This window comes from Halichoerus grypus, chromosome 10 (assembly GCF_964656455.1).
Source record: "Halichoerus grypus chromosome 10, mHalGry1.hap1.1, whole genome shotgun sequence".
Taxonomy (NCBI): domain Eukaryota; kingdom Metazoa; phylum Chordata; class Mammalia; order Carnivora; family Phocidae; genus Halichoerus; species Halichoerus grypus.
In genome coordinates this window covers 30556754-30845111 of record NC_135721.1, presented here as the reverse complement: position 1 = coordinate 30845111, position 288358 = coordinate 30556754, and the positions used below count along the sequence as shown (strand labels likewise).

Below are 288358 nucleotides of genomic sequence, written 5' to 3'. Positions count from 1 at the left end.
ACTTCCAGGTCTTCTCAAATTTACAATATCCCATAATCATACATCAAGGATAAAAAAGTTCCAAGGCTTTTGGTTGCTGCTTAGATGTCACCTTATTAGAAAGGCCTTCCCTGACCGCATGTGTAAGAGCAGGACCCAGCCTCTGCTGCCCACCTGCCTTTCACTGCTTTCTTCTTCTCCATAGCATTTACCAGCAAACGACAATACCATCTATTTCTTTGCTCACCAGCCATCTGGGCCCGCCACCTCCACTTCGTGAGGGCACAGGCATTTTTATTCACCCTGCATTCCCTGAGGTCTAACACAAGATCTAGCACAGAATAGGTTCGAATAAATAGGTGTTGAATAAATGAATGAACCAATATCATAGTTTGGAGAGACCAAGCCAAACCAAACCAGCATTACTTGCAATACAAACTAAAGATTAAGCATATAGTGGTAAAGAAATCAGAACTGAAGGATTACATAGAGATCAGCCAGACAAACCCTGTTGCTTCACGAATAAAGAAAATGAGGCCGAGAGGTTGAGTGACCTAGACTAAGTCCTAAGCTCCTGTTTGAACTGAAATAATAAAATGGCTCGCTCAGAGGCCCTGGTTACCACTGCAGCTGCAGCCTCAGCCCAGCTGTGGGGCGGGGGGAGCCTGCTTGACACTCTCAGGCTTGAAAACGGGGTTAGAGCTGGATGGCGGAGCTGTGCACGCACAATCTATCAGATCGTGGAAATGGGAGAGCAAGAAAATTGTATTTGTCAGGACTTCTCTCAAGCAAAGTATCTTGTGTGATTGAAAGGAATGCTTCGAGAAACATGGTGAGGGTATGTGGATGGGTGGGGGTGTTTGGGGGTGGGGGTGATGGGCTGTCCTAGGTGCAGTCTTTTTTTTTCTTTTTTAATTAGAATTAGGCTCCATGCTCAACATGGGACTTGAACTCACAACCCTGAGGTTAAGAGTCCCACGTTCTCCTGCCTGAGCCAGCCAGGTGCCCACGTAGGTGCAGTCTTGAGTAACAACAAATGGTCACCAAAAAGCCTTCTAAGAAAGGTGAGTCCGGTTTCCTTACAAAATGTTTGTTTTGCGGAGTGCTGTACTGTGAGGCTGGCGCAGAACAGCCTTGATCGGGGATGGGAGGCCAAGTATTGCCCTTGAGGGGCCTCCTGTCTCAGTCTTCCTCCCTGAGGGGATCAGCTTGTCCTTTATTCAAATGTTCAATACTGAAAGCAAATCCATTTGAATGAGTGTCAGATTTTTAGGCAGCCTCAGGTCTCTTGACCCTTAATTTTATATCTCAGGAGCCCTTTCTCACCAAGTCATCAGCTCTGCAAATCACAATCTCACCCTATCCTCTCAGGCAGTCTTCTCTGGAACCTTGGAGAGGCTGGTTGCCTGGGTGAGGCTCCCCACCTGTCCCTGGGCCGTCTAGCCATTAGCTGGTATGATGTTGCTATTGTAACAGCTGACGCCGGAACCAGCTGAACTTACTTGATTTCTCTATTTCGTAGTATTTCAAATAAAACTTTATAGTAGTTAGTATATGTGATATAGATGTATAGATGATCACAGTTCATGCATTTCATCAAACACTTGCCTCTGTATTTTGTTTCTCCCATTCTCTATGCCTCAAAGATCTTTCCTCACCTAAATAAGCATTTCTCATCCTTCAGTGCTCTATTCAAGCACCTCCTTCTCCATGAAGCCAGCCCTCATCCTCCAAGTCATCTTTAGTCAACCCCTCTTCTACTGCATTGTCATATCATACTCTTAGTATCTCTCCGTGCTGGGAATGACTGTAGTCTCCATGTCTGATTCCCGTGCAAAACTGTCAGCCCCAACTGAGGGATCATTTCTTATTCATGGCCATAGCCATAGCACCTTATTCATGGCCATAGCACCTGGGCATCTGGTTCTCACCAGAGTGCTAGACTTTAAGCCTCAGATAACTATAGATCATCTCCTTATATGGCAGTTTTACTTAATAATAAGCAACTTAAAATTTTTTATATATTCTTAAATGCTGAGCTATTTTATAGAGAGGCATGCAAAATTAGCTTGGCTTTTAAAAGGTAAATACATTTATATTATTTGTTCACATTCTTCTGAGGTAGTTTCAGAACTTTTTGTGATGAGCACTTAACACAAGTTTGAGTTGAATTTAATTCAATTCCAGAGGATGTGGATGGTTAATGATTTTTTTTTTCCCTAAAGCAAACAACAATAGGGAGAGTTTGGTAAAAGGGTACAACTCTCAGTTATAAGATGAATAAGGTCTGAGGGTCTAATGTATAACATAGTGACTATAGTTAATATTACCATATAATTGAAAATTTCTAAGAGAGTAGAACTTAATGTTCTTAATGTTCTCCCCCCCAAAAAAGGTAAATATGTGAGCTGAGGAAAAAAGAAAATGACAGAACTTTATTCATTTGTAGTAATAGCAAGGAGATGCACTTTTGTTTTAAATTAATGAGCTAGAAAAGGCAAGCTGGAAAAATCAATGCTATTTCACCTAAAATTATAAATTTTGTTTTAACAAAAATTCACTTCTAAACATAGGGACTGAGAAGTCTTTTGGAGCAACTGTCCTTTGGCAAAGACCAAATGCTTCTTTGTATCTGAAAAATATTTTATGATACATCATACACACAAAACTGCATATTCAATATATGAATAAGTTTAGTCTTCAAAGCTCCTACAGCATCTGATAAGTAAAATTTTAATGAATAATAAATATTTATCAAGTAAATATCCTTGAGATGTTATAGTCTTGCCTCAATTATGAAGTCATTGCCAAGTAGTAGGAGGCGAGACTAAAATTGGATTTTTTACTAGGTATATTAAGTTAAGTAGACCCAAAAAGAAATGAACCAGATATGGCATTATTTGTAAGCCTTGCTCTAAATTGCATTACTTTGAAACCTGAATTACAAAAATAATTATAAAAGGAATACATATACTCAATGTAGATTTATTGAGAAACTGACCGATTTTGCCATCTTTCATTTTCCACTCTTTGCAGGTGGAAGAGTTGATGGGAAAACAAGCTGATCAGGAGTTACTGGAGGACGGCAGAAGGCATTGGGGTGTGCAGACCAGGAGTGAGTGATACGTCCTGAGTGACTGACACTGGTTTGATTGTGCATGGGACTCACTGCAGTGAGGGGGCAGATGTGCTGCCCAAATTTGGAGTTTTATCTTACACACACAGTCTCCGAGCTTTATTCTCTCAATCTCCTTTGCAAAAGGAATGACTTTCCAATGAATTCCATCTGATTTTTAGCAATGTATCTTTTTAAAAAAAAGATTTTATTTATTTATTTGACAGAGAGGGAACACAAGCAGGGGGGAGTGGGAGAGGGAGAACAAGCTTCTCACGGAGCAGGGAGCCCGGTGCGGGGCTCGATCCCAGGACCCTGGGATCACGACCTGAGCCAAAGGCAGATGCTTAACGACTGAGCCACCCAGGCGCCCCTGCAATGTATCTTTTTAATAGCATATGTTTTCGTCACTGATCCTCCAACAAGTCTGAGTCAAGTGGTCTTATCTCCTTTTTCTATCTTATCCTGCCATCTAAATTATTATTCCCATGATCATTTATTCAGTCATGCCTTAATTATAGTCTTCTTACCTACCTATGAAAATCTTAATCAGAATCCTTCAGCGACTCCTAAAGTTCAAATGTCCTAACACAGCAGACCTCTACCTTTAGATCTGGCCTCTCCCCAGCTCTCCAAACTTCTCTTCGGTCACTCTCGTACATACACTGGGCTCCTATCACAAAGAGAGTCCTGTGGTTTCCTGTCTTTTCTAGCCTCTGGGCTTAGAGTTGTTCCTCAGTGGACATCCTTCCCTTACCCTGGGCTAGCTGTCAAGCTCCTTGTGTCCTTCAGGAGTCTGGGCAAGTAGCACTCTTCCCTGTCTTTCTTGACGTGTCTTGCTAAAGGTAAGCCCCTGCTTTTTTGTGCTGCCATAGTGTCCTGTCCACACTTCTATTATAGTATTTATGTTAAATTATTAATTTAAGAATCTTACTTCTACCAGAGGCAGGAGTCCACATACTCTCAGGGTATCCATGAATCCCCTGAATTATAGGCAAAATTTTATGTAGGTTCATTTTCTGCTGGGGAGAAGATTCAGAGCTCACATCAGACTCACAACAGAGTCCATATTTACCCTCTCAAAACCAAATTAAGAACCACTGCACTAGACTATGAGTCCCTAGGAAACAGAAAGTAAGTTCTATACTTCTTTGAAACTCTACAAATTAGATGCCTAATGTTAGCTGAATGAACGTTTCAGTTATTATTTAGACTAGATATTTATATTAGTAGATATATAGTAAATTCAACCTCCTCTCTTCATTGATGTTTTTAAAATAGGAAGTGTAAAAGGTACATTGGTCAAAGGAAAGATATGGAAGCATTTATGCCAAACTACTACTAACAGTGGTCATTCTTGGAAAGAGGGATGGAATAGGGGTGGGATGGGCTTCAAACTTAACTTATACCCTTGTATCTTTTTTTTTTTTTTAAGATTTATTTATTTATTTGAGAGAGACAGAGAGTGCGTGTGAGCAGGGGTAGGGGCAGAAGGAGAGGGAAAGAGAGAATCCTCAATCCTTGCTGAGAGTGGAGCCCAACACGGGGCTCGATCTCATGACCCCTGAGATCATGACTTGAGCCAAAATCAAGAGTCAGATGCTTAACCGACTGAGCCACCCAGGTGCCCCTATACTCTTCAGTCTTTTTTTTTTTTTTTTTTTTTTTTAAAGATTTTATTTATTTATTTGACAGAGAGAGACACAGCGAGAGAGGGAACACAAGCAGAGGGAGTGGGAGAGGGAGAAGCAGGCTTCCCGCAGAGCAGGGAGCCCGATGTGGGACTCGATCCCAGGACCCCGGGATCATGACCTGAGCCGAAGGCAGACGCTTAACGACTGAGCCACCCAGGCGCCCTATACTCTTCAGTCTTGATCAAGTTTGTTTATTTTACAATGTGTGCTTTTTAGTTTTGAAACTTAAAAATACTGTTTTATTTATTTTTTATTTTTTTAAATTTAATTTTATTATGTTATGTTAGTCACCATACATTACATCATTAGTTTTTGATGTAGTGTTCCATGATTCATTGTTTGCGTATAACACCCGGTGCTCCATGCAGTACGTGCCCTCCTTAATACCCATCACTGGGCTAACCTGTCCCCCCATCCTCCTCCCCTCTAAAACCCTCAGTTTGTTTCTCAGAGTCCATAGTCTCTCATGGTTCCTCTCCCCCTCCAACTTCCCCCCCTTCATTTTTCCCTCCTATTATCTTCTTTTTTTTTCTTTAACATATAAAGTATTATTTGTTTCAGAGGTACAGGTCTGTGATTCATCAGTCTTACACAATTCACAGCGCTCACCATAGCACATACCTCCCCAATGTCCATCACCCAGCCACCCCATCCCTCCCGCCCCCCATCACTCCAGCAACCCTCAGTTTGTTTCCTGAGATTAAGAATCTCTTATGGTTTGTCTCCCTCTCTGGTTTCATCTTGTTTCATTTTTCCTCCCTTCCCCTATGGTCCTCTCTCTTGTTTCTCAAATTCCTCATATCAGTGAGATCATATGATACTTGTCTTTCTCTGATTGACTTAAAAAATACTGTTTTAAACCATAGAACTTTCTTCTTAAGTTCAGGAGACATCTAGCTTCAAATTGCAGATCTGCTACTTATTTAGTTTTGTGCCCCTGGGAATGTTACTTACCCCTTATAAGCCTACATTTCCTCATCTGTAAAATGAAGATAATACTTATCCCACATAGTTATCATGCCACCAAGCCTAGCATGAAGTAGGGACTCAGTAAATATTAGTTGAATGCAAATTTTGTTGTCCTTAAGGTTTTGTTTTGTTTTGTTTGCAATCCGAAATAGAACTCAGTGAAATATAGTTCATTATTATCTCAATACTGTAAACATTCATACATTCAGTAAAAGTCTGATGTAACATGGCTAGTTTATAAGGTGGCTATTAGCTTTGAGTGCTAACTAATAAAGAATCCCATGATATTTTTGTTTGTTTTTAAACATAGAAGAGTTGGGGTGCCTGGGTGTCTCAGTCAGTTAAGCATCTGCCTTTGGCTCAGGTCATGATCCCAGGGTTCTGGGATTGAGCCCCGCATGGAGCTCCCTGCTCAGCGGGGAGCCTGCTTCTCCCTCTTCCCTCTGCCCCTCCCCCCACTCCTGTGCTTGCGCACACTCTCTCTCTCAAATAAAGAAATAAAATCTTTAAAATATATAGATAAATAAATAAACAGAAGAGTTACAAGATTCTTAAGCAATTTATAAATGTTTGGATTTATAAATGAAGTACAAGTACTGGTTTAAGCTAAGTACACTGGTTTAAACTAACCTCTCAGTTCATCCGTGCAGTGACTGGAAACAAGTTCTTTGCAATATTCACTCACCTCGTGGCCTGTCTCCACCAGTAGACATCACATCATGTTTTGTGAAGTCTTTCTGATTTTTCTAGAGGTTCTACAAGAAATAAAAATGCCATTGATAATGATAGGTACCTTGTAATTTATACCATCCTTTGTTTTAATAATTTTTTAATGAAAGGTTTTTATTGTACATTCAAGAGATTGCTGTTAAAAAATGTCTAATCATTCAACAATACATAAAGTAAAAAAAAACTCTTGTTTCTTTTAGTCTTTTCAGTTTTTTTATTTTTTTATTTATTTTTTTAGATTTATTTATTTATTTATTTGACAGAGAGAGAGACAGCGAGAGCAGGAACACAAACAGGGGGAATGGGAGAGGGAGAAGTAGGCCTCCCGCCGAGCAGGGAGCCTGATGCGGGGCTCGATCCCAGGACCCTGGGATCATAACCTGAGCCGAAGGCAGACGCTTAACCGACTGAGCCACCCAGGCGCCCCTAGTCTTTTCATTTTTAAGTTACTTGGTGTTGAGTAGGCACATTCACCTTGGTATTTATATCTTTGGGTATTTATATCTAACAGTTCTGGACTAATAAAAAATTCCTATGTATTTAAAATTAGCTGGAGTACTCCAACATTCAAAGCAGTTCATCTGACCCTAAAATAATGAAAGCCACAAATCTAGAGATTTTCCTAAGTATCCCACATTAAATGAAAGTCACCTACTTCAAGTGACAAATGAAATAGGTTCATAATAGGTTTTTTCTGTAGGGGCTAATCGAGCTGATCTATAGTCAAAATTAAGTAGAAACCCATTTGGAAAATACCCTATGAGTATATGGTGGTTTGGGTATTGTTTTTGTTTGTTTGTTTTTTGAGGAATATAGCAGGTTTCAATCCAGCTATATGTTTTATTTATTTTTCATTATTTCATTATCTGAAGCTTCTTGGGCAGTTTGGCCAAGTTACGGAATCTTTTTGGGCATCAGTTTCTTGATCTGCATAATTGGCATAAGAATAATAACAATGCAGATGTGAGGATTAAGGGAGATGGAGGCTGGGGGGCCAGAGGCTAGAACGTGGGCAGTAGGGGCACCAACAGCTTACTTAGTTGCCTTCGTCATTTTGTCAAGGTCCCCTCCTTTATCCTAAGAGAATCTATATTTATTCCCAGCTTGTCTTGCTCTTTTTTTCTTCTTAACTTTACAGAAAATTTTTCTTAATATGGTCCTCTTTGTGCATAACTCTGCTCTTTGTCCTGAAGGAATCTAAGGGGCAACGCCCCACCCAATCCTGGCTCTGTCAGACGCTGCTCATTGCCACCCAGCATCCCTTTTTCTTTAGTAACCCAGTTTAAAAATCACATTCCCGGGGCGCCTGGGTGGCTCAGTCGTTGGGCGTCTGCCTTCAGCTCGGGTCATGATCCCAGGGTCCTGGGATCAAGCCCCTCATCGAGCCCTGCATTGGGCTCCCTGCTCGGTGGGAGGCCTGCTTCTCCCTCTCCCACTCCCCCTGCTTGTGTTCCCTCTCTCACTGTGTCTCTGTCTGTCAAATAAATAAATAAAATCTTTAAAAAACAAAACAAAAAAAACCCCCACATTCCCCCTTCTCCTTCACAGCTAGGTGTAACCACAAGAATAGACTCTACCCCTGAGGTAGAGGTAGAAATAATGTGAGCAATCTCTGGGAAGTCTCAAAAGAGAGAACACATCTTTTTCTTCCTATTCTTCCTTCCCGCTGGGGGAACACAAATGAGATAGGCAGAGTCTGAGCAACCTTCTTGGACCAAGAGGGATACACTAAGGATGGCAGAAGAGCAGGATAGAAGGAACCAGGGTCCTTCACACAAGGACCTGCTCAAACAGCTCTGGACTGCCTACCTGGGGGCTTTTTTTTTTTTTTAAACAGGCTCCATGCCCAGTGTGGGGCTTGAGCTCACAATTCTGAGATCAAGAGTCACATGCTCTACTGACTGAGCCAGCCAGGTGGCCCTAGGCTTTTTTTTCTAACATAAGAGAGAAACTTCTAGCTTGTTTAAGCCACTATTATTTTGCTTTTCCATCATATATGGATGAACCCAAACTTACTAATATGCTGGTCCTCTAGGAAAATGTCTAGAACCAAGAAGCATTTTTAATTCTTGAAAGTTTTCCCTCCTTTGAGCCTGTGTGTCCCTTCTACTTAATAACAAATTCTCCCTCTCAGCAGAGAGCCTGCTTCTCTCTCCTCCCCACCTGTGTACTCTCTTACACTGTCTCTCTCTCTCAAATAAATAAAATCTTTAAAAAAAATACTCTTCTATGAACTGGGGAACCAAAAGGAGGTTGAATATGCTGTAATAATGAACTTACTGGTTCTACAATTTTAGCAGAGCCTTAACTTTTGTTATCCTCAGATGTCTACTGGGAGTGCGCGGAATAACTGGTAGATGGGGAAAGAGTATTGAAAAGTATCTTAGTAGGGCGCCTGGGGGGCACAGTCGGTTAAGCAGCTGACTCTGTTTCAGCTCAGGTCATGATCTCAGGGTCGTGAGATCCAGCCCTGTGTGGGGCTCTGCGCTCAGTGTGGAGTCTGCTTGAGATTCTCTCTCCCTCTCCCTCTGCCCCTCCCGCTTGTGCTGGCTCTCTCGCTCTCTCTCTCCCCCTAAAATAAATAAATAAATCTTAAAAAAAAAAAAAGTATCCTAGCAAAGAAATACAACCATCCCTTCATGCCCATTGTTCATCTTCTGCCCAGATATGACAATAAATAGCAGGTCTCATCATGCTCCCAGGGTACCTTACACAGTAAGGTTCTTGCACTTCTCCCCAATCACCTTTTACCACCATTATGCACCATCTCTACCCACCCACCCACCCTCACACTCCATAAGGAGTCCAGTGAAAATTTAAGAGAAGGAGGAAGCTTTCTAGAGGGCATAAGAATTTTCTATTATTTGCCTCTTCGTTGCTCACTGAAATCATGCCCACATAGCCTGAGGAAAATGGATAGAGCTGGCACGGACCCGTATGAGGGCATTGTATTTTCAAATAGCTTTGAGTTAAATAACCGTTGTCCAAAAAAAATCCTAAACAGCTACTTCCTCATTCCCAGGGGATAAATTCTAGACCCTTCCTCAAATGAAAAAATTTGAGCATCTGATCAGCTGCCACTTTCTCTTTTTATTTTTCTATTTTAGGACAACTTAAATGGATGTTAATACCTACTAAACTCTCTTTTCTCAATAAGGGCAGGAGCAGATAACAAAATAATCAGAAGAATATCCTTGGCTAAAATTTAGCAATTTATGGTTTAGTTCATCTTATTTATAAGAGGCACTGAAAGCACCATACAAATAAAATAATGAGGATTTTTTCTTCCTTGGTTCCCAAGGTGATTTCTGATCTCTTGAAAGCACAGGTGATTAATCAAGTCACTGGGGACAAGCAGCAGTAATGTGATTGTCAAACTATGGATATTGATCAAACTGTGCTTCATTTTCATGGAGTGTGTATGTGTGTGTGTGTGTGTTGGGAGATGGTCAGTGGGAGAATCAGTACTTTCAACATTGTCCCTGAGAGAAGATTAGTAGGAATTATTAAATATTCTTACATTTTATAAAAAATCCAAAAGCTGAGAAAAATATTGAACAACTCATACTCCAGTCCCTAAACTCAAAATCAGAAGGTTCTTAATCTGGGGTCCATAGATTAAAATTCAGACCATCTGTAAATCGCCTGACATTGTTTGATTTTACAATTCTTTTTTTCAGAGAGGAAGGAAGACTTTTTGTCTGCCCATTGCTTGGAGCTTACTAGTTTACTGCTATATTGATATTCACTCTTCTATACAGAGAAGAGAGAGAAGGAAGAAGGGGGAATAAAGAGGAACCAGGAGTCTCATCAATTCTGTCCCAAATCAAATCAACCAAATGTATATGAAATTTGCACAAGGTATTTATCTGTTAACTTTTATATTGTATTTGTATGAAAAGTTAACAATAGTATGATCATCTTCCTTTCAAAGCCTCTGAGGTTTCAAACTGGTTTAGATGGCATTTTCAGAGTCCATGGTATTAATAAAAATGTAGATGTTAATTAAATTCAAGGAAACTGTTTAGAATAAATATGTGTCAAAAATTTATTTCTCTAGGATAAATTTCTGACCATTTGTGTTAAATCCTTCAGACGTACTTTCAATGAAATGGCTATACCATTTCCAGTAATACAATTTTGTATTGAAAGGAGCTATTTAAAAAGACAAAGGGTAATAAAAAGACATATTTCTATATTTTCAGAATACTAGTTTCAACATATAAAAACCCATATAATTCCAATACTAATTATAATGGAATGCTATTCTTGCTTAAGTAAAGGATAGAAAGCTTTCAGGTGAAACACAATTCTTCTCATCATGCTCCCAAAACCCCACAAAGAGTTTAGAATTAAGTTTCACTAATGTCCCTGTGTAATTAATCAGCACACATTATTCTATACATAACAGAGTGAACTCTGATAGAATCCTCTGTCCCTTTTCTGTGTTACAAAAGGCATTCCTAATTTTTATTCTTTATTCTTAATCCCAAAGAGGCATATACATGTTGGATTTATCTGCCTTGTAAATCAAGAAACTTGTCATCTTTTCTTTAAGATTGCTCTCAAAATGTAATTCCACTTAAAATTAATACATAAATATCCAACACTCTTCAGTCTCCAAACATTTCATTAAGGCAGATGATGATAAAATTAAAAAATTAAGCAAAGGCAGATTATGATAAAATTAAAAAATTAAGCAAGAAAATAAATATTGTACAAGTTGTTATAACTTTTAAATAGCTATTTCTTTAAATGGCTACCTTAAATGTCAGCATGGTTTGAATCTAAATTAGTAAGGATATATGGGATTTCTTCTTTTATGAAAATATTTCCCCTGTCAATGCCTTTCAAAGCACGTAAAAGCACACACTTACCCCATGTTGCTTGCTGAGGTTATATCATCCTCAGATCAAGGCTTATCTGGATTCTAAATTAATTTAAAGGTTATAAAAAAAAAAAAAGCAGGAGAGGTTTGACTTCCCCGGAAACGAGATTGTCATATGCTAACTAGGCTTTTAAATGAGGAAAACTAGTGTCTCTTCTAATTATATAAGCTTCAGGTCAAATTCTAGCATCAACTAATCAACTGAACTGGATTTACTTTCAAGGAGTAAGAGAAAGAAAACCATTTAAAAGGAATGACTTTGTTATCATAGAAAACTGGCAACTTGAGCATTAAAACGTTATTTATATATCAATAAAAAGCTAAAGATTTTAAAAGGATTTTAAAATTTTAAAGATTTTAAAGATTTTGACCTAAGCCATTGTTACCTTAGATATTTTGAAGAAAAATATTGGGAAAAATTTAGTTTGCAGTAAAACAGATATTTTTCTATATTTTCCAGAAGTTTTAAAACTGCATTATATGTCCTGGTCCCTGAAAACATCCTCTCAATTTATCTTAATTTGTATAAATTCTAGTACAATAATATTTAATTCTAAAACATACCAATTAGTGCTAACCAACAAATCCAAAAGTGTCTAATTTTAAAAATGTATTTTTGAACAGTTAAAAATAGGGTATTTTGAAATTAAATACATAATCTATGATTATGGGAAGCTAACAAAAATACCATTTTTGGTTCTACTTTAAAAGACATTTCAACCCAGATTTATAGTAGTACAACAGAAATTTTTAAAAATTTAGCAAGTACAGTACACTTGCTAATTTGAGAAGTACAAATTTCCACAAGACTTTGAATGAAGAAATATGATATTAAAGTTACTGTTTATAGCACTTTTTGGTCATTTTTGGAAAAATAGTTCCAGCAAACACTCAGGTCTTCATTGTAATTTTTAATATGTAGCTGTCATGTACTCTTCTGGTAATTTTTTTTTTTAGATTTTATTTATTTATTTGAGAGAGAGAATGAGAGAGAGAGAGCATGAGAGGGGGGAGGGTCAGAGGGAGAAGCAGACTCCCCACTGAGCGGGGAGCCCGATGCGGGACTCGATCCCGGGACTCCAGGATCATGACCTGAGCTGAAGACAGTTGCCCAACCAACTGAGCCATCCAGGCACCCACTGTTCTGGTAATTTTTAAACTGTATTATCTAGAAGGTAAAAAAGTTTCCTTGGCATAGAATAGGTGAGGACACATAGATCTACTTTAAAAAAAAAAAAGAAATATAATTCACATACCACACATAAAAATTGCCCTTTTATTGTGAATAATTCAATGGTTTCTAGTATTCACGAGGTTGTGCGACCATCACCACTAATTCTAGAATATTTCCATCACCCCAAAAAGAAACCCCATGCCTCCCAGTTCCTCCTTCCCATAGCAACCACTCATCTACTCCCTATCTCTATGAATTTGCCTATTCTGGACATTTCACGTACAATATGTGGCCTTTTGTGACCAGCTTCCTTCACTTAGTATAATGTTTTCAAGGTTCATTCATGTTGTAGCATGTGTCAGTATTTTATTCCTTTCTATGGCTGAAAATATTCCTTTATATGGATATACCACATTTTGTTTATTCATTCATCAGTTGATGGACATTTGGGTTGTTTCCAATATTGAGCTGTTATGAATAATTCCCGTACAGGTCGATTTATTGGGGGACATAGTTAGGAATTGCTGGGTCATACGGTAAGTGTATGTCTAACTTTTTGAAAAACTGTTCCATAGCGGCTGTACCATTTTATATTCCCACCAGAAATGCTGGCAGTTTCCAATTTCTCCCTGTCATTGCCAATCTTTGTTGTTGTCTGTCTTTTTTAATATAGCCATCTGAGTGATTGTGACGTGCTATCTTATTGTGGATTTAATTTGCATTTTCCTAAAGAGTAATGATTTCATTTGCTTATTAGACATTCGTATATCTTCCTTGAAGACATGTCTATTCAAATCCTTTGTCTATTTTTTAATTGGGTTGTATTTTTATTTATATGTATTTACCTATGAGTTCTTTATATACTCTGGAATCTAAATCTGTATCAGATATATGATTGGTAAATATTTTCTCCCATTCTGTGGATTCTTTTCATTTCCTTGATAGTTCCCTTTAACACACAGATATGCTTTTTAAAGATGATAAAACTCAGGCACAGGATTGGAAATTGACTCTGCCAAGATTTAGATAGTTCTGCTGTGTTTATTAAAATGAATCACATAATTTATTTTAATTTTTTAAAAAGATTTATTTGAGAGAGAGAGAGAAAGTGCATGCATGAGAGCAAGGAGGGAGGCAGAGGGAGAGGGAGAGAGAATCTTAGGCAGGCTCCACACCCAGAGCGGAGCCCGATGCCAGGCTCGATCTGATGACCCTGAGATCATGACCTGAGCCAAAATCAAGAGTTGGACACTCAACCGACTGAGCCACCCAGGCACCCCACATAATTTATTTTAAACTGATTATAAGATGATGAATATAAAGTTCAAAAAGACGTTGAGAGATGGTTTTATTGGCTAAATTATGTTATAGAGGTAGGATATGAAGGTATTTCAGATGACTAAGTTTTCCTTATACCTAAAAGTTTCAGTTACCACATTAAAATAATGCAGAATATACTACATGTGGAGCTTTAGCCTCAGGCCTGGAGCAGCAGTGAAATGAAAGGTGCCACACCATTCTAGTCCTTGGGTGTCAGTATATTGTCCTTCACCTTCCATCCTGCAATAGTGAAAAATAAATTTGTTCATTAACCAAGACCAAGAATATAGAGTCCAGGTATAAGATTGTCTAGCATATTATACTCTATGCCTGAAGAATTATATCTTTCCACTTTCAAACTTTGATTTAAAATTCAGCATCCTAAAAATAAAATAAAATAAAATGAAATAAAATAAAGTAAAATAAAATTCAGCATCCTGCTTTCATATCCTACCAAAACCATTACTATTCCAAACAAACATTGTTATTATACAAATTCTGGTATCCAAGATTTTAGGATCACATACACTCAGTTTACACAAAACCAAAACAATCAGTTAAAAAATGAAAAGTTCATATTAGTTCATTCATTTATTCAACAAATATTTATTGACCATCACCTATGTGTGAGGTGCTATGCTTTATGCGGGGTTTTCTTAGACTCTTGGGAGTAGTGAAAATGTACTTCACATAAACAAACAGACTTATGCCAGGGGTTAGATTTTTTCCCTTCATTAACATCAGTGGAAAAAGTTTGCGTTATCAGCACAGACTTGGGAGTCAAAAAAGGTGAACACTTTTCTGCCCTCCTCAAAATGTATTTATATCAACCACTTCATAACAATTAGGTTGTATCTTCAATTCTGCAAATAAAGGGATATTTGTAAATGAACATGAACCTCTGGATTATATGGCATGGTATTCAGTGTGAAGATTAAGCTTGTAAAAGTGCGCTTTTATTTCATTATACTTTTATTTTTCGTTCAAGCATAAGCTCAGAAAGGACAACAGTGAGTACATTTCTACAATTCGAAAACTAACTAATTTTGCTTACACTTTAAAAATTAGCTTAGTAAAAATACACACATATATCAGGTCAAAATCCAATAAACAAATTTGAAATTATCCCCCAAGGCTGCTTTTTTAAAAAATTTATCAGGATAGGGGTGCCTGGGTGGCTCAGTTGGTTAAGCATCCAACTCTTGATTTCGGCTCAGGTCATGGCCTCAAGGATGTGAGATTGAGCCTGGCATCGGGCTCCATGCTGGGTGTGGAACCTGCTTAAGATTCTCCCTCTTCCTCTCCCTCTGCCCCTCCCTCCCTCTCTAAAATTAAGAAAAAACAAAGCTTATCAGGATATACTTCTTATATCCTGATATATATAATTTTTGGCCTAAATTTTCTCAATAATTGTGACAAGCTTTCCATTTCCAAGCTGATGACAAAAAGTTCTATAGCAATAGGAGAGATAAGAGGAAATAAATGAAAAGTCTAATAGGTTATCAACAAGAATATTTTCTTTTGGAGGCTCATGATGGTCTTAACCTCTGTTTATAACATTTCCCCCCCAAAATAACCCAACAATTTTTTTTTTTTTTAACAGGGAGGAAGAGAGGTGGTGGGAGGAGCAGAGGGAGAGAAAGAATCTTAAGCAGCCTCCACGCCCAGCTCAGAGCTCAATGCAGGGCTGGAACTCACGACCCTGAGATCATGACCTGAGCTGAAATCAAGAATCTGACGCTTAACCAACTGAGCCACCCAGGTGCCCCTAATCCAACAATTCTTAATAAATATACTATAAATATATTTTAATGAACTGTATTACAAAAGAATATTTAGCATTAACTAAATATAATATTTAAGCAAAAATGCCTGAAAAGAACCTTTTAGAACTACAATGACTTCTTATTTTTAGCCTACCTATTTTCATTGAAGTTTCCAGTATACTTTGCCCCATTTGGGAATGTATAAGTCCCCAATCCATGAAACATATTGTCCTTAAAGTGTCCTTCATACACTGCTCCCGAAAAATGCTCAAGCCTTCCAAAACCATTCATCTGTTTGTAACAAAGGAAATGACCTCAGTAACTAACATTCAGTTTCTGTATATATATGTCTATCATCCATTTAGTTATTATTTAATCTATCATTGTATCACCCTTTATTTCCACAAAAATAAGACAACATTTACCATTGATCATTGTCCTTCAAATGCATCTCTCTCTGAAGCCCACCAAGTCAAATGTTCCTAATGTGGGGCATTTGAACATCTAGGGGGTCCATGATGATGATAATAGGATCCTTAAGACATCTTGAATATATCAAAAGTCTTAAAGGACAACCAATTTAGTTAGCCCAGGAAACAGTGCAAAGAAGTTGTTAGAAACAAAAATTTGTATTCAAGCACACCTGAGTCCACATCTGGTTTCATCACTAATTGGGCAAGAAACCTGAGCCTGATTTCCCTCATTTGTAAAATAGGAGCATTAATAGTACCTACCTCATGAGGTACTGTGAGGATTAGATGAGTAAATTATGTAATGCATTTAGCTTTACTCAGTGAATAGGAGATGAGAAAGATGGTAATAAAGATGACAGGGGGCCTGGCTGGCTTGGTCAGAGGAGCATGTGATTCTTGATCTCGGGAAGGGGGGGTGGGGAGTTTGAGCCCCATGTTGGGTGTAATGATTACTTAAACAAATAAAACTTAAAAAAAAAAAAGATGACAAACCCTGTATGACTTTAATATCACTCCTATGTTCATATCAGTTATTTTTATTATATAGTCTACTGACATGTGTTTTTCATTAATGGTGAAATGCCAGGAATCATTTAAGCAATAGGCTTACTTATCCACTGTCAATATTACAACAACAATACCTTGTCATCTTTCCAGCTTCCTGTGTAGACAATCCCATTAGGAGTGGTATGAATACCTATTCCATTTCTCTCAAAGATTCCAGAAGATGTTCTTGTACAGTCACCATCTAAACAAGAGAGAAATCTATTGTAATGCATTATGAATGGGAACCTTGTTAGACTAGGTAATAAAGTATTTATGTTCAGGACTAATCATAACTGTACCCCTATGGGTCTCTTTGGCTCCCTAGCATTGAAACCAATGAGGCCAGAGATAAAGGAGCTCCATGGTCTTAGAAGTCTTGTTTTGGTTTTTAAGTTTATTTATTTATTTATTTAAGTAACCTCTACATCCATCATGGGGCTCGAACTCACGACCCCGAGATCAAGCACTGTATGCTCTTCTAACTGAGCCAGACAAGCGCCCCTTAGAAGGTCAGGTAACCATTAAAACACACTGGCCAGGAAGACTGACAGATCCCATACATAGGTTTCCAAGGCATACTGTCTAGACTTAACATTAGAGTTTAAATTTAAAATCTGTGGGGTGCCTGGGTGGCTCAGTCGTTAAGCGTCTGCCTTCGGCTCAGGTCATGATCCCAGGTCCTGGGATCAAGCCCCACATCAGGCTCCCTGCTCCTTGGGAAGCCTGCTTCTCCCTCTCCCACTACCCCTGCTTGTGTTCCCTCTCTCGCTGTGTCTCTCTCTGTCAAATAAATAAAATCTTTAAAAAAAAAATTTAAATCTGTCCATCTATTAGTATTTCTATGTCATTTTATTTAATGGAGTTAATATCCCAATAGTTGTTCTACAAAATTTACAGTCTCATTTTTTTACTCTTTTTTTTTTTTAAAGATTTTATTTATTTATTTGACAGAGAGAGACACAGTGAGAGAGGGAACACAAGCAGGGGTAGTGGGAGAGGGAGAAGCAGGCTTCCCAAGGAGCAGGGAGCCCGATGCGGGGCTCGATCCCAGGACCCTGGGACCATGACTTGAGCCGAAGGCAGATGCTTAACGACTGAGCCACCCAGGCGCCCCTCATTTTTTTTACTCTTAAGCTATTTAATTTTTTCTTTTTTTAAATTTTTTTAAATTTTACAATGGCATTTTATTTTATTTTTTTTTAATTTTTTTATTGTTATGTTAATCCCCATACATTACATCATTAGTTTTAGATATAGTGTTCCATGATTCATTGTTTGTGCATAACACCCAGTGCTCCATGCAGAACGTGCCCTCCTCAATACCCATCACCAGGCTAACCCATCCTCCCACCCCCCTCCCCTCTAGAACCCTCAGTTTGTTTTTCAGAGTCCATCGTCTCTCATGGTTCTTCTGCATTTTATTTTTTTTATTTTAATTTTATTATGTTATGTTAGTCACCATACAATACATCATTAGTTTTTGATGTAGTGATCCACGATTCATTGTTTTCATATAACACCCAGTGCTCCATGCAGTACGTGCCCTCCTTAATACCCATCACCGGGCTAACCCATCCGCCTACTCCCCTCCCCTCTAAAACCCTCAGTTTGGGGCGCCTGGGTGGCTCAGTCGTTAGGCGTCTGCCTTCGGCTCAGGTCATGATCCCAGGGTCCTGGGATCGAGCCCCGCATCGGGCTCCCTGCCCCGCGGGAAGCCTGCTTCTCCCTCTCCCACTCCCCCTGCTTGTGTTCCTTCTCTCGCTGTGTCTCTCGCTGTCAAATAAATAAATAAATAAATCTTTAAAAAAAAATAAAACCCTCAGTTTGTTTCTCAGAGTCCATAGTCTCTCATGGTTCATCTCTCCCTCCAATTCCCCCCCCCATTTTTCCCTTCCTTCTCCTAATGTCCTCCACGCTATTCCTTATGTTCCACCAATAAGTGAAACCATATGATAATTGACTTTCTCTGCTTGACTTATTTCACTTAGCATAATCTCCTCCAGTCCCATCCATGTTGATGTCAAAGTTGGGTATTCATCCTTTCTGATGGCTGAGTAATATTCCATTGTATATATGGACCACATCTTCTTTATCCATTCATCTGTTGAAGGGCATCTCAGCTCTTTCCACCTCAACCACTAAATTAAGCTATTTAATTTTAGTCTAGATAGAAAAAGTAATTGAAATGTATGCTTACCATACTTGTCTCCATTTGGAAATATAAAGTTTATCTTACACACTTCAGCAGCTGTTATAAAAGATTTAAGAAAAGTCACATAAACTTAAATATTTTTATGTGCTTTAAGAGCTACCCAAACTGACTCACTTCATATGATCACAAGCATGATTACTTGGCATTTCCGTTGTCTAGTGTAGGGCCCTGGGGAAATGAATAACTTTGTCTAGATGATCTATTTTTATTTATTTATTATAATAGCTTTATAAATATATAATTCACATACCACAAAACTTACCCTTTAAAAGTATACAATTCAATGGTTTTTTTAGCATATTAAGAGGTATGCAACTATCACCACAATCTAATTTTAGAATGTTAGCAGTTAGTCTTCATTCCCCTAATTTCGACTCCCACCTCTTCTCTATGCCCAGCTCCACCTCACCCCAGGCCCAGCCCTAGCCCCTAGCAATCACTAATCTACTTTCTGTCTCTATAGATTTGCCTATTCTGGCCATTTCCTATAAATGGAGTCACACAGTATGTGGTCCTTTATGATTGGCTTCTTTTACTTAGTATAATGGTCTTAAGGTTCACCCATATTGTAGCATGTAGCAGTACTTCATCCCTTTTTATCACCAAATAATAGTCCACTGTACAGAAATAACAGTTTGTTTATCCATTCATCAATTGGTGGATAGCTGGGTTGTTTCCAGTTTGGGCTGTTATGAAGAACATTGCTATGTACATTCATGCATAGGTTTTTGTGTGGATATATGTTTTTATTTCTCTTGGGTAGCCTATATGACCTATTGATGCCCTCACAGAGGTAAAGTGAAGTGAGGAACTGGCAGAAGGAGGGAATAGAAAATAAAGATAGTTGGGCGCCTGGGTGGCTCAGTTGGTTAAGCGACTGCCTTCGGCTCAGGTCATGATCCTGGAGTCCCTGGATCGAGTCCTGCATCGGGCTCCCTGCTCGGCAGGGAGTCTGCTTCTCCCTCTGACCCTCCCCCTCTCATGTGCTTTCTCTCTCATTCTCTCTCTGTCAAATAAATAAATAAAAATCTTTAAAAAAAAAAAAAAAGAAAAGAAAGATAGTAAATGATAGTGGGGAGAGGTAGGGGTGAGGTTGTCTAAACAGAATGAGATTGGAATGGAGACCAGGTCAAAAGAAAGGACTGAGGGGAATCTATGCCTCAAAGCCCTGGGACATTTAGTGGACCAAATCATTAGAAATTATTTTTTTTCAGAGGCGCCTGGGTGGCTCAGTCAGTTAAGTGTCTGCCTTCGGCTCAGGTCATGATCCCAGGGTCCTGGAATCAAGCCCTACATCAGGCTCTCTGCTCCGCGGGAAGCCTGCTTCTCCCTCTCCCACTCCCCCTGCTTGTGTTCCCTCTCTCACTGTCTCTCTCTCTGTCAAATAAATAAATAAAATCTTCTTAAAAAATTATATTTTTCCAACATCAAAGAAAACATATATAGAGAAGATAAGTAAATTCTAACTTCTGGGACTAAAGAGTCTACCAGAATGTTACTCAAAGTGTGGCTCGTGCCTCAGAATTACTTGGGATGCCTTCAAGTTCCTAAACTACTGACAGAATCTCTATGGGTGGGGCAAGAGAACTGACATTTTCACTTAAAAATTAAGTGCCAATTGAGAAAGACCAGAGGCTCATCCCCTTTGAGGAAACATAACACAATAGGTAGAAGACATTAAAATTCTGTAACATCCTCAGACAGAAAGGGAGAGTATAGTATCCTTGAGACAGAAATAGGTGGTTATGAAAAAGAACCAATTAGCAATCTAGGAAATGAATAACATAATTGGGGTAATGACTGAATAGCATAATGAATACAACTGAAAAGTAAATTGGTGAACTGGAATACAAAGTTGCAAATTTTTCCCAGAAAAAGGCACAAAGAAAAAGACAAGTATCACTTGAGCAAATCCTTTCTCATCTCCCCTCACCCCCAGACTCGTCTAGGAGTCTCCACAGCACCATGGGCCGATCCCTACTGCAGTACTTAGAACCCTGTTAAAATAATGCGTTTGTTCTGGAATCCCCAATCACAATACCCAGCTCATCTAGGTCAAGGATCAGGGATTAGTCAAATCTTTTTTTCTCACTCTAGTGTCCAGCATAGTAGTACTTAGTGGTAGGTGCTTAGTACTTGTAGGTAGGAACTGAATGTCTAATGAATAAATAGCACTTGGGAAGCAATCTTTAATTGCTTATTTTTTTAAAAAGATTTTATTTATTTATTTGACAGAGAGAGATACAGCAAGAGAGGGAACACAAGCAGGGGGAGTGGGAGAGGGAGAAGCAGGCTTCCCGCGGAGCAGGGAGCCCGATGCGGGGCTCGATCCCAGGACCCTGGGATCATGACCTGAGCCGAAGGCAGACGCTTAACGACTGAGCCACCCAGGCGCCCCAGTCTTTAAATGCTTATTAAGCAGGGTACCTAAGTTGATCATACAGAAAAACCAAACTGTTTTCAACCATTGGAAACTTTGTAATGTTAGAGCGAGAGGGAATGTAAGAGATGGAGACCATCTGGCACCATAGAGGAAAAATCTAGAGAGGATGGCATTTGCCTAAGATGTCACAACAGCGAGTTTACGGCCGAAACAGAGCTGGAATCCAGGTGTTCTGATTCCCAGGACGGGGGGGGGGGGGGGTTGTCTCCGTGTCCCCACGCCATCCCCAGTGTAGACGATCAGGAAATAAGTCACAGCCACACAGCAGCTACCAGTGTCCACGCTCTGGCTTAATGCGAGTTCTACTTAGAGGTGAACTTCCCGGCTCGGGGCATTGGGAGGAGGGGCACTCACTCGACAGAGGTGTGTTGCAGATATTTTCTTGACTCTGCGGTTCCTCCTGGGCCGCCAGCTCTATGGCACTGAGGGAAAGAAGCGCTAACTCCGCGCAGAGCGCGACTCGGTTGCCGGGGCGACGAGGCACCTCTCACCCGGAAGCGAATATGCGAGGGCCCGAAGCTGAGCCAATCGGAAGGGAGGAGGTTGTGCTGCTGCTGCTGCAGGGCCGCGGCGGCGCCGCTCTAGGTGAGATCGCGGTGGGTGGCGAAGCCCTGGCGGGACCCCTCAGCCTGGGCCCTCCCTCCTGACAGCCGCCCCGGGAAGCAGCGCTTCGAACCCGCCACGGCCTCCCCTTCCGCGGACAAGGGATGTGCGCCTGTGTGCGTGGTCTGCGCGCCGCCCTGGTTGTCAGTGTGCGGACCCTGCTACCGCCTCCCTCTCCGGGGGTGGTCAGGGTCTGAGGAGCATCCGGCCGGGTGGGATCCGGGCAGGCTGGCTGGGGCCTGGGAGTCTGGACCAGCAGGATCCCGGGTTGTCCGCACCCCGGCTGGAGGCGAGGGAGCTGAATTCAACTTGGAGAGGGGTAAAGGATTACATTGGAGAGGCTCGGGTTTCCTTTCCTGTCTCTTGTCACCGTCTCGAACTGAGTGTATGCTGGAAGAAAGGTACCAGCTGTAGGAATCTGCGTGGAGCTGGATATATGGGGTCGGTCAGAGGTTTGCCTGGGAAGGGAGTGGTGTGTGATCAGTTTTCAGTGTCCTGTTTGGTGATTCTGTTCCTGGGGGCCTGTTCTGCGTGTGAAACAAAGGATCCTCTTTGAGCCAAACTTAGGTCCCTGTGTCCACGGTGAAGAAAAATAGTTGGAATCTTCCCAGGCTAAATGGAATAGAATGCTGAAATTTAATACATGTAGATTATACAACCTAATTCCCATTCCCTTGAAAACATCTGGGCTGAATTGTATTGGATACAGCCAGCAAGCCTTCCTTCAACATTTTGAGAGCAGATCTCAGATCAGGTTGTAAAGGTGCGATTTTTCTGGGTTGGTGTGAGACAAGTTGTTGATCATTATTTAGGCAAGCTAGCTGGGGCGCAGTCAGGTTGGCGAGCCCCTCTAAAAATCAAAGCACATTATCTTCTTGCTTTTTTCCTAATGTATTTTACTTACACAAACTTCCCTGGACTGGGTGTTTTTTGAGCTGAAGCTCTGGTCTTTCTGTCTGATTTGTGTATCTTTTCCCTTTGTCTGAATTCTAGAAGTAATAGATAATTATTGATGCACAACTTTACAGAATTCAGTTTGTCTGATTGTTTTGGTCTTCTGTTAAGCTTTAAATGACCCTACATTTTTGTGAGTATGTGTGTAAGTACCAATGTTTTTACAGAAGAATTTGAGGTAGTTGGGCTTCTTACGATATTCTTATCTAAGAGAGCTGGAGTCAGGAAACTTGCAATGAAGGGATTTGAAATTTGGATTGGAAAAGTATATTAATCATTTCTTATTTTCCATATTTTATTATATTTTGACACATTGGGGGCCTACCTGGCCAGGAAGAAACTGCCCTTCCTAGAGATAGCTAATTCACCTTGACCTGTGAACATACCTTTCATATGCAGACCAACCCCCAACCACCTACCTCCTTCATCTAATTTTTGCACCCCAAGCCAATTCCTCCCTCCCCCTAAATCAACCCAGGGCCAGGTCACAGGCAACTAGGCACAGCCCCTATGCCCCAAAGCCTGCTGGAATTATTTTAACTGGCCAATCCTAAACTGTTTACTCGGCCCTGCCTTTCCTGCGGAAACCCTAAGAAAGGCTGTGGCTTTTGCCTTCCCCTGGCTCCTTTGTGCCTCCTGACTGAGTCTGGTACCTCCTCCTGGGGCCTGGCCTGGCGTGGCATGATGTACCTCTCTCCTTTCTGGCCAAACGGTGAATAACATTAAACTTTTCTTTCGGTGGCATTGACCTCTCCTTGTTGTCACTTTTATAAATTAAGACCCAGGCACAAATCAAAGGGGGTCTTGTTTATCATTAAACTTTGAATTGAAGATATAAGGTACGTGTGTGGTTGAGGAGGAAGAGATACGGTAGAAAGAATTTTGGCTTTGGTGTCAAACAGATTGTTTGAAACCCTGGCTCCAGACTTTGCTTCTATACATTCGGTGGCATTAGATAAGTCATATAATTTATCTGTGCTCTAGTCTCCTCTATAAAATGTAGAAAATAATCTTTACTGTACTAGATTTTTAGACGGTTAAATGAAATAATCTTACCTTTCCCCTTAATGCAGACTTGTATATTCAACTACCTTCAGTATGTCTCCACGTGAGTATCTTGTTGGCATCTCAAATGAAACAGATCCAATCTGAACTTGTGACACCCCTCCCCCGGTTTTTTCCTCCCCAATATTCCAGTTCTGAGCACATGACACCACTATTTACCCAGTTAACCTAGGCCAAAAAATCTTACAATAATTGTAGACATTTCTTTCTGATACTTTTCATCTAATTCATCTACATTTAAAATACATTCAGAATCTGTGACCACTTTTCAACTCTGCTGCTCCCACCCTAGTCCCGCCCACTGTATTTTCTCTGTATTTGTTCTGCCTGAACAACTGCAGTAATTTCCTAGTTGGCCTCCTGGCTTCTCCTCACCCCCCCTGCAGTCTCTTTATTCTTCACAAAGCAGCTAGCATAATTGTTTTAAAACATGAGTCAGTCCTAGCCATCTTTTGCCTCAGCTCTTTAGTGACTTCCTATCATATTTAGAATTTTTAAAAAAATTTTCCAAAAAAAATTTTTTTCCAAATCACTCTTAGCTAAACAGATTAAATTCTAGCTTTTTAAAAATCTAAAGCTACATAAAACCCAAAGCAATCTATTTTTCTATCTGAGATCAAAACAAGTTTCTTTTTTCCTATCTAAACATAATTCTTGGCATTGAGGTAAATCTGAATTCACATGATATACTCTGTCAAACTTTTCCAAAATAGTTTAAGCCCTGCTTTGGAGAGAAATTCTCATGTTACACATACATATTTACATATTTTTTTTCAAAGACTAATGACACATTTATGAGGTTAATAGGCATGTGATGGGACCATGATACTACTAATAATATGAAAACAAAAAGCAATTCATTTATACAAAGTGTTCCTGTATGATGCAGTATGAAATGGGATCACAGAATCTATGTACAAACATGAATCACCAAAAGAAACTAAGCGCACTTTAAGAAAATTCATTCTGTTGTTTGGAGTGGAGGTGGCCAAGTTGTGATGTATAACAAAAATATTGTGTATAAAATCTTCAAAGTCAAGTATTAGCCTAAAGTGGCAATAACTGCAACTTAAACACTAAACCCAACCAGATCTTTACTGTGGCAATGCAATGTTAGCTTTGTGGCCTGCAGGATTTACTGAGGTAACAACCTCTTCTCTCTTGCCTCTCCTCCCAGTGCTCCCCCTGTCTCCAGCTTTTTCTTGGCCTTCTCTGCTCTCTGACCTCATCCCCTCTCCTCACTTCAGTACGGACCCATCAAACTTCTTACTGTTTGTCCAGCTCAGTGCATTGAAGATGTTCTGGACCTGGCACCTTCCCCCCAGAATATTCTTTTCACAAATATTTCATGGCTAATTCTCTCAGTTTGTTCAGGTGTCTGCTCAAACATGATCTCAGAGACGCCTTACTTGACCACTCTCTTTAAAATAACAGTCTTAGGATTTTTCTTTCTGTATAGCATTTAACTGATATTATCTATTTATTTGTTTATTTGTGTCTTACCCTTTGGAAGGTAAGCTTCATGAGGAATTTTGTCCTCTTTGCTGTTATATCAATTGTTGGTTCATGTATTTTGGTGTTCTGTTATTAGGTGCATATATATTTATCATTGTTATATCTTCCTGCTAGATCGACCCCTTTATCATTATGAAATGTCCTTCTTTATTTCTAGTAACATTTTTTTTTTTTGCTTTAAAGTCTATTTTGTCTGATACTAGCACAGTCACTCCAGCTTTCTTGTGGTTGCTGTTTGCATAATTTATCTTTTACCATCTGTTTACTTTTCATTTATTTGTTTCTTTGAATTTAAAGTGATAAGTAGCATATAGCTATATACAGATATATATAGATATAGCATATAGCTATAGCATATATCATTTTTTTAATTGAGGTATAATTGACATATAACATTATATTAGTTTCAGGTATATAACATAATGATTTATCATTTGTATATATTGTGAAATGATCACCACAGTAAGTCTAGTAGTTAGCATCTACCACCATACATAGTTACAAATTTTTTTTTCTTGTGATGAGGACTTTTAAGATTTACTCTCTTAGCAACTTTCAAGCATACAATAGAGTATTATTTACTATAGTCACCATGCTGTACATTATATCTCCATAACTTATTTATTTTATAACTGGAAGTTTGTACCTTTTGACCCCCTCTACCCATTTTACCCACCCTCTACCTACCACCTCTGGCGACCACCAGTCTGTTCTTTTTATCTGTGAGCTTGGTTGTTTTTGTTTTTAAATTCCACACATGCATGAGATTGTATGTATTTGTGTTTCTCTGACTAATTTCACTTAGCAAAATGCCCTTAGTTGTCCATCCTTGTTGTCGCAAATAACAATATTTCATTCTCCTTTATGGCTGAATAGTATTCCATTGTATATATCCATATGTATATCTTTTTGAATTAGTGTTTTCATTTTCTTTGGATAAACACCCAGAAGTGGAATTATTGAATTGTATGGTAGTTCTATTTTGAATTTTTTGAAGAACCTCCATACTGTTTTCCATAGTGGCTACGCCAATTTACATTCCTACCAACAGTGCACAAGAATTCCTTTTTCTCCACGTCCTTGCCAACACTCATTATTTCTTGTCTTTTTGATAATAGCCATTCTCACAGGTGTGAGATGATATTTCATTGTGGTTTTGGTTCGTATTTCCCTGATAATTAGTGATGTTGAGCATCTTTTCATGTACCTGTTGGCCATCTGTATGTTCTCTTTGGAAAAATGTCTATTCAGATCCTCTGCTAGTTTTTAAATTGAATTGTTTGGGGTTTTTTGCTGTTGAGTTGTATGAGCTCTTTATATATTTTAGATATTAATTTCTTATCAGATACATGATTTGCAAATATTTTCTCCCATTCAATAGGTTGCCTTTTCATTTTGTTGATGTTTTCCTTTGCTTGCAGAAACTTTTTAGTTTACCCACTTTTTTATTTTTGCTTTTGTTGCCTTTGATTTTGGAGTCAGGTTCAAAAAATTCTCACCAACACTGATGTCAAAGAGTTTACTGTCTATGTTTTCTTCTAGGAGTTGTATGGCTTCAAGTCTTACATTCAAGTCTATAATCCATTTAGAGTTCATTTTTGTGTGTGGTGTAAGATAATAATCTAATTTCATTCTTTTGCATGTGGCTGTCCAGTTTTCACAACACGATTTACTGAAGAGACTTCTTTCCTCACTGTATATTCTTGGCTCCTTTTGTTGTGGATTAATTGACCATATATATGTGGGTTTGTTTCTGGGGTCTCTATTCTGTTCCATTCATCTGTGTGTCTGTTTTTATGCCAATACTATACTGTTTTTATTTCCACAGCTTTGTAATATAGTTTGAAGTCAGGGATTGTTATGCCTCCAGCTTTGTTCTTCTTTCTCAAGATTGCTTTGGTTATTCAGGGTCTTTTGGCTCCGTGCAAATTTTAGGATTATTTGTTCTGTTTCTGTGAAAAATGCCGTTGGAATTTTGGTAAAGGTTGCATTGAATCTGGAGATTACTTTGGGTAGTATGGACTTTCTAATAATATCGATTCTTCCAATCCATGAGCACAGACTATCTTTCCGTTTATATGTGTCTTCTTCCGTTTCTTTCATCAATGTCTTATAGTTTTCAGTGCACAGTTCTTTCACCTCCTTGGTTAAATTTATTCCTAGGTATTTTATTCTTTTAATATAGCTTATTACTTCTTGAGTTACAACTATTTTCTCTTATTATAGGACTATGTTAAGTCTAAGAAACTATCTTAAATCTAGCTTCGGGGATGCCTGGGTGGCTCAGTCAGTTAAGCATCTGCCTTCTGCTCAGGTCATGATCCAGAGTCGCGCATCGGGCTCTTTGTTCAGCGGGGATCCTGCTTCTCCCTCTGCGTCTGCCCCTCCCTCTGTTTGTGCTCTCTCTGTCTCTGACAAATAAATAAAATCTTAAAAAATAATAATAATAAAATAAATAAAAATAAATATCTAGCTTTGGCTATATTTTATAATTTTAATGTATAATTTTCATTTTTACTTTCTTTTTGGTCTATAAATTCTGTTTTGCTTTATATATTTAGGTGTTCTGATGTTGGGTGCATAAATATTTACAATTGTTAGATCCTCTTGATGAATTAATCCCCTTATCATTATATAATGACCATCTTTGTCCGTTGTTAGTTTTTGCCTTAAAGTCTATTTTGCCCAATAAAGTATAGTTGCCCCAGCTTTCTTTTGGTTTCCATTTGCATGGAATAGCTTTTTCCATCCCTTCACTTTCATTCGATGTCCTTAAAGCCAAAAAGCACTTCTGTTGTAGGCAGCATATAGTTGGGTCTTATTTTTTTATCTATTCAGCCATTTTGTGTCTTTTGATTGGAGAAGTTAATCTATTTATATTTAAAGTAATTATTAATAGGTAAGGGCTTAATACTGACATTTTGTTAATTGTTTCTTAGGTGTTTTATAGATCTTTTGCTCCTTTCTTCCTCTCTTGCTGTCTTTGTGATTTGATGATTTTCTGTCGTGGTATGCTTTGATTCCTTTCTCTTTTGTATATGTACTGTCGATTTTTGCTTTGTAGTTTCCATGAGGCTTACATAAAACATCATATAGTTATAACATTCTATTTTAAGCTGGTTAACAACTCAACTTCATTTGCACACAAAAGCTCTACACTTTCACTCTACCCAGGCAAAATCTCTGAGCCAGGTCTGTGTCTCTGAAAGTGTATATGTAAATTAAAATTTTGTTTATCAAATCACATATTAAATACATGGAAAACATCTCTTTTCAACTAGAGTTTTTTAAACCCTATACCAAATCTAACCAAATCAGGAGGTAGGACTCGGGCTTAAGCATGTCTGTTTTGAAACTTCTCCGTGTATTTCTGATGCTCATCCCTGGTTAAGAAATCTGTCAGAGGGGCACCTGGGTGGCTCAATAGTTAAGCGTCTGCCTTCAGCTCAGGTCATGATCCCGGGGTCCTGGGATCGAGCCCCGCATTGGGCTCCCTGCTCCGTGGGAAGCCTGCTTCTCCCTCTCCCACTCCCCCTGCTTGTGTTCCCTCTCTCGCTGTGTCTCTCTCTGTCAAATAAATAAATAAAATCTTTAAAAAACAAAAAAAAGAAAGAAATCTGTGTCAGAGAGACTCACTAAATATTAATCCTCAGAGGGATGTGCTTGTAAAGCTTTTGTCAAAACAATTTATCTCTGCTTCCCCTAGACTGACCCTTTTAAAACACGTGCCCGTCCTTATTTCTTTGTAATGGGCTATCTCCATAACTGTGACAAAGGATTGTCGTACTTGTCTGGTTTTATGATGTCTGTATTAGTTTTTCTCTTGCAGGTGAAAATGAGTTCCTCGGTAAGAAGAAAAGGCAAGCCGGGCAAAGGAGGTGGAAAAGGGTCTTCTAGAGGAGGAAGGGAAGGCAGGAGTCACACGAGCAGATCTCACGGGGGCGGTGGTGGTGCCGGCAACAGGAAAGCCTCGAGCAGAATGTGGGATGATGGCGATGACTTTTGCATCTTCAGCGAATCGAGGCGCTCATCCAGGTCATTATGCTTTTGTAATGTGTAAATGCAGAACCGGTATCAATTCCTAATCTGTGGGACAGCAGAGAGCTAAGAGGAAGAGGGGGGAAATGCCGAGTAATTCCGGTCAAGTGAATCGTTCCTCTTGTTTTAAAACCTTGCAGTCTCCCGCTTTGTAACCTTTTCTAGAGGCATGTTGGCAAATAACGGCTTTTTTTTGCAAGGTCGGAATCTGAAGTTAACTTCAACTTACATGACACTGTGAATTGAATATAATACTGTTGCTCTAACTCCTGTTACCAGGAAAGTAAATATTGGAAATGGCGAAAGTGATGAAAATTATTTTAAGAGTTTCTTACACATTGTAGTTTGAAAGTCCCAAAATGCTACTTGACTGTACTCGCTGTCTGTTTAGTTGATGGATTAATTATCTCTTTTCCAGACATATCAGCCAAATCTTCACTGGTGCTTCCTGTGATGACCCGTGACAGAGTCATAGCCAGGCTTCTTTCGTACTCAACTTTTAAATAATGAGTAGATTCTGATAACTCTAATGAATATTTAGTGAAAGTAAAGATTTTACTGCTGCATGTTGTGCAGTGTAGATAGAGAATTCTCGTCTCTCAAGTGGCACTGCAAGCTGTCTACTGGAATTTTTAGAGATGGAAAGATTTCTTTAAAGCTACACATACACACACACTCACTCTCTCTCTTTTGTGGAAATAACTCCCAACTAAATATTAGTTAGGAAGGAATATAGGTGAATGCTGGAGTTTAACTGCAACAAACATGCTTTTAACTTAAATGAATACATCTATATGCACTCAGGAAAAGAAAAAGAAAAACAGATAGCATTTAAGTAGTTTAAACTTGCCACTAAATGAATCTGAGCCCCACAGTGAGCAAGAAATGGAAGAAGAATTACAATTCCCTCGGTCAGTCTTAGTTTCCAAGTGCTTTTTGTAGTTGAAGCCACTTGATGTACTGAGTATGTGATTTTAGGGTTTAAATATATATTTTTTATACATAGTCCCTAACATAACCAAATACTTGATCTGATATTCAGCCAGAGAATCTACAATTTTTTTTTGTTCTAGAAGAAAAATAGTCATTTCAGACATACTGAGAGCTAATATGTCAATCTCAAACTTGACACCTTTTTTTAAAGGAATCTAGGAATCTTCCAGGGTAATTTTAAGCTATATTTTCACTTTACCTGCTGACTTAAGAACCTAACTTCTGAGTTAGATGCAGTCCCTTCTTTTTGAAAACGTAGACATTATAACTGGAGGTTCTTACCATCTTTGGCATTCATTCATACAGCAGGTATGTCCTGAGCACCTACTAGGCACCAGGTACTATTTTAGGGACTAGAATTACAACAATAAATAAAATATTGTTCTTGTCTTCATAGAAGCAAGTTTGAGGTATAAAGACCTTAAACAATATCTAATATGTCAGGTAGAAAGTGCCCTGGAAAAAAATAAAGATAAAAGAGGTAGAAAATGCCAAAATAAACTGCTGTTATTTTTAAATAGTTGCTATTTATGTAGAGTGATCAGGGAAGGCTTCTAATAGCATGTCCTTTAAGCAGGGACAAGAAGGAAATGAAGGAGAGAGCTATGAAGCTTCCTGAGGGAAGAACATTCAAGGCAGAAGAAACACCGCGTACAAAGCCCCTCAGCCAGGAGTGTGCTTCGAAGGTTTAAGAAGTGGCAGGGAAGCATGTGGCTAGAGTGGATGGGTAAGAAGGAGAGTAACAGGCAGTTAGATCCAAGAGGCTAACACTGTGTAGGACTTTATTGGCCTTTATAAGGATTTTGGCTTTTGCTTTGAGAAAGATAGGAAGCCATTGCCGGCTTTGAGGCTTTGAGGCAAAGGTGTGTGACGTCATTCCCTCTGGCCAGAGGTGCTACTATTCAACATACGCCTTTATGTGAATTAGAAAACGGTGTCCCTTTAGGCAGTTATAGCCCCAGAATGCATGTGCGGTCTGCGCAACTATACTCAGTAGCCCTGATCCGTATTCTGTGTGGAAAATAGACTCCAGGGGAGGCAGAGTTGGAAGCAGGAAGACTAGTTAGGAGATACTCTCCAAGTGGAAATGTCACAGACAATGTACTTCTAAGTCTGCAGTTCAAGGAAAAGATCTAAGCTAGAGAAGTTAATGTGAGTCCTCTGACTTCGATTTAAAACTGTGAGATTGGATGAGATAGACTACATAGAGAAGAGGCTTTGAGCCCTGGGATACTCTAGGCTTTAGAGCTGCGATAGATTAGGAGAATCTGACAAAGGGGAGAGAGGAGTTGCCAGTGGTGTAGGAGGAAAACTAGGAGAGTTTGGTTTCTGGAATCTGGAAATAAAGGTGCTCTAAAGGGGATTATCCAGTCAGATAGGATGGGATACATAAAGGGGATACTCAGTTGTAAAGGAGTGCTTATAGAGCTCAAGAGAGATGTGCACTGGCCTCTGGATTTGGCAATGCGGATAGCATAGGTAACTTTTTTTTTTTAGGTTGCACATCCATTGCCTTATATAATTACAGTTTATTTATTTTTGGTGTGAACTTTTTTCTTTATTCCAGTCTAATTAATATACAGTCTTATAGTAGTTTCAGTTGTACAGTATAATTACTCAACAATCCTATACATTACTCAGTGCTCATCAAGATCAGTGTACTCTTTCTTAATCTCCATCACCTGTTTCACCCATTCCCCTGGCACCCACCACCCTTCTGGCAACCACCAGTTTGTTCCGTGTATTTAAGAGTCTGCTTTTCTGCTTGTCTCTTTTTTTTTCTCTTTGTTCATTTGTTTTTGTTTCTTAAATTTTGTTTCTTAAATTTTACATATATGAGTGAACTTCTAAGAACTGTCTTACCAAATTCGAATATATAAAACATTATAGTAAACTGTGGTCACTGTGTTGTACACTACATCTCCAGAACACACTCATCTTATTACTAAGTTTGTTCCCTTCGATTTCCTTTACCCATTTGCCCCAGCTCCCCTTCTGCCCCATAGGAATGATCACTTCCCCTAAGTAGGCCTAGAAGATGCAACGTTTTCTTCATTCCCACAAAGATGCTGAATCTAGTTATGACCCTCAGACCGCTGGAGAACACATGTGAAGGCCACCAGGAATTTCTTGAACCGATGGGATAGACTGGAAATTTTGATATCATGTTTATTCATTTGAATTCAGGATTATTGGAGACTTCTGTTTTATTGAGGACTGAGATTATGCAGGTTACCAGGGTAAGATTAACTAACAAAATTATCTTATACATGGAAAAGTTTACAATCCAGATGTCCCTCACGTGTTGTTTCCCAAGAATCAGGTAATTTCAGTTTTTAATTGGTATCTCCCTTTTCTGTGAATCCTAAAGCCAGATCTCACACTGTTTCTGTAGGTGGCATGACAATTCTATGCCTAGAGGAAAATGAGCTGACAGGATCTCTTCTCTATGGCCCCCCATTTTGGTCTTTTCTCACATACAGTTTTACTCCAAGGCCTCAGCTGGTGAATGTCTGCACCTTAGCTTCAGTAACAATAATGTTCAAGACTCTTGATGGGTGGTAGAATGAGGCAGGATTTTCTTAGTGTAGTGTTTGATTTTTCTCCTTATAATTTTGGTTTTAGGCCTCACTGAGTTATATCTATAGCATGGGTAACCTTAACAAGAGCTGTTTGATATAGTTGGTGAGGAGAAGCCCTGATTGCAGTGTGTGTCAGAGAGAAAAGGAAAGAAAGTGGAGAGAAAGACAATGATTTAGATAACCGTTTTGAGGAGTTTTACAATAAAGGGCAGAGGAGGGAGGAGAGATAAGGCAATAGTTTGAGGTGGTGTGCACTCAAGGGGAGAATTTGGTTTGGTTTGGTTTTTTAAGATGGTGACATTATATAAGATGTGTGTATGCTGATGGGAATGCTCCAAGGGGAATGAAGAACTGATGATGTAGAGGGAAAGAGAAGTGCTGGGATGATTTCCTTGAGGAGATTGAAGAGATTGGGATACAGTGTACAAATAGAGGGATTGACTTTAGGATCTAGTGTGGTTCTTCCTTAGTAACAGGAAGGAAGGCAAAGTAAAGGGGTATATACAGATAAGTGGTGGATGAGAAAGGAGTATGTAGAATCCCCCCCTTTTTTTAACTAATCACGAGGAAGCAATTAGACAAATCCAAATTGTGAGAATTTCTACAAGCTGACTGGCCTGAGCTCTTCCAAAAAGACAACGTCAGGAAATAGGTGAGAGAACTGTTCGAAATTAAGGGAGTTTGAAAAAAAGAATAGCTAAATATCATTTTTAATTAGATAATCAAAAAAATCTGGGGCACCTGGGTGGCTTGGTCGGTTAAGTGCCTGCCTTTGGCTGAGGTCATGATCTCAGGGTCCTGGGATCAAGCCCAGCATCAGGCTTCCTGCTCAGCGGGGAGTCTGCTTCTCCCTCTCCCTCTGCTCCTCGCGCCCCCGCCCCCACTTGTACTCTCTCTCTCTCTCTCAAATAAATAAATAAAATCTTAAGAAAAATCTATAGAGGACATGATTGAAGCAGTTGGGAACTTTGAATATGGATTATATATTAGATGATATTATATCAATATAAAATATCTTATGAGTGATAATAGTATTATGGTTATATAAGAATCTATCTCTGTTCTTAGAAAATGCATGCTGAAATATTTAAGAGTGAATATGATCTCTGCATGATGTCTGCAGCATACATTCAGATGGTTTAGCAATATATACATAAAATGGGGCAATACCATAGGCATATATGTGTGTAGAGAGAGAGGATGAGATGTGCATAAATGTGTCTGCGCATTAATGTATGGCAAATGTTAACAATTGGTGAATCTAGGTAAAAGATGTTTATTTCTATAGGTTTCAATTTTTTCAAAACAAAAAGTTAGAGGTCTCTGCCTGGCTGGCTCAGTTGGTAGAGCAAACCACTCTTGATCTCGGAGTTATAAGTTCGAGCCCCATGTTAGGTGTAGAGATTACTTTTTAAAACAGTCCTAAAACTGACCCTCTAAAGTGTAGGTTCCATTTGTGTTTGTGTGTGTGTGTGTTCCATTATTGAGGAGCACCTGGCTTGTTCAGTTGACAGAACACGCGACTCTTGATGTCAGGGTCATGAGTTCAAGCCCCACAGTGGGTGTGGAGCCTACTTTAAAAAAAAGAAAAAAACTGTTAGAGGAAATGATAGACTTGTGCAACATTTCTTTTCAGAAATTGTGACTAAGTGGCTAAAACCACAGTCGATTATATTTTCTCCTTTCCTACCCAGTGTTGCAAGTATACGTGTGTGGTTCTTTTCAAAGTCTCAGTATTGTGGATTGAGATTTTAAACACAAAAAAAGTTTCTTCCATTTCCCTAGATTTGTGAAAATTTATAATGAAACATGCCAGACGAAAAAAAGAAATTTAGTGAATAATGTTAAACTTTTGAATTTATTGTTTTTTTAAATATTAAAAAGAGTACCTAAAAAAATCTAAAATCCAACAATGAAAGATTAGTGAAATAAATTCCAGTGCATCTATATCTATATATAACCATTTAAAAACATGTTGTAGGAGAATATTTAATCTTAGAGAAATACCAGTTTTATTTTGATAAGGAAATAAAGCAAATTATAAAAGATTATATGTGCTGTATAATTTTATTTATAAATGTCTGTGAAAAGAATTGATGTGAATTAGGATGACTTCTGTTTTCTACATTTCTCCAGTGAACATGTATTTATTATTATTATTTTTGTAATCAGGAAATAATGATAACTTAGGTAAATATTTCAAAAGCAGGACCTAATATTCACAAGTAAAATGAGACCCTTCGTTGTTTTCAGATTGGGTACCTAAAGTAGAATGAAATAATAGTTTGTGTGTAACGTATTTCTTTTGAAAGTCCTCTATTCCAGCAGGAGTCATCATAGCATTAGTTTTTCCAGAGGATTCTTGAGTTAGTGAAGCCAGATTTAATGATTAAGAATCTAATCAGGTGTTTTTTCAGCAGTGGCAAGATAATGAAGTCTGGTCAGTGCTATAGAAAACAGGGAATTCTTCACATTCATTGTTACCATTTGTAAGATACTTGACAATCCAGTTCGTGTTGTATGTATTTGGGGGCTGTGGGGAGAATGTCAAAGTGCTGGTCCCAAGTAAATGTGTCCTTTGCAGACCTAGCAACAGTAGCGTAAGAAAAGGAGAGGCACGCCCCAAATGGAAGCCTGAAGCCAAAGTGCCCCTTCAAACCCTGCACATGACTTCTGAGAACCAAGAGAAAGTGAAAGCTCTTCTCCGGGACCTCCAAGAACAAGATGCGGATGCTGGATCTGAGTAAATCATTTTATTTGAGTAAATTCGTGTATTAAGGAAGATGTATTGGCAGTGGGAAGGTCCTGTGTGTCTTTGGGAGTACTTTTCAATACTGATCCCATTGTGACAATATAATTAGTTGAAAGTGAGCTGAGAGAAATACAAGAATAACTGTTCAACAGCAGTTTTAGAGTAAGTTTGTTTCGCAATATCTGTAAGCAGTACAGATGGCCTTTTTATCTTTTTTTCCGAAGACAGCACTGAAACGGATTCAGTAATTGCTTTATTGACAGCCTTCCAAATAAAACCGTGGAGGGTACAGTAGCAGCATTGTTGTAGGAGTAAATATTGGCTTGATAAGATGAAGTCTTAGGGGTACACTTTCTCATAACCATCTGCCTAAGAGAAACGACTTTTACTGTTCTGCTTTGTGATTTCAGTCAAAGAAGTCAATTCATTGCATTTGCCACAATTAATGGGTGGTCAATCATGAACAGCTCCATCTCCATCTTATCTACAAATCTCTTTATCTGCCTTAGATTTAGGAAGGGTGGTTATGCAGCAAAGCAAAAAATGAGGGATGGTTTTTATGAATGAGGAGAGAGGATAGCCAGGGCTTCTGTGGTTAAGAATATAGGCTCTGGGGTCAGACTGCCTTTGTTAAAATCTCTAGTTGCTCTTTACTGTATAACCTTTGGCAATTACTAATCTTCTCTAAGTTTTAGTTGATCATCTGAAAAATGGAGATTCCAGTAGTATCTGATTAAGGGTTAGTGGGAAGACTTTTAAAGAGATAGAACATATAAAACACTTAACATAGTACCTGGCATGTAATAAATGCCGGATAAATATTAATTGCCAAGATATAAATGAATAGATCAATAAAAGTTTAAATCAGTAACTGAAGAATGGTTAGCATCCTATGTCCTCTGGCTCCTTGAACTAAATTCTTAGACTCTTGCTAAATTTTTCTTGGAAGTGCATGGAAATTAGTATCTAATATATGAAAATGTTACCTTTGTCAGAAGAGGCATTTCTGGGGAGGAGGAAGATGACGAGCCTGAGTGTGATGATGAGCAGTACTGGTCTGCTGGACGAGAAGCTTCCCTTGTTCCTGACTGTGACCCTTTGGAATATGCTGGCTCAGGCCCAGTGGAGCCTCATAGTCCAGAATTTACAGTCTCAACATTTGCAGTGCAGAAACTTTCCAGGTGATTGCTTCCAACATTTACGGGAGTTAGGGGAGATCATATTGTAAACCCAACTACCCCTCCTTGAGTACTTTCCTCTTGTGTGGGTTGCAGGGGTGCGTGATATATGTCCAATATCCTCTCTTTCAGAACAAGGTGATTAGGGAGTATTACCAGATAAACTTTTTCAAAATACAGATCCTGCCTATATATGGTTATAACTTCACATAAACATATATAAGTGAATTTCACTTTTGTGATTTGATACTACTTAATATTTTTTGTCACATTTCACACTCGGTAGGTATGGCTTCAACACTGAACACTGTCAGGCAGCCCTGAGGATTTGTGATGGAGATGTGGGAGCTTCACTAGAACATCTGCTCACACAGTGTTTTTCAGAGACATTTGGGGAGAAGATGAAGATCTCTGAGGCAGTTGCCCATGTAAGCTTGGATGAGTGTGTGGAACAGCGGCAGGAAGAGGCATTTGCTCTCAAGTCCATCTGCGGAGAGAAATTCATAGAAAGAATTCAGAACCGAGTCTGGACCATTGGATTAGAACTGGAGTATTTGACGAGTAAATTCTGCAAATCCAAGCAAAAGGAAAGTACCAAAAATGCACAGGACACTACACTTGAAATCTGTAAATTTTACCTCAAAGGAAATTGCAAATTTGGATCAAGATGCAAATTCAAACATGAAGTGCCCCCAAATCAAATTGTCGGAAGAGCAGAAAGAATTGTAGATGATTCTCATCTTAATGTCCATGAAGATGCCTCTTTTTTATATGAACTTGAAATTCGATTTTCTAAAGACCACAAATACCCTTACCAAGCTCCGCTTGTGGCATTTTATTCCACCAATGAGAATCTACCTCTGGCTTGTCGTTTACATATTTCTGAGTTCCTTTATGGCAAGGCCTTGACATTTGCAGAAACTTCAGAACCTGTTGTATATTCTCTGATAACCCTCTTAGAGGAAGAATCAGAAATAGTCAACTTACTGACAAATACCCATCACAAGTACAGTGTCCCTCCTGTGAACTTTCTGCCAGTATCCTCTGGGACCAGAATAAATAATCCTGTCTGTCGTAAACCAGTGATTCCAAGTAATTCTTTTGCTTCAAATCAAATTCCTGAAGGTATGTAAGGCCTTGATTGTGTGGAGGGCTTTGTGGAGGGGGTGTTCAGAATGGGGGATTGAGGAAGTCAGCGTTTCCAAGGGCTGCCCTCGGATCTCCTGGTGATCTTAGGCAAATCATTCTCCTCAGTCCATGGCCAAAAGGGAATGAGAAGCCCCTGAACTGTGGCCTGACTTTAAGTCCCAGTTTTGGCATCATGATTGGGCTCTCTGCATTGAAAGTTTGTAGCGATGTATAAGTTTATTCAAGCAGTTGGGGGCTGGAAGAACCTTAAAGCATCTTCCTAGAAAAACTGTTTTGTTGAATTCATTTGGTTTCATATGTTTACTTCTGACGCTTTACACGGAATTACTTTCAAATGAGTTTTTAGAGATATTTCTCTTTCTATAGTACACTAGACCCCCAAAGTTCATTAGCATAGGGCTACCTTTATGAATCCCTAAATCCTCAAAGAAATGTTGGTGCAAGTTTCTGGCTGTATCGAAATCCAGATTTGCTATACAGATTCTTACACCACAGTTAAACTCCTTGTTCAAAGTTCATCAAAGAATTCTCTCTGTTGCCATCTTTCTTTGAGAGAAACAAGTTTTTATTATTTCACAAGAGTTCTTAGGTAAACATCAATAAGTAGAGAACAATGAAATTGCATTGAGATGGAGATGGTGGACAGTTGGGTAGGTTCACTCACTAGCCACTTGCTCCCAAACAGCAGTTTCTAGTGTGTGGGATTCAAATATATTCCTTGAGAAATGACAAATTGTGTGGCCTGGACTTTTTTTTTTTTAAAGATTTTATTTATTAATTTGACAGAGAGAGACACAACGAAAGAGGGAACACAAGCAAAGGCAGTGGGAGAGGGAGAAGCAGGCTTCCCGCAGAGCAGGGAGCCCGATGCGGGGCTCGATCCCAGGACCCTGGGATCATGACCTGAGCCGAAGGCAGACGCTTAATGACTGAGCCACTCAGGCGCCCTGGCCTGGACTTTTTTAAGTAACAGCTTTATTGAGATAAAATTTACGTACCATAAAATTCACCCTTAATTTTAAAGTGTACAGTTCAGTGGGTTTTTAGTATATTCACAGATTTGTGCAACCGTGACCACTATCTAATTCCAGAACATTTTTATCAACCCTAAAAGAAACCCCATACTTAGTAGCGGTGAGTCCTTATTTCTCCCTTCCCTCAACCCCTGACAACCACGAATCTACATTCCGTCTCTATGCATTTGCCTATTCTGTACACTTTATAGAAATGGAATCATACAATATGTGGCTTTTGTGATTGGCTTCTTTCACTTCGCATCATGTTTTCAAGGTTCATTCATATTGTAGGATGTATCAATACTTCATTTTATTGCTGAATAATATTCCATTATATGAACGTGCTATATTTTGTTTATTGATTTATCATTTGATAGATATCTGGGTGGTTTTATGTCATGAGATTTTAGGAACACTTGCAAATAGTTGAAACTTTCAGTTAATTCCTTGAATGTAAAGAGTCTATGGAATTAACAAGGCGTGCCATGATTTTTTTCTTCCTTGTTTTTAATTTGGTTTAGCAATAGCCACTTGTACTTGATGAAAGTTTATTTGAAGATGTATTTTAAGTTCTTTAGCAGTAGAAGTAGTTGTTTGAAATGAATGAACCTGCTTTATTCAAGCTTTTAACTTTTTCTCCATCTTATGATTTTGTTGTTGTTACTTTATTAGATAGTGACTTTCCCCCTTTGCTAAAGAAAGGGCTCCATATCGAAAATGTTTCCTTTTATCCCCTTCAAGTTGAAAAAGAATCAGAACCTGAGGAGGAGACAGATGAGGATGAAGGTCCTGCACCAGTTATAGTGGAGAATGAAAGCTATGTGAACCTTAAGAAAAAGATTTCCAAAAGATATGACTGGCAGGCAAAATCAGTACATGCTGAAAATGCTAAAATCTGCAAGCAGTTCCGAATAAAACAGGTAGGGTATTCTGAGAGAATGGCTAGCATTGCCTCCCTAATGTACGGGTGAACGGATTAGGAATTAGGAAGCCTTGGCTACCTTCCCTAGTTTACTTTTGGTTCTCTTTAACTCTGAGTGGTCAAATTTTCTGCATGCCACAGCAAACTTGGGTGCATGTTGTAGATAGTTTTGGAAAATCCAATGGCTGGTGAAAATGAAACACGTGCATATATATCAAATATTCTCAGAATCATGGCTTTCGTACTCTGCTAGACAATCTGATAAGTGAAATGAAAATTAAAACTGATTTACATTAGAAAAAAATAGTGTAGAAAGGAGAAGGATAAGGAGGGACCCTTACCCCATTTCAGAAGAATCCCAGGATAAATAACTTACCCAAGGTCACATAGCTAGTAGGTGGCAACAGGGATTCAAGTTAATTCTCTGTTCCTAAAGTCCATGCTGTTTTTATCCCACTCACAAGAAGATTATTTTAAAAGAACCTATGAGTGAACATTTAGGGCAGAGTTGGGTGTAGGACAAAAGGTTGCTTAACCACTTTGGGGATTGGATTAGGGATGTGTCTAACAGCTCTTCTAACTGTGAAGTTCAGATTCTGATTTTTGACACAGCGTAACACTATCGCATATTAGAGTGCAATACCTGTAGAATGTCAAAGTGAATAGAAATTCACACCGTAATTAAATAGTAAGATGGTAGAAACAAACAATTCCACATTCAATTTGATCAGTTTGTGTTCAGAGGTAATAAATTTATATGATAAAATAATATGCAGAAACATGATGTGTTAGTATAAATTTCTTATTCAAAAATACATCTTTAACAATGAATCATGGAATACTACATCAAAAACTAATGATGTAGTGTATGGTGACTAACATAATAAAATTTAAAAAAAATAAGAAATATACCTTGGATACTTTTCTAAAAAAAAAAAACAAAAAACAAAAAATGCCTCCTTAGTTTTAGCATATACTACAATGTTTATTGGCCATTGGATGTCGGACTGAGTTACATATATGTGATGCCTGGCCAAAAAGAACCCTTTCATGAGTGCTCTTACTGTTACTGACTTTAGTAAAAATCTGATACGGTATAGAACTACACTGTCCAATGTGGTAGCCCCTAGCCACATGTGGCTATTTACATTTAAATTAATTAAACTTAAATAAAATTAAAATTCAGTTCCTCAGTAGCACTGGCCACATTTCAAGTACTCACTAGCCATATGTAGCCAGAGGTTGTTACATTGGTCAATGCTAAAAAAACATTTCCATTAACGTGGGAAGTTCTGTTGGGTAGTGCTGATGCAGAGACTTCTGCCAGGAAGAGCTAGATAGTGCTAAGCAGGACGGCTCATTTCTCTCATAAGATCTTGCAGTTTATTCAGATGTAGGAAAACCATAAAGATTTCACAGCTTATTCTGGCTGATTCTCTGAGCAGCCTTCTGACTGAAGTCATCAGCATCCGATCCTAACAAATCTACAATTTCTATCTCTGAGCAAATTGTTAAAGAAAGAGCAGAAAGGGTGGGTCAAGCTATCGGATTCAACACTCAGAGCTTTGTGAAAGATGATTGAAAGTACCTAACTGATACCTTATCTTTTATGTTATTAGGCTTCCAGACAGTTCCAGTCAATTCTGCAAGAAAGACAATCACTCCCTGCTTGGGAAGAAAGAGAAACCATTCTTAAGTTGTTGAGTGAGCACCAAGTACTTGTTATAAGTGGTATGACTGGGTAAGAATGCAATTTATTTGTAATGCAGCTTTCATCCATGAATATGGTATGTACCCTGGTTACCATAACCAGTTCTACTTGTAAAAAACTAGTAGCTGTTATTATTTGTGGTTTTTCTGGTCAGATACGAAATAATATTTCACAGAACATAATATTGCGTATCTGCGGCCAACAGACCTAAATTACAAAAAAAACCAAAAACAAAACTCAGAAATCCATCCAGGAATTTACAGACATTGTACTCCTCTGCCTTGAGACAGTTTTTTTTAAAGATTTTATTTATTTGACAGAGAGAGACACAGTGAGAGAGGGAACACAAGCAGGAGGAGTGGGAGAGGGAGGGAGAAGCAGGCTTCCCGCCGAGCAGGGAGCCCGATGTGGGGTTCGATACCAGGACCCTGGGACCATGACCTGAGCCGAAGGCAGACGCTTAACGACTGAGCCACCCAGGGGCCCCTGCCTTGAGACAATTTTAAGGCAAAAGGTCTAACTGAATACTTTTTTTTGGTAAGACTTTTTTTTTTTAAATATTTATTTGAGAGAGAGAAAGCATGTGAGCACACAGTAGGAGGGGCAGAGGGGGAGGAGAGAACATCTTAAACCCAGAGCCCAACATGGGGCTCGATCTCACAATCCTGAGATAAGTACCTGAACTGAAACCAAGAGTCAGACACTTAACTGACTACACCACCCAGGTGCCCCTTACTGAACGCTTTTAACAGGCCCATTTTTTTATGTAAAGGATAGTTCCAGAACATACATAAATACATACATTTATTTATTTATTTTAAAAGATTGGGACACCTGGGTGGCTCAGTCAGTTAAACATCTGCCTTTGGCTCAGGTCATGAGCCTGCTTCTCCCTCAGCCTGCTGCTCCCCCGCTTGTGTGCTCTCTCTCTCTGACAAATAAATAAGTAAAATCTTAAAAAAAAAAAAAAAAGATTTATTTGAGAGAGAGAGCACATGTGTGCATGCAAGCTGGGGGAGGGGCAGAGGGAGAGTGAGAGAGAATTCTCAAGCTGATGCCTCCCCACTGAGCATGGAGCCCCATGGGGGGCCTCAATCCCAGGACCCTGAGATCATGACCTGAGCTGAAATCAAGAGCCAGCTGTTTAACCAGCTGAGCCACTCAGGCACCCCTCCAGAACATTTAACTTGGAAATTTTCCTCTTCTAAATTTATTCTGATTTCCTTACAGCTTTTATTTGTTCTTTTAAGAACAACTTAGGGCATATTATCTTTCCTGTTTCACACTTTTCATATGTTATCCAAACTTATTTAACAAGAACAGGTTCTAGGCTTAATTTAGTTCTATATTCAAAGTTATTCAACCTAATAATTATATTTGTGCCCAGACTCACTGATACAGTAGTAATTGGAGATCTTCCAGTTTCTTATCTTTTTCACCTCAGTCCACTTGTAGCCAAATCAGTAAGATAATACATAAAATCATAAAAGAATACTCCCATTTCTTTAGGATTCAAATACAGAGTTCATATTCCTAGAGGTATTTACAGAACTTGATCTAATGTCTGCTCAATTGTCCCAATTTTATAAATGATACTAAACTATTATATGAGTGTCCTGTTACTCCAAGTGCAAATTCCTAGCAGTTATGAGCTATAGGTAACAAGTCAGTAGGTCAGTTTAGAAGATAAATGAAGCTGAACAAGTTTTATTATAATTGGCTTTCTCACTTCCCTCATTGCACATGGTTCCTTTTTTTTGTTAACTAGCACTTGAAAACTCTCATTTTAGGACTTATTTGTTTTGACATACAGATGTGGGAAAACTACACAGATTCCTCAGTTTATTCTGGATGATTCTCTGAATGGACCACCTGAGAAGGTGGCTAACATCATCTGTACCCAACCCCGACGAATCTCGGCAATATCTGTTGCTGAACGTGTTGCTAAAGAAAGGACAGAAAGAGTGGGTCTGACTGTGGGGTACCAGATCCGGCTAGAAAGTGTCAAGGTTTGTATACTCTGCTTATTTCCTGATAACAGAAATTTTGTTTTTCAAGTATAAAGAGTTCTTGGATTCTAGCGACTCATGGGCAAGTTGGGATGCATACTTCAGTACGGCTGAAGACCTTTTAGAAATATTTTGGTATAAGAATTCTTATTTGGTTATACCTCATTTCCTCTATAAAGACCTTTTATTCTTCATTGGCAGAAATGACCTAGTAAGTGCTGTTTTACTCTTACACCTGGGACTTAATCCATTTAACCAAATAAGGAATGGACAAATGCAGAATTGAGTTCATCACTTGCTGTTGTTTTTATGTTTTATAATAATTTTTTAATGCTTTTTATGAGTCTTAAACTTAAAATTTTGATATGAAGTAGAAAAGCTTTTACTGTTGTTGCCAGCAAGAAACTATGCATTTAGTGTGGTTTCATATTAAATGCAACTGCTGATATTTTCAAGATTCTTTGTCCCTATCCGTTCAAAATGGCTTTGCCATATTGGCTTTGAAAGTGTTTCCTTTTTGCAAAAATTCCATGAATGCTTTCTGTGCCCTTTTCTGTGTAAGTCCTCAGCCACCAGACTGTTATACTGCACCACAGGCGTGCTGCTGAGAAGGCTGGAAGGAGACACAGCTCTCCAAGGAGTCACCCATATCATTGTTGATGAAGTTCATGAGAGGACAGAAGAAAGGTAAACCAAAGATTTTCTAAAAAATAGCCACACACATAAAATGAAGGCATGGCTGAAATAATTTTGTTCTGTTTCCGGTTCGGTTTCATAGAGCTAGAGAGGAAGGCCACAGAGAAGGCCCAAGTTAGAGAAGAGGAACTGCTTTCCTGATCTATGGGGTCTAGAATACTCGGAATGCTAGGAGGGCACATGTTCATCACTAGAAGAGTCATCCTGTTAGATGGACATCTTCTACCAGGAGATATTTAACACCCTCCTGGGCCTCATGCTGAGCTGGGCACTGTACTTAGTAGGAATAACAGGTGTAACCGGTGCTGTAGTTGATAGATGGGTCAGTATGTGCTTCCTTCTTTGTTCATTTGGTCAGTCATTCAGTCCTGACAGCCATTCATACATTTATTGAGACTGTCTTAAGTGCCACATGATCTGTTAATTGCTGCGGATACTATAGGAAACAAGCATATGTAGTTCTCCTTTTTCTCATGGTGTGGTAGGAAAAACAAATAATGAACAAATAAATAAAGACTTACGAATTGGAGTAAGTACTCCGAAGGAATAAATAGGATGCTGTGTTCTGGGGAGAGGGATCCATGAGATGGTCAGAGCTGATATCTCTCAAGAGATGATGATTAAATTAAAATCTGAAGTATGAGAAGGCATCCCATGTGACAGATGGAGGCAAGGCCAGCATTCGCAGACTGCAGTGGGAAAGGGCATCATGAGCCCAGAAAGTGGAGGAAGGCCTGTGCAGCTGGTTGTAATAAACAAGGGGAAAAGTGGCAGGTAGAAAAGGCAGGAGCCAGATCTTCCAGGGCCTTGTATACCCTGGACGATAAAACATTTAGAATTTATTTTAATGGAATTAGAAGTCATTAAAGGTTGGGATATAAAATCAAAATCTTCAATATTTTAAAAGGAAGGACCAAGTAAATAGATGGCATTAATCATAGTTTGTCATAGTTTGTGGATCATTTTCTGGAACAACGATGACAACAAAAAACTAAGGGGAAAAAAAAGACAATCCTGTAAAAAATTTGAGACTTTCCCAAAAAGGACTATACTATTATAAATATTTTGAGAACAAAGTCTAAGTAAAGTTGGCAGACTGACAGAGAAGCAGAAAATAGCTAATAGCAAAATTTTAAAAAGAAAAAAACAAACATGAAAAGAGTCTCCAACTATTGCTGATAAAAAGTTTTTAAACTCTGAACAGGGAAGACATATGACTAGAAGACTATTTGTTCAAAGAAATAAATACATTGATGCACTAGTAAATAGGAAGTATGAAGTAATTAGAAACTAAAGAAAAGCAGACTTGCATATAAAAGGAATAGATCAAAATAAAAAGAAATAATTCCTAGAACACAACAATAGTAAACTTTATTTAATTTTTTTAAAGGTTTTATTTATTTATTTGACACAGAGAGAGAGAAAGAGAGAGAGAGGAGAAGCAGGGGGAGGGGCAGGCAGAGGAAGAAACAGACTCCCCCTGAGCAGGGAGCCTAACTCAGAACTTGATCCCAGGACCCTGGGATCATAACCTGAGCTGAAGGCAGACGCTTAACCGACTGAGCCACCCAGTCCCCCCCCCTTTTTTTTTTTTTAAGATTTTATTTATTTATTTGTCAGAGAGAGAGCACACAAGCAGGGGGAGCGGCAGGCAGAGGGAGAAGCAGGCTCCCTATTGAGCAGGGAGCCTGCCACGGAACTCAAACCCAGGACCCTGGGATCAACTTTTGATGTATTTTGAGCAATGAATGTAAGACTTCTGTAAAAAAAAAACTATAAATCTCATAAAAAGATGTGTCATGATCCTAGATGTGAAGACTTAAAATTAAAAAAATATCCCCCAAATAAACTAAAATCCGTGTAGTACCAATCAAAATACTAACAGGATCTATCATTGCATTTGGTAATTCTACTTCTTGATATCTACATGTACATAATGAAGAATATACAAAGATTTTCATGACTGCATTGTTTATAATAGTAAAACAATGGAAACTACTTAAATGTCCATCAACCAAAAAGTGGTTAACTACTACAAAATCACCCATTCTATGGAATAACGTGAGACAGATAAAAGGAATAAAGTAGAGCTTTAGATACTGACATGAAAACATCTCTCAGATGTAGTGAAAAAAACCCAAGTTGTAGAATAATATGTGCTATAGAAAAGCAGTATCCTCACTGGTCTCCCTGCTTCAGCCCGTCCCCTTGCAATCTATTCTCAATAGAGCAGACCAACAGTTCTATTCAAATATAAATCTTACTGTGCCATTCTTCTGCTCATCATCCTCTGATGACTTATTAAAGTCCTCACCAACAAGTCAGGCCCTACGTGACATGATCTGCATCACCACTGCTCATCTCCTGCTGCTCTCCCCTTATTCAGTCGCTCTAGCCACATTGTCCTCCTTGCTGTCCTTGAAGTATGTACCTCGGGTCCTTTGCACATGTTATTAATCTGCCAGTTGGGGCGCCTGGGTGGCTCAGTCATTAAACGTCTGCCTTCGGCTCAGGTCGTGATCCCAGGGTCCTGGGATCGAGCCCCACATCAGGCTCCCTGCTCAGCGGGAAGCCTGCTTCTCCCTCTCCCACTCCCCCTGCTTGTGTTCCCTCTCTCGCTGCCTATCTCTGTCAAATAAATAAATAAAATAAAATCTTCAAAAAAAAAAAATCTGCCAGTTATGGGATTCTCCCACACATTCACAGTAGCTCCCTCACTTCCTTCAAGTCTTTACTCAAAGATACCTTTTCAGCTAGGCCTGCCCTGGCTGAAAAATAAATAAATAAATAAATAAATAAATAATATTTATTAATATTAATAAATGGAATCTTTGGGCGCCTGGGTGGCTCAGTTGGTTAAGCGACTGCCTTCGGCTCAGGTCATGATCCTGGAGTCCCTGGATCGAGTCCCGCATCGGGCTCCCTGCTCAGCAAGGAGCCTGCTTCTCCCTCTGACCCTCCCCCCTCTCATGTGCTCTCTCTCTCTCATTCTCTCTCAAATAAATAAATAAAATCTTTAAAAATAAATAAATAAATAAATAAATAAATAAATAGAATCTTTAAAAAAATACATCAAAAGTAAATTCATTTTTATGTATTGAATTTGTTTGATCTTCAGGTGTTTCTTTTATTTCCTTTAGTGACTTCTTGCTGCTAGTCTTGAAGGACATTGTGTTGCAGAGACCAACTCTTCAAGTTATTCTAATGAGTGCAACTTTAAATGCTGAGCTCTTTTCAGAATATTTCAGTTCCTGCCCAGTTATTACTATACCAGGTGATTAAAATGCATCCTTAAATATGCATTGTTCTGATAAGCAAATATAATTATTTTTAAAGTTCATTTGAGATATAAAATAACAGGTATTTATATCTTTTCTGGAGAAGTGATTCGTTTATAACAAATAAAATTATGACCATATAATGAAATAAATAAAGAAGTAACATTATATCCATTTGCTAAGAGATTTCAGTTTTATATGTGCTCTTTTAAAAAGTCTAGGTTATTAGGATTTCTAGCATTCCATTGTGTTTAACATCAAAGTGTGAGTTAATAATGGTAATCTGTCATAAAGAGGGAAGTTGTCTCTGTGTATAAGCATATTGGTTCATTGCTGGATTCAGCTAACTTTCTGGGCGTTGGTCTACTCTGGGAGAAAGTGAAGTTGAATAGTCTATGTCTTCTGGTGTTTTCACAATCTCATTGTGGGATTAATTTATCACCTTGGGCTTTGCGATTGATTGCCAAAGGAATGATGTGGGGACAATTTTGACGAATAATCGCACTATTTCTTCTAGTTGTTGAATGGTTCAAAGTTCCCTGAGGCAGAGAAGGGGAGGGTGAGAAAAGTGTAACAGGTTTAAAAAAAAAAGAGGTTTAAAAAAAAAGTGTTATAAATGAGCATCTCTCCACCTATGCACTTCTGGGTTTTTTTACAAGCTGGAATCTATATCCCTTCTAATTTCAATCATCAGAAGCTTTTGTTTTTCTTTTTTTTTTTTGTAAGATTTTATTTATTTATTTGACAGAGAGAGACAGCAAGAGAGGGAACACAAGCAGGGGGAGTGGGAGAGGGAGAAGCAGGCTTCCCGCGGAGCAGGGAGCCCGATGCGGAGCTCGATCCCAGGACCTTGGGATCATGACCTGAGCTGAAGGCAGACTCTTAACCAGCTTAGCCACCCAGGCGCCCAACCTTTTGTTTTTCTTTTTTGATATTTGTAAGACCACAGAACAAACCATCCCTTATTGTGCCAGGCTTTGTTTTAAGAGAATTTTACATATGCCAACTATTTATTTCAAGATAGTTGAACAGGTATTCTGAGGCTTTTCTCTTTTATTTTCTTGTTCTTCTAGGTCGCACATTTCCTGTTGATCAGTTTTTTCTGGAAGATGCAATTGCTGTGACAAGGTAAGGAAGACATTAATGAAGGTTTGATGAAAGTCTTTGAAAGAATTACCATTTTAGCTCAGTGTGCCAGCATTTTAATAGATGTGTTCGTTTTTCTGTAATTTTTCTGCTTGAGCATTTTGTTTTCCCCTTTCAGCAAATATTATACAATTATTTGCAATTCACAGACAATATTATATATTGTCAGTACTGACTGGAACCCTAATGTAAACTATAGGCTTTGGGTGTTCATGATGTACCACTGTCGGTTCATCAGTTATAATAATTATACCACTCTGGTGGGGGGATATTGATAATGAGGGAGGCTATGCATATGTGGGTAACAGGGGGTATTGGGAAATCTCTATACCTTCTGCTCAATATTGCTGTGAACTAAAACTGCTCTGAAGAATGAAGTCTATTAAAAAAAAATGATGAGGGACCAAATATATGGAAAATTTAATAAGAAAGAAAAAGACCAGGGACGCCTGGGTGGCTCAGTCGGTAAGCATCTGCCTACGGCTCAGGTCATGATCCCAGGGTCCTGGGATGGAGCCCCGCATCGGGCTCCCTGCTCTGCAGGAAGCCTGCTTCTCCCTCTCCCACTCCCCCTGCTTGTGTTCCCTCTCTCGCTGTCTCTCTCTCTGTCAAATAAATAAATAAAATCTTAAAAAAAAAAAGAAAGAAAGAGAAAGAAAGAAAGAAAAAAAAAGACCAATTCTGCAGATAGACTGCCAGTATTTAAATCCCTCTACTTACTAGGGGCATCAGGCTGGCTCAGTCGGAGGAGCATGTGACTCTTGATCTTAGGGTTGTGAGTTTGAGCACGTTGGGAATAGAGATTACTTAAATAGATAACTTTTTTTTAAAGATTTATTTTTTTGACAGAGACACAGTGAGAGAGGGAACACAAGCAGGGGGAGTGGCAGAGGGAGAACAGGCTTCCCGCTGAGCAGAGAGCCTGATGTGGGGCTCGATCCCAGGACCCTGGGATCATGACCTGAGCCGAAAGCAGTTGCTTAACCGACTGAGCCATCAGGCACCCCTAAATAGATAATTTAAAAAAAGAAAATCCTTCTACCTACTAACTGTAACATTGATAAGTAGCTTAATCTCTCTGTGACTCAGTTTCATCATATGTAAATGGTCATATTATTAACAGCTGCTTCACAGGGTTGTTATAAGGAGTAATTAATTCTTGGAGTTAATAGGTGCAAAGGGCCTAGAACTGAGCCTGGTGCATAGCAAATGCTTTATAAAAGTTAGCTATTATCATCATCATCCTGCAAGCCTCAGGGAGCTTGCAGTGTAGTGTGAGTATTAAGATGTCTGTAATTTCAGAACTGGGCAGAAAATGGTCATTTCCATTGAATACATTTTTCTCCTTTGAAAGCCCTGATTCCTCTTCCCACTTTTTGACCTTGAAGACTCCCCATGGTTTTATCCTGGCATTATTTCTTCTCACTGTTAAACTCTTTCATCCCTCTGTTAGACTCACGTGATTTCAAACGTCACCTCTGTGCCAAGAATCCCCAGATCATCATCTTCGTTCCTGACCTCTGAGTTCCAGAAGTAAAATACCCTGATGTCTGGCACCTGAATTCAATTCAGAAGTTTTCTCCTTCACCCTGCCTCTTCCATTTCTAATAAGCTCCACTCCCAATTCTCTGATTATCTAATGGTACAATATTGTCAAGCTAAAAACCTAAAACCAGTGGCTCTCAAACTTTAGTGTGCAATAAGCATACGTAGGGAGCTTATTACAATTGTTATTCTCTGGGCCCCATCCCACTTCCATTGAATGTGAATCTCTGGGGAAATTAATCTTTCAACTAGTTTCCTGGTCTTTATTCTCTCACTTTCAAACTCAGACTCACTGCCTCCAGAATGATCTTGAGACAGAAGCAAAAGCATTCCAGTGTGTTCCCTCCCAGAAATAGGGTCTAGCCAGCAGAACCCTGGACTGGTGGAAGAGTAGCACACGAATTGGGCAGAAGCAGAGCAACGTTCTTCAGAATGAGCATATAAATCGGTGAAAATTTTCATTTCTCGCCAACAGACCCACATACACACAGACCCATTCCTTTGTCTTCCTTCCTCAGGTATGTGTTACAGGACGGGAGCCCATATATGCGCTCCATGAAGCAGATGACAAAGGAGAAGCTGAAAGCAAGGCGCAGCAGAACTGCATTTGAAGAAGTAGAGGAAGACCTGAGGCTCTCTCTTCACCTCCAGCCCCAGGATTCTGTCAAAGATGCAGTGCCAGATCAACAGTTAGATTTCAAGCAGCTCCTGGCCCGCTATAAAGGTAACGCGTTTCCTGGGGGAATATTATAGTTATGCCAAAGATAACCAGTGATCCAGAGGAAGAAAAACATGGCTCTTGTCTCATAGCTACATTGTCTTAATTCATCCCAACAACCTTTGACTTAGAAGAATAGCAGTTCCAAAAAAAAAAAAAAGAAGAAAAATAGCAGTTCCAACACATATTAGATGTAATTGTTACTGTATTTACCAGTAGGTTTTTTTATTATAAAAGATGTGTTTATTATAGAAAAATTGGGAAATAGTGAAATATAAATATATTCTTCACTATTTTATAACTTTTTATTTTGATATGATTGCAAATTCAAAATTAAAGTTGGCAGGACTACACAATGAACTCTCCTATATCCTTTACCCCAATTCACCAATTATTAATATTTGCTTCATTTGCTTTATCATTATTTGCTCTGCGCATGTATATATTTCTTTCCTGAACCTTTTGAGTAAGTTGCAGATATGATGTCCCCTAATCCCTGATATTTTAATATGCATTTCTTAAAAGCATAAACACCAGACATGATCAAAATGAAGATATTTAACTGATATAATACTATTATTTGATCCATAGTCAATATTCTAACTTTGCCAATTATCTAAAAAATGTTCTTTTTTTTTAAAGGCTAACCACACCTTTTTTTTTTTTTTAGATTTTATTTATCTGACAGAGAGAGAGACAGCGAGAGAGGGAACACAAGCAGGGGGAGTGGGAGAGGGAGAAGCAGGCTTCCCACCGAGCAGGGAGCCCAATGCGGGGCTCGATCCCAGGACCCCACGATCATGACCCGAGCCGAAGGCAGATGCTTGATGACTGAGCCACCCAGGCACCCCTAAAAAATGTTCTTTATTGCTATTTTTTTCTAGTCCAGAATCCAACCCACAATTACATATTGCATTCGTTGTTATGTGTCTTTAGTTTCTTTTGATCTGGAAAAACTCGCCAGCCTGTATTTTTCTTTTAAGATCTTGACATTTTTTGGAGTTTGGGCCAGTTATTTCGTAGAATGTCCCTCCATTTGGTTTTGTCTAATGTTTCCCCAGGATTAAATTTAGGTTAGAAAACCTAACCTTTTGGGTTTCATTTTTGGTTAGAAAACCACAGAAACAATTTTGAGTCCTTCTCGGTACATCATATCAGGAGGCATAGGATGTTGGTTTGTCCCATTATTGGCAGTGTTATTTTTGATCACTTGGTTAGGGTGATGTCGGCTAGGTGTCTCCCCTGTGTGGTTACTGTTTGTTCCCTTTATAGTTAATAAGTCATTTGTGGAGAGATATTTGAGACTATTTAAATATCCTATAATATCCTCAAAATTTTATTCACTAGTTTTAGCATTACTCATGGGCTTTTCAAATAACATCTTTTGTGGCGCCACCCTGTGCTGAGCATTTTTATATATGTTGTTAGGTGCTCCCTCCTCCTGTGCCAGACCCCACCTAACTGTTCTTTGTTCCTAGATAGTCTTCTATACAGATAAGCTGGGCTGAGCACATAGAAACCCCAAGGGTACTACTTCTGCTTTCTTCCCTAAAGCCTACACCAGAGACAGGTCTCAGCTGCCCTTCCTGCTCTCTTCCCTGGACTGCCACCACCCCCCCCCCTTAGCCTTTTGGGGGGAAAAAAAAAGGTATTTACCTTTCAAGGAGTAAGAGCCTCTAATTCCCTGTTACTGCTTCTATGGGAGGAGAGACAAGTGAGTTTTCCTTTTTCTCCTTCCTCTGAAGACTATATTCCCAGTCCTGCATGGGCAATGGTAATCATCCAGGAATTAAGGTATTAGCTAGCATTCTGCTGTTTAGGAAGGTATGCATAGCTCCTAAACATTATTTCACTTAACCTTCCCAACATCCTGAGAAGTAAGGTTGAGAGCATAGACTTGCATCAGATAGACTTGGGCTCAACTTGCTCACTCACTCAGAGTTCCTTGAGCAAGTTCCTTGTCCTCTCCATACCTGTTTCCTTAGCAATAAAATGGAGTTGTTTAGGGAATTAAATGAGATAATACAAATCCATAGCACAGTGCCCAGCTAGTGAGTGCACATTTGTAATTCTAATTAAACTATGTCTGAGTCAAAAGTTTGTGTTCTTTCTGTACATCACACCAGCTGATAATTCCCATTTCCTTATTCTATTAAATTATTTCAGAAATTTCAGAATTTTCTTTAAAAATTATGACTGGGGGTGCCAGTGTTAAGCGTCTGCCTTTGGCTCAGGTCATGATCCCAGAGTCCTGGGATCGAGCCCCGCATCGGGCTCCCCGCTCCGCAGGAAGCCTGCTTCTCTCTCTCCCGCTCCCCCTGCTTGTGTTCCCTCTCTCGCTATCTCTCTCTCTCTGTCAAATAAATAAATAAAATCTTTTTAAAAAATAAAAATTATGACTGGATGGGGCGCCTAAGCATCCAACCCTTGATTTTAGTTCAAGTCATGATCTCAGGGTTGTGAGTGAGTTTCATGCCGGGCTCTACACTCAGCGTGGAGGCTGCTTGAGATTCTCCTTTCCTCTCCCTCTGTCCCTCCCCCCACTTGTGCTGTCTATCTCTCTCTAAAATAAATAAATAAAATCTTTTTTAAAATAAATAAAAATTATGCCTGGATCGAAACCAGGCCTTTCTAATTTCAAGCACACAGGTTACTAAAGTTCAGAAAGCACTTCTGAGAACTTCTTTCTGAAGGAGGAGGATGGAAGATTTGTGGTCAAGAAACCCGGGTCTGCCAGTAGCTTCTGTCTGGTAGTGGGCAGACCGCTCCCTGTACCAAGAAAAGACCGGGGCTGGTTGATCTCAAGGCTCTCTCCTCAGAAAATTAAATAATGTTTCTGAGCTCAATTTTTAAAACTTTTTCTAGTTAAATAATAATAATAGTCAGTCCTTTTAAGTGTATAATTGATTAGCAAAAACTGCCAAACTATTAAAAGTTTTTAAAAAATTATATTCACTCTCCTTTTTTGTGTTAGCTAATCCTTCTCCTTTTTGAAAAGTCTGCTTTTTGGAATCTTGACATATAAAAATGATTCCTTCTCTGCCCTCCACACCCAACCCCATCCTTTCTTTTCATGTTTGACCAACATAGGGTTTACACTGCCAGAACAACATTGTTTAAAACTGCTTTTGCCCCTCTTCAAACTTCAGCATAATATAGGAAGCTTCCCTTCCTTCATATCACCTGCAGCTATTTTGTTCCAGTTAGACTATTCAGGGCGATGGGCTATTAAGAGGACCTGAGAAGAAAGGCCAGCGGTCTTTGGAGAGTTAGTCTCCCCAAGAATATGCTATTTGTTTTGAAAAGAGCTCAAGCACACAGTATAGCCCAAAGAACTGTATCTGTCACTAGGCCTCAGATAAATTAAAAGGGGACTGGAGACCTTAACCTGAAAGTCTGTGACTAGAATTCAGGGGTTGTTGGTGAAGCCATTAAAATCACATGTATTTTTCAGGGAAGATCCAGAACTTTTGTCCTTTTCTCAAAGGAACCTAAAGGTTAAAAGTCACTGTCGTGAAGATGTTGGTAAAAGCTGTGGTCTCTGTTGATTTCCCTGGATCACTGTTACCTGGACTTCCATCTGATCTGACTCATGACTTGATTGAATCTGGAAGGGCTTTCTAAAGTGTATTTGACTTTGAATTTTGTTTCTAGGATTTAAATTGTCAATAAATGTGTGATGGAGAAAAGAGGGGAAGGAAGAAAGAAAAACGTGGTCAATCTGGGCCTTTCCAGCAGGGTCAGGTGCCTGTTCTTTGAGTCATTGTTCAAGCAAAAAGTGCTCCTCGTAAACATGTATTTTCTGAGAGACTGAAAGAAAACGATTCATTTCGGTGCATAAATGTGAACATCTGTGTCATTAAATCAAGAGACTCACCTAGTTCACAGGCATCATTGTCTTTAATAAGGTATAATTATCCTTCTGATTTTTACCTTTCTTTCAGGGGTTAGCAAATCGGTCATCAAAACAATGTCCATCATGGATTTCGAAAAGGTGAATCTTGAATTAATAGAGGCCTTGTTAGAGTGGATTGTCGATGGAAAGCACTCCTACCCTCCAGGTAACCGCTTCTTGTCTTAGTTTGTTTGTAAGACGGCAAAAGGGAAGATAGCTCACTCACTGAGATAGAGTGGGTGCTGTGGGGGCAGTCTCCCTTCCTGGAACCCTTGCCCCCACCCTTACTTTTTCACCCCCAATTGCATATAAGGTTGCTTATTAGGCTTTTCAGGGGGAAATTTTACCTTTTACTTTTTGAGGTTCACCAACTCCTTTTTGTTCAGCACTCTTTTGTTTCCCACTGAGCAAAAAGATGTTAACAATACAAAGTCCAAAAGGAAGAAAGCTGAAAATAAGGCTTGGGTGATCCACATAGTAAACACTCAGCCCCGGGCTAAATGGGAGTCTGGTAATGAGTGTTTGAATCCCATGAAGACTCTGTACATGGAGGTCACAGGGCAGGAGGGTTAAAAGAACCGGCTTTGGCGTCTGATAAACTTCTAGCTCTGCTACTCAGGAACGTGTAGTCTTGGATAAAGTCCTTATCCTTGCTCTGCCTCAGTTTCCTTGTTTGTGAAATGAAGACAATCATAATTCCTCTGACATATAGCTATTTTTAGGATTAAAAGAAACCATATGTAGGGGGTGCCTGGCTGGCTCAGTCAGTGGAACATGTGACTCTTGATCTCAGGATTATGAGTTTGAGCCCCGTGTTGGGTGTAGAGATTACTTAAAAATAAAATCTTTTTTAAAAAGTAAGAAAGACATCAAAAACTAATGATGTATGGTGATTAACATAACATAATAATAAAAAAAATTAAAAAGTGAGAAAGAAACCATATGTAAAGCACTTAGCATAGTGCCTGGCATATGGTATCTACTATCCCTAATAATGGTAACATTATAATTATAACATACATCATCGTTATTATTGCTGAGATCACTGTTACTCCTGCTACTACTTTCCCCTTGCTGGCTGTCTTCCCATCCCAGTGGCCTTCTTAACCTCACTTGCAGTCCTTGATCCCCCAAGTCTTCTCATTACTGAATCCTTCCCATCACTCAGGTTTCTGTCAAATATCTTCTCTTCAGAGAAGTCTTCTCTGACCACCATATCTGTTTTCTCACCACCTACCCCTTACTCTAGCATGATATCCAAAAGTGATTTTCATTTTCAATATAGCACTTCACAATATCCAGAATTATAGTTCTGCTTACTGACAGTTTCCTTCAATAGAATGCAAACTCCTTAAGAATAAGGATTTATCGTGCACCAGTGTGTTCCTCAGACCCTAGGACGGCACCTGGAATATTTAGGTACAGAGTAAATATTTGTCACATGAATAGATGCAGCCATTGTTGGGTGATCGTAAGTTGATCAAACAGTTCCATCCTGTGCTCACTACGCAGTGCTTTAGAGAAGTGGGAATGGCTGCCGTCCTCTGCATAGATGTAATCATCACGTGGTATTTTCTATAGAGCCGTATGAGCCGCATGAAAGGATTGAAGTTTGTTATGTCTCGGCAAGTAGTCAGTGTCGGCTAATGCATTATCACTGGGCTGAATGTCTTGTTTCATCCCAAAGGAAAAGATGATTGTTGAAAAACATCAGGCATGGCAGACAAAAAGAACTGTTAGAAAATTACGTGAATTCAGGGGCGCCTGGGTGGCTCAGTCGTTAAGCGTCTGCCTTCGGCTCAGGTCATGATCCCAGGGTCCTGGGATCGAGCCCTGCATCGGGCTCCCCGCTCAGCGGGGAGCCTGCTTCTCCCTCTCCCACTCCCCCTGCTTGTGTTCCCTCTCTCGCTGTGTCTCTGTCAAATAAATAAATCTTTAAAAAAAAAAAATAGACAAAAAAATTTTTCCCATCCATATGTTTATCACTCTTTTTTTTTTTTAAACATTTGATTTATTTATGGGGTGCCTGGGTGGCACAGTCAGTTAAACAACTGACTCTTCGTTTTGGCTCAGGTCGTGATGTCAGGGTTGTGACATGGAGCATCTCCAGTAAATAAATAAAATCTTAAAAAAAAAAAGATTTATTTATTTATTTTAAAGAGAGAGCATGGGGAAGATGGGGGTTGGACAGAGGGAGAGGGAGAGAGAAACTTAAGCAGACTCCCCGCTGAGCACGGAGCCTATTGAGGGGCTCGAGATCACAACCCTGAGATCATGACCTGAGCCAATTTTACCACTCTTAAATTTTGTGGTATTTTAGTAGAGAGGAACATGGAACGTGTAATGGAAAGAGCATGGGTTTGGTGCCCGAAACCTTAGGTTTGTGTCAGGCCCCACTCTTAACTAACACTGTCGCCTGGCCAAGTTACTGAGTCACTTTGAAAGTACTAATAACCTTAATGGGTGGTTGTGAGGATCAAATGAGATAGTGTATGTAAACATGCTTTGTATACTATGAAGTGTTGAAACTAACCCTCAAAGATATCTTTTGCCTCCTTCAGGGTTCCATTTTTGTAATAATTTAGTTTCCTTATTTACTTCGTTGGGAGAATAACTGTGATAAATAATAGGTCCTGTGTTCCTTGTGGGCAGATCTTCGGTTTATATTTCACTGTACCTAGCACAGAGCTGACATAGGCACCCAATAAATATTTGTGGGATTAAAGGAGGGGCTAGTGAAGATAGTGTCAGTTTCCTCTCGGGATAAAGCACAAAAGAAGGTGACTTGCTGAGTGCCCACTCTTGCCACAGAAATATTCTATTTTTAGTTATCACTGTTTATTTTCTTTAATGTAAAATTTAAAAGCCCATAAACTGTTAATATGTCATGGTTAGTTAATGTGCTGCCTCTCCACCATATATCTGAATTTAGATTTTCAGGTTGGCCAGCCAATTGTATTTTCTTTTTCTCATTTCTAGTGAAATGTTTATGGATTTTATTTACTAATAGAAGAGTCTTCCTGTCTTACAAGATTAGCAGGATAACTCCTCCTAGAAAAACAATGTCAGTGCCCAGTGCACAGTAGAAGTATGTTTAAAGAGCTTTGGTAATGATTCTTGTATAACTTAAGGTATTATATTTTTCTACACTTCAGTTTTTCCTCTTGTGGAAAGATAATAATACCCCATTCATTTTGGAGTTAAGTCAGAAAATGTATGAAAAACACTGCTATCCATTTAAGTCCCTGGGGACTTTACAAAGAAAATTGGCAGTGGGAAAAAATCTCAGATTATTACATTTTTAAAAATTTAAAATAGCTCTATAGTCCATATTAGTTTTTCCTTTTTTGCATCTATCACATTGATTCTTTTTATGTACCCAGGTGCTATACTTGTATTTTTACCGGGACTAGCAGAAATCAAAATGCTATATGAACAGCTACAATCTAATTCTCTTTTCAACAACAGACGCAGTCATCGGTAAGTTAATTGCTTTCCATATCCTTAACTAACCAGATGACTAACCAGAATGGTCTCTGACAGCCATCACCCTCTTTAGACCCTGGTTTCACTCCTCAAGAATATGTTTGTGCATGCCAGCTGGAAGGAGACAGACCTATTTGTTCCAGGGAAGCAATCATTCCCATTCCATTAAATAAAAATATTTCTCTTCACTTAGCATAGTGACTCAGCAAAATTGCCTGTGATTTCAGTTGCCACGTAGGGGGCATGGGAGAAGCCAGTGTGAGTAAAACAAAGAAATGCTGCCATTTGGGGCGCCTGGGTGGCTCAGTCGGTTAGGCGGCTGCCTTCGGCTCAGGTCATGATCCCAGGGTCCTGGGATCGAGCCCCGCGTCGGGCTCCCTGCTCAGTGAAGGGTCTGTTTCTCCCTCTCCCTCTGCCTGCCTCTCTGCCTATGTGTTCTCTGTCTCTCTGTCAAATAAATAAATAAAATCTTTAAAAAAAAAAAAAGAAAAGAAATGCTGCCATTTGAGAAAAAAGTAATTTGTTACAGTTTCTTTTCCAGTAGCAAGATGTGTGTTTTCATACCCAAGGGGACAAGTCCTGAAGGGTTGAACGCTCCCTAGAAATACAAGAACGAAGCATCTGAGCATACATCACTGCCTCTTATTCTCTGGATTTAAAGACAGAGGAAAAACGATTCTCTACTGTTAGTGTGCTCTAGGCTTGTTACTTGTAGAATAGCAACTATAGTCCTTCTTGATCATTTACTACTGAGTTACCCTCCAGTTTTTCCCAAGGTGGTGCGAGGTTTCTAGTTCATAGAACTGAGTGCCTGTTTTGTAAGGCTTGGAAGGAACCTTCCCATTTAGAAGGGCAGATTGTAGAGAAGCTGCTGATACTTGGAGTCCTGTTGCTGATTTTAATAGAAATTCACCCACCATGAATCCAATTTCAGCCTTTAGTGCTAGGACACTAAATGTGCTTCTCTTTCCTTTCAGATGTGTGGTTCACCCACTTCATTCGTCTTTATCCAGTGAAGAGCAGCAGGCGGTGTTTGTAAAACCCCCTGTGGGTGTAACAAAGATTATAATTTCCACCAACATTGCTGAGACATCCATAACCATCGACGATGTTGTCTATGTCATTGATTCTGGGAAAATGAAAGAGAAGAGGTATTCTCCTTTGGCACAGTAGAGGAGGGTTAAAGATGCCTCAGTGAGAGTGACATGTCAATGACGATGCTCTCGAGCGACACGGATTGCCGTTTGAAAAATGTTTTAGGAAAACTACGTGGGTATATATGAGTGATTCTGTACCGGGGCCCTAGTCTCAAAGTCAAACGGTGGTGGAAAGTTTTCAGGTTTTACCTTGGAAGTAATTATTTTTCCTCTCTTTTTTCCATACGCTTTACATGTGCTTGAGTGAAAAAGAGGTGATCTAGGTGGTGATGGATGTGTTCATTAGTTTGATTGCGGTAACCATTTCACAGTGTACGCATATATCAAAACATCACATTGTACACCTTAAGTATATAGTTTTTATTTGTCAAATAAATACAAAAAAAGAAAAAGAAAAAAAGAAAAGGTCGCATAAAGGAACTGTATGTAGTTCACCAACATTTGATGCCACTGAAATTCACGCTGTGTGCTCCCACCACAGACTGAACTACCCGAGAACACACAGGACACTTGTCCTTCAGTGGAAGTAAGGTCGTGCATCTGTTCTGTCCATGCTAAGCAGGGTCTTAGCCATGTTTTTATAAAATAATTCCTTTTTCCATTTTCTTTTTCTCTGTAGATACGACGCCAGCAAAGGGATGGAGAGCCTAGAGGATACTTTTGTCTCTCAAGCCAACGCTCTGCAGAGAAAGGGTCGAGCGGGCCGGGTTGCCTCTGGGGTCTGCTTCCACTTATTCACCAGCCATCACTTCAATCACCAGCTGTTAAAGCAGCAGCTGCCAGAGATCCAAAGAGTGCCGTTGGAACAGCTGTGTCTGAGGTACACCTTGATCTTTGTGTTCTGGCTTCCGGAAGGTCTACATGTTTCTCACCCGAAGTCCCGTGGGTTCTTCTTCTTAGTAGGAGACATTTTGCTGAGAGTGGACATGGATGAATTCACTCATTTGCAAAGGAAGAGCTCTTCAGTGTTGCCTTTACCATTCGTTTTAACTTTCTGCACATGAAGATCTCTTACATTGCAAAGAATGGCCCTAAAATAGAGCTTAAGAATACATTTGTAACTCAGGAAAGTAATCTAACTTATCAAGAAATTTCTCCTACACCAATTGTGTGTAATATTGGCAACACCATATTAAATCATAAAAGGCAAAAAGATCTACAGCCTCATTATCAGAGCAAAGTGAACAAAAACAACTTGAGAAACACCCTTATTTACCTGATGAACAAAAAAGAACAAATTTCATAAAATAGGATTTAATGAATGAATGACTGAACTCAATGTTATTGAAGCTGGGCAACCTTTGGTTCAACGTTTCTGAAAATGTGGTTGGCATTAGTAAGAACCCATGCCCTCTGACCCAGTCACTGCTTTGAGGGAGTATGCCCATAAAATAATAACCCAAAGCAAAAAGTCACTAGTACAAAGAAGTTATAGCTCTCCTTTTATCCAGCAGGTATATTTTGAAAGCCTTCCATTTGCCAGGGGTTGAGGTAAGCACTAGAGATAGGATACAAGACTCAGGCCCTGCTTTTAAGTGTCCACAGTCAGGTCTTAAGAAGTTGGGCAAGCAGTTGCTTTGAACTAAGGTAGTAACAGTGCAAATGAAGAGGAGCGGAGAGATCTGAGAAAGTTTTGGAAGTTGAATGACCCATGAGGGAGGATGAGAGAGGGGAAAATGTAATTACATGGTACATACGATTTAAAAACAGTTCAGGGGCACCTGGGTGGCTTAGTCAGTTGGGTGTCCAACTCTTGATTTCGGCTCAGGTCATGATCTCGGGGTGGGAAGATCGAGCCCCACTTTGGGCTCTATGCTCAGCTCAGAGTCTGCTTAAGATTCTCTCTCTCCCTCTTCTGCTGCCCCTCCCCCCCCAAAAGAAAAAGAAAATGTATTTAGCATTGTCTGGCTTATGAAAGCGTATGTCTGGGAAATTACCAACTATTTTCATTCAAGAAAGAAGCTTACTCCTCTGTGTCATCTCTCCAGAAATAAAATGGACAAATTACTATTTTGTTTTCTTTTTGTAGAATTAAAATTTTAGAGATGTTTAGCACTCACAATCTCCAGTCTGTATTCTCTCGGCTCATTGAGCCGCCACACACTGACTCTCTCCGTGCCTCAAAAATACGATTACGAGACTTAGGAGCGTTAACTCCAGATGAAAAGCTGACCCCCCTAGGGTATCACTTGGCCTCTCTGCCCGTGGATGTGAGAATCGGCAAACTGATGCTGTTTGGGTCTATCTTCCGCTGTCTGGATCCTGCCCTCACCATTGCTGCCAGTTTGGCTTTTAAGTCTCCTTTTGTAAGTAAACAACATTCATCTAAACTGGAGTCCAGAGGTCTCTGAGGGGACCATGGGGGGATTCAGGGTTATGTGAGCCTGCCCACACATTTTCTTATGAGGATGATAGATGGGAAGTCTTAGGTCGCAATGTCTATAACTTTTGTCTGATCCTCAAAGAAATCCATGCCTCAAATAAAGATTAAGAACTGAAGATCCAACTTATTGAAATAACCTAAATGTGCTTTTTATTGTATCTGCTCCACCATGCTCATTAAAGAAAAATCAGAAAATGCAAGCAAACAAAAGCGCCCCAGCATGATTTTAACAGGCAGTAAATACATTGGACCACTTTTTTTTAACAGCTTTATTGAAATATAATTCGCCCATTTAAATTGTACATTCAGTAATTTTATGTGGTCCTCATCATGGTCAGTTTTAGAACATTTCTATGACCTCATTAAGAAACCCCTTAGCAGTCACTCCCCTTCCCCCCTCTAATTCCTCATCCACCACAGCCCTAGGCAACCACCAGTTTGCTTTCTGTCTTCATAGATTTACCTCTTCCAGACATTTCACATTAATGAAATAATATAATATATGGTCTTTTGTGACTGGCTTCTTCACTTAGCATAATGCTTTTAAGGTGCATCTATGTTACAGCATAGTAACAGGTAACATATGCACTAAAACATAGTAACAGATCAGTACTCTGTTCCTTTGCCAAATAATATCCTTTGTGTGGACGTACCACATTTTGTTTATCCGTTCAGCACTGGATGGACATTTGGGATTGTTTCCACCTTTGCTGGTAAACATTCATGTACAAGTTTTTATGTAGACATATGTTTTCATTTGTCTTGGGTATATACCTAGGAGTAAAATTACTGGATCAAATAGTAACTCTATATTTAACTTTCTGAGGAACTTCCAGTTCTTTTTCCAGAGTAGCTGCACATTACATTCTGCCAACCTTTTATCAGGGTTGCAATTTCTCCCCATCTTCACCAACACTTGTTATTATCTGACTTTTTTATTATAATCATCCTAGGGGGTGTGAATTTGTAGTTTCGACTTGTGTTTCTCTGATGGCTAATGATAGTAAACACCTTTTCATTTGCTTATTTCCCATTTGTATATCTTCTTTCAAGAAATGTCTATTCAGATCCTTTGCCCATTTTTTAATTGGGTTATTCATCTTTTAATATTGATTTGTAAGAGTTTTTATATATTCTGGATACAGGTCCCTTATGAGAAATATGATCTGCAAATATTTTCTCCCATTCTCTGGGTTACCTTTTTCACTTTCTTGATATGTCCTTTGAAACACTAAAGTTTTTAATTTTGATGAAGTCCAGTTTATCCAGTTTTTGTTCCTTGAGCTTCCATTGTCATAGTTAAGAATCCTAAAAACAAAAAAAAAGACCCCATTGCCAAAATGGCTGAAGGGGAGTGGAAGATACAGGCTTCCAGTTATAGAATGAATAACTCATGGGAATAAAAGGCACAGCATAAAGAATATAGTCAGCAATATTGTAATAGTGTTGTATGATGACAGATGGTAGCTACCCTTGTGAGCATAGCATAATGTATCAATTACTGACTTGTCAAATCGCTATGTTGTATACCTGAAACTAATGTAACATTGTGTGTCAACTACACTCAAAAAAAATCCATTGCCGGATCCAAAGTTAATGAAGCTTTATTCCATTTATCTCTATGTTTTTTCTAAGTTTTATAGTTTTATTTTTATTTATTTTTTAGTGGGGGTGGGGTAAGGGGCAGAGGGAGAGGGAGTATCTTAAGCAGACTCCACGCTCAGCCTGGAGCCCGACGTGGGGCTCGATCTCACAACCCTGAGATCATGACCTGAGCCGAAATCAAGAGTCAGACACCCAACCACCTGAGCCACCCAGGCGCCCCATAAGAGTTTTATAGTTTTTGCTCTTACATTAAGGTCTTTGGTCTATTTTGAATTAATTTTTATAAATGGCATGAGGTAAGAGTCCAACTTCATTCTTTTGCATATGACTATTCAGTTGTCCCAGTACTATTTGTTGAAAAGACTGTTCTTTCACCATTGAATGGTCTTGGCATTCTTGTCAAAAATCATGGGGCCCCTGGCTGGCTCAGTCCGTGGAGCATGCAACTCTTGATCTCAGGGTTGTAAGTTCGAACCCCACATTGGGTATAGAGATTATTTAAAAATAAAATCTTGAAGGAAAAAAAAGAAAGAAACCTCAGGTAAAATGTGTCCTTCAAACCTGGTTTTCCTCATTTAGGTATCTCCCTGGGATAAAAAAGAGGAAGCTAACCAGAAAAAGCTAGAATTTGCATTTGCAAACAGCGACTATCTGGCTCTTCTACGAGCATATAAGGTAAGTATATAACTTAATAGCTGAGGTATATATATATATATATATTTTTAAAGATTTTTATTTATTCATTTGACAGAGAGAGACACAGCGAGAGAGGGAACACAAGCAGGGGGAGGGGGAGAGGGAGAAGCAGGCCTCCCACAGAGCAAGGAGCCTGATGCGGGGCTCGATCCCAGGACCCTGGGATCATGACCTGAGCCGAAGGCAGACGCTTAACGACTGAGCCACCCAGGCGCCCCAATAGCTGAGGTATATTAACGGAATTGGCACTAAAGAGTAAGTTCACTTTTATTTTCTCCAAAATTTAGGGATGGCAGCTAAGTACGAAAGAAGGAATGCGTGCAAGTTACAATTACTGCAGACAGAACTTCTTGTCTGGAAGAGTTCTTCAGGTGAGTTGTTTCTGTGGCAGTTTGTTTTCATTCATTTTTCTATTGTAGCCACACACCAGAGGGTGTTGCAACTTTGTCTCCCTTGTCCTGCCTCACATTAAAAGTATCATTTCTGAAATATGCTTGGCTTTATCCGCTGTGTAAAACACACTCCTGTTTTACATCCTCTGACATGAGGCCTTCTGCACTGAACCTTTCAACTGACCCACTTTTCCTCTTTTCAATGAATCTGTGTTTACTTATGTGGAGGATAGGAGAATACGACACTGTGAAGATTACTGCTTACCGGAAGTCAGTTTTTTCAGGAATTCTACCAGGCGTTCTTAACCTGGATCCATAAACCCCTGAAATTATATGCAAAATCAGATGCTTATACATATGTGCTTTATTGTGGAGAGAGGGACCATAGCTTTCATCATATTCTCAGAGCAGTCTGTGACCATCGCCAAGCTCCTTACCTTCTCCACAAAAGCAGAGAATGAGTCCTGAACCAGGTTTTGTTCATTTTCCTTATGTCCATCAGAGGCTGAGATGTGTCAATAATGAGTGTACAAGAAAGAGAAGGTTTCTTATCTTCTGGGCCATAGTGGAGAGGGCTCTGTCCTCCGTTGGGACAGTGTTGTTGGCACCTTTCCACGGTGGTAGGAGAAGCCAGAGTAATGGCGGTACACAGCTTTGTAAAGCATCTGTTTTACTCAGAGATTTTCAGGCTGGGGAAAGGGAAGGACTTTGCTTTCCTATTAAAAGATGTCCTAGAATAGAACACAAAATTAATGTCCTTAGTGCTTACCCCTACCTGACATTTATTTATTTATCTCTCTATCCCACAAGCTCCCTCAGAGCTGAGACGTTACCGTGTTGTTCGACAGTGTATCCCCAGTGCCAGGAACGGTGCTTAGCACACAGCTGACGCTCAGTAAAGATTCACTGAAGAAACACAGAAGTGAATGAATTGGTTATTTAAAATGAGGGGCGCCTGGGTGGCTCAGTCGGTTAAGCGTCTGCCTTCGGCTCAGGTCATGATCCCGGGGTCCTGGGATCAAGCCCCGCATCGGGCTCCCTGCTCCTCGGGAAGCCTGCTTCTCCCTCTCCCACTCCCCCTGCTTGTGTTCCCTCTCTCGCTGTGTCTCTCTCTGTCAAATAAATAAATAAAATCTTTTAAAAATAAATAAATAAAAAATAAAACGAAGTAAGAGACTTCAGAAGCATCCCACTATTGGCCTTCATTCTCCTCTGCCGTGAGGTGTACTACAGCGAGGCATCGTGAGAGGACACGGGCTCAAGCTTTGTTCTAAGGACACCAAAAGCAGTAATTTTCAATCTTGGCTGCACATTAGATTCACCTGAGGAGGCTTAACAAAATAAATGAATAAAAATGCCCAGGTTCCACCCCAGGCCAGTTACATCTGTTTATTGTCGTTGGGTGCACCCAGGGATTCTAGTATGCAGCCAGGGTTGAGAACCACTGGTCTGAAGGGTATGTTATATGGAAGGTGCAGTTGTAGATATGTCCTCAAGTCATTAATATTTAAGTGTAAAGTGATATTTCTTTCAGATTACATTTCTTATGAATGTTCAGGATGTATGTACATTTTGCCATGATCTGGAAGGTCCATTAGAGTTTCCTCTTCTCACTAAAGATATTAAGATTTATTAAGATATCAGTTAAAACCTTGTCATGATAGAGAAGTCCTAGCTGTATTTTGCCAGGTTATCCATGTGTACGTGAGACATTTCAAGAAAATACTTAAGCTGTCATCAGGAGACAGGGTAGTATTGCTTGGCTCTCAGTTCTTTGACTGTCCTTACCTCCTTCCCTATCATCTGATACACAGCCTCTATTTGAACAGTGGCCAGAAGAGAAGGAGGTCTGTTCTTTTCTTTCTCACACTTGTGCTCAGCTACACAAAGGGGTGTCTAAATCTAAACCACTTAATAAGGTCCTTATTCCTAGGAAAAGATGTGAGCCAGAGAGATCACAAGGTACTAGAAAGTAAGTTCTGAGCTGGGTGTTCTGCATCCATTGAGAGAGAACACTAACCACTCTGGGCTCCAGTGAGGAACTAAGGGGACCAGAGCAGAAATGTAAGTAGGGAAAACTAGACAATGTCACAGCACCTTGAATGGGGGTCCAAAGTAAACTGTATTTTTTGCTGTCCTAAGAATTGCCGGTAAAGTCAGACCTACCCCAATTCCGATGAATGTGTTTTTAAAAACTGTGATTTAGAGTTAAATAAATGATCCTCAGGTTTTCCGAAATTGGTTGAATTTCTGTGTAACTCTTTCACTCTGTCTGCTGGTTTGTCAAAGTAACAAGTGCCCTTCTGGAAATGACCAGACAAGACAATCTTCATACCTGTCTGATGACCCATAGGAGCCTCACTACTATCCACTGAAGTAAAGACTCTGCACTTCTTTGACTTGCTGCTGCCTAGCCTTAAAGAATTTTTTCCATTTCTTTCAGGAAATGGCCAGCCTCAAACGACAATTCACTGAACTGTTATCAGATATAGGCTTTGTAAAGGAGGGACTCAGAGCAAGGGAAATTGAGAAAAGGGCCCAAGGAGGAGATGGTATCTTGGACGCCACAGGAGAAGAGGTAAAGAATGTGTAGTTAGTTCTTTTATTTCTCTTTAATTAGCACATGGGTAGTATATTAACTCACTTAATTTTTTACTTAAGCCCACTGAGAAGTGGGCTTAGTGAAATTCTTGATTTTCTTTCCACAAATAAGTGTCAGGAAACACTCCTAAAAACAGAAGGGTTTTTCTGTTAATTGTTGCTACTATTGTTTTTTTTTTTTAATTTCACACCAGTTCTTTTTTTTTTTTTTTTTTAAGATTTATTTATTTATTTGAGAGAGAGAGAGCACAAGCGGGAGGGGCAGAGGGAGAGGGGAGAGCAACTCAGGGCTTGATCTCACCACCCTGAGATCACGACCTGAGCTGAAACCAAGAGTCGGATGCTTAACCGACTGCTGCACCCAGGCGCCCCCAAACCGGTTCTTGATAAGCTTATGAGAGGTGAAATAGATGTTTCAATAATGTCTTCTTAAATCACACCAGCCTTTTTCCAACCAAGAATAGTTTTTTTTATATGACCAAGGAAGAACGCTTCTTCAAGATGAACCTGATGCTTCTCTGTTCTCAGTGCAGTTAGTACTTTCTGCAGATCATGAGCATCTCATGAGCAAGAATCTCTGTCCACTGATCCTTAGGAACACTGGCTTTGTAACTGCTTTGCAGAGACCCAGAGTTACTGTGGGCTTCTTGGAATGGGTCCTATGTGAATATGGTCTGGTAGACTTATTTTTTACTTAGAAAGAAAGAATTTTTCTAGCAAAAAGATAGAAATTAGGTATTTTAATTTAGTTTTGTTTTGTTTTAAGATAGAAATCCAATGAAATATAATGGTAAATTCCAGGGTACAAACAGAAGTAGCCACATTACTTATAAGATCAATGCTGTCTTTCTCTCATAGGCAAACTCAAATGCTGAGAACCCCAAGCTGATATCAGCAATGCTGTGTGCTGCTCTTTATCCAAATGTAGTGCAGGTAACAAAATGTTTTTCCTAGTTCCTCCCACTTCTTGTTTGATCTGTAGCCAAGGGACATAAGTTAAGACATACACATTAATCATCTTAAAGAGATACATACAAAGACACACAGAGCCTTTTAAACTTTGTATACATTTCCAGTCCTTCAGTTCCCCAAATCTGTTCAGATAACATTGTTCAAGAACACATTTATTGTATAAAATGAGGTGCCTTTTTAATCCTTCTGACATGACATTCTAGAAATTTAAATGGACATAGATGTCACCCTGCCAGCTAACGTGTGCATAACCAGCCTTCTATATTAGATAGACGCTTGATTCTACTACAGTTTCCATTTCGGCCTCTGCTCTGGACTACAGTTAGGTAAGAACAAAATCAAACAAGCCAGGGCTCTGCCACGGGACCACCTGTGGCCAGCCTTCTGGAAAACCCTCCTATATGTGCTGTTGGACTTTTACCTAAGTTTTAATTATCCAGTCTTTGTCAAACTTAGAAAGACTATGAATTTGTCAGAGTGCTAAATTGTTTTTCATTTAACATTTTGTTAAATGCTCGGTTCACATCTGCGGATGAATTTCTGGCACATTTTCTGCTCGGTACTTGCATGCTTTTCAAACCATTTGAAATTTATTTTAAAAAATCATTTAAAGCAAAAGTATGGAGACAGGAAAAAAAACCCAAAAAAACCCCAAGGATTGGGAAGAACAAATAGGCAGAGCATAGACAATTTTTAGAGCAATGAAAAGACTCTGCATGATACCATCGTAATACGTGCATGTCATTATACATTTGCACAAACCCATAGAATATACACCACCAAGAGTGAACCCTAAGGTAAACTATGGGCTTTGGGCGATTACAATGTGACACAAGTTTTTAAAAATTGTAATACTGGTGCTGTCAGAAGCCCCCCACAATGAACCCCCTCACTCTTAGTGGGAGTATAAATTGATACACCCATTCTAGATTTCATTTCTGAGGACTTATTGATTAGGAAATAATTGCATGTATGCATAAAAATACAGCTAGGAGAATGTTCATTCTAGCTCTGTTTATAATTGCAAACAATCTAAGGTACCAATAATAGGGAATTTATTAGTGAAATTATTATAGATCCTCATAACTAGGTATAGCCATTTAGAATTACGTTTTAAGAAAATATTTAATAACATGGAAAGATGTTCTCAATGTATTAAGTTTAAAAAGTAGATTGTAGAAAATGATCCTACATTAGTTTCAATACGTGTATATTTTTATTTATATTATATGTTTATAGTTTTCTTTGTATATATAAACAAATCTAGCACCGAAAACTAAAATATTCATCAAATATAGTGCTAGTTATCTCTTAATCATGTGATTACAGGGTATCTTTATTTTCTTCTTTTTTCCTAATATGTTACTTTCTATAGTAACAGTGTATTATTTTTGCAAAACATATATATGGATAATTCATATGTATGTATATGTGCACATAAACTTTTTCTTTTCAAATGAAACAATGTGTTTATTCATATAATTCTTTCCCTCTTTTGGAAAGAAATACATTGGGAAAAGTTGGATTAGGATTGAAGCAGATTCCTGCTCCACTGTTCCCAGCTGGATCTCTGCAGCTGAGATTCGGTGCAGACCTCCAGTAGCAACGTCTGTCCACCCCCATGTGGCTGGTGTGTGGTATAGTCTCCCAGAGCTGCTGCACCTCATCCACACTTCTTGGTGGTTCAAAAACAGAAAAGGGGGGAAAGTATGCTTATACTGCTTTCAAAAGGAAACGGAAGAAACAGCAAAAGCATTCAGACAAGACTGGTTTTGTGCCAAGGGATGCTTCCTATCATGAAAAAATATATAATATATTCATATATATATAAATATATATATATTCCCCCCCCCCCCAAAATACCTGTTGTTTAGGTGAAAAGCCCAGAAGGGAAATTTCAGAAGACCAGTACCGGAGCTGTCAGAATGCAACCCAAATCAGATGAGTTGAAGTTTGTCACCAAGAATGATGGATATGTGCACATTCACCCTTCCTCAGTGAACTATCAGGTTGGAATGGTGGGGTACACCTATATTTACATATGGCAGGTCTTGCAGGGGGCAGCACAGTCCCTTCAAACCTCCTTCTATCATTCTCTGTCCCCAGCAGCACCACTGACGGGGAAGGTTGAATAAGCATGAACAGACTAGAAATTGGACTGTTTGGGGAAAGACTATTTCCATTTTAAGAAAATTCTACTGGATACCAAAAAAATGCTCAAACCTGCTTTCAGATGTAAAATTGTTTCTCTGCAGTGGTGATTGAAGAAGTCAGGATGTAACTGCATCCCTAAATGCGTGCCTTAAATGACCTGACCTTACTGATGACACTGCCTCGGTGCTCCTTCCTCCCGCAGCTGCCGGGCTCTGCTCCCGCCGCTCCGCTCACCTCCCCACAGGTTACGCATCGCCTCCTTGTCACACCCAGAGAACACGCCCTGGTCCTCCTCAGACTTGACTCTTGTGTAGTATTTGACAGCACTAACCTCCCGTCCTCCTGAAACTATCTTTGATGTGGTTTTGCTCCTGAAATGCCACTTTCTTCTCATTCTCTCTGATCATCCCCCGACACCTCTTTGACTGGTTCCTTTGCTCTGAAAAGTGGTTCTGTCCTTAGTCCTCATTTTCTCCCTACAGGGCACTTACTCTTCCCGAAGCACCAGAGCATGGCACTGTGGTTCTAACGGCCACCTACAAGCGGCCACAGAGCCCCAGATCTCTCTCTGGGCCTGGGCTTCTTCGGAGCTCTCCTGCTGGAGATCATCAGCCGGATGCCTGCCACTCACCTCAGACTCTATCTCCCACTTCCCTCTTCTCTTCCCGTCTTCCGTGTCTTGGTGAACGGCACCCTCCCAACCAGAACCCTGCGCTCACAGAGACCCTGCCGCTCTTCTCCTTACTCCGGTCCATTTGGACCCCAGGTCCAGCAGTTGCCCCTAACGACACTCTCAGATGGGCCTCCTCCCCTTCTCCTCACCATCCCTTTCTCAGTTCAAACCCCGAAAGTGCTGTCACGATCTGACTTCCGGTCCTTCCTCTCCAGCCTTTTACAGTCCTGCTGCCAGAAGTAACTTAGCAAAACACACATTCGGTCACATCATTCCCTGGCTTAGAACTCTTCCTACATGGAGTCTCCTGCAAACGCTCCTGGGATCCTGTGCACCTGGCCCCTCCTATACCATGTCCCCCACCGTTCCCCCCCTACCCCTGGTCCCTCTGTGTGCCATGACATTGGACACACTTCCTCAGAACCTGGAATGATGTTCTCATTCTCAGCAGGCTCCTAGCCTTCGAGCTTCCATGAAGAAGCTCTCCCTCAAAGTTGCTCTTTATTTCTGGTTCCACCATTGTGTGGCGTGCATTTTATCCACTGTTGCGCTTATCACATTGTTTTATGGTTTGTGGTACATCTCCTTTGTGGAATTGTGAAATTCCTAAAGACAGGAATTGTATGGTATACATTTTTGTATTCTCAGTGTCTAGCGTGGTGCCTAGCCGAAAGCAGATGCTCAATAAAACTTCGAGAGGAGATGGAGCAAAAGAGGACAGGAGGACAGAGGAAGAGAATTTGAAGTGTTAGGGCTGGTCAACCCCCTGCAACTACTGAGTAATGTGTCAGCAGAGCATGAAAAGGGTCTCCTTAAGCCCAGAAGAATCTGAGGCCCAGAGGTCATCTGGTCTCTCAGCTGCACACGTACTTAGGAGCTAGAGGACTGAGCTGGCTCTACTCCTCCTCTTCTGAGTTTACCATGACAGTCATGCAATGAATCCAAATTATTCCTGCATCCATTCAGTATCTACTAGCAACTCCTCTGTGCCAGGCACGATTGTGGGCCATGGAGGGCAGTGGGTGAGCTGGACAGACAAGGTCTCTGTCCTCAGGGAGCTTCTGTTCTGCCGAGGAAGACAGGCAAGAAATAAGTAAACAGATCACCTCAGGTTAGTGACAAATGCTATCAAGAAAAAGAAAACCGAGTAAGAGGTTGAGAGTGACAGGAGAGGGGCCATTTTGCCGAGAGAGGTCAGGGAAGAACCATCTGAGGAGAAAACGACTGAGCAGATCCTAAATGCAGTGAAGGGCGAGCCATGGAGATATCTAAGGAGAGAACATTCCGGCAGAGGAAACGAGACGGGAGCACACTGGCGCGCTCCGGGGGCACAGGCCGGCGGCTGGGACAGGCGGGGTGCGCTGTGAGGTGCCCGAGGAGCCGCTGTGCTGGGCCAAGTTGTGGGGGGCCTCAGAGGCCATGGTAAGGGTCTCAGATTTTATCCTCCAAGTCGCTGCAGGCTTTTGTGCATGGGTTTTTAAAAGATCATGGTGGCTGCTGGAGGGGAAGAGACCATGAAGGGGTAAAACAGAAGGCAGGTGAGCGCTTAGGAAGCCGTGACCGTGGTCCGTGCGAGTTGGTGATGCTCTGAGCTGAGGTGGTAGCTGTCACGGCGGGGAGAATATGTCAGTTCGTTATGTATTTAGAAAAGAGAACCGACAGGCCCTAGTGATAATTTCGATGGAGTGAGGGGAAAGAGCAGTCGAGGATGGCTTCTAAATTGGGGACGTGAGCGGCAAGGTAAATGGGAACATCATGTACTGAGCGGGAGGGGAATACCGTAAAGAGGGGGAAATCAAGAATTCCTTTTGAACGAAAGTCCGAGATGCTTATTAGAGATCCAAAGTGAGACGTCAAGAAGGCGACTGCACGTGGAAGCCTGGACTCGGGGGACAGGTACCGGCTGGAGAGAATTTGGGGAGTCGTTCATAGACAGGTGGTACTTCAATCCGTGGAATGGGGGGAGCTCCCCTCCGGCTGCCAGTGTCGTCATCTGAGGTTTTCTGTTCCAGGTCAGACACTTTGACAGCCCCTACCTGGTGTACCACGAAAAGATCAAAACTAGTCGGGTGTTCATCCGAGACTGCAGTATGGTGTCCGTGTACCCACTGGTCTTGTTCGGGGGAGGCCAAGTGAGTGTGCAGCTTCAGAGAGGGGAGTTTGTAGTGTCCTTGGATGATGGTTGGATCCGTTTTGCGGCTGCTTCCCATCAGGTAAGGGCTAGCGGGCCTGTCTGTGAGGCGCAGGCCCTGAGGGGCTTTGATGCTGTGAAGTAGAGGGCATTCCTTCAGGCGCCACAGACAACAGAGCTGAGGAAAAGTGAACTATGGGGGGTGGGGGGGTACCCAGGCTGTGACCCAGGCCTGACAGGAGCGAGGCCCGGGCTGGAGGCTCAGTGAGAGACTGGGCAGTGCACGGGGAGGGGAGCCCAGGATGGGCTGGTGTGAAGGGTTTGGGGCAGAAGCCATGAGTGAGATGTTGGACCTTCCTAATTGTTGTACAAATAACACATGTTCACCAAAGAAAAATCAGAAAATACAGATGAGCAAAAATAAACAAAAATCACCCTGGTTCTACCACTACCATTAAGAAAAAAAAAAAAAAAGGAAATGGGTCTGAATTCTTTTATTCTCAGGTCTCACATATTCACTATTGGAATCTCTGCAGAAACATTTAAGGGGGAGTATATGTTTAGGAAAGAAAAATTCATTTTAACATTTGCATCTGGCAGAAAGGTAGCAAGAAGCAGAAACACCAACTCAAACATTAAAGAGAATTTATCAGCACATTTAACTATAAAGTCTAAAGCAGCATAGTCCAATAAAAATATGTGAGACATATATGTAAGTTCAATTTTTCTAGTAGCCACATGTAAAAAATAGGTGAAATTAATTTTATTTAACCTAATATAGCTAAAAAGTTTTAATTTCAACATGTAATCAGTATAAGAATTTATTGAGATGTATTGTTTTTTTATATTAAATCTTTAAAATCTGGGGTGTATTTTACACTCACAGCACATCTGTTTGAACAGGCCATTAGATTAGCCACGTGTGACAGGTGGCTGCCGTACTGCACGGAACAGGTCAGGAAGGCCAGGCAGGGTTGGTTTAATTCAGCAGCTCAAGGACAACAAAAGCCTGGCTGACCTCATGGTAGCAGCATGGCTGCCGTAGCCCCAGGCCTCCCATTTGTGCGGCAGCGTACTGTCCAGGAGGGGAGACAAGAAACTTCCTCTCCTAAATCAATTTCTATGGCCAAAGGAATGTCATAAACTCTAAGGCCCAGATGATCTGAGCTATTCACTCTGGCAAAGCTCATGGCATGAGCCTGTTTGAGTTGGGTCAGGGTGCAAACCGCATGGTTGCCAAATGATGGGGGAGCGGCAAACCACGTTGGGAGGACAGCTCCAGTGCCCACCACACATCAGCATAAGAAAATGCCATAAAAAAATGTGGAGCTATTTCTTCCCATGATAGCATCAAATGTATCCCAAAGCTACAGATTTTTTTGGTTTAATATCCAGCATTTTTAATTCTCCGTTTTCCTGCTTCTCCCCTTGGAGCAAATTGTAAACGTTGACCAGGCTTTAATATGCAGAACACTACGTAGAAGCCATTCTCCCAGATTTAATCTTTTCTTTAAATGAGATGTGATAGAGGAGCGTTTTTATAATAGACCCCATTGGGGCGCCTGGGTGGCTCAGTCGTTAAGCGTCTGCCTTCGGCTCAGGTCATGATCCCAGAGTCCTGGGATGGAGCCCTGCATCGGGCTCCCTGCTCCTCAGCGGGAAGCCTGCTTCTCCCCTCCCCCACTCCCCCTGTTTGTGTTCCCTCTCTCGCTATGTCTCTCTCTGTCAAATAAATAAATAAAATCTTTAAAAATATATATATATATAATAGACCCTATTTATTATATTGCAGAGCTGATATTGCATAAATGTTCTTATAGCTGCATCAAGAAATTTTAGAAGCCCTTTTAGAATAAATATGTGTTTAGTTTCTCCTCCCCCTTCCCCCCCGCATGGAGTTAAAATTACTACCAGAAATCTAGAATAATGATAATCATCAGTGGGACATTTCCTTTAATAACCTTTCCTCCCCTGTTGACCCAATCACTGCTCACATTGCAACTTTCATTTCAGGTGGCTGAACTAGTAAAGGAACTCCGCTGCGAACTTGACCAGCTTCTCCAGGATAAGATAAAAAACCCAAGCATAGATCTGTGTACATGTCCTCGAGGATCCCGGATCATCAGCATGATTGTGAAACTTGTCACCACACAGTAAAGACCAGTCTTAGGAGAGTGCTTGCTACTCCCCTGCTTCTTGCTCACCTGGGAAATAAGAGCAGCACCTCTACCTCCAACCAGGCTCTGTGCTTGGGCTGCCCTGGTGAAGGAGCCCAGGGCAGGCACTGTGCAGTCAGCTGAGGCCCCACACACACTTAGGGAAGGTTCCCAGACCTTCTGTATTTCGGACAGAACAGGGACACTCCCTGCACAATTTGGAGCGTCCGTGCGAGGCAGTCTAAAAACCAGCTTGCCTGTCTTTTTCTCTGTGACTATCCCGGAATGAATGAAATTCACCTCATCATACAAAAATGAATGTTTAATACGATTCTGTTTTAATCTATGTATTTTTTTCTCTCCTGCTTTTTTACTAGGGTGAGATAGGAGCATGAGGAGAAGTACTGAATGTTTTTTTCTATCATAAAGGCTCATCTGAAAGAAGTTAGAACAGAGAAGGACAAAAAAAAAATCGTGAGCAAGAAAAATTAAAATTTCATTTTAGGCTATTGGCTACAAAGTAAACTTAATCTGTAAGGGATTTTTATTTTTACTCATTAAAGTTCAGCCTAAAAAACAAACTCGAAGAGCTCTTGTTTGTTATTAAAATGCAAGCTGGTTTTATCCTTACCATTCTTATTCTCAAAAGCAGAACAGTCTAGGTGTCTTTGTTTTGTTTTCGGTTTTCCATTTAGGAGTCTCTGCTCTCTCTTAGGAACACACCCAGCTCTAATGGCCACATTTCACATTACCCAGCGGGGAATTTTGATGGTCTTCCCCGAGCGGACTTGGCACAGTCGAGGTAGAAAAGGTTGCCCTGCTAGTGTCAGATTCACAGCCATAAAAATATCTTCCAGGAGGCTGCTTGTTTTCACCCGCCACTTAGGTGAATGGGGAGCTAGCATTTTGAAAAACTGTCAATACATTTACATTTTCTCTGGACATTTATCCATGTGGCCAGGAAACATCCCAAAGAGCTGAGTAGAAAAAATATTCTTATGTTTGTCTGGCACTCAGGTAGAGTCACTGCAGATTTCATGCTATAGATGGAATTCAAACTAATCAGCAGAACCACCTCAGTGAAGGGAGTTCACTTTTCACAGTATTATTTCAGTTACATTTTCAGGAAACCTCCTGGACTGTCCAAAATGGTCATTATCAAGCGTGTTTAGCTTTGGCGCACTTGAAGAGCTTAGACTCTAAATAGTATTTTTAAAATATTTAAAATAATACTATTTAAAAATAGTATTTTAAAAGATTCATGTCATCACTTTAAATAAAAAAACACGTACATGCATAGCACGCACGCACAGTATTCAAGTTCTGACTTGCTACCGAAACAAGGCTCACGTTACACAACTGCTCAGGAGAAATGAAGGAGAAGACCACACTCACCCTCTAAAACATTTTATTGAACCAGTTTTGACCCTCGGTGCTAGAGTGGAACTGATGCTGGCCGCCCTAGCTGGAGCCACCTGCCCAGCTGGACCCGCAGCCTTCCACACGGGTTTGCAGCAGAGATACAGCGGGGAGAAGAGAAACGAGAGAACTTTCCATCCAGAGTGCTGAGAAATCGCTCCCCTCGGGGAGGTTATTCTCAGGCTGGTCACTTGCAGCCACATACAAACGCACAACTCATTCCACAGATGTGCCAGAATGTGGAAAAGATCGGAAAGCCTTGACTGAGGACACTGAATAAGAAAATCCTCCCCGCCAAAACTGAACTTAAGCCCCCTCATTAAAATTACGAAGTAAACGAAACAGGATTACTTCTTCGCAATTGAAGATCAGCATGCTGTAGAGCATTTTAAGGTGAAACCAGATTTCTAAGCCCCAGCAAGATGGTCCGCGTTTAATGTTAATTTTATGGAGAATTCTGTAAATGTTTCTCAAGTATTTGTTTTGCTGGAATCTAGCTGGGAAACAATATTGGTAAAGTACTTGCTAGAAAATTAGTCTGCGTTAGGGTTTTGTAGTCTGTGTCTTTGGGGAGTTCTCAGGAAATGAGAGTAGTAAACATTCTTTCTTGCAGAGGTGGTCGTAGGTTGGCAGAGCATTAGCTTTGTCTTCTTCCTCCTTGAGTTCCGTATCTGAATATTATAATTCAGACTCCCTGACAAGTATTGAACTTTGGTCTTTTATCCTCCCACTCTGTTATTCGAGCAGTTTAACTAATATACCAAAGCACACAGGCTGTGGATCTGTAGGCATATGGTAAATGTTCTTTTTCCTTTCTAGGCGGTGGCTTGAGTATGTCCCTAAGAGGTTATCCTAAAATAAGACCTTGTGAAAGTACTTTGTAAAATTAAAATGTAGCAAATGTAAGCAAATTGGGACCAAGGGTGTGGTTTTCAGAGGCAGCCCAGGCTGGCTTTTTGCAAACTGCACTCTGTTGTGTTTCTCAATGGCTGGGCTGAGCTGGGGAGCTCAGGCGTCACACTTGGAGGGTCCCTTGTGGGTGTCACCTCGTTGCCACAGAAATGAGGATCCCTGGGGGCAGCAGAATTATGCTCACACTGCCATTGTGCTTAAACAAGCCTAGGCAGATGCTGGCTCTTTCCTCCTCAGTCGTGCTAGAATTAAGCGGAATTCCTAGGGCTTGTTTTCTCCCAAATGCAGGGGGAAAGTTGGCTTAAAATATTTAGCCAGTTAATAAACACAGGGTGAGCTACTGTCTTCAGAAGTTAGATCTTGATCGTGAAACTGTGTTAGTCAATACTTGAGTACACACAGTACGGTGCCTCAGGTGGAAACTATAGAAACAGCTAATCCAATGTAGTGTCACAGCAATAGTTTCAGACTGTTCCAGAGTGACCGGCTTCCATGTCTTTTTAAGTCTCACACATGTAAAGCTGTGTAATGACTGTGTAAACCATTAACCACGATGAGTCATTACCAGGAGAGACTTTTTTCTTGCCATTTCTAAGTTATCCACCCCCCCCTCAAAAACCATATATCAAAGAGATTAGTCTTAAATAAGATTTATAGCCAATCACTAATCCTTAGGTGCTTTAAAATCTTAAATGTCTTAATAATTTGCTTTGTCAAAGAGCAGAGAAAGAGTTGTGTTGGAAATCACTCGCCTGATATATGAGCCACCAGGAATGGGTGACATCGATATTTCATAAAGATACAGGAGAGCAGCCCAAACGTGAACTTGTTCCCACAGACGTTTCAGCCTCTGCCCCGTCTTTGCCGAATGGGGGCCATCCCCGAGTCTACTCCTGAGTCAGTTCCAACCCAGCTAACTGAGTAAATAAGCCAGGACACAGTGCCCCAGTGAGAGCTAGGAGGAGGAGGATGGCTTGGAATCCATTTACTGGATTTCTCCACCTGTATTTCAACTTTCTAGGAAAGAAACAAATCGCAACAAAAGATGATTTGTATGAGGGATTTGTTTGAAAAGGCAACTTCCCAGGGGCGCCTGGGTGGCTCAGGTCCAACTCTTGATTTCGGCTCAGGTCGCAATCTCGGCGTGGTGATATCGAGCCCCGTGTCGGGCTCCACGCTGAGCGGGGAGTCGGCTTAAGAGTCTCTCCCTCTGCCCCTCCCCCTGCTCTTGGGCTCTTTCTCGCTCACTCGCTCTCACTCAATAAATAAATAAATTCTTTTTTTTTAAAAAGGCAACTTCCCGTAGATACCAACAATGAAAATCAGCGTTTAGGATGATAACCCTGACATTACAAATACAATATTCCTAAATATGGTATCATAATGTATTTAATAAACATTTTCAACAGAAACATTTCAAACAGTGAAGGTTTTTGTTATCATTATTCCTTATGCAGAAAAATGCAGTTACTGCTACCTCTTCCGACCTAGGTTTTACTGAGAATGGCCTGAAGGAGTTAATTTTCCTTCCAAGTCGAATGAGCTTATTTTTATAAAGGGGAGATTATCCATGGCCGGTTTTCTTCTAAATGATTCAAGACAGGATAACATAGCCAAAAAGACTCATTTACTTCCTGAGAGTCCCCTTTTAATAAGTTTTGCCTCGTTCCATCCTTAAGTTTCAAATGTATTAAAACAAAAGAATGTTAACCGTTCAAGTAAGACTTTATTTGTCCATAGAGGTTGATTAACTACAATACAGGATCTTACCATGTACAAAGACTATAGAGAAGTTTCCTCACAGAACAAAATGTATATTTTGCTTGTTTTAAACCAGTGGTTTTCAACTGGAGGCAATTTTGCCCACCAGGGGACATTTAGCAATATCTGGAGACGTCACAACTGAGTGGGGATTGGGGTGTGCTCCTGGCATCTAGTTGTTAGAAGCCAGAGATGCTGCTAAATATCCCACAATGCATAGGATCCTCCTCGAAAAAAAATTTATCCAGTTCAAAATGTCAGTAGTGCCAAGGTGGAGAAAACCTTTTTAAACAAAATGAGATAGGTGACTACTTAAAAAGTCTAGCTATTAGTTACTAATCAGATATAAATTATGCCCACAGTGGTCTCTGAAACTTATGCCTAAATCAACTCTAATAAACATGTACTGTGTGAATAAGAGCGTATGAGTCCATCATGTTGTTACCAAATGCAGAGTACTTAAGAATGTGAGGAAATTATATGTACAAATGGGAAAAGCCATGTACAGATGGGTAAGGATATATTTACTTTAAAAACATGTTCTAGCATTAAATTTCATTTTTGTAAATACCACTTATTTTGAAAATGTGAAAATAGGTTAAAACATGTGTTTTGAAAATACAATTTGTATGTGACACTAATACTGTTAACATTTTCCACTGCAGAACTCAAGTTCTTAGGCCCACATTAAGATGTCTGAAATACACACACCCTTACTTTATCTTTCTGTTATTTGAACAGAGTCCAACCTAGTAGACTTTGGCCGATATGATATAACACAAGTAGGGTTTTAAGAAGGGGGAAGGGAGTATATAGCTCTATAGGTAGGTAACTGTAAAATGTTGAAATCTAACATGAAACCTAATTAGGAACTATAATTTCTAGGCTCAGTAACCCTTCTCCTATCGTTTGAACTGGAAAAAAAAAAATCAGTTTGTTTTAGGACTTGATTATTAGCAAGATTACCAGACTGAAAATCAAAGATGTGTTATGCTCTTTAGAAGACAGATGTCCTGCCCTGCATTGGGCTCCCTGCTCAGCGGGAAGCCTGCTTCTCCCTCTCCCACTCCCCCTGCTTGTGTTCCCTCTCTCGCTGTCTCTCTCTCTCTGTCAAATAAACAAATAAAAATCTTAAAAAAAAAAAAAAGAAGACAGATGTCCTTACAAATCAGGGGCCATGTTATACCATGGGCACCAAGGGACAACCCCATATGAGGAGGAAACTAATCCATCGATTATAGACCCAGCACAAAATAATCCGTAATTATAGACGTTTCTGTTAATGCCACCCTTCTGCCTCTGAAATTCACCTGTGCACGTTCCCATTTAAGCTCCAGCTGTCCCCATTATTTCTGGCCCATAAATCTTTATACCATCCTTTTCCACAGTAAGCATGGCTAAGATGGATTAATTGAAACATGCAATCTGATTAGTTAACAGGGAGGCTGATTGTCCAGTTTATAACTAATGTGTACTACATGGCTAGTTTGAGACCTATATTGGGGTTGCAGAAATTCCTCCCACATTTATGCTCATAATTTCAATATAACCAACATTTTAAGCAGGTGCTATGTGTCAGCCACGCTAGGAATACAAAGATAAATTGGGACACAGGAGGGGCACCTGGTGGCTCAGTCAGTTAAGCGGCTGCCTTCAGCTCAGGTCATGGTCCCAGGGTCCTGGGATCGAGCCCCGCATCAGGCTCCCTCCTCGGCAGGAACCCTGCTTCTCCCTCTCCCACTCCCCCTGCTTGTGTTCCCTCTCTTGCTGTGTCTCTCTCTGTCAGATAAATAAATAAAATATAAAAAAACACAAAAAACAAACAAAAAAAGATAAATTGGGACACAGGAGAAACAGGACAATAAAGAAATAAAGTTTACTTGAATAAATTCAGTCAGGAGCATAATTTACCCCCTGCAAGAGCCTTTGAAGGTTCTAAAGAAACTAGATGCCTATATGTTGAAATTAAAATGAAGGATACTAATGACTTTGACCAAGTCTTTTAATTCTGCTTTTTAAGGATCTCATCTCATTCAGCAATTAGGTGTGCCTTTTTGTTGTTGTTTACTTGAGAGAGCAAGTGACAAAGAGCGAGCATGAGCGGTGGGGAGGGGCAGAGGGAGCAGGAGAGAGACAAGCAGACTCCCCGCTGAGCAGGGAGCCCAATGTGGGGCTCAGTCCCAGGACCCTGGGATCATGACCTGAGCTGAAGGCAGACGCTTAACCGACTGAGCCACCCAGGCGCCCCTAGGTGTGTTTCTTCAAACATTGTTAAGGGGAAGCAGGTGGAGGAAGAAGGGGGAGAAAAAAAATAAACATTGTGAGCAAACATCTGCATATCACCAAAAAAGTAGCTGTAGGGAATAAGTTTATGGTCTACTCTCTCTTGAAAATGTATTTGGAGGGCGCCTGGGTGGCTCAGTTGGTTAAGTGTCCGACTCTTGGTTTCGGCTCAGGTCGTGGGTTGTCGGCTGGAGCCCCGTCTCAGGCTCTGCGCTTGGGGTGGGGGTGGGGGGTCTGTTTGAGACTCTCTCCCTCTGCCCCTCCCCCCCAATTGCACGCACTCTCTAAAATAAATAAACTTTAAAAATTAAAAAAAGAGAAAAAAAAACCCCAGAAAATCTATGTGACCTTAAGTTAGGCAGAGTTCTTAGCTACAAACACCAAAAGCATGATCCATAACAGAAAAAAAAAAAAAATTGGTAAATCATACTTAGTCAATTTCTTAAACTTTTGCAGCTTAAAAACATCATTAAGAAAATACAAGACAAGCCACAGACTGGGAGGAAATATTTGCAAATTATATTTCAATAAAGCACTTGTATCTAGAATATATTAAGACTTCTTAGAACTCAAGTAGATAACTCAGTTTTAAAAAACGGGCAAAAGGGGCGCCTGGGTGGCTCAGTCGTTAAGCGTCTGCCTTCGGCTCAGGTCATGATCCCAGGGTCCTGGGATCGAGTCCCACATCGGGCTCCCTGCTCCGCGGGAAGCCTGCTTCTCCCTCTCCCACTCCCCCTGCTTGTGTTCCCTCTCTCGCTGTGTTTCTCTCTGTCAAATAAATAAATAAAAAATCTTTAAAAAAAAAAAAAAAAAAAAAAAAAAAAAAAAAACGGGCAAAATACTTGAGTAAACATTTCACCAAGGATATACAAATGGCTTAAGAAGCAAATGAAAAGATGCTCAACATCATTAGTCATCAGAGAAATGCAAATGAAAACCACAATGAGATACTACTTCATAACCTCTAGAATCACATACAGTACCACATATTCATAAGGGTGCAGAGAAATTAGAACCCTCATACATTGCTGATGGAATGTAAAATGGTATGGCCATATTAGAAAATAGCTTGAGTTTCTTAAAAAGTTAGACATAATTTATCACATAATCCAGTAACTCCATTCATAGGTATTTCACATAAGAGAAATGAAAATATATGTCCATACAGAGACTTCTCACAAATGTTCACAGCAGCATTTTTCATCATAGTTCCAAACTGGGAACAATCCAAATATCCATGGTAAATGAATAAACAAAAAGGAGTATATTCACAATGGAATATTATTCCATCCTTCAAAAAGGAGCCTGTGATACATGCTACAACATGGATGAACTTCAGAAACATAATGCTAAGTGAAAGAAGCCAGACACAGAGACCACATATGGTATGATTCCATTTATATGAAATATACAGAAATGTCAAGCCAATAGATACAAAAAGATTAGTGGTTGCCTGGGACTGAGGGTGGGAATGGGAATTCACTGCAAATGAGATACAGAATCTTGTGGGGATGGAAATGTTTAAAAAAATAAAGGATTATGGTGATGGCTGCACAACTCTGTAAATTTACTAAAGATCACTGAATTATATGCTTCAAGTAGATGAATTTTATGATACGTTAATAATACCTCAATAAAGTTCTTTAAAAAAAAGATTTTATTTATTCATTTGAGAAAGAGAGAGAGAGCATGAGCAGGGGGAGAGGGAGAGGGAGAAGCAGACTCCTCGCCAAGCAAGGAGCCCGAGGCGGGACTCGATCCCGGGACCCTGAGCCAAAGGCAGACGCTTAACCACCTGAGCTACCCAGGTGCCCCTAAAGTTCTTTTTAAAAAATATGTTGGATGCCTGGGGCGCCTGGGTGGCTCAGTCGGTTAAGCATCTGCCTTTGGCTCATGTCAGGATCCCAGGGCATCCTGGCTCCCTGCTTCTCCCTCTGCCTGACGCTCTCCCGCTTGTGCTCGCTCTCTCTGACAAATAAATAAATAAAATCTTTAAAAAAAAAAAAAGACGTGCATACTTAAAAAAAAAGATTCTCTCCCCTCACCCTAACCGCCCCCCCAAGCTGGCGCACATGCGCTCTTTCTTAAAGAAAAAAAATACACTGAGCACCTGGCTGTCTCAATTGGTAGAGCATATGACTCTTGATCTCAGGGTTGTTGAGTTGGAGCCCCATGTTGGGTATAGAGATTACTTAAAATCTTTAAAAATAAATAAATAAAAATTTGTTGTAAGATTCCTTTAACTAAAAAAAAAAAAAAATAGTGGGGCACCTGGCTGGCTCAGTCAGAAGAGCATGTGACTCTTGATCTTGAGGTCATGAATTCAAGCCCCACCCTGGGTGTAGCAATGAATAAAAAAATAAATAAACAAAAAAAAAATAGTCACTTTACAATGGAGAAAAGTGAAAAACCACCTTCACCTAGTGATCACAGTTAACATCACCAGAAATGGGACAAATCAATATTATGTACCTCCTGATATGATGTATTGAGAACACACTATCATTTCCAGGGTATTCCTACCCAAAAGAATCCTATCAAATTGAAACAAAATGAAACATCAAACTCAAATTGAGGATTATTCCACAAAATAAATGTCCATGTCCTAAAAATCAAAGAAAGACTGAGGAACTCTTTCCAGTTAAAGGAAGGGACATGACTGAACATGATGCATGGTCCAAATTTTAAAAACCATTTTGTGTTTTGTTTTTCCAGTACAGGACATTGAGACGATCTGGATAAGGTGTGTATTAAATCACAGTACTATATCAATGTTACTATCCTGATTTTGATGACTGTACTGTGGTTATTTAAGAGAATGTCCTCATTTTTCCATCGTGTCCATGATTTACTCTCAAACACTTCAGGGGGAGAAAATGAACACACACACACATAGACGGAAAATACAAATGTGGTCAAATGTTGACATTTGCTGAGAGAAGGATATATGGGAATTCTTTGTCCTGTTCTTGCAAATTTCCTATAAATCTGAAATTACGTTAAAATAAGTTAAAAGCGGTGCATGTATGCTCTAAGTACATAATTAGAATATATTTCCATTTGAGTAAATATTAGAAACACAAAGAAATAGATTTGACAAAGTGATAAAAATATAAGGTTTCCGTGGCAGAGCCAGATCATTTACCCTCTTCGGCACTCAGCTTTTGTTTGCAGGCACGTTGTTTAAACAGAGGACTCAGTTGCCAAGAAACAGTCTCTCTCCCCAGCTCATTAGTCTGACAGCAAACAAATCTACCAACACCAGTGCACCTGTCCCTGGAATAGGGCTCAAGCCCAACTGATGCTTTGGGCAATTTCCTACATGGCTTCTCTCATCTCAAGGCCTCCCCATATTTTGCCAAAATCATTTCCATACTAAATTTAATTTGTTCTTACTCCTCTTCCCTTATTTGCTTCCCAAAGACATTCCAGGATTTGAATGGGAGGGTCTTAGTCACAAGGAGCAAGGCTATGCACTAAATCTTTTTAGGATCATGGGAACTTTATAAAGTTGTGAGGGATGGACGGACTGTTTCCCCGAGGTTTCTGAACTGCTTTTTCAAGTGTGGCCTGAGACAGGTAGCATCACCATTATCTGGGAGTTTGTTAGAAATGCCAATGCCTGGGTCCCAACCTGGACCTCCTGAGACAGAATCCACAGGGGGTAGGGTCCTGCAATCTGTTTTAACAGCTCTCAGACTGATTCTGACGCTTGCTGAAGTGTGAGGAGTGTGAGGCTACATCCTGTCATTGGACAACTACGCAGGAAATTGCGCTGATCGGGCTGCATTCAAAGACCCCCTAAAAGCTGACTATTTTAAACTATTTCTTGCAAAAGGTATCGCTTCTCTTTTTGTATGAATAAGGGACATACGTGAGAACTGAAAGGGCTGTTTGCACAGCTGAATCCCTGCGGACAGACTAGGGAGAAGTTAGAGTTCTGAGTTTAGCCCTATAGCAGCCCACGTGGCCTATCTAGTTCAAAACTGCCTTTGGAAGTCTGCCCCAAGCCCTGGCACACCAGGCTGCTTCAAGGATTTCCTAGAGCAAACTTTCTGTAAAGGCATATATATATATATATATATATATATATATATTTAAGGACTTTATTTGAGAGACAGAGATAGTTGGTCTTTTTTTTTCTTAAGATTTCATTTATTTTATTTGACAGAGAGGGACAGCAGAGAGGGAACACAAGCAGGGGGAGTAGCAGGCAGAGGGAGAAGCAGGCTTCCCGCTGAGCAGGGAGCCCAACGTGGGGCTCGATCCCAGGACCCCGGGATCATGACCTGAGCTGAAGGCAGACACTTAAGGACCGAGCCACCCAGGGACCCCAGGGCTGGTCTTTTATAGAACGCTAACCAGGGAACTTAAATCCTTTTAACATCTTTACTGATAACTCCTTCAATGGCTTACTTCCCTTTTAGGGTCTGGTTATTCTTTGAAGGTCACAGGTGATTATCATAAAGACACCCACCCCACACGCCTAGGGCAGGGCTATATTTTTCTGTAAATATAAGCCATATAGTTTGTGTCACAATATTCAAATCTGCCACTATGGCTCAAAAGCAGCCACAGAAAATACGTAAACCAGTGGGTATGGCTGTGTTCCAGGAAAACTTTTATCAAATGGAGGCAGCAGGCTGCATTTGTCCCAAGGGCTCAAAGTTTGCTGACCCTTGTCCTAGGGAGTCAGAGGCCTGGGGTTCTAATCTGACCTGTCCCCGAGAAGACACCCAACTGACAATCTGAGGTACCTCCCTCGGTTTCTAGGCCAGAAACCTCCATATCGAGTCCTGGCCCCTGCCTGGCTTCCAAGGGGTAGGGCCAGGTATAGTGAGGCATGCTTCCTGCGTTCTCTCCCCTCAGTGAAGCCTGACCCGGGAATGGGGGCTACAGGCAGAAAGCAGCATGGGCTGAAGGCCTTGGCTGAATCCACCAGGCACGGGAACTGGGTTCAGTGCAGGAGCAGAATACTTGTCACATTTACCTTTTTCGTCAGAGATATCAGCCAGGGCTCACTGTAAAGGTTTTGAGAGTTAAACAGCTTAGGTGGTAAGATTTTACAAATAGTTAAAACTTTTCAAGTTTCAACCAAAAAAGCATATATTCCAATAGATTCTGATTCAAAAGCGATTTCATCCTTACACAATAAGTATTTTAAAACAGACACATACAGTTAGTGCAAGGGACTTAGCAAGACATTTTATATTGAATCTAACATGTGTTTGTTGCCTAACAAAAATGGAGGTGTACTCCCGCCAACAAAAGACTCTTACAATTCTAATGTCCGTGTGCTATTTTGTTGCATGTGATGCTATCTTTGCCATAGTTCGATTATTTATTAGCACTTATAATCCACATCTTTGATTTTACCAAAACAACAGAGAATTAAAACTCAAACACACACACACAACTGTGTGCCTTTGAAGTCTTGTAATATGATGGATTTAACATTCAAAACATTTTATGAAGAAAAAAAAATGAAATGTTATTTCAATCGATGCATCCATAGTTCTTGGCCTCTCATTGGCAAGCTGCAAGATGTCCTTGAATAAGATCCTGAACACGGGAGAGAATAATCTCATTAGAACTGCTGCAATTTTCTGGACCATACGGTGGGTCTATAGTCAGAACCCCAGCCACACACAGAGTCCTTCGTGAATCTCCCTGTTCTGTGATGGGGATGTGGTTCTTCTCGAGCCATTTCTTTAGGCTGTTCTTTCTCTTCTCCAGATCCTCAGGGTTGTAGGCCTTGCAGTCTCCAGACATGAACAAATTCATCAGCTTCTCTCTCACTCCACGGTCCCCTTCGTTCACAGTTTCAACGGTCTGCACAGCATGGCCCATAATTCCAGTCACAGACATGCTGCCATCTTCCAGGAAGTTCACAAGGACAATACTTGCGAGGAAAAGTTAAGTTCAGAGCAGATTTGCAAAAGAAAAATGTAAAGGCCCATAAAGCTACGGAAGAAGCAATGGAATGAAGAGGCATCACCAGCCCCAACAGGCAATTAGAAATCGGGAATAAGAACTTCCCTGTTTAAAATTAATCCCCTCACCACCAAATGTTTGTACTCATTCAATAAGTATTCACCGAGGGTCCTACACATCTAAACTTTTTTGTCTAGCCTAAACCCAATCATTGCGGGATGCAGTTAAAGCACTAAAAAGTTATAAATGGCTTAAATGTGTATTAGAAATCAAGAAAGGGTACAGACTTAATTTTAGAGTTAAACAACTGAATAACTTGCCTTCAAAGCAGACCAAAGAAAATAACAAAACACAAAATTAATGAAAGAGAAAACAAAAGAGTTAATAACAAGATCATCAAAGCCAAATGTTGGTTCTTTAAAAAACAAAAACAATGTAAAATTCACAAAACTCAGGCAAAACTGATTAGAATAGAAAAAAAAGACACATACAAATAATATTAGGAAGAAGGCAGCAAAGATTGGCAATTTAAAGTATTAGGAACAAATTTATGCCAATAGTCTTGAAAACTAAAATAGAAAACCTCCTAGAAAATGTAAATTTCTACTACTGAGTCAAAAAAAAAGAGACTATAAATAGTCCTATAGTCTTTCATAAAAACTAAGTATTTTAAATATTTTCCCATGGGGGGGAAGGCCCAATTTTACTAACAAATTATATACAATTTTCAAGGTTCAAGCATTTTTTTTTAAGATTTTATTTATTTATTTGAGAAAGAGAGAGAGAGAGACAGCATGAGAGGGGAGAGAGCCAGAGGGAGAAGCAGGCTCCCCGCTGAGCTGGGAGCCCGATGTGGGACTTGATCCCAGGACTCCAGGATCATGACCTGAGCCGAAGGCAGTCGCTTAACCAACTGAGCCACCCAGGCACCCCAAGCATTTTTTTTTTTAAGATTTTATTTTATTTTATTTTTTAAATATTTTATTTATTTATTTGACACAGAGAGAGAGACAGCTAGAGAAGGAACACAAGCAGGGGGAGTGGGAGAGGGAGAAGCAGGCTTCTGGCTGAGCAGGGAGCCCAATGCGGAGCTCGATCCCAGGACCCTGGGATCATGACCTGAGCCGAAGGCAGACACTTAACGACTGAGCCACCCAGGCGCCCCAAGATTTTATTTTTACGTAATCTCCACACCCTATGTGGGGCTCAAACCCACAATCCCAAGATCAAGAGTTGCACGCTCCACCGACTAAGCCAGCCAGGCACCCCAAGGTTCAAACATTTCTAATCTAACCAAATTCTTCTAGAGACTATAAAAGGGGGACTGTGCCTTAACTTGTTTAATGAGGTTAATATAATCTTGATACCAAAAGCAGAGGAGAAGATTAAAATATAAAACTACAAGCTAATCTCATTCATGAATACAAATGCAAAAATCCTAACTAAATAAAATAAATGATGTGGTGTGATGTGATGTGAATTTCACTTTGTTGGTACTCCTCCCAAAACCTAAAATCCCAGGCTAATTATGAGAAAGCATCACAGAAACCCAAATTGAGAGACATTCTATGAAATACCTCACTCACCAGAACTCTTCAAAAGTGTCAAGGTCATGAAAAACAAGGAAGGACTGAAAAATTCTCACAGATCAGAGGAGACTAAGGACACATGACAATTAAACGAATGTCAGATCCTAGATTGGATCCTGGAACAGAAAAAGGCAAACAATTAGTGGAAAACTGTTAAAATCCAAATGATTGCAGTTTATGTAAAGTTTTAGTTTCGAGGAATGTACCATGGTTAGGTAAGATGCCAACATTAGGGGAAGCTGGGTAGATGGGTCCTCTCTGTATTCTTTTCTGTAAATCTAAAATCATTCCAAAATAAAAAGTGTGTGTGTGTATCATCACCTTTAAAGTAGTCTTGCAAGGGGCAAGGGGCGCCCGGGTGGCTCAGTTGTTAAGTGTCTGCCTTCGGCTCAGGTCATGGGCCCAGGGTCCTGGGATTGAGCCCTACATCGGGCTCCCTGCTCGGTGGGAAGCCTGCTTCTCTCTCCCCCACTCCCCCTGCTTGTGGTCCCTCTCTCGCTGTCTCTCTCTGTCAAATAAATAAATCTTAAAAATAAATAAATAAATCAAGTAGTCTTGCAAAAAACAAATCTGATCCTAATCAAACCTCTAGATAGGCATACCAGTGTATAGGAAATACGGATATAAGAACATGTTAAGCTACACCATGCACAATGCAGTAAGCTAAATCCAGAACGTGTTCAGTTCTATAAGACAAATGATTCCATTTCTTCAACAAATAAATGACATGGAAAACTAAAAAGAGAAAGTGCAGTCATAGATTAAGATACTTAAGAGACATACCAACCAAATTGATAAACCAATTAAAGAGATATTTTGAGACAACCAGGCAAATCTAAAAACGGACTGTTAATAATAAAGTTATTATTACTTTTGTTAGGTATTATAATGTTATTGTGGTTATTAAAGAGTCCTTATCTGCTAAAAGATATTGAGGTATTTATGAACAAAATTATATGATATCTGCAACTGGCTTAAAGATATTTAGAAGGGGAAAGAAAGGCTAGTGTCTGTTACGCTATTCTCTCTACATTTATGTATGCTTGAGATTGTCTAATAAAAACGTACTAACAAGGGGCGCCTGGGTGCCTCAGTCAGTTGGACGTCTGCCTTCGGCTCAGGTCATGATCGCGGAGTCCTGGGATGGAGCCCCGCGTCAGGCTCCTTGCTCAGCGGGGAGTCGGCTCCTCCCTCTCCCTCTGCTCCTCCCCCTCCCTCGTGCTTGCTCTGTCTCCCTCAAATTAATAAAATCTTAAAAAAAAAAAAAATGTAGTAACAAAAAAAGTGTCTCACTTCTACAAACTTGGCTTGTCTGCCAAGGTAATCCATAGTCAGAACAACACTTCGACTCAAAAGCAAAGCAATTCTTATGTGTGAATAACGAGACTTTCATTTATCTACTTCCTTAGTTTGGATATAACATATAGGCAGCACAAAGGGGTGTCATTATGATTTCAGGGGAGAAGGAGCCATACTCACTTGGCAGAAACTGGGTCTGTGGTTAAAACCCATCCTTTATACTCCTTCTCACTGGCTGTCACTCTGACTTCTTTGTACGTGTAATCTTGCCATTCTAAGGGGCCTTTCCTCATCCATTCATTCATGGCTGCCAGCTGGCTAGATCTAAAACCACCACCAGTTCGGGTTAATATATGTTCCACTCACGCAAGTGCCATCCTAGAGATAGAGAACATCTGTGATTTGCCTCAAGTTCCATTATCAGGAAAACAGCTGATATTCACAATTCGGTCTGAAAGCTAAGGAGACACCGGCGCTGCCATGAGGCCCAGCCCGGGGTAACTCATCCGGCTTACTTCCATTCCACCACCCAGTACCATTCCAAATCGCCTTCACCCTGGCTTTGAACTCCGGTCAGCAGATGCTCAAACCTTTTAACTCTGATCTCCTGCGATCAAAGGAACTCACTCCACCCCACATTTAGCCAAAACTGAAGAGGAAAACTCCTTTGATATCCACCCATTGCTCTCTCCAGCTCTTTCTCCGCGGGATCCCGCCGGGGAGAGGCCCCGGATTTGACAATTTCCTCTTATTTGTTTGGAGGATGCACGAACCAGGGGGCAGCAGCGAAGGCTCTAGAGCGCAGATTCCGTGGCCTAGCTTGCAGCTGCACGATACTTAAAACGGTACTCAAACCTGGTGGTACTTAACGTTTAATTCCCACAAACGAAAGAAATACCAGCAAGAACTCCTCGCAGCGACGGGTACACAGTAACCACGCGGTGAGGAAGGAGTCACTCCAGCTGCGCCCATCTGAGCCCAGCAGGCTTTGCGCCACGTCGTCACTTCCTTCCCCCAGAATTCTCTGTTTTGTAGTCCTTGGCCTTGGTCACACCTAGAGGTCTGAGAGTCACCGGGCGTGGGGGGATAAAGGCCGGGTGCGGGCAGAGCCTGAGATTTTTGTGTAGTAATAATAAGGCTCCTTGTTCGCTAGAACCACCCCTCTTCACTGTCACGACGGACATTTCAACCTTTCGTTTTTAAAGAGGAAAAGTCTCGTGCCAAGTTCCTCGTTGAGAGTAGACCTGGAAATGCACCCTTGCGGTGGACTCAAAGCACAAGAACCCTCTCGGTGAATCCTAAAGCGGGAAGTGTGAGGTGAAAGTGCCTTGGAGAAAAGCGATAGAGCCAAGATATTTGTTTGGCTAGTGTAAGGCAATTAATACGTCTGCTCCTTTGGGATGTGCCCTGGCCACAGTCCTGCGGGAGGTGCAGAAGCCAGAAAGAAAAAGCACAGGATTGGGACGATTTCCACCTAGCCGACCGTTCGCTAGTGAGGGGTGCCTCACTCACAGGAAAGCCCGGGCCTCTCCCCGCAACCCCTCACCACCCCCGCAGTGGAAAAGGGCAGAAGACTCGCTTCTGCCACAGATTTCGGTTCAGGTATGTAGTCGGCTCCTGGCATGGTCCAAATAAACTGTGATCCTGAAAAATGGTACAAGGTGTTAAACGTTGAGTTTCTGCAAATGTGAACACCAGGGGAGATTTACAGAAACCGAATTAGAGGACTATCAAACGACGATGTAGAAAACATTGAAAATTAGTCAGCTTTTCCCTTACAATTTGGGATCTGAGTTCACATAATCCTTGAAGTACCTTGTTTCTTATTGCCATCATTTTAAATAATCCTTTGGCAACCTTCACTCGAGTGTTTGGTTGATTATATTAATGTGGCTTTAGTAGATTAAATTAGATTATGCCAGTTAAGTCCTCTATAAATCTACAAAGAGCTAATATAAATACCAGTTGGGGGCGCCTGACTGGCTCAGTCAGAAAAGCATGCAACTCTTGATCCCCAGGTGGTGAGTCGGAGCCCCACATTGGGTATAGAGATTACTTCAATAAAAAAATGTATAAATACATACATACGTACCAATTATTAAAATCTGAAGCTAAACATATGATCTCATAAAAATTCAGTCCAAAAGAGCTTCAAACAATTGTGACAACTGGCCATTTGCATTTTAAGCCTTCTATCTGTACTGCAGAATCAAAGACTTTGGAAGATAGCTCCAAGCTTAACTTAAATGACCCCTTTTAAAGTGATGAGACTGGGGCAAATTCCTTCCTTTCTCTCCCCTCTCCCTTTAGTCTCCCAGATAATCATTTCCAGCATCTGCTGATGTGAATCACTGATTTATAACAGACTGAGCCCAACCCACTCCATAATACAGGTTTACAGAAAGACCCTCTCCTGTAGTCCACCCTCAAGTTCAGATGGTGCCATTTCCTTTTCCTTACCCTTGTCCGCCTGGTGCCTCCCTCAGACCAATTGATGTCCCTTCTCTCACATTTTCTACTTTTCTTCCTCTCTTCCATTTCCCTCTCCTTCCATCTCCTTCCTAATGTCTGCCTCCCCCTCAAACCTTCACACCCACACACACACACACACACACTTAACCTTTTCCTCTGCCAAGTGAAAAATTGTTTATTCTAGATTTTGGAGTACATTTTAATTTTAGCAAGACTTTTTTTTTTTTTTTTTTTTTAAGTAATCTCTACACCCAACTTGGGGTTTAAAGTCATGATGACCCTGAGATCAAGAATTGCATGCTCTGGGGCACCTGGGTGGCTCAGTCGGTTAACCTCCTCCTTCTGCTTGGGTCATGATCCCGGGGTCCTGGGATGGAGCCCCACATCAGCTCTCTGCTCGGCAGGGAGCCTGCTTCTCCCTTTCCCTCTGCCTGCCACTCCCCCAGCTTGTGCTCTCCCTCCCTCTCTTCTGTCGATCTCTCTCTGTCAAATAAATAAATGAAATTTTCTTAAAAGGCACCAGCCAGGTGCCCCAGCAAGAAACACTTTTTTAAAAAAGCTTTTCTTAATTTCTCTGAAGAACATCAGAAGCTTAAAAAAGTTGTCAATAGTTTTACACTGTTCTTCATCATGGTGCAAAGATAAACCTGCCCTGCCCTGGCCAGACTATCACAATTTTCAATTCACAGTGTTGGATCATAATAGTAGGTAGATAAAGAGTATACTTATCATGAAAAAAAAGTAGGTAGAAAATGAGTGGGGGTGGGATAGTAATTTGCTGAGTATATTTCATGCAAGATAAGGTCAGAAAAAAATAAATGGTCATTTTGGCCCAAGATTTTTTTTTTAATGTTCTGGTTTTTTCATTCATTCAACAAGTAGAGTCCGTTAAAAGTGTCTATTCTTTATTTCTGCATTTATTCATCAAGCATATATTGTATACCTACACATGCACTTTCTGTTAACAACTAGGAATTAAAAAACGAATTTCAAAAATGTCTTCCCTTTGGGAAGCTGATAATGTCTCCTCTACCTAACTTGGTAATAAATGGGAAGAACTGGGGAAGGGGTTCTTAGAAAATCTTCTTAAAGAGGTAGTGCTTGAACTTGATTTATAAGTAATGAACCAACCACAAAAAATTCTGTGTCTATGGGACGCAGAACCTAATCAAAGGAGGTGTAGGTTGGAGTGAAAAGCAGTGGGCAGGGAGTTTTAGAAACCTTGGTTTCATTTGATCAAATCTGTAGTGTCCTGGTAAACTGGTTCTCCTGAAAAAAGGAGGTTTGATTTGTACCATTTGCTGATTCCTGTGGTGTAAATATTCCTACCGTGGCTGATTTCAAGGTACCAATGATTTAACAACTGGCTCAAAAAATTCCTGAATATTTAACAAAGGGCTCTTTTAAGACAGTTTAAACTGGTTCCTGCACACCACTGACTGTGTTCCTACCAGCTTTATGACTTTGGATGTCATTTGCCTTCTTAGATTTCAGTTTCCTCATTTATAAGTGAAAATGTGGGATTAGATGACCTAACATCCTGTCAGCAATAAATGTTCATGACTAAGCCATAGTCACTTAGAAGCACTGTAAACCTTCTAAGGGCAGGGGCTATGTCTGTTTTATTTACTACCATATACCCCACCTCTACCACATTGCCTGGCATATAGTAGGTGCTCAATTTGAACTGAATTTTCATTTCTTAGGCAGTTATATATCACCTAATATGTGCCAGGCACTACTTTAAGAACTTTCAGATATTACCTCATTTTGAGTGAGTAACTATACCAAAGAGAATGGAAAAAATTTGAGTGATGGAATAACATGATTAAATCAGTGTATTAGCAAGGATGCAGAAAAATGAGAGGTGGAGAAAACAGTATATATACACAGCATAAAACTTTATGTAAAATGTAGCCTCTCTATCCAAACAAAGCAGTGGTATCAGGACAAAATTCCAGAACCACTTTCCAAATGGAAAGCGGATTTAGGGAGGCAATGTCTCTAAATTGATTAATTATCTGCTCTGCCCAGCGCTGCCCAGGCCTGCCCAGAGGGGAGATTTTTACAACCTCAGAGAAAATTGGTTTCCCTAGCAGTAAGGTGAAGATAGGATTGTTTTCCCTGGATGAAAATGCTTTGAACAGACTTTGTGAACTCTTTAAAGCATTAAATCCATGTAAGGCGTGAGGGTTTAGCAAACTGCTTCTGTAATTGTTGCTTTTCAAATATGCTCAGCTAATACCTTTATACTGGCTAAAAATAAGTGCCATTTTTTTCATTGAGTTCCTCTTAGTCAATGATATAATCAGTCTAAGCAGTACAAAAATACATGTTTTACATAGATTTTATTTTGTTTTGAAAAAAAAATAAAGTGGGGTTCACTATTTTTTTCCCTGGAATTGCCTTGAAACAACAGAAGATGTTGACTACTGAGCTCCTAAAAATTGGTGCAGTGGCCCAGACAGGACATAATAAAGTCCTAGCCTAAGCTGATGGCAATGGAAATGAAAAAGAGGAGAAAAAAGGAGTAGAATCAACAAATATTTTGAAGGAAAAATCAACAGGATTTAGTAATTGATTGGATTGGGGCAAGGGCATGTTGAGAACTTTGATCTGTTCTTTTCTTCATTCATAACCCCCTCTTCCTCTTTGTTTTTTCAGGATCTCAGGCCTCCAAATAGTTATTATATTTACTAATTAGATAAGAAATTTTTTCCTGGAATAAAAAATGCTTCAATAACACTTTATTTGTGTTTATGGCACAGGAAGGCCACAGTGAGGTCTCTCTGCCAAGCTCTTATAAACTAAACCTAAATGTTAAGTAAAATGGATGTGATTCGATCTGTGATTTGTTGGTACAAAGAGACCATCTATAATCTGGATCACCAGAAAATGTGGGGATGACCAAAATTCCAAACTAAGTGACCTGGTTGTATTCTCTGGACACAGGACTGGAATGGGATTTTATAGTAGTAAATGGAAACTTGATTGTTATGACACCCTACTGGGACATCCAGTACCCCAGGGTTGGCAGCAGAAGACATGGGAGAAGAAAGGTCAGTTAGCAAAAGATTGGGAGGTATTTCTCAGAGACCCTGGATCTGTAAGGCAGGAACTTTCCGGAGATACATACATATTGTGGGGAACGGATGCTTCATCACATCTCACCCTGGCCTGGAATAGACGTTCCTAAAACCATCTGCCTCCTTATATTCTGATTCCATGCTCACCATGCTGCCTTGTGACTCCTCCACACTGGGAGGAGAGTGTTTATCAGGAGCAGTGATTCCTGACAGGGAAACATGAGCACTTTCTAGTCAATAGAAAGGAATAGACCAGAAATCACAAACTAGGGGTCATATCAGGACATGCAGATAGTTTAATATCTGCACAGTTTAAAATTTTTTTAATTAAAAATTTTTTTAGGGGCACCTGGGTGGCTCAGATGGTTAAGCGTCTGCCTTCGCTCGGGTCATGATTCTGGGTACCTGGGATCGAGTCCCGCATCGGGCTCCTTGCTCGGCGGGGAGTCTGCTTCTCCCTCTCCCCCTGCTCATGCTCTAACTCTGTCTCAAATAAATAAAATCTTTATTAAAATTTTTTTTTAATTTGAAAGCTTTTATTTATTTTTTTTTTAAAAGATTTTGTTTATTTATTTGACAGAGACACAGCGAGAGAGGGAACACAAGCAGGGGGAGTGGGAGAGGGAGAAGCAGGCTTCCCACAGAGCAGGGAGCCCGATGAGGGGCTTGATCCCAGGACCCTGGGATCATGACCTGAGCTGAAGGCAGACGCTTAACGACTGAGCCACCCAGGCACCCCTTAATTTGAAAGCTTTTAGATAGGTTTCCTCTCTCTTCACAACTGGTTTCAACCACTTTTATTGTTTTATGTTTGGCTACTTTATATTATTTACATTAACTGCCTGATCCCACAAGAAATTGAGTTTGCAACTCTGGAATAGTCCCTACTATAAATAAAGAAATTTGCAGAGTAAATTATACCTTAATCTCTTGTGAGTTTGCAGGGTAAGAATCAGCCTCGATGTGTCTAGTCAACCTTTGGGCCAGTTAAGGACCAGAAAGCTGGGCTACGGGTAGCAACTTCACCAAGGAAATGCCAATTGCAAGATTTCCTGTTGGAGTCCCATAGAGTCTTCTGCAGATGATTCCTTGGTCTCATTGTTTTCTTGCTCTTTTTCAACGGTGCCCTTTCTCTACCATTTTGTAGCATCTTGTTATTTACATATGTGTGGAGGCAGTTACTGGAGGTTGGGTCATTTAACAGTCCTTTCCCACAACCTCCTAATGAGGCTGGAAACCTACCACTGAATCTTCAGCTTCCCTTGCAGGTAGAAGTGGCCATATGAATATTTCTGGCCAGTGAGATCCACATGGAAATCCCTGAGAAGGCTGTCCCTTCTGAAACAAAAAGGCAAAGCCTCCTAAGAAGGAGAAAGCCTTTTTTTTCTTCCTTACCCATTCCTCCTCCAGCCTGCCTGGCTTGGACATAAGGCCCAGAGATGAGGTAGCTCTTTCCACTGAGTGAGGAGACATGTACGAGAAGGCCGGTGTACCACGCAGAAAAATAAAAGAGCCATACCAGACCTGAGCTACCTACCTTCAGATTTTTGTGTTTGAGACAAACTCCTACCTGTTTAAGCAACCGTTTTAAGTGTTTCCACGCCAACAAAATCCTCTTCTAACTTGTCTCCCTAATAAAGCCCTCAGGAGAGAGAACATGCTTTATCTTTATATCCTCAATACCCTGTTCAGTGCTGCAAATCGTAGGCATTCAACATGTTTATTTAACCAATTAATATTACTCTTCACTGGAAGAAGCTGGGACAAAAGACAAAACCATAATGTAGGCAGAGTTACTTATTTCATAAATGACCAAGATAAACAAAGAACAGAAAAAACAAATTAACAGGTCAAATTTCAGATTGGCAAAGCAGTAACAAAGGCACCTTTGCTTTTTCTAAGAAAGTAATTTAAATCCTCTGCACTGAGTAACAATGTATTATTCTTCTTATTACTACTGGTAATAGTAGTAGTAGGAATAACACATTTGTATTAACTCAAAATATTAATTAACACAGAAAAAACATGAAAGAGGAACTATTAACCCTGCTTTACAGCCAGGGACACTGAGGCACAGAGGCCAAGAGCACGCGACTAGCTAGTGCCAGAGCCTGCCCTCTTAACCACGCTATCGTACTAATTAAATAATGGAGGAAAACTTAAGCACAGTTGTTCACCTGGAAGTCTATTTTTAGTTAATGAAGAACGTGCTTTTCAAAGTAAGCATTTTTAAATCTGAAATACTAGCTCCTCGTTGTGCTCCAGTTGATTGCTTGGACGCCCAAAGCATTAAAAAATAATAATAATAATGTGTTTCACTCATGTGTTTTAGCAAACCAGACTTCCCCAGCAAGGTCTGTTTCCAAGGGTGACTTTCTAAGGGAGGATACACTCAGCCAGATTTAATGGTCTGGAAATTAAATGGTCTAGGTACTGATTTTACCCCCAAGGCAGGTAAAGCAATAATCCATGCCTACAGCTGCTATTTACTCTCAGATTAGCCCAATAACAATGGCAACTGGATAGATGCAGCATTTAATTACGTTATAGCTCCATACACCTTAGGGAGGGTAACTAAGGGAGGGCCCAGCAGTAACTCAAGTCTCCCTCCATAGGCCTAACCTGTTTTTTCCTACCCAGTGAATCTATCCTCCTGGCTTCCTCCAATTATCTTCAAAGGGTTTGCCTCTGTGTGTGTGTGTGAAGGGGTGGGGGGCTTTTTCTTCTCTACCCTGTGGCAAATTATAGACCCATAGTTGAGCTTCCTAGTAAAAAAGGTAAAAGGTAACATAGACACGGGGGAAAATATCTTCTCTGATATAGAAAGCCAATAAAAATTACTCTATAAGAGGGAAAAATATTCAGAGTCTATGCTGTTCAGTGTATCATTGTTTTGAAATGTCAGTAAGACCTTAAAGGTTTTTTTCTTTCTTTTAACAGTAAAAACATTTATAGGGCACTGGGATTCCTGGTGTAGCTACTTTTCCTATTTTATTTGCAAGTTGTATACATTATCAAGTGAGATGTTAAAAATTTTTTTTTGATTTTTTGAAAATGTTGTTTAACATAATTGAAAAATCCATAACATATAAGAGAGAGTATATTTCATAATATACAGTTGACCCTTGAACAACATGGGTTTGAACGGGCAGGTTAACTTACACGTGGATTTTTTTTGCTGTGGTACAGTACTGTGAAAGTATTTTCTCTTATGATTTTCTTAATGACGTTTTTTCTCTAGCTTCCTTTATTATAGGAACACAGTATGTAATACATGCGACATACAAAATATATGTTAGTCGACTGTTATTGATAAGGCTTCTGGTCAATAATAGGCTATTAGTGGTTAAGTTTTTGGGGAGTCAAAAGTTATACGCAGATTTTTGACTGCGCAGGGGTCAGCACCCATAATCTCCGTGTTGTTCAAGGGTCAACTGTACATCATTTGCTTTTTCTTTTTCAAGAATGTGCATCACTCCATTTGCCAGTCTAAGACATTCCATTTTATAGGTAAGGAGAAGGAAAGAGGGAAAAGTAATGGCCAATTCCTTTCTTGTTACTGATCAGATTCTTAGCAGCTGCCTCTTCTTGGATTTCTTCCACAAAGAAATGATTTTTCTAACTGTTAATTACCTTGCCGATTGCAGATACTTCACTCATAATAAACAAAACCACACTTTGTGTCAAAACCATCACTTTTCTTTAGCTACTTGTTCAAGAGCTACATGAGCCCTAAACTGTAATCGGGCTTCCATGGAATAGTCCTTGTAGTTTTTTATGTTGTCTAGGTTTTTTGTTGCACTGTCATAATCTCCTTTTAGATAGTGAAGAATTCCTAGTTCGTAGTAAGTATACGGCACCAAGTAGTGGTCATATTTTAACAATTTCTCCTTTTGAATGACACGATTAAAGTAATGCTCAGCTGTCGAATATCTGCCTAAGTGTTTCAGGCATAGGCCTTTCAGTAAATTTAACAAACTGATGTCATCTGTGCCATACTCTTTATTTGGATTTTCTCGTAAAAGGTCTTGTCCTCTATTAATTATCGAGAGCCAGCTTGAAATAAGGTCTAGTTTTTTGCTCATGACTCGGAAACCACTCCAGGCGTAAATGAATTCCAGAATGGGCTGGGCTGTGAACCAGCCCGTGGTCGTGCCATAGCGCTGACCCTTCTCAGCAACAAACTTTTCTATTGGCACAGAAGTTCCCAAGATTTTGATTCTCAGGCTATCCACTTTTAAGAAGAGAGAGTTTATGTCCTCGCTCCCTGATTTGACAGAATCAGAAGGAAGCAGGGCGAGTAGCATAGCTTTACTGTACATGTATATTGCCTTGGACCACCTGCTGTTACGATACAGTAGATCGGCATAGCGGTAAGCTTGCTTCCAATTCCGCAGAAAAATGTGGCACCACATGAGTTCCCAGTAACACAGGTGATGAACCTGCTCCCATTTGTTTTGAATCAAAATGCACTCCTCTAATACTAACTGTGCATTTTCAAAATTTCCTTTCAGCATACTAAAACGCGCATGAAAAAATTTAAGTATGACACAGTTTGGAAATTTCTGGAGGTATATTAGGAAGAGGTCCTCTACAGCAGAACTGTGACCCTTTTCAACACCAACAGCTATATAGATATAACTGTAATAAAAGAGGAGAGTCAAAACACTTAAGATATTATTTATATGGGATTCAGATGCACTCTCATAAAGCAAAGTCAAGCCCACCTCTTTATTACCGGAATATCCAGCAATATTGAGTAGTTTAAGGGTCTTTGGTGGCACAAGCGATAATATCAGATTGAATGCTCCAAGTCCACATTTCACTCCTCCAACCAGGTGTCGGTAGGTTTTGCTGCGGTTGTGAGTTATCTGTGTTAATACTTGTTGACAGTCTTTGTATATTTGATAACTTAACCTGATGTTGATTGCGCTTTTAAGAAAACCAAACATACTGTCATCCTGTATAAATGTGATGGAGGATTTCAGAATCAAACACTCAGCATAGCAGACTTCCGCATGCAATTCCTCTTCTTTGATAGCCTTTATTCCCTGTTTACTCACTAGATGAGAAAAACTTGTCATCCTAGATTTTCTTCGGAAACTGTTACAGGTTTTCAAAGCCTCCTTTGTGGCAGTCATTCCAATCTGTAGATCCAGGGGATCAAAAGTCAAGATGGCCTTGACAACCATAAGGATATTATAAATTAGAGCATGGTATATGCTGTTTTTCGACCACGGATGAATGAGATCTATGGCCTCTGAGAATCTGTTATTTAGAAATAAATACAATCCAGTTGTGCATTCTTCCAGGGAAGATGTTAGATTCATTGTTGATGCCACAGGGATAACTTCATAGGCGTCTTCAAACTTGTCCTCTTCACTTTCTGCCTTATTTACAGTGACTGATGTAAAGTTACTCCCCTTATCATTTTCTCTTTTACTTAGAGTAAATGACATATTTGCTTCCCTACTTTAGAGACAGGCGATATCTGAAGGGGAGTGACGTAGCTGCAGTGAGGGTAGGTCCTGCTCCCCCGACTAGGCTCACTTCTGCAGCCTGAGGTGTCGCTGTTACAACAGAGGCAGACAAGCTAATAGTGTGGGTGCAGCATTAGGATATCCTCATCTATACCAGACAAAGAGGGAGGGGGAGAGAAAGAGAATTTTATTTACCTAAGAGGTATTTCTGAGAAGTTCAAATCATTTGTAATACACAGAAAACATGTGAAGTAAATCCTTTGTAAACCAAAAGTTCTTTCATCAATAACATACATTTTCAGAAATGTTGATGGGGCAAGGCTTATTCCCTTTAAAAAAATTTTTTTTATTTGAGTATAGTTGACACACTCCCTATTCTTCCCCCGCCCCAGTTTTATTGAGATAAAATTGACAAAATTGTAAGATATTTAAAATCTATAACATGATGGTTTGGGGGGATGAGAACATTTTTTCTACTCTCAGCAAATTTCAATTATACAATACAGTATTATCAACTATAGTCACCATGTTATATATTAGATCCTCAGACCTTATTCACCTTATAACTGAAAATTTGTGTTCTTTTACCAACCTCTCCTTACCCTCCCACCCCCAGTCCTTGTTCTTAATGTTCCCATAAGGGGACTTTTCTGCTAGAGGAATACTCTGGGCTGACTTCTGACTGGGAGCTGATAAAAGAACCTGGAAGAGTATTGCTCTGTGCCTTCTGAATTCCTTCTTTTTGAATCGGCCTGTTCAAAGTCTGAAACCAAAAACCAGGAAGAGGGGCACCTGGGTGGCTCAGTCCTTAAGCGTCTGCCTTCAGCTCAGGTCATGATCCCAGGGTCCTGGGATTGAGCCCCACATCGGGCTCCCTGTTCTGCCGGAGAAACTCTGCCTCTCCCCCTACGTGTGCTTTCTCTCTGTATCTCTGTGTCTCAAATGAATAAATAAAATCTTAAAAAAAAAAAATCCAGGAAGAGTTTTCTGCTCTCTAGCTGTGCCTGGGACCAGGTGGGTAAATGTTTAATTAGGGGCTGAAGCATCAGTGAGCCCACTTGGCAGCACATCACATCTGAAATCACAGTAACTATCAACTTAATCAAAAAGGTCATATTTTGGTGTCGTTCTGCCTCTTGCATCTATATCCTGTTGGTTCTGAACTCAGGCAGGAAAAGGCATGTTATTTATTGACCCCTAAGGCCATCTCCTCCTCCTCCAACTCTTGCATTCCCTCTTTAGATGATTGGTACCATCATCCACACTAGATCTCTTTTTTTCCCCCTCCTCTCATATCCATCAGTGACCAAACCCTGTCAGATCTGCTTTGCTGAATGCAGTACCTCTCTCTTGTCCTCCAAATCACCCTGGATGTTCTTCTTTAACAAGGTTATAATATGGTAAAATGGTATAAAATGGTAAAATGCACAGACTGTGAAGTTAGACTGATTAGGTTTGAATCTGGATTCTCCACTTGCTTGGCTTTACTGTGCCTCTGTTTCTCATCTGCAAATAGGGAATAATAGTACTTCTACCAAAGAGTGGTTGGGAAAATTAGGTAAATTAATATATGTAAAGGGGTCAGGAGAGTACCTGGCATCCATAGTAAATACTCAATATATTATTCTATACACATCCCCCCATAGCCTGGCATATAGCAGGTGCATGCTGAGGCGGAGTCATTCTATCATTCTTTTGCTTAAAATGTTTTGTCTGAAATGTCTTCTTTACCTCTGTCTGCTTGTCTACTTTTTTTTTTTTTTTAAGATTTTATTTATTTGGGGGCGCCTGGGTGGCTCAGTCGTTAAGCGTCTGCCTTCGGCTCAGGTCATGATCCCAGGGTCCTGGGATCGAGCCCCGCATCGTGCTCCCTGCTCTGCTGGAAGCCTGCTTCTCCCTCTCCCACTCCCCCTGCTTGTGTTCCCTCTCTCGCTGTCTCTGTTTTAAAATCTTTAAAAAAAAAATTTACTTATTTGACAGAGATACAGCGAGAGGAGGAACACAAGCAGGGGGAGCGGGAGAGGGAGAAGCAGGCTTCCCGCTGAGCAGGGAGCCCGATGCGGGGCTCGATCCCAGGACCCTGGGACCATGACCTGAGCCGAAGGCAGACGCTTAACGACTGAGCCACCCAGGCGCCCTGTCTGCTTGTCTACTTTTTAAAGGATCAATCTAGCAGGGTGCCTGGCTGGCTCCATTGGTAGAGCATGCAACTCGATCTCAGAGTTATAAGTTTAAGCCTCACGCTGGGTGTAGAGATTACTTAAAAATATAATCTTTAAAAAAAAAAAGGATCAGTCTAGTGAGAATGGATTAGGGAACACTAATACAGAACTAGGAAGATCAGTCAAGTAGGGGCTTGAGTGAAAGAGAGAGGGAGAAGTTGAAGGTTCAGAAAGGAATATTCAATGAAAAAGAGGCAGAGAGGGATGCACAGAGCACAGGTGCAGGGAGGTGAAGCCTTGGACAAGATGAGGAAAAACCTCCTGTGCTAACAGAGAAGAGCCTTCCTTTCTGTCGTTCATTTACTACAGATTGAATTGAGCTCCTTCAATATACTGAGCACTCTTCTTGGTGCTGGGGATACAGCAGTGAACAGAACAAAGACCTGGCTCCCGTGGATTTGGTTTTCTCAGGGGAGGGGCATTCTGGCAGGGAGAGGGATGTTGTGATGGCGAGGAAAATGATAAATAGATGAATAAGTAACATGTCAGCAGTTGAGGGGCACCTGGTGGCTCAGTCGTTAAGGGTCTGCCTTCGGCTCAGGTTGTGATCCCAGGGTGCTGGGATCGAGCCCCGCATTGGGCTCCCTGCTCGGCGGGAAGCCTGCTTCTCCCTCTCCCACTCCCCCTGCTTGTGTTCCCTCTCTCACCGTGTCTCTCTCTGTCAAATAAATAAAATCTAAAAAAAAAAAAATGCCAGCAGTTGATACACTGCTATGAAGAAGAATAAGACAGATTAAGACAGAATAAGGAATTTAAAGAGTAATGGGGTGTGAGGTACTTGGTATTTTATGTAGGGTAGTCAGGGAAATCCTCCCCAGTAAGGTGACATTTGAGCAGAGATGTAGAAGATGTGAGAATCTCTTGATCTCTTCTTTCAGTCTAAGATAAGTGAACATCCTATGTGTTCCCATGATGCCTTGTGCTTACCTCTATCCCAGCACTTGCTATATATATATATATATATATTTAAACATCTATCTTCTTTCTGCATCTTTTATATCTATCTTCATCACCAAGTACAATGACTGGCACTTAGTCATTAAACTAAATTAGCGGGGCGCCTGGGTGGCTCAGTTGGTTAAGCGTCTGCCTTCGGCTCAGGTCATGATCCCAGGGTCCTGGGATTGAGCCCCACGTCGGGCTCCCTGCTCCGCAGGAAGCCTGCTCTCCCTCTCCCACTCCCCCTACTTGTGTTCCCTCTCTCACTGTCTCTCTCTGTCAAAAAATTTAAAAATCTTTAAAAAAAATAAAAAATAAATAAAAAATAAACTAAATTAGCATTTATTGAATGGCTGTAACAGTTTTCAATTTACATATACTAAGATAAATTCAAGATGAAGTAATCATTTAACTGTTAAAACTATGAGACTGAGAAAAATATAACAGTGAATACTACAAAGAATTGATGCCCTTAATATAGTAAGAGATCCTAAGAATCACTAAGCTAGAAAAAACACCCCAACAGAAAAATCAACAAAGGACATAAACGAATTGCCAGTAAGCATAATGTTGAATCTCATTGTAAATAACAAAAATGCAAATTAAAAAAAATAGCTATCTTAAAAATGAAATTTGGTAGATTAAAAAAATTCATCCAGTGTTAATGAAGGTGCAGAAAACCAAGTACCTTTGTGGACTTGTTGGTGGGATACAAGTGGCTGCAACCATTTTGGAGAGCTATTTGGCAACATGTTTTAAAAGCTTTTACATTTTTTTAAAGATTTATTTATTTTAGGGGGGGGAGGGGGGCAGAGGGAGAGGGTGAGAATCCCAAAGCTGACTCCTGCTAAGCGTGAAAGCTGATGGGGGCGGGGGGAGGGGCTTGCCTGTGGGGTTTGTCATGGGGCTTGATCCCACAACCCTGAAATCAAGAATCAGTCGCTAAACTGACTGAGCCACCCTGATGCCCCAGCTTTTACATTTTTTTTACACTCTTTGACCCAGTAATTTCACTTATGGAATTATTCTAAGGAAATAATCAGGGATATATATAAATATCTATCGAAGGTATATACACTTCAGCATTATTTATAATACAAAAATGAAAAGAATCTAAATTTCTTACAATGGTAGATACTGATGAAATGGAATACGACTGCAAACATTATAATGTTGTAGAATATTTAATAACTTGGGAAATTGTTTATGGTGTAATACACTGTATTAGTCGAGGTTCTCCAGAGAAACATAACCAATGCCAGATATATACAAAATAATATATAAAATAAGGAATTGGCTCATGCAATTCTGGAGGCTGAGAAGTCTCAAGATCTGTAATTGACAAGCTGAACACCCAGGAGCCAATGGTATAAATTCTAATCCGAAAGCCAGCAGGCTCAAAATCCAGGAAGAGCCAATTTTTCAGTTAGAGCCCTAAGGCAGGAAGAGACTGGTATCCTGGCTCAGGCAGTCACACAGGAGGAATTCTATCTTGCTCAGCCTTTTGTTCTGTTCTATTCAGGTCTTCAATTGATTGGATGAGGCCCACCCATAATAGGGGAGGCAATCTGCTTTACTCAGTCTATTGATTCAAATGTTAATCTCACCCAAACACCCTCACCAACACACCCAGAATAATATTTGGCCAAATGTCTGGTCCTGTGGACCAGTCATGTTGAGTCATAAAATTTACCATCACATATACTAAGTAAAAAGAAAAGGTTTTTACAAAACTATATCATATAATTTTTTTCCAAAGTGATATATGCATAGGTAAAAATTGGAACTATAAATTTCAGTTATTAAGAATGGTTATATCTGGGCGCCTGGGTGGCTCAGTTGGTTAAGCGACTGCCTTCGGCTCAGGTCATGATCCTGGAGTCCCTGGATCGAGTCCCGCATCGGGCTCCCTGCTCTGCAGGGAGTCTGCTCCTCCCTCTGACCCTCCCCCCTTTCACGTGCTCTCTCTCTCATTCTCTCTCTCTCTCAAATAAATAAATAAAATCTTTAAAAAAAAAAAAAAGAATGGTTATATCTGAGTGGTGGGATTATGGATAACATTTATATTCTTTATTTAACAACATTCAGTAAATACTGAGCACCTACTATATGATAAGGACTATGCTAGGAACTAGGCATACCGTAGTTACTGAGATAGCTTTGGACCCTGCCCTCACAAAATTCACAGCCTGGTATTTGTGCTATTATATAATTTCCACAATCAACATGTTACTTATAATCAGGGAAAAAAAGCCTGTGATAGTTTTGTGGGCTAACTCATGTAATTCTCACAACTGGATGAGGTGGGTGTTATTGTCATTTCTCTTTTATGTATGGGGAAACTGAGTCCAAGTGAAGTTAAGTGACTTGCCCAAAATTATAGTTGGTATGTGTAGCGAGAACAGGATTCAAATGCAGGTGGTTGGACTGCAGAGCTCACAGTCCTAGTCAACAGTACAGCATGAGCTAACTTATTTGTTTATTTATTTAATTTTATTTAATTTTTAAAAATTTATTTAATCTCTACACCCAATGTGGGGCTTGAACTCATAACCCCAAGATCAGGAGTCACATGCTTTTCTGACTTGGCCAGTCAGGTGCCCCAAACTTCTTCTTCTTTTTTTTTTTTTTTTTTAAGATTTTATTTATTTATTTGAGAGAGAGATCATGAGCAGTGGGGAAGGGTAGAGGGAGAAGCAGACTCCCTGCTGAGCAAGGAGCCCATACAGGACTCAATCCCAGGACCTTGGGATCATGACCTGAGCCAAAGGCAGATGCTTAACTGACTGAGCCACCCAGGGGCCCCCCAAAAATTAAGCGTCTGCCTTTGGCTCTGGTTTGGCTCCCTGCTCAGCGGGGAGCCTGTTTCTCCCTCTGCCTCTCCCCCTGCTTGTGCTCTCTCTCTCTCTTTGTCAAATAAGTAAATAAAATCTTAAAAAATAGTCATTTGGCAATTATTTATTGAACATCTACTTTGTACCTGGCACTGTTTTAAGATGCTTGGTCTACAACAGTGAACAAGAGAAGTATTTTACTGGGAAAGTTAAACCATGTAGGATTATTGGGTTTTTTTTATTCTGCTTTTCATATTTTCCATTTCCTGCAGCAAAAGTAAATTATTTTTATAATTTAAGAAAGTTTTTACATTCCCAATTTAATATCACATGGATAATTAATCATCTTTTTTTAAAGATTTTATTTATTTGAGAGAGAGAGAGAGCACACAGAGGGAAAGGAAGAAGCAGACTCCCCACTGAGCAGAGAGGCCAACACAGGGCCCAATCCCAGGACCCGAGATCATGACCTGAGCTGAAGGCAGATGCTTAACTGACTGAGCCAACCAGGTGCCCCTGGATAATTAATAATCTTATCCATATAACCCAACGGAGTAATTGAGCTAAGTACAGAAGAACATACAACACTGCGGTCCAAAAGAACTCAAAATTTTGAATTGGATTATGATTATTAGCTTTAAATCATTTTTCAAAGTATGCTTGAATGTATATCACATAAATGAATACAAATGAGACAACAAATGTCTAAAACATTAAGTGGTTTTTCTAAACCCAAATAGTAAATTGCAGAGACAGGATTCAATTTCAAGTCTTCTAAGTCCCAGGTCATTGTCTTTTCATTAACTCAGACTGTATTCATCAAAGAGGTAGCTGGATGGCCTTGGGCTAATAATTTAATTTCTCTGATTCTAGGAAGTGATACATTTAAGCTAAGCTTTTAAGTATAAGTAGGACTTTCATAGATGGGACTGTTCATAGAAACAATGAAGGATATTAATATTATAAGGATAATGGCATAAGGAAGGGGGCAGAGGTTTGTTCAAAAATGAGCAGTTTACTTTTATTTGTAAAGTGAAAAAAAGTTAACATATGTAAAACACTTAGTATGGTGTCTGGCACATAGTAAATACTCAGTGAATACTCCATCCCCACGTTGGGCATGGAGCCTCGTTAAAATAAAAAAAATTTAAAAATTATGTACTAATTATAAATGTTATATCTGAATTAGTGAAAAGTTAAAGGATATTTTGGAAGAATTAAATTTTATATATTCTAAAGTTTGTGTGTGGGGGTGTATATAGGCTATAAAAGTGCTTCATTAAAGAAGGAAACAACATATTGATAAATTGACTCTCAAATATATGGTATTATTTCACATTCCCATTACTGTGTATAAGTGCCAATTTCACTGCACTCCTGACAAAAACAGCATATTGTTTTAATTTGCATTTTTAGTAAGGATAGACATATTTTTTTCTTTGTGGTTCTTTTCTTGTCTGTTTCTGTGGGTTTCTTTTTTTTTCCTATTTTTTACTGGGTGAAGTCATTCTTCTTTTTTTTTAAAGTAAGCTCTGTGCCCAAGGTGGGGCTTGAAGTCAAGACCCTGAGATAAGAGTCACATGCTCAACCCACTGAGCCAGCCAGGAACCCTGTCATACTTTGTTTTTAACTAGAGATTCCAGACTTGGATTTTGGGAACTAGGTAGATCTGAAAAACTTTTTCCTTTTTTTTTTTTTAAGATTTTATTTATTTATTTGACACAGAGAGAGAGAAAGCGCACAAGCAGGGGGAGGGGCAGAGGGAGAGGGAGAAGCAGGCTCCCTGCCGAGCAAGGAGCCCCAAAAGTGGGGCTCAATCCCAGGGTCCCGGGATCACGACCCGAGCTGAAGGCAGACACCCAACCGACTGAGCCACCCAAGCGCCCCCACAAACTTCTTTCTATCAAGAAACCATGAAGAAGAGTGCTGGGCTGGCTCAGTCAGAGGATCATACTGACTCTTGATCTCACGGTTGTGAGTTGGAGCCCCATGTTGGGTGTAGAGATTACTAAAAATAAACAAACTTAAAGGAAGAAAAAGAAAACATGAGATTTTTTAAAAAATTACTCTCAGCATCCTTTCATTGGGGGCGCCTGGGTGGCTCAGATGGTTAAGCCTCTGCCTTTGGCTCAGGTCAAGATCTCCAGGTCCTGGGATTGAGCCCCATATCAGGCTCCCAGCTCTCTCTCAAATGAATAAATAAATTTTAAAAAGGGGGGGGAGGAACATTTAAAAAAATAAGACATATTCACAGAATAAAAGATGGTTCTTCCCGAGAAAGAGTGGTTGGCAATAGTTCCTAGTTTTCTGGAATTGGAGATATTTTTATCAAAGTTCTGATAGTCCTTGTAGCAAGATTTGGGTACCACTGCACTCACTGTGTTATAATTCTAAGTCTTAGTCTCATTTGAAAAATGAGGTAGTTAAACTGATTTAATAAAATTCCTCATTTCTCTGTGTGTTTCAAACCACTTCTTTATTTTTTTAAAAAATATTTTATTTATTTGAGAGAGAGAGCACGAGCTGGGCAGGGGGAGAGGGAGAAGCAGACTCCCCGTTGAGTGGGGAGCTCGACCTGGGACTTTATCCCAGGACCCTGAGATCAGGGCCCCAGCCAAAGGCAGGCACTCAATTGACTGAGCCACATAGGCGCCCCTCAAACTGCTCCTTTCTTACAAAGTCTGAACTTACCTCTTTGAGTCACGGTGTATGTATCCATTTGTCATTGGCTTGGGAATAGATTTTCTATTTGCTTTTTTAAAAAAGGTATACTTAGAAATTAGCTTCAAAGGAGCACCTGGGTGGCTCAGTTGGTTAGGTGTCTGATGCAATTTCAGCTCAGGTCATGATTTCAGGGTCATGAGATCGAGCCCCGCGTTGGGCTCCAAGCTGGGCATGGAGCCTGCTTAAGATTCTCTCTCTCCCTCGCCCTCTGCCCCTCCCTCTCTCTCTCTCTCTCTCAAAAAAAAAAAAAAAAAAAGCTTCAAAGACTTTGTAATAGGGGCGCCTGGGTGGCTCAGTCGTTAAGCGTCTGCCTTCGGCTCAGGTCATGATCCCAGGGTCCTGGGATCGAGCCCCGCATCGGGCTCCCTGCTCAGCAGGGAGTCTGCTTCTCCCTCTCCCTCTCCCCCTGCTTGTGTTCCCTCTCTCGCTGTGTCTCTCTCTGTCAAATAAATAAATAAAAATCTTTAAAATAAAAAAAAAAAAAGACTTTGTAATAAAAAACAACACCTTCCCCATTGTTCACGAACATGTATCTCCCCATTCCGTAGGCAAATGCCATAGAACCTTAAAGAAGGTTTCAGCATTTGATTTTGGGATTCCTGTAGATTCATTTTTCATGAAGAAAATTTCTTTTTCTGCCTTGTTGCTTTTTATAAGTGTCAGATTGTTTTTGTCTGTGTGGATAGGGTCAAAGAAGAAAAGTGACAATTTCACTTAGAAGTCAATGAGTGAAGAGACAAAGGTGTCTTAGGAGTGGCCACATAAGGCTAGTTACTGTGTTTCAGGGTCTAGTCCCCAGCTTTGCAGAAACAAAACTTCACTTTTGTCAATGTACCCAGGTCATATCAAATTTTTAGCAACTGACAAAGGTTAGTCAAAACACTGCTACTCCCGTCCCTCTTCATTCTCCTAACAGCTAACATTTATTGAGTACTCAGTATGTGCTAGACGCTGGGCAATGTTAATTGCTTGATTTACCTCATCTAATCCTAACAACAACTCTCTAAGATGGGTAGTCTTGCAAACCCCATTTTGCAGATGAGGAAGCTGAAGTACCAGGAGATTAACAACTTGGTCAAGGGTAGGCAGCTATTAAATAGTGGATCCAAGCTTCAAACCCAACTGTCACACTCCATGAGCTTATGCTCTTAATCATTATACTATACCTACCCACCTTAATCATTATACTATACTATACTATACTATACCTACCTAAAAGTATATACCACCTGTTTTAGGAAAGAATTCATAAACAAAAATCATTTTTATTCATTTACAGTAGAGGATATTCATTTCCAGGGACTAAAAGATCAGTATCAAAACATCAAATAAGGGAAGTCAACGGTCTTGAGCAGTAATCTTTAAGTACAGCTGAGGGCTGGCTAATAACATAGGTTCTCTCCTAAGATAGTGCTGAATGAACTGCTAAACTCTATCCAAGCCAGTCTAGCTCTCTCTAGTTAAGACAACAGGCTGACCAAGTCCCTTTCATTGATATTCTTTCTTTAGATAAGGAACAACATAATTGAACTGGGGTTTGATGGTTTTACAGTTCCACACTTTTTAATACAATCAGGCATTCCTCAGAAAGCCTCATTTTTCCTAGATTGTTTTATACTCCTAAACCACCCATTCAGGTAGTATTTGTATCAGTGGATCACTCTTGCATCACATTTTCACTCTTCCTAGTTTCACCCTTTGAGGTTGGTGAAGGCACGGGCATTCTTAATGAGCCACTGTTGCTCCCTCACCCCCATCTTCACACTTCAGTACTGACCATAGTCCAGTTCTTCGCTAATGAAAACTTAATTTCTTTATACAATATGAAAGAATTATAAACATGATTCTGAGAATTTTTCCTTCCTAAAATTTTGTAAGAGCATTCTAGAGGGAATTGAAGATTATGAAATGCCGAAAAAAGAAAAGCAAATTGTAGTTGAATATAGCTGTTTGGACTGACCCACAGTACATATACATATATATATACAGCAGATATATAAATACATATGAAAAGACTAGTGTTTAGAAGTACAGACTATTTCTTTACATTAAAAATAGATACATGTGCAAAAGGCCTAAATTTGTTTTTGTTTTAAGGTTTTCACATATAAGCTAAAATAGTGACAATGATTTAAAAGTGAAACTAAAATGGAGAAGAAAATAAGAGAGAGTGAACTGTTTCTTTAATGCTTCTCTGGAAAAACTGAATCTAGGAAATGCAGATAAATTTTGAAAGCTGCTGTAAAAGGATTAAGAATTAACCCACCCTCTCCTAAACTAATGATAAATCAATATTTAACAACAGTAATATATCAATAATTACTTAAAAATTTCATATTAGGAAATCTTAGAATATTCATTGAATTAAGTAGTTTTATATTCCACTTGAATCTGGGGAGGTGATCTTAATTTAACTCAATGCTATAGGCAGAAATTTATGTGGCTGAAACTGATTTCAAAAGAATCAGTGGGAATAAAGGTACTCTGTACAATAATATCTCCCTGATTTGGATTGACATTTAGTGAAAAGAATTCATTATGTGTTCTTAGAGAAAGAGTGTACAGTAGAATAGTGTATGGAAATACTATGCGGAACTATTGTTTTTTCATGGTACCAGCCTAGAATTGGCCCTCCTCTAATAGAGATAAAAACCTGTAATTAGCTTATCAAAGCACCTGTCTCTAGAGAGGTAGGCAAGCCAGTCGGGGTTTATCCCTTTTCCTTTAATGTGCTTGAAAGCAGTTTGTTATAAGTTGGAAAACTGCTTCTTTTAATATTTTTTACAGTATTACATCCTTCAAAATTCTCTTTAGTACAATAGACTTTGTATACAAAGACAAAAAACATTTATTGAGGCCTAATAGTATACTAAGTACTATCTTTCAATAAATTACTTATGCTTTGTGCAACAGCACTTTTCATAAGGTTTTTTTTTTTTTTTTTTTTTTTTGAGAGGGAGGAGGGAGGGGTAGAGGGAGCGAGAGAATCTTAAGCAGGCTTCTCACCCAGTGTGGAGCCTGAAGTGGGGCTTGATCTCACAACTCTGAGAGCATGACATGAGGTGAAATCAAGAGTTGGATGCTTAATAGACCAAGCCACTCAAGTGCCCCCATAAACTCGTAATAGAAGAAAGTCAAATTAGTGAGCCTTTACAGAACTGATACTCTGTCTTCCAGGAAGTATATAAAAAGATCTTTATCATTTAATCCTTTGAGAAGAACCCAGTTAAGTGGAAAACAAAAGTCAATAAAACTAAAAGGAGAACTGGGATTCCTGCGTGGCTCAGTCAGTTAAGTGTCTGCATTCAGCTTAAGTCATGATCCCAGAGTCCTGGGATCAAGTCCCGCATCGGGCTTCTTGCTCAGCGGGGAGCCTGCTTCTCCCTCTGCCTGTGGCTCCCCCTGCTTGTGCTCTCTCTCTGACAAATAAATAAATAAAATCTTAAAAAAAAAAACCTGAGAACAAATATAACATATCCTATAGAACTTCTATTTTCTTGCTAGAATTTTTTTGCAATGGATGTATTCCATAATTTGATAAATCTGAAAAAAAATGTGTATGAATTTGTAACATTGTCAAGAGAGGATTCCTACTTCACCAACTAAATCTCCTTTCTCCTATACATCATGTGCAGTTTACAGATGAGAAACAGAGAGATATAAATATCTAAGGACTTCATCTTTCAAGTGCAACAATTCCAACTCATATATTCCAAGTATTTATGGTGTAATGTCTTTTTTTGTGTGTGTGGCTGGTGAAAAAGAAGTTAAATCTGTATTTGTAGACTTGGTGTTTTGCAAATACATTGTATAAAATCAAAGCTGAAAAGTATAGCATAGGAAATATAGTCAATAATATTGTAATAATGTTGAATGGGTGACAGATGGTGACTACACTTATGGTGAACATAGAGTAATGTAAAAAATTATTGAAACACTACGTTGCACATGTGAAACTAACATTGTCAACTATACTTAATAAAAATAAAAAATAAAATCAAAACTGAATTCTAAGCGATTCTATCTAAAGAAAAGGTTTACATTTATTTTATATAGAGAATGGCTGAGCTGCAAGGCTGTTACTCAAAGACAACTTAAAGTCCCAGTCCTCAGGATAAGTTATTAGTGGATGAGATGTGTTACTACAATACAAAGCAGAAAGCACTAGAAAGGAAGCACAAGTAAGTCTGTGCTTCAAATGCAAATAATTTCATAATTGCCACTAGCTAGAATGCTTTAAGGATTTAGGGTTTTTGCACAATTTCATAACCGGAAAACGAAACAAAACTCTATTCCTTTGTCCCCCAAGAACTCGTACGGTGTTGGAGAAAATTGGTTCTGAAGGGGCCGGAGGGTCGGTGCAGTCCCTGGGGGCGTCACTCTTTTTGAAGCCCAGGGTGCAGTGACCACTACTCAGAATGGCGGGGTTCATGGAGTTCTCACCCTGGCCAAGCTCCCGATTACCTGTGATGAGCCCCAAAGATGACTGAGTATCAGTCTAGGCCAGGTCCCCCAGCAGAAAGGCGGCGGCAGCTGCAACATCAGCGGTTAAATTTTACAGCCTTTCATAAGGCCGGTCTAATGTACCTGTAGTAAGATTACTAGAGCTGAAGGTCCCTAGATTGGGGGAAATGAAAGGGGGGAGGGAGAAGGGGAGGAAAATGAGGAGGGTACAGGAAAAGGGGGAGGGGAGGGGGCGGGACACCGCGGGGAAGTCCACAGGTTTACAGGCGAGGTCTGGCGTTCCCATGGAAACGTATCCCTCCGCCCGCGCCTAGCGTCTTAGCCTCTTCAGTTCCCTCCGCGCCGCTTCTCCACTGTTTCCGCCCAGCTCCTTTGTGCCGCGCAGAACGTAGAAATGACGCATGCGCAGAGAGACACAGCCGCCGCATATATAAACGCGAACCCAGCCTCTTCCTCGTAGTGCCGCCGGGACCGTTGGCTACTGAGTAGGTTTTGGAGCTTTTGTATTCCTCGCTCCCTGGGCTCTGCGAGCTGCAACAGCCGAGCTCGCGAGCCAGTCATCATGTCGCGTTACGGGCGGTATGGAGGAGGTAAGAGGCCAGGGCCCGGTAAGGGACGTTGCTGTGGATGTAGTGAGTATTGCGAGGCCGTGGGGTTGGCGCGGCGGTTGGGAGACGGTTATTCCGCGTGCGTAATGGCGGCTTCGGCGCACACCATACGAAGCCGGAGGCCGCGGGGGCGGGGTGTCGAGGGCAGCCGGGGGATGGCGGGTGCAGGTCTGTGGTGGGTTCCGTATTCATTCTTGGGCGATTTCGTTTCCCACCACAGCCCGAGGCAAGCCCACGATCACTGATTCCCTGTTGCCCTTCCGCGAGGCGCCCGCCTGCCCCCCCGTCCCCCCCCCCCCGCTCTCGGCTGCCATTTTGCGCACATTGACGACCATGGTGGCGCATTTCCTTGGCGCTTTCCCGCCACTTTAGCAGACAGATGTGGTCGCAGCCGTAAAATCAGGGGTGAATTTGAGACTGAACAAAAGTGTGGCAGCTTCGAGCTGCGCATTCTCGTCAGACAATCGGTCGAATTGAGGAGTGGGAATGGAGACATAATCTTTTCGTCTGGCGGCTGGTTTCTTTTCTCTTTTAGCTCTTTCGAGCGCGGTTTATGGCTCTGGGGCGGGGAGCTGGAGTCTGGGCGAGCCTGCGCCTGGGGCGGTTGCCGCGGAGGACGAGAGCCGGCGCAGCCCCGCTCTCCCGGTCCGGCCCCTGCCGGGGCCCGCCCGCTGCCGACGCTGCCGGCCCGCGCGCTCCCCGCGCGCCCGGGGCTGCCGGGACTCGGGGGCGGGGCCGGGGCGGAGCCCGCCCCACGCCTCGGAATATCCTACCACGTGTCTGTGCTTCTGTTTTGGAGGTCGTTTCCTTATTAGAATATAAAAATCTTTGTCATACACCTGGCTTCTCAAAATGTATGGGCTTTGCTGGTTTTAAGGCTAAAGTAAATGTTTGATAAAGCATTAAACGTGCTTTGCACAGGATTAAGGATGGCCTGTTTGGGGCACAGAATTCACTCAGACTTAGGCAAATTTTGCATAACATGCATTGTTCTATTTGCGTTTTTAAACAGAAACCAAGGTGTATGTTGGTAATCTGGGAACCGGTGCCGGCAAAGGAGAGTTAGAAAGGGCTTTCAGTTATTATGGTCCCTTAAGAACTGTGTGGATTGCGAGAAATCCTCCAGGATTTGCCTTTGTGGAATTTGAAGATCCTAGAGATGCAGAAGATGCAGTGCGAGGCCTGGATGGGAAGTAAGTAATATGTTGGTTGTGAAATTGACGTGTATTAGAATATTCCTGTGGGCTGGGTAGTGAGCTAGGTGATAAGCTTGGATTTTGTAGTCTGGAGGAGACTAAATAGCTAATCATAATTCTGTATATTTAAGATATGAAGGGGGCGCAAAGGTGGAGTTGGAAGGGTTTATAAAGATAGCTGAAGTTTGTGAGGGAGAAGAGTGGTTGGAAAGTTCTAAATCTAGAAGTGATGTGTATTCTTAGCATTAGAATTTTGTTGATTCTCTTTTATAGGGTGATTTGTGGTTCCCGAGTGAGAGTTGAATTATCAACAGGCATGCCTCGGAGATCTCGTTTTGATAGACCACCCGCCCGACGTCCCTTTGATCCCAATGATAGATGCTATGAGTGTGGCGAAAAGGGACATTATGCTTATGATTGTCATCGTTATAGCCGGCGGCGGCGAAGCAGGTATTTATTTTAATAAGAGAATGGTTGGTATACTAGTTAATCAAGTAATTTTTTTATTAGCAAGGCAGAAACTAGTATTTTTCTATAAACTTGAATGTTAATTGTACAGGTGTATTTTACAATTTTTGTTTAATTAAACAAATGTTAATATATTAATAATCAACCTGGTCAAAACCTTTCAGGTTTCTTCGTTTGAGTCAGTCGCCTTGATTCAGAATGTCACGAGCCTTATGATATCATGCTGAGGCGCCTTGCAAATCCGACAATTAAGATCCTCCTAGACCTTGAGGTGATCAGCATAAGAGGCCAGATCCCCTCGAGTCATCTACACCTAGCTTCACCTTATTCTTTAAAGGGCAGAAAATTTGAGACGGTGATCGCCGTAACAGTAAATTTGGCTTACAATTGGGGCCCCCTCCGGTTTAGAAAGAGGAACACCAGATTGACCACATTCCCAACTAGAAAAATCTTCTTGCGTCAATCAAGCCTCACCTGGCTCATTTGGCTGTCAGTTTGATCGTCGTTAGATTGAAGAAAACATCTAGATGCAGCGATCGGCTATAGATACTTCTAGATCGTCTAGATCTACTAGACCATGGGCCAAAGAGGGTCGACCTGCAAACTTGCAAGGTTTATTTTAAATACACATTACAGTGTTTTATATTATGTAATTCTAAGATGTAATTCAGCTTTTAACAAATCTTTTTTTAGGTAGTAAAAAAAAAAAAAAACTAATAGGCCCAGAGTTTATTTCCAAATGAGACACTAAATTTAAATAGTTTTGAGATTTGATTTCAGCAGAGGCACACAAACTCTAAAAACGAGTTACCATCTAACATTTTGTTTTTTTCTAACTTAAAAAAATAGGTCACGGTCTAGATCACATTCGAGGTCCAGGGGTAGGCGATACTCTCGCTCACGAAGCAGGAGCAGGGGAAGGAGGTGAGAAATACTGCTTAATTTAAGCTTTAACAAGTGATAAACTAATTGGACATAAGACTTAAACTTGGATTTATGTTTTAGATCAAGATCAGCATCTCCACGACGATCAAGATCAGTGTCTCTTCGTAGATCAAGATCAGCTTCACTCAGACGATCTAGGTCTGGTTCTATAAAAGGATCGAGGTATTTCCAGTATGTAACACTTTTTTTCCCTTATTTGTATTTGGATTGTCACGTCTTAATGACTGCACTTTAAGACAATGAGTGTCTTAAAGACATAATTGAAATGGATTGCTTCAGAAAATATTTTTTTGAGGCCTAAAAGTTGAATTTATACGTGACCTGTAAATGGATATTACTGTAATTATACAGATAAAGAAAAGCCCAATCAAAGATTTTTAAAGGCTTGAGAGGCTATGGTAGAGGATGGTCCAAAGCACAAATCCTCAAGTCATTCCAGTGAACACTCCAGGTAGACATACTGAACTCGAGTCAGATTATGTCTGTCTAGGTAAATGATGCTACCTTTAAAAGGTGATAATTTCTGGATCTCTGATAAGGAGGCCCATTAGAACGAGTAGGATAGGGTGCCTGGGTGGCTTAGTTGGTTAAGTGACTGCCTTCGGTTCAGGTCATGATCCTAGGGTCCCAGGATCGAGTCCCACATTGGGCTCCCTGCTCAGTGGGGAGTCTGTTTCTCCCTCTGACCCTACCCCCTCTTGTGTACTCTCTCAAATAAATAAAATCTTTAAAAAAAAAAGAATGAGGAGGATACTTAGAAGCAAGTTGAAACATAAAAATTTTTCCTTTTTTGAATGATGGGTGAATTTGAGACCATGGGAAGTTGTTTACAGTAGTAGTGTACCTGTGGGTGAATGTAGGCTGTTTTTAACCAGAGACTTACACTGAAATGTAAGAAGTTAAAAATCAAACTACGAACCTTATTTTTTTTACTCCTTTTATAGAAGTCTTTTAAAGGTGATAGAAATGGTTAAGATTCTAGAAAATGAAGAGATGACAATACTACAGTTGAGTCACTAGTAGGGAATGCCACTGGGAGTTAAATAATGCACAAAATCTCTAAATGCAGGGATTCTAAAATTTTAGTGCACTTGAGAAAGCTTTGGACTCCTTAGATGAATACATTGCAGGACCCCAATTTGTGTATTTTAGAGCCAGATTTAGTTTGTATGACAAATCGATGGTCCTGAACTGTGAAAGCTTGTTAATGATCTTAAGAATAGTCTTTAAGACCCAGTTGTGACTTTCTACTCACCACCAGAAGAATTGAAATCTCTGTTTAGGGGTCTGTGTGATGTTGTTTTGATTCCTTTAAGATAAAAATAAACCAAACCATAGCAGTCTTAAATGAAAACCATTTTTTATTTCTCTTGGATACTATATACTCTAAGATAATGTCATACCTCTCTTCAGGAACTGTGACAATCAGTCCAGATCAATGAGTATGATAGAACCAAGTAATTGAAGTGGTAGTTCTTACTGAAAGTGTCGTTTGTCCAGTCATAGGCCGATAGAAGAAAAGAGTTGTGTCTTGCTTAGTTTTTTTTTTTTTTTTTTTGTAATACTTCATTAAAAAACTTTTAGGGGCACCTGGGTGGCTCATCGTTACGTGTCTGCCTTCGGCTTAGGTCATGATCCCAGGGTCCTGGGATCGAGCCCCGCATCCGGCTCCCTGCTCAGCGGGAAGCCTGCTTCTCCCTCTCCCACTCCCCCTGCTTGTGTTCACTCTCTCACTGTGTCTCTGTCAATTTTATAATAAAATCTTTTAAAAAACAACAGTTTTTTTAATCTTTACACCCAGCGTGGGTTCTTAACTCCTAACCCCTGAGATCAAGAGTCACACACTACCTACTGAGTCAGCCAAGCACCCTGTGTCTTGCTTAATTTTAGTTTCTCTATTCTTAGTTTACCTAATAAAAGTGCTCAATAGGTGTTTAAAGAGATTATTCCTATGAACTAATTGGTATAATTGTTTTTCTTTTTATTAAGATCACGGTCGAGGTCAAGATCAAGATCCAGGTCTCTCTCACGACCACGAAGCAGGTAGGGTAAAAATCTGATGAATGCTCTTCTAGTTATATGGCACCAATATCCAAAGAGTTCAAAGTGTTTTGAATTGTTGAAATTTCAAGTGTTAACTTTAAGCTTAGGTGTTAGTGGAACGCAGTACCTTCTTAGTAAATCAAACTTTAGAACTTCCATTTATACGTGGCCTATTGTGGCTGACTTCCTGGACAAGAAAATGTCAAGCTGTAGTGAGAAGTTTCTGGCTTTGGGGTTACATGAAGAGGCCTTGTTAGAACTGATGGGCGCATGGAGAAGCATTCTGAGATAATTGTGCTTAAAGCAGATGTAAAGATGATGATGCAGTGAAGCAGTTCACTCATTTTATGAAGAACAGTTGTTGGAAGATTGGCTTTTGTTTGCAAAAACTGCAAGGCTCTTTCTCAGTTTAATTGTGGCCTGACCTTTTAATTTTAAGCTCAGGGCAACTTTTGGGGGTTCATTTCATGATACTGTGATTATAAGAAAGGGATTGGTTAGTACTTTTTCTTAATAGAATTTCTCATGTTTTGACAGCCGATCAAAGTCCAGATCTCCATCTCCAAAAAGAAGGTAAGCTAAATAATTTGTTGCCAAATCTTAACTGTCAAGTGTGGCCTCTGCAGAATTTGTTTTGCTTACTGCTTACTTTTGCAGGCTTTGAGCTCTTTGGAGAATTGGTGCTATATATATTACTGTATGCTAAGTCTCTTAGGTGATTGCTTTTCCTACTTCAACATTCGTGTGTATTTTTGGTAGATATTTAGTCATAAAATGTTACGGTGATTATTAAGATGTTTAGTGCTGTGAACCTTTAACTGTATAATTTCATGTTAAGAAACCTTTTTCCTCCACATGGGACGATAGGTAAATGAAGTACCCACATGAAGGAAAAACCTCCCAGAATTCAAATAGTTCTCTCGCAGTTATAGCAAGGTGGCTATTAAACCTAATCTTAAGTGGGGACAAAGGATTTGTATGTAAATCTTCTGATTTTTAGCTTTCTGCCATAAAGTACTTCTGGCCACCTTTGAGTTTATTGAAATTGAGTTTTGCCCTGACATGTACACAAGAAGAGTAAATTTCAGTAAGTACTAATCAGTGCCGAACTTAATTTTTTTTTTTTTTTTTTTAGTCGTTCCCCATCAGGAAGTCCGCGAAGAAGTGCAAGTCCTGAAAGAGTGGACTGAAGTTTCTCAAGTTCACCTTTTAGGGAAAAGTTATTTTGTTTACATTATTATAAGGGATTTGTGGTGTCAAAGTGTAACCTAGGAAGGGTATTTCAACCATCTAATCAAAATGGATCTGGATTATTACTCTGTAAATTCACAGCAGTAAGATAATATAAAATTTTTGTTGAATGTATTAACATCCTATGGTCTGAAAATGTGGGTTTTTATTTGGCACATTTAAATAAAATGTTTCTAACTAGATTTCTGATTTGTGTTCAATATTAATATTCAGTTTGTTAAGCTTGAGGGGTAAACCTTGATATTAACCATATTCATACAGACTTAACATTTCAAAGTTTAATGGTGTTGAGTCGTCAACATCATTAGCTGTAGTATACATACACTTTGAAAATTCCTTTTTATCCTTAGAGCTTTGGGTGAGATAGAACTCAAGTCCCCTTAATAGCATAAGTGTATATGACAAGTCCCTACATTAATCTTTTGGAGTTGGTGTTATTAGATACCAAGCTCTAATCTCAATCTGTCAACCTAGAGGGACCAATGATTCCGAAGGCTATTTAGTTAAGTATAGTAACTGAGGTTTTGAGGCTATTAGATGGGATGGTGTCAAACTAGAACTCCTGATTTTATTAAGTTCTACCCAATGTTTTTTTGTTTTTTCAACATTTTATACCACAACTTTTGCATGTTTGAGGAATTGTCTGAATTTGGGACAAAACATCTTCATGTAAACCAGCTTTGCAAAATTTTCCAGTCCGGATAATCTGTCTCTTGAAATGGATTGCCATATTCTGAGCAGAGATCTGTTAATTCCCAATCTAGGTTTTTCAGTTTCTGACTACCAACATCTTATTTTGCCAGGCTGGTGCAAAAGTAATTAAAGATGTCAATCAGAGAAAAAAAAGATGTCAATCAGAAATGTTAATGAGACTAAAGCAGTTCTGTAAATCTCACCTACATTTAGCAACACCTTACGTAGTTGTTTTGGTAGCATCTGGTAGATCTTAGAATATAGCCAGTAGATTCTTTATTGAGACTTTATCTTTAGTAGGGCAATAGTTAATTTTGAGTTTTCTGGTCAAGCTTTTACCAGGTATTCATTAGCATTGGTGCAAAAAAGCGGAATACTGGTCTGCATCAGATTTCATTTGGTCTGATCACTAGTGCGTTGAAAGATTGGATGCTTTGTTTTCAGAATTTTGACAACTGGCTGAATTATAATGGTGTAAAGCTGTGTATAATTGGCAGGCTTATTTGTTCCACTTGGTCAGCTTTAATTGTTCTGTATTATATAAAGATAAGTTCACTTAATAAATCTGCAGAGAACAAACAATCCTGATATCAATTTTTGGAAGTGGGAGTTCTGAGCCAAGAGTAGGAATTACGTGTAGCTTGGGGATGGATTGCTAGCAGCATCCTAGAGATTAGTACAAAAGGATGAGAAGGATATAGAGGAGGGTAGGGGCAAAAATGGGTTTAAGAAACCAGCACAGAAAGTTTTGCCCTTAATGAGAAAGGGAATGCTGGGTATCTAGGTTAGTACCTTTCACATGCTTGACAGCAACTACTTCTGTGATTAGTATACATCTTAAAATGATAACACTTTGATGCAGTGTACTTTTGTTTACAGTTTAAGATGTTAGGAATGCTAAATTTATGTGACTGACTTGATAAGTGCTAGTCTAGGCTCATTCCTTCTAAATTTTAAACCTGGCACTACCTGGTAGCTAATTAAACACATCAGACACAGTACTTTGGACATAAAATCTTACTTTGGTCCTCTCACCTACCGAGAGGTGTTGAAAGCTAGGTAATGCATACCCCTGACTTCACAGTGATAGTTTTCCTTTGGACTTGGAGCTAGGCTAAGTATTGAGTGAAAGAGGTCCTACCACCTTGCCATGTTCCCTCCTGAGGATGAAGGAAATCTGAGGGAGTTTGGAAACACCATCAAACTGAGAATTGGTTAAATGAATGGTGGTATGGGATTGTGATTTCTCCTTTGTGTAGCCTATCTTGAAGTCTAAAGAGTATGGTGATTTCCAAGATAATATTAAAAGGAAGTGGAAGCTCTTAACAGCTTGGCAAGGAGTAATCAGAGTGAAGAGTAATAGCAAAAGAATTCATTAGATCTGGCTCTTCTTGAGCAACCGTTATTTGGAGGCCTTTGGAAGGGAGGGCTGTACAACCTCGATGTAAATAATTGCATAGCTGGAAAGACATGATGGAGTAAAAGTCGAAGTAACATACTAGGGGCCTGGCTGGTCTTGGAGTATTTGGAGGGTGGTGAAAACTGGTGACAAGCCAAAGAAATGGGGTGAAGGTGCCTAGGTTTAAGGTATGGTGGTATTAAAGCTGTTCTATCCAGAATTATCTTAAGGGACGGTGGCAGGGAAACACCAGTAGGCAGCTTTAAAGCCAGATAGGTTACTTTTTCCACACCTTAGGGGTTTCCTGTTACCATTCTAGTAAAAATACCAAAGGACATTTTGTCAATGCCCACAACAAAATAGTGCTGTTAACCCCATCTCGCAGAAGAGGAAATGGGTTCAGAAAGATTAATACTGTACTATTATCCTGTTAGGAGGTAGGAAACGTTTGAATCCTACATACCATTCCAAAGCCCTTTTTTTTTTTTTAAGGATTTTATTTATTTTGACAGCACAAGCAGGCAGAGCAGCAGAGGGAGAGGGAGAAACAGGCTCTCCGCTGAGCAGGGAGCCCGATGCGGGGCTTGATCCCAGGACCCTGGGATCATGACCTGAGCCGAAGGCAGACACTCAACCGACTGAGCCCACCCAGGCACCCAAAGCCCTTACTTTTCTAATCAATAAAGCACCTATGGCTCCTTTAAAACAAAACCATATGGGAAAATCAGAAAATACAATCTATGATTCTACCCATTGTAGATTATGCCATTGCTAATAATTCGGCTATTTTCTTTCCAGACTTAATGAAGAAAAGATGCTGGATAGAAGGATAACAAGCATGTGGAATGCAGTAGCCAATTAACTGTTACGCCCTCAAGGCCAGTTCTCAGATCTAGTGCTTTTTCCCTTTCCCATAGGCCATTGGCCCAACTTATTTTCCATTTTATTTCATTTTTTGACTTGGTAATATATATTCAAGGTGTATACAGTAAGAAGGCTCCCTACCCTTAACACAGCAGCACAGTTCTCTCCCCAAAGGTAACCCCTGTTACCAATTATATAGCCTGAGGAAATATACATAGATATTTTCTTCTTTTTCCTTTTAACACAAAAGAGATAGACCTTGTTTTTCTCACTTAACATTTTGGAGTTCTTTTATGTAGGTAAAAATGGCACTTCCTCATTTTTTTATGTTGCATACTATTTAGTTCCTGGATATTGCATAATTTATGCAGTTAACTTTTGTGCCCCTTCAATGTGCCAGGTATTGCTAGCCTTGGAAAACAGGTGAACAAAGTCTGTCTTCATGGAGCTTAAGTTCTGGAGAGACAAATGAACAAACAGGTGGGTAATAACATATATGCACAACCATGAAGCTGGGGGGGAGAGAGGGGGTTGGTTGGTGTTGAGTAAAGGGTATCTAAGGAAGGCCTCTGATGGTGAATTTGTGCAAGTGAGGGAGTAAGGTACATCAACTCTGGGCAGAGCGCACAGTAACTGTGAAGGCCCTGAAGAGTTTTCAGTTGGGTAAGGAGGCCACTATGAAGTGAACAGAAGCGAGAAACGGGAAAAGATGGCATAGGAAGGGAGAGGGCTGTAGGATATAGATCATACAGGACCTTGTATACTTAGGAGAGTGCTTGCTTTTTTTCCACTGAGCGTTTTTGAGCGGAGTTAACAGGAACTGAATCAGTTTCTTATCCCCTGATAGGGTTGTTTCTAATTAACTGTAACAATGCTGTAGTGAATCAATCACCTTGCACAATACATTACATGTGAGCCTGCATATCTTGGATAATCCCTAGAAGTTGAATTGCTGGTCAAAGGATATGTGCATTTATATATATATATTTTTTAAAGATTTTATTTATTCGTAAGAGACAGGCAGAGGGAGAAGCAGGCTCCCCGCTGAGCAGGGAGCCCGATGTGGGACTCGATCCCAGGACCCTGGGATCATGATCTGAGCCGAAGGCAGACGCTTAACCATCTGAGCCACCCAGGCGCCCGTGCGTTCATATTTTTGCTAGATATTGTTAGTTTGCCCTGGTGACTAGGTATATGTCTGTTTCTCTCCTGTTGTCTGCGTGGTATACTTTGTGTAACATGGTGGGCTATCACTTGTTAATTTTACCAATCTTGTGTTGGAAAATGGTGTCTCAGCATAGTTTTTTTTTTTTAATTGTGGCAGAATGCATATTTTCCCCCTATTCTGGAAAGTTTCCACATATTCAAAAGTCTGGTTGACGTTCCCTTGCTCTCAACACCGTGAACTTCTATAGTCGGATTCCTATTCACACTGTAATTGCCTATTTACTTCTGTGCAGGTATGCTGCCAAAAGTCTAATTGGGACAGCATGTACCAGGCCTTACTCCATTTCCTCATTGCCTGGTACTTGATGAAGGAAAAGTTAGTTAGTGGATGAATGAATGAATTCTAACCTATTAAACCAAGCATATAAAACTGGAACCTCCTCTCTTGTCTGAGACCTTTATAATCCCCGTTTCAATGAAAAGTTCCCATTTCCTTCCAGCTGCCTCTAAGACTGACTCTGACCCTGTCTGACTCTGCCTGCAGAGGATCTGGATCCACAGGCCGCTGTTAATGTCCAGCTCCACTCTGCAGCTCTAGTGCAAGGGTTTTTTCTCATTTGGCTTAAACTCCAAGAGTTCTCCTCAGAAAGGGTGTGGAAAATTTCTGTGCAGACAGTTCTCTGAGAAGGGTGGAGACTTACCTACCACTCCAAGAGCTGGTGAGCCCAGATGAGTCCGCCTATCCCATGTGAGAAACATAACGTCATTGGACCAACAGCAGCCATTTCATATGACTATCAGCTGCCTAAGGTTATATCCTGTAATCCTATCCAGTTCTCTGCAGATTCCCTGGGTGGTTCTTGGTAACCAAAGCTTGCAGGAGGCTGAATGTGATCCTATAGGAAGACCTGTTAGTTTTTATTTTGGGTTGTAGCATATCTTGAAGAAATCTGGATTCTAGAAAATGAATCTGTTCAATGCCAAGAATAAAAAATCTGGCTGTAAAGAAAATATATATGGCAGAGGTAAAGTTAGATGGGCTAGTTTATCTCAGTCATTGTCAAAACAACCATCACCAGAGTTCCTGGGCTCCTATAATAAGAACATACTGCCTTCTTTAACTAAGTATGGTTATACTATGCTTTAATGTTTATATTCTTTCAGAGTGCAGGCTGTTTAGACCAGGATTTAGGAAATGATGGCCCACAGGCCAAATCTGGCCCACTGCTGTTTTCATACAGCTAATGAGCTAAGATGGTTTCTACATTTTTATGTGGTTGGAAAAATTAAAAGTGTAATAATACTTAATGACATGAAAATTATATGAAATTCAAATTGCAGCATCCATAAAGTTTTACTGGAACGCAGCCAAGGCTCATTTGTTTACCTATCATCTCTTGACTTTTTGTGTTACAGTGGCAGAGTTGAGTAATTGTGACAGATTGTAAATCACAAAACCATTTACAGAAAATGTTTGCCGCCCCTGGTTTAGACATTTATCTTCAACTGTTCACAATCTTCCGTATAATTCTTTCTGAAGATCTTACCGAGACACACTGTTGGTCCGGGAAGGTTGTTTCTCTGTGACTCATTCTTGAGGAAGTGCTTCATGAAGCTACGGGGCAAATTCTAGCTAAACATTTATGCACTTAGAATATTAGTGAAAACTTTTACTCTAGGGCGGTGGTTTTCCCTAGTTACATATTAGGATCACCCAGAAGCCTTAGAAACATTCCAATGAAGTCAAAATTGCTGAGGGTGATGCCTGAGCATTAATATTCTAAAAATCTTCCTGGTGATTCTAATACATAACCAGAATATTGCAATTGGGGGTAGTAATGGCCCACCTAGTTCACTAGTTACTGGACGGATTGGCCTGGCTTATTACTATTATAATACAGTTTGCAATACTCATGTGATTCAAAGGAAGGTTCTAATATGTATTCTTTATGTTTCTCTGATCCTTTCTTTGAGCAAATGACCTTATGCTGGAATGGAACCTTTCTTTCTTTCTTCCTTTCTTTTTTTTTTTTTAAGAATTTATTCATTTGAGACAGAATTTATTCATTTGAGACAGAGAGCATGAGCGGGGGAGAGGCAGAGGGAGAGGGAGAAGCAGACTCCCTGCTGAGCTGGGAGCCTGATGTGGGGCTCGGTGTGGGGCTCGGTGTGGGGCACGATCCCAGGACCTGGAGATCATGACCTGAACCGAAGGCAGAGGCTTAACCATCCGAGCCACCCAGGCGCCCCTGGTAGAACCTTTCTATGAAAATGGTAGAAACTGCATTTTAACTTATATAAATACCAGCAGAGGTCACTGTGCTCAGAGAAATATTCATCTAAAAGTTAACATGCTGTTCAGGAAATTTGAAGCAGTATTTACTAGAACTATTGGTTTTACCCAACACTGAGGTGACTCCAAGAGTAGCCTCTGGTCACAATTATTGCTTCAAAGCATCTACGGCTCTTCTAGCTGCATACATACATTTATAATTGTATCTTTCTGATATGATGATGCTTTTATTATAAAGTATTTTTGTCTCTCTGAATATTTCTTGTTTTAAAGTCTATTTTGTCTGATAGTAATATAGCCACTCCAGCTCTATTTTTTTTTTTAAGATTTTATTTATATATTTGACACAGAAAGAGAGCACAAGCAGGGGGGAATGGCAGGCAGAGGGAGAGGGAGAAGCAGACTCCCTGCCAAGTGGGGAGCCTGATGCAGGGCTCAAACCCAGGACACCAAGACCATGACCTGAGCTGAAGGCAGATGTCCAACCAACTGAGCCACCCAGGTGCCCCTCCCGCTCTCTATTGATGACTGTTTTGTATGGCACATTTTTTCCATCCACTTAGTTTCAGCCTATTGGTGCATATAGTTAGTTGCTATATCTTGCTTTTTAATTTCAGTCTGACAAAACTGCCTTTTGGGGTATTTAAGCCATCTACAGTTAATACAATCATTGATATGGTTGGATTTACAATTCCCATTTTTTTTTGTATTTCCCTTTTTTTTTCTTTTTTTTTTTTAAAGATTTTATTTATTTATTCATGAGAGACAGAGAGAGAGAGAGAGAGGCAGAGGGAGAAGCAGGCTCCCAAGGAGCAGGGAGCCTGATGCAGACTCGATCCCAGGACCCTGAGATCATGACCTGAGCCGAAGGCAGATGCTTAACCATCTAAGCCACCCAGGCGCCCTGTATTTCCCATTTTTGTTGTTTTCTATATGTTTCCTGTCTTCTTTCCCCTCTTCCTCTTGTACCTGCCTTCTTTTGTATTGTTTTTTTGGTGTATCATTTTAATTCCTCTTGATTTTATTTTTTACTGTATTTGTGAGTTATTTCCTTAGTTGTTATATCTTCATTTATCACAATGTACTTCACATTAATATTCTGGTAAAATACAGAAATTTTGCTCCAATGTATTTCCTTTTCCTGGATTTCCTTCCCATGTGCTGTAGGCATTATAACTCAGTGATACAGTGTCATAATTTTTGCTTTATATGCAGTCTTATGTCTTTTAAAAAAGAGATGAGAAAATACACAGGCCCTTTTTGTTACCCATAAATTTACTATATCTGATATTCTTTCTTTCCAAGGATTCATGTTGCCATCTTAATTTCCTTTTAGCATGAAGGACTTCCTCTAGTATTTCTGGCAAGGCAGGTCTGCTAGCAATGAATTCTCTAATTCTTTATCTGGGAATGTTTTCATTTCATCTTTGCTTTTGAATGGTAATTTTGGGTGATATGGAATCCTTGGTTTTTAAGCACTTTGACTATGTCATTCTGCTGCTTCCTGGACTCCACTGTTTCAGATGAGAAGTCACATGTTAATTGTATTGGTGGTCCCCTGTAGTAATGAGTCCTTTTTCTCTTGCTTTCAAATTGTCTTTGTTTTTTGGCATTCAGTAGTTTAAATATTACATATCTAGGTGGGGATCTTTTTGTATTCTCTTGGAGTTATTTGAGCTTCTTGGTTGTATCGATTAATGGTTTTTTTCAAATTTGAGAGTTTTTGCCATTATTTTTTGAAATATTTTTCTGACCGCTTCCTCTTCTTTTGTTTTGTTTTTTGTTTGTTTTGTTTTGTTTTTTGGTTCTCAAGTTTTATTCAAGAACTCATATAAAATATTCCAGATAAATGAGTTTTAATCCTCCTCTTCCTCATCCTGGTTAATCTGGAAGTAATGCATTTTGTAACTCTCTTTGCTGTTAGCAACTGTGTGTAACCAATCACATAGATTATTATTCTTCAAATATTTTTTGGTGAGATATTTCAAATACCTTTTGGAAAAAGGCACCTCAGAGGTCACAGTAATCTTGCTCTTGCTCCTTTAGATGGTTACAACCTCTCCACTGAGACTCCCAGTTTCTCCATTCACTTTCCTCTTGCAGAAACTGCTCAAAATTGGCAGCGTCCATGATTCCATCCTCTACAGAGGGGGTGCGGTCAAGGGTTCCTTTTTCTTGCTCCCACTTCGCCATAAGCTTTTTCACAGGTGCCATGGCACTGTGGAGACAGAGCGCGTCCTTTCCTTTTTGGACCCTCACACATGTGTTGATGTGCTTGATGTCTTACAGGTCTCCGAGGTTCTGTTCTGTTTTCCTCTTTCTTGAGATCTTATTTACTTACTTGAGAGAGCACACACAAGCAGGGGGGAGTGGCAGGCAGAGGGAGAGGGAGAAGCGGACACGTGGGACTTGATCCGGGGACCCTGAGATCATGACCTGAGCCGAAGGCAGATGTTTAACCAACTGAGCCACCCAGGTGTCCCTGTTCTGTTTTCTCTATTTTTCAGATTGATGATTTCTATTATCTTCAGGTTCACTTATTTTTTTTCTCCTGTCATCTCAAATCTTAGCTTCTCTAGTGTTATTTCATGTGTTACTGTACATTTCAACCCTACAATTTTCACTTGGTTCTTTTTTATAATCTATCTCTATTCAACTTTTCGGTTATTTTTAAAAACATTCTTGGGGCGCCTGGGTGGCTCAGTCGTTAAGCATCTGCCTTCGGCTCAGGTCATGATCCCAGGGTCCTGGGATCGAGCCCCACATCGGGCTCCCTGCTCGGCGGGAAGCCTGCTTCTCCCTCTCTCACTCCCCCTGCTTGTGTTCCCTCTCTCGCTGCGTCTCTCTCTGTCAAATAAATAAATACAATCTTTAAAAAATAAAAAAACATTCTTGTGTTTATTTTGTAAGTTTAGCTTTCTAGGGGGTTGCCCTGTGTCTGCATAGCTTAGTGGTGCCAAGAAACCCCAACCAGTCAGATTTCTGCCCTTTGCTGATGGGTCTGTTTTAGATGGGGAGTGAATTCAGTGTTTGGGCTGTTTTCAAGTCCGTCCTGGCTTTTGCTTTTTGCTGAACCCCTTTTAATTTCCTGTGCACGTGCATGCAGCCTCAGAGTTGGCCAGGAGTGTACAGCTTGGACCCCACCTGGTCTCTGCTATGCATGTGCACAGCCTCTGATCATCCCGAAATCTGCATTTTCCAACCAGAATGCAGGGTCAGGCTAGTAGAGCCGTCAGCTGTCCCTGCTTGCATAGCAATGAGATCATTGATAAAAATGCTGGGTATTGGTATTGGTATCCCCCGCTGCTCCAAATTGAGTGAACAACCCCTTCAGCCACAGCAACCTGCTGGCCCACACGTTCTATTTTGCTCTGGCAGAACCTCCACAGTGACTGAGCTGGGGGAGGAGGAGGGTGGGAGCAGCTCCAGGCAAAAATGCCACTGTCTCCCACGGTCCCTGCACAAAGTCTGCAGTTGTCCAAACATAAACACATCTCAGATTGTTGTATGCTTTTGGCCAGTTTCCAGAGCAGCAAAATTGTTTGGTCAATTTTTTTTTCAGCATAATAGTTGCTTTTTTGAGGAGAGGATTTGCTGACCTCCTTCCTGGGCTATAGGTGGAAGTGCTACCCAAAGCATCTGGGACTTGAATTATGTTTTGAATAATTGGAGGAGAAGTTGAAACTTGAAAAAGATAAATGCCTCAATTGGAAAAGGATTGCACTCCTACCAAAATTATCTAAATAGCCCACGGCAAACTGGTGATCCAATTGTTTAAAATGGTTACGACTGATAATGGGAACTGGCTAAGGAACAGGAGGTATGTGCTGTGTTTCCCTTCTGTCTTCTGCTGGTAGTTCTGTATTCTTTCACGCTCTACTCTTCACGAACTATCCTTGTATTCATCGACACTAACTTCCTTTAGTCCTTTGAGATTAGACGGTCATTGGTTACCTAGCGGTCACAACAGTTCAAACTCCACAGTATGCCATCTTAGTTGGTCTTTACAGCGATGTCTGTGTAGTTGTTTAGCATCACATCTTACCTGGTTAGGCAAAATGTCTGGGAACTAGAAAAATGAAAATCCCACAGCTAATGATAAGAACTTATATTCTAAGAATTTGAAACAGGAATCCATAGATCATTGAACTAAGGTCAGTGATAGGCTCACCTGTGAAGGGTCAGAACTCAGAATAATAGCACTAGTCTGGTTGTGGGTAGGGGGGTGTATGGTAAAGAAGGCATGGACTCCTGGAGGCCTGGAGACTTATTCTTGTGGGGGTGGGGGTAGGTTGTGTTGCATTTTAGTGGGTATTTGCATTTTCAACAAGGCTTTAATAGACCTGTGGTTGTGTGGTGTTTTTCATATTGAATACCATGTTTGTCTTTACCATCTCACATGAGCTAAAATTGTCCTGTTATTAGACTGTAAAGTTTTGTTTCTTGCTGACACCGTCACTGAGTTCGTCGTCAAATGCCACAATCAAGCTCACATGTTGTCACACTCTACATGTCTCATATAGAAGGTCTTTTCTCAGGAAAATCAAAGTTCTCTTTTATGTGTGTATTTTATAAAAAGGGATAGATTGGTTGCTACCACAAAACATCAATTTCTCTAAGATTTTACTCTCATCAGATTTGTTGTTTGACATATAGTTAGCCTTTTTATTGTCTTTCATAAAAACAATTAATTACCAGTATCTTCCTCCAACTGCCCCAAAGGTACATATCCTTACTGGGGCTAAGTAACTCTTATTTATTTGTTTGTTTTTGTTTATTTGTTTTGTTTTTGTTTTGATTTATTTACTTATATATTAAAGAGAGAGAGCACATTGGGGGAGAAGCAGAAGGAGAGGGATAACCAGACTTTGCGCTAAGTTAGGAGCCTGATGTGGGGCTGGATCCCACGACCCTGAGATCATGACCTGAGCCGAAATCAAGAGTCAGATGCCTAACTGGCTGAGCCACCCAGGTGCCCTATTTATTTATTTTTAATTTTTTTAATTATTTTTTTTAATGAGTGGAAGATGTTACTTTATTTTTTCTTTGTAATTATTTTCTTTTTAAAGACAATTCTTTAGAACAGAGGAAAACAAAGTCCGGTTGAACAACATGGGTGTGAACTGCACAGGTGCACATATATGTGGGTTTTTTACAGTTCAGTACCTTAAATGTATTTTCTCTTACAACTCTCTTAATAACATTTTCTTTTCTCTAGCTTACTTTACTGTAAGAATATAATATATAATACATGTAACATGCAAAATATGTGTTAATCAACTGTTTATATGTTATGGTACGGCTTTCGGTCAACAATAGGCTATTAGTAGTTAAGTTTTGGTGAGTCAAAAGTTATACGTGGATTTTTGACTGCATGGGGGTTGATGCCCTGAACCCCTGCATTGCTCAAGGGTCAACTATACTTGGGTAATAAATGTAATCTCAAACCTAGAAGCCACCAAATTGGGAACTAATTTGTAGTTGTTATGTTTCCTTGTGAATAAGAAAATATTCTTTTTCTTTCTTCTCTAGGGTTTCCCGAATGATTTCTGGCACCTAGAATATTACAACCCTGCATTGAACAATTAATTAAACTAGTAGATAGGTTGCAATTAGCTTAATATTTCATCTCTGAGGCCCCTTGGCTAAAGTATATATTGGTAGCTTTAGGGTGAAGAAACCTGGCAACCTTACCCAGGTGAACAAAGTTAACCTCATTGGTGAGAGGCCACACCTGGAACTTGGCATTACCTGAGAGGCTGCAGCATGAAGAACAGCATTATTTCAGTGATACTCCTGTGAAAGATGTATGACATCAATCTGATCAGGAAGAAACACCAGACAAATCCTAATGGAAGCACATTGTATAAAATAGCTTTCCTGCAACCCTCAAAAATATGAAAGTTGTAAAGGTCAAGTCAAGGGAGAACTGAGGAATTGTGTCGGATTGAAGGAAACTGAAGAAACAAGTATGGTCTGTGCTCCTGGTTTGAACCCTTTTGCCAAGAAGGACGTTGAGACAGGTGCTGAAATTTGAATGGGATCTCTGAGTGAGGGGAATATGGAAATTTTTCTACTGTTGTTGCAACTTCTCTGTAAATTTGAAATATATTTTTTTAAATGTGTCTCCCCCCTCACTTTGCAGACTTAAATTTTTATTTTTTATTTTATTTTTTATTAAAGATTTTTATTTATTTGGCAGAGAGAGAGAGAGAGCACAAGCAGGGGGAGCGGCAGGCAGAGGGAGAGGGAGAAGCAGGCTTCCCGCGGAGCAGAGAGCCTGACATGGGACTCGATCCCAGGATCCTGGGATCATGACCTGAGCCGAAGGCAGATGATTAACTGACTGAGCCACCCAGGCGTCCTAAACATTGGTTTTTTTTTTTTTTTTTAAAGATTTTATTTATTTATTCATTAGAGACAGAGAGAGAGAGGCAGAGGGAGAAGCAGGCTCCGAAGGAGCAGGGAGCCCGATGCGGGACTCGATCCCAGGACCCTGAGATCATGACCTGAGCCGAAGGCAGACGCTTAACCATCTGAGCCACCCAGGCGCCCCTAAACATTGGGTTTCTTATTGAAGGGTTTGTGTTCTAAATCTGCCACTTCCTGGCACTATTACTTTCTCCAGCTAGTGACCTCTTGTTTTTAATGAGGATTTTGCTACCTCATTACAGGTTGTAAGGGTCAGATGAAATAATTTCTCCAATCATACTTTTGGCAATCAATAAAATGAAGAAGAGCCATTAAGGAGGAGAATCCTGGCAAGATGGTAACAGTGTAAGAATTGTCCAGAGGGTCCTAGAAGAAGGATGTGTGTTGGAAGCTCTAAACAGTAATGTAGTTAGACCTCCACCGCCTGCTCAAGCCCAACCGGGAAGAGAAACAGACCACAGCTCCTAGCCCTCAGGCTCTGGCTGGCTTAATCATTTGCTGTCCACCTTCTCAGGTCCTTCGTTACGGCACAGGGAGGGCCTGTGGAAAAAGAATTTGACTAGTGGCCAGTTTTCGTTGTAGCCCTGCAGACATAGATTTACCTTCCAGATATTTTAAGTCTTATCCCTTTGCCTCACAGGTGAGAAAAATTGAGGCCAAGTGAAATTAGATTGTTTGCCCATGTAGTAAATGCCAGTAGCAAAGTTAGTGCTCAGGGTTTGGTCCATCCTGGTGCAATTCTACATCACCTTATTGTCACTGTTAGTCTTGTCTTCCCCAAAGAGACTGACAGATCCCTGAGGGAATACACTATATCTTAGACATTACTTCCTGAATTCCTTAAAAGACTCAGCAGAGAACTGTGGATACAATAGGTATCTGGAAAATCCATGATGAAATGAATTAAAAATTGATCACTATTTTTGATTTATTGTTGTTGCTAAGAAAGAAGGAGTATGGGAAGCTCAACAGGTGGCCAGTTAGGTGGCTTTCTTCTAGGAAGATGCTGGTGCTTGGACTGGAGAGCACAGTGGAATCCAGAACACACCATATACTCCGTCAATTTCCCAAAAGTCCGTGTCTGACAGATTTAAAAATGAGTGAAGACACGGGGAGTCTTCCGAAGGTACAGCTTTTGGTTTTATTTCAACTGGCTGCTAGTATACAAAAGTAAAAGGTACATTCCTTTAAAAACCTAAACCAACCACCAACCCAAACCCATAACTGGTAATTCAATTGTTCAGGAAAGCGGGGAGCCCCGGGCTCATCTACATAACACGACATTTTGCTCCAGGTGCAATGTGCAGCCCTCAGGTGAGGCCCTGTCTCCACACTAACACAGCTCCGGTCTCCGGTGGCTTGCTGGCTTCCTTTGCCTTGGCTGGGCTGGGACTTCTCAACCCCAAAGGCAGAAAATCAAAATCACAGATTCTTTCTGGATATTTTGACCTGGCCCTTTAAGTGACATCTGTAAGACAGCTAAACTCAAACTCAGACTCATACAAACGTGAATCTGGGAAGAAAGGCTGACCCAAAGAGAGGAGGGTCAGACCCCCCCTTTCCCCATCAGTGACCCCGCGAATGCCCTGGCAGACTGAAATGGAAGCAAAGAAGGGGACTCGAATGTGCATGACCTGATGTCAAGTCCTGGCTAAAATCGTCCCCAGCCGTGTGTTTTTATGAGGGTCATTTACCCTCCTGAAGCCCCGGCTCCCTCCCTCTGTCATCTCCTGCCTTCTCAAGGCAGACTGGTCCATCTGCCAGCATGGTGCAGGAGCTAATGCGACTGTAATCCGAAGTGCTGCACAGGAGGGGCGAGGTGGTTTGAGGAGGCAGAGGAGGAGGACAAAGAAAAGGAAAGAAAGAATCAGAGAAAGGTAGGGTGGAGAGACGGGGCCAACACAGTACAAGGGGCGTGGGCACCCCTTCTGGGCTAGGGTCGGGCTTAGGTGATGACATTAGTGGGTGGGTCCTCTTTAACTACACAGAGGAGAGAGCTGCTCATTAGAGCTGACCTGGAGCCAGTCACTGGGAAAGAAAATCGATACTCAGACTCACTACTATGAAGCTACCCTTCACATGGCTTTCATCACAGGATCACTTGTAAAGCCTCTGTCGCCTCTCTGGGCAGGAGACAGGCTGCTGAAGGGGCTCCCAGCCTGGCCCTGGAAGAGGTCACGTCTTCACACTTCCTCAAGCCACAGAAAACTTGAACCAAGTGGTGTGGTCATACTCATCCCCAGGCCTCAGCAGCACAGGAGGGAAGTGGGGCTGCGAAGGGAAAAAGAGGACAGGTTACACTTGCCAGCCCAGCTGCACCCTGCCCCATGCAGGATGGCTCTGGACTGGTCTCTAGAACCAGCTGCCAGGGTAACAACTGTTTACTATTGGTTTGCACTGAGAACTCGAGCCACATCACTGAGCACGTTGTTACAGCAGGACTTTCCCGATGAAGGCGGCCATGTATCAATTTACATTCTGGTGCAAGCTGCAGAGCTGGTGCTTTGGGGAGCACTACTCTAGGCAGTAGCTAGAAAAAGAAGTCATCAGTAAGCAAATAGGAAGAGAAGATGGGATCATTTTAAAAGTGTGGTTGCAGGGGGCACCTGGGTGGCTCAGTCAGTTAGGCGTCTGACTCTCGATTTTGGCTCAGGTCATGATCCCAGGGTTGTGAGATCGAGCCCTGTGTCGGGCTCCGTGCTGGGCCTGGAGCCTACTTAGGATTCCCCTTCTCCCTCCCCTTCTGCACCCCACCCCTCAAAAAAGTATGGTTGCGGAAGATGAGCAGGTATTGATAAGGGGCAACATTGAACTGAATAAAGGCTTTGAAGGCACAAAATAGATTAAAAAAGACATAAATGCTATGTTAGTAACTTGGCTAAAGGTTTCCTCATCATGACTGGGAGAAGAGAACCCTGTGGACTTGTGATTCACACAGACCTGAGTGTCGTGACCTCTGTCATACAGTGTGACCTTGGGCACAACACCACTGAGAAGCCAGGCTGGAGCTTTACCTGATTGACGGCATCAGGCCAATTCTGGGTCTCGAGGCAGAAACCAGAGTGCTTGGGATAGACTGCTCCCCCCTTGCCCTTCAGCGCGCCATCCAGGAAGTTGCCTGTGTAAAACTGGACCCCAGGCTGGGTGGTGTACACCTCCAGTAGCCGCCCGCTTCCAGCGTGCCGGACCCTGGGGGTAAGGCAGACCACGTCGGTACATCGGTACGGGATGCAGAGGCCCGCAGGGACCGGGCGAAGCTGGGAAGCAGCCTCTGAGCCAGTAAGCAGGCCCAGCCACAGAGCAGGGACAGATACACGGAGACAAAGATGAGAAGAGCATGATGGGAGATTCTCGTAGTCTCCTGGGTGAGGCATGAGCAGGTGGTTCTGAGGATCCTCCAATGGCCACTTCTCACTGATCTTGGTTTCTCTGAGGAAGGCTCACCCCAGCCGTGTGTGTGTGTGTGTGTGTCTCTCGGGGGCAGCCAGGTTGAAGAGACACAGTTTTCAGGTTCTGGAGGGGCTGAGAGCCTTTCTCATAAAGAGTTGGAGCTCTCTGCTTGGCCTGGCAAAGCCACCAGCTATGTCTTGAAAGAGAAGAGATGCTTCTCTAAATTAAACCATCCCCCTTCCCTGGGGCTCGAGCAGGCGGCGCTTTTTAGTCAGATGTCCCCTGAGAACAGATGTACTGTCAGTTTTTGCTAGATTCACTGTTTCCTTTAAAAAAAAAAACAACCCCCCCCCCAAAAAAAACAGTTCTCTACAGAGCTGAGAGTACCTACCCGCTCCCATACTTGGTGTTGAAGGGATATGGATAAAGAAAAGCCTCAGTCTTCCCCTCTTACTGAGAGGTAAAACATCCCAGCAGTGTATGGTCCATGAAGACGTTCAGGGAAAGATGTTCGGGAAGAGGAGGGCCAGGATTTGAAGAGTGGAGAGAGGCCGGAGAGTCTCCTTGAGGTGGGTGCAGGAGAGAGAGAAATGTGAGCACTAGGCAAGAGGAGAATGGCAGAATCCAGCTGGAAGAACACAGGGACTGGGGCTCTGAGGCAGAGAAGGCTTTTGAAGTTTCTCTTGGAGTTTGAATCACTTTCCCTGCTTTATTTCAAATCCATTTATTCTAGAGACATTATTTGCTGGTGCCAAGCACGGTGTTAGGCACTAGGGTGGGGAGGGGGGACTCAGGGAGACGAGACGGTGCGAGGAGTCAGAATTTAGTGAGGAGGAGGGAGAGTGCACACAAATGCCGCTGAAACAAGGCTGCTGGTGGTGCTGGTGCTGGTGCTGGTGGTGGGTGCTCTGGGGAGAAGGGCAGCCTCTGACGCTCCATGGAAGTAGACAGGGCACGAATCACATGTGAACAAAGTACAAAGGGCTCCAGAAGTTCAAGGAAAGCAGAGGTGACTTCAGTCCAGAGGAATCAGGCCTTCTAAAACCAGTGGGCCTTAAAGAACAGGCACAGATGGGGAGAGAGGCAGCGAAGAGAAACAGGCTGCCAGGTGGGAGCCCAGGGCTAATGGCCTCATGCGGGAGGGGGAGCGGCTCCGGCTCCCTGGAAGAGGAGCTTTGAAAAGTCGGGGGATGTGTATGCGGTCCCTGCAGCAGAGTAAATGCTACTGATCGGCCAGAGAAAAAGCTCCTCATATAGGACGTGGCATCTCTTCTTCCCCACAGAGGCAGCAAGTGAAAAGGACCTACCGTGCACAAAAGTGCTTTTCTTTAGATTCCTTCAGACAGAAATTGTGGTCGAAGCCATTGATATGGAAGTCCTGCAGGTGTTTTCCAAGCTTGACTGGCTTCCGCAGGTCAAAGGCAGTTCCTTGTACTGGAGCAACTTCTCCTGGTGGGAAGAGGCAGATAAAAAGGCAGCAGGCTGGAGCACTCTGGCCAGGCTTTCTTGAAAGAGGAGAGGGATTCTACTTCAGAGCTTTACACCGTGATCCAGTTTAGTTTCTGTCTTTATTTAAAAATAATTTTTTTTTCTAATTTGAGCATAGTTAACACACAATATTGCATTAGTTTTAGGTGTGCAACGTAGTAATTCAGCTTCTCTCTACATTATGCTGTGCTCTCCATAAGTGGGACCCCCGTGTATCACCAGGCAACTCTTACAGTACCACTGACTATAATCCTTGTGCTGTGCCTTTTATTCCTGCGACTTATTCATTCCATAACCGGAAGCCCAGTTTATTTTCTTTAAAAGTCTTCTTTGTCCTAGAATAGTGTCACATATTTAAAGGTGGACACAAATGCTAGTTAGTTAACATACTCTTTTAGGGTTAGAACTACTTTTGCCGGGGCGTCTGGGTGGCTCAGTTGTTAAGCGTCTGCCTTCGGCTCAGGTCATGATCCCAGGGTCCTGGGATCGAGCCCCGCATCAGGCTCCCTGCTCCTCGGGAAGCCTGCTTCTCCCTCTCCCACTCTGCCTGCTTGTGTTCCCTCTCTCACTGTGTCTCTCTCTGTCAAATAAGTAAGTAAATAAATAAATCTTAAAAGAAAAAAAAACTACTTTTGCCTTTCATGTGGTCAGATGGAGATGTTGTAGGAACTTGGTTTCTGTGCTATTTTTAGAGGAGAGAGAGGTAGCATGCAAAGTGGGTCTGAAATCTTAGGAGGCTGAGAAAAATCAGGAACTTGTACCTTACCACTAAAAGATTTAAACAAGTAAAAGGAGAACCAACTTTAGCCGTTCAAAACATTGAGTTCTGCTTTTGTGTGTTCCTAAATACTAAGAGGAAACACGAATCTCCTATCTTTGGGCGAAAGATGGCATCCTTTTCTTAAACTCGGAGCTCCTGTTCAGAAACATGGTCTTCCTGGTATGTGAGGACTGGAGTCTGTGAGTTCACACAGAGCTGCGGGGATGCCTGGGGTCCAAAGCACCCAAGGGGGACCCAGAGGCCTGGCCAATACCATCCTAGCGTCCGATGCCCACTATTTGACCAAAGGAATTTGGGAAGCACACAGAAGAATCCTTCTCTTACCAGAGTCAGCTCTAGGAAAAATTAAGTAGCATTCTTTTTGAAAACACCCCTTAAAACCATCTATTTCCTTTGCCCGGTTCTGCTTGTACGAAAAAGAATTTTTGAATGGGTAATATTTGCACATGTAATCAATTTATTTATTTATTTATTTTAAAAAGGTTTTATTTATATGAGAGAGAGTGTGGGAGAGAGAGCATGAGAGGGGCGACGGTCAGAGGGAGAAGCAGACTCCCCGCTGAATGGGGAGCCCGAGGCAGGACTCCATCCTGGGACCCCAGGATCATGACCTGAGCCAAAGGCAGACACTCAACTGACTGAGCCACCCAGGTGTCCACATGTAAACAATTTAAAAGGTAACAAATGTAAAAGATACAAAATACTATAAATGAAAACAATCTCTCTCATCTTTGTTCCCCACAGATCCAATTTCCTTCAACAGAAGCAACCACTGTTGCTTGTTCCTGACCCATCCTTCCAGAGATGTTACAAGGATATTGAAGTATGTTAACCCAGACCCATGCACACACACACAAAGATAGAGCCTATTTCCACCTTGATCTTTTGATTCAATTTGTCTTGGAGGTTGTTGCTAAATTTATTCCTATGTATTTCATTGGACAACTCTATATGCACTCATATTTCTATTTTTTCTATGATAATCTGTCAATTTAAAATTTCTTTTCCGGTGTCATAATTGCAAATTTACATTTTTCTAGAAACATATGCATTCCATCTATATTACTCTCACTTATTTGTAGAGTTGAGGAAGACAGTAACTTATGATTCTTTCAATTTCATCTGTCTGTGGTTATTGGCCTGTGCTCATTTCTAACTTTGTGCATTGAATAGGTTAGCTAATGCTTTATCTATTTTATTTTTTCCCCCCTCCAATGAAGCAGCTCTTGGATTTATGTATTAGTACTACATTTTTCCTCCTCTTTTCAAAATAATAATTTCTGCTTTTATTTGTATTAATTTTTCTTTTGTTTTCTTGGGTTTATTTTGTTATTTTTCAAATATCTTGCATTAGATGCCTAATTAATTTATTTTCACATTTTTTGGATTAATATAAGTAGTGCTACAATATTCTTCTGAGCAATAGGCTTTATAACACATATAGGAATTTCTGTTATATATAATTGTAACATCATATTTCCATTTATTATATATTCCAATATGTATTATGTATATATTTCCATTATATGTAATTATGATATATTATTTACTTATTTTCTAGATGTTACTAGTTTTGGGGTTTGAATTCCCTTTTGATCCAAGAATTATTAAGAGTTAAAACATTTCTAGGTCAGTATTGGCTGTCTTACTCCTATTTTGTGAAACTACCTGAAGTTTTCTTTATGCTCTCAGATATGGTGAACTCTCATTGTAAATTGCATCCTTTATCATTACAAGGTACCCTCCTTTATGTAATTTAATGCTTTCTGTCCTGAAATCAGCCTTTACTGATATCAAGATTGAGACTCCTGCCACTTTGGCTTTCATTTGCTTGGTTTGCTTTGAAATCTCATATTTTTAACCTTTCTGTAAGACTTGGTTGCACACAGCATTCTGATGGGTTTTGCTTTGTGATTCAATCTGAGAGACTTTGTTTAATAGAGGTATTTTATGGCATTACTATGACATATGTATGTTCTAAGTATTCTTAGCTCTGTCGTTACATTTTATGGTGTGCTTTCTGTGTTTATGAATTTTTGTTGTTGCTTGCTTTTTAAAATCTTTTACTATATGGTCTGTGTGTGTGTGTATGTGTGTGTGCCTTATAAGTTTGAAAGTTTGTAATTTTGTTTTAGTGGTTACATCTACATATAAGTAACTTCAATATAATATACTTAATCCTCTGTTTCTCAGAATCTGCTAAGCTTTTCCTTTCTTACCCTTTCTCCTTTCTCTTTGCTACCTGACTTGGGTTTCCGATGCTTTCAACTGTTAAGAATCCTAATAAAGGCACTCTTGTTTCCCAGTAGATGGTGCTAGAGACACAATATAAAGAGCTTGCTTTATAAACATCCACCTCTGAATTCAGAGTCAGCCCTCTAAAACCTGATCAGTTCTAGGAGAATGAAGAGTTGAAGTTTTTGGGTCCCTCAGGCCAAAGGCCAAATCCTGGATGGTAATGATCACCTGGGTGCTACTGTCTTGTGAAGTCTGAGTGACCAACCACCTCCCACACTGATTTATAAAAAGGTAAAATGTTTCCTTATGAAACAATTAGTCTGGGAAAAAGCAGCAGCTGTTTTCATGGGCTTAAGAAGATTTTTGTCTTACCAACCCATATTCTGAGTATCAATTTATGTTATGCTTTTTTCCCTAACCTTATATGGTATTCACAGTATTTAGTTCCTTAAAGTCATGCTTGACTCAAAATCTGACCCTTATGACAGTTCCAATGTGATATTGCACAAGTCAGTCAAGATTACTTATTTCTCAAAAAAAAAAAAAAAAAGATTACTTATTTCTCTTGACTTTAAGGTAAAAAGAAAGTCATGGAATTTTCATGAAGGAGGGAGCCAGGGCATATTTCAGGTCTGTTTACCTGATACTGAGCAATCTACAAATCAAGGTTTATGTTAACTTTTCTCTTTGTAAAATGAAGCTATTATTTGCTGCCTTATACATTACATGGAAATATTTGATAAATGATAAACGGTTTCTGGAGGGTTACATAAATAAACAGGCCAAATTTCAGGATAACATATGTAACACAAAGGAGAGCCTACAGGGGGTAAGACTTCAGAATGGCAGAGAAGCCCTGACTTAAAAATGAGAAACTTGGGATAATTCCAAAATGAGATGTTAGCTAAATGAGAAGAAAAAAAGAGAGACGGTTCCAGTCTACCTTGTTCCAGCCTCATGCCCTGACATGTACCTAATCATCGGGCAGATGGAAAACTTGGAATTGGTCCCCCAGATTCACTATGTCTTTGGGCCCTTTCTCATAACTGGAATGTCCTCTCTGTGCCTACCTCCACCACACCCTGGCAACGTTGTTTAAGAATACTTACTCTCCAATGTCATTTCCTCTGTGAAGGACCGTAGCCACCACAACTAGAACTAATCTCCTTTTCTACTTGGTTCCTACCACACTTTGAACATACTTTCTTCAAAACATTGATCACATTAGGCATAATTATAGGATTATATCAAGCTCCTAGAGGGCAGGGATTGTGTCCTTTTTACCTTTGTACCCTCTGAGCATGAAGCGAGCCTTTACTTGATTGAAAAACTGATGTATGTATGAAGTAGAGGCAGAAAAAACAGGGACAACTGTGAATGTTGGTACATCCTGTGGCAAAGTCAGAATGAAAGATCTAGAAAGTACCTTAGGAATTACCTCATCCAGTCCCCTCGCTTTGCAGATGATAAGATTGGGACCCAGACAGCTAAAGGGACTTGCCCACGGTGACACATCTTCACAGTGTCAAAGTCTCCAGGCTCCTCACCCTGGAGTGACTTGGTTACCGTACTTTCTACCGCCAACCCTCCAAGTGTTCTTGATTTTTCAAAGAATTTGGAAAATCAATGTGCTGTTCTTCTAATTTTGGTCTCTCTGCATATGTGACTTTGTACTTTGGTGCTAAGAATAGAAGATGTCAAAATCGCTCTCTCAGCAACGCTGAGTGTACAGAAAATGAGGCGGAAATGGAAAGGGTGCCCTTAGAGGGGATGTCACATCACCAGACTGCAGTTTTGAAGCCACCAGGAAGCTGGGGTGTCAGCAGAGAGAAGTTGTTTTCTGAAGGGGATTTCTTAATGCTCCTGCAGGCTGGCTGTCTGTGCATAATGCCATAATGCCTGGCAGATGGTGGGCTCTGACCCAAAGATACAGGGTTACAGCTCTGGGGCAGGCGAACAGCCTGAGGTGGCATTTCTACATCCCCATTTCAAGGAAAGCCTGACTGCTGGCACCACGGCAGACTCATCTGAGGTTACTGTCATGAATTTAGAGTGAGACCGGTCCCTGCGTGGTGGCAGCTGTGGAGGGCATGGCGGGTTGGGTTTGTTAGGAGAATACACGGAAGAGGGAGGGGGGTGAGGGAGTGGAGAGCACATGCAAAGGGGTGAATCTAATGATGGACTTCTGATTTAAGTAGGTGGGGAGCGAGCTCGTGAGCAGGCAAGGGGCAGTGAAAGTGTGGTAGGATCAAGGGACTATGGGTTTGTGTGACATCAAAGAATTGTTGGGGCTGAAAAAGACATCTTAAATAGGGATTATAGATGGCTACAATAAGAGGTGATGACAAAGTCAAGGGTATGACCCAATGACAATGGGATTGAGTTGGGGGACAAGGTTGGGGGACAAGATCATTGGAAGAGAGGATGTCAAGAAGAAGCTGAGAGGTCAGTATCATCAGTATGGATAATGAAATAATGAGGGACTATGACAGGAGTGGTGTTGGAATGACAGTGAGCCAGGGATGAGCTGATGAGATCTATAGCCGACCTCAACAGATGTGTCTCTCTGGCAACTACAGCTGCCCCATCCTTGCAAGAAGATGATGTAGACCTGTTAATTGGAAACAGGACTCTCTAACATTCCAGATCTCTCTCACAAGGTGTTAAATCTTCCTTTTCCTATTTGCATTCCTGACAGAGTTATAATGACCTGCCTTCTGGCAGCAAAGGAAAAACTCACTGCCTTCATGAAATCCATCTGCCTTCATTCATATCTCTTTTCTCACATAAGGGGTTCTTATATGTGTTCTATTATATGGACTTTGGCCTTTTCCCCATGACTGCTTGTGGCAGATTCCATCTTTCAAAGATGGCCACACCGGTATGTATCCCATTCCACAGGCTCTACTTACAATGTGATGTTGACACTCCTTCACTGAGAGGTAGAGTCTTTGTTCCCCACCTTAAACAGGGAAGGACCCCTGTAACTGCTTCGACCAATAGAATATGGCACAGATGATGCTATGTGATTTCTGAGGTCAGGTTATAAATACAAAGTGGTCTTGCCTTGGCCCTTGCTCTCCAGGTTATTTCCCCTTGGAAGCCAGCCGCCATGTTGTAAGGAAGCTCAAGTCACATTGAAAGGCCATCTGTGGGGTGTTCTGGCTGATAGCCCTAGCCAGTAGCCAGCATACAAGTAAATGAGCCCAGACATCACATGCAGACACAAGCTATGCCCTGTCTAAATTCCTGACCACAGAAACAATGAAAAATAATCCATGAAGTGTGGAGTAATTTATTATATAGCAATAGATGACTAGTATACCGCCTTAGGATGTTTTCACCTCTTGGCACTTGACTAGTCTTGACAGGAGGTTAATGCACCCCTCCCCTCCCTTTACTACATAGTCAGAAGTGTCTTTAATTGGTCCTACCTTAAGAACACTAATCCTCGTAATTACTTTTGGGTGGGGGAAAAACAAATACAAAGTTGTTAATTCACGCATTTTTGAGTAGCTTTTATGTACCAGGCATGAAACTGACCTCAGAGAGCCTAGAATCTGGTGAAGGAGACAGATAAAAAAATTAACACCGACAGGAGAGTGTGACAAAGGCCATGAGAGCGGCGTCCAGGGGGCTCTCATGGAGGAGAAGCAGCCCCCAGTGCAGCTGTGGGGGTCAGGAAAGGGTTTCCAGAGGTGGTGACAGGAGTCTAATCTTGAAGGATAAGTCAGGACTGGCTCAGTGGACAGGGTGCAGGTCCGAACAAGCACAGGAATGGACTGCTGTCCCCTGTGAAGTTGTATCTGGAGTGTAGGCAAGATGCATTTATATTACACATATCCTAGAGACTGCTCACTCTGACTTAATGTGGGGGGCAAACGACTTAAGAAACGGAGTAGAAGGTGAATTAGTCCTTTGAACTTCTGATCAAACACTGACTCCAGTGAAATGGTTTTTTGTAACATCTGGGCATGAACACTCTCCCAGTGTCTGACTGAGAAAATTCACCTGGGGTGAATTTTAATTCAATGCTTTTAATTTCTCATCATCAGAAATAGCTCTTTCCTCTGCCTGGTGGCCCTAGTTAGTACCTGCCTCTCTGAGAAGATGAACAGATGGTCCCTGCAAGAGTCACTGCATCTGTTCATTTTTAGCCCCTTCCTGGCAGGTCCCCTTTCTCACTCATCTTCACACAACCCCGTAACACAAGTGCAGCCATAAGATCAGAGTCCCACTGGACAGTCCTCAGCAAAGTCTTATTTATAAAAACAATTAAAAATTATTTTGGGAAAAGGGAAGAAAAAAGAGAAAAGAAAATCTGGCATAGACTTTCTAGAAAAATTAGGATGAGTGGAGAAATTTTTTCCAAAAATTTTTTTCTCCCTTAAAAAAGAAATCTTAAAAAAAGAGAAATATTTAAAAAATGAAGTATATTATTTGAACATTATTTTCTATGATTTGTCCTATATTTTGGTTTACAAATCTATGTAAGACATCTTAGGATTCAGACAGACTTACTAACTGACCTTGGGCAAGTTTCTGTGCCTCTGTAAGATTCAATTTCCTTATAAAATAGAGCTCATATTGGTGTCTACCTAAAACAGATATTGTGAGGTTAGAGAGAATGATATGAAGGAACCTATCTCTAGGGCAGTACCTGGCACATAGTGCTCTGTCTCTTTGTCTCACACACACACACACACACACACACATACACACACTCTCTCTCTCTCTCTCTCCAGAATAGAGAACAAAGAGAACACTTATTCATTATAGCATAAATCATTGATGCAAAAGGAAGGTACATTTCTGCCTCCAGGGAGCAATGCCATTTTCATTAAAAAAGGAATAAGGGTTTTTTTGGTTTAGTTTTGTTTTTTGAAGCTTCCTTCCTTAGTGATTTTTAAATCTAGAACTGTAGTTTTTAAACTGGCTTTGGAGTTATGTACTCCTTTGAGAATATTGTAAAAGTTAAGGGCTCACTGTCTAGGAAAATGCATACAAATGTAAAGAATGTTCTCAGAACCTCTGAAGGCCAGCCATGCATGACTGGTTAAGAATCCCTGATTTCCAGGCCAATGAATACGTTCTGCCAGACCACTACTCCTCACCAAGCAAGTTGCCCTCTCATGACCTGAGACTAAAATGCACATCTGGAATGTTGCAGTCACACAACCTTAGGGGTCTGGTCAAGAAAATGCAGTCTGGGGGTCTACTGGGAGACTCACAGCAAAGGCTTTTTGCACAATACATCAGGGCCTCCTTCTGGACTATCTATGATGCCTCCATATTCTTGCAGGACGTACAATAAACTAGTATGTGAAATACGCAGGAGCTTGTCTCAATCTGAGCAAATCAACAGCTTACAGAAATTGCAGGAAAGTGAAGCATCGGAGAAAGTGGAAATTGCCCCTAACGACAGCTCAGAAAATGGGGCTGATGGGGCAAACTGTGTCCTGCCGGGTTACAGTGGCTCTCAGGAATCGAGATCACCAATGGCTGTTATCGACCTCCCAGGAGCAGCATCTTGCTCACTTGTTTGGCAGTCAAACTCAATAGATACTAGAATGGATTTTAAGAGTCAGGCAGCCTGGACTTAAATTCTTTGCTGTAAAAATGTGTGGAGGTTGCTTAGCTTCTCTGAACCTTGCTTTCTTCATCTGTAAACCGGGGATAAGAAGAGTATCTACTTCATGGGATTATGAAAATTCAACAAGGTAAGGCACATAAAATGCTCCGCATCCTACCCAGTGGGCAGGAAGTACTCTGTAACATAGCTGTTTTTATGGAACGTGGCCAGGGGTGATAACAGCATAGACTGTGGGGTTAGGGAGACTTGGCTCCAAATCCTGACTTCCCGAATTACTTACCTGCCTAGCTTGGTGCAGCTTAATTAACCTCTCCAGATGTCCATTTCTTTGAGGCATAACTGAAGCATTACACCTCTTCCAAAGGGTAGTGAAATGAGCTAACGTGTGTATGTGCTTAGCGTAGTGGCTGGTACATATTCAACACTCAGAAATGGTGGTGATGGTGATGAAAATGGTAATAATAGTAGTTAATCCTTCCAAAGCTCTTATGAAATGCCGGGAGCTGTTCCACGCACCTTACATGTAATACCTCATTTAATCTTCATGACCAATGAGGTAGGTCCAGTGGATTACCTTTACTTTACACATGAAGTTTGCAGAGGTTAAATAAATGATCCAATGTCACAGAGCTGGATTTAAACCTAAGCAGTCAGGGTTTGAGTCCCTGCCTTTAGCTACTTCGTTTTCCTGAGGATGTGTCAAAATCAGCATTTAAGCATTCAAGGTCACACCAAGGGCTCACTAAGTTCAGAGGCATTTTCCATTTCCAGTGGAAGCTCCCTTACCTGTCCCCATCAGTTTCATGGCATCCTGGGGCACCCACTGCCCAAGAGCAGGTGCATTGCTAGGGCCAGATGTTGATCTATGAGAATTAAGACTGCCTTCCCCAGATCCTCCTGGGTCCACCGGGCTCAGTCTGCCAATGGTCCTTCATGGCTCCAGCAGGAGAAGGACAGCCCTTCTGCCTGACCACACAGAGAGACAGTGTTCGGCGTTTGCTTGATGATTTCAAAAGGGGAACGTGTTGGGGCAGAAACATCTTCCTGCATGCTTGTTCTGCGCTTCACAGTAACTTGGGCAGGCTCCAGCGACAGTGGCGTAATTAGGGAGCCCAGGCTCGTGGTAGACCCATGGCTTCCTGCTGTCCTCCAAGAGCCAGGAGGCTCCCACAGTCATGGGTCACAGGAAGCCAAGAAGGGTGGTAACTGAAGAGAGCCAAACTGCATTAATGGCCCAGGGTCAGAGAATATAACCAGTACAGGGGAGAGGGAAGAAATCAATCCAGCCTTTCTGGTCAACTGGCACAGTGGCACCCAGAAATGGCATTATGTGGGGGATCTAGCCCTTCTGATCTCCATCAGTGCTTCCCTTTCTTGCAAATCGCTCCAAATAAACCTACAATTTAAGTTTCAAGGCACGCCCCAGCCTCCCTTCCAAGGAGACGGGGGCCCCACGCTCTGCCTACACAGAAATATTGCCCACCACGACTGCTTAGCCTCCCGTGGTTTAGTCAGGACACAGAAGGGCTGTGGAGCCAGAAGGAAGGGAGCCAGCCTCCTAGGTCTCATTATCTGCAGGACGTGGTCAGTATCTCCCCTGGTAGGTGTGTTCTGCAGACCCTGCATTCGACTCAGTCTTTGCAACTGGACCTACCTAGACGGTCAGTTTCACAAACTATAAATTTAGGAGCTGCCCTCTGTCCTGGGAAGAACTCTGGAATGGAATGGAGTCCTGGAAGGCAAGATGAAGCATGCTCACTAGGAGACAAATCCAGATATATTCAAATACAAATCGTCCCCAGGCTACCCCCTCGGCTTCTCTGGGTTACAAAGCTGCTGGCTCGGGGAGCTTCGGGAGAGGGAGCACCTGGGCTTCAGTGAGCAGAATCTGCAGGGAGCTGTCACGTGGCCTCTGATCTGTGGATGATCTAGATGAAGATAGAGAAGGTATTCTTCTCAAATTAGGACAGACAGCGTGAAGCTAGGAGGCAGATGCGCTTGGTATAACAGAACCAGGAATCCAAAAGACAGTGCAAAGTGGGGGTAAAGCACTGGTTATACGATGAAATTTGTGAATAATGGCAAAGGATACGGTCCTGCACTTGTGTCCAAAAAAGCCAAAAACCAAAAAGCAAAGGACACTGCCTCACTTTACACTGTAACTCCAACCCTGGGCACGAAAAATAATCTTTGGAGGTTCCATCTCCTTCCTTGTAAAATTGGGACAATATAGCCCCTATCCCCTGAAGTTGTCATGGGGATTAAAACAGTTATTCTGGGCAAAGTGCTTAGCACAGGGAGGATGATGATAATCATGACGGTGATAACTAACAACGACACGTTCTTCATTAAGTGCTTCACACCTAGGCAGTCTGGTTCCGGAGCCTGTGTTCTTAGCTATCATGTTATACTAATTCTCATAAACGTTAAGTCTGATGACTACAATTATTACTGACTAGGGAGATGTGAGCTGAGCTGCAGCATGTGTGAAAATGACTTCAAGGATGTGGTTGGCAGTAAGTTCGACAGGAGTCACATCAAGAGTGTAATGAGGTGGTGACAGTTCTTGATAACTTTGTGCAGTGCGGGCATCCCAGATGGAGAGGCCTAGACACACAGAAGCAGAATCAGAGGACAATGACCAGAATGGCCAACTCAGGGCAGAAGAAGAACAGCTCTTCCTGGAAGAAGAAATGACTTGGGGGCACCAGGACAACTACCTTCCAAGGCCTTGAGCCAAGCAGTAGGCAAAATGGGGCCGGCTCTAGATTCCAGCTCAATTTCTGGAAGGCTTTCTGTGTGACGTGCTGACCCAAGGTGGCCAGGGACCATCCTGAGCTGGAGGCACCTGAGTGCCTGCGGAGCCCACAGTCTGGGGTTCAACTTTTCCGACTGTGACCTTCCAAGGCTGTAGATCCATTGTCCCACGTGATAAACAGAATGAAGCAGGCTGTTCCCTTTAGGGACACACTGTGACATCTAGTTATTTCCCTCCTCTCTCTTTTTAAAATCAAATTGTTAGCTTGTCTTATCTAGGGAGGCCATAGGCTGAGAGCAGCTCTTTGTAGAATGACCTACAGAGAGGCCCAGAAGTGGGAGAATGAAGAGTTGCAGGGGGGAGGGGAGCTCAGAGCGCAGCAGGAGGACAGCAGGGTTGTTGGGGAGGGGAGCGAAAGGGGAGGGGCAGGTGCCCAAAAAAGGAAAAAGTAACAAACCTGAGGCCAGCCAGAGCTTTTTCGTGCTTTTTATGGGGCTAGAGAAAGGGTGGACCCAGGACCACACCTGGGGCTTTTTAGAAACTGGACCCAGAGGCTCTCCCTCAGGCCAACCGAGTCAGAATCTGCATATTAACAAGCTCCCCAGGTGATCTCTGTGCGTACTAAAGGTGAAAGGCACTGGTGTGGAGACCATCTAAGGGAGACCCAGGCTCAGATGTGTCCTGCATTCATCTCAGAAAAAAAAAGGGGGGGGGATGGGGAGGAAAGCTGGGGCAACGGGAAGAGCGGGGAGTCTGGTCTCCATGGGGACGGCCCAGCCGTGCTTCCAGCCCAGCTGCTCCAATTCTGTCCGTTTCTTTATCTAGGCAGGTTCAGAAGTCAGTCCCATTTGCATAAGGAAGCCAGCAGTAATGGGGCTCATGGGCACAGGTACTCATCTGACATCTAATTAAGCCATCTTGGTATATCATCTCTAGAATGCCTGCTATTATTTTAAGAAACAACATAAAGAGAATGATAATTAAAAGTAACACCCTGGGTGGGAATTTTGTCTTCATTCCAGTGGTTGGCAAGTAAAGCACCCTGGGATTTTTTTTTTTTTTTGAGGTAACATTTCTATAAATTTTCATAGATCACACAACCTCAAAGCTTGTCTCTGCTGCAGTTTTCCCCCTTCCCTCTGCCGGAGCTTTGGGTTTGTGGCTTTATTCTACTGCTGTTTTCTTTCTTTTTTTTTTTTTCTTTTCACTGAGCATTTTCTGATTTTACTTTGACTAGCAATGGGGGGAGGGTATTGCTTCTGGATATTACATGTCATCTGAGGCATAAAATGCTAAACCCAGTTACATGTTGTTTTCAGGTGAGAAGGCAATTTTACACTTCACAGTTGGTCCCACACGAGGCATTTTCATGCAGGGAATTTTTCCGTCCTAGACTCACATCAAGATGGCACCCAGGGATTTGCTGCCAGTGGGAAGTGCACCCACACTGTCTGCGTGCAGCCTTCCCGCAGGGGCATTCCTGATAGACCTGTTCTCCAGAGTGCCGCTACACTCCCCTGGTCTTCAGGTCCCCCCGCCAGAGCGTCCATCAGGCCCCTCATGTCCTCTGCTACGTGTCTGGGCCCAGGGTCTATGACCTGAGCCGCTGTGGTTAGTAACACTCTTAGTGGCCTGCCTTACACCCTGTCCTCCTGCCCCTCCAACCTGACAAAACTCCAGCTTTGGATCATCCCACGGTCCACCTTCTCTGCTCCCGACTCGAAACTCCTGAGAGAATCCGGAGGAAACTCCCAGTGGCACCAGCTGAGGCCACCACAGATTCCTGGTCTCCATTCTCACCTGGAACCCTCTGACAAACATTTGACTTGCCCTCCATCAGCTCCTCTGCCCTGAAAAAACCTCTTCCTTGACCCTGCATCTGCACCTCACGGAGGCACCCTGTCTTCTTCCTTTCCCGGGTTTCCGAAAGCATATTCAACAGCCGTGGTTCCCGCTGCTCAGTGGGGAGCTTACAGATGTACAGTCACTGGCCCCACACGAAGCCAAATGAACCAGAGTCTCCGAGCTGGGGCCTGAGATTCTGTATTCAAGAAAGTTGCCTTGGTTGGCAACTCCTCACTGGCCTACGCTCCCCGACTCTCCTTCCTCACTTTCAGTGGCTCCTCCAGCTGTCAGAGCCTGGCGTCTCCCTCACCACTCTGTGCAATGAGGTCAGCAGGGACAGCCACGACAGCCCGCACTCTCCCCAGGCCTCCGCAGGGAGAGTACCCTCCGGAGTACTGGTGCTGTTGGTCACTCCCAGACTTCCGGTCACCTTTTCTCTTTCTTTGCCTTCTACCTCTGACCATCTCCCCTGGCGCCTTTTGTGTAAGCTTTTCTTGCACCTTAAATATCGGTGGTGCTTTCACGAAAGTATCTCACTCTCCTTGCTCCTAGATCCTCACAGACACTAAGAAACTTCTGGTAGCTCAGGGGCATCTTGAGAAAGCCTCCTTCTACCCTTGTCTCCCTTAGCCCCATGGACATTACCTCTTCTCCTGTTCTTTTTTTTTTTTTTTATAGATTTTTATTTATTTATTTGACAGAGAGAGACATAGCGAGAGAGGGAACACAAGCAGGGGGAGTGGGAGAGGGAGAAGCAGGCTCCCCGCGGAGCAGGGAGCCCGATGTGGGGCTCGATCCCAGGACCCTGGGATCATGACCTGAGCCGAAGGCAGTCGCTTAACCAACTGAGCCACCCAGGCGCCCCCTCTTCTCCTGTTCTGACCACAGTAGATTCTTCACTCCCTGTGAGCTTCTCAAGGGCAGAGACAGTGTTCAATCATCTTTCCATGGCCTGCGCCTCAGGAAGCAGGTAGCAATTAGCAGGTGCTCCATAAATGTTCGTGAACTGAATATAAGTCTGCTCTGAGTACTTGTGTGAATCAGCCTCAGGCCCATAGTGCAAAGCCCGCAGTTACCTCTCAGCTCCTTCAGAGTGGGGTGACCTTGAAGGAATGAGCTAGAGCCAGCCCCTGTCTAGACCCGGGGTGGGGAGGGTGGGTGTTAAACACCGGCTCTCCAAGGGTGGCAGTCAGAGCTCTAGCAAAAAACACCTCTTCTGGCAGATGCACTTGTTGTTCGTCTGAAATTTTCACAGGAGTTACATAATGCCTGGCCAAGTGCTAATTTCTGAGCTTTCCTCCTGCCAAATTCCCACCACACCGGCTCACGTTTGCCAGTCTTGTAGCAGTGATGTGTTTTCTCGCAGGGAACACAAGTACTGCTTTGGACGTTATTCTAGAGCCTCATAAAACTGTTCTTGGGGCCCTTTTATAGAGAAGGATTCAGTAACGCACCCGGTTGGAGAGTAGTATTGCTACCAGGAGAGGTCCTTAGAGTTCTTGTCATGAACTTCCTCGAACTGTCTAGGAGGGACCTGTCCTAGCAGAAACAGCTCCAGGTAACTAACATCCCATAAGTACCAGTATCATGAGTTTCACTTTTTTAGTGTTACTCGAATCCTTTCTTTAATAACACTAGCCTTATTTCTTTAAGCACAGGACATGTGCTATATGCATGCCTGTGTGTTCTCCACGGTGATGGAGAATGGAAAAAGAAGAAACTTCGGGCGTAGGCCCACAGCTAGAGGTGCTTGTCTCGAGAGCTGCAGAGCTGAAGGTGACAACCAGGACACCATGCTCTGGCCTCCTGCCCACAATGAGGCCCTGCGTGCCTGCCTGCTCCTGTACTCCACAGACTGATGGCCACACCTGGAGTCTTGACTGCACCAAGGGCTGGTGGATACAGAAAGGCAATCGCATTCATCGGATCAAGCAGAAACAGAGAAGCTGGCCATCCAACCCTCACTCCTGGCAGTTCTTGCTCCTCCAGATGGAACCTTGGAGAAGTTCCTTTCCTTCTGGGAGTGCCATCTTCCTCCTCTCACTAGTCTTCTAGCTCCCTCCAGAAAATCAACTGGTGATGAAGTAGCAAAAAAATTGTAAAGCCACCCTGAAGATTACCAAAAGGAAAACACACTATTGCTCATCTCCAAAACAATGGCTATCTTATATATAATAATACATAGTAGGATAACCATAAACTATCATTACCTTGAGAAAGGACAACCCTCCCCCCCCCACACACACACAAAAGACAAACCCTCTGTGGACCAAGATGATGAGATCAGCTCATACAGGGCTTTACACAGAATTTTGGGGGCCCGTGAAGCCCCTGAAGATCTCTCATCATCTTCCCAGACATACATGTATGGATCCTGGTTATGAATATCTGGGTTAGAGGCTCCATGGAGTCTCTGAATCAGGGTTAGAAACTGACTGGATTTCAGAGTTCAACTGATATAACGCCCATCTGATGAGAGTTAGCAGATTAGCTTATGAGGCCCAGCGAGTTTTCCTGGCTGACTCGAGCACACAGCCGGCGGGTAGTAGAAGGGAGCCCGGTGTCCAGGCTTTCTGAATCCCGGTTATCCTGCCCTGTTGTGTTCATATGCTCTGTTGAAAACAGATGTCAAGAAGGGAGAAGACTGGAGAGAGACTGAGTGTAGGGAAAGGAGGGAGTACCTGTTCCTAGAACGTACAGCCTGGCTCTTACCGGGTTTCATTTTTGTGTTTAGCACAGTTTTCTAGCTTTAAGCCAAAGAGACCAAGCCTGAAGCTCCCTCCAACTCCCTACTTTAGACCTGTAACTAAATCCTGCTAGATCATCTCAGGCCGACTTGTGGAAGGGAAGATAAGAAAGGTGAGCTCTGGGCACAGGGTGAGCTCTAAACAGTTCCTGTCCTTACACAAACCCTTGAACACCAAAGAATCTATTGTTTGCAGGAAGTGGGGAAAAGACTTCTAAGGAGAAAGCATAGCCTTGAAGAGTAGGGGTTTTATGCAACAGAGAAGGGGGAGCTGGGTGGTCCCTGTGGGTGGCAGGTGTGTGGGATATGAGTGAGGCACGCCGGGAGATGGGTCTCAGGCAGCTGGCGTGTGGCCTGGGAGCCACCTAAAAGGTTTTTAAGCTTAGGGTATCAAAGCAAGATTTGCATTTTAGATAGATAACTTTAGTAACCAGATGGAGGCTAGATCTAAAGAGATTTTTTTTTTTTTCCCCAGTTAGAGAGCTATTTTCCAGATTCATTTGTTCATCCACTGATCCCAATTTGTGAAACTCATAATATAAGCCAGGCAGTGATCTAGACAAGAAAAGACAGCCTAACCAGGATAGTGACGATGGAAATAGAACAATATAATCAATAATACACACTGAAGAGACAGATTCGAGAAATACTTAGGAGTTCAAAATCAGCACGACTGGATGATTAACAATACTGGGGGGAGGGGAGACTCGAAAGAGGAAGTATACTGATGGATGGTTGAAACTAATATTATGTCCAGAGGACTTTTAGGGCAGCGAATACTCTGTGTGCTATCATTATGATGGATACGTGTCATTCTACATTTGTCCAAGAGTGAACCCTAATGTAAACTATGAACTTTGGGTGATGATGATATGTCAATGTAGGTTCATCAAGTTGTAACAAATGCTCCACTCTGGTGGGGGATGTTGAAAAGGGGGGGGTTGTGCATATGTGGGGGCATGGGTATATGGGAAATCTCGGTACCTTCTGCTCAATTTTGCTGTGAACCTAAAAATTCTCTAAAAAAAAAAAAATACAGTCTTAGTTTAAAAAATCGGCAGCACCTGATGACTAACAGTACGGGGCGGGGGGAGTGGGATGCAAAGAAAGAGGATGCATACTGGTGTAGGTTTGAAACTAGTACTATGTCCAACATTTTAGAATCATATAAAGTCTAAAGGAATTTTTTTTTTTAAGATTTTATTTATTTATTTGACAGAGAGATAGAGAGCACAAGTAGGCAGAGGGAGAGGGAGAAGCAGGCTCTCCGCTGAGCAGGGAGCCGGACATGGGGCTCGATCCCAGGACCCCAGGATCATGACCTAAGTCGAAGGCAGCCGCTCAACTGACTGAGCCACCCAGGCACCCCAGTCTAAAGGAATTTTCTGTAAGAAGCTCCAGAATGATTAAAACATGTAGATCAAAACAGTCTTCATTTGCACCATCTTTGAACCGGGAGACTACTTTGGAATTTGTTATTTCTCCAGGGCAGAGACTTAGACTTGCCCTAGGGAAGTCATTATAAAATTGACTGAATTGTAGGTTGAACCCAGAGAGGGTGAAATAAAATACAAAGGTTTTTGCTGGGCCTTTCTCCACAGCCTCATGGTAAGCCTTTCGTACCAGAATTCTAATCTTGTCAAAATGGGGTTGCTTTCATGTAATTTTAGAAGGCGCTTTCAAAAACCGAGAGCAGCAAGAACAGCAAGTGAACACAGATGGGCTGGGGGACAGAGTGGGTTGTGTAGATTTCTATAAAAATAAAAGGTACCTTTTCTTAAGGAAAAGAATAAGAGAATTTTACTAATGTTACTGTAAGAGGCAAAAACCTAGTCAAAGCATTCATTTTTTGCTTTCTTAATTCCTCATCTACGACTGTAAGTAAAGAACAGCAACATTAAAAGAAAAGAAAAAAAAACCTGTGTGCTGCAAACGCCTATAAAGACACGTGCTTGGTTCTGCACAATGTTGTGTACGTGATAATATCTTGCTGGGCAGGTTGCCCACACGGCCTCCAAGTCTCACAGTTCTATAAAGCGAAAAGGGGACGTATAATGTTTACAACCCTGGGAATGAATTAATCCCCGGGGAAACCGAAGGCCAGAATTTTCTCACCTGCTCACACTTAGCTGGCTTCGTACCTGAGCAGAGCTCTAGGAACCGATTTCCTCTTGTTGCCCCAGGACAGGACAACTAGACTCGGGTCCCGAAGCTACATGCCCAACATGGCTGCACAGAGATCTGGCACTGGAATGTTCTCTGTCTGTGGACACCGACTCTACATGGGTCCTTCCTGATAACGAGCTTCTGGGAGTCGCCCTTTTGGGAAACTACAGGGACAGCCCTGACAACAACAAATATAAACGTACACTCAAGACGATCTGAAGATGCCCCAGTAACAGAGTATGAGCCCATCCTAAGTAGTGGCAGATGCTTTATGGGCTGCATTTTTTTTTTTTTTTTTAAAGTAGGGAAGGACAACTGCTCAGAAGCAAAGCTAAACTAACTGCTGACATGCAAACCCAGCCGGACAGCTTGGCTGCAGACGCTGCTCTCGGTCTTCGTGAACCAAGCGTGCAGCCCTGCAGAAGCCTTCCGACGGTGCCGCCGGGCTGCAGGGGACACGTGTGAGCGAGGACCCCGTGACCCAACACCCCCACCAGCTCCAAAGTGCCCAGGATTACATCCAGAGCAGTGGCTTCAGAAGCCAGGTGATGGATTCTAGTCTTCTTCTTCTTTTTTTTTTTTCCCCCAGAAAAAAAAAAGCAAAGACGCTGGAGTCTTGCAGCCTAACACACAAAAGATATTGTTTGCCTGCATTTGCCTGGAAGCCTCCAGGAATGACAAAATGGCAGAAATTTCCAGGGGGAAAGCGGGGGTGGGGGTGATTTGATTTGAATGGGCCCCTTTGAAGGCTTCTGCTACCCCCACACTTGCTGAGGATTTTCCACTGAGCTTTGGGAAAAGGATAGCTTATTTTTTTTTTTTATTATTTTTTAAAGATTTTATTTATTTGACAGAGAGAGACACAGTGAGAGAGGGAACACAAGCAGGGGGAGTGGGAGAGGGAGAAGCAGGCTTCCCGTGGAGCAGGGAGCCCGATGCGGGGCTCGATCCCAGGACCCTGGGATCATGACCGGAGCCGAAGGCAGACGCTTAACGACTGAGACACCCAGACGCCCCAAGGATAGCTTTTTAATAGGAGTGCACAGAAAGGGGGAGAACGAAGAAGCCACGTAATGCAGGCTGTTGTCTTCTGTGTCTTACTGACCGAGAGGGCTGAAGACATTTTCTGTGCTCCCCAGATTGCCAACAGGAAGAAAGCCAGGAGCAAAACAGGGGCCTGAGGCCGCCAGAGGTCTGAGGGTGTGCCTGGGTGAGAGGTCTAAAGGGGGGCTATGAGTTTAAGACAAGGGGATTTCATGATATGTGCTTTCTTTGGCTCCCTCAAACACTATGCCAAGGCAACCCTTTCCTTTCTGTGTGATGAGGCCCAATCGGTGAGCCTGCAAGAGGCAAAGTGGAGGCCAAGGCTCTGCCCCTCCCCCCCAACACACACGGGGAGGGGAAGGTCCCTTTTTACCGACTACCTCGGCCACAGTATCACAGCTCCTGTACAATAAGAGGTGCTACTTTCTTGTGATAGTGGGCTTTCCCTTCACCTGAAAAATTATTTACCGATTATCTATGACCAAGGTGAAAAACGCCTGCAAAGTTTAGATCTGCATCAGCATTTCCCTCAGAAATAGTTTCTATGAAGGGCAAACAAAAAGAAGGAGTTGAAACACAAACATAAGTAAAAATTAATAGTCACAAAAGGCAGGAGCCTGGGACTATTAAACATCTTTGTATCACAGAAAGACACGAGCTTCGAAGCAAGCCTAGGGGGCCTTGGCAGAAAGTCAAGAGAAGGCTGGCTCGATGAAGCTACAGAAATTGCCATTTGTCAGATGAAGCATTTGGGACAAAATGGCACAGAATTCAAAGAATGATCTGATAAAAGTCCTCATGTTTATACAGTGTTGCTCCGAGCTTCCTCCAAACCCGCCACAACTTCTCCCGCAGAGCTACCCTTTCAGACATGTTTCGCGGCTCTCTCTTCTTGGGATACTGGGTGCAGGTGGAGTTCTCGGTTTCTTCTTTTGTACAATGATGATAAGAGAGACTTTTCTCTCTGGGAGCTCCAAGTAAAAATAATGAGGATTTTTATGACCCTAAAATAAGAAATCTAAAAAAACCCAAAGACACAAGGATTTGGGGTGGAAAGCAGAGGATGGGGGACGGTGCCTAAAATATTTGATGGTAGAGTAGAAGGCACTCACACACAAGGAGACCAGCGTGGCCTGCCAACCTCTGCAGGGCTCCCTGCGACCAGGCAGCAGCCCCAGGGAAAGCCAGGGAGAGCCAAAGGGTCTAGAATGAACTCACTGCCCAGCACCCTGCTGGTTAAATGAGGCATCTCATTGTAAGTCAATCTCCCAGATGACCGAAAGCTACCCAGGTACACGGTGAAGCTTTTCTTCTATTATGCCGGTGAACTTCCTACCCTCTTCAACAGAGATGACCCGTGGAAGACGGTAGATCTGCAACAATAGCCTGCTCATGACAGGAGCTGGTAGATGAGAAGACCGAGAACAAGCAGGACAAGGGATGCATCACCAAACAAGGTACGACATTGCAACAGCGCAATGACCTCCGAGGTTACTGAGGGGCGCGGAGAATAATTCTGAGCTTTAAACTGGACTGTTCTGGAGTTGTTCCTTTTCCACATTCCCTTCCTGGCCAGTCTAACACGGCCAGGCACTTCCACTCATGCTCTTTACTCTCAGGCAAGCTTCTTAACGCTCCATCTTTGTCTTTCTTTTTTCCTCCCCTTTCCAATATAACTTGTTTTCTGCTTTCTTTGCAGAAAAGTCAAAATAAAGGGAGGAAAAGAGAGAAGCTATAAGGCTACTTCTATAAAAGGTAGAAAAGAAATGAGAACTGACAACTGTTGAGGGTAGCTTTTTTTTTTTTTCCTGGCTTAGTTCCCAGGTCATGACCACATGGTGATCTTGTCTATCTATATCATCAAGAAATGACTTTTCTTTCCTCTCCCACCCCACCCCATCCCAGAACCCTTCTCAACATCTAACCACACGGTAGGGTCTGCAGAGTACAGGTGTAGTGAAGAGCTGAGTTTGAATACCAGTCTCCCTAGGTTTGAATCCCAGCTTCCCACCACTTGTTAACTGGGTGATCCCCAGTAAGTTACTGACACTTCTCAGATTCCAGGTTCTTGATCTGTTAAATAAGAATCGTTATAGGAGGGACGCCTGGGTGGCTCAGTCGGTTAAGCTTCTGCCTTCGGCTCAGGTCATGATCCCAGGGTCCTGGGATCGAGTCCCACATCGGGCTCCTTGCTCAGCGGGGAGCCTGCTTCTCCCTCTGCCTGCCTCTGTCTCTCTCTCTCTGATGAATAAATAAAATCTTTAAAAAAAAAAAAAAGAATCGTTATAGGATTCTGGTATGGATTACCATTTATAAAGTCCTCTCTGAAATATTAACTATTATTATCATAAACCTTCACCTCACCTCACAAATAAACAGTATCTTCCTTTTTCTCAATTCAGCACAACCACAATCTCTAATATTGCATACCAATCCCCAGAACTCTTAACCGAGTGTGACTGGTCTAACGGGTTTCTTGTACGTCTCAAGGAAGTGGCCTTGTGGTTCAGTCCACTTCTGGCTCAATGTCCGGAAGTTTAAGACTGGACTCAGGTACACCTGTAAGTCTGCCCTGTGTAGATCAGCCTTGAACTCTAGGCCAGCCTAGGGCCATCCAGGGCCATCCAGGGCCATCCAGGATTGCAGCCATACGAGAGCCTGGTGCGGATCTGACATGGTCCCCGCCAACCCCTCTGCGCCCGTTGGTTTTCTGCCACTGAGAGCACGCCCCAGATCCTTCAGAAGTGCAGCGCCTTCCTGGGCATAGTCCTGCTGTTCCTGTACTCCCTTTCCTTGTTCATCTCTATCCAGAACACCTTTCTCCTCGTTGCCTGGCAAATCTCCACCTGCCCTTGCAGGTTTTATTTAACTCACATCTCCTCCATCTGGGAGCCCCCAGGCTGCGCTTTTCCTCTGAAGCAAGTCTCTGAGTTCTATCTATCCTGACATTTTCCAGGTTAATGGATAATATTCTGGCTGACTCCTTCACTAGACTGTCGATTCCTGGTGAGCCCAGCAGCAGAGGGGAGGCATTTCCAAATGACCAAATGACTTTGGACTGGTCTCAGAGTTAAGCCACACACTCATGGGCTTTGGGTCAGGGTTAAGAATCCGATGAAATCTGGGCTCCCAGAGATTTGTTCTTGGCTGAAAGAGGGTCAGACATGTGAATTCTTCCATCAGGGCAGGGCAGAGTGGAAGTGACCGCCCATTTCTGGAGGCAGTTCCGAAGGAAACATACAATTCATTTGTTTCTTACACATTTCTGACAAAGGGGAGGAAGAAACAACCCTATAATTTCAGTTGAAGTGTCACTGGGCAAACAGACATAACTTCTGTAGGACTGGCTAATGTATGGATAGGTAAAAGAGACTTACGGATTTTTGTATGTGCTCTGAAGTTGTTGCAACTTATTTGCTTTCATGACAGAGTTCTAATGGATTTGAAGGGTGGCAGAAAAATAGCAGTAAGATGTTATAATAAGAGCCTTGTAGAATCATGGAATGTAAGCACTTCAAGTGATCTTTCAGACCAATTACTGGTTCACAATCATGAGTCCATGATAACATTTTTACTGGTCTACAGAAAACAGAGATGTATTTGGATAATCTATCACATTTCTTTAAAAAGCAAGATGAATTCAATTTAAAGGGGTGTTCTTTATTCTGAGATTAAAATTTCCCCACTTTTGTGCTATTAAAATATTTTCTTTTATAAAAAGATGGTGATTATAAATGGCAGCTTGGGTTTTAAAAAAAATAAATGTAGTCTATTTCTTCCTTTTTTTTCCCCCCCAATAGGCTCCACGCCCAACATGGGATTTGAACTCAGGATCTCAAGATTGAGAGTCACATGCTCTACTGACTAAACCAGCCAGGCACCACTAGTCTCTTTATTTCTGTCCCCCATTATTACCCCGGTTAGTTTAAATTATTTTTTTAAATTGAAATATATATACATACATTCCCATTAGTTTTAATAGCCCTATATTTATGATCGCTTTCTAACTTGGCAAAATGAAAAGTTGGGCAACCCCATGTAAGTCTCTCAAATTATTTTTTAAAGAAAATTTACAGGTCCATAATATTGGATTGAGTTCAACATCCCTCCCATTTGCAGAAAAGGAAATGAGGGCGTAGGGAAGTGAAATGTTAAAGCATTACACATACACTGAAGGTTGCCTAGCGAGTTAACGGCAGAGCCCAGACCGAAACCAGGGCTCTTTTTTTTTTTTTTTAAAGATTTTTATTTGTTTATTTGTCAGAGAGAGAGAGAAGCACAAGCAGGGGGAGCAGCAGAGGGAGAGGGAGAAGCAGGCTCCTCACTGAGCAAGGAGCCCGATGTGGGACTCGATCCCAGGACTCTGGGATCATGACCTGAGCCGAAGCAGACGCTTAACGACTGAGCCACCCAGGCGTCCCCAAAACCAGGGCTCTTGCCTCCCAGGGTCCAGAGCCCTTACAGCCCTGTTCAAAATTAGTACAAAGTATAGAATTTGATCCTAAAACCATTCACAGTGCAGACCTGAGCTGACCGTGAGTTTTCTGCATCCCATTAGACTACATGCTGAGCTCTACGGTGCTTTGCCACAATTCTCTCTTACCATCATGACAAATAATCTTTACACGGCATGAATTACGCATTTTTGTGATTTTCATCTGATCAAAATGCAACAGGACAACATAAGATTTTATAAATATACACAAATAAATATGCACTAATTTCATCACCTCCACCTAAAAGCTACTGAATTCATTTTCTTCCTTTTCAGTCACAAACCAGCAGCTGCCACCATTTTCCCTTTGGAGTTCACAATACGGAGTTCTAATGCAATCCTGCGGCATCTAGGACAGGATGGGCTGGTTTACTCATCCTCACGCTGAGTCACGCAAATATCAGAAGATGACACATGTTACCAAGAAAAATGTAAAAGCCTTTAAACCCAGCCCTGGAGCAAGGAAAACTGCGATGCACAAATTTTTAATCCATTTATCTTGATTTCTCGTTATTATTCTAATGAGCTCTGTAGTCCCTATATTTCTGGGTTTTGAATTCCTGCTGTTCGCAGGAGTTGCTGCTTAGCACGCAGGCTCACATTCTTACCATTTTCCTCATACAAATTTTGAACTAGTGGCCATAAACACAACCCCATTATTTTAAAGACACCCAAATAAAACAAAAGCCCTTACCTACAAAGTAAGGCAGGTGTCCAGGAAAATTAAAATATCTTACTTGGAGCTCTGGGCTTTTTAAAATTTTTTTTTAAAAATTTGAAATAATTTTAGACATGAGAGAGGTTACAAAAATAGTACCTCTCTGGGGGTGCCTGGCTGGCTCAGTCAGTACGGCATGCGACTCCTGATCTCACGATTTTGAGTCTGAGCCCCACGCTGAGGGTAGAGATTTCTTAAAAATAAAATCTTTAAAAAAAAGAAGTACATCTCTGTATACCTGTCCTTTCCCCAATGTTAACATCATAGATAACCGTGGTACAATGATCACAACTAAGAAATTAACACTGGTTCAATACTATTAACTACACGCTTCACTAGAATTTCACCAGTGTTCCCACTAAGGTCCTCTTTCTGGCTCAGGATCCAGTCCAGGATCTCCCATTGCATTTAGTTGTCCTTGTCTCCTTAGTCTCTCTTTTTTTTTTTTTTTTTTTTTTAAAGATTTTATTTATTTATTTGAGAGAGAGAGAATGGGAGACAGATAGCAAGATAGGGAAGAGGGTCAGAGGGAGAAGCTGACCCCCTGCCGAGCAGGGAGCCCGATGTGGGACTCGATCCCGGGACTCCAGGATCATGACCTGAGCCGAAGGCTTAACCAACTGAGCCACCCAGGCGCCCGTCTCCTTGGTCTCTTCTGTGACCATTCTTCAGTCTTGCTTCAAGGCCAGCATGACCTTGACACTCCTGAAGAGTACTGCTTAATTATTTTGTAGACTGTCCCTCAGCTGGGTTCACGTGATGCCTTCTCCTGAATGGAATGAGGTTAGGCATTTCTGACAGAATATGACACAGATGATGTGCTCTTCCAGGACATCATATGAGGAGGGTACAATACGTCTTACTAGTGGTGACGTAAAACTTGATTATTTGATTATGATGACGCCCTTGGCTTCAGAGTGCTCATATTCTGTCATTCTAAGCTCTTTACTAGCAGAGGAGACAAGCAAAGAAGTAGTAGCACCCTTCCGGGGGTTGGGAACAGGGGGAAAGGCCTTCCTGACCTTCCACGAGTAGGTGCCAACGGATGGGCTGATGGAAGGCTGGAGCTCTGAACGGATGCCTAAGAGAGTGGAACACAAGACAGCAGTGCTCTGACAAAGGGGCTCCGACCTGGCACCTCTAAGTTGCTGTCACACAGGCAGGAGATCTTGGCCAGCCAAGCAGGGGAAGCGGAGCTCATGCAAAAGTGTTTGTGTGGTTCTGGATTTCTGCTCTTCTTTCCCTTCATCCTCTGCTTTTGTTTACTTTTTCTCTGGCTAAGCCTTCTACACTTACCTCAGCTCTGATTTTTTTTTTTTAAAGATTTTATTTATTTATTTGACAGAGAGAGACACAGTGGAAGAAGGAACACAAGCAGGGGGAGTGGGAGAGGGAGAAGCAGGCTTCCCGCCGAGCAGGGAGCCCGATGCGGGGCTCGATCCCAGGACCCTGGGATCATGACCTGAGCCGAAGGCAGACGCTTAACGACTGAGCCACCCAGGCGCCCCCTCAGCTCTGATTTTAATGAAACCTAAATAAGAATATTTATCTACTGCTTTGGGGTAATTACCTCAAGTGAATTTCTATAAGCTGCCACAAATAACAGCACCCCTGCGAGCCACCTTGCTGTCATCCATCTGTCCCCTGGAGGCAGATGGCAGTGCACCTGCAATCTAGTACAAATCTACACCACTTAATCCTGGAGACAACACAGAAACCAAGTTTGTTTCTTTCTTTCTTTCTTTCTTTCTTGTTTTTAATTGAGATATAATCCACATACCACAAAATTCACCCTTTTAAAGTACACAGTTCAGTAGTGTTTAGTATATTTACAGATGTTTAGTATATTTACAGGATATTACCATCACCACTATCTAATTCCAGAATCTTTTCATCACCCCCTACCAAAAAAATCTTGTACCAATTGTCACTCTCCATTCCCTTTGTCCCCAGCCCCTGGCAACCTCCTAATCCACTTTCTATCTCTACGGAGATATGGATTTGCCTATTTGAACTAAGGTAGTTTTTTTGTTTTTAAAGATTTTATTTATTTGGCAGAGAGAGAGCGAGAGCAGGAACACAAGCAGGGGGAATGGGAGAGGGAGAAGCAGGTCTCCCGCGGAGCAGGGAGCCCGATGCGGGGCTCGATCCCAGGACCCTGGGATCATGACCTGAGCCGAAGGCAGACGCTTAACGACTGAGCCACCCAGGCGCCCCTGAACTAAGGTAGTTTTGATCACATATAATAACCAAGATGATCTCAATCCAGTTAACCTAGGAGGCGCACCACACACACACACACACACACACACACACACACACACACACACACACACACACACACACACCCATAAGGCTTGAGTTTGGTAACACCTCACCTTCCCTTTTGCTACTGTGGACTCTCCATGCTACCCCACCCCCACAACTGTGTCTCAGAGGTGACACGTGCATTGTCCTCCCCAGGGTCCAACCTTTCCTCCTCCATCTAAAACCAAGTTGCACTGGGGAGGTAATGCTTAGGCAAATTTAGCTCCGCTGAGGTGCTAAGAAGTACCTGATTTACATTTTAGCAGAGAACTCTTGCCGTCTACGGCTCAGCTAGGATGGCCGTCTGACCCAGTTTGTTTAGAACTGCCCAGTTGCCCAAGCTTAATTATTAATAGCATCCCCTTTCCCTCTCAAAAGTGTCCTGGCTTGGGTGTTTAATTATATGGTCACCCAACCTTAACCCACATAAATGACTAATCACGGTAATTATAGGCAATTTGGCGGGCCAACAGAGAAAATAAATTTAGGTAAATGAGGTTTCAGTACTCTCCCAATCACACCCCAGCTCTGCATTCCCGTAAAAACGTTGAAGTTCACCAACCTGTAGGAATCAGGGTTTCATCCACAGGCAAAAAGGCATCAGCTTCTATAGTGACTTCATGGTCGTATATGTTTGGGGAACCCTGGGACAGAAAGGTAGAGAAAGAAAAGAAGATCTAATGCTTAGTCTTATTTTGTATTTTGGCTTTTTTTTTTTTTAAGATTTATTTATTTGAGAGAGAGAGAGCACGTGAGCTGGGAGGTGGGGTGGGGGGAGGGACAGAGGAAGAGGGAGAGAGAATCCCAAGCAGATTCCACGCTCAGCGCTCAGTGCTCAGCGAGGAGCCCCACGCAGGGCTTATCCCACGACCCTGAGATCATGACCTGAGCGGAAATCAAGAGTTGGACACTTAACCGCCGGAGCGACCGAGGCGCCCCAGGTATTTTTGCTTTTTAACTTCTCTGCAGAAATGTTTTCAGGCATTGACAAACACTTTAGAAATCCCATTTGACCTATGGCGACGATTAATATGTTCATTTAAGTGTAGGTAGATAGGTCCTCAACATAGCAACTGATATATTTGGAAGAAGTTTTTGAGGGTGACCCCAGCATGCATCTTCTTGTCTAAGTGGAATTACGAGTGTGAAAAGTCAGAGAGACATCAGTGGTTTGAAAGACTTTTCGACTTTGGCTTATTAACAGAGGGGTTTCTCCCACTCTCCCCACATGCTAGGAAACAGAAGAGCAAGAGTTGTTGACCTGGAACACACAAGTGCTGGATGGCCAACACCTTGCCTCCAGGCTTGGAGGTGGGGTACCTGTCCCCCTTCTCTGGCCCAGCTCCCACCCAGAGGACCCACTCTGTACCACAGGACAGAAGCCCGGCAGTCAGAAGTAGAGTTCCTACATTTGGGAGCTCGCTCATCTCTTCCATTAAAGATGCAGCCTGCCTTCCTGGGGGGGGGGAGTCAAAGACGGGTCAGTAGCCAGAAGGCCCGGGGTCTAGTTCCGGCTCTCGGCGAGTGGCCCCAGGGAAATCACTTAGCCTAGAATCTCTTGTCCTTCAGGGTAAAACAGGCCAATGATGCTCCTTTTCTACCTTTTCCAGGGTGTTTGTGAAGGATGGTTAATAAAGCTATGTTGTGCTGCTTGCAAATTGGCAGGGACACATACAGGTTTCTGATAAAAAGGATTAAATCTGAATACTGTATTTTCAAGCTTCACAGCAGAAGTCGTGGAAGGGGAACCGGGAGAGGGCTTCTGCTTGGTGAATGCTCAAAACTAAGCTCAACTAGTGCTTCTCAACTGGGGATGATCTTGCCGTAGGGCAAAATTTGGCAATGTTCTGGAGACATTTTTGATTGTCATGACTGGAGGTGGTAATGCTACTGGCATCTGGTGGGAAGAGGCCAGGAATTCTGCCCAACGCCCTATAATGCACAGCCCTGCAACAAAGAAATTGTCTGACCCAACATGTCAATGTGCTCGGGTTGAGAAACTCCGAGCTAAGCTAAACTGAAAGCTAAGCTGGGTTCTTGAGAAGCAGGCAGAGGGAGGCAGAGCCCTGTGGGTTAACCGAAACAGATCCTCTAGTCAGAAAGACTTAGGCCCACACAATCAAATGGAGTCGTCCTGAGGAGAAATGCCAGGATTTTAGAGACCATGAGAATCTTTGTCTAAACAGGCCAGAAATTGCTTTAATTACACTCCGAGGAGGCTCTGTTCCTCAAGAACTGCCCTGGTCTTGTGCCCTCCCGGTGGGTACACATGGGCAGGGGTAGGAGGGGACTGGAGGCAAGGCCAGGGCAGAGGCCTCTCCTGTGCTCCCATAGTCTCTACCTTAGTCACTCGTTTGGTCCCTGTTCTGACCTGAGAAGGTAGGTCCAAAATGGGAGGGGTCTGCACCACCACCTACAGCAGCTCTAGACTAGAAGGGGTCTCTCCTGGCGGGCTCCCCCTACTCCCATCCCCTCATGCCTCAGGGGTCCTGCCAGCACCGAAGAGGCCTCTGGGCCTGAGGGGAGCAGAGATGAGGGAAGAGAACTGGGGACTATTTCCCTGGCTCTATCCACTCGATGCTCAGCCGAAGGTTGAGTAGTATTCCATTGTATGAATATTTGGTAGACTGTTGCTTGTTTCCAGTATTTTTACTATTATGAATAAAGCTGCTTAGGAATTTCCTTTTTTCTGTTTGTTTTGTAGCACTAGGGCAGGAAGAAAATGATTCAATCACACACCAAATAAACTGATGAGTCTGAGAGGTTAAGAAGAAGCCTGGGTTGGGGGAGACGGAAAGGAACATTTATGAGAGAGCCACTCCCTTAATGCATCGGGTCACCAAACGGCACCTATGTTCCTTTATGAAAGGGAAGCAGGCTTCATTTTACCATTCTTCTGACCTGGAATAATTCAATGATCCACTCTGGTGGAATATTCCTGCTGGATTCATTTCCTTTCTAGGCCGATGAAAACCTGGCAAGGAAGGCTGATCCACCAACAGCTCTTGAGGCCCATCTCTGGGTTCACTGTTGGTTTTGGTTAGCTTTGCTCAGCTGCTACTAGTTCGGAACATTAAGCATTTATAAAGCCCTTTGTGGCCTGCCCGGGGCTTTACAGACCTCTCCGTGCGTTGCCACTAGGACGGCCTTCATTCAGCTCTCCTCACCTTGAGCAGGGTAGCATCGACACTCGAGTACTACCCCAAGCCACCGCACCTCCCTTCCTGGCACCCTCGTTTGCCCCTGGCAGAGCGCTGACTTGTTGAGTCGTCCTGTGCTAGGGTCATATGCCGGGGTAAAGGACGCCCTCCCTAATCCCACCGGGTGGTCCAATTCCCTTGCTGGTACTCGGTTAGGCAGGGCATGGGACACACTTCTGGCCCATGAACTGTGAGGCAAAGGCTGCTGGAGAGCCTCTGGGAAAAGTTTTGTTTAGTCTTAAAAATGGAACATTAGAGATATGAAAAAAAGGAATAGGTTCTTTTTTGCCTCTGGGTGCGACTACACGAAGACGTGATTCCTGGAGCTGCGGGTCACAACCATCTTGTGGCCAGGAGACAATGAGCCCGAAGACAAGAGCCAAAACACTGAAGAGGCAGAATGGGAAGATGGAAGAACCCGGGTCTTTGCTGACGTACCTCTCCAGTCAGGCTGGAACCCCACTATTGCCTTTCATCTCAAATTCCCCCCAGGCTGCTTCATTGCCCAGTTCGGGGTTAGATAAGGAAGGAACGAGGACAACAAACAAAGCCCAAACAACCTGCAACCCATATACCTTTTCCATTCTTTGAAAAACACAGTTCTCTCCTCCCCCCAGGCCATCAACACTCAATCTTAGAAGTGATGAATCAAAATTTGGCCCCAGGTAGAACAAACATATTGCTTATTAAATTTAAAAAAGAAATAAACAAGCAACAAGAAAATACATAAGATGAGCTGACCACTTTGAATGATCAAGTTTTGAATTATTTACCTGGGGAGGGTTTAAGACACATAATAATGCTTTTCTGGGTACGGTAAGAGATGTTCTGAAGATGCAGAGGCCCCTGGACCCTAGGCCTGGTGAGTGACCACCCACTCTCATCAAAGGGCCCCAAAGGGCTAATGGCCGTCTCCCATCCTCAACCCTGAAGCTAGTGGCTGTGGATTCCAGTTGCACTCACTAAGACAGTATACAGAAGGGGGTTAACGTTGACTACCCCTGTGGGTGGGTCTGTGATCTGCGAGGGTCCCGCTGCCTGGTAAATGGACAGAGCCATAGTGACCTTGCATTCCCATTTTGTCTCCTTGATTGGAATACATCAGAAGATACTTACATATTTAATGTATCATTTCCATTTCTGAATCTATTTCTTTAGATTATAAAATAGGATGTCCTAAGTATACAAAAATGTAGAAAATAGTAAAAAATCACCATGATCTACTACCTATAAAAAAACCACCAATTGTTTCTTTCTGTCAAGTTTCTTTCTGAACTTATTAGAAAAGGAGGGTCTTTATGCACATTATTGCAGAGCCTCTTATGGCTGGGTATGTTTGTTTGGGTTTTGGTTTTTGGTTTGTCTTTAAGATTTTTTTTTTAAAAGATTTTATTTATTTATTTGACACAGAGAGAGAGAGAGCACAGCAGGGGGAGCGGCAGACAGAGGGAGAGGGGGAGGGAGAAGCAGGCTCCCTGTTGAGCAAGGAGCTCGATCCCAGGACCCCCCCGGGGTCAGGACTGGAGCTGAAGGCAGACGCTTAACCAACTGAGCCACCCAGGTGCCCCAGTCTTTAAGATCTTAAGGAGGATGGTGGAAGTTTCTGAGGATAAGCAATAGGCAAGTTTAGAATTCTTTCTTATTTTTAAGGGGAGAACTTTGGAAATTACATAAGAACCAATTAATTTGTGCTATTTGGAAAGATCCTAGGAAAAAAAAGCAGCACATCGTCAGCAGACTCCTAAAAGAGTGTAAAAATGCAAGATATTACTAGTTGGCTGTGAACATCATCTTGTGGTAGGAAATCATGCCAAAGCGATTCAAGTATAGTAGACAATGATGAGCTTTTTAGATGAAGAGGAAGTAATAGATAGAGTCTACAGAGTTTAGCTAAACTTTCTACTCTGCCTCATGTAACAGCCTCCTCAACAACCTCAAATATTACCATTAGGAGGGAATAAGGTAGTGTAGAGGGGATTACTGAGGGGTGGGGAGTCTCTCTATAGCACTCTTACGGTGGGCTACATGCTGGAGGCATACAAATGTTGGCAGCATGTCTAAAGGGGCTGAGCCAAGCCCATTTTTAAAATTCCAAGGATGGAAAGTGCCTTAACTGGAAACTTTTAGGGGTAGGAGTGGAATGAGGAAGCAAATGTAAGCTCATGTTACAGTGAGATGAAAGGGAGTTCTTGAAATAGCTGGTTCCTTGTCTGAACATGTGGGAAAGAGATAATTCTCTGGGTAATACAATGTACTCATTCTATCTTTCTCTGTAACTTCCATTTATTGAGCACCTACTATGAGTCCGCAGCTTTGCTAGCCATTTTTCCTCAACGCCAGGGTTGACCCCATTGCAAGAGTAATTCCGTCCTGGGTTGGTCTCTCCAGCCACTCCCCAGGTCACACAAAGCACATGGCAGGAGAGAAGAGGCAAGTTACCCTTTAGGCTATAGCAGGAGAGCAGAGGAAAGTCCACTTACCTGGCCTGCCAGGTTGAAATAAGAATGGTTGGTCAGATTGACCGGTGTGGTCCGACTGGCCTGGGCTCGATAGTTGATCATAAGCTCCCCACCATCCAGCGTGTATGTCACCCAGACTTTCAACTCTCCAGGGTAACCCTCCTCACCATCTGGACTGACTCTTGAGAACTGGACACCATTTGACAGCATCCGAGGGGTCCAGAGGACCTAGAAAAGTGTTTTCAAAGCTGTTAAGTCATTGCAATCTCGAGCTAAATGCCACGTTTCAATATTTAAAGCTAGCTAATTCTAGGAAGAGAAATGGTTATATGATCTTCAAGATGTTTGAATAATAGCTTGGATTTTAATTGTTCTAAAATTTTGTTTTATACAAAAAAGTAGATCTTGAGAGAAAATTTTTTTCTTTCTCTTTTCCTACTCATATTCCCCATACTCTTTCTCTTTAAACTTATATGTATGTGTCTACAATGTTTTCTTCTTCCCCTTCTTCAAAACTTTTTTTTTTTTATCTTGATGCCCCATTCTGATAAATGTCATATAGCAAAATCTGCTAATGGTATTTAAAAAATGACCGTAATAAATGAGCCCCTCTTTCCCAGGGAAGTACTATTTATGAATATTTATAAAAAATGTTCCAAGATTCTCTATATTCCCTGGGCAGAGTTCCAAACAAGTAAGAAGGCACTTGTTCTATTAGGAAGAGTTCTGCCCACACGTCAGGAGTCCTGATTTGGGGGCCAGGTTTGTTCCTAGCTCAGTGTATGATGTCGGGCATCAGTCCCTGGCATAAAGGGGTTGAAAAATGATCTTGAAGTTTTCTTCTTATTCTAGAAAATATGGTTCTAAGGGTGGCAAGAAAAATATGGAGAAAAGTTTTCTAGAATTTTTTGCTTTTGGCAATTTTGATTCACACACAGTGGTTCCTCTCACCTTTGCCCTAGAGTCCTCAAGATTACCCTTACGGGGGAGGGACAACCAGGATTTCCTGAGTGCCCATGATGAGCCAAGACACTTTGCTAAGAACTTTACAGAAACTCTCTATCTGTCTCAGAGCTGACTCAATGTAGCCACCACTATCTTCATTTAATGATGAGAGAGCTGGGCTCAGAAAAAACACACTGTTTTTCCTAGCTTCTTCCAGCTGAGAAGACAGTGGTCTGATCCTGAGCTGTTTTCCTTATTCCATGCGATCAGAGGACATACTGTCCAGAGAGTCCAGTCCCTCTGGGGAGTCCTGGGGGGTCACTATCAAGAGGTCTTTGCTGACAGGAGATGTCCATTTGTTCGGTGCTCACCAGCCATTGACCTTGTGCTTTACATAAATCATTTCATAAGGTAAGGATTTGGTTGAACCAAATGAAATGACCATCTTTGTAGGTCAAAACAGTTGAACACTGGCAATTTCAAATCGCTCCAACTAATACTATGACCCCATTTTACAGATGAGCAAATTGAGTTCCGTGGTGCTTCCTTGCCTATTTCCACCTCCCATATTCCAGGGGGATTGAGTAGAACCTTTTCATACTTCATGCTCATTGTTTAAAACTTTTTTTTAAAGATTTATTTATTTATTATATATATATAGAGAGAGAGAGAGAGCGAGAGAGAGAGAGAGAGAGCGTGTGTGCACACATGCGCACGTGCACGAGCAGGGGGAGGAGCAGAGGAAGAGGGAGAGAGTCTTAAGCAGACTCCAGGCCGAGCATGGAGCCCGCTGCGGGGCCATGCCCATTGTTTAAAGGGGTAAAAAAATCTTGTTTAAAGTCATACATGTCATTAGTGACAGAACTAGGATTCAAACTCAGGCCTGGCAGTCTACACCATCCACATCTTCATTTCAATGAATGTTTTGTTTGAATCTCCTTTTGTCAACAGAAGAGTTGAGGCCAAACACTGTCATTCCAAATAGACTTGAAAGATAATAATTTCTGTGGGTCACAGGAATGGCCTTTGAGCCCGGGCTCTGCCCACCTGCTCCTAGCATGGCCTGGATCTCTGTCACTGATGTTGAGAGATCCCACATTTACCAGGAAGGGGAGCCCAGCAGGAGCGGAGGTCTCTGCATTTACCTATGGTGAAAGCAGCTGGTATCCGAAACAAATTTACTGACCTTAGTAAAAAATTAATTTTACACCCTAGTTATCTCCTAGAAATGTTGAACTTTCAAGACACTTAAAATATAAAAGCCGGTTATATGCATGATTAAAAAAAGAAAAAAGAATCCCCCAAATGGAAAATTTTAGGAATAAAATATTTGAAATAAAATGTTCTTCAATTGCTACCTAGTCCTTGTCCTTCAGAGAAAGAACACAGTGGAAAGTTTTTTGTGTAAACCAATATTATCAGATTAAGTGTAATTTTGTGGAACACACAATTTCTATTCATGGGAGAATATCCCTGACCCTGCACTTTCCGAATTTCCTGAAAAATTTCCGCGTTTGCATCTTTAGGCCTACTTATATGCCATTTCTAATCCTGTTAGGTTATTCAAATTTCATCTTTTAAAAAAATGTGTTGATATAAATAGAACAAGACGTATCTACAAACCAGCTATTTGTTCAGTAATTGTTGAGATGAAATACAACTGGAAACGAAGTTCATCCGAGACTGCTCATGTCACTGTGTGCAAGCTTACGGTTCAAAAGCTTTCAATATCTCCAGGATAACATTCCAAGTCTTTCCCCCACCCTTTCTGGGCTTCTGCACAGCCATTTTTTCCAGTACCTACTTACTAAACGAAATGCTATTCTTTCTTCAAGGGTGGTTCCAATCCTCCCTCCCGAGTTGCTATGAATCTGTCCAGACCCGGTTTCTATAGCACACTGCTGGCATCTATATGAGGGGGCTGGTTGCCTAGAACAGCTATTTATCGAAGGGTCTGGCTCCCTCGCCATAGGGGAGTCTCAGGAATCCCTGCCACATTATGCTGCCCGGTTCACAGAAGGAACTCAGGAGGCACAGTGCACTGAAGGATGTGTTTACTCACTATTGGGCTGTGTTTTTACAGGGCGCACATGTGAAGCAACACCACAGAAAACCCCACAGTGGAACAGAGGGAAGAGGACCAAGCCAGAACAGGTGCTGTTCTGAGGCTCTTCTGAAAATCCCTGTCAGAACAGAGCCGGGCCTAACTTCCCCTGGCTGGGCTTTGCCCATGGCCCTGCCATATTCCGGAGACCCTCTGCCCTAGTGCTGCTAGGACCGAGGCTACCCCTTGCCTTCACGCCTTCCTGGTGTGAGGAGTCCAATCATGGAGGAAGAGGGACGAGATGGGGCAGTGCGGTTCTAGGCCACAGACAGGAAGTTGGTGAGACAGGGGCAAGAGAGTGACCAACTTCCTTCAACAGGACAGGAGGCAGAAAGAGGCAGAAAGGAAGAAATAGTGATCTTTAACTGCCATACACATGCCAGTATTTTCTGGCTCTTCTATAGGAAATAAACTGGCGGGGCGGGGGGGTATAATTTAAAGAAGAGTTAGCTACCAAAATTATCTCCCTGAAATTAGACTAGTAAGAGAGTCGCGGGGGGCTACCCCTCAGGACTCCCACACAGCTAGGAAGCATGCCAGGCATTTCTACTTCAGGGAGAAGCTGTCTGATCAGTTTGCGGTCCTAACCTTGTTTTTCCAGGGAGTCACTTGGGGAATGGGAGTTTTAATGTGGAAAGAGGTAACTGGGGGAGGATCTGAGGTAATTTTGAGGCATGAGGCACTTCCGTGGAAGGCTACGCCTGGATGTGGCACCACACTGTGGTGGGGAGGGGGCTTAGCGGCAGTTTCAGGGGTGTGTGTTGGACCGGGGGCGCCTACACCAGTGGTTATGGTGTAGAAATGAGGGCTGTGGGCCGGGCCGCCCAACCTAGGAGTTATATGGCCTTTCAGACCCTCAGGTTTCTCATCTGGTGATAACGCAGGGCTCTCGTAAGCATGAGAGAGAAGATGTGCAAAGGCCTCGTACAGTAAGTGGCAGGTACTAGTTTTAAGCCACTTTTCCATTGCGCCCAAGGTCCACTGGACTTCCTGATCCCGACACAGGGAGAAAGTCATTCCCCGTCTTTCCCTTTCACTCAGGGCTCCCCTGCCTGTTACAGTCCGAAGAGCTCCAGAAGGATGGGTCCTGGAACAGGGCCAGCGCATCTGCTCCCCCCGAGTCCCTGGATCAGCCTCTTTCCTCTATCACCTCCCCACGCATTTGCTGCAGGGCCGAGGATTGAGCCTGGCGAAGAGATGGTACGTTTGAAGGTTCTCTGTGAAGTACGCCAGGTGAGGACCCTGTCCAGTGCCCCTGACTCACCTTGTCAAACCCTCTGACTCCTCCGTGCAGACTGTTGGGCCCATTGTTGATGGCCAGCTTATACTCCTTCCCGTCCAACGTGAATGTTCCTTTGGCAATTCGGTTGGCCGCCCTGCCAACCACGGCTCCAAAGTAGGGCTGCTTTTGGAGGTAGCCTGCAGGACGCGAGATGGAATGTTTTTTTAAAACTTCAAACCGAAGCTGAGGCTCACAGCGCTGCCCACCACTTTCTTCTGAGAGCAGCTGAAAGTAGGAACAACTTGGGCATATTCTTTTTTTTTTTTTTTAAGATTTTAGTTATTTATTTGACAGAGAGAGACACAGCGAGAGAGGGAACACAAGCAGGGGGAGGGGGAGAGGGAGAAGCAGGCTTCCCGCGGAGCAGGGAGCCTGACGCGGGGCTCGATCCCAGGACCCTGGGATCATGACCCGAGCTGAAGGCAGATGCTTAACGACTGAGCCACCCAGGTGCCCCCAACTTGGGCATATTCAACTCCTCAGGGGAGCACAGGAAAATGGTGTTCTTTACACACGACGCTTTCCCTTTCCAAAAGTAATGTGTGTTCTTTATAAACATTGTGAAAGAACTTCATAAAGCACAAAGAAGAAATTTATTTTTTATAAAGATTTATTTATTTGAGCTGGGGAGAGGAAGGAGAGGGAGAGAGAATCTTAACCAGACTCTGCACTGAGCACAGAGCCCCACTTGGGGCTGGATCTCACGACCCATGAGATCATGACCGAGCCAAAACCAAGAGTCGGACGTGCAACCGACTGAGCCACCCAGGTGCCCCAGGATATTTAAATCATCCTAATCTCATCACCAGAGAGAACTACTGTTAATATTCTTATGTATAGCCTCCTGCCTTTTAGTACATGCAGACATGTGCTTTTCTTCTTCTTTTTATAAAGAAGTAGAGTCTTAATTTACATGCTGCTTTGTAATCTGCTCTTTTCTAGGCCAATCAATTTCCTTAACTAAACATTTCCTTAACGTATATTTGTGTTGTCTCAAGAATTCTTCTTCTTTCTCTTTTTATTTTTTTTAGAATAATACAATTATTTCATGAAACTATCCTTTAAAGAGCATGAAACAAATATATAGATAGAGTAGACTTGTCAGAGGAAATATAGGACACCCAGTTGAATCTGAATTTCAGATAAACAATAAATAATTTTTTAGTATAAGTACAACCATATTATTGTTATGCATGAGACATACTTAACACTTAAAAACCATTTGTTGGGGTGCCTGGCTGGCTCAGTCAGAAGAGCATGTGACTCTTGACCTTGGGGTCGTGAGTTCGAGCCCCAGGTTGGGTGTAGAGATTACTTAAATAAATGAAAAAATAAAAACTTTTTAAAGAAGTTTAAAAAAACGTGGGTGCCTGGGTGACTCAGTCAGTTAAGCGTCTGCCTTCGGCTCAGGTCGTGATCCCAGAGTCCTGGGATTGAGCCCCACGTCAGGCTCCCCGCTCGGTGGAGAGCCTGCTTCTCCCTCTTCCTCTCCCTGCCGCTCTGCCTACTTGTGCTCTCTCTATCTCTCTGTCAAATAAATAAATAAAATCTTAAAAAAATAAATAAATAAAAAGTTTAAAAAAAACAAAAAAACTCCATTTGTTATTTATCTGAAATTCAAATTTAATCAGGTGTCCTGTATTTTCATTTGCTAAATCTGGCAACCTTAATAAAGAGTAAAACGTGAAAGGGGCTCCTGGTGGCTCAGTTGGTTAAGTGTCTGATTCTTGATTTTGGCTCAGGTCATGATCATGATCTCGGGGTTGTGAGATCGAGCCCCACGTCAGGCTCCATGCCCAGTGAGGAGTCTGCTTGAGATTCTCTCTCTCCCTTTGCCCCTTACCTGCCCCCCACCTGCTCTCTCTCTCAAATAAATAAATAAATCTTTAAAAAAAAAAAAAACATGAAAGTCCCTCTTTTATGCCTCAACTCTTCTTCTTCCCAGTGACAACCAATGCTAACAGTTTGGCATATACACTTCCAGTTTTTTTGTTTTTTAATTAACTATAGAGAAGCACATACAATTACACAAATGCAATATTTATATAAAGAGAATCGCACTATGCACATTGTTTTGCAAGTTCTCATTTATCAAATGCCTTAAGATCTGTCCATGTGACTACATATCCATCCACCATATTCTTTTTTTTTTTTTAAGATTTTGTTTATCTATTTGACAGAGAGAGAGAGCAAGAGAGAGAGAGCACAAGCAGGGGAAGCAGCAGGCAGAGGGAGGGAGAAGCAGGCTTCCCGCTGAGCAAGGAGCCCAATGCCGGGCTCAATCCCAGGACCCCGGGATCATGACCTGAGCTGAAGGCAGACACTAACCGGACTGAGTCACCCAAGCGCCCTACCATGCTACATGGCATACTGATGAGCAAATTGTTGTGGGGCTTTTTAGGGGCTATAAAAAGCAATGTGCTTGTGCCCTTTTACTTACAAGTCTGTGCACAGGAATGTTACATAGATCTTTCCTTCTCTTTAAGTTCCTCTACCATATGATTACAATGGTAGAGACTAAGGTTTGGAGGTAGTTTGTTTTTTGCATTATCACTAGCATCACTGTCTACTCTGTTTTTCACTCAGATGCCCTTGGAATTCCATCCCCCTTTCCTGTGGTACTCTGTATCCATCCCGTCTATGTGGATGAGAAGAATATACAATTCTCAGGGAAATCCAAACCAAAACCACAATGAGAAACCACCTCACACCAATCAGAATGACTAAAATTAACAAGTCAGGAAATGACAGATGTTGGCAGGGATGCGGAGAAAGGGGAACCCCCCTACACTGTTGGTGGGAATGCAAGCTGGTGCAGCCACTCTGGAAAACAGTATGGAGGTTCCTCAAAAAGTTGAACATAGAGCTACCCTATGACCCAGCAATTGCCCTATTGGGTATTTACCCCAAAGATACAAATGTAATGATCCGAAGGGGTATGTGCACCCCAATGTTTATAGCAGCAATGTCCACAATAGCCAAAACATGGAAACAGGCAAGATGTCCATTGACAGATGGGTAAAGAAGATGTGATATATATATATATATGTATATATATATATATATATATATATATATATATATATATATAATGGAATACTACCCAGCCATCAAAAAAGGTGAAATCTTGCTATTTGCAACAATGTGGATGGAACCGAGGGTATTATGCTAAGCAAAATAAGTCAGTCAGAGAAAGACAATTATCATATGATCTCACTGATATGAGGAATTTAAGAAACAAAACAGAAGATCATAGGGAAGAGAGGAAAAAATAAAACAAGACAAAAATCAGAGAGGGAGACAAACCATAAGAGACTCTTAATCATAGGAAACAAACTGAGGGTTGCTGGAGGGGAGGGAAGTTGGGGGGATGGGGTAACTGGGTGATAGACATTAAGGAGGGCATGTGATGTAATGAGCACTGGGTATTATATAAGACTGATGAATCACTGACCTGTACCTCTGAAACCAATAATACATTATATGTTAATTAATTGAACTTAAATAAAAAAAGAAGAGAATGCAATTCAAGCATATGAATTTTTACCATGGCTGGCGGGGTTCTCAGGATACAGACCTTGAACCATTAGGCCAGTTACAGATCATAGGTTCCCATTACTCAACCAGTTGGGCACAAGTGAAACATTAACCATCCTCTTCCAGGTCTCTCCTGATTCACTCCCCGGCTGACCTGCAGGTCCTCAGAGTCCTGCCCATGGACTATCATAATAGCTAACACCAAGTTCTTCCTAAGGCTCGGCTACTTTCTAAGTGCTCTATTTAACTCATTTCATCTTCAGGATAGTTCTACGAGCTAGACAGTATTACTACCCTCCTTCTATAGATGTGGAAACTGAGGACAGAAAGGCTAAGTAACTTGCCCCCAAACACAACTAGTTATCAGAAGAACCTGGATTTGAACAGTCTGGCTCCTAAGGACTTATCCTGAAGCATCACATTATTTGAAAACAAGGCTTTCTGGTGAATTGATCTTACTACCATCCCTTCGCATCGGCCAGACTGACCTCTCCACCAGCTCCCACCTCCCTCCCCACCCTCCTCTATTTCTGAAGCTGCAGCTTTAAAACTCCTTACACTGGGTAACCAAAAGGAGTTCCGATGGGCCAGGAAAACTTCTCTTGGTTTTGCTTCATCTGCTTTTGTTTTTTTAGTAGACTTTATTTTTTAAAGATTTTATTTATTTATTTGTGAGAGAGAGAGAGCACAAGTAGGGGGAGAGGCAGAGGGAGAGGCAGGCTCCCTGCTGAGCAAGGAGCCCAATTCAGGACTTGATCCCAGGACCCTGGGATCATGATCTGAGCTGAAGGCAGACACTTAACCGACTGAGCCACCCAGGCATCCTAGACTTTATTTTTCAGAGCAGTTTTAGGTCTACAGCAAAATTGAGCAGAAAGTACAGATTCCCCATACATCCCCTGTCCCCACACATGCATAGCCTCTCCCAATACCAACACCCCCCATCAGAGAGACACATTTCTTTTTTTTTTTTTTTTTATTAAAGATTTTATTTATTTGACAGAGAGACACAGTGAGAGCAGGATCACAAGCAGGGAGAGAGGGAGAGGGAGAAACAGGCTTCCCGCGGAGCAGGGAGCCCGATGCGGGGCTTGATCCCAGGACCCTGGGATCATGACCTGAGCTGAAGGCAGACGCTTAACGACTGAGCCACCCAGGCGCCCCGAGAGACACATTTCTAATTGATGAACCCACACTGACATATCATTATCACCCAAAGTCCCTAGTTCAACAGTAGGGCTCTCTCTTGGTGTTGTACATTCTATGGGTTTGGACAAATGAATAATGATATGTATCCATCATTACAATACAGAGTATTTTCGCTGCCCTAAAAATCTTCTGTGCTCTGCCTACTCATCTCTCCCATCCCCCTAGCCCTTGGCAACCACAGATCTTTTTACTGTCTCCATAAATTTGCCTTTTTCAGAATGTCATAGCTGGAATTGGATAGTATGTAGCCCTTTCAGATGGGCTTCTTCCATTTAGTAATATGCGTTTTAGTGGCTCCTTGTGGCTTGATAGTTCATTTCTTTTTAGCACTGAATAATATTCCATTGTCTGGATGTACCACAGTTTATTTGTCCACCTACTAAAGGACATCTTGGTTGCTTGTTTTGGCAATTATGAATAAAGCTGCTTATAAATACCTTTGTGCAGGGTTTTTTGTGGACATAAGTTTGTGTGTGTGTGTGGCCATAAGGTTTTAACTACTTTGAGTAACTACCAAGAAGCATGACTGCTTGATCATATGGTTAGAGTACGTTGGGTTTTGTAAGAAACAATCAAACTGTCTCCCAAAGCGGCAGTACCATTTTGCATTCGCACCAGCAATGAATGAGAGTTCCTGTTGCCCCACATCCTCACCAGCATTTGGGGTTGTCAGTGTTCTGGATTTTGGCCATTCTGGTAACCCTCACTATTATTTTAATCTGCATTTCCCTGATGATGTATAATGTGGACCATTCATCTGCTTTTCAGGAGCTCAAAAATGTGAAGAAAAGCAGCATTTTTGTTCAAAATTATTTGGCCGTATGTATCTTTGATTCCTACTTTGATCCATTCAACAAATGTACACGGAGCCCCAACTCTCCGTGGAGACAATGACAAATCCAATAGCAGTGCTGCTGGTTCATGGGCTTGCAAGAATTCCCTCAGAAGGGACCACTCTCTGGCCACAGTAAATAGCCCATGGAGACAAGAAGCACTTGTCAGTGCTTGGTTTAGAGGAAGAGTTTTCAATGACTGAACCATAAGGACAACATAAACTACTGCTCCCAACTGTCTCCGAAAAACTCTTCAGAACAAATGGATTTTATACTATCTTCATATGTTACTAAGTTTTATATCAAATCAGAATTATAGAAAGTGACAGTCCTCAAATTCTGAATAGGACATGACTAAAAAGCTTCTTTTGAAATGCAGAAAATATGGGGTGCCTGGGTGGCTCAGTCGTTCAGCATCTGCCTTCAGCTCAGGTCATGATCCCAGGGTCCTGGGATGGAGCCCTGCATCTCCCTCTCCCACTCCCCCTGCATGTGTTCCCTCTCTCTCTGTCTCTGTCTCTCTCTCTCTGTCAAATAAATAAAAAAAAAAAGATAAAAAAAATTTAAAAGGATAAAATAAAGACATTTTTGAAATGCAGAAAATAGGGGCACCTGGGTGGCTCAGTCGTTAAGCGTCTGCCTTCAGCTCGGGTCATGATCCCAGGGTCCTGGGATCGAGCCCCACATCGGGCTCCCTGCTCTGCGGGAAGCCTGCTTCTCCCTCTCCCACTCCCCCTGCTTGTGTTCCCTCTCTCGCTGTGTCTCTCTCTGTCAAATAAATAAAATCTTAAAAAAAAAAAAAAAAAAGAAATGCAGAAAATACTGTTTTCCATGCAAAAGGGGCAAAGTTTCTAGGTCAAGCCACGAATGATGATTTAATCAAGCCCATTGCTGATGTGGGATAAAGGGTAGAGGAAAAGTCTGTCCCTTTACCTGGGCAAAGGACTGGCCAAAATATATTAATGGATCTTTCCACTCTTCTACCATCCCAAGGACCCCAGCTGTGCTGTGCACCTCATACAGCCCAAATTTCAGCCAGAGTGCCCTAAAGTCTGAAATAAAAGTGCCTACTAATCCCAGGCGAAGCTTCTACAACCTGAATGACTTTCCTTTGGCTTTCGGAGGAAAACAGCCATTACTTTCATTGACAAGCATTTTAATTGTCCCCAAAATTTTATATATTTTCAAATGGCTGCTGGTTATCCACATGGGTCTTCATGCCCTTTTTTCAGTATTAACTAAGTGAAGTAAAAGGTTCCAGGGGGGCGCCTGGGTGGCTCAGATGGTTGAGCGTCTGCCTTCGGCTCAGGTCACGATCCCAGGGTCCTGGGATCGAGTCCCGCATCGGGCTCCCTGCTAGGCGGGGAACCTGCTTCTCCCTCTGCCGCTGCCTCTCTCTATCTCTCTCTCTGACTCTCATGAATAAATAAATTAAAAAAAAAAAAAAAAAAGGTTCCAGGAGTGTGAGGGAAGGTATTTGGAGGCAAGGGAAGGAAAAGAGATAAAAGCTATTGATTGTTCACGACAGACACTATCACAGCTGGTAGCACATTTAATCATCATTATCCATTAATTTAGGTGAGGAAATAAGTCTGGGGAGGTTCAATAACTTGCTTAGGTCCCACAGCTTTAAGGGACAAAGCAGAGATCTAAACCAGGAATCCTCAATGTTTCCTCTAAGGGCACTGGGCATCTGCAATACCGAGCCTCTCCCTTTTCCTCCACCCCCCTATGAACTGCGGTTTTCGAAAAACACAAAGTCTGTTTTTTCTATTTCTTTCCATAATGGCTCTCATGGCAGTAATAGCTGGGTATTTGGTGGTGACTGGGGGGGGGAAGATAAAGGGGCAGGCAGGTGGTGATTGTGTGGGCAGGTTGTTTATACCCGTGGCTTATAGGCAAATAGTCTCATCACAGGTTTTGAAAGAAGTCATAATGACTGTAGGTGGGACAGGAAGACGAAAAGCATTTTTAAGTATTTTAAGTACAAAAAAATGGCAGAAAAATTCATAGGAGGCATTACTGATTTTTCCAGGCTGTAACTAAAAGAACGTACGATTTACCTCTTTAGAATTCTACAGAAGAAAGATCTAATTTTCCCAGGGAGAAACTGAACCATTCTGACCTCCGGTCATGGCCATGATCCAAGCAGATTATATAAGCTATCTGGGAAACTGGAGAGCATTCACATCTAACCTGGCAGTTAGGAAAGGACCATGTCTCATGGAATTATCCATGCTTAGCTCCTCCCTGTGGCTCAAAACGTTTTGGGGACATAGTAATGTCAAGATAACCCCCTACTCTGTCATATTTTGTCATGTCTTGTAGCGTTAAATGATTTACCTCCGTTTTGTTTATATAATACTTACATATTCAGATACTCCAAAAGAATATGCAGTGAAAATAAAGTCTCCTTCTTAACCCTCCACCCCAGCTACACAGTGTCTTTTCTTAAAGACAATCATTGTTAGCAATTTTTTTCTTTTTTAAGATTTTTTTTTAAAGTAGTTTCTACACCCAACCGGGAGCTCAAACTCACAACCCCGAGATCAAGAGCCGTACTCTCCACCAACTGAGCTAGCCAGGTGCCCATTTTTGCCAGTTTCTTACCAGGGGTTTTAATACACAAGAATTAATCAAAATAGTAGTAGAGCACCATTTCACACTACTCTAACCAAGACAAGTATGCTTCCTGTTATGACATATATGAAGTCTTCTTTTATCTTTAGCAATACTGAAAGAATCTACAAAAAAACTGAAAGACAGGGCTGTAAAAGGGGAACAAAGGGCCACTTGCAATAACCACGAGGATGGCTGCACATATTAGAAAGCACTAACTGATATTCTGAGGGCTTTTTTCCAACTTCTCCTCTTCTGAAAATAGTGTGCTTTCCTTTTAAAATCAATAATTCAATTATCTAAATTATAGCATAGGAATGAGGATGTCTGTCTCGACCCAGCACCCAGAATATTTTAGAGGCTTTGATTCAACCTTTTTGGGAAGCCTGTGATGTATCCTAATAAGAAAATGCTATTTAATGTTCTCAAGACAGGTTACTAACTGGAGGGCAATACAGCACAAGCTAGATCCCTATAATCCGAGGGCATCTGGTTTTTTTCTCCCTTTTAAGAACATGTGGGGATAATACTTTCTTCACCCAGATTCCCACAGGAGTCCTAGCCTCAGAGACGACTCCACTGTATGGATGCCCTCACAAAATCGGCACTTCCACGCCCATGAAGACACTGCTACTTCCCAGACGGCATGTCCCCGCACACGGTTCCTAAGAGTCCCACAGACGCTCTGTCTTTGAAGATCCGCGTGACTCTTGCAGCAGAACTAAAACGGGTAAGGAGGGAGGGTAGGTGAATGTGTGTGTGTAGAGGTGCAGAGGGAGGGCCGCTATCTCTTGAACGGTGATAAAGTAGAGATGGAGGAGGTGGTAAAAGTAGATGCTGACAGCTTAGCATCTCCAATGCTTTGTTGGCTCTGGAATTCTAGGCCCCTCATCGAATTCTTCGACTCCACTGGGCAATTCTGCACCAGCCAAGTAATCTCTTTGTGATTCTGCGTCAGCCTAGAAAAATAGCTATGCTACTAACAGAGAGAGCAGTGACTCAGCAAAATGACTCTCAAGAATCCTCTTTTGTCACTTGTCAACCCTCTTGCCTTCTGACTCTGAAGGCAGAAGATCTGAACCCCCATCAGAGAAAAACCAAGACCCAGAGTTTTCTGTTGACTTCTAACCATGAGCCATGTTACATTAGCTAAAGAACCAAGCAGATAGAAAGACGCACCTAAAGGAAAACCTCAAACCTCCTCTCTAGCAGTTTTTGTGCACGCCCCTTCCCCTGAGCAAATGGTATTTATCTTCAAGCAGTTTCCCTTTGCCAACTTTATTTCAGACCTTATCTCCAATGTCTAGCTACACAGCAGGGACAACAGATAGCTCTGCGTCCATTTTCCTTTGCTGAGATCAAACTGCAAGTGTAATTATTCATGAATCCGATTATTTGCCTAATGTCTATCTCCCCAGCTAAAGGGCAAGCTCTATGAGGGTGAGGACCATGTCTGTCTCACTGAATGAGAACTGAATGAACCGTTTTTGAATGCATGGATTCATACATGATCCTAATTGCTCACGGATTCCACTAGAAGTTCATCCTAGTTGGGAGACATTGCTAGACAATGAGTTGGTCTTCCACTTCTGCACCCACTGAGCCATGTTGGAGCATTTCTTTCTTTTCTTTCTTTCCTTCCTTCTTTCTTTAGATTTTATTTATTTGTCAGAGAGAGAGAGCGCGGCAGGCAGAGGGAGAAGCAGACTCCCCAACGAGCAGGGGGCCCGATGCAGCACTCGATCCCAGGACTCTGGGATCATGACCTGAGCTGAAGGCAGATGCTTAACGATTGAGCCACCCAGGCGTCCCCATGTTGGAGCATTTCTGAGACAATCAGTCCTCCAAGAGGATCTGATGAGGGAGAAAACAAGTAGAAAAGGCAGGTCTTGGATTGTCCTACTTCAGAACACAGGGGAAGAACGGGGAGCCACACCCCCTCTAGCCAGCTTTTCCCTCTCCTGCCCTCACAGACCTGGCAGTTCAAAGATGGCTCCTGGGTTGCTGGGATTTCATCTTACCCTCAACTATTCTAAATTAATTAGAGCAAAGCCTAACTGGATAACCAGAGGCCAAGTCCTGTAGCTGTTCGCATTCATTTGTCTTTTTTCCGGACACTGGATGGAAACAGAGTTGGCCGACTGCTAGCACTCCTGACGGCGCCAAGCTCGGGGACTTGCTCCGGCTCCCCGCCGCCAGCAGCCCGATCGATCGGGGCGCGTGTCCGGGGGGGGCCGGGGGCCTGGGGCCGGCCCGGCAGCCCGGGGCAGAGTTCAACCCACCTTCCAACTCTGCAAAGCCGAGCACCACATCTGACGCCTTGCCCTGCCTGTCTTTGACCTCCAGGGCCGTAATGGTGCAGCCCCAGGAGATGATGTCCACTTTCAGCAGGTCTGACTGCAGCTGGAACTTCTCCACTGTCCCTGCCCCTGAGGGCAGGTCTCCAAACACGGCTCTGGTCACCGAAGCCATGGGGAAAGCCGGGGGCGTGCAACTGCTCCCAGCCCTGGGAACTCCAGCCTCCAAAGCTGGAGCGGGAGGAGTTTACTGGAGAAGAGGCGGGACCCGGCTCAGACTCCTCCCCTTCCTTGCCTGGATTTAGAGAGTGACCGCTCCTGCAAAAAATATCCTCTGGCGACTTCCTAAATCTTTCCTTTGCCTGAGGGTGACAGGAAGGCAAAACTTCCAGACAGGCTTTTCCTTTGCTAACTCTGGCTGCATTGCATGTTGGGAGTGGTAGTCTTTGGAAGGTGAAATTGCATTTTGGGGCCTGTAGTCTTTCTAAACCCAAGTCCTGAATCTGCAGGATTCTACCCCCTTCTCTGGCACGCGGTTCTCAAACAGGCAGTGAGCTAGCTGTTCATTAATGTTGGTGGCAGACTTTCAGATGAAATTCTGGAAAATGCAGAGAGCAGAATTAGAGATAGACGAATGTTGGGGTTGGGGGGGGGCGGAATTCTGGTTTTAAATTAACTCTTTGATCCAGAGGAGAAAAAAGTGCAGAGGTAATTTAGAGAAGGGGCAGATAAGTGCAGGCGACTCTGAACATTGAAGATTCCTTCTGTTTGTCCCACACGGTGAAGCTCTGGACATGTTTGTGCTGGAAGCTCTGCCCATGGGCTTTCCTGGCGGTGGGTCTGGAGTAGCAGCCTGGACAGAGTCAAGTGTAGATGAACTAGGGCTTAGTTACCTGGAGGTGGTCAGAGACTGCCTCTGACTTTCTTTTCCTCAGGGGTCTGGGGACTGGCCTTGAGGATCTACCCTGTCTCGTTCCTGAAGTCCAAAATTCCTTTAAGAAGGGATTAAGGGAGCGGTGCCTGGGTGGCCCAGTGGGTTATGGTCATGATTCAGGTAGTGGGATCAAGCTCCAGGCTCCCCACTCAACAGGGGAGGTGGCTTGCTTGAAGAGCAAAGAGCCCTTTGCCCCTGCTCCTATTCATGTGCTCATTTGCTTGCTCTCTCTCAAACAAATAATTTTTTTTTTTTAAAAGGGGCGATTAAGGGAATATTTATTAAGGTCCCCTTAAATGTCACATACTGTACTTTTATTATCTCTTTTCTACAAGCAGAAAAAGGCTTTAAGTATGTACTGACGGGAGAGGAAAAGACAAGCAGATCATTAAATAACCGTCCTGCTTTAGAGTACCTCTGAGTTATCTGAGACACAAGAATGTGTATTTCCAGGCTCATCCCCGGAATTTCTGATTCTGGGAGTCAAGGGCAAGACTCAGGAATCTGCCCCTTTCACAGGTGTCCTAGGTTATTCTAATGCATATTACCTGGGACTTTGAGACTTTGAGAAAGGCTGCTCAATAGTCTGATGACTAATCTCAGATTTTTTTTCCCCCCAAAATAGGCTGTGATGCCATAAGACTAAGATAGAGCTCCTAAAGGCCTTAACAGGATTGTCAAATAAAATATAGGAGCCTGTGTATTTCTTTGCTAAATGTGTCAACTCTAGGCAGTACTGGTCCTAGGAAGGGGGAGGATGCTGGAAGCCGGAGGACATGTTTTATTTGACTGCCTTCATACTCCTCTTTGCTTGACACTGCTTTTGGTTTGGTTCCTAGGTACCACGGAGGGGACTCAACTAGACTGTGGTAAGCGCCAAAACGCATCTATGGTCGGGAAATGAGGAGCATTGGAAACGTGTTCCTGGAATCAGACGCTAATACAACAGAACTGTCGCTCAGCCCTTCCTTTCTGTAGTTTGAAGGAGTATTTAACATTCTTGCCACAAGCCTCAATTCTCATTCATGAAGCAGTGGGACTGTGAGAGCAAAGGAAAAAGAGAACTTGCAACAGGCCTTAGGGAAGCGTAACACATAATAACAAAAAGACCCAAACAAGTGAAATGACAGATTGCACCGTGCACACACAGTAACCGATAGCACTCCTGTGTGCTGCTTCACCAGAAATTCTCATGAACTCGGCAATCCTCATCAGCCCACTTAACATTTGTGGCTGATTCATGTACAAGCCCTTTCGGCAATGCTGTGTTAGCGCGGATGTCTCAGAATCTCTTCTGTGGGCAGGAAGATTGCATTTTCTTTTCTCAGCCTACAGTTCTCAGTGTTCTGCCAAGCTCACGTTGTTGTCACAGAAAGAGAGAAATGCATCTGAATGGCCAGAGCCAAGTGTCACTAGGAGAAGTATTGTAGCTAGGCTTGGTAGAAAATGAAACATACTGTGATGTCTCTCTAAGATGTAAGGACTGCATGTCTTCAGCTCATTTTCCTTTCACTTTTAAGGGCCGAACATGGTGTCCTAAATAGGACTACCTTGTGTTAGGTCAGCTTTCAGGCACGAATCTTGACTTTTCTTACCAACATATCCTATTTTCCTAGTTCCACAGTGATAGTTTAAAGGAATATTTGTGCATTTGGAGCACCTGGCCAGCTCAGTCAGTAGAGCATGTGGCTCTTGATCTTAGGGTCATGAGTTCAAGCCCTACGTTGGGTGTGGAGCCTACTTTAAATTAAAAAAAAATACATATATTCAGGGAGATCTAGCTTATTTTGCAAGGTTAAGTATTTGATATAAATGATATTTCTGCATCCTTCTGCACTGTTTTTTTTCTTCCTTAACATTATAATTATGAAATTTATGCCTGAGCACCTGTGGAGTCCCTAATGCATTTATTTTCCTGTTATGTCATATTGCATTACATGGATATATACCAAAATTATTTTATCTATTTTTAAATTGACAGACTTTAGGTTGATTCCAAATTTTTATTCTTACACATAATACTGCTATAAATATTCTTATGCCCGTATGCAAAAGATCATCTAGGGTATATTCCAAGACATGTAATATACCCAGCAATAGCCCGTGACATGTGCAATTTGACTTTATTAGATATTGACAAGTTGTCCTCCAAAGTGGTTTTATCAATTGCAAGTTCTACCAGCTGTGTATGAGAGATGCTTCACATCCTTTCCAGCATTGAAACATTCATTCAACAAATATTTTTTAGCGATCTACTAACCTGTTCTAGTTACTGGGATACAGCAGTGAAAGTTCTCACTCTTGTGGAGCTTCCATTTTCTTGGCAGAAGACATAATAATAAATAAACAAACAAATGACAGTATAGTAGGTCTGGAGGTGATGAGGGCCTCGTTTCCAGAGTGTGCACGTGCCAAGGACTAGCTCTTCTCCTTGGGCCCTTCTTTACCTACAGTAAGTGAATGCAATGCCCTCTTGAGCCCAATGTAACCTAATCCCAGAAACTAATTTTTTAAACTTGTAATTGCCATAAAAATTAGGAGATGAACATTTTACATTGGTGTAATGTATTAGAATTTGTAGAGTGCTTTGGCATCCAGGTCCTCAGTTGACCACAATACCAGGGAGCATATAAGGAAGTGGTTACATGCTCCTATCTCTGCAAAATAAGCTAGATCTCCCTGAATTTAAGCCATTAGTCCAGGGTCATTTAGCTCGGGGGCTTTGTAGTGCTAGGATTTTAATCCAGAGCACTTTCCACTACATCCTTCAGCCTCAGGTAAGCAATGATAGTCAGATATGTATTAGACCCTCATAGTGCTCTGGAAACCCCATTGATTGATTTTTCCTTAGTCTGAGTGAATGGTGTTGCTAAGGGAGTGGTTTGGGGGGATGTCTTTTCTTCCCCCTCATTTTTTGATATGAATAATAGATGGTTAATCAATTTCATGTAAAGCTGCTTCAAAACAAGTCCCTCATCCATTCCCTTTTTTTTTTTTTAAGATTTTATTTACTTATTTGACAGAGACACAGAGAGAGAGGGAACACAAGCAGGGGGAGGGGTAAGAGGGAGAGGCAGGCTTCCTGCTGAACAGGGAGACCGATGCAGGGCTCCATCCCAGGACCCTGGGACCGTGACCTGAGCTGAAGGCAGACGCTTAATGACTGAGTCACCCAGGCGCCCTCATCTATTTCCTTTTACTTGATTGTGGCACCTACTTATAGAAATTCTAAAGCCACAACAGGCCTGAGCACATTCTTTGGTTTTATATAGACTGGATAAACTCTTCTGGTTGTCCTTTGTGACAGCAATAGTTTCAAGAGTCAGAACTCTTTTAATTCCACAAGTCATAAACCAACTCAAACTTGGCTTAGGCAAAAAAGGGAAATTATTAGATAACATAGTGAAAAGTCTGTGGGTGAATCTCCCTTCAGGCGTGGCTGGATCTAGGCTAAAACTATGTCAATAGAACTCGGTTCCTCTCTCCTCTTGTTCCGTTCTCCACTGTGTTGGCCCTATTTTCAGGCTGTTTTTTTCTACCTATGATTCCTAGCATCTCCAGGCTTATATTATCCCTACAGTAGCAATCTCAGGACACAGCAAGCCTCACATTCCCAAATAGTATCAACAAAAGTCCCAGTGTTGAATCTCACCAGGTCTTGTGCCCTTCTGCACCAATTGCCTGGCGCTTGGTGGGGTTGGGTCAGCCTCAGCCAGCAATGTGGACTGGGGAGCGGGAAGGGGTGATTCTCCAAGGGAAAATCTAGATGCTAGTCCCAAAGTGAGAATGGATGCTGAACAGGCAAAAACAACATTCGCCCACCAAAAAGGGTCATGGGGTAATTTCGTTAGAGAATTGTTCAACGGGTGCACAGGGAATTCTGGCAGAGAGAATTCATGCACTTAGAATATTTGACACATCAAAATACCTGTGCCTCACAAAGAGCCGTCAACATTCTGTCAGTGGCTGTGTAGCTGGGGCTGCCACATCCTCAACTCTATTCTTCTTTTATCTTTGTCGGCTCCGGTCTCCTGACTAATGTGGTAGTGACGCAAACTTGCTTGAACCTTTCTCAACATCTTCAATTACCCTGCTGTTTTTCAAAGGACAAGAGCTGCCAACATTCTAGAAAGAATGTTAGCTCGGATTCAGCCTCGCCTGAAGCACATTCACCCCCGCCTTGTCTGAGATCAAGGCAGATCCGGGTTCATCTGGATTCCCTTCCTCATAATATGGAATCCTATATCAAAAAGCATGGCTGAATACTAAGTCTTGGCAGAAAGTAACACTCAAGCATTTAAAACATTTAAAGCTTATCTGACTCACATCAATGTGGAGAATTTGCTCTTGTGATTTTGCCAGCCTGATTAAGTAACCTTCGATTCAGTGCCTGCAATAGCTGCTCACCAGTCATGGTATGATCTTAATTTCTCTAGGACACTTGTTCAAGAGGTCCCAAGTGGCACACACTTCTTACTTTTATAATTTCCTGCTTTTGAATGGATCACATTTGGCTCAGCTTGAAAGATAAATTTCTAACAAGATGTAACAAGCATGTTTTTTTTTTCTTTTTTCTTTTTTGCCAAATTAGAACTTTGAAAAGTTACTCTTTGATTAGAAAGAATTAGATTTGGCTGCCTATTACAGAGATCTAAAATAACAGCGGCTCAAGAGAGATACAAGTTGTTCTCTTTTTCCCTAAAAACGGTCTAGAGGTAGGTATGTCAGGATCTGAGATTTTACCCTATTTGCAAGTTAATAAATTACTGTTTCATAGATGCTGACTGAAGACAGATTTCTGGGTCCAAGACAAAGGATTTCATTACTCACTGCATAGCAAGAAGCACACGAAGCCTGCTGGTGCTGGTTCTCTATGCCCCCCACGACCCATGGAGGCAACACGGAAGAACCAAGGTAGACACGGTATGTATAGTGGGTTTGCATTACACCTGGAATTACCACTTTTTTTTTTTTTTTTTGGAATTACCACTTTTATAGTGAGTGGTAAGCAAGCCTACTCTTTGTCTGGGAGAAGCTGAATCTACTCACTGTAAACTCAACCCCGAGAAATGGTTGCCTAAAGAGTAGTCAGGGCTTTGCATTCTTAGCATAACCAAAAAGGATGTTCAGGGATGCTCAGGGCCTTGGTGGATTGGTTCTCTCAGCCAGTCGTCCAGGTGAGTATGGCAGTTCTGCTCCATGTGGGTCATCTGGTACATAAGTTCCCTCTAACTTGTTGCTTCACTATCTGAAGGGTGTGACCTGAAGTCCACTTAGCCAAGGACGTATGCCACTGTGTCCACATTTAGAGCAGCAGATGGAGGGGAGGAGGTGTGGAGGGGGGATGTTAGAGAAAGGGCAGGCCCCCTCCCTTTGAGGATACATCCTGAAAGTTCCGTAACTTATTCACATAATCATATCAAACTTCAGGGTAGGTTGGGAAATCTTGTTTTCTCTGGGTTCTGTTCATGTAGTATAAAGATGATGATATTGGAGCAGTCTGCCACACTCTTTACTAAAAGTATATAGTATTTCAATAAATACTTTCCAGGGACCTTGGAGGGTTGCTAACACCCACCTTGTCCCTCCCATTCTTTGCACATGATGAAAATTTGAGCCTGGTTTGGGTGTACACTAGCCAGATGGCTATGAGCACACGTTGGGGATGGTACTACGGGTATCAGGTACACTTCGGGCACTGCCCAAGGTGAGAACACAAAGGAGTCAGAGCATTTCCGGGGATCTAGAAGAAGACAGAGATTTTAGTCCAGAAGATGGTGGCTTTGTGAGTGTGGAGCTAGAAATTGCAAGGATCAAAGTGACAAGGTCTGCAACAGCTCTAGTTGGAGAGGTTCATAATGTCCAGAGGGTGGGTGGTACAGGGTGTGATCCAGTTTGGTAGTGATGTGTTTTTAAATGGAGGAAGAGCTCAAGCCACACAGGATTTCCCCCCAGCCCTCCCAGAAATGGCTTCCCTGAAGGATATCTAGAACCCCAAGTCAATCACCCACAGTGCATGCGCTGTTTGTATCTTGGAAGAGGACACTGAGCCAGAGTCGGAGGGAGGGTTTTAAGGAGTCAGTGTTGACCCAGTGTAGTCACAGGAAGAATGTCCTGGTGCCAAGTGACTGGGAGCTGCCTGGGGCACTATCCTAAGGAGGGCCTAGCTGAGATCCTTGGGGATGACCTTGAAGCTGGCAGGTACTTTCCCCTCATTAATGGTGGCTCTGAGGTATAGCCCTCTAGTTCCTGGGGAGCTTCTCTTTCATGGGAGACTTGAGCCTCTACTCTAAGTAGAAGCACTTAGCTTGTTCATTCCACCTGGACTTCAGCACATAGGGCCTCTGTCATGTCCCTTGATTTTGTGCCACCTTTTACCAAACTGACCGCGTCTCCCTCCCTGCAGGTGGGCAAGACAATCATTGACCAGGTTACTTTGTCCTAAAAGGGTCTTAGTAGAAGAAGTCTCTGTCAAAAATCACCACATATTTTTAAAAAGATGAAGAATGAGGGCCCTTTGCACGGTTTCATGTGGTACGCTAAGATGGGTGGCATTGACTAATAAAACAGTGTAGCTTCTCCAGGAGGAAAGAGAGGAGAAGGCAAGGAAGGGAAGGTATAGCATCCTAATAAACGCTGGGACAGCAGTGCAGCTGAGACCTCAGGAATGAGTCCAGGATAGGAAAGCTTATCAGCAAAGCCTTCACCTGGACTCGGGGCACATTCTGGTGGAAATGGCTGAGTGAGTTTATTGTAGCAATTTTGGGGCATGAAGGAAGGCTTGACTACTGATAAATAGCCAAGAGGAGCTAGGGCAAAGAATCTAGCTAGATGGAAGGGGTCTGGCAGGTCAAAAGGTCAAGAGGCAGGTCAAGTGGTATCCAGCCAGAGTCAAGGTGGTCAGTGAACCCAGATTCCAGAAAATGGACTTGTGCCCTATTCTAGAGTGGGCCCTTGCCTCCCTGGCCTGTTGGAGATTGTCCACTGGCTATGGTGTGGATTACAAGCAGCAGGTCAGAGGCGCATAGGCAAATTCTGCCCTCCTTTGGGTAGGTTTGAACAGGGAAAATTTAAGCCCCACTTCTGCTCCTCTTCAAAAGGCTAACACTGAATTTAGGTCAAAGAGTTGCAACAGAATTGGCCATTTCTTCTGGGCTTAATCACATTCTATAAAGAAGTGCAGTTGTGCAAGGGCCCAGGTGAAGTCAAAAGGAGATGAAATATGACAGGGCCCCTGTGTGGTTTTTTTCTGATACCAAATGTGTCATGTTTTTACAGATACCAACCAATTCTATGACACTAATTGGGTGCCCAACAATTCAATTCAATTCTGACACTATTCACCTAGAGTTTGGGTCAGATCTCATGAGTTAAAGGGCTCAGTCCCAGAGGACTGGCTCCACATCACACATCAGTTGCAAATGGGGTACACAGGCTACCCAGACTTCTTCCAGCCTGACTACAAATTTGGAAGTTCCCATGAGCTCCCTTCAGATTTGATAATTTGCTAGAATGACTCACAGAACTCAGGAAAACACTTCATTTAGGTTGACCGATTCATTCGAAAGCTTGTACTTCAGGAACAGCCAAGTGGAAAAGATGCATAGGACCAATTATGGGGGGTTGGGGTGGGGACTGGGGATTGGTGTGGAGCTTCCATGTTCTGCATGAATGTGTTCACCAACCTGTCCTTTAGGATTTTTATCAAGGTTTCATTAGGTCGATTAATCTAAATGGTTGGTTAAATCCAATGGTTGGCATGGTTGATTAAATCTCTGGCCATTGATGATTGAACTCAATTTCCACCACTCTCCCCTCCTCGGAGGTCAAGGGGTGAGGCTGAAAATTCTAACCCTCTAATTACTTGGTTGGTTTTTCTTGTGACCAGTTCTCAACCTGAAGCTATCTAGCCCCCTACCACACTCCAACGGTTGTCTCATTAGCATAAAACAATCATCACTTAAGACACTCTTATCACTCAAGAGAGCTCTGTGCCAGGAAGCAGAGACAAAGACCAAATATTTTTTATTATCCTACAGCCCCCAACTGGGCCCTACCATGTACTCTGTCTTCAGGGAGTAACCAGGTCAAGGAGGAGGAAACTTTGGTGCACCTTAGAATATTTTGGGGGCCCTATTAAAAATATAGATTCTTGGGTCTGACCCTCAGTGGCTCAGTGACTCAGTCACTGAGGGAGGGACCTGGGAATCTGTATTTTTAATAAACTCCCTAAGTGATTCCCATGCTCACTGAAGTTTGAGAATCATGGAGCAAGCATTTCCTTGAGTCATTCTCCCACTCCCCCAACACCATTCCTTCCAGAAGCATGTCCAATCATGCCATGAAAGAAGAGCCCCACGTCTGCCTACAGGTTACAATCTTCCCCTGACTAAGGACAAGGAAGAATTACAACTGAGTACAGAGGACCCCTAGGTGAGGCCAATCTTTAAGATCCTGGAGATTCTGCCTCAGGTTAGAATCAGAAACTCAGAAAAAGGAATCAGAATTAACACTGGTCAGTGTCTGTTGTGTGTCAGGTGATGTGCACGCTAGGCGTTTTATGTAGTGTCTCTGCCTGGGAGGTAATAACCGTTGTTATTCTCATGGCTGAGAAAACTGAGACTCAGGGAAGACTGTGGCCGAGGAGGCTCGGCGGTGTCAGAGACTTCCTGGGAAATCACCCATCCTGCTGAATGTTTCCTGTCTTTTTGTTGAACTCAAATCCCTAAGGGAGAACCCAGCCAACGGTTCTAGAAATTGCTGGGATCTACGTATCTCATGCTGATTATAACACAGTTGATCCCAACTTGTGCCTCTTCTGACATGATGCGTGTGCCCTGGACGGAGGGTCTAGGTCCTGTCTGTATAAAATAAAAGCCTGTTCTGTTTCTTTTTAAGGGGGGAGGGGTATCCTTTTCCAGTACCAGGCTCTAGAATTTAAGAACTGGTGACAATGAAGTAATAATCATGGGCCATTTGATGAGCATAGATTGGAGCAAAGAGCTAGAGAGTCTTGGGCCAGGGCCGGGTCCCCCAGAACATACCTGATCCCTAAGTGAGAGTTATCTCTGGTGACCAGATTGCTGATGTCCCCTAGATTCAGGGCCATGCGTGGGCAGTGCAGGATAGAATCAGCTGATGTTTGTATGTTTGACTCTGCTTTCTTGGTGCTTCCGTATCAGGGGTGCATAATCTAACTTGTGCCCTACAACTGTTTGCAGAGAAGATGGCTTTTCCTATTGTTTTGTCCATAATTGATCTGGGCTTCTCTAGAGCTCCCACCTACATTGTTAGTTGCTGTTAGTGGTGGTGGTGGTGATTAGCTGGATGTCTGATTTGGTTTAAAGCATGGTGATGCTGATAATTGAAATGATCTCTCTGAGCATGTTAAAAGATAAACTGAGGCAGATTAAAAATTTAAAGAGCTTATTTGAGTGAAACTCTACTCGAATGGGCAGGACCAAACTGGAAGTGGTTAGGAGTAAGAACTTTCTAGAGAAAAGATGGACATAAGGAGATTACTGATTGGTTATAGTTTAGTCTAGTTGGCTGTTTGTGATTGGTTGTCTTTAGGTTTCAGTTTCATAACCTTGAGGCATTTACAGGCTTAGATTTTGGTTTGCTTACATAGGCTGCCATGGCATTAGGGCCACCTTGGTCTAATGGCCTCCTTATTTAATTAATTTAATAGGTATGTTCAGTTTCTCTTGGATAAAAATACTGTAACTCTCAGATAACCTCCCCCCTTGCCTGCTTCTTTTCCTAATATGGTGAGCAGGTGTATGGAGAAGAGGCAGGGGTGTAGCTTAGGAGCCTACCACAGCAGGAAGGCTGGGGTCCTCAGGCTGGGGGTCCTCTGCCTCCATGGCTGCCTTGTCCACCTGTTTGCTCTGTGCTGTGCTGTTTCCTAAGCTGCATCCTCCAGCAGTTACCAGGTGACCCTTAACAGCCTTAGCAATGCCTCCTGGGAACACTGACCCCCTCTCCCTTGCAGACTTCGCCTCACCCCAGCTCCCTCTGACTGTGGACCCTGAGCCTGCTTTGTCCTCCATTGGACCCCTGCCCAGGGAGTCCACTGCAGCCTCTGCAGTGGTGTCTTCTCTTTGGTAATCCTCTCTGTAGTATTCTCCAAATAGCCTCCCTACCTCTGGCCCCCAATCTCTTTTTCTTGCTTTCTTTTTAAAAATTTCTTTTTAAAAGATTTTATTAATTTATTTTAGAGAGAGAGAAAGAGAGCATGAGCTTGGGGGGGGGGGAAGAGGAAAGAGGGGCAGAGGGAGAGAAAGAGAATCCTAAACTAAGCCCAACACGGGGCTCAATCCCAGGACCCTGAGATCATGACCGGAGCCGAAATCAAGAGTCAGATGCTCAACTGACTGAGCCACCCAGGTGCCCCACTTTCTAAAACATCCATGTGATCATGTCACTCCCTTCCTTCAAAACCTCTTAAGAGCTTCTATTTCCTGTAGGATAAAGTTTAAGCAACTTAGGGGTGCCTGGGTGGCTCAGTATTTAAGCGTCTGCCTTCGGCTCAGGTCATGATCCCAGGGTTCTGGGATCGAGCCCCACAGCGGGCTCCCTGCTCCGTGGGAAGCCTGCTTCTCCTTCTCCCACTCCCCCTGCTTGTGTTCCCTCTCTCGCTGTGTCTCTCTCTGTCAAATAAATAAATAAATAATCTTAAAAAAAAAAAAAGTGCTTCACTCTTGTTTAAAAAAAAGAAAGTTTAAGCAACTTAGTCTGGTACACAAGACTTGAAAGGATTTGGCCTCAATTTGCTTTCTAACATCATCTCTCCTTCTCCAGCCTCACATACCCATCTAGCATATCATGCTCTTTCGTGCCTCTGAGCTTATACATTCTTTCAGTCTGGAACTCTCTTTTTTCTCCATTCTTTTTTTAAAGATTTTATTTATTTATTTGACAGAGAGAGAGACAGTGAGAGAGGGAACACAAGCAGGGGGAGTGGGAGAGGGAGAAGCAGGCCTCCCGCGGAGCAGGGAGCCCGATGAGGGGCTCGATCCCGGGACCCCAGGATCATGACCTGAGCCAAAGGCAGATGCCTAACGACTGAGCCACCCAGGTGCCCCTTTTTTCTCCATTCTTTAGGGCCTAGCTCAAATGCTTCTCTGTGAAACATTCTTTTTCTTCATCTGTGCCCAGATCTCTAGTGTGGCACTTACCTTATTAGATCTATAAGGAAGATAAAATATTTTATTAACATACAATGTATTATTTGTTTCAGGGGTACAGGTCTGTGATTCATCAGTCTTACACAATTCACAGTGCTCACCATAGCTCATACCCTCCCCAATGTCTATCACTCAGCAACCCTATACCCCCCACCCCCCTCCCCTCCGGCAACCCTCAGTTTGTTTCCTGAGATTAAGAGTCTCTTATGGTTTGTCTCCCCTTCTGGTTTCATCTTGTTTCATTTTTGCCTCCCTTCCCCTATGATCCTCTGCCTTGTTTCTCAAATTCCACATATTAGTGACATCATATGATAATTGTCTTTCTCTGATTGACTTATTTCGCTTAGCATAATACCCTCTAGTTCCATCCATATCGTTGCAAATGGCAAGATTTCAATTTTTTTGATGGCTGCATAATATTCCATTGTACATATATACTACAGAAAGATAAAATATTTTAAATTAAACTTTAAGGTTTAAGCAAAATATGATTCTTCACTAAATTATAAAATAACTCGCATCCCAACTATGAATGGTCTCTTCTGTGCGCAAGCAGCAGCCCCTGGCCATTAAAATAGAACCACTTTGAAACATATTTAAGTAATTTTTAAATGAGCAAGTCTCTGGGGCACCTGGGTGGCTCAGTGGGTTAAGCATCTGCCTTCGGCTCAGGTCATGATCCTGGGGTCCTGGGATCCAGCCCCATGTCGGGCTCCCTGCTCAGCGGGGAGCCTGCTTGTCCCTCTGCCCCTCCCCTTGCTCATGCTTGCACTCGCTCGCTCTCTCTCTCTCTAAAATAAATAAAATATTTAAAAATAAGTGAATGAATGAATAAATAGGCAAGTCTCATAACTGGCTGGTTAGGAGTGCTTTTGGTTGCAAATAACAGGATATCTGTTTGCAATAGCAAGCAGCAGTAGGTTAACACAAAAGAGTTTTCTTTTTCTTAGAAGACGAGAAGTCCAGAACTGAGCAATCCAGCACGGGTACAGCTGCTAAGAAATGCTGATGAGAACCAAGGCGCTTTCAAATTTTTCTGCTCCGCCTTTCTTAGCTGATGGGCTTTTATCCTCATGCTTGTCACTTCATGTCCCCAACAGGCTGTTGGCACCTCATATTTGCCTTCTAGGCAGGAGGAAGGGGGACGGCAACAGGGACGAAAGCGCTGACAGTTGTATCTATCCCTTTGGCCGCTCCTCACAGCAAATATGGAAAATCAGGTATTTGCTTTCCAGCCTCTATAGTAGAAAAAGGCAGAAGAGGACCCTGTGAATGGCTTTGGGGTTGCTGATCCCCAGTGTCTCTCACGGGGCTCTATTGGGTTATTCATGAGATCAATTACAAAGAAGGACCCTGCTGGGAAGAGGCGAGGGAGCATGGTGGAAAAATCCCAGGTCTGTATAGTGTCTATCCACACTTGTGCAGCCACCCCCCAAATCTAAGTGTGGAACATTTTCATTATCCCACTAAGTAACCCCCTGCCCCATAGCAAGTCACTCTCATCCTTACCCCCAGTCCCCCAGGACCAGGCAACCATTATTTTACTCTCTGAGAACAAATGTTTAAAAGGGTGATTTTTCTGCTAGAAAGTCAGTAGAAAGCATTAATAAAAATGAGTTTCAGGGCGCCTGGGTGGCTCAGTTGGTTAAGCCACTGCCTTCGGCTCAGGTCATGATCCTGAAGTCCCGGGATTGAGTCCCGCATCGGACTCCCTGCTCGGCGGGGAGTCTGCTTCTCCCTCTGACCCTCCCCCTTCTCATGCTCTCTCTCTATCTCATTCTCTCTCTCAAATAAATAAATAAAATCTTTAAAAAAAAAAAATGAGTTTCAGGGCAGGGACTTAGATTTAAATATATCACGAAAGGCAATTCATCTGCTGTGGTAGGGTTTTTTTGTGAAGGAAATGATTCATTATCTCACTCAGTGGAAGAATTCCTAAGCCCCTTATCCCTTTCCTCATTTGGTCCAAAAGAATCATGCTGTTTGCTAAATCTTGTCTGTTTTCTATTCCAACCTTTCTTAAAGCAAGTGAGACTTAGAAAGACATAAAGTAGATATAAAGTTACAAAGTCAGAATTTGAATTCAAAAACTCCCTAGAGGGAAGGCTTTCATTAAAACAAAACAAAACAAAACAATACACCAACCCCCCCCCCCCCCCAGGCCTGAGTAAGCCAAACAAGCTGCTAATTGGTAGTGATAACTGGAGGCAGGTGCCTTTTCTTCTCTCCTTGAACGGGTGTAGCCTGTCCCACTTTACATGCAAGAGATACTATCACTTATCTACCGAAATGAAAACGAGCAAATGCACCGAAGACTCAAGAGTAATTGCTTTCATTCTTGTTTGCAGCATTCCCTCTAACTGTCATATCCTGCTCTGCCGGGTACCTGTTGTATCTAGATGAGAGAGAAAACAGGAAATGAAGCAGGTAATTAGCGCGGGCAAACTACCATCACCAAGGAGGATCCAGGGCCACCGCTTTCTGATCAGAAGTTTGGGGATCAGTAAAGAAAACCAGAACATTTGTGCCAGGTAATACTGAAAATAGAAAAACTGTGCCCAAACAGAAGTTGGGGGGAACGTTTCCATGAGCCAGCTTTTGAGATGGGGTTACATACCACTTAAAATAGAGCTCTTACCCTTGAAGACCGCAGATTTGAATGTTGTTCAGTTCGTTTCAAACCCAATCAAACTACCGAGCTTATTTTCCTCTGAGCTATTTTTTTCTTTTTCCTTTAATTACTATCACTATGGCAGAAAGATGTCCATTAAAAATGGTTCAGGGCTACCTTAACTTTATGCTCATTTTTATCTTGTTTTCTGAGATTTAAATGCATCAACTGCTGAGTGGGTGCTTTAAAAACCAATAATATTACCCCTGAAGAAAAGATAAATCCCTATTTTAGAATTTTTTTTCCAATTTAAAAAGTTTGTAAATGAAAAGTATTTCCGGTTTCTGGAACTGCATGGGCATTCTTAATAAGCACAGTTTTTTATTTGCTGCTATTTTTTCTTATTCTTTTGTCATTAAATTTTTGAGGCATGTGAGGGGCGCCTGGGTGGCTCAGTCGTTGAGCGTCTGCCTTCGGCTCAGGTCATGATCCCAGGGTCCTGGGATCGAGTCCCGCATCGGGCTCTCTGCTCGGCCGGGAGCCTGCTTCTCCCTCTCCCACTCCCCTTGCTTGTGTTCCCTCTCTAGCTGTCTCCCTCTCTCTCTGTCAAATAAATAAAATAAAATCTTTAAAAAAAAAATTTTTTTTTGAGGCATGTGAAAAGAGGTAGAGAGTAATATAATAAATACTGAAGTTTCAAATCTTTGCTTAAGAAATAAAATGTTACAAATAAAATTGGCCCTTCTGTGTATCTTTTCCCAAGCGCATTTCCCCATCTTCCCCCACAGAAAAGCCGAATTTGTGCCTGACTTGGGTTTTCACTCTCGGATATGCCTTTGTCATTGTGACACATATCCATGTAATATTTGTTTAAAACAAGACAAAAGGACCCAAATAGAGCTGCTAATGCTAAGCTCCACGTTACCAAACTGAGACCATGACAGTTTTGGCTCTCCCAGGAACGGAATCTTAAACCCATCACCTGAACAGCACTATTAGGTAATCTTCCCGATAGATCCCTACCATCCCCTAAAGAAAATTAACCTTGCAATAACCAGTCCGCCTGTTTGCCTAGTACAACCTCCTTGTTCCCGCTCCCTTCTGCCTATAAAATCCTTTATTCTGTACAGCTCCTCAGAGTTACCCTCTATCTGCTAAAATTGGATGCTGCCCAATTCATGAATCATTAAATAAGTCAATAAGATCTTTAAAGTCTACTCAGTTGAATTTTATTTCTTAATACCCTAAACAAAATCAGGTTTGTCTGCATATTTTATTTTTTAAAGATTTTATTTATTTATCTGAGCGAGCGAGAGAGAGAGAGAGAAGGAGCAGGGGGAGGGGCAAAGGGAGAGGGAGAAGCAGAGTCCCCGCTGAGCAGGGAGCCCCAACGTGGGACTCAATCCTGGGACTCTGGGATCAGGACCTGAGACAAAGGCAGACTGAGCCGCCCAGGCATCCCCGCATATTTTCAGCTTTTCAGGATGAAGGAGGCACTACAATTCCAGCGTCAGTTTTGGCTTTGGGAAGGCCAAATAGCCGAATACCTACTGAAGGATCATTTTCGGCACTCAGTTCAGGGCTCAAGGCGTGATCACGGCTCCTGTGATCTCATAGGCAACGTTAGAGCTAATCGGTGCTGTCCTGTAAGTTACTCAAACAAGATGTTATTTGGATTTATTGTTAATATCTAAAAATTCATTTCAAATATAGCTTAACACTTAGATATAACTTGGAGTGAAAAATCTCTGTATATTTCTGTATGTTGAAATTCTACCAGTTGTTGAAGTAGAAGTATGTATTTATTATTGCAAGAAGAATATGCTGCAATAATTGACGACTGTGAAAGCTGCTAATTGTATGAAAAAAAATGAGAACTTTTCAACAGCTAAATAGGGAAATAGTTAATGCAAATATTCAGTACATTTGCTAGACAGTTTTAGGAAGAAAAATAGATTTTTATCATGTCAATAAAGGGAAATCCTTATAAAAATAAAAATACAAGTCGGAATAATAGAGATTAAGTTATATCCTAATTTTAATAATTATCCAACTCTTTATATACTAGAATCTGAAACATTAAAATAATCTTGGGGAGCCTGGGTGGCTCACTCAGTTGGGCGACCAACTCTTGGTTTTGGCTCAGGTCATCATCACAGGGTCGTGGGATCGAGCCCTGTGTTGGGCTCCACGCTTCGCATGGCGTCTGCTTGTCCTTCTCCCTCCCCCTCTGTCCCTGCCCCCGCTTGCTCTCTCTCTCTCTCTCTCTCTCTCTCTCAAATAAATAAATAAATAAATAAATAAATAAATGCTTTAAAAAAAGAATAAAGAAGAACTCTATTTAATTTTTAGGGTTTTTTTTTTTTAGAGTGTGGGAAGGGAGGAAGGAGAGGAAGAGAGAGAATCCCAAGCAGGCTCCATGCCCAGCATGGAGCTCGATGCAGGGCTCAATCCCACAACCCTGACTGAGATCATGACCTGACCCAAAATCAGGAGTTGGATGCTTAACTGACTGAGCCACCCAGGTGCCCCTAATTTTTAGTTTTAAAATTCCATTGAAAAAACATTTTTTTAAAGATATTTATTTATTTATTTATTTAAGAGAGAGTGAGCCAGCGAGAGCGAGCATAAGCAGGAGGAGCTGCAGAGGGAGAGGGAGAAGCAGGCTTCCCACTGAGCAAGGAGCCCGATTCAGGGCTTGATCCCAGGACCCCAGGATCATGATCTGAGACCCCAGGGTCATGACCTGAGCTGAAGGCAGATGCTTAACCGACTGAGCCACCCAGGCACCCCTTAAAATTCCATTTAGATCATGAATTGGTTAAGAAAAGGTGTCATTGGGAATATTTTTTTTTTTATGAGAATACATTTAGGATGTCAATTTTGCCATCTCAAAATTTCACCAAGAGGGAAAACTCCAAAATCATGCACAATATTTATAATAAATCATTTTTGATTCAGGCATCACAACAAATATAAAATATATGAAGAAAAAGTATTAGAGAAAAATTAGATGATCTCAGAATAGCTTTGCTGTTCTGAGCTCAGGTGAAAATGTGTCTGTTTAACATCACTCGTAGGTAGAACAGTGTCTGCAGGAACAATATTGCATCTGACCATGCTAAAGAAATGATTGTTTATGTACTAGGATGTAATTGCTACTAAAATTAATAAAATAACAATAATTTAAGATTCATTCTTGTGCCCCAGAAGCCATTCTTAGATGTTGACATTTATCTTTGTCTTCAACTAAATATTGATTTTTAACCTATTGGCCCTCCGCCAAAGTGTATATTTGGTGTACCTCAGTTCGTGCTATATATTTTAAATAGTCTTCAACCTGATTTTTTACTCAACTTTATATTCTTGAGATTAGTTCATGTTGTTACATGTAATTCAAGTTATTCTGTTTCGCTACTGCTATGCAGTTTAGCATGAATGGTATGTTCAATTCATTTATCCCTGTTCTGTTGATGGAAATTGAGTTTGTTTTCAAATTTTCACAACCACAGCAAACAATCCTGCTGTGTGCATTTGTGTACACACATATCATCTTGTGAGGGCTTCTCTAATATTTGTACCTAGAAGTGGTGGTGACATGCTTTCTAAATCTTTATGAACTCAAAAGAACACCTTTGGACTGATGACTCCCAAACTGACACCTCCAGTCTTGTCCTGTCTCCCGGGCATCAGACTTCCATCTCCATCTGCCTTATAAGTATTCCAACTAGAAGCTTGGAGGGGCCACTGCCACGGTAGGCTTATCCTGTTCAGGACAGAGCTCATGGTTTCCACCCCAGCTCTTTCCCTATAAAACACATGTGAGTGTCACAGTTACAAAAGCCTTGGGCATGCAAGCTGTTCTTTACAAAATAGGAACATCATCTACCTAATCATCAAATTCTTTCTAATTCAAATTATTCTCCTCTTTTAAACATAGATAGATAGACAGGCTGGCCTTTCCAGCATTGCTTTAGAGCCGGGGTCGGGAAATGTTTTCTGTAATAGGCCGGATAGTAAATATTTCAGGTTTGCTGGGCATTAGGGTGTTCTTCACAACTACTCATCTCTGCCGTTGTAGTCTGAAAACAGCCACAGAGAATGGATGAACACATAGGTGTGGCTGTGTTCCGATAAAACTTTACTTGCAAAAATAGGCAGTGGGCCAGATTTGGCCCGTGAGTCATAGTTTGCTGACCCTCTTCTAGAAAGTCAATGGTTGTCACATAATAAATGATTATTGGCTTCCTGGACCATCCTGTGCCGAGCTGTGCATCCGAGAAGCAGCTAGATTGTGGTTCTGCACAGTAATGGGGCAATCTGCTGCGCCTGACCCTGTGATTTATGATTTGGGTATGGTGTCTGAGATCATTCCATGTTTTCTCTGCCTCTAATATCTTTGTTAATATCATGTGTCTCTCGCAGTGAGCACCCCCAGTGGTCTTGGGTTGTACTTCAGTATCAGATGCTTTGGCCAGTAACTACTCTCTAGTCCTCTACCAAAGTGATTTTTTTTGTAAACCACGTAGCCTATATTTTAAAGTCAGATATTTCTTCACAACTATTCCACCCTAAATGTGGCAAAAACTGGCCCAGAGTCCTTAATTATTTATATAATTAGTTATGCACCATTTACTTCTTGGGTGATTTTGGCAGATTATGTCCTTTTTCTGACTTTTTATTTGCAAAATGAGACTAATAATACTTATCATGTAAGTTTTCTGCAATGATGAAATGAGCCTATGTGTATAAAGGATCCTGTGGCCAGGCACATAGTATGTGCTTACTAATAATGAAGAAGACAATAATAGCAAACGCTCACATTGCACTTGCCATGCATTGTGCCTGTATTGACTTGAATAAACCTTACAATAATCCTATACATAGGGATTATGGTTATCCCAATTCTACAGATGAGAAACTGAGAGAAAAAGAGGTCACATAGGGGCGCCTGGGTGGCTCAGTCGGTTGAGCGTCTTCCTTTGGCTCGGGTCATAATCTCAGGGTCCTGGGATTGAGCCCCATATCTGGCTCCCCGCTCAGCAGGGAGTCTGCTTCTCCCTCTCCCTCTGCTCTTCCCCTCCCTGGTGAGCTCTCTCTCTCAAATAAATAAATAAAATATTTATAAAAAAAGAAAGAAGTCACATAGACTGGATTTAAAACAAGGCAGTCTGGCTCCAGAGTTGCCCTAATAAGAATAAAAGACTAAGAACATGCTCTAATTTCTTGATTATTATCGTGCTGCACTGTATATCTTTGTTCTTATATCTTTGTCCACATATTAGATTATTTCCTTAAAACTCCTGTATATTTTCATTTATAATATGAAATCAAAGTGTGGAAGGAGCCTTGTGATATGGAAGGGACCTTAAGAATTTAACACTATTTCAGTAATTCCATGAGAGGAGGGACGCCTCCACATCGATTGCTGAAGACCTCTTATTTCACATTTAAATAGTCTGGGAGTCCTGTCTGAAACGTCCGGAAGGAGATCAAGATCATTAAAGTGATTCAGCATCATGAGCACATGTATGAGATATGTGAGGTGTTGTATAACAAAGAAAGCATGGTGCACATGTATTATGTTTGTATTATCATGTATCGTAGCAGGCTACCTCCTTGCTTTAAACTGAGCAAATACGGGTCTAGGAGACGAATTTTCTCTTGCTTCCTTTTTTTTTCTTTTCTTTTTCCTTCTTTCCTTCTTTCTTTCTTTCTTTCTTTTTTTTTTTTTGCGTATGGCTCAGGACCTATTTTATTTAAGAGCAATTAGATGCAGTGGTTGCCATGGTAAATACTTTAAATAAGAACTAAGTAATTGTTGAAAGCTGTTATAATTTATCATTATTTCAGAGTGATTTGAATGTTCTCACTTTCTCCTTTCATTTAAACATTTTATCTGCATCAGACTTTCTTTTTAAATTTTCTCTGGAAAAGACATACCTCATTAAGGACTAGGATACAGTAATTAGAGTGAAAATATATGCATTTTTTTTTTCCTCAAAGAAAATTGTCAATATGGTGTTCTGCTTTTTGATCTGCAGGACTTAAAGTATCTGACTCTGACCTCACGTTATAGTTGCTTTAAACCAGGCAACAGATCCTGGTCTTCAACACTTTGGGGAAAAGAAGCGCAATTGAGCCATTTTACCACAGAGGGAGTATTTGTGAATGCTCACATTATAAATGTGCTCAATAGCATCATAATGGAATCATACTTCATTCAAACTCTAAAAGACAAAATTTAAATGCAGTTTTATAGCAGAGATGAGTTCTGCAGCTGTGCTAACAGCGTCTATTGCCAGGTGTCCCGTGGCTTACCCTGCTAATTGATACACGGTACCCGAAGATACCAAGATAATGAACTATCCTTAAAAAGAAAAGGACTTGGGGCACCTGGGTAGCTCAGTTGGTTAAGCGTCTGCTTCGGCTCAGGTCATGATCCCAGGGTCCTGGGATCGAGCCCCGCATCGGGCTCCCTGCTCTGCAGGGAGTCTGCTTCTCCCTCTGCCTCTGCCCCCCCCCACTCATTCTTTCTTTCACACTCTCGCTCTCTCCTTCTCAAATAAATAAAATCTTTTAAAAAAATTTTAAAAGAAGAAAAGGACTCTAACACACAAATGACATCAAGAACTTGAATTGATATAAACAGGATTGAGAAACATGAGGTGGAGGATTTTTGTTGTAACCACATACTCGTAAAAATAGTCAACCCAACAGAGCCCAAAATGTTCAGGTGTATTTTAATCACAGGGTGAGAGACTTGCCATGTATCCTTCTAGGGCAACCTTTGTTTTTGTCCCTCAAAATCTAAGACTTCTTATTTTCCTAAGATGATATTGTGGAACATCTATTGTGGACTTATTTGTTTTTCTTTTTTTTCTAGGATGCATGATAATCTCGCCCATTAGTGAGTTATCTGCACATATACTGAGCTCTCTTCTCTCTCCTCTCCCTGTCTCCCTTTGTTTCCCTGTCCATTCCTTCCTTATCTCCCTCTCCTCCCTCCCTCCCTCTCTCCCTCCCTCTCTCCCTTCCTCCCTCCCTCCCTTCCTCCCTCCCTCCCTCCCTCCCTCCCTCCCTTCCTTCCTTCCTTCCTTCCTTCCTTCCTTCCTTCCTTCCTTCCTCCCTCCCTCCCTCCCTCTCTTATTTCTAGAGCATTCCAAAGAAATCAAAAGACATGGTAATGGTATAGGTATGGGTAAGGATGAGTGAGGAGGAGTAAAGAAACGGAGGTGTATTGGAGGTTGAGTCATATGAAAAACTCTGAATTATTCATTCTGAAATAATTTCTTTTTGCTTTCTCTGTTATTAGTAACAAGTGATGTAACTTTCAGTTCTGTGTGACTGCTTTGGCATCTAGGTGTTTCGCATAGGTAATTTTTATATCCCTAATTAGCAGGGGTGAAAACAGGGTCTGTTTCAAAACAGAAAGCTCCTCAGTCTTTCACTCTGGCAACTCTCCCCCGAGGCCATCCAAAGTCTGTTTTTTATATTTGCCTCAAAACTCATCTTCTCCAGGAATCTTTTACCAACATACCCCCTTCTACTATCATCTCTTCTATTTTTATTTTTTAAATTTGAAAGAATTAAAAAATACAGGTAAGTATAAAATACAAAGTTTTCTCACCTCCCAGAATTGAGAGCTTTTAGCACGTTGGCATATTTGCTTTTAGCCTTTGTGTGTATTTCTGTGTATTCAATAAAATATTCCCCAATTCATTTGAGGTACCTTTGATCCCCACTGTCATCACATGCTCACCCTGCCTCATCCCCTCCAATGACCAACCATACATTTGCTGTGAATCCTTAGACTTCATTTTTCACTTTCTGCCATTTCTTCATTTTGTGTCATGAATGCTTTTTTCTTTCTTTCTTTCTTTCTTTTCTTTCTTTCTTTCTTTCTTTCTTTCTTTCTTTCTTTCTTTCTTTCTTTCTTTTTCTTTCTCTTTCTTTCTTTCTTTCTTTCTTTCTTTCTTTCTTTCTTTCTTTCTTTCTTCCTTCCTTCCTTCCTTCCTTCCTTCCTTCCTTCCTTCCTTCCTTCCTTCTTTCTCTCTCTCTCTCTTTCTTTTTTGGTATGGAATTCTTGGTGGTTGCTCTAGGACTTTTTTTAGGGAGAGCGAGAGCATGCATACATGAGCAAGGGTGGGAGGGTTTGGTGGGGTGGGGCAGAGGGAGAGAGAGAATCTTAAGCAGGCTCTACACCCAGCGTGGAGTCCAACATGGGGCTCCGTCTCACAACCCTGAGATCATGACCTGAGCTGAAATCAAGAGTCAGATGCTCCACCAACTAAGCCACCCAGGGGCCCCTAGGACATTTGGTTTTTTTTTTTCTGCTGGATGGGGATGAGCCAGGTGGCAACTATAACCCCCAGAGGCTGGCCCTGCCTGCAGTTGATCTGTGAATCCCCTGGAGCCACCAGATTTGGTGAGGAGTCTGCTCTTTTCCTAAATATAGCTTGTCTTTTCCCTACTACAATTCTGCATCTTGGTCCTTGGTACCAGATTCATGGAGGAGCTCAAATAAATGCATGATGCTGGATCTAACAACATCTGGGCCCTGTTTACTTCGGCTCCACGAATAGAACTCCAACTTGGCTTCTGATTTAATAACTGATCTAGATTTTTCTCTTGCTTGGCTGCTGGAAGGAAGCTCGAAACCAAAAATACAGTCCACCTGTATGAATAGGAAGGATCCTCATGGCATGTCTTTTGGGTATTAATCACATCATGACTTTATTTTCATTTGTCTCAATGTTCCTCATTTACACATTTTTATCCTTTGTAATTTATGAATCTCTCTAAGATGCCCAACATCTTTTTAAGTCAGGAGAATGAAAATCTAACAAACAATCTGCTGTCGTGGGTAGGAGTTCTCATTGTTCCAGATCCAGGAAAACTCAGTGAGCTGACAAGTAACAGAAAAAGAAAATTTATAATTGGAAGGATTAATTATTTCTCATACTGAGGTACGCATTAAGTGTGGTAGAGATCTTCATTTATTATTTTTCTATGAATATTTTGTGAATTTCCTTTGTCTAATAGTTAAATATATTCTGAATGCATTAAATGAAATGGACAAAATATGATTTGGAGCCATGGCTTGATTTTTTTGCTTCAAAAAATAAAAATAAAATGTACCTGCTATCAGTTTAAATCTTTTCCTTCTTACTTTGAACCTAGAAAGAATCAAGATTCTGTTTTTCTGGCATTTGGTGCACTGGCACTAACCTTCAGCAAGTGGCACGTGTGACCAGCCTGTGTACTATAATCAGGAATACCGATCGGGCCCCTTCTATGTTCCCCACCAGCCTCTTCTAAGTTCTAAAGCACCAGTGTCAGTTAGGTGCCTTTTGGTCTTTAGAAATCTTTTTGAAATGTGAGTATTCCTCGGAAAAGTAAATCATCTTTTTTTAAAAAATATTTTATTTATTTGACAGAGAGAAAGAGCGCACAAGCAGGGGGAGCGGCAGACAGAGGGAGAGGGAGAAGCAGGCTCCCCGCTGAGCAGAGAGCCTGGCATGGTACTCGATCCCAGGATCCCGGGATCACGACCTGAGCCCAAGGCAGATGCCTAACCGACTGAGCCACCCAGGCGCCCCTGGAAAGGTAAACCATCTTAATGAGGATTTGTTTATAAGATGATATCTGGCCAGGAAACAAGAGTCTGAAGCAATACGACAAACAGCTAAGTGGGAAGGGGTACTGGGAGTTATGATAGCCGGGGAGGAAACTTGCTTGTAATTTTGTCCAGGATGAGCCCCTAAGGTAACTGAGTACCCCTTTATTTCCCCCAGAATTTTAAGGCCTTTCTTCCTTCCTTTCCTTCCTACTTTCCTTCCCCAAATATGAAGTTCAAAGGGCTTTGTTCAATAAAAAAAGAATTATTATAAGAATTGACCAAAGAGGGGAAAGTCTTTTATACCACAGAGCAAATATCCCCTAAAGGAAATTTTCAGTAAATTTTTCCTTCAATGAGTCTCTATATTAGAATTTTTCCCTTCAGAAATTCTTTTTTAAATTGTCCCATAGAAAATCAAATTAATACATCTCTAAACTGTGGTTTCCCAAGACTGTCAAGTTTCCTAAGATGAGATTCTGCATTAGCAACAGCGGCACCAGTTTAAACAAATTCTTCTATGGGATCGTCAGCACAGCTGATAGGTTTAGGGCAGAATTTCTGCCAAATTTTGTAAGATAACAATCAAGTACAGCATGACCTTAATAGATTCTTTTCTTATTTTAGCAAAACCACATTCTTCTCTGAGAAAGGTCAAAGTCAGAGCAAGGACATAGCTGCTTCTTGATTGGTCTTTCATGAACTTATCCCTTGATGTAAGATGCTATAAGAACAAAAAGAGAATTTGCCTCATCTAGACACTTTACAGTTTCATCTCAAAGTACCTAACTCTCGGGGCCAATTTTTCATGGATTTATCTTGCTTTTTTTTCCCCGACGCATAATGCTAAATCTTATTACTTTGAAAAGTTATTGGCTAATCTGAGATTTCAAATAAAATATTTTTTTTCTTCCATGTTGGGTGCAGCGCTTACTTAAAAGAAAAAAGAAAAGAAAAGAAAAAATAGGGGCACTTGGCTGGCTCAGTCGGTGGCACATACATATGACTCTTGATCTTGGGGTGGTGAATTCCAGCCCCACGTTGGGTGTAGAGCAAAAAATAAATAAATAAATAAAAAGGAAAAAAAATTTCTCTATGTATAACTGCAGACTTGTGCTTTCTTTTCAGGCTTCTAGAAAATCCACATATGCCTGGTTTTCCACCTGCTTCCTATCCTCTACCATGCATCACCTTTTCTATCAAATGATGTCTTTCCTAGAACGTACAATTTCCATTGTATTTATTGCCTCGGGGTTATTGGTCATAAAATTGGGCCAGATTTTGCCAAGCAAAAGCCTCACAATTTTCTTATAGTGCAGGTAGACCTTACTTGTGAAGAGCCAGGTGGACATTTGGGAAGCGAAGACGTGGTGCTTGAGTGAGAGTTGGCCAAATTGAACTGCATTTAGCTTTGTCTTCAGGAAAGTGGTGAGGATACCTGGGGTTCTCAGGAGACATTTATCACAGGGGTATGGTGACCTCATTTTCAAAACGCAGATTAGGGGCACCTGGGTGGCTCAGTCTGTTAAGCGGCCAACTCTTGATTTAGGCTCAGGTCATGGTCTCAGGGTTGTGAGATAGAGCCCTGTGTGGGGCTCTGTCCTCAGCAGGGAGTCTGCTTGAGATTCTTTCTCTCCCTCTTCCTCTGTCCCCCCGCCCCCGCCACTCTCTCGTTCTTTCTCTCTCTCAAAAATCAATCAATAAATAAATCTTAAAACAAAACACAGCCTGGAGCTGTATCAAAACTCAGCATTAGGGACACCTGAGTGGCTCAGTCTGTTAAGCATCTGCCTTTAGCTCAGGTCATGATCCCAGGGTCCTGGGATCGAGACCCACATCGGGCTCCTTGCTCAGCGGGGAGCCTGCTTCTCCCTCTCCTACTCCCCCTGCTTGTGTTCTCCCTGACAAATAAATAAATAAGTAAATAAAATCCTTAAAAAAAAGCCAATCAGCACTAAATCAAGCTTGAAAACACCACATCAAAACAGAATGAAATTTATGGATCCCCACTTTCCCAAATTTCATAAAGTAACCAAAACTTCCACTGTTGCCAAATAATGCAGAGAAGTATGAGAAGTGGGGAGCTAAAAAAGCCCCATGCTGGGAGGCAAGAACTGTCCTCCAACCAAGATGAATAGTTTAATGTGACCCCAGGCCTGTCATTTAAACTTTTTGCTTTAGTTGTCTCTTCTTGGCAGACTGAAGGCAGAAGACTGGGCCAGATGACATTTAATTAAAAAGGCCTTATTTAAAAACTATTCATGCTCATTGTAGCAAAACAAAATAAAGCAAGAAATTGAAAAATGCAGAAAAGGATAAAAAAAAACTAGAGGAAACACATGTAACTCATAATCCCAGCTGCCCTGATAGATTAATGTTAATATAATGAACTATTTCCTTTTACCCCCCCTTTTTTTTTCATAACTGAGATCATTGATATATACAGTTTTATGTCTGTGCATTGCTTTTTGAAAAGTAGTGGGTTCTGGGGCGCCTGGGTGGCTCAGTTGGTTGAGTGTCTGCCTTTGGCTCAGGTCATGATCCCAGGGTCCTGGGATCGAGTCCCTCATTGGGCTCTCTGCTCAGCGGGGAGTCTGCTTCTTCCTCTCTCTCTCCCTCTGTGTTCTCTCTCCCTTTCTTGCTCTCTCTCAAATAAATAAATAAAATCTTTAAAAAAAAAAACCTAGTGGGTCCAAAATGTGTTGTCCTCCACAAAAGAAGGTTGGGACAAATGGAAAAGCAGAACACGTTCTTGGGTAGGAAGACCTAATGGTATAAAGTTTTAGTGCATTAGGGATTGGTAGGATCCATCAAAACTATAAATGGATATACATATGGACCCAGCACTCCACTTTCAACAATGATTTCTAGAAATAGTATCTAAGAAATAGAATTCATTGCAGCATTTTTTTATAATAGCAAAAAATTGGAAGCAACACAAATGCCAATTAATATAGGTGTTGTTAAATAATTTATGGTACAGCTACTTTGGAATACTATACAGCTATTAAAAAGAATGAGTAAGTGCTTTTTGTATTGATTCAGAAAGATCTTCAAGATAGACTAAATGAAAAAAAGTTGCTGGAAAATGCATCTAGTATTTTATTATGCATGTAAAAAAAGAAGAGGACAAAAGTTGTCCTCTTTGACCAGGAACAATCCCCTGGAAGGCTAAACAAGACACTACTAGTATTGATGAGCTGTGTTGGGGTTATGGTTGGGAACCGACTGCATTTGGGACAGAACGGGACTGAGACTTTCTACTATGTATATTTTTAGACTTGTTTGATATTTGGACAATATGAATGTATTATCTACTCACACTAAATTAAAATAGAAATGCAGAAGTACTCTCCTTTTGCTTACTAAGATGATGCAGTTGATTTACCATAAGTAGGACTTTCATTTTTAGTTTAATTTTAACAGTAATACATTTGCAGCGAAACATGATGCCACATTTCTTCAATTCTAAGATGCCTATTCTCCCATGTACTAACATTTCTCTGAAATGAGTAATCTCCCCTCTCTTCTTGCACGTAAACATAGTACCATGCTTTATTGTGCTATTTGCCTATTGTTGGACATTAAGGTTGTTGCTAGGGTTTTTTTTTCTTTTTCCTTTCATTTCTTCTCCATGAATTGTCTCACACTGTTTATTGAATTGTGAAGAAATGTTCTGTTTTGTTTTTGACAATTAGAAACAATGCTGCAACGCTCCAGGATAGTGTGGCACTTAAAAATATGGGTTCTAGGGGCGCCTGGGTGGCTCAGTCAGTTAAGCGGCCACCTTCGGCTCAGGTCATGATCCCAAAGGTCCTGTGATTGAGCCCCAAGTCGGGCTCCCTGCTCAGCGGAGAGCCTGCTTCTCCCTCTCCCTCTGCCTGCCACTCTGCCTATCTGTGCTCTCTCTCTCTGTCTTTATCAAATAAATAAATAAATAAATAAAATTTTTTTTTTTTAGATTTTATTTATTTATTTGAGAGAAAGAGCACAAGCAGGGGGAATGGCAGAGGGAGAAAGAAGCAGGCTCCCCGCTGAGCAAGGAGCCTGACACGGGGCTCCATCCCAGGACCCCGGGATCATGACCTGAGCCGAAGGCAGACGCTTAACCGACTGAGCCACCAGGTGTCCCTAAATAAATAAAATCTTAAAAAAAAAAACTTAAAAAAAATATGGGTTCTAGAATCACAGTGCCTGGGTTTAGATTGGGCCGTAGTACCTGCCGGCTGAGTAGTTTGGGCAGTAACCTAGCTCAAGTCTCCTTATTTGTGAGATTGGGACTGCGACACCCTCTTTCATATGGTTTAGCACCACAGTTAGCACATGGCATAAGCATTCAGTAAATATTATACTCTTTGTAACAAAAAATATGTGTTGATGTATAAGAATAATTTCTATACAACAGATTCCTGGAAATGGTATTATTTAACCAAAGGGTATCAACGCTATAGGACTCATGATAGGTATTGATAATTTGCTTTTCACAAATTTGTATTAATTTACTTGCCTCTATCAGCAGTACGGTGCCAAAAATGAGTATATTTTTTATCTTTTTTAAAATTTGAGACATAGTATTTAAATACTAAATTTTAACTTCTTTTTACTACTAGGTTGATGAAACTTTTTTTACTCTGTATGTTTATCTACTGTTTATATTTCCTCTTGTTTGAATTTGTCTATTCTTGACTTCTGTTTCATTTTCTAACATGGTCTTAGTATTTATCTGATCGATTTATATGAGTTCTATACAATACCGATACTTTAATTCTGTATTATTTATGCATTTTCAACTTGTTTTTTTAAATTTAGTGATTTTTAAAATAAACTCAAGTCACCTTTTAAATTAAAAATATGAAGATATTAAAACAAAAGAGCATATGTAATGTATTTGTACAGTTTAAAGATAAAGAATAAATTGAACATGTCTGTACTCCCCACTCAGTTTAAGGAGAGCATTACCAATACTTTTGACGGCTGCGAGCAATTCTCCAATCCCATTCTCCCCAAGCCCTGTGGGTGTGAAAGTTTGCATTTCATTTCTTGCTTTTAAAAATAATTTTACCGGGGACTTATGTATCCCTCAATAACATATTGCTTGATTTTGTCCGTTTTCAACTTTCGTATACAAGCACTCATACTGTGTGCATGCTTCTGTAACCTGTCACAGTGCTGGTTCTATTACATATCACATATAAACCCATTTCTGGGTTATCTAGTCTGTTCTGCTGGTCTATTTGTCTCCGAGTTAATACTACAAAGTTTTTATAAAAGGTCTTAATATTCAGTAGGACAAACCTCCCCATCTGTTTGTCAGGAGTGTCTTGGCTACACTTGGCACTCTGCTTTTCCATCTAACCGCCAAAAGAAACTTGTAACATTCAATGGAAAAAACCTGAGGGGGTTATGATTCAAAATTGCACTGAATCTGTAAGTCACCTTGAGAGAACTGACGTCTTTATGATGTTTTATTTATGAAAAAAATGTCTTTCCATTTGTATTTGTAGTAGGCAGATTTTGCTGTTTGTTGTTTCCGGCGACTTTCACTTACGGGGGTGAGGTCCTGTTCCTTGGAACTTCGTGGGAATTCTCTGAAGCCTGGGTTTAAAGTGTGTCCCAGCAAAGAGATTTTTTTTGGGGGGGGGTACCTACTAAATGCTTGGGAGCACTGGCGGTCTAGGACCACTTTAGCTAAGTTTTCAGATTGGGGGTTGCTGGCCGTCTAGGCAGCATGAATGCCCAGGATTCATGTGATAGTACGTGCTTTGTGGTTGGGAGATCTCAGTGCCGAAACAGATGAGAATTTCTTGTATCATCCATTTAGCGGATTACCTTAGAGCATTCTAGCATCGAGGGTTTCTGTTCTGATCCCCCATCTTGTGAAAGACTCCAGCTTTTCTCTTGCAGCTCTCATACCCAAGAGGTTTATTAAAGCTCAAGTATTAGGTCACCAGGGATCAGCAGATGCCTCAGGACAAACACTCACCACTTAACTTCTCTGGTTTTCTCTGGCCCCCACGGATTTCCTTTATCTTCCAGCAAGCTCAACCATGCATTTAAAAAACTGTTTTTTTTAAACGTGTGTTTTTCTAAAATCTCAATGTTTTATGATGCTTTGGCTTTTTTTGTTTTTGTTTTTGCTTTTCTTTTTTGTAATTTTATGGTTTTATTAACACAAATATGATGTGCACATAAGCCGTCTGTCCATTCCTTTTCTTTGCTGCGCAGCCTGGCATTGGGATTGGGGACTCTGATGGCCAGCTGGGCTGCTCTTTCCACAACGGCTTTCCGGTTCCGGAAGGAGACACTGTGAGCAATCTCTGCACAGTGAGGTGTGTTGCACGTCAGCAGCACTTCAAGCTCCTTGACCCTGTGGACGAGGAACTTCTGGAAGCCCCTGGGCAGCAAGTGCTTTGTTTTCTTGTTGCTCCTGATGCTTTGGCTTTTTAAATGATGAAATGTTTTAGATACACAAAAGCGTGTGGAATATTGTAATGAATCTTTATCCAGTTTAATAAATCAAGCATTACAAAACATTGTTTGCTATGATTTTAGCAATGTAGAAATCCCGTAGGTATTCACTTTCTTTCTTTCAGAATAACATGGTAGTTAAGAACTCTGCCTCTAGGGTCAGAAAGACCTGCGTTCTAATTCGATCTCAAGCACTGGAGAATACACATTTTGGGAAGTCTTCCCAGACCACAAGCCTCCTTCTCTGAGAACCCGCCCCCTACAATCATGTTTATATTGTGTGATGGCCTGACTGGACATATTTAATTGGATCAGAGGAGGAAACAAGATTAATCAAATTCCCTCTCCTAATATTTAGAGTCATTCCCACTTGGATTTAGAGCAAGTAAACTTGCAAGCTATGGGGGGGGGGCAACTATATTTGGCTGTGCACATATGGAGCAGCAGAGCCTATGCCTGGAGCATAGAAAAGAATGAAACAGAAGGAGGAAGACAGGCAGAGAATGAGGCAAGAGACCTTGAGGAAGGAGGATCGAAAGGAAGAGAGAGAGAGATGAACTCCTAGCCACAAACACACCCTCCCATGAACTCTGGGCATTCACACTGTTCCTAACAGATTTCCAATTCCTGATTCAAGTCCATCTTGATGCCTGATGTTCCTGACCTTGGGTTCCTGGTAATACCCTTCTGTTCTTACATCTCCTTTTCCTGTAGGAGGATGGAGCTGAATTTAGCTCAAGAAGGTTTCTATTGCTTACAATGTAAGAAAACCTGATTCTAACAATTATTTACTAGCTGTGTAACTTTAGCGTTCTTGAATCTCCTCGCCTCACTTTTCTCATTGGTAAAATGGGATAGTAAGAATCCTTATTTGCCAGGATTGCTGTAAGGATTATGTGAGTTAATAAATGTAAAGTGTTTAACAGAGTGCTTGGCATGTGGTACATTCTCCATACATTAGATGCTATTTTTATTACTGGCTTTTTTCCAGTCAGGCTGGAACTATACTGAGTACAGGGCACTTTGTGAAGCCACGAAGGATTATACGACACCACCATGACATGACTTGCCACCAAGATTCAGATACCCTCCTGGGCTTGTCACCCACTAACAGAGATCTCTACCTCCTAAGTAAGCACTTCCCTGAAAGTCTCAGGTCACGGAGAGACCTGAGTGGGGGCTGAGAACAGTGGGGGAGGATGTCAATGGGAGGAGGTGGTACAAGTGTCTCTCCAGAGAAGCCCCCAGGCTGCAGCAGAGAAGAGGCTGCTGCTGGCCCCTTGTCTTTTTGGGGGACTGGGGATGTGTGAAGGTTGTGAGGGAAGTTGTTAATAGGAGTGGCTTGATGGCTGCCAAAGGCTCAGATGCATGTTTCCTAGTTTTAGTAGAGCCCAATGCCCATTTGAGGACCCTTGGTATAGACTACTAATTGTTAAATACAGGGAATCAGGATAATGATCATTGGTAAATTAGCAGATGGTATTGCTGCTGACACCGTTTCCCTAAGGAAACTTCCTGTCTAGTTAACTGGCAGTTAGTGTGTCCATGTGGGACTGTTAACAACGAGCATCAAAAAAATGTAAAATGGGTTTTGAAAAAAAGAGTTCTACAAGCACATCATTTTTCTCCCCCACTCCCCAGCCTTATTGAGATGTAATTGAAATATAACATCGTATAAGTTTAGAGTGTGCAGAATGATGATTTGATACACATATATAGTGTAAAATCACTACCACAATAAAGTTAGTCAACGGCTCCATTATCACCTCACAAAGTCACCTTTTTTGTGTGTGTGGTGAGAACACTTAAGATCTCCTCTTTTAGCAACTTTCAAGTATATAATACAATGTCGTTCACTATAGTCACCATGCTGTTCATTAGGTCCTCAGAATTTATTCTTCTTATCACTGGTAGTGTGTACCCTCTGATGAACATCTCCCTATTTCCCCCACCTCTCCCTGGCAATCACCACTCTTTCTAGGAGTTAGGCTTCTTTAGATTCCATGTATCAGAGAAATCATATAGTATCTGTCTTTCGCTGTCTGACTTCACTTAGCATAATGCCCTCAAGGTCTGTCCATGTTGTGGCAAATGGCAGGATTTCCTTTTTCATGGCTGAATAATATTATGTGTGTGTGTGTGTGTGTGTGTTTTCCTTATCCGTTCATCTGTGCACAGATACTTAGGTTATTTCCATGTCTTGGATATTGTTAATAATGCTCCAGTGAACATGGAAGTACAGATGACTCTTAAGATTGTGATTTTATTTCGTTCAGATATATACCCAGAAGTGGATTGCTGGATCATATGGTTAGATCTAATTTTTTGAGGAGCCTCCAACTCTTTTTCCATATTGGCTGTACGAATTTGCATTCCTACCAACAGTGCATAAGGGTTCTCTCCTTTTCTCCAAACTCTCCTTAGCACTTAACTCTTGTCTTTTTGAAAATAGCCTTTCTAACAGATTGAAGTGATATCGCATTGTGGTTTTGATTTGATTTCCTTGATTAGTGATGTTGAGCATCTTTTCATGTACCTGTTGGTCATTTGTATGTGTTCTTTGGAAAATGTCTATTCAGGTCCTATACCATTTTGAAACTGATTATTATTATTTTTGCTATTGAGTTGTAGAAGTTCTTTATGTATTTTGGATTTTAACCCCTTATTAGATAGATGGTTTGCAAATATTTACTCCCATTCCATAGGTTGCCTTTTCATTTTGTTGATTGTTTCTTTTGCTGTGCAGAAGCTTTTTAGTTTGATGTAGTCCCACTTGTTTATTTTCACTTTTGTTGCTTGTGCTTTTGGTATCATATCCAAAAAATCATTGCCAAGACCACTGTCCAGGAACTTTTCCCCTATGTTATATTCTAAGAGTTTTATAGTTTCAGGCTTTACCTTTAAGTTTTCAATCCATTTCAAGTTAATTTTTGTGAGTGGTGTAAGGGATCCAATTTCATTCTTTTTCATGATTAGTTATCCAATTTTCCCAACACCATTTATTGAAGAGACTGTCCTTTCCCCAGTGAGCATTCTTGGCTCCCTTGTCAAATATAAGTTGGCCATGGGTACACAATTTTTTTCTGGGCTCTTGATTCTGTTCAATTGGTTTCTGTGTCTATTTTTATGCCTGTACTATATTGTTTTGATTACTAGAGCTTTGTAATATAATTTGAAATAAGGCAGCATGATGCCTAAAGCTTTGTTCTTTCCCAGGATGGCTTTGGCTATTTGACGTCTTTTGTGGCTCCATACAAATATTAGGATTAAAAAAAAAAAAATTCTGTGACAAATGCCGAATGCCATTGGAATTTTGATAGGGACTGCACTGGATCTATAGGTGGTTTTGGATAGTATGAATATTTTAATAATATTAATTCATCCCAATCCATTAACCCAGGACATCTTTCCACTTATTTGTGTCTTCTCAATTTCTTTCATCAAAGTCTTATAGTTTTCAGTGTACAGATCTTTCACCTCCTTCGTTATGTTTATTTCTAAGTATTTTATTGTTTTTGATGCTATTGTAAATGGGACTGTTTTCTGTATTTCTTTTTCAGATATTTCATTGTTGGTGCACAACTGATTTTTGTATGATTTTGTTTCTGAGCACATCACTTTTTAAAGGTTTAACGCTTATTTTAAAACTGTATTTCATGTTATGATACATAAAACATCCTCAAATGGTTTAAAAATATGTTGCTATGACCATGTAAAGCCAGCAGTGTTCTGTGCCTATCAAGTTCTCAGATCCTCAGGAGATTAATTCAGAGATGAACGAGGCTAACTTGGGAATCAGTCTCTGGAGCTGGTTGTGGATGACAACGATTTTTAGCCTTTTTCCTTAAAGCATAAAAAATTCATAAACATCATCATGTAATGGTGATATAAATCAAAACTACTGAGGGAAAATCACCCATAATTCCATCACCATAACAAATTAACCATTTTTATGTTTCCATGTTTAGTCTATATATCTTTTAATGGTGACTGACATATCTCTTTAAATTATAAATTATTAATCCAAATGCAAGCTGCATGAGCTATGAAAGATGTTTACAAAGCATTTGAAGGATAGGAGCACATGAGAGGTTTGACTCATTTGTTTTTAAAAAACTCTTCTGATGGGGCGCCTGGGTGGTACAGTGGTTAAGCGTCCGACTCTTGGTTTTGGCTCAGGTCATGATCTCAGGGCCGTGAGATGGAGCCCTGCATTGGGCACTGCGCTCAGTGTGGAGTCTCCTTGGGATTCTCTCTCCCTCTCCCTCTGCTTGTTCTCTCTCTCTCTCAAATAAATAACAAAATAACCCCCCCAAAAAACTTCTGACACAAAGTAGCAATTAGTAAAAAATCATAATTTGTATACACATCTCATCTCCTGTTCTAGATCATAATCTCAGAGAACAAATGAGGATCATGGTTTGTTCACTATTGCATTCCCTGAAATACATAGTGTGCATTTTATACATAAAGGACAATAGTAAACATTTGCTGAAAAGTGAATGGGGCCTATCAAGATGGATGTGCAGCTACTGAGACCAGAAGGGGGGAAGCAAAGTTTCCTGTTCTCTCAGCTTCTCTCTTCCTTAGCCAATGACAATATTGCGTGAGAAGAGGGCCCAAGGGGTAGGTGTGGAACGCCACCATGAATCTACTCAATGTAACTCTCTGAGTCCCTGTCCACTCGTGGCTACCCCAGGCTCTCATCTTCACTTGGAGACCAGAGAAAAACACTATGAGATCTTTGAGAAGCTCTCCTCTTCCGTAGCAGCCAGAGATTCAAGAGGATTCATGAAGCCATCACCAGAGGAACACGCCGTCCCCGAAGAGGCACCCTAGGGAGTACCCTGTGCAGTTAGGGGCCTGAGGACATGTTGTGAGCTGGAAATGGACAGTTGTTAACCATGTGGCAGAACACCACCGAATAGATGCCTGTGCTGGGACAGAGAGCCACGTACGGAGAGATTTTATGACTCAAAAGAAATGGACAAGACCAGCGACTCCATCAGCAATGGCAGCACAATACCACAATGGCTAGAGAGGAAGGAACATTTGCACTCAGGAGCCATCACACAGGGAGAAGACCAAAGCAGTCCTTCCACAGCAGAGGCCAGCAAGGATCCTGGATACCGCCTGGATCTGAGGCCCCTCTCCCCTTTTACCCTGCCATCTCCCATCACTGAGCCTCCAGCCTCCGAATGTCACTGAGCATCTGCCCTCATGACTGAGTTATTCAAGAGACTGCTCAAAAGCTGAGACTCAGAGACTTTCGATTGGCTGGTTAAACAAACTTCATATTGTAACTAAAGAAAGTAAAGTTTGACAAAGTCTCCTTGGGTGATAGGAAATGAATTTCTGCAGGAGATGAGATTCTTGTATTTACTGAAAGAGGAGAAGGATTAAAAAAAAAATGGTGAGAAATACTGTTCTAGACTAGAGGATAGATACTTCTACTTCCTATAGATCTTGTGATTATGCTATCTTTTATCTTGATCTGGTATATATTACACTGGATATATATATCAAACAGGATCCATTATTCTCAGTTCATTAAGTTTGAAAATAATTCTCTTAATAATAGTGCTACGGTCAAGAATGTCTGCTGCATCCATTACTTGGTGCATTTTTAAAATAGTGATTTTAGGGGCGCCTGGGTGGCTCAGTCGTTAAGCGTCTGCCTTTGGCTTAGGTCATGATCCCAGGGTCCTGGGATCGAGCCCCGCGTTGGGCTCCCTGCTCCGCGGGAAGCCTGCTTCTCCCTCTCCCACTCCCCCTGCTTGTGTTCCCTCTCTCGCTGTGTCTCTCTCTGTCAAATAAATAAATAAAATCTTAAAAAATAAAATAAAATAAAATAGTGATTTTACATTTACACTGACCATTTGGACCTGGCTACATCAAAATGGCTGTTTAAAAAGGTCCTGCTTCAGACCTGTGTCCTATTTGGTCTTCTAACCACAGTCTATTGTAACCACTCCACTTCCTTCTCCTTGAAACTTCAGCCTAAAGAACATAGGAGCATTGCTAGTGGGAGTGGTGATTAAGGATCTGTTCATACACAACCAGCAATAGTGGCAGAAGTAAAGGCTGTGCACACTCTCTTCATCACATTTTTTGGCATAATTCTTTTTTTTTTTTTTTAAGATTTTATTTATTCATCCAACAGAGAGAGACACAGTGAGAGAGGGAACACAAGCAGGGGGAGTGGGAGAGGGAGAAGCAAGCAGGCTTCCCGCAGAGCAGGGAGCCCAATGCGGGGCTCCATCCCAGGACCCTGGGATCATGACCTGAGCCGAAGGCAGACACTTAATGACTGAACCATCCAGGCGTCCCTTTTTGGCATAATTCTTAAAAGTCTAGTCATTCAGGTAGTTGTATAGGATTGATAGTACCTTTTGATGGCTGGACAATGTATAGCATAGAATGGGAACTAGGGGATGATTCTACCTTTTGCAAAAAGTTCCCTCACATGCCTGAAATATTACGGTTTTCTTCTGCAAAAGGTGAGAGGTGGAGTAGGGGAGCAAGGAGAAAAGAGGAAGAGATTCATTCATTCAATTTACAAATATTTTTTGAGCCCTATTATATTCTAGGTGCTGTTCTAGGCACTCTTGATAGAAACAAAGCAAAGATCCCTGAACCTGGAGCTTGAGTTCTAGCAGGATATTGCTGAATATCTTCAACTTCCTGTTATGTTAGAATAAAACTGCTATTTAGTTAATTGTGGTCTGGTTTTCTGTTACTTGCAGTTGAATGTAATCCAAGCCATATGACACTTTGTGGGCATAGTAGTGCTAACTCTGCTGATCAAACATCCTCAGAAGCAGTGATTGTAACTAGACTTTACTCCTTCCAGGGTCAAGGACTTTCTGGCTTCCATTTTTCTGTTTGCTTTGGGATACTTCTTTCATGTTGCAGGTTTTTCCTCAAATGTCTGGCTTCCTTGGCTGGCCACTAATTTTTAAGACTGACTTATGAGAAAGCTCTTTGGGGGTCTGGGTGCATTGACAAGGTTTATTGCTTGAAGGGCCTTGCTGTAGGATCACTGGGTCCTGAACCAGCCTTATTATTTGGAGACTGCCTAATGTCAGTGTGAAAGGTCTGTAGATCTTTCCTCTGGGACTGTCTGGTTTCTTCAGAGGAGAATCTCTAGTTGATTAGGTATGAGCGGGGGAGAGGGACGTGCCTGAGGCTCCCCATAGGTCAGTATGAGCTTCTTATATGATACTCTTGTTTTCAACTTGATGACTTGTCCTTACCCTGCATGTGGCTTAGTCTTCAAGTCCAGAGCCTCTTGGGTTAATTTCTCCAGAATATGAACCTCCATTCTCCTGTGGAGTGGTATTTTTCTGGCTCCTTAGAATTGAGAAGGGGACTGGGGACTAGAGGCCCAACCATTTCCCACATATAGTTCACCAGTCACATTACTTTCGGAGTCACACCTTCACTTCTACCTTTTGTGGTCCAAGCCCTGAGACTCTCAGTTTCTAGCTCATTATTCATTGGAAATCCCCCTCTGAGATGCTTGGATTTCAACTTCCTCTGTTTTATTAGGTTAGTTATGACTTCTCCATCTACTTTTCATCTTCCATAAGTTTGTTGAATAGTCTTTGTTTCCGTTTCCTCTCCAATTTTTTGTTGGGGGCTAATACCTTTTTACTGTATTCTTTTACTGTTAGTTTACTAGTGTTTGGGAGGAGGCATAGGTGTGCGGTCATGCTACCATGCTTTCCCTCATCTCAGGAATTATGATAGCAAACATCCTGATAACTGGCTATAGCAATGGAAACCCTTGAGAAGGGTTTAATGGTTCAGCACGTTGTGGCAGGAACTAGAATCACTTTTTGGTGAAAGAAACCCTCCGTAAACAGGCTTACGGAAATGAAGAATTTATTGGCTCAGGAAAGCTGGGAGGTTAAGGGGGCTGAATGGACATTTTTGGTCTCAAAGAGAACTTCAGAGAGAGAATGTGTTACGTAGGAGGGAGAAAAGCTACCCATATTAGTTAGTAAAGATAAAATAAGTTAAATTAGTAAATTCAGGGCAAAATGAATGTGTCCACCACAAGTTTTGGAAAGAGACAGAACAAGGAGAGAGGTGGGCAGGGACAGCAGAAAGTCTGTTTTTGTGAATACAAAGGCAAGAGGAGCCAAGAACACAGTGGGGATTGAACCTGGGGTGGTTCAAGCTTCATTAAAGTTGTGATGGGCTCTTTCCCCACGGGTGTTCCTTTTTTTTTTTTTTTTAGATTTTATTTTTAAGTAGTCTCTACACTCAATGTGGGGCTCAAACTCACAACCCTGAGATTAAGAGTCATATGCTCTATCCACTGAGCCAGCCAGGTGCCCCTCCCCACAGGTGTTCTCATGATGGAACACCTTCTTTATGATAATGGCAAAGACCACATGCCAAAAAGTAAACAAACTAAACCTTGGAGGACTATCTGGAGAGGCATTTTGGAAGTGATGTGACCACAGATAAAAGAGTTGTATCATGAGGAAAATGATTTCTGTTTATAAAAAAGATTCTCTAGATTCTGTGGGCTTGAGAGAGCTTTTAGGTACTTCTAAACTGTTGTCTTTCTCCCTGACTTCATTAACTCCCTAGTTAATGAAGATAAAGAATCATGTGCTTGCATATTCTTATTGTCTCGCCAGTTGTTTCATTTGACACCATTGCCTGGAAGCAAACCCCAGGAACCCAGGACTGGGAAGTGGTGGGAGTTTTTACTCCTGGTGAGCCAGGTAAATTGATTTGGGACTGGAGTAATTGAGCCTACTGCTCTTGAGTGGATGGTAGGAGAAGAAAGGGGAGTCAACATGAAGTTGGCTTCAGGCATAACTGAATCCAGTGTTTCAAATGATGTCTTTAGGCCTGTTTCCCTATCTCCTAGCTCTGCTTATCTCTTGCAGTTTCATTCTGGGCTTCTCCAGTCCCAGATGCCTAAGCTCCCAGCTTAGCAAATCCAACACAAACAAGTCTATCCCAATAGTTCTGACCAAAAACTCCTGGAAGCAATTCTGATATGTTCTGCTGGGTCACAAATACATCTTTGAAACGAGCAAGGACACTGAGGCAACAGGGAACTCTGGTTGGCCTGCCCTGGTCACTTGCACACTTGTCATGATGCCCGTGTGAGAGTTCAGCCCCACCTGAGACACCAGGACTGGGTTCCTTACAGGAAAGAAGAGTTCTAATATAAAGGGGAGAAACCAGACTGTTAAAAACAAGAGATGTCCATTATAGGTTCATTTACCACTGATGGATTAGAATCTTGTCCTTGTGTGCTAATCAGCATGGTCCCTAAGAGGGATTACAACATTCGATACAAAACATTCTAAACTTTTGGAAAATGAACATGGAACTGATTTGTTCTGCATAATTTTTTTAAAGATTCTTTTTAATTAATCTTTACATCCAATGTGGGGCTTGAACTCACAACCCCAAGATCAAGAGCTGCACGCTCCACTGATTGAGCCAGCCAGGTGCCCCTGTTCTACATAATTTTAAGTAAATTTTAATTTGGTGTGATAATAGTACCAGCAGAAATGATGCTATTACAGTCTCATTTTTTAGGCTCCACAAATACCAGCTTAAAAATCTGGAGTTGTGAACATGGCGACTCTGGCAGAGGCTAATAGTGGAGGAGTCATTTCAGAGTAGGGGGTACATCCCCATTGGCTTGTCAGTGCCCACCCTGCTCCAAACTAGCATTCATCTCAGTTCCCCCCATTGTCAAAAGTTCTAAATCCAATTTATCGGAATTTTTCCTCCACTAGAAAAGAATTTACTTCACGTTTTATTTATAGTCAACTTTTCTGAAATCATTTTATAAAGTGAGGAATACCTATGGAATATAAAATTGGGAATAAATGGGGTATTTTTTTGGTAAACCAGATGTATACATGCCTACCTAAAAGACTTCAGTAACTCCTTCATAAAACCTTCACTAATTAATTTGGGAGTTGTGAATGAGTTTCTTACATGTGCTGAGGCACAAATGTGCTCATGTTCCTGTGGGGGTGGAAGTTCCTTGCTCAAAATATGGTTGAAGGAGGCGCCCACCCTGTTGCTAGGACCTGCTGCTCCATCCTACGAGGCACATGGTAGGCGTGATTTTCTCCACCCACCCCGCAATTAAGACAACGACCCATCCCACTCTGTCCTTTCTTACTTAGGTCTCAAAACAGCACTATATGTGCCTAGTCCAACAAAGTATCATGAGAAAGTTTCAGTTTCTGATTCTAACACTTCTTTTCGCAAGGACCTAACGAGTTCACAGGCCCCAGTGCGTTGGGATGGAGTAGAAGTGGAGTGGTGAGAAGCCATACCTTCCACTCTGCTCTCCCAGATTCTTGCTCCCAATCTTCTCTTCCTTTCTTTCTCAGCCTCCAAATTCCCCAAATCTCTGAATATAACTCACTAAGTCAAGAGTCAAACACCCCTGTATTTGTTTACAGATTCAAATATATGCCCCAGACCAGGAGAAGGTGTGTGTCAATCATTCACATCCCCCCTCCGCCAAGGCTTAAGTCCACCCTATCACCTGCCTCTCAGACAGATTGCTTTTCAGAACAGTTTCATTGAGACATTAAAAAATCATTTCTAATCATCTGTACTAATGGAGCAAGGAACAGAATGGCTATATAAATGTTGACAATGGTGTTATTCTTTTCCCAATCTTACAGTGTTAGAGTAGCCTACACTTTGTCCTATATTATACACTTGCCCTATTACTCAGCACATGTTCACAAGTGAGGTTCTATTTCTTGTGCTCACATCCATTATATAAGAGAAGGAGTGCTGTAAAGTATTCTGCAAATGTTAGATGCTGCTGTAATCCCCAATACATTTTTTTTTATAACATTGGGCATTGCCAAAATATTTTCAGTAACTTTCCCATTGAAGCCAAACATAACATTAAGTTCTTACTCAAATCATGGGAATCAGTGATGAAATAATTCTGAATTCATTTTTTTCCTTGTACAAAGTTTCTCCAGAAATCAGCGGTAATTCTGAATGTGGGCTAGCTCCAGGAAGCATTCTGCAGAATGAGAATCATGTCCACTATTAATGGGTCATTGTGTCCTTCTTCCCCATCTGAATCATATATCAATTTGGCCTCCTTAAAAATGATTTTGCAATCATCTAAATAAAGTTTCTTTTGATGATATGACTATAGTGGGAAGGTAAAAATTATCTCTTGCCTTTGTAATGGCGTGGATGGAGGTAGGGAGTATAATGCTAAGCGAAATCAGTCAAGAAAGACAAATACCATATGATTTCACTGATGTGTGGTATTTAAGAAACAAAACAAACGAGCAAAGTGGGGGAGGGAAAGAGATGACAGCACAGAAAGTATTGTGTTCCCATGAAACCATTAGTACTCATGTGGCATTTGGTTCTTAGTTACCACCATACTTAATGATTTAGATTGTTGCTCCCGCTATCACATTCTTCTAGGAGTATCTGCTAAAGTTGGTGGTAGAAGCCAAGATATTGAAGATCTAGGGACAAACAACATGCCTCTTTCTCTTAGCCAGGACGAAAAAACACTCTCTTGTAAGATAATACTAGTTTTTGTTTAATTTAACTGGGATACAAAGGCACTAACAAATTAATGAATTGATGAATTTTTAATAACTAGGGAATATGTGTATATGGCACAAAATTGAAAAGTATAAAAGAATATGTATTCTTTCAAGCTGTGGTTTCCAGGAATCCTGTTTCCCTCCCTGGGGGGTCTGACATAGATATGTTAGGTCTAGACTAGAAACTGCCATTACCAAGAGATCCCCAAATAAGGCATACAAGCAAAATGGAAGTTTGCCTTTCTCATGTAACAGTCTGGAAGTACGTGGCTCAGGCTGGGGAAGTGGCTCTGCTCCATAAAAATCACCAAGGGACCTTGTTGCCCTGCCTTCTCTTACAGTGTTCTGTACGGTGGAAGCTGATTCAGTCCCACCTGTGTTCTCCCGCATGTGGGAAGGGAAAGAGAGAACACGGAGGGCAAACAATTTCTTTCTAAGCAATGATGCAGCAATTCCACCATCCTTCTGCTCCTATTCCATTGGCAAGAACTTTGTCACATGGCCACACCTAGCTGCAAGGGGGGCTGGGAATGTAGTTTTTAGTCAGGTGGCTGTAAGACCAACTGAAAATGCAGAAGAGAGGTGATATAGCTGTGGGTGTCTAGAAGTAAGAATTGGGCACCAGGTGGCTCATTTGGTTGAGTGTCCAACTCTTTGTTTTGGCTCAGGTCGTGATCTCAGGGTTGTGGGATCCAGCCGCATTGGGGCTCCGGGCTTGGTGCAGAGTCTGCTTGGGATTCTCTCCCTCTGCCCCTCCCCCTGCTCAAGTGCTCTCTCTCTTTCTCTCTCAAATAAATAAAATCTTTGAAAAAAAAACAGTAAGGGGGCGCCTGGGTGGCTCAGTCGTTAAGCGTCTGCCTTCGGCTTAGGTCATGACCTCAGGGTCCTGGGATCGAGCCCAGCGTCGGGCTCCCTGCTCAGCGGGAAGCCTGCTTCTCCCTCTCCTGCTCCCCCTGCTTGTGTTCCCTCTCTCACTGTGTCTGTCAAATAAATAAATAAAATCTTTATAAAAAAAAAGAGTGAGAATCAATTCTTTCACAATGTGGCAATGATGTCAACTGGATTGTGAATCATTGAATCTGTCTCAGTATTGAATTGTAATGTCTGGCATGTTATAACTAGATCCCTTCAAAATACCAGGGATAAAGTAAACAGCAGTCAATACAGGCCTGATGCTTCAACCCATTTCATTTCTAGATTATGTCTTTTTTTTTTTTTTAAAGTAGGCTCCGGGCCCAGTGTGGGGCTTGAACTCATGACCCTGAGATCCAGAGTCACATGCTCTACTGACTGAGCCAGCCACCACTCCAAGATCATTTATCTTCTTTAACCCATTCTTTTCTCTCTTTTATCTGAATCTGCAAGGCTGGAGCTTGGTAATCTGGAGGTGATTGGCAATCGTCCTTCCCCACAACAACACTGGGCAGACTTAATCTTTTAAAGTTGTGAAGTGGGTGAAATTTATCTTTGGTGATCTCAGTTCTTTACCTCCCTTCCCTGGACATATAATAGCGATGGTGCTAGTGACCATTCAGAACCTCACACCATAGGGCACACAGGGCTGCTCTCCATGTAAGGTTATGGCTGCAAAATTCTCTCTTTTTCTTACCCAACAAATACATCCTTAGTGTTCCACTTCTAGCTGGTTGATAAGGTTGGGAAGTTGGGGGCAGAGAAGGGATATAAGGAGTGGTTGAAATGTTGCTGCTTGTGACAAGAACTCAATTTGTCTAGGTAGAACTATTGCCTCACCTAGTTTAAAACGACTAGAGTTTGTCTTACTGTCTGTAGAACCAAAAAAAAAAAAAAAAAACAACTTTAAATTGCAGATGTATATATTGGTATTCAGGAAGAAACAATTCTAAATATTGTTTTTGTACATTTCCACTTCTTTTCTGCAAAAAAGCATTGCACACTATAGAAACAATCAAGCAGATGGACTTTCTCTCTTCTCCCTTCCTATGGTCATTTTGATGTCATTGGCAGAAGAGCTGAAGCCATCTTAGATCTTTTTTCTTTCTTTTTTTTTTTAGAGCGAGAGAGACTGTGCATGTGCATGGGGGGTGGAGGCACAGCAGGGGGAGAGGGAGAGAGAATCTTAAGCAAGCTCCATGCCCAGCTCAGAGCCCGATGTAGGGCTCCATCTCATGACCCTGAGATCATAATGTGAGCTGAAATCAAGAGTCGGACTCTTAACCAACTGAGCCACCCAGGTCCCTCACTACTATCTTTTCTCACTGTAAATCTTAATTATAAGAGTTGACTTGGTGATATGTAAGTTGATTATAGCTATCTTACTTCTCACTTTTTTTTTTAAGATTTATTTACTTATTTTTAGAGAGAGAGTGAGCAGGGAGAGGGGCAGAGAGAGAGGGAATCTCAAGCAGACTCCATGCTGAGTGCAGAGCCTGATGTTAGGCTTGATCCCCAGACCCTGAGATCATGGCCTGAGCCAAAATCAAGAGTCGGATGCTCAACCAACTGAGCCACCCAGACCCCAAGCTATATTTAGTTCTCTACATTTGTTGCAAGAATAGTTAACATTTAAAAAAATTTTTGCTACTAATAAAAGATTCCAAAAGAGAGTACACATATTGGCCAATACTTGACAAAGACTCAATGACGGATATATTTATGCAAAGAGTACAATGCTTCCCACATCACAGCACAGGTGGAAAATATTAGTACTTGTATGACACACTGATGGGAGCTGGGGCCAACTGACCTAGAGGCTCTGCCTGCACCTGCCTCACCTAACTGTCCCAAGGGTTTAAGGGAATCATTGCCTTGGCACACTCCATTCATTGGGTGGCCTGGTTGGAGAAGACTTATCTAAAATGCTGGTATTCAAAATGTAGTTTTCATATCAGCAGCATCAGCATCATCTGGGCGGCTCTAAAATTTTAGAGATGCAAAATTGGGGGTGCCTGGATGGCTCAGTCAGTTAAGCATCCAACTCTTGATTTCGGCTCAGGTCATGATCTCAGGGTCGTGGGATCACGCTTCTCATTGGGCTCCACACTGCGCGTGCAACCTGCTCAAGATTCTCTTTCTCTCTCCCTCTGCTCCTCCCCCACAACTTGCTCGCTCTCCCTAAAAAAGAAGAGAGAGAGAAAGAAAGAGAATTATCCCATTAATACTCTCAATTATTCTTTAAGTATTTTAATACTTTTGGCTTAAACTTACTGGAATGAATTCTGTTCTCTGCAACTGAACTTTGATATAGTCAGCTCTGTTTTCAGGATGATGCATGTAATCACTGATTTATTTAGCAAATATTTATTGAGGGTCTTCTCTGAACAGGTGTTTATATATAGTATATGTTATGTATTTATATATAATTAAAAATCATATTCCTAAGAAAGTAGTTCCATCCAAATAGGGCAGAAAAATTAAAGTTCCAACTCCAATCTAATCACCATAAATAATAGTTTCTATGTCCTCATTGGTATACTGGAAAGAAGATGGGAATTTAGAGACAAAATATTAGTTTTTCTGAACATGGCCAAATGGAGACAGTAAGGACTTGCCCTGTCTACCTCATAAAGTTTCTGTGAAAATCATATAAGGCAATGTATGTGAAACTGCTTGTATATAGTAAAGTTCCATGCAGTGCTGGTTATTTATTTATAATTAGTAATAATAGTAAATTTATCCTACAAACTTTTAACATTGGATGCTTATGATAGCACCTTTAAAGAATACTATTTTTATTTGCCTAATTCTCAATTCAGTGCAAATTCTGATGTTCATGTAATGGCATTCTTTTTTTTCTTTTTTTTAAGATTTTATTTCTTACTTGACAGAGAGAGAGACACAAGCAAGAGAGGGAACACAGCAGGGGGAGTGGGAGAGGGAGAAGCAGGCTCCCTGCTGAGCAAGGAGCCCGATACTGGACTCAATCCCAGGACCCTGGGATCATGACCTGGGCCGAAGGCAGACGCTTAACGACTAAGCCACCCAGGCGCCCCCATGTAATGGCATTTTTAAAGGTAAATCAGAGAATGACTACTTTGTGAAAGGAATTTTCACTTTTGAAAAATATTCAAAATAGGAAATCTTTCAATAGATGTGCCTCATTTAATACAATTGGTTGATTGATGAATTTAAATCATACACATTTTGGTACATCCAGTGTACAAAATGAGCTTGGTTGAAAAATGTAATTACATCTTTTAAATGATCTCATTTCAAGTATGGGTGAGGAGCAAATCAAATTGCAGATCAATCTTTGAGACAAAAACATAGACATAACTTGCAAAGCTTACATGTTTTATGGGCTTCTTTTTCTTGAGCTACGAGAAAGAGGAGCTTAATTCAGACCAACGAATGTCTCGTCAGTGGCTACTATGTACAATGTTGTAGGTGATGAAGTCACAAAGATGAATGAAATACAGCCATTCTCTAGGCTACAGTCCAATCCAGCATGTCCAAAGCAGCAGCTGCTTGTACATGTGGCTATTGGTCACTTAAAATGCGACTCGTGCAACTCAGAAATAGAATTTTGCATTTTCTTTTATTTTTAACTAATTTAAATGTAAATAGCCATGCGTGACTAGTGGCCATTGCATTGGATGGCACAGGTCTAGCCAAACTCAAGAGCTGACATGTGGTTAGGATGCGTGGGCAAAACACTTTCCTTGTCTTAAAATAAAGGTAGTCTATTGATCTTCTGGTCATAGGGGTGACAGTGGGGAAAGTGCCACAATGGTTTGGGACCATACATTGTATCAAGAGAAACAATTATACAATTCTGTTAAAAATCCATTCCTTTTGATTCAAATGTCCCCTAACATGTTCAGAATGCAAAGACATTGCCAGGCCAAGAAAGCTAAAGATAGGAAGGGTTTAAAAAAAAAAAAAAAAGGAGGTCTAAAAAACCTAGTTTATCGTTATCTTAGTATTCCTTGTCATTTTTAAAGTTGTCCCAGCATAAAAGATCGGGAAAGAATGGGTGAATTAGTAACTTGCTTACCAAAGAAACTTCCTTGATGGGATGAAGTGGGGTGTTTCCAAGAAATTTTTATTTTTCTCAAATTAAAAAAGAAAAGAAGAACCGAGAGCTCATACGTAACAACAAAAAGGTATTAAGTACTACTGATCATTCCCAGTTATTTTACATTCTACACAATTGGGAATCATCGGTAGCACTTAGTACCGTTTTGTTAAGTGTGAGCAACTGCTTGTTAATTTTGTTTCACTATATTTTCATATGTAAGGTGAATTTACTTTGATAAATTCTATTTACTCTCACCTGGGGATAGAAATGCTATGATTTTACTCTTTTTGCTTATTAAAATTATTTTTAAAGATGTCTAAAACGCTCTCAATTCACAGGAGTTAGAGCGAAGTGGAAATAATTTAAGTATTATTTCTAAGACTAAGTGGCTATCACCGATAATAAGAATCTGAATTTTACCTGTCATTATTTGGTAGATGAGCTAGTCCTCTAAGGTAAATCTATTTTATTTTTGCTGATTTATCACAAATTGTTATTTATTTTTTTAAAGAGGCCAAACATGGTGGCAGTTCTAGCCCCAAAGCAGATGTGCATGATGATAGTACCTGAAAAAGAATACCACTGTGGTTACACTTGACTACACAGCGAGCGAATAGTGCTCAGGGCACTTCCTACAGGGTGCATCCTCTTGGAACCAGTGGCTTCTTTTCACCATAACAAACCCAATGTAGATCAAATTAAAAGGGCTAGCTTGGGTACAGCACCACAGTGCCCTTTCTTGGGGATCTCTGTCAAACACAGAAGTGGTATCATCACAAATACACTCTGGATTTGACAAAGTTTCATAGGAACTAATTGATTTGTCTCCGAATGGACTTTGTTGGTGTTAAAACAGGTCTTAATTAAAATATAGCTCTATGGTTTCGATCCTTTGGAAATGTGGCTCACGAGCATGGTGTGCATAAGGGTTTTATTTACCTGATTTTGCAAGAGCTGAGGCAGGAAACAAAGTTTTGTATATTCAGTGAAATAGCCGCAATATTGGAAATTGAGTTTGGGTATGAAAAGTTCATAATTTGTATCTCCAGTTGTTCAAATTATGTATCCATCACAAAATAAAGACACTTCTCTCATGATTTCTGAGCCTTTTCTATAGAAATTAAATTTAAAAATGAACATGAAAACAGCTTAATTTGTAATTTCTTATGGAAGCTAATTAAATTTCCTTGTATCAACAAAAATGGTGAAACTATAATCTATTCACTCCTTTCTAGAATTATAGCTGCATAGCCCTGGCAGAAATTACGGAATAAACTGGTATCATGATAAGTGACTTTAAGATCTGTGTTCATGGCAGTAAAAATAAAACAATAATTAAATCATTCTTCTTGATGAAGAGTACTGGCTCTGGAATCAGATAGCTTGGATTCTAATTCTGACTCTGGTTTACTTTGTCTCTAGGGCAGGTCCCTCAACCCTTCCTGGATTGTTTCTTTTAACTGTACAATGGGCATAGTAACAATAACACCTATTAGAGGGCTTCTGTCAGAATTTGCTGACAGACCCGTATAACGGTTAGCACAGTGCCTGGCACACTGTGAATGGCTGTTATTATTACATGTATATTATATGTGCCTTGTTTCCTCAACTTGATTGCAAACTTTGAGAAGGCAGGGACCATCTCTTACAGTTTTCTGGTCCCTTCATCACCTAGCACATTATCTTATAAATTAACAGAGTCGGCCCTGAGATTTAAAACTAAAGGGAAACTCAGGGTTAGATTATAAAGGACCTTGACTATCAATTTCCCTAGGGCTGCTCTGGACCTGTCTCCCACTCTAGTAGAGCCCCTGAATCCACTTTGAGTTGTGGCAATGGTAGTTCATGGCCATTTCTTAGCCTAATCAAGAGCAGCCAATCCAATCAAGCATCCAGACAATCAGCCAAAGGCCTGAGGCTATATGTAGTGCAACAGAAATTCCAGATGGTCGTGGCATTTAGGAGCTGTTTCTGGGTTTCTTAGGCATTTCTGGCTACTGGGTGGTGTATAATTTCTTTATCTCATCTAAGTTAAATCATGCAGAGTATAATTTATGCCCTCCTTTAGCTCTTCTCATGGTAGAGTGATGAGCTAGCTATCATTTTCCTTATCAAAGGACTTATTGTCACTGAACAACTTATCAGCAACAAGCTCACAGATAACCCATGGTCAATGTACTGATCTGTGTCCTTTAAACATGCTTTCTATGTTTTACTTCTTCAGTTTTTTTATTGAACAGTTGGAGCTATTCCAAAAAGGAACTAAGTTTCATGCTGATACTTAGTATTTAGAATTTAAACTTAAATTCTGTTTATCAAAATTACCTACCTTCTGTTAGTAAACACTGAGTATAGCAACAATGTTTGGCAAGGCTTGGTTTCCTTATGGATTAATGTGAGAATCGCATTTTAACCTGGTATAATCTAGGAGTTGGAGGTAGCCTTTGAGAATTTAATATTTTCACCATCACTATAAAATATTTGGAAAGTTTGGATAAGGCCTTCCTTCTGGCTCTTCTCATTCTTCCCAATGCTCTGCCAGTAATATTTCCTCATGTAGCTGGCACTGCAGCTCCCTCTTGGATGTTTTTCTTTTTTTTTTTTTAAAGATTTTATTTATTTGACACAGAGAGAGCTAGAGAGAGCTAGAGACAGAGAGCAAGCACAAGCAGGGGGAACCGCAGGCAGGGGAGAAGCAGGCTCCCCGCTGAGTAGGGAGCCTGATGTGGGGCCTGATGTGAGCCTGGGATCATGACCTGAGCCGAAGGCAGCCGCTTGACCGACTGAGCCACCCAGGCGCCCCATCCTCTCTTGGATATTTCTTTTGTCCACTTCCATTCTATCTTAATTTAAAAAATAAATTCCTAAAATTTTTTTAGTTCTATTTTGTCAGTGTACACTTGCAGCTGCACACAAATTTGATTATAAGCTCTATGGTGCTGTGAAAAGCTTGCAATTTTTTCCCCCCAAATGACAGGCAGTGTAAATTACAAAGTACAAAATAGTGTATGTTAAAGCACTGCCAGCAATAAATAAAAACGGCTTTTGGGGAAGAAATAACTTTGGAAATGAGGGAGAACGAGGCGGGAGGAGGAAACCGTCCACATACACAGTTAGGAAAAAGCCACATTTAGAGGAGCATCTGAGGGATAAGGACAATGGAAACACGTAAGGCATCTTGATCGAAGGCAGTCCTCCAAGGGGTAAGTCACAGAGGGTAGTTAGGTTGTGTTAGATTTGCTAGTTTCCTTCCTGAAAGATACTGGACTTTTATTTCCCAAGGACCTCAGCCCACTCAGGTGAGTATCTAACTTGTGCCAGGGATCTGCACAGGAACTGGATTTGCAAAGGTGAAAAAGAGCACAGTTCGTCTTCAAGCGTTTCTAGTCTTTAAAACAGAACACCCTAAGAGGTAAGTATAAAGGGCCCAGCTGGAAAAAGAGAAAGCAGCTAGAAGCTTGGAAGAGTCCTCAGGGCTCCACGGAGGAAGTGAGTTGTGGTCCGAAGGACAAACAGAATTTTGTTAGGCTTTTGTATCTTTCAAAAATAAACGATAATGTGAAATAAAGAGATCATCCCGAAAGGAAAGGGTTGGGATGAAGGATGACGTATTATATGGAAGATTTAAAACACATTTAACTGGAGCAGGACACACCAGTCCCCTATAACTGTCAGGAAAGAGGGGTCTAGATGACAAATGGGTGCTAACTGATTAAACTGACATTCACCCCCGTGCAGCGTCTTCTTCAGACTTGCACCTTGCGAAATGTACATCTTGACTGCTGTTCTCGAAAATCTAGTTAGGGGCGGGAAGACAGTGCACCCACTTTCATCAGATTTTGAACACAACATAGGGAGAAGGCTACTTTCATGGTTCCAAACCCTTTTCTCCGCTTAGCCTCTGTAGTTTTAAGGGCTGTACGAGGTCTATCTGCAGGGATTTTAGAGGTTTTCCTCATCCTCTTCTGAAGAGAAGTAATAAAAAGCATTTAAATTAGCGGGAGGGCGGTTAACACCCGCAGCCCTGGCTCCACTGCACGCCTCACCGCCCGCGGGGGTTCACTCCGCGCCGGCCTTCGGCTGAGTCCAACAGCGCTAACGGCCGCCGGGCAGCAACGGCTCCCGGGCAGCGCGCTGCGAGCGTTGTGCGCTCGGGACTCGCAGGCCAGCGGCGAGTTCACAAGGCGCAGGGAGGGGGGCGAGGCCGAGCCGTGGGCGGCCCTTGACGAACAGTCCTTCCGGCCAATTGGAAGCCTGGTCGACTTTTCCCCCTGCCAATAGGGAGCAGGACCCAGGCTGAGGGGCGCTTCCCGCGGGCTGCGGCTGGATTCGATCCTGCGCGGCGGCTGCTAAGGCGGGGGCGGAGGCTCGGCCTGGGCGGCGGGGAGCGGATTAGGGGAGGAGGGAAGACCGGAAGCCACGGTCGCGTCCCCATCCTTAGATTCGCTCCCCCGGGCTGGGAGCGGAGACGGAGGAGGAGGGAGAGGCTGAATGTTGGCTCCGTAATAAAGGGGAGCGGCCGCTCCGGAGCCTCCTCCCGGGGCGCCCCCCCCATCCCGCCCGCTCCCTGCGACCCACCCGGCTCCTGGACGCCCGGCCCCCGAGGCCGGCCCGGTAGCGCAGACCTTCGCTGAAGAGACTCGGCCAGTGGCGGGGACTGGCCGGCGGCGTCCGAGGCCCGCGCCCCGCCGCCACCCCCACCCGCTAGCCCGCCGGTCCCTCCGGCCGCCGCCATGTCCTCCTCCTCATCCTCTCCCAGGGAGACGTACGAGGAGGACCGCGAGTACGAGAGCCAGGCCAAGCGCCTCAAGACCGAGGAGGGGGAGATCGACTACTCGGCCGAGGAAGGCGAGAACCGCCGGGAAGCGACGCCCCGGGGCGGGGGCGATGGCGGCGGCGGCGGCGGCGGCGGCCGGAGCTTCTCACAGCCGGTAACAAAGCGCGGCGCCCCGTCCCCTGTGCCTGGCGGCTCCTCGGGAAAGCAGGGCCCAGCGGCGGGGACTCGGCCCCGGGGCCTTCCGCGCGCCCAGTTTCCCTCTGCTGTTGCGCTGACCCGGTCGGGAAGCGCCGGCTCCTCTCTTTAGGGCTTTTATTCTTTGCCCTACCTGTTTCCCGCATCCCGACCGCGAACCTGGCTCCGGCCTGGCTGCAGGCCCCGCGTGCGAGTTGTCTGCCGGCCCTGAACTTGGGGAGGGTAGCCGGGCGGGGGCGGCGGGGCGGCTTTGCTTCCGCTCCGGGGGGGCTTTGGTGCGCGATTAGCTCTTTGTTAGTTTAACTCCTCCGGCGGCTGGCCGGCGTCGTGACGACCCTCTCTCTCCCTTCTGCCCCTGTGCCCGCAGCGTCCGCGCGCCCGTCTCGGTCACAGGATGGTTGCGTGGGCCGCCGGGGTCTCTCTTCGTCTGGGTCCTGAGCAGAGCCGTAACCGAATGACAAATTGCGCTCTGGCCCTCACACCCTAGTTCCCCTTAAGGTTTAATTTCAGAATTTTTACTCTTGGAAGGCATGGCGTGCCTGCTTTGCTACCCAGTTTTCTGATTATTGCTCAGTACAGATTTTAGCTCTTCGATTTAAAAAAAAAAGTGTTGGTAGGTGTTAACACCACCCTTATTTTCAAATAAAACGAATCTTAAAATCATATCAGCTGTTCATTGACCCTTTATTCCAAATTTGCCCCACGAAAGGAGAAACTGAACTCGGAACTGCATTAAACACACATTCCTGCATTCTTGTTGCTCTTATCAGAAATGTGAGCTGGAGGCAGAAGGAATGTGAAAATCGTCTTATCCACAGCAAGTAGTAGTAACTCAGCTTCAGTTGCATGGAGACTTTAAGGAAACAAAGCAAAGCAAAAGTTTTTGCCCTTTTTTGGTGCACTTAAGATGTCTTAATGGCTTAGATGACCTTTAAACATTTATCACATTTTAATTGTGATTTTTTGAAAGGAAGCTTTACCTGAAGTTTAAGAAATTGTACACGTATATTCTACTTAGAATGTTTAATAAAAGTATTAAGAGGCAAATTATAAGTCTTTTAGCTGTTGTTTGAATTTTTATGTAAAAAATTCAGGTCAGTAGTCCCCAGTGTTAAGAGTTTCCAAATATGAAACAGTGACACATAGGTTTCAACACATTAGAATAAAGCAACTTTTTCTTCCTCTAAAAAATGTTTCCTTATGGGGGTGCCTGGGTGACTCAGTCGTTAAGCGTCTGCCTTCGGCTCAGGTCATGATCCCACGGTCCTGGGATGGAGCCCCACATCGGGCTCCCTGCTCGGCGGGAGGCCTGCTTCTCCCTCTCCCACTCCCCCTGCTTATGTTCCCTCTCTCACTGTCTCTCTCTCTGTCAAATAAATAAGATATTTTTTTAAAAAATAAGTGTTTCCTTATGGCTAGATACGGCTTTTGATTTTTGTGCCTAGGTATTTGGAATATTCAAAATGTATCTTGGGCATGTGAATAAAAGAAATGCATGTTTTCTTAAAGTTTCAGTTCAAAGCCAATTCCACTGTGGAATTTGGAAGCCGGAATATTGTAACTGATATTTTGGATGGAGCCGATGGATCAGTGTATTTCTTTTGCCAAAAGTCCTCTAAGTTTTTTGTGTAGTAGCATGAAATGTCTTCCCTTAAGTGTCTTGAAAAGATACTTTAATCTTTTTATGAAAAAAATTTTTTTTGAAAAATAGATATTAAGGCAATAGTATTATTTTGGATGTTGGGAAGAAAATAATACATAATTAATATATCCAAAGTGAATTGTATCTGGCAGTGGAAATAGCACTGGGCAGGGCTTGGGGAGAGTCAGAAGTCTTAGCTAGCATACAATATGTGCCTTAGGGAAAGTCCGTTAACTACTACTCTTGAGTTCGCTTAGTCTGTAAAATATAAAAGTTGAACCTTTCCATACCTGAAGTTGTAGTTCAGTGATTACTGTAATGCAGCTTTTAAATTACCCAAGCAGAAACTACTATATGCAGATTGAGTTATAAATTCTAATTTTTGTTTATTTTACTGTTGTTTTGTTTCTTAGGAGAGAGTGAACTGCTTTTATTTAACTGTAGAACCAATACTGCACTGTGAAATCTAATGAAGGTTTATTTTTCCTGTTTTAAACCTTTTTATTCATGTAAATTTTGGTACTATTTTGAAATTATTGCAGCTATGGAAACCTGTACATAATAAAATTTTATTAGGATAGGCATTCCCTGGATAGAAGTTTAATGTCTAGTGCGTCATCAGCCAGAAATATGGTAATTCATCTAACTGAAATGAGTTTGGCTCCACCTCAGTTGTCCTCCAGTCCAGCCAGGGAAGAAATACCTTGTGGTCAAACTGTTAAACAACAGTAAATGCAGATTAGGTACAATGATAAGCAATCTTTTCAACTCCAGTTGGAGGTTTGTAAGGTGCAAAGTAAGACTTCAAAAATTTATATTATTTAGCTTTAGATAATTAAGTTTCCACAAGTGCTTTAATAATGTATTAATTAGATTTAAAGAGGAAAGTGAGTATTTAAGAAAAGCAGTGTTGGGGTGCCTGGATGGCTCAGTCAGTTAAGTGTCTGACTTGATTTCGGCTCAGGTCCTGATCTCAGGGTCGTGAGATAGAGCCCCACCTCAGGCTCTGCACTTAGAGGCTATTTGTCCCTCTCCCTCTGCTCCGCCCCTCTTACGTGCTGTCAAATAAATAAATCTTTTAAAAAAAGAAAAGTAGTGTTTTTACAAATGCCCCTGTTTAAAGATGAGTTGATCATTGTGAATGATAATGATGTGTTAAGGTGTATAGAGAAATGAGTTAGAAAAAAAGAAATGCATTAGCAGGTTGGATATGAGAAATAAGACACTCTTCAAATTTATGACTTCTGGCACTTAATTTGAAGATCAAAAATTCCTAGAGTGTTTCAGATTAACTGGGCTGCATTGTTGAACAAAGCTGGATTATGGAGGTTTGTGCTATGTATTATACAATTTATTCTCATAGAGTGAGTGGTGTTCTTAAATTTAGCAGGACCTTCAAGATCATATTAATGGTAAATTTCTGTATCTGCTTATTTTTAAGAAAGCAGCTTGACTTCCAAATATTAGGGTTTTACTTGGCAAAACCAATTGAGGAATTAAATTGGGAGGTTACATAGAAAAGATCTGCTTTTATAAAGACTGGTATCAATAAAGATTTATGGAGTGCTAATTCATTTTGGAGACTTTCAAGTTTTTCTTTTATTCTATTCTGCCAGTGAGTAAACAGGCAAATCAGGTTGTTAAAGTGGTTTGTTTGCTGATGAGGTGAAAATTTAAGTTTCTCAACTTTTAATAAATAGACTTACAAGATGGCAAAATGCCAAGATAAAAGTGTAGATCTTAGGATTTTCTAATGGTATATATTAGGTAGAAAATCTAGTTTGAATCTAAGATACACTTCTATACTTTTAGGGTCTGAATTACAGAGATGCATAGGGATATTATGATGGCTTATTGGATGACTATGGGATGGGAGATGAGATGAGGTCACTTTGTTAGCTTAACTCCTACAGGAAAAGTTAAGAGGCTGACAGTGAGCATAGTAACTACACCCTGGGCAATAAAAAAGTTAAAGGATGTGTGCCCTGGAGGTAAGTGCCAGCGTCTCGAGGCTTCTATAGCAATAACGTTCTCTGTCTCCTTTAGCAACTCCTGTTGCAATAGAGTGAGGATTTTCTGGCTTGGCATTAGGAAAGAAGTGAAAAGTAATAGGTTTTACTATCTTTCGGTTTTAACAAGTCACTGTATTTCTTTGTGTTAGTACATACAGTGAAAAGAGTTGCTAATAGAGCCATAAGCCCAACCAAGGCAGGTGTCTTGGATCTGCTACCAACATGCTTTGTGACTTAACCTCTCTGGAACTCGGCGATCACATGAGAAGGTTGGATTAGATGATCACTGTGATCTCTTAACTCATCAAAAATCCAATACTTGAGCCCTTTTTGTGTGCTAGGTGCTGTTCTCAGTGATGGAGATATAAAAGTTTAAAAAAAATTCCGTATCTAAAAATCTGTGATTCTACGTCATTTAGTGCTTTTTTTGCCTCTATGAATTGAATACAACTTTCAAAGCTTGTAGTTGCAGCCATAGCAACAATTCAGGTGAGCTTAAGCAAAACAAAAAGTTGGCAGAGGTAGGGAGTTTATTGGCCCATGTAACTGAGAAAGCCAAATTGTGGCAATGGTTTCAGGCATGGCTGGATCTAGGGATTTAGATGATGTCATTGAGACTTGATTCTGTATGCTCTATTTCCTCTATGTAGTTATAAAGCTAGACTTACATTCTTTTTTTTAAAGATTTTTATTTATTTATTTATCTGACAGAGACACAGCGAGAGAGGGAACACAAGCAGGGGGAGTGGGAGAGGGAGAAGCAGGCTTCCCGAGGAGCGGGGAGCCTGATGCGGGGCTTGATCCCAGTACCCGGGGATCATGACCTGAGCTAAAGGCAGACGCTTAACGACTGAGCCACCCAGGCGCCCCTAGACTTACATTCTTACAGCTAGCAAGTGGAGAACACCGTTCTCCCCAGCGTCCGTATGTATCCCTTCTGATCAACACTTTTTTTTTTTTTTTTTTTTTAAAGATTTTATTTATTTATTTGAGAGAGAGAATGAGACAGAGAGAGAGAGCATGAGAGATGGGAGGATCAGAGGGAGAAGCAGACTCCCCGCTGAGCAGGGAGTCCGATGCGGGACTCGATCCCGGGACTCCAGGATCATGACCTGAGCCGAAGGCAGTCGCTTAACCAACTGAGCCACCCAGGCGCCCTGATCAACACTTTTTATCTTCTCTCTCCCTGCAACTAATCACTGGGCTACCTCTGAAATTGGTCAGGCATGACTGTGTGATTGAGAATACCAGTGGAGTAACAGAGTTCCAGGTGCGTGTGTGTGTGTGTGAATGTGTGTATGTGTTTAATCAGAAGAAGGGAAAGGGGTTCTGGGTAGGCAAAACCAAATAATTACTACATGAGCAAAAAAGCAAAGGTTTTTTTCTTAATTAAAAAAATTTTTTTTAATTTAAAAAAAGTTTATTTTTTTTTATTTTTTAAAGATTTTATTTATTTGAGAGAGAGAGAGAGCACAGGAGGGGGTAGGGTCAGAGGGAGAAGCAGACTCCCCACTGAGCAGGGAGCCCAATGTGGGGCTTGATCCCAGGACTCTGGGATCATGACCCGAGCCGAAGGCAGATGCTTAACACCCAGGTGCCCCAAAAGCAAAGATTTTTTAAAAAGTTATTTGAATCATATGGCTGTTCTTTTTAATCTTCGCTCTGTTATGTGATCAAGTGTACCTAAAAACTTTAAATAAGAAAATTAAAGGGTTTCCCGTATTTTGGATCTGCTCTATTGTTTCTTTAGAAAAAAAAAGAAACGGGTGCCTGGGTGGCTCAGTCGGTTAAGTGTCCAACTCTTGATTTTGGCTCAGGTTATCATCTCAGGGTGGTGGGATCGAGCCCATGTTGGGCTCCATGCTGGGCATGTAGCCTGCTTAAGATTCTCTCCCCGCCCCCCTTTCTCCCTCTCTTAAAAAAAAAAAAGAAAGAAAAAGAAGGAAAGAGATATGATTGTTTAATAAGAAAAATTGTAACACTCTAAGCATAGTGTGAGTTAAAAAATATTCGCAGCTGCCCCTTAAAACACCTTTTTTCTTCATTTGTATGAACAACCCAAATAAAAGGGATAACCTTAAATCTCTAGAAATACTGTACTCATTTCTTGGTATAATGTTGATAAATTCTTTTTTTTTTTAATGTTGATAAATTCTAATGCATCCAGAGAATGATTACCAGAATGGAAAAGACACTTGAAATCACATTATAAGAGGAATGACAGAAGAATCTGGGGCTATTTAGCCTGAAGGGTATATTTAGGTATGGTTTGAGTAATCATTACAAATAATTGGAGGGTTATCTTTAGAAGAGGGAAATGTAGATAAGGGCAGGGGGCACCATTTAATATTTCTTGAACCCTTGCTAAATAACTACATCTTGCACTGTGCTAGACATTTTATATTTATTGTTCCACTTATTTACTGTAACCTTACATGATACGGATTTTTTTTTTTTGTAGTGAAACCGAGGTTCGAAAAGGTAATTAGCCTAAGATCAGTGAGCCAGTAAGTGTCCAAAGATTCAAATGCTGGTCTGACTTCAAAGGCCATTTTGGATACAAAACTACAGAGAGACAGATTTGGGTGCATATTATGAAGAATTTTCTAAAAATATAATGGATTGTCTCATGAGTAGTATGTTTCTTGTCATTGGAGGTGTGTAAGGAGAAGCTGGATAATCACTTGGCAGTGGTTCTGTGTCTGGTGTTGGGGTATGAATTATTGAATTTGAGGTTGGTCTTTTTTAATCCTGTAATTGTAAGAGGGCAGAAGAAGGCTGTTCATTTGCTCTTGAGCATGTGTTGTGCTATTAAGCATGTGTTGTGTATGGAGATGTCGGGAAAACAGAAAAGCCTAATAAGGACATTGTGCCTGGCCTTTACTGGTTTACAGTTGTTGCTTTACTATGTGAAGAGACATTAAGGGGCCCTTTTTTTTTTCTTTTTATTAACATGCATTATTTCAGGGGTACAGGTCTCTGATTCATCAGTCTTACACAATTCACAGGCTCACCATAGCACATACCCTCCCAGCCACCCCATCCCTCCCACCCCCCTCCACTCCAGCAACCCTCAGTTTGTTTCCTGAGATTAAGAGTCTTATGGTTCGTCTCCTCCTCCGGTTTCGTCTTGTTTCATTTTTCCCTCCCTTCCCCTATGATCCTCTGCCTTGTTTCTCAAATTCCTCCTATCAGTGAGATCATATGATAATTGTCTTTCTCTGATTGACTTAATTTGCTTAGCATAATACCCTCTAGTGCCATCCATGTCATTGCAAATGGCAGGATTTCATTTTTTGATGGCTGCATAATATTCCATTGTGTATATATATATAATATATATATATATATATACACACCACATCTTCTTTATCTAATGGGCTCTTATTCCTCTCAGAATCTTCATTTATACTCTGTTGAGCTTCCCTTCTCTTCAGAAGAGTGTGGTCTTCAATCAGCAATAGTCAAAATTAGCACTTAAAGTTGGTATTATTAGGGGCGCCTGGGTGGCTCAGATGGTTAAGCGTCTGCCTTCGGCTCAGGTCATGATCCCAGCGTCCTGGGATCGAGCCCTGCATCGGGCTCCCTGCTCCGCGGGAGGCCTGCTTCTCCCTCTCCCACTCCCCCTACTTGTGTTCCCTCTCTCGCTGTGTCTCTCTCTGTCAAATAAATAAATAAATAAATAAATAAAAAAGTTGGTATTATTAAAGTTGGTCCTTGAGATAGCCTTTAAGGGGCTGGGAGTTTGGAATGATTATGACTAGACTGGTCTATAGCCTGCAAAGGGGACCAAATAATGCCTCCATTATAGTTGACAAAGTTTGCCTAAAGAAGGGATAGAGTAATTAAAAAAGAAAAAAAGTGTATGTAAAGTGAAGGCATGCCTTCATTTGCTAAGTGCTCACTTGGAATATTGTTTTTAGTCTGATAAGTAATCAGTAAAAATAGATCAGGAGGGAGCCTAGATAACTAAATATTTGAAATGGAAGGGCTTTGGGCTTCTGTATGAGAAAGGATTAAAAAAAACTTTTCAAACTGGAGAAGACATGATCAAAGTGTTAATACATGGATGGGGTAAATAATACTGATTTAGTCACCAATTTAGGAATTGGATAATGCTTTAAAGAGGTAATTTTAGGGTAAGTAAAAGAAGTACAGATGATTTCAGATTTCTTACCACCAGTATGTAGCATAGGTAGAGATAAGAAAATACTGATTTGAGAAAAGTTTTAGGGGGCGCCAGGGTGGCTCAGTTGGTTAAGTATCTGACTCTTGATTTTGCCTCAGGTCACGATTGAACCCCAACGTTGGGCTCTGCCCTGAGCATGGAGCCTGCTTAAATTAAGATTCTCTCTCCCTTTTCCTCTACCTCCCTTCCCCTCCTTGTGCACACTCACTCTCTCTCTCTACAAACAAACAAACCCCAAAACTTTTAATATTGGGGGCATAGGGGTGGTAAAAATATTGTTTGAAAAGATATCACTAATATATTAGATTTATATTTGGAAACAACCCTAGGATTTTTTTCTTTTTTTATTTAAACAGAAGGGATAAAAAATTTTTAAGTTCAGGAAAAGGGGACATAATATAAAGATTAGAGAAATATCAAGGTAGATAAACTCATGAATGGCATATTCACCGAGTGGGAATTAGGAAAATACAAAGGGAATAGGATATGTTCTCTGCCGTGAAGTTGAGATAATTGTATCTTCCCCTAAGTACCATGTTGCTTGCATTTAATAGCTTCTAGCTTCTGAAGAATGACTTAAGTCTTGAACTGTTCCATTTAGGAAATAAAATTAAATAATAATATATTAATATCAGATATTTTTGAGGGATTTTTAAAAATTGGTCCTATAATCCATTTCTTTGTGAGAAGACCAATTTGAAAAATAGTCATATTTTTTAACATTGTATTCAAGATAGTGGTTATCCACGATGGGAAGGGAGGTAGATATATTCAGCTGATTGGTAGTGTTTTATTTATTAAACTGGGTGGTGAGTTAATGACTGTTTATACTGTTCTTCATACCTTATTGTAGGCCTTAAATATTATATAGTAAAATAATTTCCCAACTTTTTATTATGTGAAATATTCAATTACATATGCCCTTCACCTAGATTCAGCAGTTTTTAACATTTTGCCATTTGGGATTTTATCTCCGTATGTGTATATCTATATTTATATACATTTTTTTCCCCTGAACTGTGAAAGTAACTTGTACACACTGTAACAATCCATCCCTAAATATCCCAGCTTTCCTAAGAATAAGGATATTCTTTTCACATAAACATTACCATTATCATAATGGTACCTAAGACAATAAATAGTTCTGTTACATAATATAATATCCTGTCTGTATTTAAATTTCTCCAGTTGTCCCTAAGATGTCTTTTATAGCAGTTTTTATCTGTTATAAAATAAAGACTCAAGTAATGCCTTTGGTTGTTGTCTCTCTTTAGTCTTAATCTAAAATCTTCCACTTTTTTTATACTAACTTTTTGAAGAGTCTTGGCCAATGTAGTTTTCTTCTGCACATTTACCTTCACCAGCTGATTTCTAAGGATCAACTGAGATGACTTATTTCTTGAAGTTTATTGTTGTCTCATTGTTTTTAGAGTAAAACTTGTTTAAACTTTAAATATGTGTTCCGAATTAAGTTTTCAGGTGTGATTTAGAGCTCTTTTCCTGCATTGTTGTCCAGTTATATTTAGTAGCTTAATGATGATAATGCACATTTGGTTGTTGAGTTTCACTTAGGCAGAGTCTCATTTGTTAAGGTTGTTAATAGAGTGTTTGGTTACATAGTGTACAATCAGAGTGATTCATTTCAAACTTAGTGGCATGTAATGAATATCTGCTTGACCATAGAAAAGACTCAGCATAAGCAATTCAAATGAAATTCCACCTATTGAATTAGTATTTGCAGAGGACTGAATTTATTTGTTGAATTTGACAGTAGTGTAAGAGAATAGTCGTCCCATGGTTGCTTTACATATTTAAATCAGCTCTTTTCTTTAAGCCATGATGTAATTTTTTTATTGGCAGGGCACAGGACTGTTATATTTTTCTAATAGTCTTTATAGTAAAGAGAAATTGGTGAGTCTTTTAAAATAGTCATAAAGAGATGTAACTTTCTTAAAATGATTAAGTTTTAAAGGTAAAACATTTGTGCTTTTAGTCTGTTTGTAGGAGGAAAAAACCTTTCATTTAATAGATTTTTTTGGTGTGTGTATATGGATCGTATGTGGAAGTCATTTCTGAAGTGAAATAAGAGAGATGCCCAGTAGCTAGTTGTAAATACAGATTTTTGTCTTAATAGAAGTTGAATAAGTAAACGAGAGAGCTATTTTCATTTTCAAAGTAATTCTCATACATAGTCCATATACTTATATTAAAACTGCCTCCTAGGAGTACTCAGAGATACACAGTACTCTGTAAAAGCCCTGGAAGGCTTGCATTTTTGAGGGTTACTTGTTCATCAATAGAGATGGTACCTTGTATAAATTTAAGCTGTCAAGTGTAGTGCTTTCCCATGTCAGGCTCCCTCCTCGCAGGGAACTGCTTCTCCCTCTCCTCCCTGCTCTGCTCTCTCTATCTGTCTGTCTCTCAAATAAACAAATAAAATCTTTAAAAAAAAAAAAAGAGCTTCAAATTATAGTGGGACTAGATAACCAATTAAACAAGGACAAAAGAGGATATAAATAAAGTTTACAATCTTTATATTAAACATTTTAAATTGGGACTTTTTGTTCATTTGGACTACTTGAGATTTTTATTTTATGGAGGTGAAACTATGAAATTATGAATATAAAATATAATTCCAGTCATAGCATACTCTGTATCTGCTGAATTTGTTTCTGAGATTTTATTGAAGTTGAAATAAGTTATTAACTTAATGTTGTACTTCTTTTTAAGAGAGAATGCTCCCTTTTGAGAAATCAAATTTTTCATGCCAAACATTTAATTGATTTTATTCTCAGGTCCTTTTGCTAACTTGTGAATGCAATTTGGTTTGGATTTTTTTTTTTTTTTAATGTTTGCTTTTTAATGCAGAATTGAATTTACTAAAGATGCAATTTAGACTTCTAAAGTTTTTAACTAGAAATTATTTTCTTTTGCTAGGAGGCAGGTGGAAGTCATCATAAAGTTTCTGTTTCACCTGTTGTCCATGTTCGAGGACTCTGTGAATCTGTGGTGGAAGCAGACCTTGTGGAGGCTCTGGAGAAATTTGGGACAATATGGTAAGGCTCATAGGGACTTCACGCAGATTGAAAACAGTATGGTAAAAGCCTTGATGTTTAACCATAGTACATATTGCTTGCCTGTGACTGTATTTCTTTAGAACCTCTGTATTTCTTTTAAGCCTCTTATTTTTAACCTTCTGGGATGATGCATGGATGTATTTTTGTGGATCCATGATCACCTCACACTCCTCAGCCAGGTTGTATGTAAAATAGATTATGGCATCTTTCATCTGATTTTCAAATGAGTCCATGATTCCTTGTTAAGCACTGTTTTAATGTTTGAATGAGTTGATAACACCCTTCGTCTTCAGAGTTTTAAGTAGTGGTACTTAAAAACTGATTTTTTGTTGTTTATTTTGGAATATTTAAGAATTAATAGGCAAGTAACAGTGGGTAGATTAAGGATAGGCATTATTTGCTTAGGTGTATGTTGCTGAGTTCTTATGCAGACCATGAGCAGTCAGTGTTTTATCCTAGTTTGTTTTATTTTTGTGTTTAGTATTCACTCAGGCTCCTCCTTTCTCTTCCCACAGCTGGTGTATGCTTAAGGATATTGACTTAAGTGAAAACATAATCAGAAAAGTGAATCTGCTGCCAAAAATAGACACTCAAAAATTCTTTCTAAATTATTTTTGGAGTATGCCCGGCTGTTGTTCTCTTCTTAGTATGGGTAGCCTGGAGTTGATTTTATTATTTTTTCCTTGGTGAATACGTTTGGGGTTTTGGTTATAGGCATCAGAGACACAGACTAACTCAAAATATAGAAACAGCAGAGAAATTTCAGTATATTTGCTGAGATTGATTGCTTCAATCTTACAAAAATTTATGTGGGGTTCTGAGTTTTGAAAGGATGCATAACTAGATGGTGAGAGAGTAATCAGAGATGTCCGGCAGGAATTGTTGCTTCAAAGGAATAGTAGTGTTAGGTGACACCTTCCATCATGGCATCTTTTTTTCTTTTTTTAATTTTATTTTATTTTCCTTGATGACCTTATTGAGAGGTGGATGACTTGGGAAACCTGTTATCCTCAACTTATGTACCTCAGAAACCACAGTTACATATTGTTATTGGCAATCTACACGGGCAGGAGAAAGTCCATTTCTTAAAGTGTCATTAAGATGACTGTATCACTTCTTGTCATTTCAAGTGGATATTGGAAATGAAGTTTGTCTGGAGCTTTATATATTGAAGCAGACCCTTAGACCTTATTTAGACTTGACATGTTGGCGCTAAACTAACTCTATGGGTTGCATTATCCCATGGAGTTAGAAAGAGATGGTTATTTCTGGCTTATTTTTTCTTCTGTTTTTTTATATTGGGCTTTTAAAGTTATTTCCTTAAAGTGAAGAAATACTGAAGCAATATTAGAAAACAAGTTGATAAGCAAATACTGGTGGAAACTTTAGAGAAATAATAACTGTATTGATATTTTGATGTTAATTATGACCATGACCCAGATGTTGGGCATTAAAGAAATAGGACTATTTGTTGAAGTTGGTGAGTTATTTGAATCACTTTTGAGTGGCCTGTACATTTTTAGCCTGTATACTTTTTGATATTTAGTCCATGGTAGAGTGTTTTATATATGAATGTAATTCATAATTTGCATAGTACATCATTCTACCCTCAGGATTGGTAGTTTTGTGGATGAAAAAGTCATGAAATAGGGGCTCCTGGGTGGCTCAGTCATTCAGCGTCTGCCTTCGGCTCAGGTCATGATCCCAGGGTCCTGGGATCGAGCCCCACATCGGGCTCCCCGCTCAGCAGGAAGCCTGCTTCTCCCTCTCCCACTCCCCCTGCTTGTGTTCCGTTCCCTCTCTCACTGTGTCTCTCTCTGTCAAATAAATAAAATCTTAAAAAAAAAAAAAAGTCATGAAATAATTGGAACAAATTAGTGTATAATTAAAAGTTTAATTGGCATAAATATGTGGAATAGGAGTTTTAATTGTATGAAATGCTCTTGAATAAGAGGTGGCTACTGTTGAAGCTGAAAGAACCTTGAATAGCCTCCAAAGAGGAGTTTTGCTTCAAAATGTTGCATTTATAGAACCTTTCTCTGTTTATTTCTTTAGTGGTGTGTGTGGGATTATAAAGATTATATAGAAACTGCTCATATTAAAAAGATGTGTCGCTAAGTTCAACATATAGTAAGTTTATACCTAAAAACTAAATGCGTAGGATAGAATACAGTGTTGAGAATGGTTGTGTCAGTATAATAAAATTCTATATATTTTTTGTCTTTATTCTGTAATGTATTCATGTATTAGGATCAAAAGAATGTTTAAAAATCTATACTGAGTCTCTCTTCCTCCCTTTTCCCCTTCCATTAAAGGAGAGGATGCTACGTATAATTAGCTGTATTGGTTTAAAATTTTAAAACAAAACTTTTGGGACCTAATTTGTATAATAAATCTTTTGCTGCCTCCTGTTTTCATTTAAAAATTAGTAAATGTGTTTCGAGTTATAAGTTGAAAGCACTGACCCTACCATGTCCCTTAGCCCTTTTGTTAATTTTTTTCTTTTCTTTGGTCTTCCCGTCTTCCTCAATACTAGTGCTTTTAAAGATTTCTTGTAAATTATGTGCCAGACAGTTTAGGTGCATTCTAAAATGTTTGTGACATTCTAGTTTCCCCTTCTTTATCTTCATGTAATGGCACTTCTTAACTTTTAAGTCTGTGCTTCTAGCTCACTTACTGTAGTTACAGAAGGCAGTTTTACTATGACCATGTCTATAATAGGCAAATAAAGAATTTATTTTTGAACCTTTATAATTTTCTGTGTGCCAAAGAATCAGAGGGCATTATTAACGTATTTACTTGGTAATACCATTTAGCTATTCAACCAACTTATATTTTTGTGAGAGGGGAATGTTTATTCTTCTTTCATTTCTTTAGCGTAGTCCTGATTCCAGGGTTTTCTAATTTTTGTATGCAAGACTTCAGAACTTTAGCAAGAAATTTTTAAAAGGAATGTTTTTCTCTCCTGGGATTTATATTTTGCATTCATAATTGGTAAATCTTTAATTCAAGGTCTTTTGTTTCTGTATTTTCTTTAATTTTGAACGATGTGGGTGGGGAGAGCTAACAAGCCTCATAGACCAACAAATATTGATTGAATGCCTGTTATGCATCAGCTCTGTTTCTAGATTCTGAGGATATGAAGATGAATGAGGCAAGGCAAGCAGTTTGTATGTAGTAACATAATCTTGACAACAGGATTGTCAAGTTGAAACTCTTTCAAGTTTTTTTTTTTTTTTTCCTTTCAAGTTTTATAAATGAGGAAGCTGAAATTCATAAGAAATTATGTAACTTGCCAGGTTACAAAGTGGTCTGTTTCTTATTAATAAGCCATTTGCCACTTTCTAAAGGGTCGCAGTAGCTTATTGAGAAACAGTGCTTTCACTGAGTACCTGATCTTATGTTTTTTTCTGCAGCCTTCTACTGTTATAAAACCATGATAATTGTTTTTTTAAAACATTTTTAAGGTGCTTGTTCTTGTGAACAGAGGACATGTTGTTTTTCCTGGTATGATCCATGTGCTTTGACTTCTTTCTTCCCTTCCTCCCTTCATTGCTTTATTTTTCATTTCATATACTAAAATATGTTCTTCCAGTGAGATGTGAATAACTTCACCCTCTTGCTCATAGGCAACCATGATTACTATAATCTAGTGAATATCTTTTCGTAGATTCTTTAATATTTAAAAATATTTTGGAGGAGATTATTTGTATGAAATTTGGTTGGTTTGGAGTTGCTTCTATGTATCTTTTGATTCTCTAGTTTTTAGTAAGATAAATGAAAGTATATAGTCAGTTCTTAGTTATTAGTGTGGGCACTTATTTATTTGGAAAATTTAATAGAGGTAGTAGTTTCTGTTGTTTAGGGGTCCTATCTGCTAATCTTCTGTTCAGTTTTATTTCCATTGGTTTCTATATCTAGATATTTTCTAATACTGCTTGGGAGTGGCAGCCTGAAGAATAAATGGGGCGGTGTCATTAGTAACTGATAACAGAGACTTATGCTTGAGGAGGGCAAAAAGTGGAAAACCTTTCAGTCACAGGAGGATAAGCTTTCAAATATGCATCATCTATCTGGTGTACCACAATTTATTTGGATGATTTAAGAATTGACTAACACTGGATAAATGTAGTGAAGAATACTAATCTGTGTGATTTGACACATTTTTATTAAAATCTGCTTTTCCTTGATTGAGAATAAATAATGTTAACTGAATTTATTATATTTGGGTATTCTTTCCAATCTCCCTTTCAGCTATGTTATGATGATGCCGTTTAAACGGCAGGCTCTAGTGGAATTTGAAAACATAGATAGTGCCAAAGAATGTGTGACGTTTGCTGCGGATGAACCTGTGTACATTGCTGGTCAACAGGCTTTTTTCAACTATTCTACAAGTAAAAGGATCACTCGGCCAGGAAATACTGATGATCCATCAGGAGGCAACAAAGTTCTTCTGCTATCAATTCAGAATCCTCTCTATCCAATTACAGTGGTATGCATTTTAGTATAATAAACTAAATTAAAAGTGATTTTGAAAATTGCCCCTAGAGTGACTAACCTATACTTTTCTTCACTGCCATCTAGATATTTAAAAACAGTGTTTTTTAAAAGAATTTTTAACATGAATCTTAATTTTGACTGTCATGTTTAATGAACAAAGAAATGGTGAGCACTGAAGCTAAAAAGGTCAGAAGTGCAGTTGTCACAAATAAGCACTTTTAAAAATTTGTATTATTTAGCATCAGTATTAACTGTTTCTGATAAGGAATTAGACAGACTTGTTAGAAATAATCCAAGAAATTTCTCTCACTTGCATGCCAGCACGTGTTAAGAGCATCTACTAGGTAAGGACAGAATCCCAAAGATGTATATATTATAAGTGGTTTTGAGATAACTTATTAAAAACCTGTCTGATTTACTTAAAATTTCCTGTTTCGCCCTTTAAAAAAGTGGTATTAGCAGAATTTTTACAAAGGATTCATGTCCTGAACCAATTAAGTTTTCTACTTCATAATGAGATGCTGTTTCATAATAAGCCAGTGACAAGGACACTTTATTTTTGTGATGAATAGTATATCACAGTAAGGGAAGCTTCAATTAGTATGATTTCAAGTAAGGATATATGATATTGGGACATAAAAGAAAGCATAAGATACTATTTAAATTAGATATTTACCTCTGTAATATTTCTAGACTTATTAATAAGCAGTATTAATTAGTATTAATTACAGTATTTGATGTTTGGGAAGAAAGAATGTACCTAATCTAGTACAAGTATTCTGATTTGTTTATGGTTGTATCCCTAGAACCTAATGGTGCCGCTGTGTAATTGTAGGTGCTCAAGAAATTTCTTGATAGTTGAAGAATTGTTCTTAAGTAGGTATTTAAGTTCTCTCTTATTTAATTCAGAGATCTTGTTTGCTGACATCTAACATTGTATAAATGATCTTCCCAGAATCTTTTCTCTATATAGTCGTTGTCCCTTGAAAAATGAATACCAAGTTACTACTGTTACTACTTCTTAATAAACATTTATTACTATAATTCAAGGGATTATAAAACAATCTGGAGTCACATTTGGAAAACAAAACATAAATTAATTGATTATAGTTTCGGTTTACTTACTGTATATTGTCAGACATTATTTTAGGTACCTTTTAAAATAAGAATCAAGGATTTATTTAGGAGATAAAATAGGTAGCAGTCCTTTTGAAATGTTTCATTTTAACTTCTCTAATGTTGGATATACTGTATGGGTGAGGAAATAACTTTAGAAGTGTAACAGTTTTTAAAAGTTTAATTAGTAAAAGTTTAATTAGTAATGAATAGAAATGATGTCTTGAGGTTTTTTTTTTTTTTTTTAAGTTGAAAAAAGCGGGGTGTAATTTTCTTGTTTTTCCAAATATAAAATGTGAAGAAATCTTGTTTTCTTTCCTTCATAGGATGTTTTATACACTGTATGCAACCCTGTTGGAAAAGTACAACGTATTGTTATATTCAAGAGAAATGGGATACAAGCAATGGTTGAATATCCTTTACTTATAAATTTTTTTATTGATGTATAAGATTTCTGTGTAATATGGTCTTATTTTTTCCTGCTTAATCATATCCTGACAAGTGGTATTTATTCTCAGTTCTTCCCCAAAGATCTACTTGTTTTAGATTTAAAAAATGAAACTGCAGTACCCACAGATAAGAATAACTTGCTACCTAAGAACATTCCAGTACTTCATCTCACAGTATGCTTTGTCTTTTTAATGGGGAAAAAATAACATTATTTGATAATATGTACATTTATACCTTTTTATTTTATTTTTTAAAATTTTCTTATTATGTTCAGTTAGCCAACATACAGTACATCATTAGTTTTTGATGTAGTGTTCAACGATTCATTAGTTGCATATAACACCCAGTGCTCATTTATACCTTTTTAAAATGTATCCCAAATGGACTATTCTGACTCTCTCCTTAAAATAGGTAGTTTGGAAGTACTAAAACTTTGTAGAGTCAGTAATACAAAACTCTTCTTCCCTTTTTTGGTTGAATTTTTCAAATGGTCATGGTTTATGTAAAAACTTTTTTGTTACATTTAATTGTTGAGTAAAAAGAGCAAGTTGCAAAATAGTATGTATTGTATAATCCCATGTAAAAATATAACTATCCCCCAACCTGTGTGTACATGTGTATGCATAAAAAAGGTGGGGGCTATACAGCAAACTCTTAATAGTGCTGACTTCAAGCAAGGTGTTTTTGTCCCTTTTTTTTTTTTTTAACCACTTTGGTGGTTTGATTTTTTTAAACAACTATAGACCCAAGTAATTTTTTAAAACCAATAAAATGAAGATAGTTAAATGATTATAAAACTCTGCCTTCTCAGAAATATATAAAAATCAAATATTTGTTTTATATAGTTTTTTTGTGACGTTTTTCCTCCTTTAAGAGTAAAATATTTCCTGTTTCAAGATAGCAAACTGTCGTTTACCAGGGAATGGGACCATGCTCCATTTCCCCTCTTCTTTTCAATTTATAAAGTACTTTTGATTATTTAGAAGGATTAATGTAGATAGTTTGGTTTATTATGTTTTCTTTGGTACCCTGGATCTTAAAAATGAATTTGCCTAAAATTCATCTAGAAATTTTATTGGTAAAACATTTCTAGAAGGGAGAATTATGTTTATTTTCAGTCCTTTTCTTAGGCAGTGAATAATGATTAAATATTGGACACCTTAAACCAAATTTCCTTAATAGAGCTTATGTTTGAATCAGTCCTTTGTGCCCAGAAAGCTAAAGCAGCACTCAATGGAGCAGATATATATGCTGGATGTTGCACACTAAAAATCGAATATGCAAGGGTAAATATTTTTTCAACACTTTGCCAAAGAAATATTTATGCTTTGGATATATAATTTGAGCTTACTTTCTTTTTAATCTTAACAGCCAACTCGTCTAAATGTTATTAGGAATGACAATGACAGTTGGGACTACACTAAACCGTATTTGGGAAGACGAGGTAAGTATTTTATGCATTTTAGAATGTACTTAAATCTGCTGACAAATTTTTACATACAGTTAGATTCCTTTTTCCGGAGGTGAGCTAGTTCATTCAAAAGAAAACCTTGTTGGTGAATGCTTTTGTTGCAAAAGGCCATGTAATGCTGGAAAATAACCTTGAAATTAGTGCCCCCTACTGGTATGTACTGAGTTATTTATATTTAGTTCAACAAGGAGCCCACACATACAGGCACGCCCGCAGTTCAAGGACTTGCATTTCTCCAAGCAGCTCTCTCTCTTTGGAGGAGAGGAAACTGATTCAGAATATTCCTTACAAACTGCAAACTTGCACACTGCTTCTCTATGGAAAGGACTTTTCCCCCAAGCTGGACGAGGCATTAAGAAGGATAGAGGACTCCAGCAGGCTGACTCTACACTTCATCATGCACAACATCGGCATCAGCAAAAAGCCCTCTGAAAAACTCAGACTTGCAATTCACCTTGACTGCATACTGCATGCACCATCACCCCAAGTTTTTAAAGGAGGACACTTAACAGTACTTCAGACTTGCATGGGATGAACACCATGATAGACTGTGCCCATTTATTCAAGTTGTATGTGTTAATATTGGTCTGATTTCCCTTAAGGTTTCAGTTGTAGAATTTAAGACTTTTCACTAACGGGTACTAGACTTTATTTACAATGTTGTAAATCCTCATGCCCATTAATGTAACTGTTTTCAGCTTAGATTTAAACTGTTAATTGGCAAATAACCAGGGCCAATTTATCTATAGGTCTTGAGAACTGCTAATGCTCAACCAATCCACACAGATATTAAAGATAAGAGGATTAGAAAGGTGCACATTTGCTGCACTTAAATTTACTCTCTTGGGGTTTTTTTCCTTAACTGTGGACATTGAACAGATTAACGTAATGATGAAAAGTTGCATTATATGTAAAAGATGGTTTCTGTGTGGTTTGATTTTTTGTAAAGTGGCTGTTTATAAGTTGTTACTTTTTGTAACGATTTAAGGTTATCACTCATGTTAATTTGTGTAACTAGAAATTTCGACATTTCAAATGTAGGTGAAAGTAACATGTCTGTTCAAGGTAGACTATATTTAAACTTGATAAATCTTAAAATAAGAGCATTTCATTTGAGATGCATTTTCACCTATAACTTATAAATGCTAGATTTCATGAGCATAGATTTGACTGATAAAATTGTTCAACTAACTGTGTGGCAATTCTGGAATATACAAATTAAAATGTGGATCTTGTAAAAACAAGGGGGCTGCAGTATTGGCTACACCTCAACTACAATATCAGTGTTTGAACCACGTGTTGAAAAAACTCACCAAGATGAGCATATCTGTAAAAGTCCATAAAGTAGGAAAAATTTTTATGGCATCCAAAATATCTTGGGCAGTAGGGACTCAGTAGTGCATGTACTCTTGCCAAAAGAGAAAATGAAGGACAATGTGATGATCCTTTGCATGTTCCAGTATTTAGAACTTTGGCTGATTGGCCCCTTTAATTCTCAATTCTTAGGAAATCATCTTGCCTTATGCATGGGGTTGCAGAGGTTTGTATTGTGATGCAGCTTTGGCTGGACCCCACATTTTTCCCTATTTACAAATCTGTTTGGCATAGGCTTGGTACAGTTGAATACAGTATTGGAAAACAAAGCCTTAGTACTCAAACAACAGAACAAGTGGTTGATGAGAAATCTCTCACTTCTGTCAAATTACAGTCTGTTATTGAATACTTTTTTTTTTTTTTAACTCATTTGAAACAGTGAGTTTTGGTTACATTTCTCTTAATGTCTCTCTCTTTTTTTCTCTTAATATCTCTTAAAACATTTGTAGATGTGCTTCTTATTTTAATAGTGTTTACATCTGTTCTTTTAGGTCTAAAGTTTCCACAGAGCCAGCTTAGTTTTTCATACAAGGAATTACAATCAGAAAAGGTTAGAAACGTGTGAGGTAGATATTTAAATACTGAAATATAAAGAAGTAAAGCAGAAGTTTAGTTGGTTTTCAAGGGAAAAACATTCTTGCTTTCTAATTCCTGATATTTGTCTGGCAAGACTAGCAGTTTCTGTTCTTGTTTTTGTAGTGACTTCATCTTCCACTCAAGTTGATACTGAATTGTAACTTTTTCTACCAAAAAGAACTCTGTAATAAATATAACCTCATTTTTAAAAGTCCCTTTTCAGCCCAAATTACATTTTAGTGCAAAAAGTTCTTAACCTGGACTCCAGAGAATCATTCCAGAAATGTTAAACAAAAACTTGTGTATGTGTGCATCTTTTTGGGGAGAAGGTGTACAGTTTCCATCAGATTTCAGATGAATTCATGAAAAGTCACAAACCACTATTTATAGACTGATGTGATCAGTATTTGACTCTTCTGCACACTTCTGTTTTATGTGACCTTTTATTAGGTAGTGAATGCTTCGAATGAAGAGAATTATTAATAATGAGAATGTTTGGCTGAAAGATACCTTGGGAGACCATCCACTCTAACTCCTTCATTTTATGAATGAAGATTGTGAGTTTCTGTGATTATACAGTGAATTAGTGGTTAAATTGGAATCTTCTGATTCCCAGTCTAGTGCGCTTTCCTTTATATAGCACACTCTTAACTGTATCAATAAAACTGAGCCATGAAGACATTATGGTGGTTTTGGTTAAGATTCCTTAGATCAGATAAGGAATTGCATGTAGTGTTTGGTGGCATGCTTAAGTAGAAGAATATTAACAGAAGGAATTAGCAGACTGGATTAATTCAGGAGGAGTGGGACTTAAATTATGATGCTGGAACCCATGTAATGGAAAGAAGGAACTGTGAATGACTGGAGAAGACTTTGGGGAAATGGAGGGAGGATCTTGATAAATTGGAAGCATTTGAGAGTATTTTTGGAGAAAGACGAAGTCTGTGAGGCCCAAATGGGATAGAATATGGGTAAAGAACCAATTTCTATACAATATAAAAATTATCTCATTATTTAGGACCAACTGAAAATTTAAGGAAAAGTAGTGAGTACCTTGTTATTGGTGTTGGGTAAGCAGAGGGCTAGATGGTTCCAATTGATAGGGATGGTGTAAAGAGAATTTATACACTGAATAAAAGTTGAATAAGATGACCTCTTAGGTCCCTTTTATAATGCTATGATAACTTGGAATAGGTACTTAAAATGATACTTCTCTAGGCTGAAGTGAAAATTATTTCTCATCTCCCATAAACCTCATTTGTTTAGGTCACTAAGGATTTATAGAAAGCCTTTCTATGAATTTTCAAAGATTAGAATGACCAGACTCATAAGATACATTAAAAAAAAAAAATCTTATTTGGTACTATAATTTGATCAGCAAACTTTCTAAAAGTATTGTACAGTAATTTCTAAAATTTACCAACCAAAATAGGAAGTGCTATTTTAGAAACTTACAAGTAATTTTTTTTTTGATGTCTCAAATTAAATTTAGGAAAATTGGCATGCCTTTCCTGAAAACGTAGCTAGAATAAAAATTATTTTTTAGGAGTATTGTAGTACTCTCATCCAATAATGTAGCCCCCTTGGTTAGCTTTATCTTGGCATATTTAAACTTTGGGGGGGTGCTCATAGTCCTGCCTGGTGTTAAGGTCTATAGACAATGACCAATCCATGATATAATATGGGCCAGTGATGTGCAAATTTCCAGCTCTCAAGTCAGTAGGTGTTTGTAAATATGTGTATATACATACAAAATACTCTGTGTTTACTGATTGTGAAACCATGTAATACAGGTTGTTGTTGGCTTATGCTGAACTTCTTGAAAGAAGCCCACTTTGAAAATGTGTTGCTGTTGAAGCTAATAGTATGATTCAGGTACTGTCTTTCAAAAGTACTGCACTTAAAGCTTGTTTTAAAGACATGTATTGGTAAAAACTTCTGTACAGTGTCAAACTCTAGCATTGTGTATGTTCACTTTCTGAAAAGTATCCATTCTTTCCTTAAATTTGAAAGTGTGATTGTATTTGGCATTTGCCAAAAAGATATTTCAAGTTAAGTGGAATTTGTTAGATAGAATTACTTCCTTAAACTCTTGGTGTTTGTATTTAAATTGGATATGAATGGATGTTTAAAGTTAACCAGGAATCATATTTCTTTTATGAATTGTAATGGATGTTTTGAATGGGTGTTTCCCATGTGAGTACTCTGTTAAGTACTTGGGTCAAAATTGTTAAAACCATGTTTCTACTTTTGTGTCAGATAGAGGAAAGGGTCGCCAGAGACAAGCCATTTTGGGAGAACACCCTTCTTCGTTTAGACATGATGGCTATGGTAAGTTTGTCAAGGCAGAAGGAAGGTAGTATAGATGAACTATTAGAATTTTTGCATTTCTGATGAAGAATGGCACATTTCTTGTCTCTATTTTTCCTGCTCACCTGACTTGGCTTATAGGGGATCAGTCCCTTATAATGTACTCCCAAGGAGTTGTCCAAAATCCTTTGTTTTCTTAGGATATTGATATATCATATAATCCTTGAGATGAATGAGAGCTATTGGTTGGGGATTGAAAGCTTTTTTACCATTTTGGTTTGGTTTGGTTTGGTTTTGATTAGTAATGGGCTCTGGTCTGTTAGAGGACCAAAGGGAAATACTATTGGTTAGTAAGTATATTTTCTTCCATTCTAGCAATTATGAACAAAGAGGAACTTTGAGTAATAAAGGCAAAAAGAATGGGGCATTTGTCAAAAAGAAACATGTTTCTGGTTAGAGCCTAATTTTTTAGTTCTACAGTTGGTATTTTGGCTTTGGCTAAATTTGTTTGTATTTAATTCCTCTTTTAAAACTTCTCAGTTTTAATGTTTGCTGTCTTGGTAAGATTAAGATCATGAAACCTAGAATAATATTCTTCCCCAGGAAAAAGTTAGGTATCAGACTATTGTCCTTGTAGGGGTAGATGTTGAGAATTGCTATTGATAAGACTTTTAACTGGTTATAAGTTCTGTGTTTTTTAATCTTTTTTAGTTTTTAATAGTAGTTATTGGCCCCACCTATTCTGTGGTTTAAAGCTGAAGTACAATGCTATTTGAAGTGGTAGAAGATAGAAATTGCTATATTGTACTCTCGGGATTTATCTTCGAAAATCTCCCTGTGTTGCCTATTTTCAAATTGCCTACATGTTTGATGACTCTCCTTAGCCGTGAGTTTTAGCTTATTCCTTAGTGTTGTTTTTTGGACTCTGGGATTTAGTACCTGTGTGTGTGTGTGTGTGTGTGTGTGTGTGTGTGTGTGTGTGTGTGTCTATTTGTTCAGGTTGCTATGGTAGTCTATATGGCAGAAGTGATTGAAACAATGTCTTTTTTTGGTCAAAACAGTAAGTGTGGTATAGAATGAAAATCTTCCTACTGTTGTTTTAGTGAGTTCCTTGATCATTTTTCTTAGCTGTTTCTTTAACAGCATAAATATTAAATCTGGTCATATGGATAGTTCTGCTCCTGCAGTAAAGAAACACTTATTAGGAGCCTCCTGTGCTTTCCATAATGGAAGGTTACAAAGAGTTGCTAACCACAAGTTTGTAGTGTAGTTGTGGAGTATATGTGTCATGGCAGTCAGCGGAAGGCTAAAAACTGTTTAAATATTTTGCCAAAGGGGTCTAGAAAAATCTGTGAAAGAATAAATGAAGGACAAAGAACCTTACTGTGGTAGTGTTGACACAGAATATTTTCTCAGTATGGGTTTTCAGGTTTGCCTTTCTTTATAAAATATATCTTACTGAAAAACTGTATAAATAAAAATATATGCATGCCGAGAAGAACTTTGTATTTTTAAAAAGCCTATTGTGAAATTCTTTGTCCGTTTCATACCCTAATTGATTTTGCATGTTTGTGTGTGTGTAAATTTTAATGTAAGCTTACTTAAAGAGAGGTGCAAAATTCTTTGCATTGGCAGTTAAATAGGGTCCTGCTGAGGAGGAATAGTTGTGGTGGGGTTGTGTAGGGGCATCCATTCTGAGCTATGTCTACTGAAACAGTTAACTCTCTGAGGATAACTTGTTCTGCTTACCTAGGGGAGTATAGGAGGAGAGAGAGATAAATAAAAAGAGGTGGAGAAGAGAAGTAAGGTGAGGAAATTGGGGGGAAAGCGAAGAAGATGGGGAGTAGGTGCTAGTGATATATTGAGCCTTTTTAAAAACTGCAAAGCGTAGCTGTATCCCTTCAGATCAGCAATTCAGCAAAACAGGTGTTTTTGCATTTTGGTGTCATATCATGGGTGGCTTTTCCTTTATGATGGTATATGAGAATGAGGGAATAGAAAAGGCTTAATTATTTAATTAAATTTATTCATTGGTTTATTACAGCAGTATAAATCTGTGCTTTCAGAATTCTTTAAATCTTTTACTTTGGGAAACCCTGTCCCATGAGGGGAAGTGGTAGACGTCCTTATACTTGAAAAATATTATTTTTACCACTTTTATACAGATTTATTTTCTGTGGGTCTAAGAAAAGTTTGTATATTAATTGCAAGCATCTTTGGATATGGCTCCTGGACCAAAGATTTTAAAGTACAAGGATGAGAAATGCCTTCCAAATGATAATAATGCCATTTATGTAGCATTTTCCCACATAAGTGAATTTTTTTAATACCTGAAGTACTAGCTTTTTATGCATCAAAACATTTTGTATGAACTTTTTTATGTATAGAAACCTTTAAAAAGATTTTCTATTTTCTTAAACAATATAGGCAACAATTTAAATAGTGTAGATAACGTAATTTAATCCTGATCAGTTATATTCTCTTGCACTGAATTCAGTTGTTACCTATGGCCGTGGATCTCAACATTTTTGGCCAACTTAAGTAGAGTGGAAGTTTTCACTGCCCACGCACCACACATCTTTCTACTTTCTATGAAAAAGAAAATTTAGTGGTAATAGTGAAGTGTCATTACTGTACAAGCAAATGGTGGTAGTGGAGGGACAGTATAGTATGGATATGTACTTTTGCAATAGGGATAAGAATGATTGATATTTGACCCCAGCGTATATATAAAGTTTAAATTGGAGGCCAAAACATGTGTTGTTACTAACAAGTAACTCACCATGAGCTATATTGTTTGTTTTGATAAACTAATTATCAGCAAGAAGGGCAGTTGAAAACCATTCCAATTTAAGGCAACACTGATGATGATGCATTGATGAAGTGTTTCTTCCTCCATGAAATTGTAGGAATTCACACTGTGTGTGTGCTCAGTGGTAGTATTGCTGTGTTGTTATGAATGGCAGCTATATTTAGAATACTAAATACTGAATTGGAGTCCGCATGAGCTCTGATAGCATGGTATGAATACCAAAATGTAGTTCTTAGTACCTTACTTAGTAGATGACAAGTATCCCTTAAATAAAAATGAGAGTCAGTAGCATTACATATTCTTTACTTCTTGAGAAATGAGGAAAAGACTTGGGTTTTTGGATTGGTTTCTTGCACATCAGGAGGACCTTTGCATGTTACAAGGGTATACTTCTGTAATCACTAACTCAGGAGCACCTAACAGAGGAATGAGGAAAAGACTTGGGTTTTTGGATTGGTTTCTTGTGCATCAGGAGGACCTTTGCATGTTACAAGAGTATACTTCTGTAATCACTAACTCAGGAGCACCTAACATGTATGGGTTTATATTTCTGAGATATGCCTCCATTTTAGTTGCTGCTGCTTTTTTTTAAATTGAAGTATAGCTGACATACAATGTTATATTAGTTTCAGGTATACAGCATAGCGATTGGATGATTCTATACATTGTGCAGTGCTCACCATGATAAGTGTAGTACCATACAACGTTATTATAATATTATTGACCATATTCCCTCCACAGTACTTTTCATCCCAGAGACTTATTTTTTAGTAACTGGGAGTTGGTACTTGATCCCCTTCACCTATTTCACCGTCTCTCGTCTCCCCTCTGGCAACCACCAGTTTATGAGTCAGTTTCTTAGTTGCTTCTCAGTTCTTACGACTCTCTCTTCTTGCTCTTGTGAATGTGCCCTATGCCTGCTTTTAGTATCAGTTTCTCCAGACTCCCCCGTTCCTGTCTGTTCCATTCACTTTAGCTTTATTTTTCTTGTTACTTCCAATCTGTTACGGATGGGAAAACTGGATAAATCAAAGTTGTTTAGAACTACTCTAAAATTAGAAAGTTGATTCTTAATAAGGATTCTCAGTATGAGACATAGATTTGTGTGTGTTTTGTGACAACGGTTTCAGATATTCAGGCATTATTCTGGGTTCTTGATGTTGTTTCAGATAATGCAGGATGCTGAATAAATGACACCTTTGAGTAGGTGAGATATTAATGAAATTAGGAGTTTTGTTTCCTAAATTAGAATTAGGGGAATAAAATACCAGAAAGCACGTTACGGTAAAATATATTCAAGGAGATAGCTTTTCAGTGGAACTAGAGATGTTCTTTTTGTTATGTCTGTATAGAGATAGTTTCCAAGATTTCACTGTATATTTTATTGTATTATCCTCCAAAAGGTGTTGGCAGAAGGTTTTTTAAAAAAAGATATAATTTATACACAGCGACCCAAAGTTTTACACTGATTCTCCCCATCCCTGCTATCTGTGGCCTGATCTTATATACTTTTTTGTTAAACAGTATTTTTAAAAATACAGACTTAAAGCCTGATGTATATGCAGGGATGTGCAGGTCAATGTATCTTAGATCTGGTACACAGAAATACAGATTTTATTAATCCCCACAGGTTATATTTGAATATTAGCACATTTATTTGAGTTTTCCTTGGACATACATCAAACTAGCTAATATTAATAGTTTACTTTTAATGTGGTGAAGAATATCTGCTAAAGTTGTGTTTTGTTTTGTTTATCATTTTTATAGGATCCCATGGTCCATTATTGCCTTTACCGAGTCGTTACAGAATGGGCTCTCGAGATACACCTGAGCTTGTTGCATATCCGTTACCACAGGCTTCTTCCTCTTACATGCATGGAGGAAATCCCTCTGGTTCAGTTGTAATGGTTAGTGGATTACATCAGCTAAAAATGAATTGTTCAAGAGTGTTCAACCTATTCTGCTTATATGGAAATATTGAAAAGGTAAGTTTCGTTTTATATTAATTTCTTTTGCTAGGATATCTAGTAGGAAAGTTTGAAAAGGCAACAAATACATGTGTCTTCCCTTTGTATTAGGAACGTACAAGTTCTTTTAGTAGTAAACCACATAAGCTAAAAATTCATTAGGTAGGAGCTTTAGAAATTGTTTTTTGTTGGTAAGTGATCAGTATAGGTTGTTGGTACTAAAAATACTTTAAAAATAGCTAATATAAATAGAAGTCCAAAACAGTAGTTTAATTAATTACTAGCCTGTATTTTTTTTATCATTGCAAAGTGTTTCTAGCACTTAACATGTCGAACTATAGAATTCGAAAGAGCAGTACTTTCATGGTGCTTGGCCACAAGTCATGAATTTTAGGAGAGTTCTAGATTTAATTACTTGCCTCCCAAATGCTAGATTTCCAGTATCTTCTGAGGAACAATGTGCTTTTAGCTCTTATCAGTATTTGGAACTGACAAAATGTGTTCAAAACTTTATCTGGAGGCTTACACTCAAAAAGTAGCAAAATATTTAAATATTACATATTTTAAAGATCTTTAAAGCTATAACCTTATTTTCATTAGACAACCATTTCCCCAGATCTGTGCTGTTTTGTTCATTGATATCTCATAAATATTTAAGATAGTATCGTAAAGTAGATACTTAAACTATTTTCTAAAGAATCATGGAAATTTAACTGGGGAAATGATTGGTCATCTTAAGTTACCAGTTGTTTGATACACTTGCCAACTTGAGTTTCAGTGCTGAGATAATGTTATTTTTCTCTGTTGTTTTAAGTGATTTTAGTGTTCTTTTCACAACAATAAAAAGGTACAAGCATGTGAGTCATAAATGTGTGGGAGCGGGAGCATGGCTTCAAAAGTTGGTACTCTTAGTTCTTAGTTCATTAATTCTAAAGTAAAGGCTCCTTGAACTGAGAAAGCAACTCAGAAAATCTCTGGAACAAGAATTTTCTCAGCATAACCATTTGACCGCATTTAGAAAAGAAAAGAAAGAAAATGCCACATTGGTCTAGGGATAACATATGGGGTGTTTCTGCTTATATAACTTGCCAGGAATACATGGACAGATTTAGCAACACTGGGAGAAGTAGTTCAGATTTTTTCACACAGACATTTATCTTAGACACCTAGGTGTTAGTTAAGGTTTAGGAACTGCATGTTTGATAACTAAATGGGCTTTAATGTGTATTTTAACCTTATCACATAATGTTACTTTTCTCTTAGTGCTTTTCACATTTGTAGACAATCAGATCAGTCAGTTAAATCAACATCTTTAGTATATCTTTGTCTTTTCTGTTATGAACTAATTGTCTCATGATTTAGAAACCTAAGTCATTTTGTCTAATAAACTTAAAAGTTTTCTGTGTGCTATTTGAACAATTCCAGTTTCACATGTCAAAAAAAATATTTTAAATGATCTATTATGATACATGAAACTTAGGCTACGCTAGTTCTTTAAAAGACCTATATGTAGGTAATTATGCCTCACCTTTTTTTTAGATTTACAAGTACAAGAGCTACATATTTAACATAAGATATTTATTTAGTCATTGTTAGATTTGTGGGATGTTATTGGATTAAATCAAGGTATAGAAATTTTGCCCACAAGAAGATAATTGATTTCAAGTAAAGCTGAAAAGTCCTGCTACAACTGAGTTTTGTTCAAGTACAGGTATAGTATAAAAATGCTGGAATAGCCCATTAAAATTGGTAGTTGCAAGGGTGGATATAAATGCTATGCTGCATTTGTTATGTAAATACATTTGTAGTATTTTAAGGCTAACAAATAAATATTTCAAGGTGTCATGAATGTTAGTGGTACAGAATAGCTATTGAAGGACTTTCTAAGGGGTAGGGGGGTAGGTACTATGCTGAATGATTATCATACATTAACCCATTTAACCCTTATTACTATGGTGTTATCTACTAAAATTAGAATAATATAAGAGGCTAAGTATGGCCTCTGCCCAAGATGCCATGAAAAATTGTGAAGTATGCCTGTTTTTAAAACTGCCCCTACCTTGTACAAGCCTTCCTACTGGCAGTGCTGTCTCAAGGCCGTCATGCATCATTTCTTACAGCATCTTGTTCATTGCTTTCACAGCATTCTGAATAGTTGGGAATTATTTTTTACTTTTAAATTTTTGACCTACCTACCAGAATACAAGTTTCAAGAAGACTGTGTCCATTATGTTTACCATTAATACCCAGTATCCAGCACAGTGTTTATCAAAACATTTAGGCACCTAATAAATATTTGTTGAATGAATAAATATTGATGAACCATACCAGGTATTATCATTGTCTCTGTTTTATAGGGAGATCTGTGGCTCAGAGAAGAAAATCACCCCAAATCACACAATAAGTAGCAGAGCCAGGGTAAGCCTGTGCTCTTCTTCATTGTGCCACACAATAGAATTATAGTCTTCCTTTTTAACTTTGTTGAATTTTGGTAAGAGTTATGAGTGTCTAACAGCACAGCAGAGTAAAGTCAAGATTCCAGGTGATCTTCTGTATTTGACCTCAACCACTTAAATCATACTCTCTTTCAGAAATTCCGTTATTATAGAAGGGAAATAAATAGTCACCTTTTTGGGATTTTGTATTTACAGGTAAAATTTATGAAGACCATTCCTGGTACAGCACTGGTAGAAATGGGTGATGAGTACGCTGTAGAAAGAGCTGTCACACACCTTAACAATGTCAAATTATTTGGGAAAAGACTTAATGTTTGGTAATTATCTTAAAAGTGGTAAATTTTAAAAGTATTAAAAAAATCTTCATTTTTATTAGAGATACTAATTTCAATTTCAGAATATTTTAATGTAATTGAGAGCACATTTGAAACTAGCACCTATAATGTTATCATTTTAGACAAAGTCTGTTAGGTTCATATAATTCAGGTTTTGCTCACCTATACCTGGTTTTTAGTGTTATGATTATAAAACAGCATGTTAAAAATGGGCAAGTTTTATATAAAGTTTCCTAAACTATAAGAGTGATAGATTATAACTTAAACTAAATTTAAGTATTCAAATAAATGTTTAAAATATTAAATAACTAAATCACATTTAAGTAGCTACATTTGTCTTATTGTTAAAACCGATGCAGGCATAGCTATTAACCTTTGACACCGCGTGCTTGTTGCTTTCTACCTAACAGGGTGTCCTCTGTGCCTTTTTCCCTCCCCATCTTTAGTGTGTCTAAGCAACATTCAGTTGTTCCAAGTCAAATATTTGAGCTGGAGGATGGTACAAGTAGCTACAAAGATTTTGCAATGAGCAAAAATAATCGCTTTACAAGTGCTGGTCAGGCGTCTAAGAATATAATCCAGCCACCCTCGTGTGTGCTGCATTATTACAACGTCCCATTGTGTGTCACAGAGGAGACCTTCACGAAGGTAGGTGCTGAAACACAGCTGTGTAGAATGTTTCTGTTTCTTATTTTAAAATTTATAATATTTTAGCCTCATTTTAAAGTCTTGCTCTGCTCATCATCTGCTTTTGATATTATTAGTATTTTGTTATTTAGTTCACTCTTTGACCATTGTACTTTTCTGGCCTCCATTCTGCATTAGCCTTTTTAGTCTTTTGTTGGTTTGTGGCTCAGTCTTTTTGAGAGTTGGAATTAGAATGAGATACCTGACTTCTGCATTCAGAGAGTTCTTTTATTATGCCCTTAAATCTTGCCCATAACAGGGGGCACCTGGGTGGCTCAGTCGGTTAAGCATCTACCATCGGCTCAGGTCATGATCCCAGGGTCCTGGGATCGAGTCCCGCATTGGGCTCCCTGCTCAGCAGAGAGCCTGCTTCTCCCTCTCCCTTTGCCCCTCCCTCCCACTCGTGCTCATGTGCGCGCTCTCTCTCTCGTAAAAATAAATAAAATCTTTAAAAAAAAAAAAATCTTGCCCATAACAAAATTTTATATATCCCTGCCTTTTTGCCAAACTGTAGGAAATGCTTCAGAAAAGAATTGATTTTCTGGGAAAATTTCTGGGAACTCCACTCTGTCCCTTAGGTACTAGATAAATCCTAACAACTCTGAGAATACATATTTCAGTTATAAATCTGTGGTTTTATTGTACAGCACTAAATTATTTACATAGTTTATAGAATATCAGTTTTTAAGGTTTATTTTCTCATAGAACTTACCAATCTAAAAATATGTTTGGGGGTGCCTGGGTGGCTCAGTCATTAAGCGTCTGCCTTCGGCTCAGGTCATGGTCCCAGAGTCCTGGGATCAGGTCCTGCATTGGGCTCCCTGCTCAGCAGGAAGCCTGCTTCTCCCTATCCCACTCCCCCTGCTTGTGTTCCCTCTCTCCCTGTCTCTCTCTCTATCAAAAAAAGTAATAATAATAAATAAAAACATGTTTGATTTAATTCATTCATGCCAGACTTAAATGCTGACATAAAGTTTATTTTCCTTTCTTCCAGAGAGAGAGAGTGAGAGCATGATGAGCACATGAGTGCACGCAGTGGGGCGGGGAGGGGCAGAGGGAGAGGCACAGAGAGAATCTTAAGCAGGCTTCACGCTGGGGCCCAGTGCTCACGACCCTGAGATCATGACCTGAGCTGAAATCAAGAGTCGGACACTTAACCGACTGAGCCACACAGGTGCCCCCATAAAGTTTACTTTCTAAAAAAGTAAAAGGCAGGAATATTATTTTGGCCATATTTTTAATGGAGTTTCACATTTCTTTGACAGTTATGTAATGACCACGAAGTTCTTACATTCATCAAATACAAAGTGTTTGATGCAAAACGTAAGTGCACATGCCCTCTTTTTAAGTTTTATGGTTAAACTGATGACAAGCACATAACAACTGGATTTGTGTTTCTTTGTTTTGTTTTAGCTTCTGCCAAAACACTTTCCGGGCTATTAGAATGGGAGTGCAAAACTGATGCAGTAGAAGCCCTCACAGCACTTAATCACTACCAGATAAGAGTTCCAAGTAAGTAAAACTGTGTCCTAATTATTCAGTAGGAGTTACTTTAGAAACATCGACAATAATTTTAAAATAACACTTACTGCTTTTGTTCGTTTTTTTTTAATAGAGAAGTATGAAGAAAAAAGTCCTACAAATCCCACAACCCACACAATCCTTATATTAGTTACCTATTGCTGTGTAACAGATTACCACATTTAGCATCTTAAAACAGCAAACTGAGGGTCAGTATTCTATGTACAGTTTAGCTGGGTGTTTCTAGCTTAGGGTCTCTTGAGGTTGCAGTCAAGCTGTTGTCTGGGTCTACAGTCATTTCAAGTCATGATTGGAGATTGGGAAATCCATTTCCAAGCTCATTTATGTGGTGGTTTGCAAGTCCAGTGAAGCTACATTGGCCATTTCATCATGGTGGCTGGCTTCCTTCAGAGTGAGTGATCCAAGAGGGATGAGAGCAAAAGACTAAAACAGAAGCCACAGTGTCTCTTATAACCTAACATTGGAAGTGACATACTATCACTTATGCTGTATTCTTGTGGTCACACAGACCACCCGTGGTACAGTGTGGGAGGGGACTGTACAGAGCTGTGAATACCAGGAGGGTAGGGATCGTTGGGGCCATCTTGGATGCTGGCTTCCACAGTCTCTGTTGATCTTTTTAGAAGAAAGCAATACGTACATTTATGTGGTTAAAAAACTTAGAACAGCACATGAAGTACAAAATGAAAGTTAAAGCTTTCTACAACTTCTAACCTATTTGTCTCCTTTTATTCCTCCTCCTCAGTGTATGTATATCTACATTTTTAAAAGTTATACAAAGTGGTTCTTCTATACAACTCTTCAGTGCCTTGCTGTTTTCACTTAATATGCCTTGGAATTATATATCAGCACTTGCAAAGCTACTACTTTTTTTTTTTTTTTAAAGCATACGCAGAGTAGCTATTCATAGTAGAGATATACCACGGTTTGATTTACCCATTTCCCCACTGATGAATACAGTTTTTGTCCAATTTGTTTTTTCTATTACTGTAATACAACATCCTTATCATTGCACTTTTTGTATTTGTAGGGCAATTTCCTAGTAGTGGAGAACGTAAAGGTTTATATTCTGATAAATGTTGCTAGATTGCCCTTTAAAAAGGTTGCACCAGTTTACATTTCTACCTGTGGTATGTGAGAATGCCTGTTACCCAACACTCTTTACCAACACTGAGTCTTGTCAGATGTTGAATCTTTAACCAGTATGATAGATGAAAAATGGTATTCCATTGTTTTAATTTGTATTAAATGAAATTGTCACTGTTTATTCTCTCCAGAATGGTAAACGACCTCTTTTTCTACCACACAAAGTATGCTCAAGTATTTAACTTTTGAAGCTTTGTGCTGTGTACTTTATTTTGATCCTGGATCTAAAGGGTGTTAAACCCTTATTTTTCTAAATAGTGGGAGAAAAAAATATTAATTTTATTAGGTGTGATGTGGAAAAAGAAAAATACACACTGACAGATTTATGGGTAGAATAAACGTATCTAGGATTTAGTTTAAAATATTCCAGCTCCCAAAATGTGTGTCGGGTAGGTAGATGAAATAAGACTGCCAAATGCTGACAATTATTGAAGCTAGGTGGTTTATCATATCAACCTATATATTTTTTTATGTTTAAAAATTTTAATTAAAAGATAAATAAATAGGAATACTTCCTTTCATTTAACTTTTAGTCACACAAGGAAATTTTAAGTAGTAAATCAAGCCTAATATTTGTTAGAAGGTTTTTAAAGACTTTAAAATTATATGCATATTTGAGACATACCCAAGATGTATTTTAAACTCCTTGGAGGCAGGAACAGTTATTTATCTTTTCATCCTCTCCAGTGCATGCAAATACTTGTTAATTTATATGCTTTTTCCTTTATAGGAATTAAAATTTTTTTTAATACGGTAAGATACCAGAATTGTTTCTTTGTATAATTAATTGAGGAGGAATTATCTCTGCCTGGTCTGAGAAGTTAAAGAAAAATGTATAAAATGGAAAAATTTTTGTGGCTTATTCTCGTTTTTTGTTTTTTTTTTCTTTTTTTTTTTGAGTAATTTTAGAATTTAATACTAGCTCTTCTGGAACTTTTTCAGCTTATTAATATCTTCCTGTACATTCCATTCTTACCCATTTCCCAGCCTGTATTTGAATTGTTTTTTTTTTTTTTAATTTAAATTCAATTAGCCAACATATAGAACATCATTAGTTTCAGATGTAGGGTTCAATAATTCATCAGTTGCGTATAATACCCAGTGCTCATCACATCACCCTATTACCCCATCCCTTCTACCCACCTCCCCTCCAGCAACCCTCAGTTTGTTTCTTAGAGTTAAGAGTCTCTCAGGGTTTGTCTCCCTCTCTGATTACTTCCCATTCAGTTTGAACTGGCTTTTATAGAGGAATTGCCATTCTAATATATTCTGCAAAGTGAACTTTGCTGATGGACATAAGCCTAATCCCATACTGTTTATCTGTAATGATTAATTAATTCACTAAGAAATATTGAGTGTCTCTATGTGTCAGATAAGGTTTAGAGCAGTAGGAATGTAGCAGTGGACAAAGTTCCTACCTTCATGTAGCTTACCTGCTGGTAGAGATGTACAAAAGTAATCTTCCCCTTACCTTACATAGAAATTTTCCTTCTTTATGTTTCCGCTTCTGATTTTATAAAAATGTGAAATAATTTACTCTGCTAATTCAAGGTAATCTTGAAACTTTGATGAAGTGACCTGTTAACTTTGTTTTTTAATTTTTGCAGATGGTTCCAATCCCTACACATTGAAGCTTTGCTTTTCTACATCATCCCATTTATAAGAAGAGAAGAGCATGTTAGAATTTATGTTCACCTTTATTACAATTTTAAAGCTATACTTCATTAAAAAAAAACTAAGATGGTTGATCTAATGTTGCCTTGCTTACTTTGATTTAAGATCCTGTTCTGTAATAAACAAATATTTTGCCTTGAGTAAACTTGTTGTAAAGTTAAATATTGAATTGTTGTCATTTTAAAATAGAATGTCATAATGTAGACTATCTACAGCTTCCTTGTAGATTACACAAATATATGATTTCTAATCTTATTATTTTTCTTCCACAGTGAAAATATATTTGCATTCTTAATGCTAATTATCTGCAAGTATTTTTCCATTGTGTATGAGATTAATGCAGGTGAAAGTATTGCATTTTAATATTATAGAATTCCTATTATATGTTTAGATGTTTAAGTATGTTGCAGTTATTCATATTAAACATAACTTGTATTTATTAAGTATTTTAATCAAGTTTGAGAATAACATTGCACACAATGAATTTTAAGTACTAAAGATTTAGCTGATTTTATATTTCTGAAAGGCTAACAGACATGGATACACTTGTACAGTATGCACTCAAACTTATTTAAATTGGTGTAATTTTTTTTTTTTTTAAGTCATTGTCCATTTGTATTGCCATGCCTCTGTTTCTAGTTCTAGTTTGGAGATTTTATAAAGTTACAACAATGAGTTAATGTGTTCATCTTCATTTGTTGCATGTGACTTGATCTTGAAAACACATCTGGTATTTGGCATTAAGATTTTAATAGAAGTTATGATTAATAATTCCTAACCTGAGATCCATGAATGGGCTTTAGGGAGTCCCAGAACCCCTTAAAATTGTATGTAGAATTTTGGGTACTTGCATTTTTATTTTTTACTCTTGAATTCATCAGTAATATATGTATTTTTCTATATGGTGCAAGGTGTAAGGATCTAATTTTATTTTTATTCCAAACAGATAGCTATTTGTTTCAACACCATTTATTAAACATTCTTTCTCCCACTGGATCTGTTTTTTTTCCTTTTTTTGGAAAGAATATATCGTAAGGAAGGTGTAAGTAGGGTGTAAAACATGGTATTAAGAGACTATATATAGGGGCGCCTGGGTGGCTCAGTTGTTAAGTGTCTGACTTTGGCTCAGGTCGTGATCCCAGGGTCCTGGGATCGAGCCCTGCATCAGGCTCCCTGCTCAGTGGGAAGCCTGCTTCTCCCTCTCCCACTCACCCTGCTTGTGTTCCCTCTCTCACTGTGTCTCTCTCTGTCAAATGAATAAATAAAATCTTAAAAAAAAAAATTAAAAAAAAAAAGACTATATGTAGCACACTTGAGTGCCTTGGTGGCTCAGTTGGTTAAGCGTCTACCTTCAGCTCAGGTCATGATCCCAGGGTCCTGGGATCGAGCCCTGCATTGGGCTCCCTGCTCAGTGGGGAGTCTGCCTCTCTCTCTCCCTCTGCCTGCCACTCCCCTTGCTGTGCTTGCTCTCTTTCTCTCACTCTTGTAAAAAATAAAATCTTAAAAAAAAAGAGAGACTATAGTACACTTGTTATCAAATTCATTTTTTAAGATTAATTAATTAATTTGACGTAGCGCATAAGCAGGGGGAGAAGCAGGCTCCCCACTGAGCAGGAAGCCTGATGCGGGGCTCAGTCCCAGGACCCTGGGATCATGACCTGAGTTAAAGCAGACAAAACTTAACCAGCTGAGCCACCCAGGTGCCCCAAATGCATAGCTTTTTTATAATAAAAATGTGATATAGCCATTTTATATTTATCTTTAAAAGAGGGAAAATGTTTCATCTACCCAGATTAACTGAATAGTTGGCAATAGCAGTTTTGTGATCTTGAGACTTTTAAATAAATTTGCAAGCAGAAGTTCCATTTAGATCTTTTGTAAAAGTTTTATTTTGAATTTTAACCTAAAACAGTTTGCCTTAATCCTTTTAGAAATGAGACAGGGGTTTAAAAAGTTTAGAGCTATTGAATAGAAAGTTAAGATGGAAACTAAACACACATTAACATTTATTTCCCCTTGAATTTTAATAGCTGCGGACAATGTCCCTTTAGCCCTCTGAAGACCTAGAAAAATTTAAATTCAGTCTAGAGGCGTTTTAGACTCTTACGATGGAATACAGTATGTTTTGCCGAGGGTAACTTTGTGTACGAACTCTAAGTGTATGGTACTGTGTTGTGTATGTACATTCCTCATTCATTCATTGCCAATTTAAAACCTAAGTTTACCTAACTCTACAATAAACAAAGCTTTTTTTCCCCTTCCCTTATAAATACTTTTCTACATTTGTTGCAAAATTAAGATGTCTTAATTTTAAAAGATAACTTCTGAGTTTATGTAATAATTGTCTCCTTCTCTTCCCCTCTTCTGAAAAGTAATGGTGATGGTTATAGATTATTTTGTATTTTAGGAAACAAAAACTTGATGATGACAGGGCTTATTTAATTTAGATTTGGTTTATTTTTTATTTATTTTTATTTTTTAAAGATTTATTTATTTGACAGAGAGATAGCACAAGTAGGCAGAACGGCAGGCAGAGGGAGAGGGAGAAGCAGACTCCCCTCTGAGCAGGGAGCCCGAAGCGGGGCTCGATCCCAGGACTCTGGGATCATGACCTGAGCCGAAGGCAGACGCCTAACCAACTGAGCCACCCAGGTGCCCCTTTAGGTTTGGTTTAAGTGGTATTGACTATTTTTTATTTATTTTTTAAAAAGATTTATGTGTTTTAGAGAGAAAGCACGGGGAGGGGCAGAGGGAGAGGGAAAGAGAGTCATAAGCAGACTCCGCACTGAGCATGGAGCTGACGGGGGACTAGATCTCAGGACCCTGAGATCATGACCTGAGCCGAAACCAAGAACTGGTAGCTCAACCGACTGTGCCACCCAGGCGCCCCTAAGTGGTATTGACTTTTAGATATGAACTCTGTCTTAATTCTCTTTCCCCAACAAAATGATGAGTAAATTCTTCAGGTGTAAAGTATGTTTTTAAAAAAAAAAATTAGCACAAGCAGGGGGAGCGGCAGGCAGAGGGAGAAGCTGACTCCCTGCTGAGCAGGGAGCCTGATGTGGGGCTTGATCCTGGGACCCTGGGATCATGACCTGAGCTGAAGGCAGATGCTTGACCAACTGAGCCACCCAGGTGCCCCTAAAGTGTGTGTAAGTTGTACCTTACTGATCTGTGCACTGGTGTGTCAGCCCTATACTTTGCTATCAGTAATGTCTTCGACAGTTTACTTGGGCATCCCTGCTGTTAATATCTGACATTATCCGATCCTAGAATGGAATTGGCTTTGGCAACGTTCTCTCTTTCCTTAGCCTTAACAACATTTCTTGTGCTATCTTTCTGCTTTTAGGAGAACATGAAAGAACAGATTCTATAGCTATAAAGAAATAATACTAGCTTTTATTTTTTAAATATTGGAATCCTATTCCATATCTAAATTCCAGTAAATATTTGATGATACCTCTGTATAACTGAGTTAAGGAATATAAGCTGCCTATTAAAGTCCCACTTTCCTGCTGAGGGTATTACCCCAAATAAACAAAACTGCCATTGTAGCTGACAGAAGACTTACCAGCATCCTAGTGATTTGGTTATCCAGACTATATTTTCTAGGACTGAACTGAGAGAAGAGAATAAAAATGACCAAATAGGGTCAATTATGTTTCATTTTTTTAAAAATCACTATTAGTAGGGATAGGTTGCTAGGGAACTGCTTTTTAGTAGTTATCAGTGATACTGTATTCCTCTCCAGAGCAAAGCAGTTTTGACTGTAGAGCATTCTTCCATAATTAAGAATCAAAAGCACAAGGAGCTTTGCTTCACTTAAAAAGTTCTTCAGGTCACAAAGGTCCTTGTAAGAAAGATAACTGCAATAAACCTTCCTGCCTCCATATGGCCATTTGGCTTAAGAAAATTTAGTCCATTAAAGGGCCATGTAAAGTAGCAAGCCTTTTTGGGGCCCCAGGGTGGCTCACTACTTTAAGCGTCTGCTTTCAGCTTAGGTCATGATCCCAGGGTTCTGGGATCGAGCCCGGAGTCCAGCTCCGTCTCAGTGGGGAGTCTGCTTCTCCCTCTGCCTCCCTCCCCCACTCATGCTCGCTCACTTTCTCTCAAATAAATAAAATCTTTTTTTAAAAAAGTAGCAAGCCTTTTTTTTTATCATAGTACCTTACCACTTGTTTGCTCATAGAGTTAATCACAAAAAACGATTTAGAGGAAACAAAAAATTAAGGTTCATAGGTTCTGTCCCTCAGCATGTTTTATTCCTTCTAAGTTATTTCTACTATGATGATTTCCAATGTCAACTAAAAAATAAGTGGTGCAAACGTGATTCCTGTTTAAAGCCAAGAAAACCATTGGGAATTTGAAATCTAGTGGATATTTAATCTGTAATGTCATTGCTTTTTTCCTAAAACCAAAAAAAAAAAACAAAACGAAACAAAGCCTAGCATTTTTACCAAACAGATTCAAGTGCTAATTCAAAACTGATACATTTTATTTAGTTCATTCAGCTAATCACCTTTCTAGCCATCTCAATTTTAATTTTAACATGCTTTGAACTTGAACAAATACAGAAGACTTTGCTTTACTACTAGAAATTTCTTGAATATAAAGCCCTTTATCTGAGGAAGCACTTGAAAATCTCTTCGTGTTTTGTTTGTTTTTAAGTTTTTATTTTAATCACCTGGTGCTCTTCATGACAAGTGCACTCCTTAATCCCCATCACCTATTTAACCCCATCCCCCACCCACTTCCCCTCTGGAAAACCATCAGTTTGTTCTCTTGCTTTTTTTTTCCCCCTTTGCTCATTTGTTTCTTAAGTTCCACATATGAGTGAAATCATGTGGTATTTGTTATTTGTCTTTCTCTGACTGACTTATTTCACTGAGGATTATACTCTAGCTCCATCCATGTCATTGCAAATGGCAAGGTTTCATTATTTTATATGGCTGAATAATACTCCATTATATATCTATATCTCATATCTTTATCCATCAGTTGATGGACACTTGGGCTGTTTCCATAATTTGGCTATTGTAAATAACACTGCTGTAAACATTAGGTTTCATGTATCCCCTTGAATTAGTGTTTTTGTATTCTTTAGGTAAATACCTGGTAGTGGGATTGCTGGGTTGTAGGGTAGTTCTATTTTTAACTTTTTGAGGAATCTCTGTGCTGTTGTCCAGAGTGGCTGCACCAGTTTGCATTCCCACCAACAGTGCAAGAGGGTTTGTTTTTCTCCACATCCTCGCCAACACCTGTTGTTTCTTGTTTTTTATTTTAGCCATTCTGACAAGTGTGAGGTAGTTTGAATTTGCATTTTCCTGATGTTAAGTGATAATGTGTCTGTTGGCCATCTGTATGTCTTCTTTGGAGAAATGTCTGTTCATGTCTTATGCCCATTTTTAAATCATATTATTTGGTTTTTGGGTGAAATTCTCTTAGTTTTAATTTATGAATTATGAATTTATGAATTTAATTGCTGCCTCTCGCCTTTCTTCATTTTGTAGAGTAATTGAGGTTTGAGTGAGCCTTACTGACTTAATCTGATTCCTGCACCCCAGTGGCTCTTAATGCTCCCTTGGAGAACATTTCAACAGTTTGTAGGAGTGCTTTTTCACAGTTTAGGGGGCTAATACTACAAATATTTGATGGGCAGGGACTAGGAAGAATTGTCCCTTGTCCTATATGAATTGCCAGTATCCCATCAGATATTATCTGATCTTAGAATTAACTCTATTTTGTAGATATAAACTCAGTGTTTTTGTATACAGTACAATGAATTTCCTAGGAATGCAACTGCCTTGTAAAGCAAGGAAAGATGATTGTTTTGTTTGGAATATTTCTAAGAGTTGTTTGCTGTTTTGGAAAATTATATCATTACAGTATTTGAGTTGACATTACAGCACATCAGGGTCAGTTTTCATTTGCAGCAGTCCTGCTCCTCTGTCTTCTATTGTAGTCATTCCTGAACAGTTATGTATCACAATATGCACTGATTATAAGTTTTATTTCTCCCTGATAATATAAGTTTTTATGTTGTTTTTCTTCAAATACTGTGTGTGTAGTAGGTAGGTCTTGTCAAGGAGTTTCATTTCAGCCTGATGCAAGGGTGTCGGATTGTCTGGGTTGGGAGGCATTGCTTTAAACTAATCTGGTTCTGGGTTGAACAGGTGAATCTAGGTTGATCCAAAGATAGTGAAGCCTAGGATTTGTTGATGAGCGGGTGAGGGGATGCTCTCCCAAAGGGGCGTGGCCTGCATCTGTGAGGTAGGCCTGGGACTGCTGTTGCCGCTTTGCTATCTTGAGAGAAACCGGCAGGTGGAGAAAAAATACACAGAAGAGAAAGACACCCTAAATTTAGACAACTTGTGGAAACCATTGTGAGCATAGGCTAGTTTGATCATGCTCAGTAGACTGCTGTCTTCAGTGTTCCCTTTTCAGTTTGAAGTAATGTCTAAGCGCCTAAATTTCACCTTTAGCTGTTGTAATGTAAAACAGCACAATCACATGAAAGAACACAATTGTTTGACGGGTAGCCCTATTCTTATTTTTTTATTTATTTTTTTTTAAGATTTTATTTATTCATTTGAGACACAGAGATAGAGAGAGAGAAAGCATGAGCAGGGAGAGAGGCAGAGGGAGAGGGAGAAGCAGGCTCCTAGCTGAGCCAGGAGCCCGATGTGGGGCTCGATCCCAGGACCCTGGGATCATGACCTGAGCTGAAGGCAGATGCTTAACCATCTGAACCACCCAGGGTAGCCCTATTTTTAAACCTGAGATATTTTTATCTTTTTGCCAGTCTGGGCCTATGACCCATTGTATTTTCTCACTTTGAGTTTTTCGTCATAAGTACTATCTTAAAGTTTAAACATAAGTAAAATATTTCTGGACTCTTCTACAGTGAAACTATTCTCTGTAGATTTGTTAATGAGCTGCCTTATTTTCAAGAGCAGAAAACTTTAATATATACTCAACCACAAATTCTATTGTGTAACTGAAATCCTTTTATGATAATCTTACAGAACTTGATTGAATTAAGCAGAAGCACTGAATTAGTGGCAATTTCTGATTTGAAAACATATATAGCTCCCTTTTGTGATACAGTAATCAGATAGGCTAAAGCAGCTGAACAACCCTGAAATATTTGCTTTGAGTTGATTTGATAATTTGGTTATCATTTGGTTTTTTTCTCCCCAGAAATACCAAGAGAAATCAAGAGCAATATTAATCCTTTCTGGGGAGTAGTTACGGATTTTTGAGAGCCTGGAAAGTAAGCCAGTAAATGGCCTGAAATATTGTGATTATTACTATAATTGGAGTGTAGCTGATTAGACAACTGAATACCAGTGGGATAATTTGGGGACTTGAAATTTGATTGCAATTTAGGATTGTGAAACTTAGGTTGTTAATATGATTATGGATGTGGTTTTGTTTATTTGAAATAACACTTTTCTTAAGACAGTAGGAGAAAAACACGTGGTAGATGATGCTTGAGTTGCCCAGTAATATTTGACAGTGATTCTGAACAGAAAAGAGGATTTTGTGGGGAAGCGGGGTGGTGTTGGGAGCCTGGGGGAGGGAATGATTCCATGAGTACAAACTAGAATCATACTGCTATCCTGGTCCGTCTGCAGATTTTGACCTAATTGTACTATATGTGTGTGTTTCTAATAGTCAAAGCAAATTGTATTATTCATTGCTTTTCATTTGAAGTTTATGTTTATGATTTTATGATGTCACAAAGCATTAATGTAAAGTAGATAAGATTATTTTTGTTATTACTTAGAGGTTCAAAGGAAAAATGACAACAATTGGAGCCAACAAATAGCAGTTTCTACAAAAACCATTCCAGAAGTGTCACTTGCAACCATTTGGCTTCTTGAACATTTAACTCATTTATTTTTTTTAACATCTATTAAGTGCACAGAATGTGCCACATATTAAAAGTTCAGGCAGTCAGTAGGTTAATTTGAGCTTATAAAGGAACCAACAGAAGAATGGCAAAGTATCTTCTGGGATAGGAAACACTATTTCCTAAGAAGGAGGAACTAAAAATTGATTAGTGAATCTCTAGTCTTGAGTAATATAACTTAAATCTGTTCTTTTATGAATTCTGCAAAATGGAAAAATGAGGTCAAGGAGTGATTAGCACTGCATGGAGTGTGGAGGGAAACAGGTATGATATTCTATTTCACCAATTAATGATGAGAGACCCAGATACTGTGATCTGTTAAAGTTTAACAAAACCTATAGGGAGGTTAGGACCTGAAGTTAAATTGGACTTCCAGATGTTAATCCTTAAAATTCTTATGTAAACAAAAAAGCCCTTTTGTTTCATTGAATTAATTGGTCCTTCTCAGTGACTGGCAGTATTAGCTATGTTAGCCCAAACTATTCATCACTGTGGCAAATGACAGCAGAATAAGTGGTTGCCAGGGACGGGGGCTGGAGTGAATAGGGAGTGATGGCTAATGGATACAGGATTTGGGGGGGGGGGGGTGATAATATTGCTCTGGAACTAGATAGTGGGTGATGGTTAGGCAAATTGTGAAATACTAAATGCCATAGAATTGTACACTTTAAATTGGTTAAAATGGTAATTTTATGTGTATTTTTCAACAAAGGGAAAAAAAAGGTTTGGCCCAGCAGCCCTTCAGTTTAGACAAGGGTCAATAGAGTGGGTGTGTCAGGGCTTTCATTAGCTGGTTAGGTAGGCTGAGGAAGGGGGTGGGCCAAGGGGAGTGTGGGTTAATTTCACCCAACACCAGCCAAAGATGTGATTCTAGATCTGGCTTATGGTTGCATTGCTCTGACGGCTGGCTGCTTCCGTTCTGTCATCCTGGACTATGGGGCAGGTGATTTGGAGCCAGGGAAGAGAAACCACTGGGGTCTTGTCAACAGTGAGCAGTTAGGAAAGAGAGTTTGAGAAGCGGGAGCGTATGATTCCATAAGTAGGAAGTAGAATTTCTCTGCACTCCTAAACCAGAGTAGTGCACTAGCTCTCAGTTCAGGTTCTGCTGGGACACTAGTACTAAAGTTCTGAGCCGTCTCTACTTAATGAGCCCTGGACTACAGGCAGACATTTATGAATATACCCAATTTCCTTGAAAGTTAATAGACAATCTTATCTAGTCTACCTGATTTTATTTAGACTTTGATACATATGTTACATTCATAGCTGTTCAAAGGCTTAAGAAATTCATTACGAGACTGATTTATGTAGAAAATAATACATAAAACCAAAAATGTTTATGTATATAGTATATAAATTTTTTTTTAATTTTTAAAAAAGATTTTATTTATTTATTTGACAGATAGCGAGAGCAGGAACACAAGCAGGGGGGATGGGAGAGGGAGAAGCAGGCTCCCTGCTGAGTGATGGGGGGGGCTCTATGCGGGGCTCAATCCCAGGACCCTGGGATCATGACCTGAGCCGAAGGCAGACGCTTAACGACCGAGCCACACAGGCGCCCCTATAGTATATAAATTCTTGTTCATGGTATGTTCAAGAGGGCTTTAGGAGGCTTTTATCTAAAATGAGAATGCTATTGCATTTTGTTTTATGCATCTGTATGATACATGATAAAACCTGAGCTTTTTCTGCCTAATACAAACTAATCGAGAGGACTGATTCCACTATCAGTGACCTCAATCATGGTAGAGCTTTTCTTGCTAAACTGTTAAAAGGATAAGTAATATCTACAGGACTGATAGACTTGTTCTAAAAAGGCCTCATACAATTGTTTATTTAATACCACAATATTTCTTAGCAAAGTGCTATTATTTGAACTGAAATTTCTACCACAGGACCAAACAGACCGAAATAGTTCACAGCCTGTTTTACCTCCTCCTGCTGTGTAATAACCTTGGAGTCCCTACACTTTCTGCTCTATACACTAGTCTTGGAATCAGTAAAACCTGTTATTTTCCTTAGTTCATTTATGTTTCTGAGGAAGTAGGACTGCTTTGGGTGATTATTTCCATTATGTGTGAATGAAGACCACATGATTTATAAATTGTAGCGTAAGCCACTGAAAATGCACAGGGAAAACCCCTTGGAGCCTACCTCCCAACCTACCTGCCACCAGGTGTGACGCATTGGATTGAACAAACCCAGGGTTGTTTGGTGGGCTGTGATGCTCTTCCAGTGAAGAGCACGTGACTGTGTATAGTGCAAAGGGCAGAGACTGAGGAGGAAGACCTGGATTATAGTAAGAGTTCCTAGGTCTGCCTCTGCATTGATACGATATATGGTTTAGGCTAGATGACACCATCTGCTCAAGAAGCAGTTCTATGTGGTGGTGTTTGTTTTTGTTTTAAATTCTTTTCTGACCCAAGAGTTATCACTTGGGGAAAGGGGCTGTCCAAAATTATTTGGATAAAATGAGTAAAATTGTTTTTGAGTAACAGTTTTTTTCTTGTCTGAATTATCCAGATAGATTTCATAAATTGATCCAATTATTCTTGTTCCTTAGTAATTTTGCTCTTGTAGCAAAGTTTTAGTGAATAAAGGAATGGCTCAGGCTGCCTACCAACTTCTTGCATCATGAGTGCTCATGTGAGGATCCTTAAAGCTGGTATATATCACAGAGGTAACTTGGATAAGGGGAAGAAATTTCTATCCCAGCTTATGGGAAGCTAGCTGAGGAGATCATTGCCAAGCAACAGTGCTTCTGTTCCATGGTATTCCCTAATGACACTAGCCACCTCTATTCAGGTCATGGGTAATATAGATGGGGCCAGGTTATGGGATGGGTTCTGTGATGGGGGAGGGGAACAATAGTGTTGGCACACCCAGGTATTGGTTTTCCCTTTCTGAGCTTGAAGAAATATCTGAGGTGCACCAGATTCTAACTCAGTTGAAAAAAAGAAATACAGTAGTTAGAACTTTGATTCCCCCCCCCAAAGCTATATGGCTTTGAGAAAAATCTAGACATCTATGATCACAAGAAAATCTCACTGTGCCATTGGCCATCTAATGAGAGGGAGTGATCATAGGCATTTTAAAAACAGCTCCATTGGGCGCCTGGGTGGCTCAGTCGGTTGAGCGACTGCCTTCGGCTCAGGTCATGATCCTGGAGTCCCGGGATCGAGTCCTGCATCGGGCTCCCTGCTCAGTGGGGGGTCTGCTTCTCCCTCTGACCCTCCCCCCTCTCGTGCTCTCTGTCTCTCATTCTCTCTCTCGCAAATAAATAAATAAAAATCTTTAAAAAAAAAAAAAAAAAAAAGCTCCATTAAGTGGGAGACACCTTACTGGAAAGACCTAGCTTTATATTCTGTCTGAACTGTAGTCCTACTGTATCAGCCAGAAGTCCCACTTTGATCGCGTATACGTCTTGCCACCCCCCAAACATTCTTAGAAGAAATGTCTTTTTGTCCTAGCAGACAGGTGACTGGATATACTGCAGCAAAGAGTGGTATTTTTCAGTTAAGGCACAATTTATACATATTTCAAGATAATGTGTTTGAGATTGAGAAGGGACAGAAACAGAACTCTTTTAACTACATTCTGGTTGTTTTGGATGAGTCAAAAATAACTCCTAATAACTTTGAGGTAGCACTGTGTATCAGGACTTGTGAGACCTGACTTCTTGTCCCAGCTGTTCTACTAATGAGCTGTGTGACCTTGAGCAAAGTCATTTAAGGTACCTTAAACCTTAGATCTTTTTTGTGTAAAATGAGAACAGTAATATCTGTCCTATCTCTCACAATGAAATAATATATATAAACGTGCTTCTGGTGGTAGTATAAATCTTCAGGACAGATAGGGGGCACTTCCATTGGAGAGGGCCTCGGCACTGCCATGGGGTTGGCACTTGGGAGGGAAATATAGGCTGTCACAACCCAATCATTGTCATTTCAGATTCATGGTCAGCTGCTCCTTTGAGACTTTTTCAACAATAAAAATGGATTTTATAGATTAAAATGTAGTATATCTCAGATAATAGTAAATCCAACTAGTTGGTGGTTTGAATTATTACAACCTATCTGGACGGTTTTTTTTTTGTTTGTTTTCTTGAAGACTTGACTTACTCATATGATCTCCATAAAAGCCCTCCTAAATTCTAAAGGCAGGCAAAATTAAATAGTTTAAGAGAAGTTTATGTGATAGAATTTCACTTTTAGTATTGAATATATATGAATTATGTATATTTATATACGCATGTTATAGTAAATTGAGATCTCACACAACCAGGATGTGGTACATATTGACCCTTTTTTATGAATATGGAATTTTGAAGTCATAATATTGGGCTTTCATCTATGTTGGCCATATCTGTGATTTATTTGACATAATACTGCCTTGGTCAAGATGCTTGATCATGCTACTGGGAAATGGGAAATAATGGGAAAACACATTTTAATTCCCTAATGATCAATTTATAAATTTTTTCCAGGAACTCACTGTTATGAAGACTGATTTTTCTGGCTAGCTCTACTTCATGGAAGTAGAGAGTTGGATACATTTCTGCTCTGTGAAGAAGTACTTTACCAGGAGTTTGAAAGGTGCCAACTAGATTACAGAAATAGTGCCCATCAGTCTTTGTTCTGTCAGTCTGGATTGGTTGTTTTTTTTTTTTCCCTCAGCTGTAACATTTCTAAGCTGAAGAGTTCCAATTTCTCTCTCTCTCTTTTTTTTTAATTCTAATGAAGTAGCTCTTCTTTCATCAAAGGCCCAGGATTTCTTCCATCATTTAGTTGTCCCCTTTCTGGGGCTTTTCAGGTTCCAAGGTGTGGCAAGTAGAACTGTAAATGCCAGTGGTGTACCTGCTCCAGGTCATAGGAAGATGTTTTCCATTTTGGTTTCCAAACCATTAGAAGGAAGAGTGTGGAGAGGGAAGGAATGTAGGATTTGGAGTCAGAAATCCTGGGTTCATGGCCTCCCTCTGCTATCAGCTATTTGAGCCCAAAAAAGTCATTTAAAATGGCCTGAGCCTCAGTTGTTTATTAATCTATAAAGTGAGGATGTTAATATCTCCTTATCTCATTTATCCACTTAAAACTAAATTGTCTTAGAGTGGGCCTTGGGTGTCATTTGCAGTGACCCTTTTTTTTTTTTTTCTTATTTTGAAAGGGGCTACTAATTAGACTAGGAATGCCTTCAGGGCGGGAGCCTTTGTATTTCCTTTCCCCTTCTTAGCCCCTGACCCAGAGAGTCAGGGTCTCTCACATGACTGTTCTCAAAGATAAGAGCTGTCTCCATTGTTGTGAAAGCTACAGCTTGACCTTCCTTAACTTTGTGACCAGGATGAAGCAGCAAGCGTGACACAAATCTAAAAGGAAGTTAAAATACTGCAGACCACAGAATTGAGATTAAAAACTATCTTGACTGGCTATGGCCCTGGGTTGGAAACAATTTGATGGAATTTAATTGAGATAAGAAAAGGTTCCTCATTTAAGTTTAATAATAATAGCTAAGAGTTACTCAGCGTTTATGTATGTTAGGCACCTGCTAAGTATGTGTTCTGTAGTTCTTATGGGAGTCAGCTGGGGAAGATGCCATTATTATAAAGGAGAGACTTAAAGTAACTTGTCCAAGATTGCTCAGCCATTGGGTGTTAGAACCAGATTCAAACCCCTGAGGATTCCAAAGCACACACACTTAACTGCTCACCAAGATGTCCAAGTCCTAATGCCCCAAACCTGTAAATATGTAACCTCATGGCAAAAGGGACTTTGCTGATGTGAGTAAATTTACTGACCTTTAGTTGGGGAGAGTATCCTGGATTATCCAGGTGAGGCCAATCTAATCACAAGAGTCTTTGAAATTGAGAACTTCCCATCTGCATTGAGGGAGGAGATAGGAGAAGGAGGAGACATTTGGATGAGAAGAACTTGACTGCTATTGATGGTTTTTAAGATGGAGAATGGAGGCCACAAGTCAAGAAATGTGGGTAGTCTCTAAAGATGGGAACAGTCCTTAAGTTGAGAGTCAGCAAGCAAATGGGGGTCTCAGTGCCACAACTGCAATGAACTGAATTATGCCAACGACCTGAATGAGCAAAGAAAGAGATTCTCCCCTAGAACCTCCAGACAGGAACACAGTCTTGCTGACACCTTGATTTTAGCCAAGTGAGACCAGTATCAGATTTCTGATCTATTGAACTGTATGATAATAAATTTGTGTTGTTTAAGCCATTAAGTTTGTGGCAATTTGTTATGACAAGAATAGAAAACTAATAGAGTTGCATTCGCTTTCCAATGGTTGGACGGCTGGGGGGCTTTTTACTGACCACAGTCTAAATACAGGTATACCTCAGAGGTATTGCCGGTTGGGTTCCAGACCACCACAGTAAAGAATATCACAATAAAGCAGGTCGAATGAAGT

The 288358-nt window shown here is 40.8% G+C and overlaps 6 protein-coding genes, 1 non-coding gene and 2 pseudogenes across 24 annotated transcripts; 4 read left to right on the top strand and 5 right to left on the bottom strand.

The window, feature by feature from the left end:
- Nucleotides 1–13879: 13879 nt before the first annotated feature.
- Nucleotides 13880–26301, bottom strand: MORN2 (MORN repeat containing 2). Its single transcript, XM_036066173.2, has 6 exons — nucleotides 26133–26301; nucleotides 21663–21794; nucleotides 18851–18901; nucleotides 16749–16855; nucleotides 15789–15925; nucleotides 13880–14108 (listed from the first exon to the last, which is right to left on the bottom strand). Exons 1-6 carry the CDS (start codon nucleotides 26299–26301, stop codon nucleotides 14006–14008), a joined length of 699 nt encoding a protein of 232 aa, XP_035922066.2. The 3' UTR covers nucleotides 13880–14005.
- DHX57 (DExH-box helicase 57) lies at nucleotides 21806–79991 on the top strand. Of its 6 annotated transcripts, none has more exons than XM_078056210.1 (24): nucleotides 21806–21893; nucleotides 29275–29480; nucleotides 35643–35801; nucleotides 36806–36991; nucleotides 37275–38113; nucleotides 39895–40073; nucleotides 41695–41816; nucleotides 43600–43795; nucleotides 44358–44482; nucleotides 47632–47765; nucleotides 48843–48897; nucleotides 50979–51184; nucleotides 55123–55239; nucleotides 58457–58553; nucleotides 59537–59710; nucleotides 60336–60536; nucleotides 61746–62022; nucleotides 64284–64379; nucleotides 64688–64771; nucleotides 67236–67370; nucleotides 68252–68326; nucleotides 70240–70374; nucleotides 73205–73405; nucleotides 75337–79991. In XM_078056210.1, the coding sequence occupies exons 2-24, from the start codon at nucleotides 29281–29283 to the stop codon at nucleotides 75478–75480; spliced, it is 4137 nt and encodes a 1378-aa protein (XP_077912336.1). In that variant the 5' UTR covers nucleotides 21806–21893; nucleotides 29275–29280; the 3' UTR covers nucleotides 75481–79991. The 6 variants fall into 6 exon arrangements, 5 of the variants coding, with proteins under 5 accessions (XP_077912336.1, XP_077912335.1, XP_035922044.2 ...); XM_078056209.1 differs by having other exon boundaries at nucleotides 21855–21893; nucleotides 29261–29480; XM_036066151.2 differs by lacking the exon at nucleotides 21806–21893 and adding an exon at nucleotides 21940–22230.
- Nucleotides 79992–86934: 6943 nt separating this feature from the next.
- On the bottom strand, nucleotides 86935–91672 carry GEMIN6 (gem nuclear organelle associated protein 6). 4 transcript variants are annotated; one of them, XM_036066168.2, is made up of 3 exons: nucleotides 91575–91672; nucleotides 90857–91054; nucleotides 86935–87756 (listed from the first exon to the last, which is right to left on the bottom strand). In XM_036066168.2, exons 2-3 carry the CDS (start codon nucleotides 90979–90981, stop codon nucleotides 87381–87383), a joined length of 501 nt encoding a protein of 166 aa, XP_035922061.1. In that variant the 5' UTR covers nucleotides 90982–91054; nucleotides 91575–91672; the 3' UTR covers nucleotides 86935–87380. The 4 variants fall into 4 exon arrangements, with proteins under 4 accessions (XP_035922061.1, XP_077912334.1, XP_035922060.1 ...); XM_078056208.1 differs by having other exon boundaries at nucleotides 91267–91650; XM_036066167.2 differs by having other exon boundaries at nucleotides 91450–91650.
- Nucleotides 91673–99363: 7691 nt separating this feature from the next.
- On the bottom strand, nucleotides 99364–115202 carry LOC118519012 (tetratricopeptide repeat protein 39B pseudogene; annotated as a pseudogene). Its single transcript, XR_013441657.1, has 2 exons — nucleotides 114898–115202; nucleotides 99364–101862 (listed from the first exon to the last, which is right to left on the bottom strand). The product of XR_013441657.1 is annotated as a tetratricopeptide repeat protein 39B pseudogene (transcript).
- Nucleotides 115203–115329: 127 nt separating this feature from the next.
- SRSF7 (serine and arginine rich splicing factor 7) lies at nucleotides 115330–121590 on the top strand. 4 transcript variants are annotated; one of them, XM_036066163.2, is made up of 8 exons: nucleotides 115330–115487; nucleotides 116518–116698; nucleotides 116975–117151; nucleotides 118019–118093; nucleotides 118175–118276; nucleotides 120104–120157; nucleotides 120695–120730; nucleotides 121293–121590. In XM_036066163.2, the coding sequence occupies exons 1-8, from the start codon at nucleotides 115460–115462 to the stop codon at nucleotides 121345–121347; spliced, it is 708 nt and encodes a 235-aa protein (XP_035922056.1). In that variant the 5' UTR covers nucleotides 115330–115459; the 3' UTR covers nucleotides 121348–121590. The 4 variants fall into 4 exon arrangements, with proteins under 4 accessions (XP_035922056.1, XP_035922055.1, XP_035922058.1 ...); XM_036066162.2 differs by having other exon boundaries at nucleotides 118175–118285; XM_036066165.2 differs by lacking the exon at nucleotides 120695–120730.
- A 5663-nt stretch (nucleotides 121591–127253) lies between these two features.
- On the bottom strand, nucleotides 127254–130459 carry LOC144379340 (large ribosomal subunit protein eL22 pseudogene; annotated as a pseudogene).
- A 4919-nt stretch (nucleotides 130460–135378) lies between these two features.
- On the bottom strand, nucleotides 135379–239141 carry GALM (galactose mutarotase). 4 transcript variants are annotated; one of them, XM_036066161.2, is made up of 7 exons: nucleotides 238824–239141; nucleotides 175798–175952; nucleotides 171506–171712; nucleotides 166388–166469; nucleotides 138954–139095; nucleotides 137271–137445; nucleotides 135379–136527 (listed from the first exon to the last, which is right to left on the bottom strand). In XM_036066161.2, exons 1-7 carry the CDS (start codon nucleotides 238834–238836, stop codon nucleotides 136450–136452), a joined length of 852 nt encoding a protein of 283 aa, XP_035922054.1. In that variant the 5' UTR covers nucleotides 238837–239141; the 3' UTR covers nucleotides 135379–136449. The 4 variants fall into 4 exon arrangements, with proteins under 4 accessions (XP_035922054.1, XP_035922052.1, XP_077912332.1 ...); XM_036066159.2 differs by lacking the exon at nucleotides 238824–239141 and adding an exon at nucleotides 186296–186673; XM_078056206.1 differs by lacking the exons at nucleotides 135379–136527; nucleotides 137271–137445; nucleotides 238824–239141 and adding exons at nucleotides 137454–137928; nucleotides 138038–138209; nucleotides 186296–186675.
- On the top strand, nucleotides 238118–274701 carry HNRNPLL (heterogeneous nuclear ribonucleoprotein L like). 3 transcript variants are annotated; one of them, XM_078056205.1, is made up of 14 exons: nucleotides 238472–238649; nucleotides 243569–243614; nucleotides 249471–249589; nucleotides 253865–254102; nucleotides 255553–255633; nucleotides 256861–256962; nucleotides 257048–257120; nucleotides 261357–261428; nucleotides 265987–266204; nucleotides 268838–268959; nucleotides 269424–269625; nucleotides 270930–270987; nucleotides 271078–271176; nucleotides 273960–274701. In XM_078056205.1, the coding sequence occupies exons 1-14, from the start codon at nucleotides 238606–238608 to the stop codon at nucleotides 274013–274015; spliced, it is 1530 nt and encodes a 509-aa protein (XP_077912331.1). In that variant the 5' UTR covers nucleotides 238472–238605; the 3' UTR covers nucleotides 274016–274701. The 3 variants fall into 3 exon arrangements, with proteins under 3 accessions (XP_077912330.1, XP_077912329.1, XP_077912331.1); XM_078056203.1 differs by lacking the exon at nucleotides 243569–243614 and having other exon boundaries at nucleotides 238120–238649; XM_078056204.1 differs by lacking the exons at nucleotides 243569–243614; nucleotides 261357–261428 and having other exon boundaries at nucleotides 238118–238649.
- Nucleotides 268133–268232, top strand: LOC118519023 (U6 spliceosomal RNA). Its single transcript, XR_004908969.1, has one exon. It is a non-coding gene; the product is annotated as a U6 spliceosomal RNA (small nuclear RNA).
- Nucleotides 274702–288358: the final 13657 nt, after the last annotated feature.

Bases quoted from the DNA above. Each gene is read 5' to 3' on its own strand.
- GALM (XM_036066159.2), bottom strand. From the start codon at position 186,485: ATGGCTTCGGTGACCAGAGCCGTGTTTGGAGACCTGCCCTCAGGGGCA. The intron at 175,953-186,295 runs GTGGGTTGAACT...CGCGTCCTGCAG, and splicing joins CGGCTTTGCAGAGTTGGAAG to GCTACCTCCAAAAGCAGCCC. The intron at 171,713-175,797 runs GTGAGTCAGGGG...ACACTTTTCTAG, and splicing joins GAGTCAGAGGGTTTGACAAG to GTCCTCTGGACCCCTCGGAT.
- DHX57 (XM_078056210.1), top strand. From the start codon at position 29,281: ATGAGTTCCTCGGTAAGAAGAAAAGGCAAGCCGGGCAAAGGAGGTGGA. The intron at 64,772-67,235 runs GTGAGTTGTTTC...CATTTCTTTCAG, and splicing joins TGTCTGGAAGAGTTCTTCAG to GAAATGGCCAGCCTCAAACG. The intron at 73,406-75,336 runs GTAAGGGCTAGC...CTTTCATTTCAG, and splicing joins TTGCGGCTGCTTCCCATCAG to GTGGCTGAACTAGTAAAGGA.
- MORN2 (XM_036066173.2), bottom strand. From the start codon at position 26,301: ATGAAATATTGTTATTTGCGACAACAAGGATGGACAACTAAGGGCATT. The intron at 21,795-26,132 runs GTAGGTAGAGGG...CTTCCGGGTGAG, and splicing joins ACTGGTGGTCGCCAGAGGTG to AGGTGCCTCGTCGCCCCGGC. The intron at 15,926-16,748 runs GTATTGTTGTTG...TGTTACAAACAG, and splicing joins GAAGCTGGAAAGATGACAAG to ATGAATGGTTTTGGAAGGCT.
- GEMIN6 (XM_036066168.2), bottom strand. From the start codon at position 90,981: ATGAATGAATGGATGAGGAAAGGCCCCTTAGAATGGCAAGATTACACG. The intron at 87,757-90,856 runs GTGAGTATGGCT...TTTCCTCGCAAG, and splicing joins ACAGACCCAGTTTCTGCCAA to TATTGTCCTTGTGAACTTCC.
- HNRNPLL (XM_078056203.1), top strand. From the start codon at position 238,452: ATGTCCTCCTCCTCATCCTCTCCCAGGGAGACGTACGAGGAGGACCGC. The intron at 238,650-249,470 runs GTAACAAAGCGC...TTCTTTTGCTAG, and splicing joins GCCGGAGCTTCTCACAGCCG to GAGGCAGGTGGAAGTCATCA. The intron at 269,626-270,929 runs GTAGGTGCTGAA...TTTCTTTGACAG, and splicing joins CAGAGGAGACCTTCACGAAG to TTATGTAATGACCACGAAGT.
- SRSF7 (XM_036066162.2), top strand. From the start codon at position 115,460: ATGTCGCGTTACGGGCGGTATGGAGGAG. The intron at 117,152-118,018 runs GTATTTATTTTA...TTAAAAAAATAG, and splicing joins AGCCGGCGGCGGCGAAGCAG to GTCACGGTCTAGATCACATT. The intron at 118,094-118,174 runs GTGAGAAATACT...TTTATGTTTTAG, and splicing joins AGCAGGAGCAGGGGAAGGAG to ATCAAGATCAGCATCTCCAC.